The 230,461-nt window shown below is 43.6% G+C and overlaps 7 protein-coding genes and 2 long non-coding RNA genes across 25 annotated transcripts; 3 read left to right on the forward strand and 6 right to left on the reverse strand.

Annotated features, from left to right (window-relative positions):
• Positions 1 to 39,249: 39,249 nt before the first annotated feature.
• On the reverse strand, positions 39,250 to 57,605 carry LOC309535704 (dimethylaniline monooxygenase [N-oxide-forming] 4-like). Its single transcript, XM_082229083.1, has 8 exons — positions 57,397 to 57,605; positions 55,409 to 55,597; positions 49,681 to 49,843; positions 48,498 to 48,640; positions 46,141 to 46,340; positions 43,765 to 44,120; positions 42,821 to 42,893; positions 39,250 to 39,841 (listed from the first exon to the last, which is right to left on the reverse strand). Exons 1-8 carry the CDS (start codon positions 57,526 to 57,528, stop codon positions 39,427 to 39,429), a joined length of 1,671 nt encoding a protein of 556 aa, XP_082085209.1. The 5' UTR covers positions 57,529 to 57,605; the 3' UTR covers positions 39,250 to 39,426.
• Positions 57,606 to 61,045: 3,440 nt separating this feature from the next.
• On the forward strand, positions 61,046 to 142,001 carry PRRC2C (proline rich coiled-coil 2C). 13 transcript variants are annotated; one of them, XM_082228986.1, is made up of 36 exons: positions 61,046 to 61,152; positions 70,733 to 70,883; positions 72,359 to 72,536; positions 72,752 to 72,861; positions 79,295 to 79,429; positions 80,473 to 80,714; positions 81,095 to 81,174; positions 81,794 to 81,927; positions 82,016 to 82,103; positions 82,779 to 82,893; positions 84,517 to 84,591; positions 86,664 to 87,213; positions 89,173 to 89,333; positions 90,205 to 90,457; positions 93,654 to 93,867; positions 95,316 to 97,691; positions 101,065 to 101,270; positions 101,629 to 101,783; positions 105,949 to 106,297; positions 107,142 to 107,227; positions 107,567 to 107,752; positions 109,178 to 109,429; positions 112,700 to 112,789; positions 115,906 to 116,007; positions 120,736 to 120,967; positions 123,157 to 123,360; positions 123,714 to 123,826; positions 124,405 to 124,541; positions 125,289 to 125,523; positions 126,897 to 127,019; positions 129,460 to 129,672; positions 131,338 to 131,441; positions 131,998 to 132,063; positions 133,328 to 133,448; positions 134,392 to 134,628; positions 140,289 to 142,001. In XM_082228986.1, the coding sequence occupies exons 2-36, from the start codon at positions 70,769 to 70,771 to the stop codon at positions 140,550 to 140,552; spliced, it is 8,301 nt and encodes a 2,766-aa protein (XP_082085112.1). In that variant the 5' UTR covers positions 61,046 to 61,152; positions 70,733 to 70,768; the 3' UTR covers positions 140,553 to 142,001. The 13 variants fall into 13 exon arrangements, with proteins under 13 accessions (XP_082085112.1, XP_082085117.1, XP_082085119.1 ...); XM_082228991.1 differs by having other exon boundaries at positions 126,897 to 127,004; XM_082228993.1 differs by having other exon boundaries at positions 126,942 to 127,019.
• On the reverse strand, positions 140,610 to 147,085 carry LOC309535735. Its single transcript, XR_014221360.1, has 3 exons — positions 145,752 to 147,085; positions 144,854 to 145,698; positions 140,610 to 143,805 (listed from the first exon to the last, which is right to left on the reverse strand). It is a non-coding gene; the product is annotated as an uncharacterized lncRNA (long non-coding RNA).
• A 4-nt stretch (positions 147,086 to 147,089) lies between these two features.
• On the reverse strand, positions 147,090 to 153,513 carry MYOC (myocilin). The gene is made up of 3 exons (XM_082229098.1): positions 151,926 to 153,513; positions 149,796 to 149,924; positions 147,090 to 148,129 (listed from the first exon to the last, which is right to left on the reverse strand). The coding sequence occupies exons 1-3, from the start codon at positions 152,485 to 152,487 to the stop codon at positions 147,345 to 147,347; spliced, it is 1,476 nt and encodes a 491-aa protein (XP_082085224.1). The 5' UTR covers positions 152,488 to 153,513; the 3' UTR covers positions 147,090 to 147,344.
• Positions 153,514 to 160,194: 6,681 nt separating this feature from the next.
• On the reverse strand, positions 160,195 to 187,979 carry VAMP4 (vesicle associated membrane protein 4). 2 transcript variants are annotated; one of them, XM_082229128.1, is made up of 8 exons: positions 187,851 to 187,979; positions 184,857 to 184,983; positions 179,244 to 179,290; positions 178,621 to 178,671; positions 168,496 to 168,596; positions 165,980 to 166,059; positions 164,706 to 164,757; positions 160,195 to 160,774 (listed from the first exon to the last, which is right to left on the reverse strand). In XM_082229128.1, the coding sequence occupies exons 2-8, from the start codon at positions 184,920 to 184,922 to the stop codon at positions 160,746 to 160,748; spliced, it is 426 nt and encodes a 141-aa protein (XP_082085254.1). In that variant the 5' UTR covers positions 184,923 to 184,983; positions 187,851 to 187,979; the 3' UTR covers positions 160,195 to 160,745. The 2 variants fall into 2 exon arrangements, with proteins under 2 accessions (XP_082085254.1, XP_082085253.1); XM_082229127.1 differs by having other exon boundaries at positions 184,857 to 185,063; positions 187,851 to 187,957.
• Positions 187,980 to 188,036: 57 nt separating this feature from the next.
• On the forward strand, positions 188,037 to 198,183 carry LOC309535730 (uncharacterized protein). Of its 2 annotated transcripts, XM_082229132.1 has the most exons (3): positions 197,509 to 197,585; positions 197,703 to 197,908; positions 198,038 to 198,183. In XM_082229132.1, the coding sequence occupies exons 1-3, from the start codon at positions 197,545 to 197,547 to the stop codon at positions 198,127 to 198,129; spliced, it is 339 nt and encodes a 112-aa protein (XP_082085258.1). In that variant the 5' UTR covers positions 197,509 to 197,544; the 3' UTR covers positions 198,130 to 198,183. The 2 variants fall into 2 exon arrangements, 1 of the variants encoding a protein (XP_082085258.1); XR_014221348.1 differs by lacking the exons at positions 197,509 to 197,585; positions 198,038 to 198,183 and adding an exon at positions 188,037 to 188,122 and having other exon boundaries at positions 197,703 to 198,031.
• Positions 193,858 to 195,389, reverse strand: LOC309535742. The gene is made up of 3 exons (XR_014221373.1): positions 195,269 to 195,389; positions 194,764 to 194,935; positions 193,858 to 194,600 (listed from the first exon to the last, which is right to left on the reverse strand). It is a non-coding gene; the product is annotated as an uncharacterized lncRNA (long non-coding RNA).
• Positions 198,184 to 200,898: 2,715 nt separating the features above from the next.
• Positions 200,899 to 211,233, reverse strand: ITPA (inosine triphosphatase; the record flags this gene model as incomplete). The annotated part of the gene is made up of 8 exons (XM_082229117.1): positions 200,899 to 201,342; positions 202,395 to 202,471; positions 204,568 to 204,683; positions 205,991 to 206,022; positions 207,249 to 207,322; positions 209,495 to 209,559; positions 209,640 to 209,697; positions 210,907 to 211,233. The coding sequence occupies 8 exons, from the start codon at positions 211,231 to 211,233 to the stop codon at positions 201,219 to 201,221; spliced, it is 873 nt and encodes a 290-aa protein (XP_082085243.1). The 3' UTR covers positions 200,899 to 201,218.
• Positions 211,229 to 221,885, forward strand: METTL13 (methyltransferase 13, eEF1A N-terminus and K55). 3 transcript variants are annotated; one of them, XM_082229072.1, is made up of 8 exons: positions 211,229 to 211,393; positions 212,558 to 213,311; positions 213,926 to 214,125; positions 214,689 to 214,950; positions 217,879 to 218,043; positions 218,846 to 219,058; positions 220,338 to 220,469; positions 221,219 to 221,885. In XM_082229072.1, the coding sequence occupies exons 1-8, from the start codon at positions 211,232 to 211,234 to the stop codon at positions 221,491 to 221,493; spliced, it is 2,163 nt and encodes a 720-aa protein (XP_082085198.1). In that variant the 5' UTR covers positions 211,229 to 211,231; the 3' UTR covers positions 221,494 to 221,885. The 3 variants fall into 3 exon arrangements, with proteins under 3 accessions (XP_082085198.1, XP_082085199.1, XP_082085200.1); XM_082229073.1 differs by having other exon boundaries at positions 214,689 to 214,884; XM_082229074.1 differs by having other exon boundaries at positions 211,232 to 211,332.
• Positions 221,886 to 230,461: the final 8,576 nt, after the last annotated feature.

Raw genomic sequence — 230,461 nt, forward strand, 5'->3', positions numbered from 1 at the left:
CTCCTTTCCCTTCCTTTTGATGCAAAATTCCCAGGTGAAAGCTGCTCTTTTATTGAACCAGCTTTTATTGATCCAGATGTAGAAGTATCACAACTTTCTCTTCTTCCAAGGATAGTTTTTCTGTTATTTTTTCTGTTTTTTGTTCAGCGCAAAAAGAGTTATTTTATGGACTGTTTGTTATTCCTCCCAATATATTCCAGACATTTCAGAGCAGAGTTATTCTGAAATCTTGGATCTAGACGAATTAGCAGTGGAGGTTGCGACTGATGGAGAAGAAAGTCCCTTCAAAGCTTTGGTAGATTCATCTCCTGCCTTTTAGCTTGTCATTCCATACACTCGCATCCTCTCGCTGGCTGGGTCTGACTGATGAACTGGCTCCCTTTGCTTAAATTCTTTAGCTTGACATAACTCCAAGATACTTGACCGACACATACATAGAACTGGCTCTGGAAAGAAGGATGAGACCCAAGTAGATACTACATAACTTCTTTGCTGGCACACAACAAAGATGGAACGATCCAGAGGCTTGGGATGAATTTCAAATTGACTTCACGGCTGAGGACTGCGGTGTGGGGAGCGGAATGAAAGGGAATGAAGATGCAAAATGAGTGCGCTTAGATGCAGGAAGAGCCAAACCAACCCATTGCTTGCAGTTCCAGAGGCACAGCAGAGTTTCCCTCTAAGACCACATGAATCTGTAGATCTTGTTGTTGTTGGCATCCGTCTGTCAAGAGACAATGGAGTGCACCTGCAGGGGTGAATCAAAGTGCTGCATTAGCAGCACTGAAATCCCTGGGATGCAGCCTGTATGGAGGTCCTGGGATGGCCAGATGACAAGACTCCCTTCTTCATCTCGCTGATGTGGTCCAAAGGAAAGCAGAGCAATACGCTTGGCACCAGCTTGTCCACAGGAGTTGCCGGAAGAAGACATACAAAGCCTCACCCAACTGTCTTAGGGACTCCACTCTAGATTTGCGTAGGGTTTATGCCTGAGCCCTTTCTTCTCCAAAAGATGTCCCACAAGGCAGCAGAGGTTTAGGACCAGAGTTTTCCTAGGTGGGCTATTTTCCCAGGTTGAAGAGCCCCATCGGCCCCGTCCTTCTCTCTGCAGCACATGCAGAAACTGCCTTCTTGACCATTGGACCCACCCTTGGTCTCATCTGCTCAATCTGCTGGAGCCTGTCTTTTCATGAAGGGGGAGCCCCAAACTTACTAAGAGTTTGAGACGCATCAGCTACCCTCACCCGGTTTAGCCAGCCAGTCGAAGCCATTTCCCGTGGTGTGGCCGCTGTCACACGCTGACATCTTCTAGCGGTAGGAGTCACAGGTGAGAATTGAGTGGGGAGTGGGGACCAAAGGTGGACAAACTACCCCAAAAGGAGCACAATGTGTCCCCCACAAGAGGTACTATCCCACCCCATACACCCCATCCACATAGAGTGGTACCTCGGGTTACAGACACTTCAGGTTACAGACTCCACTAACCCAGAAATAGTGCCTCGGGTTAAGAACTTTGCTTCAGGATGAGAACAGAAATCATGCTCTGGTGGCGCAGCAGCAGCAGGAGGCCCCATTAGCTAAAGTGGTGCTTCAGGTTAAGAACGGACCTCCGGAACGAATTAAGTTCTTAACCCGAGGTACCACTGTATTATTATTTTTATGACCAACAGTGCAATGTAATGAATGTCAAAAGGTGCCTATATTATCGTTCCCCACCCCCTGCAAATCACATGTCCCCAACTGCAATCTAATTTACCCCTTGAAAGAACCAACCTCTGTTTCGACAGCTCCTGCTCCATTCTGGGTGCTGGACACACTAACAGGCTGGGTATGTTTTGAAATTTCCATTGAAATGATTTGCTGTACATCCATCATTTGATGCATCACTAATTGCCTCACCTGCCCTTCTATATATAGGCAGTGACATCATCCCAAGGGAGGGAGGGGGTGCACTGGGATTCCCCAGCATTGTCTATGCTGGGGGAGGTAGGAGAATATAGGAGGTGTGGCATCATCTGGGACCCACCTAATAATTGTCTGGCAAGTGCTGGCCTATACCTAATCCATGAAAAACAGGACCAAGAGGAAGGCAGAACACCAGGCAATAATTTTAACTGGCTGTTTTTGTAGCGCGGAGTTTCTCCCATCCCTACACACTTTTTGCCTTAAAATAAAGCTGTGCCACATTTGAACCTCATTAACAACCCCACGAGGTACAGTTACCACCTTCACACACCCTATAGAACACATAAGAAAAGCCTTACACGGATTATTTTACATCCTTGTGGGGGTTTTTCCTTTCAATATTGACATTTCAGTAAGCATATTTTTGTGCAAGCAGGTATAATACATGGCTTGTATTATGCCAGGTTCCTTAGCAAAAGGGCAGGAAAGGCTCTTATAGTAAGGATCAGTAAGAAGGACTGCCTAACAGTCCTGGTGGATCACCTGTGGGAAATCTGTCCTGCTGAGTTGGAGAAAGACGTCCTGTGATTCAGAGCTGGGAGCGAAGCTGCTGATTAAGAGGCAAGGCAGAGGTTGCTGACTCAGGGTCAGAGGCAGCCTTGGAAGGAAGCTGATTCCAGGAAACCATCTCCTCCCAAGGCTGCTTTTCAGTAAAAAATGAACAACACAATAAAACAATTGGGAGAAACTTATACAGATAAGCATTTAACATCTACTTTAACCCTTGACAGCCACCATTGCACTCCCAGTGCTGTAACAGTCTGGAGAAAGTTATATTTATCTGCATCAAATGTCAGGTTTAGCCCAGGCTTGAGCTCTGACTCCACCCTCTGTTTCCATGAATGGTGAGCAGAGGATTGCCTGGTCTCCAGAACCTCCAGCCCTGAGATGCGGGGGGGGGGGGGGAGAGAAGAGCCAAGGAGACAGAGATGAGGCCTGACAGGAGTTGAGCCATCTGAAGGCAATCCTGTTTAGGGAAATTTTAAAAATATGTTTACTGTTTTCTTATGTTTTAATATATGTTGGTAGCTGCCCTTAGTGGCTGGGCAACCCAGGAAGATGTGTGGGGTATAAATAGTAAAATTATCATTATGGAATGGGCCGTCCCAATTCTTTGGATAAATGTTGGAGGGTATGTGGGAGCTGAATGGTACCTGGTAGAGGCCAGTGGTAGTGCCTGGTGGTTACTAACCTGTGGCCTTAGTGTGACCCACAATTGACATGAGGGGATACTGAATAGCAAAACCTCTCAGGTCAAGCAGAAAACAGCCTGCCCCCCAAGAACCCATCACTTGCTCCAGGGATTTTACTTCTTCTGCAGATCCTGACAAGCAGGCGGCATCCATTCCTGCCAAACTCTGAGACCGGCAACCCTGGATGTGCACAAACCCAAGGACAAACACCTGCATTTATCTTTCCTGAGAAGCGATTGCAAATGTGAATGTTGGCCCAGAGATACCTTATCTTCTTGGCAAGATTCCTTTATGACAGCTAAGGCATTATGGCTATTGCAAGTGTTGCAAAGATCAAGCCACTTTCTCCCCTGCCTCGCCATATTATAGCAGCTCACAGGTGGTCTCTCCTAGAGCATAGAATGATAGAGTTGGAAGAGACCACAAGGGCCATCGAGTCCAACCCCCTGCCAAGCAGGAAACACCATCAGAGCACTCCTGACATATGGTTGTCAAGCCTCTGCTTAAAGACCTCCAAAGTAGGAGACTCCACCACACTCCTTGGCAGCAAATTCCACTGTCGAACAGCTCTTACTGTCAGGAAGTTCTTCCTAATGTTTAGGTGGAATCTTCTTTCTTGTAGTTTGGATCCATTGCTCCGTGTCCGCTTCTCTGGAGCAGCTCCTCTATATGAGCAGAAGAGAATTATTCACAAACAAGTTGAAATCTTTTGAATTTTCAAGTGTAAGCATTCCACTGTTGAAGGCAAAGTGTGGCATGTCTGTGTGAAATTTTGCTCCAAAACTTTGTGATTTGAATGCTTGATAACTTGATTTGGGCATGTGCCAGTTATTAGATTTTATAAGCAGTCAAATACTAATATGCCATCTATAACAAAATAAGACATAATGAAATAAAATATAATCAGATGTGTCATATACAGGTATCAAATTATCTACAAATATTTTAATAGTCTGAGAATATATGATGGCTTCAAAATGTGCAGCAATCGCGTCAAGGAAGTGTGGCTGCTAATCTGGAAGTGAGTCCTGAAGGACAATGAAGATTTGTATAAGAAACCCAGAAAACTGATGCATTGGGGAAACATTACTTAGCCAAATTGCTCAAGGCCCAACATAATTTTGAGCTCGTAGTGAAGCTTTTATTAGGTTTTATTAGGAAATCTGGGTCCACACAGAACTGGGCTCTGATTTCTAGAGGTTATCAAAATGAGTTAGGGGGAAAGGCCAGGAAGTAACAGGGTGAAAGAAAAAGCCCAAGAGAGTGTGACTGAAGACACCAGTTGAGTTTAATTGCAAAAGAGGACAGACCTCCTGCACCTTTAGCAGTTGTGCAGGTGAGTGAATTTCAACAGGTATCATAGAAGACAGGTATCAATGTGGTGCCCGTGGTGCCTTTTGCATGCATTTAAACCTCTTTGCCCCTCCTTTTAAATTTACTTTATCTGCTGCTGGCAACCGAGGTCTTCAGCAGCCTTACCCACTTCCCTCACTTTCCTTTCCCCACATGGGACCCAGAGGCGTTCGAAGGAAGAGGAGGGGATGGAGCTGCCAGAGATCTCACCTGCTTTGCTCCTCCTGCCGTCACTCTGCTGCTACATCATGTAAGTGAGCAAAGCCGTGGCTGGGGTTAGCGTGTCATCCAAAGCCAGGTTTGGGGATAAACCATGGTTTCAGCTCATGACGTGTGTGGAGAGAACTAAGCCATGAACCTGGGTTCAGATGGCACACTGAGCCAAACCACATCTTCATTCAGAAGTGCATCACAGCAGCAGAATGACTGGAGGACGAGTTAGTGGACATGATGGCCTCTCTGGCAGACCCCACATGGGAACAAGGACACTGGGCCATCGTGCTGACATTTACCAGGTGCATCTTTTTCCCAGCTTCACATTAGGCAGGGATTAAAAGGCCTTGCTGTCCAGGGAAAAAAAATAAAAAATGGTGGTAACCCATGAGAGCAGGAAATGGCAGCCTTGTTGCCTCTGTGTTGCTGTGCAGGGAGCTTTCCCCTTCTGAAGTGCAGCTACTGGAAATGGCAGGCTGGCCGGCAGGAGATGCTGGTGGTGCTCATCTGGAATTCCAAACACAATGCGGGCAGCAAAGGTGGGGGGTCTGAAATGAGGAGGGTGCTGCCATGGCAATGCTTCCTGCTCACATGAAAAGAAACGGCCTGTTTGCCAAAACCTAATTCTCTCCAGGGTTGCTGACACTGGAAATGGGCAGGAGCTCAGGGGTGGGGGTCCATCCCAAGGGCTGCCTGAACCAAAGGATGCCAGCCCATTCCAAGCTTCCCATCAGCTGAGAATCAAATCCTTTCCGCTCATTTATATACTGGATGATTCAGTCTTTTTCTGTGAATGAAACTGTGAAGCTTCCTCCGTTTAAGACTGTGTTGTTAACCCATCAGCGTTGTTGTTGTTGAATAGTCACCCTTTCAGGTCACATCCAAATTTGACCATTGTTGTTTTTCTGTAGCAAAGTTTCCATTGGACTAGGGCTTCTGCCAGTATGATGCTGGCAGAACGAAGTAGCAGGCAAGAGTCTTGCTACTGAAACCCTTGGGCTGCCCCCCAAAAAATTGGCCCCTCTGGCCCTCACGACAACAGCACTACCTTGAGGGAAGTGGGGCACAATGTTGGAAAGAAATATAGTAAGTAGGGTTGCCATGCATGCAGGATCTCCCCGACATGCTCTCTGTTGGGGGGCCAGCACCCTCATCCGGGCAGACTTTTGCACTTTGTATTAAATGTCTGGTTTGGGGGTTGTTTTTTTGGGGGGTGGGGCATGCACATGCTCAGAAGGCACCCTGGAACAGGAAGTGTGTATCAGGTGGCTTGGAGCAGCCTGCCAGGGGATCCGCTGGGGCTGGTGTTGCTCCCGGTGGCCGCCTGGCCTTGCGTGACTTTCCTGGGGCTCTTCAGCCTCCCATCATGAGCAGGCTGAAGATGGCACAGAGAAGAGAGGGGTGGGAAGAAAGGGGGAGCAGCCGGCGAGGCAGGGGGTAGCGACAGGGAGGGGGCAGGGGGGTGCCCTGGTGGTTATGATCCCCGCAATATGGCAACCCTAATAGTAAGACATATCTGACATTGGGTGGCCAGGTTTGATTTTTCCACAGACCAGCTCTGGCACACCCTCTTGCATCTCCCCACTGAAAGAAATCCTCTGGTTAAAGAAATGCACCCAAAGATGCAAGCATGGTGGGTTCCTAAGACAGTAAAATGCAAACACACACAGGACAGCAAAAGAGAGAGGGTAAAAATCCATGTTTCCATGCTGTGCCTGCAACGAATGTAATACTCCAAATGCAACAACAGAAGGCACACAAAATATGCCTTTCCTCTATTTTCTATACGGTTTGCATGCGCATTTCAGTAGAGCATGAGACTCTTAATCTCAGGGTTATGGGTTCAAGTCCCACACTGGGCAAAGGATTCCGGCACTGCAGGGGGTTGGACTAGATGACCCTTGTGGTCCCCTCCAACTCTATGATTCTATTTAAATAAAGATAGCATTCTTTCAGAGTGACAGATTCTGTACATGCTGAAAAGCACCATGTTCTTACACGGGGTTTTTTTATTTAAAAAAAGTCTGAAAGAGAGTTTTGTTGGAGCAGTCGAAAGGTCCACCAAGCCCCAGCATTCTGTCTCCAACAGAGGTCAGTCAGAAATGTCAGTGGGGCTGCTTCCCAAAAGAAAGGCAGAAGGAAGACTGTGCAAGCTCAGAGTCAGTCGACACTGGCAACATCACATGTGAGACTGAAAACAAGAGTAAAAAATACCCGGACTTAGGGCTGCCAGACTTCAAAAAGTATAAACCAGGACACCTGGGGAAATCTGGACTTATGGCAACCGTACAGGACTGGACAGACACCAGGGAGCAAGCCCATTCAAATCATGGGGCAGACATGGATCCCAGCATTCAGAAATTTGCTGAGCCAGGTATGAACCCAAGTGAAACTAGAGGTCTCACTGACATTGGCCCATTGCCCCAAAAGTTAATTGCATTGCAACTGAGAAGGGGATATAAGGTGGACCTCTCATCTATGACCTTTTGCAGGAGCTCCTGCACTCTCTGTTTGGCAGAAGAACCGCCTGGGGTGAAGTCTGTGGTGCAGGACTTTGCACAAACGGGAAAACCGAGAATGCTGACACAAAACTTACTGAACCAATTCATCCCCCTGGGCCATCTCATTTCCTGGTGTGAAACAAACAGCTTACATAACCGTACCTTGCTTGGCCCCACCAGAGGCCAAGGAGGGAGGGGCCGGGCAAGACTTGCATTGTGGCATGGCTGAGGTTTGAGTAACAGATGGCACCCAAGCCAGGGTCAGAGTGTGTGTGTGTGTGCGCACACACACACACGGCATATTGGCACAAGGCTGAACTTGCCTCATATTAGTCACTGTGGAAAAGGGATGAAAGGGAAAGCAAAGCAAAAAAAAATCTTATCATTCTCCTGGTGAAACAAGGAATGTTGTGCACACGTGCAAATCACGCCCAAGCAGTGAGGCACATACAAACATAATGTCACAGATCTGGGGTGCAGAAATTAATAAACATTTAGTATTTAGATAATATTTGAAGGGAAAATATGAGCTGCAGAACTGTGCCAGGCAGGAAATTCCTGGATTAGTTTATGCAAACTATCCTGGCCAGGCTGGCGAAGTGCAGAGCCATTGAGAAACAACAGGGAACCAAGTGCCGGGCCATTTAGGACAACTGGCAATGCAAAAATGGCAATGCCATCCCAACCCCCCACCCCTATGAAGAACTGATAGAGACAGGAGATTTGGGAGGTTGCCAAGGAGAAGGGGGTGGGGGGTCACACAGGAAAAAATTGTCCCTTTTAAAACATAGAGGTTTGGAGAAGGTGGGGGAGCTGCTTAGCAAACGTTCTTGGGAAGAGGAAAGTGGAGGCGTAGCAGTCCAGGCAGCAGCCCCACGGGGCAAAATCTCAGAGCGGGAAGCGCGAGAGGGAGGGAGGGGGGACCAGGAGTGCCAGGGCGGCCGCGAAGAAGCATGCAGCCCAGTCCAGACCCAGAGCCAACCTGCCCTCTGCAAGGGCCCATCTGGGAGCCCCACAAAAGGTATCGCCCAGGAGAAGATGGGCAGAGGGGTGCCGCTGGTGGCTGGAAATGGACACAGGATCCCAAAAAATCTTTTCTTAATTTTAAAAAACATTTTAATACTGTACATTTATTATTATGATGTTTTATTATTTTTTCTCATTCTCAAGAATTAAAATGGTGGCACCCCTAAAGGAGCCCTGAACCAGCACAGACCACTTCCTGGGGCCACCACTTCAGTCCTGACTTCCTCTTCTTTTTTATTTTTTATTTCTCATATTTTAAATTAAATAGGGGGATAGTTTTTTCTCCCCCTGACCTCCCATTATTATCACCACCCTCTTTTCCCCCTCTTTCTCTTTAAAGAGAAAATAAAATAATGTAAATAATATGTAATTATGTAAATAATATTTTCACCTCCTCAACATCTTCAGGTTTTTTCCTTTTTCTTATTTCTTTCCTTTTTTCTTAACTCTTAAAATCCCTACTCCTTCCATCCCGCCTCCTCTCTTTTCTTCTCTCTCCTTCTCCCCAAACTAATAATAATAATAATAATAAATCACATACCTACATACATATATCTCCCCATCCACTTTCAATAGTAACCCCCCCCCCCTTTTTGTGGTCTTTTACCTCATACTATAACTTGAATCACCACTGCAATTTTTTAATCATTACTATTACTACTGTATTGGCCTGACTATAAACTGCACCTGCAAAGAAGCCACACCTTTAAAATCCAAGGCTTATTTGCAGGTGCCGCCCACCTCCTGGCACTACCGCCCTGAACAGGGGGTGGGGGGCAGCTGGTGCTCCCCAAGATGGGGCCGGTGCTCGGCTCAGAATAGAAGCACAGTCGGAATTGGGGGGAAAGTGTGGCTTATATTCAGGCCAATAAGGTACTTTATTTTTCCTTTTCCTTTTACTCGACTTCCCCTTTCCTCCTTCCTCCGCCTCCTCCCCCTTTTTCATCCCTTTTTGTTTTTGTTTTTTGACTACAACCTTGCCAACCTTTATTTTTTAACTCTTTACTACAAAGTCCTAACCCCACTTCCCACACTTAACTGGACCCTACTCCCCCATTTGTGTGCATGAGTGTGTAGGTGAGGGTGTACGTGTGTATCCACAAATAAGCCCCCAACACACACCTTCCCTCTGGCCCCACCCCATCAGTCTCTTGCATCTCTGCTTGTTCATCCCTTTCTGTCAACTGTTTGTCGGTCTGCTTGTCTGCCTCCCGCTTCGCCAACGCTGCTAAAGCAACTACACTGACCCTCGAGGCCTTAAAACACAGCCTAGACATGACAAAAATGGCCACCTAATCCTGACACTCTGTAAAAGCCACCAGTCAACAAAACCTGTTCAGCCCAGCAACCCAACAACACCCAGGAACCACCACCACCAAAACTCCAAACTACAACACACCCTGCTCCAAAAGGACACCACGGATATCTCAAACCAAGGCCACCAGGGAGACAGCACTGAGACCACAACATCCACCCCAGGATGGCAACAATCCAACAACAAAATGAGACCTGAGGGAAATGGAACTGAGGTTAGCAGAGCTACTGAAGAACACAGTGACTTCCCGGAAGACAATAATCAGCTACCTGACCTCCAAAGTAGAAACCCTCACTAGCGCCATCTCCACTCTAGAAAATAAGAACCAAATGCAAAAAAGACTAACAGATCAGTTTCGAAAGGAAAACACACATGTGAAAAATGAATTGGCTGGTAAGCCACCTAGAAACCGGTAAGCCACCCGGGGGCAAAGGAAGGCATCGTGACACCCGGGGCGGGAGTCACGACGTAGGGCGCATGTGCGGCATTGCTATGTACAGCACATGCGTGAGACACCGCACATGTGCTGTATAGCGGTTTGCTGCTGGCGCCGCTCCAGTGCCATACAAAAAAAGCATTACTGAAATCAATATACACTATGTCCACAACATTTCCCTGGTCCACCAAGTTTGTAATTCCATCAAAAGAAGAAATCAGATTGGTCTGGCATGACTTACTTCTGAGAAACCCATGCTGGGTCTTAGTAATCACAGCATCCTTCTCTAAATGCTCACAGGCCAACTGTTGAATTATCGATTCTAGGACCTTCTCTGATATCGATGTCAAGCTCACCGGTCAGTAGTTTCCTGGGTCTTCCTTTCCCCCCTTTCTGAAGATGGGGACAACATTTGCCTGCCTCCAATCTGTAGGGACCTGACCTGTTCTTCAAGAATTCTCAAGGCTCTGAAATTACATCCACAAGCTCCTTTAGTCCCCTTGGATGCAGCTCACCCGGCTCTGGAGATTTGATTTATTTAAAGTAGCTAGGTGTTCCTTTACTGCCTCTTTTCCTATCTTGGGCTGCAGCTCCCTCCTTACACCATTTATTCTCTTATCACCAGGTTGCGCATCTCTTTCCCTTTGGGTGAAGACAGAGGCAAAGAAGGTGTTGAGGATTTCTGCCTTTTCTCTGTCACCCAATAGCATTTCTTCGTCTTCCCCACGCAGAGGACCTACCACTTGCTTGTTCTTCCTCTTCAGACATAGCCAAAGAAACCTTTTTTATTATTTTTAACCTCTCTTGCGAACCTGAACTCATTCTGAGCTTTAGCCAGCCTGACTTTCTCCCTGCACCTGTGGGCTACTTGTGTCTACTCCTCCTTTGGGATTTCCCATTTCTTATACATGCCCTTCTTAACTCCCAGCTCATCTGTTAGCGCCCTATGCAGCCACACCGCTTTCCTTAGATGCCTCCCACTTTTCTTTCTGGTTGGTATTGTTGGCTCAAAAGCATCTTGGCACTCCGATGCTGCGCTGCTGCGGGAAACAAGCTGGAAACTCTCTTCCTCAGCCGAGACCCAGGGGTATAGAGGCATAAAATAAAGCATACATCTTAAAACACTACAGCCTCTGATGTGACTGAATTTAAACCCCACTTAGTATCACAAGATTGTCATGAGAGCGCTTGGACTAAAATTGTCAACCAAAAGCTTTACTTTTCTGGTTAATCACCACAACACTTATTAACACTGGGCTTCAGTAAAGCAAATAATTTAATTAGACAGCGCCTATATGATATTGAGTGACAGAATAATTTTGTCACAATAAGGAAATTTTGTCCATGGTATGATTCTTGATTATTTCCCACCTAGTCATTTTGACACTTTGGCACTGTATTTGCAAAATGAAACAATACCAAAATACAGACGCGCTTTCACTTTTGCAAAATTGAATATACTACCATTGGCTGTACTTGAGGGACGGTTTCAAAAAATTCTGCTGGAAAAATTGTTATGTCCATGTGGAAATGGCCGTACTGAGTCAGCAGCTCATGTGCTTCTGGCTTGCACTCTTTATAAAGATTTGAAGGGTGAGGCTATTTCCCCTCTACTACTACCCATACCAGGTCGCTCAACCATTGCTAGTGTGCCCTTTCTTCTAGCAGATCAAGATGATCAGGTGACAGCAAAAACTGTAAGGTTTTTAGCGGGGGCAATTAGAATAAGATCTAGTATTTGCTTATTGATGTAAACCTCTAAAATATATTTTGTATAGTTAAGTTTTTACCTCTATCTTCAGTACATTTTGTTTTGTTTTATTGCTATGGCTAGTGGCTGATGAAAATAAAGATTCTTCTGATCTGATCTGAAGCTCAGTTTGTATTCAAACATTTTCCTCTGTAGACTTTTAAAAACTTGAACAAGGCTTCTTGTTGCTGCCAGTCAACTGATTTGCACGGGGCGACATCATGCTTTCGGAGGAGCTCAATTTCAGCGCCAATCAGCTGATCAACACTGACAGCCAGGGAGTGTTCAATGAGTGCAGCCAATACTAGGGAGGCTTATGCGCAGCGGTGTTGCCAACGCACCATCAAGAGCAAACCTCCTCGCATCTTTACCTTCCCATACCTGTCCTCCTATGTGATGCCAGCTGTGGGAAATCTGGCTGTGGTTTTAGAGGGAGGCTTCACGGGCTAAATTAAGAGACCTGCAGATCCTAATCTGGCTTGTGGCTTGTTGGAAGCTCCCCACTGCTCCACTTCACAAATAACAAACAACACAGCTCAAGGTTTGCTGGCTGCATCTACAAACAGATGTTAAGTGCATGCCACTCACTTTGATGATCTGAAAACATTGCCTGGGCTCACCCAGCCCTGGCACCAGAATGGATAAGGAAGACCAAGAGCTCAGCAAAGGCAGGGGAATAAAGAACACCAGGGCGGGCAGGAGGAAAGAGACTCTGGGGCAGATCTGGCCAGAAGTCGCTTTCCCCCTTCCTCCCTGTCACAATGATGATCCGGCATTTTTGCTGACTCGAGAAGAACCACAAACTAGAAGAAGCAATTCCTCCAGCTAACGCGGTTCAGGTCCCTGATGAATTTTAAACAGGCATTCAGAGGGAAAGAAAGAAAGAAAGAAAGAAAGAAAGAAAGAAAGAAAGAAAGAAAGAGTTGTGTGAGAGACCTGAGGACTCATTTGCCTCACATGGGAAAGCAGCTGATTGGCTGGGGAAGGGGGGGGGGCAAGAAACCACCACCAGGCAAATGGAGATAAACAAGTTGTTCCCTGAAACTTGATCGCTTCTCAGTAAGAACAGCACAGCCTTATATAGCTTGGGACACCAAATGCTCGGAGTGATGGCTGTTTGCTGATTGGCTACTGGAGAAGAAGAGAGAGGCGTTTCAGCTTTCTTTTTCTTTTCTGCTGTTACTGGGCATATTTGGAAGAAGCTGGTGAAGGGGGGGGTGTCAGGAGGAGAGGAGGAAGCTCTGCGGGGGGGGGGGGTGAGCCTGCACAGAGAGAGGCTTGCTATGTGTGGCTGTGTTGAGAGCTTGCATCCTCCATTGTCCTGGGACAGGAATGGTGGACTTTGAGCTGCTAAAGGATGTTCCATGCTTTGGATGCAGGAAGGAGGCCTGGCTGGCTGTAACAGAAAAAGAGTAGCTAAAGTGAGGAGGCTCCACAGAAAATAGGGGCTCCACACAATCTGTGTGGCACAGAGGGGGACCCACACTTCAAAACAACAAACAAACCGCAAAACCACTGCCTCTCAGTGGCACAGAAAGCGCAAGCAAGAGGCAGGAGTCTGCCCTCGCCACCTTGTGGGCAAGCATGAGACCTGCACCACTTCTGCTTGTATCTCTTTTTGAACTGGAGTCAATATCCCTGAAGTACAAAAAAAGAAACCTCAAAAGGACAAAAAGGAAAATGTACCCCAGTACTTCTCTGCCATCTCTAAGACTCTGTGGAGTAAGACCCAAGTTCTTCCTGAGTTCAATGGGGCTTGCATTTAAGCAGATGTGCATTGGAGTGTGCAGTGCATGTATTTTCCAGCCTCAATATAAGGTAATGGTAAAGGGACCCCTGACCATTGAGTCCAGTCATGGCCGACTCTGAGGTTGCGGCGCTCATCTCGCTTTATTGGCCGAGGGAGCCGGTGTACAGCTTCTGGGTCATGTGTCCAGCAGGACTAAGCCGCTTCTGGCGAACCAGAGCAGCACACGGAAGCACCGTTTACCTTCCCGCCATACTTTCCCACAAAGCCATAAATGGGGGAGCACCTCCCCAATAACTGTACATAACCTGCTAAGACGATCAAGGTGAATCCTGTTTCAAATACAATCTGGTAGTGAGAAGCCTCCCCCCCCCTTTCAAATGATCTTCCAATTGTATGAAAAAGTGGTGTTTGAAGCTAATAATTTTTAAAGCCTATCTTTGATACCTTAAGGTATTAACATGGACAACATTCATAAACATATAGATAACACTTTTAAAACATTCTGGAGAGGGACAATTGGATTAGAGATAGTGTACCTCTTTGAAAGGATTTAAATAGTCATAAATGTTGCTGAATTTTGCAATTAGCAGTGTAATCCTGTGAATCACTGGTCAAAAGTAAGCCCCACTTTGGCCAATTGGGCTTACATCCAGGTAAGTGTGCATGGGATTGCACCCTAAGTTAAGGCTTTCACCCTTCAAAACCCGCAAAAAAGGGCACTACTAATAGCAGCGTCAATGCAACATATGGCAAGATAAATATAACACATGTCCCATGTGTGCAAGTGACGGTTATCTGCCCCTGAAGTTAGCATCATTAGGATAGTGCACAGGATAGAATCATTCTTTGCTCCAGCCTCAGAAATGTTTTTTCTCATTTAGGCTTATGCAGTGCTTTTTTTCTAAAAAAAATATTTAGGGGTACTCTCATTTTCCTACTCATATTGAAATACTACCCCTCAACGAGGCCAAACTTAGATTCACAAAATGTTTAGGGGTATGCATACCCCTGCACCCCCTCCCAGCAAAAAAGCACTGGGCCTATGAGAAGATGGGACATGAGCAATTTTCATATCCTCTGAATTCTGCCATACTCTATCATCTATCTATCTATATATCATCTATCTATCTATCTATCTATCTATCTATCTATCTATCTATCTATCTTCTGTCTGTATGTCTGTCCAACAACCTAAGTTAAGTGTGCAGAGTTGCAGGTTTATTCAGATTTAATCTCTGCCTTCTGAGATTTCACCACTCCCTGCCCACAGACCTTTGCAACTGTTACAGCAAGAAACTTGCCCATGAATTTTGCAAGCAGCGCCACATTTTGTACTGCTCCTCTGCTTGCACAGCACATCGTCCAATCCTGGAAGGTGGCTGGTTCTGTACAGCCCCGTTAAAGAGGCATTAACGCACTGGGGGAGATAGCCTGGCCATGTCTTTATCACTCATGACTCTTCATTAGGATATTAACAACACATGGACTTCTCTCAAATATTTGATTGGCAGAAGTACAATAAACCCTCACCATTCATTTGTAACCTTTGGCTTGATCACAGCAGAACAGACTGAACTGTTTCATGACTGCTTCAGCTGAGATTCCTGCACTGTAGGGGGTTGGACTAGATGACCCTTGGGACCTTTCCAACTCTACAATTCTATTATTCTGTCTGACTGGGCACGCTGTAAATAATGTTTGGACCCCATTTATTTCAAAAGGGAAGATTATTTAACTCAAATGCTTAACTGTCTCCCATTGAAACCAATGTGAAACCTATAGGTGCTTGACTTTGGCCTGATTTTGGCCAATGCCATTAAAGAATGCCATTGTCCTCTAACAACTTTGTGCGAGTATACAAATGGGATCATCTCAGGAGAATTTCTGCAGTCAGTTCCCCTAGACCTCATGTGAGAATAATGCCCTTTTATTTTCCCTTTCCTCCCTCCTGGTCCAGCATCTTGTCCGGTTTATTCCTTCATCTGGCCAGCACCAAATGGGATTAATTAAACTTCTGTTGAAGCCAAAGAGGACATTTTGCATTAATTGCACAACGAACAGGCAGCCACTCAAATAAACCATTGTGTGTTTGGTTCGCGCACTTCCCCCAAAGTGAGGATCAAGGGACATTCACCCTGACCACAAGAGCATTCTTTCATCGCAGGGACAAGAAGATCCGCATTATGACTAATAAGAACAGTTGTGATAACAAACATTAGACACGTCGCTTTCTCTGCCCATTTGCAGCTCCCACTCGCCATGTGAACTAGATTCAAAATCTACAGTCGCCATGTTCAGAGGGTCAGGTGTGGGGAGGTAAGGAATGCTTTTGGCCTCCATATTTGGTGCATCTAAAGGTTTCTCCCAGCACCCTCCCTCACCCTTACCCCATAGTGGAACTTAGACATAAGGTGTTAGACATAACAGAATGCATGTGGCATCCATTTTACCTCCCTACAAACTTATATTTATACAATACAGGGATCAGTCCAATTCTGCCAGGATGTTTCCTTTTATTCCATAGTTTTCTAAATATTATTTAAAGATTCCCCAATCCTTATAGACTTTTTGTTTTGGTTGGCCTCTTACTCTTCCTTTCGCTTTCGCTAGCTGCAGATATTCTACCATTAGGATTTGCCAATCTTCCGTGTTGGGTATTCTTGTGTTTTTCCAATTTCTTGCTTCTAAAATTCTGGCCACCGTTATTCTGTACATAAACTATGTTCTTTTCCATTTCCCTATTCCTTTTGGCAAAATGCTTAATAAAAATATTTCTGGCCTCTTTTTGAATGTTAATTTAAATAATTTTTTAAGTTCTTCATATATATTATCATTTATATATTAGACTGATCCCTGTATTGTATAAATAAAAGTTTGTAGGGAGGTAAAAAGAAATAAGAAATAGGTAACTGTGCGGTATAAAGTAATGGATAGACAAAGTACTTTGAGATGAATGGGAAGTCAGTTTTAAATTTCTTTTCTTTAAATTTTATAATTGTGTTCAATACCAGGAGTATATATGAGGATAATTCTATTAATCTTTTTATATCTTATAGTGTGGTGGTTTGTTTGATTTTTCTGTTATTCTGTTTGATTGTATGTTTGTTTGTTTGTTTAATTGTATGTACATCTGTTTTTCATAAATGTATTTAATTTAAATTAATAAAGATACATTAAAAAAAACAAAGTGCATGTGGTATCCTAGCCTTTCCTACTTAGGGTGGGGGGTGAGGCAGCGACCTCAGGGGGACCATCAGAGACTTGCTCAGGCATTAGGAATGCTGGGGCGACTCTGCCTGTCGCTTCTGTAGCAAGCTGCTGCTCAGTATTTCCTGTCCTTTGGATCTGCTGCAGACGGCTGGGCTCATCATGGGGGCCATTCCTTGAAAGAAACCTTGCAGCTCAGGGTCCCTGACGTCAGCAAGCAGATTCTATCCTTGCTCCCAAACTCCTGCTGTTCTAGAGGTAGGCAATGAAATTATCCGGGCTCTCAGAAGCCTAGGCCTGGCACAAAAAGCTTAGTTTTACCTCATCCTTAACAATGCTCAGAAAAAGAGTTAAGATTAAGAACTATGTTGCACTATATGGCGCAAAAAGTAATTAAATCAGAAAGTAATACAAACATTAAAATGGCATTTGGCCTTTAATGGGCCAGACACCCATTAGGACATGTAGAAATGAGTGCTCCATTTGATAACCATTTGATCCATTGGTTATTGGTGCTTAATAGCCATTCAGCCCCTTGGTGCTCTTTTCATATTTTTCCTCTCACATTTTATGAGTGGACTAGGCCTGTCTACATTACTGAACATTATCAAGTGTATTAAAAATCGTTGTTTCAAGCATCAAGGCTTCTGCTTAGACTCAGGTCCATGTTTGGTCTAGAACAGATCTTGGAATGTGCCTTGGCTGAACTTGTTTCTCTTTTTCACCCAAAAGTAAGGAAGTTTGTGCTCAGCACAAGAGTTAATCTGCAACAGGAGAAATTATTACAGCCTTGTTTTGGCTTCTTAGAAGCACAAATATTTTTTTAACAAAATCCTAAATATCATTTTATATCTCATATCTAAACTTTCCTAACCACATTCAGAATGTATTTTCCTCCTCTTCAATAGACCAGTGTGTCCATATGCACTTCCTGGAACAAAGATCAGGCGTGGCAGCCTTGAAATGTGCAGTATAGCAAGCTGGCTCTGTGTGCAGACTTACATTCCACACACCCAGCTCACACAAATACGCCTGCCAGATGACCTGTTTATTGAACATTCATCCTCATTTGCCTGCACAAAATTTGTGCAGAGGTTATATTACATGGCTGTTTATTGAGTATTAATTCTGATTTGTTTCTGTAGCCATGCGACCTCTAATGCCACTATTATTCCATACCCTCCAATATTTCTCCAATGAAAATAGGGACGTCCCATTCCATAATGATAATTTTACTATTTATATCCCACACATATTACTGGGTTGCCCCAGCCACTCCAGGCAGCTACCAACATATACAAAAACATAAGAAACCATTAACAGTAAAAAACCTTCCCTGCACAAGAGTGCCTTCAGATGGCTTGGGTGTCAGATAACTCCATACCCTCCAACATTTCTCCAATGAAAATAGGGACATCCTAAGTAAAAGTGGGGCATTCCGGGATCAAATCAGAAACCGGGATGGCTTCTCTAAATCAGGGACTTCCCTGGAAAAATTGCACTTTCCAGGGCAATTTCCCTTCACTTTTCTCACCACACAAGTGCACCAAAAGCTCTTTAATTGAGCAACTTTCTTTTGCCAGTATATAACTGTGGGTTAAACCACAGAGCTTAGGACTTGCCGATCAGAAGGTCGGCGGTTCGAATCCCCGTGACGGGGTGAGCTCCCGTTGCTCGGTCCCAGCTCCTGCCAACCTGGCAGTTCGAAAGCACGTCAAAGTGCAAGTAGATAAATAGGTACCGCTCCGGCAGGAAGGTAAACGGCATTTCCATGCGCTGCTCTGGTTCGCCAGAAGCGGCTTGAGGCCAGCAGTGATGAGGCATCATCCAGTGAAGACGATGACATGCACCAGACAAAGCGGGAGCGCGGGGAGTTCAAACAGAAGTCCAAGGGCCAACCGGAATGTGCTGGCTGCGGAGGCAACCATTCCCATGCCAAGTGTCGATTCAGAGATGTCATCTGTTGGAAGTGTTCCAGAAGGGGCCACATCGCTAAGGTCCAGGGGCGCCGACTTATAAAAAATATTGGGGGAGCCCGCGAAAGCTCATGAATAATAAATAAGCTCATGAATATGCAGATAAAGTGGCACCGCCTCCTCGTGAGCGAATAGGGGAGAGCGTGCTGCGCCTATTAATCAGCTCCGAAGGAAATTGGGTGGAGCTTTTGCTCGGGAGGGAGGGCAGGAGGCATGCAGCCCGACCCTGTGCATTTTGGGCTGGGAGAGGGGCGGCGGTGGCGCTCTGCTGGAGGGGCGCCCGAGATTATGGGGGGGCAGAGCTCAGGCCCCATGGAGTCGGCGCCTATGCTAAGGTCTGCCGTTCGGCTCCGTCTGACACCCCCCCTTCACCAACTCGCAAGTCCAAGTCTTCACTCCAGTCCGCCAAGGAAAGCTGTTTCGCTTTCACCAACTGCCGCTGCCCATTTGGAACCACAATTGGCCAAACCGACTCGCCTACACAACGCAAGCTGAACGTCACGGTGCTCATTTAAGGAGCTCCATGTGACATGGAGATCGACACCGGGTCTGCCCTGTCCATCGTGTCTTGGAGCACCATCAAAAGACTGGTACCCAGAGTGTCCAAAAGGCAACTCGACTCTCACTGTGTACACCGGAGAGACTACCAGGGAAACGACATTCCCGTGGTAGGTGTTGGCTGGTTCCAGATCGCCTTCAAGGATTTTTTTGAATATTTATTCCTGCCATATATTCTGGTGTAACTCCTGACAAACATAAAAAATAATAAAATCCTTTTTTTAAAGCTCATTAGCAAAGTAAACTACATTCAGATTATATTCATGCAGTGGAAATAATTTATATGCATGAATAACAAAACGTGTAACCCACATTTTCCTCTCCCAATGGAGACATTCAAAGTGGGCAATAGAAGCATGCAAAATAAATAAATCTCTCTCTCTCTCTCTCTCCACACACACTGTGGTGTGGTGGTGTGGGCCTTAAACTGAGGGGGTTTTTTTAGAGCCAAAAAGTGATATAGATTTTTTTTCTAAACAAATAAATCCTTTCTTAGCCATGATGTTCAGAAGGTCAGTCACTGTTAGCTTGGTTTTCTTCAAAGAGCTCTTGTGAGGTAAGATAACCATCTTGGATGCTTTAGAGAATGGGCAGGACACAAACTGGATCTATAAATGTCTCTAGTCACAAGTCAATCATAAGGCATATAAACCATTCCAAAAGCCTTTCTCTGGCTTGTGAATAGAAGGGGGAAATTCTGTCCAGAATACAGCACAGAAAACAGATGACTACCTATTTCTTTCCAAGGGGATAAACAGCATTTCTGCCTCCTCGCTTGCTCTGCTGAGACCTCAGAAATGCGAAATCAGCACAGGCAGTGGAAGCTCCAGCTGTAAACTGGGGCAGAGTGGGATTTTGAATGCAGTAGCAAAATCATTACCTATGGCTTCCCCTTCCTTTTTATTTACCTCAGAAGAGAGCAGCAGAAAGGGGACTGTTTTGGACTCTATTTTAAAATGCTGTATTTTTTTGCAGTGGTGCAGCTATGTAAGTTTAGACCCTTCAGTTGCAGAGCGTAGTAACTGGGGAAAGACATGTTGTGTAGCCACAGAAGTGGCCAGAGGATGAATGACCGCTGGGAGAAGCGCCAAGAGAAGAAACGCTGCAGTGCATCTGCATCAGCACAAGCGAGTGCCTTCATCTGCCCCGGCTGCAACAAAACATGTCTCTCCTGTATCAGTCTCTGCTGCCACAGCAGACACTTCCAACAGTTCGACTTCATCCCCAAAGGCACACTCCTCCATTGTCTCCTGAGACAGATGGATGCCAGCTACAACAAGCTAACATTTTTCTTCTCTTCCCCCACTCCATGTTTTATAACTGCTTCCATAGTCCTGATATTTTACAGCATATTCACCCCACCTCCCCACCAGCCAACAACAGTTTTCCAGTCATACTCTAAGGATCTGCCATTTTGCACTTAAAATCCTAGCGCCATCACAACTCTGGGAATAATGCAGGGTTTGCTTCTGCTGTCCTGATGCCAAACACATTCATTTGGGAATCAGCACCATTTTGTTGTAGAAAAGGGCAATACATTGTTTAATAATAATAATGGCAGCATCTGCAACTGTGTACATGCCTAGCCTGCTGCCTTCTGACAAGAAAACGTTTTCAAAAGTAAGAAATGACAGAGCAGTGATTAGCACTGACCCTGGTGGGTCCTGATGTGCCAAGTCTAGGTGCCAGACAGGTACTGAGGGGGTCTCCATCATCTGGCTCCATGGATGGTCATTTGGAGGCTTTCTGGACTTTGGACCCCATCACTGACTTAAAAGAAATAATCCGATAGCCTGGAGATTCTTCAGCATGAGACTTCATGTTTGAAACAAGGCTTGTTTTCTGTTCCTTCCCTCCCGCTAAAAACATCAACAATAAGAAGAGTTCATGAGTGCAGGAATCCTGCGCTGCTGTTGTCTTCCTCCTCCCCTTCTATTCTCCAGGGGCATGAAAGTGGCTGAACAAACGCAGAAATCAGAGATTATTATGCCCTGCTTCAGCTCACTTTTTGTGTGTCATTAAAATACCCTCACAATAGTGTCTGTGTGTCTGAGAGCGTCTGCCCTTACTTTACCTGTACATCTATTATATGTGATGGCAGCAAACCTCCACAGCAGTGTTGATGGAAATACATTTCAACCAGCCAGACAACAGCTAAGAGACAACCTCTGCTGGCTTTGATGGGAAAAACACCTTTTTTTTGCCAAGACCTTGTGGTGTAAGTGAGGCAGAAACAGTAAAAGGCCTTTGTCCTTTGGACAAAGAGGGCGGGCGAGCTGTAAAGCAAATGGGAATGTTCTGCCTCTCACCTTTCCAACTCCTGAACAAGGCCAGTTTTGACATCCCCTGATGCAGAAGGGTTCTTCTCTCCTTCTTGGCAAACAAAGTTGCTATCTAACAGAGCAAGCAATGACTATGGGCTGTCGCTGCCTCCCCTCCACCCCATCCCAATTCCACTGAATATGCGAAAGTATAAACTTTCCCTCCTTTGTCTAGCACAGGCTCCCCTGAGCCAGGAGCCAAGTTCTGAACAAGTGAGCAGCTCTTTCGTGGTGGTGGACTCTTGTTGGGACAGTCATTGTCTGTTTTTGGTAGGAGCCGCCTGCAGTAATGGCTGCTTATGTAACTGCAACAGGAGAGTGGCTGAGAGAGATGGAGAGAAAAGCCCAGGGGGAAATCAGAGGAAGAACGACAGGGAAGATGAAGCTCTTCATTGTGCGTCGCACCAGAGGACCAGGCAGCTTCTACTTAGCTGTTGGAGTGCATTGGTCATCTTGCACTTGTTATGGAACATGGATTTCATATTCAAGGTAGTCTAATGCTTTCAGAGCAGGTCAGAATGGTTACGCCTCCTTCAAACCAACACCAGAAGTAAGTCTGTGATCGTCATCAGTGCTATTTTTCTAGACAAAGAGGTGCTGGAACTCACAATGACCGCCTCCCTCCTTGTCTTATAATGGCAAAGACGCCCACCTGAGAGGTACCAAAACTGAGTTCTGGAGAGTTCTGCCTGGAAAAAAGCTCTGATTGTCATAATTAGCATTTAAGCACAAAATGTCTTTTTGTGTGTTCAACCAACATGTTGAACTACAATTCCCAGAGTTCCCTGGGGAAAAGAATTATTAAACCACTCTGTAGCTCTGAGGGGAGGGTGTCCTTAGACCTCTCATCACCCTTAACAAAGTACAGTTCCCAGGACTCTTTGCGGGAAGCCATGTCTCTTTAGCGCGGTCTAATGATAGTGCTTTAAAGGGACCAGGGTGGCACTGTGGGTTAAACCACAGTGCCTAGGGCTTGCTGATCAGAAGGTCGGCGGTTCGAATCCCCATGATGGGCTGAGCTCCCGTTGTTCGGTCCCTGTTCCTGCCAACCTGGCAGTTCAAAAGTACGTCAAAGTGCAAGTAGATAAATAGGTACCGCTCCGGCGGGAAGGCAAACGGCATTTCCGTGCGCTGCTCAGGTTCACCAGAAGCGGCTTAGTCATGTTGGCCACATGACCCGGAAGCTGTACGCTGGCTCCCTTGGCCAATAAAGCGAGATGAGCGCTGCAACCCCAGAGTCGGTCACGACTGGACCTAATAGTCAGGGGTCCCTTTACCTTTTAATGATAGTACTTTAAAGTGTGGGTGTGGACTGTACCTTAGCCCCGCCAATCATCTGTGTGGTTTGGGAAACTGCTTACTCCTTCATGGGAGAAATGAGTTGTGAAGCAGCAGAGCCTTTCAAAGAGTTTGTTCCTGTGGAAGTAGTGAATGATGGCAATGCACAGAAGAGGTAAAAGAGGGATCAAAGTAAGTAGTGTTTTTCACAACAATGATGAAAATGAGAGACAGGCAGGAAGAGAAACAGCAGTAGCTAAAACTGAAAAGCAGGCAACCGGTTCTTGGGGACTTGTTCTCTGTCACTGAGCTATAGACCTTCTAACACAGGCCAAATTGTCAAAACCACAGTGCACATACACACGTCTTAAACAAATGAAGATTACACTATAGGAGAATGACAAATGGCTGTACCTAGCTGTGTAGCACACATCCTCTTCAAAAGAAAATCTACCATATCGTTTATCTGTAACGATGGGAGTGGGTGGCACTGTGGTCTAAACCACTGAGCTTGCTGCCTGGAAGGTTGGCAGTTCGAATCCCCACAATGCAGTGAGCTCCCATTGCTCTGCCCCAGCTCCTGCCAGCCTAGCAGTTTGAAAGCCTAACAGTGCTCGTAGGTAAACAGGTACCGCTGCAGTGGGAAGGTAAACAGTGTTTCCGTGCGCTCTGGCTTCCATCATGGTGTCCCATTGCGCCAGAAGCAGTTTAGTCCTGCTGGCCACATGACCCGGAAAGCTGCCTGTGGACAAACGCCAGTTCCCTCAGCCTGAAAGCGAGATGAGCACTGCACCCCATAGTCACCTTTGACTGGACTTAACCGTCCTGGAGTCCTTTACCTTTACCTTATTTGCAATGGCAGGCAAACCCATTCTCCAACAAAATTTCCACATTCAGAACATATGCTTTGAATGTTTTAAGGAAAATAACCTCTTGCTGTGTGGTAAAGAAATGGCTTTGTACAACGCTGGAAAGGCTCAGTGCCACAAATGCAAAATTATACTGAAATGAATTAGCCTTCTACCTCTTCAGAATATTAATCACAGAGCTTGATTCTCACGAGCAAGCAGCTGCGTCTCATGAATATGCTGCTGAAATTCTTACAAAATAATTGCTACCCATCTTCTATATCTTTCTGGATGAAGAGAGATTAGGCTCTTACAAAGAAAGAGATGAAGCACTTTAGTTCTGGAACAGCTTATTTTTTCTTCCAAAAGTTTAGAGTGAAAGAGACCATAAAACATGACTAGTAGGATCAATGATCAGTTTGTCTATGTGCTAAGCAATTTCACAATAGCAAAGGAAAAGGAATCTGGTATTTTGGTGCAGAATTCAGCCCCTTGAGATTCATTTATTTAACTAATTTGTTAGTCAATACAAAAAAAGGGGGGAATCTCTGACTTACAAAAAAAAATAAAGAGCTGGAGACATAGCATAAAAACAGACAAGGCATTACAAGGAAACCATGACAAAACTGAACTAGCACATGACAGAAAACCTCAGCTGCAGAATCTCAATTTCCCTTCATTTTTTTTTAAAAAGCAGTGTCTAGCTAGCCCTTGTGGCTGAGAATGCATGCCTGAGGACCCCTGATGAAATATTGGAAGGCAAGACCAGGGGCTCAATAAGATGTCAGGGGCTGAGAGTGGGGGGCAGTGGGGGCCCTTCAGTTTCTTGCAAGGTTCCTTGCATCCCCTTCCCCATGATTAGCATGGCCAGGATAAATTAAAATGAATAATAAGCTTGCAGAGGTTTCCTTATTATAGCATAGAGTGCGTGCAAGGCAGGGGCTGGATACAGTGAGCCTGTGACGTAGATGCATTCAACATGCGCGCATTCAGCTTTACGCACTTGGCAAAAAGATTTCTGAATAATTAAAGGGTGGGGTAGAAAAGGGGGCAGGCATGGGGAAAAGACTTTGGCCATCCCACCCTCCATTTCACCCAATATGTTTTGACGGTATGTGATTTTGGTTTTAGGCGCGATCCCCAGAATGCAATCCCCACTTAAGTTGAGGGCTAACTGCATGTACTAGAATGAAGCCCATAGCAGTCTATCCTTGTATCATTTGGTAGTCTGCAAAAAAAAATTCTAGAATTTTTTAAAAGCAAATGTAAAGGCTACAGTGTAAGGTACAGAATGGTGCCATCGTCTTGGACTGTGTCCAAATGAGCAAGAGATCAGAGCTGACTCGCTGCTACTCTGAAGTGCTGACATCACAAAGAACAAACCAGGGAAATCCAGTTTGCAGGAAAACTATAAACTGGCTTGTCTCCAAGAAAGAAAGAAAAGCTTCTCCCCCACTCCAAAGGGCAGTGGACCAGTTTCTATCACCCACTATAAATGATTGGAATAAGACAGCTGGAAAAATAATCTAGTGCATTTTCTCCAGTTGAAAAGGCACCACTGCATGCAAGATTGGCAAGCAGAGGTCAGGATAGGGCCTTGAAGCCTGGACCAACCAAGAAACTGTTTGGCCTATCATCTGCCAACACCTCTACTCCTAAAAACTCCTGAACAGCAAGAGGGGGTTGCCATAACCTCTCACCACTGAAGCACCCCAAACGACAGCAGCCAAGCCCACAGACAGTGGGTACTGTTATGTACTGAAGTTCTCACCCTGGGCCAGCAGGGGGATACTGTAGACAGTTCAGGTCCACATATGCAAATAAGGGATCGAAAGTGACATTCAGTGATTGGATAGTTACAGAAAATGGTTACTGTTGTGTTGTAGTGGAGCTCTATATAAGCAGGCTGGCTGAACCCTTCAGTTCAGTTCTGTTCTGGCCTCTGAATAAACAAGAGTTGTTTGAAGAATCGCTGTGTCGTCTGATATGTTCACCCACAACTTAACAGGTACCAATGGATCTATTGCAACAGGCCCATAACTCAGGCTGTGTGTACATCACATGGCCAGCATTTCTGTAAAAAACACTCATTGTACCTTAAACAGCTGTTAGACCTGCAAAGATGTACGTGATTTATTTGCTCATTCATTATCCTTGAATTGCAGAATGTCTCCCCTAGAATCCTAGAACAGTGCCGTGTTCACACCATACATTTAAAGCACTACGAAACCACTTTAAATAGTCATGGCTTCCCCCAAATAATTCTGAGAACTGGAGTTTGTTAAGGGTGCTAAGAGTTGTTATGAGGTGGAACAGTCTCCCTGGGGAGGTTGTGTACTCTCCTTCCTTGGAGGTTTTCAAGCAGAAGTTGGGTGGCCCTCTGTCCCGGATGCTTTAGCTGAGATTCCTACCTAAACCGCTCTGGGAACCGTAGCTCTCTGAGAATAGGGGTCTCCTCAGATCTCTCAGCACCCTTAACAAGCCACAGCTTTCAGAATTCCTTGCTGGAAGCCATGGCTGTTTAAGTAAGCATGGTACTATTTTAAACAGCATAGATGGGGCTTTGATCCTAAGAGAGAAGCCTGTGAAGTACGCAGAGATTTGTGGCTGTTAGTTTTCCCAGTGATGAAATGAATTGCCATTGCTGACAAAGCACATTACTGGCCCAGCTGGATGGAGGTGTGTTTATCTGGGCGAAGGAAAGAGTAAGAAGATAAGAAGAGCTATAAACCTATTTGGCCACAGTATTTGCAGGGAAATCTTTAACACACGCAAACCCCTTTCTCCCTGACTCTCAGCTGAAGAACAGCTGTGTCTTCCTCAAGTCTTCTCTTTCTTAATTCCATCAGCTCAGCAACATAGCCTGATAAAAGACACAATAGAACCATTACATAAAAGGTGTGGGCGGGTGGAGTAGGGGATCAGATAAAGGGATCCAAGCACACAAAGTCCTTCTGGACAACAGAGGCAGCAATTTTCCAAGTCAGCTCTTCATACACCTGCATTTAAAGTGGCCAGCTCTCCCACTGATCACTCAGGTCACCAGCCAGCCACAGGAGTAATATCCGCAAACCGGCAGAGACAGGCTGCAACCCTGTGCACACTTTTCTGGGAGGAAGGCCCAGTGAACACAGTGCAGTTTACTTCTTTGCACAGAGATACACATACAGGATTATGCTGCAAGTGCTGGGGTTGCTCCCCTAGCACCGCATGTCTGTGGCTGTACCTGCATCTTCTCCCTGCCCCTCCCCCAGTCCTCAAGGCTGTGTCTATACCATACCCAGAGCACAAAAAAACTATGGAATCTGTTGAGGGGCACAGGATTAACATTTCCTGGGAGATATCAAGGTTTGCCTTTAAAAAAATTATTAAAAGCAAGTTTCTAGCCCTTACAGAGTGCTACTTGTTTGAAAGTGTGCAGAAAATGCTTTCTGAAATCTTAGGTGCCAGATACTCAGTGGTTGAGGGTGCCCCTCCCTGTGACAAGAAGTACACTCCAAATTACACAGGAGTAAAAAAAAATGCAAAACAAGGGAAATTGTTTTTAACGTACAGAACACACACAGCGGTGCTCTTTAGTCAAAGAGCTAGGTAACATGGTGGTTATATAGGCTAGTTAAGGAATATTTCACTTGCAACAGACACAGATAATAATAGCACACCCCCTTCTTTCCCTATGAATGCCCCCCACATAGGCATTCAATGGCTGCTTTGCTCCAAAATATTGATCTGTGCCTAACAGTGAAGATTCTAGCCTGACTTCTTCAGGTAAAATCACCTTGGGTAGGTGAGATAAAGACTTCTGGCAACAGGCATGGTTGAGAATTCTGACCTAGACTGATGTTTATGGGATGACAAACCTTTAAATTATGAAGGTGCATTGCCTTAGATGTAAAGTAGGAACTTGATCTCCATATAAACCAGGACCTTCTTTCTCTGGCCAGCCTGTGCAGATGTTGCTACAGGAGGCACCGAGAAGAATGCACTACTAAGCTGGTTGGCATGGATGTGCCTGCAATGCGCCCATCTCACATGGATTCCTACTTTACAGTATTTTTATCCATTGGGATTTCTGGTCATTTGGTGTTACAACACTGCCATCTGCTGTTACTTTCTGAAACTGATAGAGATGGTGAAGAATTAGCATCTATTAGTGTTTTCATTTTAGGTTAAAAACAGTTACATTATTCACTGCAAAAATGTGAGTTCTTTGTAAGTATAGTGTAAGTGTAGTTAAGGGTCCTGGAAGTTGTTAGGATGACCCTGCTCCCCCCACAGAGCTACAATTCCCAGAAGGGTTTCACAATCAATCACTCTTCTCTGGCAACTCTGAGAATTTGTAGCTCTGGGATGACATCAAACTCCATTCCAGATTTAAAAAATGTTTTCACCCACCTGCTGGAGAGTTTGTGGGGAAACTGGCACGTACTATCATTAACTGTAGGATTGTACATTCATTTAATAATTTCTGGAGTTTAATCTTGGCATAAATGATTGACATGTCTTTTACAAATGCACCAGAAAGTCGAGGACCAGTCCCTGGGCCAGCCTTTCTCACCCCTGGGTCCACAGATGTAATTCAACTACAACTCCCATCACCCCAATCACTGGCCAGGTTGGCTGACGATGATGGGAATAATAGTCCAACAACATCTGGGGACCCGAGGTTGAAAAAAGCTGCCCTGGGGTTTATACTAACATATGGATTTCATGAAAACAATTTATAGAAATGACTGTCTTTCTTGTGTGGGAATTGCTATTATCACAAATGAGGATATCTCCAGAGTGGGGAATTGTAGGTTTTTTTTGCTGTTGTTGCTGTTGGTTATGTAACACAGCTGTAAAATGGGAATAAAAAGTTGAGGGTGGGGGAAGAAATGATTAACATTTATAAAGAAATTATTAGCTGTTGCCCAAAACTAATGTTGCTGAACTTTTTTTGACAAAAAATCTAACATATTATAAGCAGAACTAGTTTTTACTATGACTATAAAGCTTGCCTGGTTATCATTAACTCACTGGACAACATCCCAATATCATACATTGGCTAGATGGCACAAATCCTGACAGACTGTAGCTGTAGTGGAGACAACTACCATGATTTGAAATTTACACAAGGAACAGAAACACCAGACTCTTTCTATATGCCGTGGCATCCTGAGAGAGAGGGGGGAGAGAGAGAGAGAGAGAGAGAGAAAGAGAGAGAGAGAGCACTGTATTGTAAAAACATATCACAGCAGGTTACAACAATATAAAAACATATTGGGTGGGGGTAGGTGCCACTGTTGGAGAGGGGAGCAATGAAAAAACCAGTAAAACCAGCATTTTCAAGACAACCGTAATAACAAGCCTAGCAAACTTGGAATTATACTTGACTGACAATACCAATAACATTTCATCTTCTTCCAGATTAGAGCTCCAGATCTGTAGGCCACGGGTCAGCAAACTTTTTCAGCAGGGGGCCGGTCCACTGTCCCTCAGACCTTGTGGGGGGCCGGACTATATATTGGGGGGGGGGAGAACGAATTCCTATGCCCCACAAATAACCCAGAGATGCAATTTAAAGAAAAGCACACATTCTACTCATATAAAAACACGCTGATTCCCAGACCATCTGCGGGCCGGATTTAGAAGGCGATTGGGCAGGATCCGGCCCCCGGGCCTTAGTTTGCCTACCCATGCTGTAGGCAGTTAAAACAGTGATAAACTCAGCATGACGAATGCTGTGTTTGGACAACTTGATGAATCCGTTCATGCCTCTTTAAAGTTCCCGATTCTGCAAAGGGCAGGCTGCAGTAGGGGCAAGAATGGGGTTTCTCCCCAGTATCCAGGGCCTTTGGCAGCATAGCCTGGCTGCTCAGGATGCCAGCGACTATCCAAATTCTGTTGCACCACAGACCAGTGTATCAGCACTTCCCAAAACAACACTGGAGCGCTTGATCTTGTGCTGCCAAACATCAGCAGTGCAGAAGAAGCCTTTATTGCATAGTGGGCACTTGTGTGGCCTCTCTGTGGAATGGGTCAATCTATGCACTCGCAAGTTTAAAGATAAAGGGACCCCTGACCATTAGGTCCAGTCACGGACGACTCTGGGGTTGCGGCGCTCATCTCACTTTATTGGCCGAAGGAGCCAGCGTACAGCTTCCAGGTCATGTGGCCAGCATGACTAAGCCGAACCAGAGCAGTGCACAGAAACAGCGTTTACCTTCCCGCCAGAGTGGTACCTATTTATCTACTTGCACTTTGATTTGCTTTCGAACTGCTAGGTTGGCAGGAGCAGGGACCGAGCAACGGGAGCTCACCCGACCTTCTGACCTTGCAAGTTAGCCACACGGAAAAACTTTTTGCCACAAAGGGGACACGAGTGTGAATTCCAAATTGCCTGTAGCTCCTTGGGGTCCCGAATCCTAGTGAGATTTTGGAAAGATTTGCCACACTTCTTGGACTGGAAAGACAAGGCTTTGCCTTGCTGGGGTAGCAGGTTCTCACCAAGACATGAGCCAACAAGGATGGTGAAAGTCTCCTCTTCCTCACTTGGACCCTGAAGATTCTTTGAAGTTCAGAAATCTGGAGCACAAGATTCTTACCTTCATAATGCAGATTGTAGCTAGAACCAGCAAGAATGTAGACACCAGGAGTGACTAACTCCCACTGTCAGCCGTAGGTTAACACTTCTAAAGGTGCTGCCAAAGAACTTTCCACTTGTTCACAGTGTGGTGCCAGAGGGAGAAGCGCCCTCTCTGAAAGTGCACCAGACCTGAGGGAGGCAAATAGTCTCACTCTGCTTTTAGCAGGGGGCTGGATTTATTATCATCCATCCAATTAGAAATACACCTGGAATCGCTGAAATTATCTTCTCTGAAGTTGCAGGCATCATTTGCAGGCTCTGAATTCACTTGCATCGCCGTCATGTAAGCCTTTGTCTGTTGTCTCCAGCTGTCCTCCCTATGAAAAAAGAGGGAAATTCAGCATTCATAACAGAATGTATGTTTCACACTGCGAGCAGGGCAAAATAATTCAAAGGTGATTTAAATTATTTTCACTGAATTGTATGGAGCCATTACATCAAGGATAGTCAATGTGTTACCCTCCAGAAGTTGTTGGCTTATAACTCTCATAATCCCTGACTCAAAAACATCGGGCCAGGGGCACCATAATGGCTGTTCCCTGCACTGTTATTGATTACATTTGTTAATTGCTTTGTACAAAAAAGATAGAAAACAGACAGATAAAATCAATCAAAGCAATGTACAATACAAGATTCCTAAAATGTTCATCCAATGCCACAATAAGAAAGACAAATCCTATCCCACCCCATTTACACCAGTAGGAACACCAGAGTAGAGATTAATTTAACTACCAAAGGCCTGAGTAGCAAAAATCCCTGAGCCTGGTGCCCAAAACAATGATAGTGCCAGGTGCATTTTGATGGGGTGCTGCAAATTCTCACTGGAGAACCCCAAGGCCCTCTTCAGAAAAGTAAAATGCATAGGCTTCTGTTAAGCCGTTGCGCTCTTCAAGCGTTTGTGGAAGACCCGGCTCCTGCTTCATCGCTCCTCCTGATTGAGGATCTTCCGGCAGCGCCTGTATCGGCTGCCAATTCTTCAAACAGCTCTTCTTTATTCAGAGGCCAGAACTGAACTGAACTGAAGGGCTCAGTCAGCCTGCTTATATAGAGCTCCAGTACCTTGTTACTGTAACAACTTTCTAAAACTATCCAATCACTGAACGTCATTTTCAATCCTTCATTTGCACAACTATCTACAGTATCCCCCTGCTGGCCCAGGGTGAGAACTTCAGTACATAACAGCTTCCCTATAATAAAGTGGTATAATCACACACACCTATAAATACACATATAGACCTATTCATCTCAGTGGGATCTCATGCCTTAAAAACATGTATAGGTTAGCAATGCAAGCCTCAAAAATCAGCACAAGCAGTTACTTTATATTTATTGATGATGACTCAGGATCAAGAACTGATAGAGACTGTGAATGTAGACAATATCTTGGAATAAAGTAATAGAATCTGAAAGATTAGAGAACTGGGCCAAAACAAACAAGATGAATTTTAACAGGGAGAAATGTAAAGTATTGCACTTGGGCAAAAAAAATGAGAGGCACAAATACAAGATGGGGGACACCTGGCTTGAGAGCAGTACATGTGAAAAGGATCTAGGAGTCTTGGTTGACCACAAACTTGACATGAGCCAACAGTGTGACGCGGCAGCTAAAAAAGCCAATGCAATTCTGGGCTGCATCAATAGGAGTATAGCATCTAGATCAAGGGAAGTAATAGTGCCACTGTCTTCTGCTCTGGTCAGACCTCACCTGCAGTACTGTGTCCAGTTCTGGGCACCACAGTTCAAGAAGGACACTGACAAACTGGAACGTGTCCAGAGGAGGGCAACCAAAATGGTCAAAGGCCTGGAAACGATGCCTTATGAGGAACAGCTAAGGGAGCTGGGCATGTTTAGCCTGGAGAAGAGGAGGTTAAGGGGTGATATGATAGCCATGTTCAAATATATAAAAGGATGTCACATAGAGGAGGGAGAAAGGTTGTTTTCTGCTGCTCCAGAGAAGCGGACACGGAGCAATGGATCCAAACGACAAGAAAGAAGATTCCACCTAAACATTAGGAAGAACTTCCTGACAGAGCTGTTTGACAGTGGAATTTGCTGCCAAGGAGTGTGGTGAAGTCTCCTACTTTGGAGGTCTTTAAGCAGAGGCTTGACAACCATATGTCAGGAGTGCTCTGATGGTCTTTTCTGCTTGGCAGGGGGTTGGACTCGATGGCCCTTGTGGTCTCTTCCAACTCTATGATTCAATGAATCTAAGACCCAGTGAAAAGGTAGCAGAGGCTTAAATGCTTCAAGACCAGAAAAGCTAATTCATAATTGTATGCCAGGTTTGCTTCTAACTGAGTGGATCACAAGCCCGTCTCCTGGGCCTCTTCCTTTTCCCCAGGGACCTGGCCTGCTTCTTTTGCTCCAGACCAGGCATATATTGCTATTTGCCTTTCTTTACCTTTTCCAGATCAGTTCTAGGAGATAAAGGGGTCCATTAAGCAGGCCCACTGGGAGTACTTAAAGAACCAAGTATAGAAAAAAGATCATGCTACTCATTCTATTGCACAGCAGACCCTCTTAAGACTGCATCGTAATGTACCGTAACTTGCTTAGTGTTGCAGCAGCTGCTTCAGGTCAATAAAGCCCAGGAGCCATTCACACCTTCCCTTGCCTTTCTCCCAAATCAGCTATCAGCACTGTCAGAAATAACACTTGCAATTTTATTAGCATCATTACAGCAACTGAATTGTTTAATTAATATAATTCCAAGTGCTGTACAGCAATGAGCCAGGCTTCATATGCACCTGCAGCCCTTGCTCCACCCTATGTATTTATTTAATAAAATTTATACACCACTTGATTATAAAAACACACACCCTCAAAGTGGTTCACAAGAGATAAAACAGTAAAGTCAATGAAAATTCACACATATACTTGAAAAGATACAAAAGTTAACATACCAAAATAATTAAAATTACCTCAACTTTCTGTGCACCTGGGTAGGCTTGTCTAATCAGGAACGCTTTTAGCAGGCGCCGAAAAGAGGACGGTGAAGGTGCCTGTTTGCTCTCAGTAGGCAGAGGCTCCAAAGCTTTGCCACACTCAATGACGAAGTCCTTACAAATGGGAAACGGGTCTGATGTGGCACTAATTAGTGGTGCTGATTCTGCTGATCGAAGTGGGCACTACATAGAATTCAAAGACATGACGACCCCCTGACTCCCTGTGCACGTTTTTAAATGAGAAGTGGGGAAATGAGGGACAATGAAAACACAGAAAAATATATAAAGATAAAACCAAAATGTTAGTTAAGAATATGGATAATCAAGCCAAAAACAAATTAAGGGAAATTACTGGCTGGAAAATATAGAAGAATGTGAAGGACTTAGGAGTGTGGCTATCAGTAAATAATCATAACATCTATAAAGATAACTATGGGAGAAGATGGAAAGAAATCAATAAAAACATAGACATATGGGGCAGAATGCAATTATCATTACAGTCGTACCTCGGCTCCCAAACGCCTTGGAAGTCGAATGTTCTGGCTCCCGAACGATCAAAAACCGGAAGTGAGTGTTTTGGTTTCTGAATGCTGTATGAAGAAGGACTTTGCTTTATCCGTCCTGAATCCTTCGCTGGATGTCCAGGAGTTCTAGTGTTAGGAGACAGGGAGAAAAACACTTTTCTTTCCACTTTTTCCAAACTATCCAATGTTCTGTAAACTAAAAAGTCCCAAATGCCGCAACCTTCCTTCATAAACCTCTCTTTTTTAAACCCCCCCCCCAATTAAAGAATGGTTTGCTACTTTTTAATTATTATTATTATTGTCCTTGAGTGTCTTCTAGTGGCTGCTTGCAGGAGTCACCTTGGGGCTCATCCAGAGTTTCCAAATGTCTGTTGTCTGGGGTAGCCCTCTGCTTCTGATTTGTTAATGATTGACATAGCTCTAAGTTTAGCGATTTAACGGGACTATACGTTTCCTATATTTTATAGTGCATTTTGTTTCACATACTGCATTTTGCTTAGCCCGCCCATGGGCAGTTTGTGGAGAGCCCCAGAACCCTGCAGAGCTGGACTTTGGTCTTTTAAATGGTGTGAACCCAAAATTTGGTGCCCTGAACTATGAGAAGGCTTTTTATTTATTTTTAAAATTTGTATACCACCCTTCATCCAAGGATCACAGGTCGGTTCACTGTATAAAAACACAAAAATACATAGTATAATAACAAACAAAACACTACCCCCAGCCATAGATTGTTTAATTAGCCAAAGGGCGGGAGAACAGGAGCATTTTCACCTGGCACTGAAATATATGTTGTGAAAATGCGAGGCAAGCCTCCCTGGGGGGAGCATTTCACAAGCACCACAGAAAAGGCCCCTTCTCATGTTGCCACCCTCAGGGGATGGTTGCAGGGTCTGCTTTGTTTCATTTAGTCCACTGCGGAGGCAAGACATTGGTCCAGCACATCCGCTGCCACACCTTCAGATGCAAAGAGGTGGGACTGCGTGTCTTCAGCACATTGTTGACAAGGTACTCCACAACTCTGGATGACTGGAGTACTTTTCGGAGGTAATAGATCGTGTATCTGATTCCATTGGTGCCATTTAAGAGCTAGGTGGATTTGTTTCCAGACTTTAGGATAATTTAAGTGCTGCTGCTAATGGGCTGGCCTCCTTTTGTGGGGAGGAGAGGGAGTGGCAATTGGTAGTCCACAGGTCCATTCTGTTGCCTCCGTGTGATTACCAGTTCAGCCAGGTGTTCTGGGTTAGTGCAGCATCTGTTATTGGAGAAGACTGCTCTGCTGGATTCTGTACTCACATTTTTCTGGGTTAGGAACAGCAATACTTGCAGGTTGTGTGCAGGCAGATTGCTCAGTGATGAATCACAGGGTTTGTCCATGCCATTGCTTAATCCGTCTGGTTCTGCTCTGCATTAATGGAGGCAACTCTCCCGACAGCAGGAGATTGTCGGCGAAGGAAAAACAAGGATGATTGAGGGTAGTTATCTTTGCAAATTCCCCCCAAGGACAGGGGGGAATGACCTTCACTCACACTCAGTCTCGGTACCTGGCTCTTGCTCCATCTTGGGATGCGGGAGGCACTGAGTGCAAAAGCACTTCGCCTGCCGAAAACCCTCCAATGCCGCCATTAAGAAGCAGAGGTTCTCCTGTTACTTAGAGCATAATTTAAGGTTTGAACTTGAGAGAAGACTTCATGTGGTATAAAAGATGGTGTGGGAGAAGGGGGGCCTATGGTTTCTTTATTTAAAGCTTTCTTCTCAACATTTATGATTTGGCAACCCTCCTCTGAATGCTACTTCAATTTATATTTGTACAAGCGAGGATGAAAGAAATTGGATTGTAGATATGGAATATAACGTTAAACAGAACTGTGTGTGTAAACAAAGGAGGGAAAGGAGGGAAGCCCTGTTATGCAAAACGTTTACAATGGAAACTTAGAGCTGACTCTTCTCCATCCTTTATTATTTACTGAGTTAACTGAATAACGCTAAGAAGACTTGGAATTTAATTTAATTGGAAGTATAACTGCTCATTTATCTTCAGTTGGGCGGAAGGATGAAAGGAGTCTGTGAACTTGCCAAGGAACTGATAAGGTTCGTTACTAAGTCATCTGCAGTTCGACAGACCACTCTTCTTCCAAGGCTGAGAGGAAAAATGGTGAAAACAAATTATTTATTGGGACAGAGTGACTTTTGCAACTGTTGTTAAAGTTGCAAAACAATGAAGCACGGGACAGAGCGAAGGAGAAATTTCTAGAACAACAATGAGATATCAGCTCTGCCTAAGGCATGATGTGTAACAGCAACAACCGGGAGGAAGATAGACATAACATTTAACAAGGACAGGAGGAACACCACGGACAGAATAATTGCCACACACTGGAAGAACAAGGATATAGCCTGAGCATAGCTGTCAACTTACAGATTTGAAAATAAGGGACCAGCAGCCTTGAAAATAAGGGACCTGCAGCCAAAATAAGGGACCTGCAGCCTCACCTGTTCCAGGCACTCCAGTCTTCCTGTCCTCCTGCAGTCTGGTCAAACTCATGCTGGTAGCTTCGAGAACACTGTCCAACCAACTTTGTAACCAGAGGTTCAACTGAATAGAATCTGAATCACATGCATCACAAGGCCTATGCAACCTCAACTTAAGATGGCTCCCCGGCCTGGCTTTGCACTGCAAAGTTTGCAGCAGCACGTGCAACAAAATGGCGTCCAGCATTCAAAAACCCCCTCAGCTTGCATTAACTAGCCACACACACACAGCCTCCCCCCCTCGCCACGAGATCGCCAGTCACCCACCATTTTAGTCAACCAGCTCCTTTCTTTCCCCCCATAAGTCAATTGAAGAAGCCTCCAAAACAAATTCTCCCCTTCCACGAGATCTCCTTTCCTTTCCCCCCACCATGTGCCCCCACTCCAGACAGACCTTTTCGCCAGCAAGGGTGAGTGGGCCGTCAATGACGTATCCATCCGATTCCGATCCGAGCACTCAGCACAGGTATGCTCAACTTCTGAGCCCCTCTGAGCCAAAGGCAGAAAGCCCAGCCAGCAGCCAAACGAAGCCTCAAGGAAAACCACCGTCACCTCTCCGCTGGGAAGCGCTGAGCAAAGGCGAGTCCCCAGGCAACACAGCCGATTTGATCAGCACAAGGCATGCAAGCTCCACCCCCAGTCATTCTTAGACTCCTTATTGGGTGAGCAACGCAGCCAAGCAACCCAGTTGGAGCCTCCCTCCTCCCTGGCCGGCAGGGAGGGAGGGAGGAAGAGGAGCTGCTTCCTTTGAAAGCTGGGAAATTTAAGAGACATCATCAATAAGGGACAGCAGCAGGACATGGTGCTGGAATAAGGGACTGTCCCTCCAAATAAGGGACGCTTGACAGCTATGGCCTGAGTGCCTCACTTGTAGCTTTATAAAACATTTAATGTGTCAACATGAATAGAAGTTATTAATATTGCAGTTGCTGTACAAGGGATTAATATTATGACTGGAATGCAATGGAAATTAATAAGATTTTGGAATGCAGAAATAAAGCAAGTAATCAAGCCATCAATTCTAGCACCTTATCTAAATCGTATAATGTGGTATTTGAATGATTGGTATTAATAATTGTATTATAAATTGGTATTGTTATAATGAGGCTATTATTGGATTGTAATTGAAAACCAATAAAAATTATTATAAAAAACAGAAAACAAATGCCTGTGATTCTGCTATAGAATTGAAAATGTTTCCCCAGTGATCTCATTTGTAATTTACAAGCAGCCCCCCATTTAAGTGGGGGTTACGTTCTGAGGCACCACACACAGTGGTGAAATCACATATAATCGAAACCCATTGAAAAAGCCTGCAAACCACCCCCCACCCCACCCCGTTCCGCTCCTGCCCTGCCCCACCCCACCCCTTTTAGTGATGTGTCTTCAATGCTTTATGATGTTTCCAGGTTACTTCCGGGTTCTGCGTGACGTGCGTATACACAGTCACACACATATTGAACACGTGTAAATGGGGAGCTGCCTCTACTTGTAGAGGAATAGAAAGGGCTGACTTTACTACAGTTAGTGCCTGCAGATATTTATTCTCAAACAAAGCTAGATTGGAGCATTCTAAACTATAACTATAAAGTGACATATGTATTTTTAATGAAATGATTTTTAAATGTTGTCTTATTTTATTGTTGTTAGCCGCCCTGACCCCAGCTTTGGCTGGGGAGGGCGGGATATAAATAAAAAAATATTATTATTATTATTATTATTATTATTATTATTATTATTATTATTATTTGTTATAGCTAAAATCTGCTGCCGTTTGAAAGAATTGAAGGCCAAGGAAGAAAAGATTGCATACTAACATCCCGTGATCTATCTGGCCTGACGAGAAGGTTGCAGAAGATCAAAGCTATATGGAGTGTCAGATAAACTGCTGCTGTCTCCAAATTTGTTTCCTCATAGGTCAACAATATTACTGTGCCACATGGCCTATACAAAACAAACATTCCCGCTGCAATTCAAAAGCCCCACTTACTCATACAGCAAGTGGAATACAGTGAAACTCATTTCCCAGTAAACCAGTGGCTCCCAACCTTTTTGGGGGGCCATGCCCCACCTAAGCATCTCTAAAATCCTGATGCCTCCCCCCCCCAATGTGACATATAATTCTTATTATTAAAAAAGTGAACTCCTATTCACACGGAGGCAGCCTAAAAGGCCATTCACTGTTAATTTAAAAAAAAAAAATGTAAAGTACACCTAACAGTTAAGTCCAGTCACAAACGACTCTGGGGTTGCGGTGCTCATCTCACTTTACTGGCCGAGGGAGCCGACGTTTGTCCACGGGCAGTTTTTCCGGATCATGTGGCAGGCATGACTAAGCCGCTTCTGGCGCAATGGAACACCGAAACCAGAGCAGTGCACGGAAATGCCGTTTACCTTCCCGCCGGAGGTGGGATGTGCTTTCGAACTGCTAGGTGGGCAGGAGCAGGGACCGAGCAATGGGAGCTCACTCCATCGCAGGAATTCTAACCACCGACCTTCTGATCAGCAAGCCCTAGGCTCAGTGGATTAACTCACAGCGCCACCCGCGTCCTCTCATTGTTAATAACTCACTCTCAAATTGCCCCCCATAGAAATCAAATTGCCCCCCTGTGGGGTGTGTGCCCAGAGCTGTAGGTAGGTGATCTTGCACCCCTGGCAGAACCGTCCAGATTGTGCCTAGCCACAGATTGTGCCTAGCCATTTCTTATGAGGCAATAATCAATATTTATGGACATATTTTTAGCCTATTTTGCACACACACCCCATCGCCTGCGCCCCTGGCGGGGCCCCACCTCACACACACACACCCCAGCTACGGCCCTGCGTGGGCCCCACATTGGGAACCATGGCAGTAAACTATTCTCTGACTACACTGTTACAACACAGAGATCACCCTCACAATTAAACAATAATTGGGAAATAAAGACTTCACATTTATCTAGTCAAACTACATGCTAAGTTTATAATATCATTTCCCCAAGCCTACAGGACCCACAAAATACAAGAACATCTCCATTGTGTGTGCCTGACTCTCTGCACATGGCTTCTCTGGGTCATAAGTAATTTTCCAAGACTGGTGTGACCAGGCATTGTGAACAATGCCTAACCCACTAAACATGAAACGAATTTAATACACTCCATCCATTTGTTCTTGGTAGCCATGCAGGAGGCAGGTATTTAAGAATGATCAAGGCGGCCCCCAGAAATATGGGCAGGGCTTTGAGCCAGTGGGGAACTGTAGCAGGTTGGGGGGAGTCTTCTACGACCCGTGTCTTCAGGGGCTTTAGAACTCGGTCCCACTGGGTCAGGATTGCACCTCTGGCTTCCCTCCACTTTCCAGGTCCAGTCAGGCGGTACTGATAAGAAGTGCAGGGGCCAAAGAAAACCGTCCAGGCTAGTTTGGGGTCTGATAGGAAAAGCAACGGCACGTTGGGCTTCACACCTAGGCAAGCAGCAATTTCATCCATGTAGGAGACGAATCTTATCCTGGTTTTGTCTCTCTTGCTGGAAATATCAGTAATACCCCTAAAGTGGAAAAGAAATGGAAAGAGTGTCAAGCTTCTCAGGCCCAGTAAGCACAAGTCACCTGTCTTGTAGCCACAGAGGTGACTGTAGTGCTCCACAGTCTGGTCACATGAGCATTCAACATACCTAGGGGGCGGGGGGTGTGCATGGACCAGCTCCGCCCCCTTGTGTCCTGCGCTCCAGGTAGGCCCTCTCCTCTCCTCTGATGCTTGCTTGTTCAGTGTGGAGGCAGTTTGAAGCCTACTCAAGACTGGGGACTTGGGTAATGTAACACAAAGGCTTCTAACTATTTAGCCAAATGTGGTTAGAAGCCCCTTTTAGACTTTTGAGCCAAACACAGGAATGTTGGGGGCAGAAGAGGCAGGGCCCAGTGTCTTGGGGGGCTGGAGGTGGGGGCAACATCCTGGAGAACCTTCCTTGTCCTTTTTTCTAGTAGTTAGGCTGAGAGGAGCAACTTGCCCGTTGCCTTGATGGCTGAGGAAATGATTTGAACCCAGGGGCTCACCAACAAATTTCAACAGCCTAGCATTATGCCAAGTATTTTCCAATTTGATCTTTGTCTCAAAAATAGCAATTTTAGAAGGCTGTTTTTTCAGCCTATGCTGCTGCTTTAGTGACTGCTATCTCTCTTTATCATTCCTTCTCTAGTTATCCTAGTCAATCAGAGACCACTGCTAAATGTAATCATGTTAGGATGCCGTGGAGCTAATCAGACATGCTGCTGATATCATAGAATCAAAAAAGGATGAAAACACTGGCATCAAATGCAACCCAGAGGTCCACCAGTTTATTGAATTCTTTTCTAATTCAATGGGGTAAGTAAAGCCCATTAGCGTAGGGGCAATGCTGAAGCCCCTGGGCTTGCTTTTGATGAAGCTTTTTTTTTTTTACCTCCCTCTTTTGGTTCTGCAGTATTCCAGCTGCTCACCCAGGGAACTTCCTGGCCTCTCAGGTCCTAGTCCAACACTCTGACCACGACAGCACACTGGCTCCCTACATGAGGCAGCTATATAAATTAAGTAGGTAAATAAATACAGGGGAAGCAAAATGTCCCTTGGAGAAGGATCTGAAAGATTTTCCTTGAAGCTTGAATTTGTTTTATTCTGGATTGTTTTATTTGATGCTTTACTGTATTAAATGTGCATAAACTTTGAGATTTTTTCTTTAAAATATAAAGCGGTATAGAAATGAAATTATTATTATTATTATTATTATTAGTGGTGGTGGTAGTAGTAGTAACCCTCCATGATAAGAAAACCGGGGGGGGGGGACGACAACGCTTTAAGTAAGTCAGAAATTAGATCATCATAACAAAAGAAAGAAATCTCTATGGAAAACCGTGTCTTAAAATTTTCTGCTCTCTGGTGCCATCTGGTGTTGGATGTTTATAGCACATTCAAATCGCTGTATCTTTACTAATGTAGGTGAGTCCCAGGTCACATAAGCAAGTACTTAGAATATTGCTCAGAAGTATACTGCGAAGGGCTGGGGCAGGTTTAACAGAGCTGTCCAGACTGTCCCAGTGGCCCAGTTTGTGAGGGTGCAGCTTGAATGCCTTTCTGATATATGTCTGAACAGCAAATGAACTTCTTCCTGTTTGATGCCAAATGTAGTTCACTGCATTAGGTTCAGCATCTGGGTTCAGGTGAGAAGTCTGGTCATCTGTTTCTTGGAATGGAATAATGGAATTATTGATAATGCTGCCATTCCCCCATTTCTCACCCACAACATTTTAGCATAAAGGAATCAAAAAAGGAGAGGAGAGGAGAGGAGAGGAAAGGACGACCATTTGTACAATCTGCTCTTTTTTCTCATCTTGCTCCTGACAAAAATTTACTGCTTCTTATGGCGAAATCCGGCACAAGGATGATAATGATGACCATGTATTTTCTGCTCAGTGGTCGGACAAAGACTGGGAATTCAAGTGTGGTGGAAACTCTTCTTTAACCACACGATGGCACTATTTTCATGGATGAAAAACTTCTAGAGAGCAGCCAATCAGAGCAGGAGCAGCAAAAAGTGAAGGAGATCTCTTTAACCACCTGAAGGTTTCTAAAAATTTAATCCATGTTGTATGGGACCTTAGCATGTTGTTTCTGAAAATGGGTAAATGGGGTAGCAGCAAATATCTGGGGAGGGAGGTGCCTGAGGTCCTTCACTACTCTTTGAAGTCATCTCTGAACCTCCCAAAAGCATGAGCAAAGCACTCCACAGGCTTATGGCATCTTCTTCTTTTCTGCCATTAAATTCTCAGTTCTGTATATTTCCCCCCACTCAGGGCTCTTCTAGAGTGCTGCTGTTTTTTTATTCAGACACATATCAGCAAATTCAGGTGGTGCAATTAAAGTTGATTGGGAAACAAGCAAGTCTCTCTCCACTCCCAAAATCAAGCCATTGTTTTTAAGGTGTGCCATTCTTAGATTTTGTTAGATTTGCAAGTTAAAGTGTTCATTATGTGCATATTGCCTCTGATGGGTTATGGATCCAAAAAATGGACTATGACATAGAGAAACATGAACAGCTTAAGAACAACACAGCAGGCCATGGTTTTGTGCAATGGTAGGAATATCATTAAAAGGTAGAAAAACTAGTAATTGGATACAACAAAAATCAAAAGTTATAGATGAAGAGGCCAATGGAATAAAGCAATGTTAGTTTGGAGGCTCTACCATTTTAAAAGACCAAGGGGATGACCACTTTTGTGGTCCACTTGCCTTTCCTCCACTCTTTTCAGGCCTGCAAAAACCTGCTCTTTAAAGCTCAATTGGAGCAAACAGCAATCCATGGAAAACCCAGATTGACGTTTGCCCTGATTCCGCTTTAAAGAGCAGGTTTTCGGGGGGGGGGAGGAAAACGCTTGCACACAGAGCATTAAAGCATGGACCTTTGTGTGGAAAAAGCACAGCAAAAGGTAAGTGTGGATAAGCCCTGAATGATTACAGCCATACAACATGCACAATAATATATAGCACTTCATACTTTTTAAGGAGTGCGTTCTTCCTTTTAGCAACTTCACTGATCAGTCTGCTCATTGGAGGGAGCTCACTTGACCCTGAGTATGAGAAAGAAAATGACAAATATGAACTTCTGTATTTCAGCCAATAAAAGGAAAGTACACTTGCTGCTTTGATTCAAGTTGCCTTTAGTGAGAGATGGCCTGTTAGGCTTGAGGAATCTAAAGTCCACACTGGGATGGTTGTGTAACTCTGAGATGAATCCTAATTAGATGTTGTGGTAGCAGAAAGTCCATATATGACATCATCCACACACATGCAAAAAAAATTGTCTGCAGCTCTGAGGGGAACCCAAGGTTTGCAGAAGTACAAACAAATTAGACGGGGGGTAGGATTCAAAATGCCTTTTTGGCCACCACAACTCCCAACCCCAGTCCAGCAAACTTTAGAAGCTCTTCACAAGACTTTGAAGAAATTCTGTTCTCTAGGAGGAATGCAACCTAACTTTTGAAAAACTGCTGAAGCCTTATATACTGTAACTTTAACTTTTGATGACAGTGTTGTGCATGGAGATGAAAAGGGCTGATCTATGCTCTACCCCTGTACCAGTTGCTGTTGCACCCAGGTCCTGCCTGTGAGCTTCCCGTGGGCGCCTGGTTGGCCACTGTGGGAACAGGATGTTGGACCAGATGAGTGCTTGGTTCAACCCAGCAGGGCTCTTATTGGAGTTTTAGTTTTTAATCTGGCACACATGAAACTATTTAAAGGCCAAATTACTCAAATTAATCCTATGTCTACCCCATCCTTATGCAAAGCAGGAGTGTTCGCATCAGCAGGTCAAGGCGTAGTAGGAGTGCCAACCATTTCCTCTCCTTCATACCTTCTTACAATTGCTGTTTCCTTGTTAAACGTTGTTGTGCTTCCCCTTGGCATAAACTGGAAAATGACAATAAAATGATTCATTCATACCATTAAATACCCTTGTGATCCAACGTGCCTGAAGTTCCACTGCTGGCAGAATGGGTCCAGCTAATGCTATAAAGCCAACGAAAGCCAAGGTGGGCTTTTCTAGGTGAGGAGGAAAGATGTGCTTATACAGAGATGTGCTGCTCCTGCAAGCATCACGCAGAGACTCTTCCAGGAAGGGAAATGTGGCAGAGTAGCCAGTTGTAAAGATGACCGTGTCTATATTCTCTTCTACTGTTTCATCTTCAAAGATGGCAGAGGTGTCTGCAAACCTCTTCACATTTGGCTTTACTGTCACAGTTCCACAAAGGATACAGCTAGGCAGCTCATCATTCAAAATTAAAGATGTCCCTGAATTGCTAAATAGCGGAAAGTGGAAAGAAACACCATGAGTCCATATGTGACCACCAGCTATCCCTCTTTACCAAGGACAATTCCTACTATGCCACTGAGATATGATAGGCATGCCTGTTAAATAGGTTGTTGGTGGGTACAAGCATTCTTCTGGCTTCCTCCCTGCCCCTGACCTCTACAAGTTGAATCTCTCATACCCGCCAACATTTATCCAAAAAAATAGGGACATCCTAAGGAAAAGTGTGACATTCTGGGACCCAATCAGAAACCAGGACGGCTTCTCTAAATCAGGCATGTCTCTGGGAAATATGGACACTTGGAGGGTCTGATCTCTGAGGAGGAAGGAGCAGATACATGGAATTTATTTATTTCTTTGTTAGAATTGCAGATCACCCTTTATATGAAGATCTCAGGGCATCTCACAGCATAAAAATACAAAATGAGGATACAATATGTAATAAAACAAAATAAACCAATAGCCCCCACAAACACATTTAAAGACCATAGATTGTCTAACCAGCTCAAGGCTTGGCTATGGGGAGCCAGAGGGACATTGCTGCTGCCGTGTGTGTGGTGGAAAGACCTGCTCCCTGCTGCAAGGTCCATTTCCCCCTGGCCTGGAAGGGCGGGGCCCGCACTGATCCTGAACAGCTCAAAGAGGCTCCTGGGAAGCCAGAAGGACATTGCTGGAACAACTTGGGTTGGAGCAATTTGGCTAAAATGTTTTTAAATGTTTTAAACAGTTTTAATTTGGGGTCCTCTGTTTGGGTTGGGGTTGGTTAAATGTTTAGTTGGGGTTGGCAGTTATTTTAATTTGGGCCTAACTGTAAACTGTTGTTGTTGTTATTATTATTATAGATTAATGTTTTCACCTGCCGCCTCAAGATATATGATGAAGCCACCAGGCAACTGGGTGGAAGAGGTGAATGCCCGTAGTCGATAAGTTCTCATAAAACCTGAATTGGTGGGAGCTCTCAGCAGCCAGCCAAGCTGAGCTCAGCGTCTATTTGGGCTTTTGACAGCATCTTGTTCCATTCCTCAGCCTACTGAGATTTAAGTGTAAGTGTTTGTGTTAATTAGCTGTATAAGATGGTGTTTCTTGTTTTCTTACCTTCTGAGCCATTTTCTTACCTTCTGAGCCAATTATTTGAAGTTTTTCTCTCTTGTATAGTTTTGTTTTTTGTAAAGTGTGTGTATGATTTTATGAAATTTGTTCTGGTCTGAGTTCCTGGACCCTTTCATTTTAGCCCCGCCTTTCGGAGCAAGGGTCATCCACCACAGCAGGTATCCCTATTTGGGATTTGATGGTTCAGTAGAGGCAGGTGCTGCCAGGCCACCACCTTCCCCAGTTACCATAAATATTTTGATAATAAAATTGCCTGACACTTTTTGTTAAATGCTGCTGCTTGGACCTGCTTTGTGAAGCACTTTACATTCTTCGACTCACTGTTGGACTTTTCTTGGAGTGATACTTGCTGGAAAGAAAGGACTGGTAAGCACTCTGTGGTACCTTCATGAGAACATGGAGGGGAAAGACTCATGCTGCGTCCTCTGCATGCCTTTGTCACGGCGTACAAGAAGCCAGTGCTCCTTTCGCACTGGCTCATTCTTGTCATATGAAGCTTTGCTGGATTTTCATGTCCAAGGCACTGAAGGGTACTTCAATGCCTTAGACACGAAAATCCAGCAAAGCTTTGTATGACAAGAATCACACTCTAGCGTATAGTTAGTTATTGTGCACTGTTGCAGCTACAGTGAGCTTTCAGCAAAATGATCTTCTTTGTAGAAGTAACTCATAGAAACAAGAAGTGAGCTCCTTGACAATATGTATGTGCCTTGACAACTGTGGCTAGTGATGCTGAAGAAGAGAAATTTGCTCAAAATGCCTTGGGAAATGAATCCCCCCTCCCAATAGATACTGTCCACCCATTGAGGTTAATTACTACTTAAGAATGCTAATCTCAGAAACTTCAGTTTCTGTAAGCAGGCCATTCTTGTTTGCACATTCTTAATTCAGAAGATTACCTTTTAACAGGGATCAAGCCATAGTTCTCATGGTTAAACCATCGATTCATCTTCTTTGCCATTAGCTTGTATACGGTGCCTTCTGGAAGCAGCTTTTCAATTAACCCATAAAAGCGAGTTGTCCAGGCCATGTCAACGGGCCAGCCAGCTTCTGAAATGCGACTTACCACCCATGCTCCGCTTCTGGTGCTGAGGAAGACCTGAAGAGGATTCAAAGTGAAGAAGAATATCCTTAGGGTGCTGCTGACAGCCTGGCAGATGATTTGAGAGCATGTGAGAACTGGTCTGATGGAGTGACAAAGAGACCAAGGCCCAAAGGCTGGACAGCTCCTTTTGATATTGCTCACACAATATCATTATCTTAATAGCAAAAGTAACTCCTCAGGAAATAGCCATGAGATGTTGAATCAGGAGACCAAGATCATACCAAGAGCCATTCCATATGTCCTTTTCATTGTGCATTCATGAGTGTTTGTGGTCCTGATAGTATGGGGCAGTTATATGTAATCCTGCTTTCAATACTGTTTGTTCCTGAAGAAGTTTCAGGGTGGAAAACCACATTTCCAATCAGTGCATGTCCCGTAATTTCCTGCTGAAATCCTTCAACTTTTTATACCACAAATGTTGAAATGCAAATGCCCCTCTAGAGGGCAATAATGCAGCAACATTGGGACTAAAAGTGGAAGGGTGTGCAGACTAGGGAATGCAACAAATGGGCTCTCTACAGACCCCTTAAAGTGGCAGAAGCACCAGAGAGCTGGGGAGAGGCTCAGAGACCACCTTTCTCCTCTTAGCTACCCCACCAACAAAAATTGAGCCAAGAGCACATGCCATCTGGCCTCTGTGAGGAGAAGCATCACATCTGGTGCTTCCTGACATGATACTTAAGGACAGCGGTGGAAGCAGGACCAGAGTGCAGAAGATCATGTCCCACCACCAAGAACCTTCCAGAGTTTTGTATGAATTGCATACTCTGCTGTAAGCTGATCAACATCCCATACCCGTTTAAAATGTGGATCTTTTGGGGGAGGTATTATTGGGTTATTGTTTTTATTTTATATACTGTGATATTTTTATGTGAACTGCCCTGATGCCTTTGGGTATAGGGCAGTATATAATTTCTAACAACAACAACAAGCTGCCTTGAATATCATTTAGATCAGCCACCCCCCACCTGGTGACCTCCAGCCAACATTTGCACCATACAAGAAAAGCACATGGCTCCCCACAAAGGATCCTGGGAACTGTAGCTTACTCCTCACAGAGCTATGATTCCCAGCACCCTTAACAAACAAGCTGTGGTGTGGACATGGCCACTGGTCATAGTGGCTGGGCTGAAGGGAGTTGTAGTCCATAATACCTGGAAGGCACTAAGCGGGGGGAGGCTGATCAAGATCAAAACACAGAGTGTAAGGGCCAAGGGAAACTCCATTTCCTTATGTGAAGACTATTAACAAGTACTTTTAAAAAGGATGTAAATAGCTCTAGGGTTGGGTTGGAAGTTTGAGATGGACCACAGGGAATGGGGAGGGAGAGATTAATCCTCCCCTCCCCCATTCTATGTTCCAAATGAAAATTACCCTCCCCAGCTTCTATCTACATCAGCTGAGAGGTAAAAAAGTTAAAGATTAAGTGCTGTCATCCCATCACACAGATCCGAACTGGCAAGCTCAAGAGGCTTGGCGATTTAGACTACAGCGCCACCTGCATCTTATCAGCTGAGAAGCTTCCATTGGCACCAGTGCAGGCTTCCCTCCCAGTGCAGTTTCTGGGTGGGGACAGGACGGGACAAATATTTCTCAATGGGAAAGGGCTGAATTTGCCATAATCATAACAAGCCTTGGCCCCGAGTGGTAGTGATGACTAAAATTTGAAGTATATGCACATTCCGGACAATGCAATGGTTGGCTGTGAAGCACAGTGGCTAAGAGATGGGAACCGTCATGAATCAAGGAGTTCCTAGTTAAAATCTTGCCTTTACCACGAACCCACTAAGTAGACTTAAGCAAGCTGCTTCTTTCAACCTCAACACACCTAATCCCATTTGTAACATGGGAATAATAATAATGATTTACCTTACAAGGCTGTTAGTTAGTCCCCCCCCCCTAAAATTTCTACAGCATTTGATTGTAAAAACAGCTACCACCACCACCCTCAAAGCAGGTTACACAAAAACAACAAAATTAGTGGTAAAAATAATTAAAAACCACCTTAAAAGGGCTGTTGTAAGGGCTAAACTTGAAAGCAATCTATAAATATGTTATTCTTGTTATTGCTCCGGGGTGATGATGTGATTTATCTCCCACTCAAGACTGAAATAAGCTCAGCACTTATTTGTCCATAAAGGATGGTGGTACCTTTGCAGCTGTGTGGCTGATCTCAGCCGCAAGGTCCCCTCCAGTGTTGCCAGCACCAACTACAAGGACTTTTTGCCCTTCAAACCCTTTTTGATCTCTGTATTCCCAGCTATGGAAGTAGCGACCCTTGAAGTTTTCAATCCCTGAGGGGGGAAAAGAAGGAAATGCTTTTATACCCTTTTTTCGCAAGAGATTTCCCACTGGATAATAGATCCCCCTCCCCCTTAGAATCATAGAATCATAGAGTTGGAAGAGACCACAAGGGCCATCGAGTCCAACCCCCTGCCAAGCAGGAAACACCATCAGAGCACTCCTGACATATGGTTGTCAAGCCTCTGCTTAAAGACCTCCAAAGAAGGAGACTCCACCACACTCCTGGGCAGCAAATTCCACTGTCCACCTTCCACTGTCCACCTTCTCCTTAGCTGCTGCTCAGCACAGTGCCGGATATATACTGCCATCTTATTATATCCACTTATCAAAGGCTAAGGGGAAACTCCAAGGCAAGATACCTCCGAGTACCACCTGAATTCAACTATCCAGATTCTTGGGCTGATGGAACAAGGAGACTCTCAAGTTCTCATAGAGGATTTAAAAAATAATAATCCATGGTCTGTCAATAGCTGTCGTCCATAAAAGCTAAATGGAACCTTCATGTTCAGATGCAGTATATCTCGGACTACTGCATGCTGGGGATAAAAAATGGGTTAGGAAGGCCCTTAAGCTCATGCCCTGTTTGTGAGTTTTTCAGAGACTGTTGGAAACAATAGAAACATTTTCAAATTTACCAGCAGAAACATCAAATCTTCTCAAATGTAAAGGGGAGTCTTAATTCAAAGGGCAACTTTCTCCTTGCAACTGTAATGACCAGCTGTTTGTGATTATTTCATTAGGGCTTGTATGGGAGAACTTCCCTGTGGATTGTGCCCTGTGGGTCAGGTGTGCCTTCTGTTCTGCCACCCTTCATGGCCTTCAAATTCCACTGCCCGATGACAGGCCAACCACTGGTACCAATCAGACATGGCAACTCTTGTCTATCCGTGATTTCATGGCACGGTTAATTCCTTTGATTGAAGGTACCAGATATTCTGAGATTTTAGTACACATCTCTTTTGCCTGAGGAGAGAGGGAACACAATCATGCTAGCTTATGTGCTGTTTCAGGTAATGCATTCAAAACACACCTGGGAAAGAATCCAGTGGAAGATTGATCTCTGCATAGTGGCCACTGCAAACCATTACGCCATCAAAGATTTCCGATGTCTGCTCCCCATTAGTCTCAGTATCAACCACCCATTGTCCAGTGGCTGTGAAATGGGGGTGTTTTCTGATGCTGCATACGGTGGTCTTGTAAAAGCAAAAAAACAACAACACACAACAGAATAAAGCAACTCAAATGATGCTTGCTAGGCTTGTCCACACTTTTGCCTGTTCTGTGCCTAGAAAGCACGGGTCAAAGTGGTTTTCCTCTTGAACTGTGGTATTGTGATAGCTTGCATGGCATTAAATCACTAACAGATAATAACATATGAAGGAAGGAGGGAGGGAGCAGTCAATGATTTGAAGTTCTATATTTGTTGTGCAACTCTATCTATGTGATAATTCTTGTAAAATGAGAAAATTTAAAAGAAAATTTAAAAAGAAAACAGGGTGCAAAAACAATCTGTTTTATGTAAGCACAGACTCAAGATTAGAACTGTAGAGTTGGAAGGGTTAAATGTGATATATAGAAACCCAAAAGCTAAAATCATAATAAATAATGAGTTATGCGAAATGTTTATTATTTCTAAAGACACCAGGCAAGGATGTCCACTATCACCGCTTCTATTTATTACAATACTGGAAACATTATTAAAAGCAACTAGAGAGGAGTCAAAAATAAAAGGAATTAGGTTGGGCAGCAGATCTTACCAATTAAAAGCTTTTGCTGATGATTTAATCATAACGGCAGAAAACCCAACAGAAAGTATAATAGAAACATTGGTAGAATTAAACAAATTTGGTCAGGTCTCAGGTTTTAAATTAAACAAAGATAAAAGGCACATGGAAGGCACATGGAAGGTGCCTAAAGAAGCCAGGGTGGCTATCTAAAGAACTTTTAACTGAATTAAGATTAAAAAAGGATGTGTACAAAAAATGGAAAAGGGGGGAAACCACCAAAGAGGAATTCAAACAAATAGCCAGCACGTGTAGACACAAAGTCAGAAAAGCTAAAGCACAGAATGAACTCAGGCTTGCTAGAGAGGTTAAAAGCAACAAAAAAGGCTTTTATGGGTATGTTCGTAGCAAAAGGAAGAACAAAGAAACAGTTGGATCACTCAGAGGAGAAGATGGTGAAATGCAAACAGGGGACACAGAAAGGGCTGAACTCCTCAATGCCTTCTTTGCCTCAGTCTTCTCCGATAAAGAAAACAATGCCCGACCTGAAGAATTTGGAGCAAATGATTCAGCAAAGGAAACACAGCCCAGAATAACTAAGGAGATAGTACAAGAATATTTGGCTAGTTTAGATGTATTCAAGTCTCCAGGGCCAGATGAACTGCATCCAAGAGTATTAAAAGAACTGGCAGATGTGATCTCAGAACCACTGGCAGTCATCTTTGAGAATTCCTGGAGAACAGGCGAAGTCCCGGCAGACTGGAGGAGGGCAAATGTTGTCCCCATTTTCAAAAAGGGGAAAAGAGAGGACCCAAATATTTACCGCCCAGTTAGTCTGACATCAATAGCAGGGAAGATTCTGGAACAGATCATTAAGCAAACAGTCTGTGAGCACCTGGAAAGGAATGCTGTGATCACCAATAGTCAGCATGGATTTCTGAAAAATAAGTCATGTCAGACTAACCTGATCTCGTTTTTTGACAGAATTACAAGCCTGGTAGATGAAGGGAACGCAGTGGATGTAGCCTACCTTGATTTCAGCAAGGCATTTGACAAGGTGCCCCATGATATTCTTGTAAAGAAGCTGGTAAAATGCGGTCTTGACTATGCTACCACACAGTGGATTTGTAACTGGCTGACTGACCGAACCCAAAGGGTGCTCATCAATGGTTCCTCTTCATCCTGGAGAAGAGTGACTAGTGGGGTGCCACAGGGTTCTGTCTTGGGCCCGGTCTTATTCAACATCTTTATCAACGACTTGGATGATGGACTCAAGGGCATCCTGATCAAATTTGCAGATGACACCAAACTGGGAGGGGTGGCTAACACCCCAGAGGACAGGATCACACTTCAAAACGACCTTGACAGATTAGAGAACTGGGCCAAAACAAACAAGATGAATTTTAACAGGGAGAAATGTAAAGTATTGCACTTGGGCAAAAAAAATGAGAGGCACAAATACAAGATGGGTGACACCTGGGTTGAGAGCAGTACATGTGAAAAGGATCTAGGAGTCTTGGTTGACCACAAACTTGACATGAGCCAACAGTGTGACGCGGCAGCTAAAAAAGCCAATGCAATTCTGGGCTGCATCAATAGGAGTATAACATCTAGATCAAGGGAAGTAATAGTGCCACTGTATTCTGCTCTGGTCAGACCACACCTGGAGTACTGTGTCCAGTTCTGGGCACCACAATTCAAGAAGGACACTGACAAACTGGAACGTGTCCAGAGGAGGGCAACCAAAATGGTCAAAGGCCTGGAAACGATGTCTTATGAGGAACGGCTAAGGGAGCTGGGCATGTTTAGCCTGGAGAAGAGGAGGTTAAGGGGTGATATGATAGCCATGTTCAAATATATAAAAGGATGTCACATAGAGGAGGGAGAAAGGTTGTTTTCTGCTGCTCCAGAGAAGCGGACACGGAGCAATGGATCCAAACTACAAGAAAGAAGATTCCACCTAAACATTCGGAAGAACTTCCTGACAGTAAGAGCTGTTCGACAGTGGAATTTGCTGCCAAGGAGTGTGGTGGAGTCTCCTACTTTGGAGGTCTTTAAGCAGAGGCTTGACAACCATATGTCAGGAGTGCTCTGATGGTGTTTCCTGCTTGGCAGGGGGTTGGACTCGATGGCCCTTGTGGTCTCTTCCAACTCTATGATTCTATGATTCTATGATTCTATGAAAATCAAATTATTAGTGAAAAACATGGCAGAACAAGAAAGACTAGAGTTAGAAAAGATGACAGGGTGAAAAATAACAAACAAAGCAAAATATCTAGGAATCTGGATTACAGCAAAGAATATAAACTTATACAACAATAATTATACCAAAACATGGAAGGAAATAAAAAAAGAATTAGAAATTTGGGGGAGGCTAAATTTGTCCTTATGGGGAAGGATAGCCACAATTAAGATGACCATGATGCCGAAAATGTTGTACCTCTTTCAAACAATATCAATAATAAATGTGTTAAATTGTTTGAAAGATTGGCAGAAAGATCTGGCAAGATTTATCTGGCAGGGTAAAAAGCTGAGGATTAAGTTTAAATTGTTAATGGAAGTAAAAGATAGAGGAGGGTTCACTCTGCCAGACCTTAAATTATATTACGTGGTTGCATGTCTAGTATGGCTCAAAGAATGGATAATATTAAAAACTGCCAATATACTAGACATTGAAAACTGGGACAATAGGTTCGGCTGGCATGGTTATTTAGGATACGATAAAGTCAAAATGCATAGAGGATTCCTTAACCATATACCGTATTTTTCGCCCTATAGGACGCACCGGCCCATAGGACGCACCTAGTTTTTTTTTTGGGGGGGGGAAATCAAGGGAAAATTTTTTATTTCCCCCCCAGGTTTGCTCAGCTACCCCCAAGTTAGAAGAGGGAGACAGAGCGCTCCGTTTCCCTCTTCTGCCTTCAGGGACAGCCTCTCTAGCCTCCGTGGGGCAGCGGCTTGCCCCGCTGTCCCCCGAGCTTGTGGGGCTGGCGATGGGGAGAAGCAAGCTTGCTTCTCCCCCCCTGCCAGTCTACAGACCAGGTTGGGGAATAGCGGGGTGGCGGCGCTCCGCCTCCCCGCTATCCCCCGAGCTTGTGGGGCTGGCAGGGGGGGGGGGGAGAAGCAAGCTTGCTTCTCCACCCCACCAGCCTCCAGATCAGGTCGGGGAATAGCAGGGTGATGGCGCTCCGCCTCCCCGCTATCCCCCGAGCTTGTGGGGCTTGCTTCTCCCCCCCGCCAGCCTCCAGACCAGATCGGGGAATAGCGGGGTGGCGGTGCTGCGCCTCCCTGCTGTCCCCCGAGCTTGTGGGCTGCAGGCTGCTGCCCGCAAGCCTTGGGAGCCCGTGGGACCTCCCGCCGGGCTTGCAAGGCTTGCGGATAGCTTCCTGAAGCCTGGAGAGGGAGAGGGGTCGGTGCACACTGACCCCTCTCGCGCTCAAAGCTTCAGCAAAAGCCTGCATTCGCCCCATAGGACGCACACACATTTCCCCTTCATTTTTGGAGGGGGGAAAGTGCGTCCTATAGGGCGAAAAATACGGTAATAAGGAGATCGCTTTTTGCAGTATGGGAAAGAAATAAAAAACTATTAGAACCAAAAACCCCTTGGTGGTTGTCTCTGTTAGAGGCAATCACAGTGAAAAAGAAAAATATGGAAACTAATTGGCCTACCTATAAAGAAATAATAGAAGAAGAAAATAACCAATTAAAACTTTTACCACCTAAATGAAATAATTAAATCTGATTAAAAAATAAACAGATTGGATACAAAGATAACAGATCTAGAAAAAGAATTAATATTAAATAATAGAAAGACACTATCAAAAACATAGACTATTATTAGATTGGAATCTGAAAGATGAAGAAGTAAAGGAAGTGATGGTGAAATGGGCTCAATATTTTCGCTACCCAACTGAAATAGAAAAATGGGCAGAATTATGGCAAAAAGATTTAAAATTTACAGCATTCTATCTGATTAAAGAGAACTTTATGTAAATGACCTACAGATGGTAACTGACCCCATCCAAATTAGCTAAAATCAATTTTTAAAAAAAACAAGTGTTGGAGGTTTAAACAAAATATAGGAACCTTCTTCCACATGTGGTGAACTTGTCCTTAAATTAAACAATTTTGGGACATTATATATTAAGAACTAAATATATATATATGCTAAAACACACGTTTCTAAAGAAACCAGAACCATTTTTATTAGGCATTTTAACAGTAAACATTCCAAAAGAAAATAAAAGAATGCAACAACACTATTTATGCAACAACAACAGCCAGAATATTAATAGCTAAATATTGGAAAGATGAGTCAATATCAACTAAAAACGAAGGGCAAATGAAGCTGTGTTAATACCTTGAATTGGCCAAGATGACAGACTTAATAAGAAACCACTTGGGAGATAAGGTCAAAAAAGAATGGGACTGTTTTAAAAATTATCTAACAAAACATGGTTCCAACAACACTTGGGTGTCCCTTGATTAAATTCACAGATAAAAGTTCTGTTCACTAATTAAATACAGATTACTTAAAAGTAAGTGCAGTATAAAAACCGCAAAGAGCTAGAGGGAAGTCAAAAGAAAGCAAATAAGGGACACAATAGAGGAACAGGAAAAAATGTGAAGGGTAGAAATATGAAGGCAAATTCTGTCCAGGAACTTTGTGTATAGATTTTATAAAATATGGTTTGTAGTCCAGGAATGATTTTGTGTAATGGAAAAATATTTGTTGTTTGTGTTTTTTTCTTTATTTCTTTTCTTTTTCTCTCTTTTCTCTTTTTTTCCTTTCCTTCTTTGTCATTTTTTGTGGAGCTTATATTTTTATTTTCCATTCTTTATATTTGTTTTGGTTATGGATTTTTTTTTATTTGTAAAATGAATAAAGCAATTTAAATTTAAAAAAGAAAAGGAAGGGACCCTGCGGGTCATCTAGTCCAACCCCCTGCAACGCAGGAGGAGAGCCTTAGAACAGATGGAGCACTCTCTGGCCCTGTTCCTTGCAAAGTATCTGCCTGTTAGTTTCCCCCTCACCTGGAAGCGAATGTAGTCAAGAAGGCAGAAATGCTTGGCATACGCCCTGAGGTACTCCAGGAGCGCAGAGTGGCGCAGGTAGTTGGGGCAATCCTCGGGGAACGGAAAATCACTGAAGCAGGTCATTTCCTTGGAGGTGTTGGTCATAACCGATCTATAAACACCAATTCTTCCCTTTTGAGGCGTTTCCTGTGTGGCAGTAGCAGTTACACAGTAAGTAAGATGCCAGAGTAAATCATTTACACTGCGAAATTACACTGGTTTCAACACTAACTTTACAAGGGGAAGGGTCAGAGAATAGTGGCCGTCTGCTTTGCCTACAGAAGGCCTGACATCTGAGAACTGTTGCCAATCACTGCAGATAATACTGAGATAGATGGACCAAGGTTCTCACTTTGTATAAAGCAGCTTCCTAGGCTCTTAGTATCAACCAAAAAACTCACCTTCTGTGGGTGGTAGTTTTGACAGGGTGTTGATAACTTTCTGTTAGCAATCCTGGGCTATAAGGTGGGTCAGTGATGCCACCAGATTACAATACAATACGATACGATACAATATCTTTATTGTCATTGTCCCATGCAGAACAATGAAATTGAAAAACTACATAAAACTACATAAAAACTGCATAAAAACTACATAAAACTACTATATAACTACACAAAACTACCACAAAACTACACAAAACATTCAAAAACCCCTAAAAACTCTGAAACCCCATTTTAAAATACACTATACTATAGAGAGGGACACGGGTGGCGCTGTGGGTTAAACCACAGAGCCTAGGACTTGCTGATCAGAAGGTCGGCAGTTCGAATCCCCGCGACGGGGTGAGCTGCTCGGTCCCTGCTCCTGCCCACCTAGCAGTTCGAAAGTGCAAGTAGATAAATAGGTACCGCTCCGGCGGGAAGGTAAACGGCGTTTCCGTGCGCTGCTCTGGTTCACCAGAAGCGGCTTAGTCATGCTGGCCACATGACCCGGAAGCTGTACGCCAGCTCCCTTGGTCAATAAAGCAAGATGAGCGCCGCAACCCCAGAGTCGGCCACGAGTGGACCTAATGTTCAGGGGTCCCTTTACCCTTTACCTTTATACTATAGAGACCCCTTATGCTGCATTTAGAACCAGAATTGCATTTGCGTAGAAACTGTTTCTCAGGCGGCTAGTCCTGGCCTTTGTAACCCTATACCTTCTTCCAGAAGGCAGAAAGAGATCATTTCCGGGGTGCGTACTGTCCTGCGCTATCTCTGCCACTTTCTTCTGGCACCTGGCAGTATAGATTTGATCTAAGGTGGGAAGAGTGCACCCAATTATTCTCTCTGCAGTCTTTACAACCCTGGATAGCATTGTTTTTTCCCTGACCCTGCAACTCCCAAACCACACACACAGACCATAAGTTAATACGCTCTCCACAGTGCAATGGTAAAATGCCATCAACAGGTCCTTTGAGAGATTGTTTTTCCAGAGGATTCTCAGAAAATATAACCTCTATTCCAACTTGTTAAGACTTTGCAAAGCCAGTGTCTGCTGAAAGGAAGCACAAAACAGGATTCCTCTGATTCTGGTGGAGAACAAAAGATTGTACATGCATTTTCATGCATTCAAAATGTGTAGCTGAATGAAGCTTGGGTGGGGGAGGAAGCAGGGTTATTCAGACTGCTCTTGCCCCTAATTTATACATTCAGGGTGTCAATAGAACTTACGCAAGTACAACTATTCTTTTACAGAGTTCCCAGCTGTGTGGAAAGTAACTTACCAGCACTCTCTGTTCTGACCTTCAGATGAATGCATGTAAATGAAAGGTGGGAACTGTCCAGTTTCCCCACATGGTCAGTCTACACAGGTGGAGAGTATGAAAAGCCTAATGTCAAAACAAAATGTGGAAACATGCTTCCACAGCAGGTTTACCACACTAGTGAGGCACACCTGTACCCACTTTGAAGCAGAATGCCATCACTTTCTTTAAAGCTCTAAATTGAGTTTATGCCACTTACTGTGAATTGCCACAGTCCTCCGATGCCATCACTCTTCTCAAAGCAGGTTGGCTCCAGCCCTTCATCCAGGCAGCATTTGATGGAGGCCAGTCCACTCACACCTGCTCCAACAATTGCCACTCTTCGCACCATGACTCAGTCTGGTGTCTGGAAAGAAACTTCTCGGCACACTTACTTCTACAGGAGGAAGTTAGCTAACAAGTTATTTCTTCCGCATACAAGGAAAGTGCAAAGGTCATGCTTCCTGTAAATCACATGAATGTTGCATAAACTGGTATTTCCCAATCCCAGTAACTGTTCCCAGATGTTTGTACTTGTCAATCCTGGTAGTGAAGTTAACAAAGCAGCAGTATTCACTTTGGTGTGTTTGAGTGCTGTGTATTTCCCATTGCTACCAAGCATTCTGACTCTTCCCTTCCCCCAGAATGTTCACACTACTCACTGTGACCAAGCAACACACTTCCGTAAATTATGAGACAGAAGCATAACCAATATTCAGCAAAATATATCAAGTAGTTAAAATAAGCACAAGCAAATAACATTCATGTCCCAAAGTATGCTTTTCTATGCCTGGCTCTTCTATGTCTACCAAAGGGGAAGACAAAAAAAGAGGCTTTTTGTTAAGTTGTGGGTGAACATATCAGACAACACAGTGATTCTTCAAACAGCTCTTTTTTATTCACAGGCCAGAACAGAACAGGGCTGAAGGGTTCAGCCAGTCTGCTTATATAGAGCTCCAGTACAATCTAAATGTAACAACTTTCTGTAACTATCCAATCCCTGAACGTCACTTTCAATTCCTTATTTGCATATGCGGACCTGAGTGAAAACTATCTACAGTATCCCCCTGCTGGCCCAGGGTGAGAACTTCAGTACGTAACACTTTTTGCTGTCGTTATTACTGTTTCCAAGAAAATGTACTCGCAACAGTGGAAAGTTTGTAAACGTCCTGAATGCAGCTGAGAGCAGGATTATAACATCACTGTTTAATTCCCCTGTCTCCTGCTCATCAGTCTACAGCTCTTTAGTTGGCTCTAAGGTTACAACATCTGTGGCTTTTTAAGTTTAGTAAAACAAAGAGGAAGTGGGGACATGGTAGAGGTCTATTAAATTATGTGCTATTCTCTCAACAATGATCTGTCTGCTGTGGATTTTAGGTGACTTTGACACAGGTGGGAATGTCACCGCAAATTCATTCTCTAGCTCCCTGCCCCCCCCCAAAGGGTAAGGAGAGGTCATGGACAGCGTGTGGTCTGATTTGTGTGCCTGAGGTTTCGATAATCTCTCCTCATGTTGCAGGTGGGAGCCTTCTGGGTTGTGGGTGGGCAGGCAAGGGAGATGGGAGCAGAACAGGGCTATCTATAAATTGTGGGGAGAGAGTAATTGTGAGTGGACTAAAGCTTGCTGCTTTAATCCTGGCTGCAGGAAGAGAGGCAATCTGAATCCAAGGAACTTCAGCTCAGGCCTAAAAGAGGTACCTGATAATCTTGAATCCATTCTTGAAGTTAGTGGTTTCTTTTCTTTTTCTTTTTCCCCTCTCTCAAAAAAAGTGAGGCCATCTGCTTTGGAATCTGTGCTGTTTAACCCTAAGCATGTGGGCACAGCTTGCAGCTGTTGGTGAGCAGAGGAATAGACTCTGCACATGCTTAGGTGCTGCTATCCTTACTGCCTAAATTTCAGGCCCTGCTGTTGAATGTGTGGCACGTCTGTGTATGTGGCACCCTTGTGTGTTTGCATCTGGATGTGTGTTTGTACGTGTGATACCTGGGTGTCATGACCTGGCCCAGGAAGTATGTCAGAACCCGTAGAACGCACCCCTATGCTCTCACCCTCTGTCAAAGACATGTTTCTGATACACAGCCTGCTAAGTGCTGAGTCTGCATAAACATGTTCTCACAGTAACAACCACAATGTGTCTGTGTCATTGTCCTGTATAAAAGCAGATACTGTACCTAGCTAACCAGAGCTTTTTAATGCAATTGTTTTACACACTTAATGTAAGGATCATTAAGTCCCAAAGCCAGAAATGTCCAGTATTAATCAGATAATCTCTGTCAATTGAGTAAGGGAAGGATTGTGTTCCCGTTTGTGTTCTTACACTGTAGAGCCAGAAACATAGACTTGGAAGTTTAAACTATTTTTCTCTTCTCCGTGCACCCCCACCTATGAATAGAAGATGCATTTTTGTATTTTGCTAGCAAGCAGCGCCTCTCTTATCAGCTTTGCATAGCAGAAAGACAAAGTGGCCTTGAAGAGACTAATGTTCCAAAGAACAATCACTCAGACTGACCGCTTCATGTAACAGACTACCCAAAATGCAACACTTTGCAGGAGACAGAAGAATGGATGGAATTATAACTTCATTTTAAAATTATGTGTTATAATAGTGTATAATAGGTAGAAGCACATTTTTGTAGACCAGTGAAAAGTAAGCACAAGGTGTTCACCAGCTGTCCATGCAGCTAGGCAAGGGCAGGCTGCACGGTGGTTGTCGGGCTTCTTGGGTGCTGCACATGGGCAAAGCCACTGGGTGTTCCCCAAAATGCTGGTCCTCCCCAGACGCATGTAGAACCCTCACCATATCAAACACTCAACACCAAACCACATCCCAGATCACTCCACACCACACAGGTAAGCAAGAGTGAGGGTACACATCTTGTTATATATAACTGCAGAAACTGATAAGGAAAATTTGGCTTTTACAGCCCAACTCCCCATCAAGGGACTCCGTGTCCCTTAGGTCCATTACTGGTCAGAGAAGAATTCATGGAGGCAGGAACCAGTCAAAGTCTTTCTTTTTCTGTTGCAACAGAGTCCTTCCCCCTTCCCGTCTTGCATGGAGGTGAGGGGACCCAGAAAAAGTATGTAAGAAATTGCCCAACCCACCCCCCACCAAAGGCCACCTTACAAGCATCATACCAGCAGCACAGAAAGAGGAGGTCTACAACAGAAATGTGAAAGAGTGGCTTCCCTCCTGCCTGTCAAGATACCTGATAATGCTTGCTGATCACTTTATCCTGGTCTGTCTGGGTCATTCTTTTAGTTCTTGAATCCATTGTCCCAGATCTCCCCTATTCATTTGAGGTCTATGGAGAGTCATGGTGGCTTCAGGATGTACTTATGTATGTGCACTTATGAACATTCATTTCATTTATGACACCTTGGCATTCTTATAACACAACCAGCTCTCTTGTGTCCTGATAGTATTCCCTTTGCCATGGGTGAACACCACACATACTGCTCTGACACTCTTCTTCTCGACAGCCAGGGAGCAGGGCACAGGGGAAGGCAGGAAATAACTAATTTCTTCTGTTTTCCAACAGATCTTCTTCTGTATTCTTTCTCCCTCATTCCTCATGACCCATATCCAGCACCACCTCCTTGCCCTCACTTTTCAAGCTGCCTCAGGTGCAGCTGAGAGGTCCACAAAGTGATGGAAACCTCTTGGATCCGCCTTGTACCAACCCGGAGAACTAAACTCAGCCCTCCTGTTTAGAGGCGCGCGGCAGCACAGCCCCGCTGCCGTTCCCGAGGCGCCCCGTAGGTGGCGCCGCCGCACTCCCAGCTCTGGCGTCGGCAACGGAAGGCAGGCGGCGGCCAGAGCGCCGAAGCCCCAGGGTCACGTGGGGCTGGCCGCCGCGTGCGTGCGTGCGCGGTGAGGTCAGACGCTCGCGAGGCGCCGCCGGCTTGGCTACCCGCCCGCCATCTTGGCCCCGCTGTGTGTGGAGGCGACGCCAGGCGCTTGCTTCGGCCTCGGTGAGTGCGCGCCTGAGGCGGCTCCGCGCGGGGCTAACGGGAGGCGGGGAGGGAGCGCGGGGGCGGAGGGGGACGCCGGGGAGGAGCGGGGCGCGTCAAGCCGGCGGCCGTGGGAGGCTTCGCCTTCCGCACCCGGCGCATGAGGGGGCAGTTGCGGGGCCTGAGGCGAGGGCGGCGGGCCGGAGTGAGAGAAAGAGGAGCGGCTCCGGCCTCCTCCTCCTCCTCCTCCCGCTTCTGCATGGGGCAGGGATGCTGCTCCGCTTGGCGGCGGAGGAACGGAGAGGGGGGGCGCGGGGGGCGGAGAAGAGCGCGGAGGAATTGGGGCCGCGGCCTTATTTTATTTCCCCCCCTCTTTCGCATCCTGCCCTTTCCCACTTTGAGGGCTTTCCGGCGCCATTCTTTCGTCCCCGCTTCCCTTTTCCCTTTTCACGCGTGAGCTTCCGGCGCGTCCCTTTCCCCTCGCCGCCCTCCTCTTCCCCAGATTCCTTCCCTGGGAGAGGAAAAATGAGTAACTTTCTCCTGACTAACCCAGGCCTAGGCTGCTGCGGATCCTTTATTACTTGGGATGCACCACCGCCGCCCGATTTAATTCGTTTCGTCAGGCAGGGTGAGGTTTTGCGGCAGCCCCCTCGGGGATACATTTGGCTGGCTGGTGGTGTTTGTTTTCTTAATAAATGTCCACCCCAGCCTGCCCCCTGAAGGGTTCTTCAGGGCGGCTAGCAGTCTATAAAACCTGATGAAAACCCCATCTGGTAATTAAAACGTCAGCAATGAAACCGGTAATGCCTAAAAGAACCTTCCGCTTCCAGAGGCCTAGACAAATATGAATGCCTTCAGAATTTGCCGGAACGTGGCTAAGGAAGGGCGAGCCTGACCTCCCACTCAAGGGAGTTCCATCAGAGGTGGAGAAAGGCCTCTCTCCCACTTTCACCCTCAACTGCACTGTAAAGGAGAAAGGTGCACCTTCAAGTACTTTGGTCCCAGGACCATGAGATGATTGATGCCAGTGTATGTGAGAAGGGGGGTTGATTGGGGAAGAAAAAGTGATTTATTTGCCATCTGAGGATAGACCTCAGTGGGCTTCAATTCTGTTACCTACACTCTTACCAGCTTTCCTAAACATGGAGTTCTTCACTGGAGTCATTGTACTGAGAAAATATAAACTTACTCATTGGTTCACATGTTTGCAATATTTCTAGCATCTTGAAGACACAAGAACTGGTACAAATTAGTTGTTGTCATTTGCAGATTGGTAATCGTTGTCATATATTAAAGTTGGGGCATCTTCCCTAGGAGAGACTATGGTTGTATTGCCATTATTTGGCTACCACACATTTGGTGTTGTTTAAGGAGAGGAAGGCTGTTTAAGCCTAGTCTATATGACATCAGTATGAAATTGGTGAGGAAGAGGAAAAACTTGGGAGGGGGAGATAAAGTGAATAAGTCCCATACAGGCCATTGCTTGATATAAACAATCACCATCCTAGCCTCTTTAAACCATCTTGTATTAGCTTAAAATATGTCCTAATGGTGTTCCTGCAACAAATTTTTACTTGCTTTGGTGGCCAAGCTGGATATTGTGGTCATTGGGACCCGGTCACTCCCCTTGTCACTGACCTCAAGCTGCACCTCTGTGTTCAGGACAATCCTTGGATCCTCTCTCCACTACCTAGTTTGGAGCTAGAAATGATCCCCTTCATCAGTCTAGGGGGGGTCTCATCTATGCAGTTTCCAATAAGGCCTCTGCCACCTTTCCTGCTCGGGAGAAGGTGAGTGGACTGGTGGAGAAGCAACCAAGTGCCCCATTCCTCATTTACACTCACCATAGAAAGCAAGCAAGCTTCTATAGGAGGGAACTCCAGCATTCAAAATCTGCCAAGTGCATTTTGCACCTGACTATTGGCCACTTGTGACCATGTGAAGATGGCCGGGCACCAGGATGGCGCCTGACGTTTCCACCATCTAAAGGTGCATGCCTGAGGATCCTTGCCTGTTTTCACACACTATCCATTGTATTTTATCTGCACACTCAGGATGAATTTCAGGAACCAAAAAGTCATATTGAAAAATACGACTTTTGAGCTGTCTGGCCCAAAAATGGCAACTAGGCATTCTACTTTGGTGACTAACCTGACTTAAGGAGCCATTTGGTGCCTAGCTTATATATCTGAGTTTTTAACACTACAAGATGGGCTAGACATATTTTTCAATACAACTTTTTGGTTAAAAAATATAACTGATAGAATTCTACAGGCTGTGCAGTTCCAAAGTTGCCTGCTGCGGGTTACCATGCATACCAGAGGGCAGTGTCATGGCATGTATGAAAAGCAAAATGTGGAATTCTGGTCCTACTTTTAAGTCAAATTCTGAAATTTTTAAAGTAAGATCACAGCCATTTCTTATTTCTTTACCTATACATGGTACCTCGGGTTACATACGCTTCAGGTTACAGACTCTGCTAACTCAGAAATAGGACCTCGGGTTAAGAACTTTGCTTCCGGATGAGAACAGAAATCGTGCTCCGACAGTAGCGGGAGGCCCCATTAGCTAAAGTGGTACTTCAGGTTAAGAACAGTTTCAGGTTAAGAATGGACCTCCGAAACGAATTAAGTTTTTAAGCCAAAGTACCACTGTAAATTTCTACTGTGGGATGTATGAATATACTTTGGTATTTTTAACTTTTCTGGCTTCAACTGCCTAATGCTTAGTGCTTGACGAGAATTTTTGTTTACTTCTTACTGCTGTATTTCCATTCTGAATCTATCATTATGAGTTCTGCTGATTACTGTCAGCTTGGTAGAAGAAGTTTACCCTAGAGTGGAGTCACTACTGTATGAGGATTCTTCTTATTTCCTTGGTGTCTTTGCCAAATGCTTTCATCTCACCCAGCTTCTTATCAGCAGTACAGGTTTCAGACAATTGCAAGGACACTTCTGTCTTAGCATTAACAACAGCAACAGCAACAACATCAATTTTATTATTTGTATGCCACCCATCTCATCTAACTGGGTTGCCCAATCCACTCTGGGCAGCTGCCCAGCAAATAAAACATCAAACATTTAAAACTTCCCTAAACAGGACTGCCTTCAGGTGTCTTCTAAAAGTCAAATAGTTGTTTATTTCCTTGACATATGATGGGAGGTGGTTCCACAGGGTGGGTGCGACTATTGAGAAGTCCCTCTGCCTGGTTCCCTGTAACCTCACTTCTCGCAGTGAGGGAATGACCAGAAGGCTCTCAGTGCCCGGGCAGAACAATGGTGGTGGAGATGCTCCTTTTGATATACAGGGCCAAAGCCGTTTAGGGCAGGGGTCAGCAAACTTTTTCAGCAGGGGGCCGGTCCACTGTCCCTCAGACCTTGTGAGGGGCCGGACTATATTTTTGGGGGGATGAACGAATTCCTATGCCTCACAAATAACCCAGAGATGCATTTTAAATCACACATTCTACTCATGTAAAAACACGCTGATTCCCAGACCATCCATGGGCCGGATTTAGAAGGTGATTGGGCTGGATCCAGGCCTCGGCCCTTAGTTTGCCTACCCATGGTTTAGGGCTTTAAAAGTCAGCACCAACTGGGAGCCAATGTAGATCCCTTAAGAGCAGTGTTATATGGTCCCAGCGGCTGCTCCCAGTCACCAGTCTTCCTGCCACATTCTGGATTAATTGTAGTTTCCAAGTCACCTTCAAAGGTAGCCCCACATAGAGCGCATTTTAGTAGTCCTAGCGGGAAATAACCAGAGCATGCACCACTCTGGCATGACAGTGCATGGGCAGGTAGGGTCTTACTGGCGTATCAGATGAAGCTGGTAGCTGCCCTGGACACAGAATTGACATGTACCTCCATGGACGAGTCCAAAATGACTCGCAAGCTGCATACCTGGTCCTTCAGGGGCACAGTTACCCATTCAAGACCAGGGAGTCCACACCTGTCCACCCCCTGTCCCCCTATAACAGAACAGTGGTTCCTTGGGTTACAGACACTTCAGGTTACAGACTCCACTAACCCAGAAATAGCACCTCAGGTTAAGAACTTTGCTTCAGGATGAGAACAGAAATTGTGCTGCGGCAGCAGGAGGCCCCATTAGCTAAAGTGGTGCCTCAGGTTAAGAAATGTTTCAGGTTAAGAACAGACCTCCAAAACGAATTAAGTTCTTAACCAGAGGTACCACTATACTTCTGTCTTGTCAGGATTCAACCTCAATCTATTAGCAGCCATCCATCCTCCAACCACCACCAGACACTCACACAGGACCTTCACTGCCTTCACTGGTTCCAATTTAAAGGATAGGTAGTGCTGGGTTTCATCCGCATACTGGTGAACACCCAGCCCAAACCTCTTGGTGATCTATCACAATGGCTACATAAAGATGTTGAAAAGCATGAGGGAGAGGATAGAGCCCTGAAGCACCCCACAAGTGAGAGCCCATAGGTCTGAACACTCCTCCAACACCACACTCTGGACACGGCCCAGGGGGAAGGAGTGAAACCACTGCATAACAGTGCCCCTAGCTCCCAAGTCCTCTAGGCAATCCTCCCCATAGCAATCCCCCAACTTTGGGCAATCCTTCCCTTCCACCCACACTCCACCTCCCTCCAATGACAATGGGTAGATCACTGCCAGTTTTTTTATACAGGGAGTAGATCACAGTCTCTTGGGAGTTGGAGGTGCCTGATTTAAATCATTAGGAAAGGAAACCAACTCAAATGATAGCTTTAAATGGACTTATTCATTTATATTATTCATATTTTTACAAAACAATGTTGTGCATCTGACCAGAAGCCATGTTAATTCATAACTACATAAGAGTATCATTATTAATACTGTTATTTCATTCTTACATCAAAAGCCTACATCTTAGTCACATATTATTATGATGTCACATTTTGCATATTTTCTTTTTTTACCTATAGAGGGAATCAGTGTTAGAAACTCAGATATACAAGCTAGGGGTCAAATGGCTCCTGAAACCAAAGTTACAGTCTCCCAAACGGAATGTCTAGTTCCCTTTTTTGGGCAAGTCTTATTTTTCAAATGATGGACTGATTGTGATAGATTATCAGTTAAACATTTGGGTAGTTCAGATGATAACATTGAGCTATGCTAAGAATTCTGAGAACTTAAAGAGGAAAAGTCACTTTATCCAGGGATACAGTAATCCCCATGCATGCACCTCCAGATGGAGATGTCAGGCACCACCTTGGCTCCCAGACATCTTCACTTGGTTGCAAGTGGCCTGCAAAATGTACCTGGCTATTTTCAAACTCTGGAGAGAATGTCTTTAAAATATCCTCATATAGGGTTAGTCTGGCCAGCAGCTCTCACAGTTTCTGAGGCCAAGCATGGGATTATAGGAACTCGCACACAGCACAGTTTTGACAAATTTCCGATGTTGCTTCACTCTGCCATGGTGTAGCCACCATCACAAAAGAAAGTGGCAAACAAAAATGAAATTCCAATGACCAATAGGTATAAGATATGATTGCTGTATTTTATCAGCGTTTTATTTTATCAGTATTTTATTTACATGAAAAGGTTTGCATAATTACAATAAAGCCGTACACAAATAAAACACAACAAAAAGTACACAACAAAATTGAACATTTTCCACATATTTCTAAATATAGTGGAACCTTGGTTTTCGAATATAATCAGTTCTGGAAATCTGTTCGACTTGCGGAACGTTTGAAAACAGAAAATCAAAGGGCTGACAGCAAAGTGAATGGTGAAAATGGAAAAATGCACTGTGGAAGCTGTTTGACTTCCGAGGCGTGTTCGAAAATGGAAGCATTCACTTCAGGGTTTTCAGCGTTCAGCTTCTGAAACGTTCAGCAGCTGTGACGTTCGAAAGCCAGGGTTTGACTGTATAAAGATAGAAAATAATATCAATAACAGCCAAACACCCCTCCAAACAATACCCCCAGTCCAAGAGCCTGTTCAGCAGCCTCCGCTTTTATAGCTGGAGTCAATCAGCTACATAATTTATATCCAAATGATTTAATATTTATCTAGTTATTATTTAAGAGAAATTTCTTTAATTTTTTTATAATAATATTTATTAAATTTTCACAAATTATATAAACATACTCACTACAAACAAACAAACACAAAAACAAACAAGTATAATTTCAAAACCTTAATTTCTTAAAACTTACTTCACCGACCTCCTCATACCTCCCCTTTCTGCATTCCAATTTCAAATTTAATTCAGCAAATCCTCACCCTTAATTTTATCTAGTTGTATTCTTTTCTTTTCTTTTAACTTAATCTTTACAGCTGTAATCCACTTACTTTCTATAATCATAACATTTTAACACTCATTAATTTTACAATATCTCTTAAGATAGATTTTAAATTTCTTCCAATCTTCTTCCGCCATCTCTTTCCTCTGGTCTTGGATTCTGCCAGTCATTTCAGCCAGTCCCTATTTAAGAGAAATTTCTATTTACCATGTCATGTTGTCCGAACCCAACAAGCCGTAGTTTATCTAAAAAGGAAATTTCCAATCTCAGTTCCCCACCTTCCGCTAGTGGAAGAGATAAATAAGTAGGTACTGCTAGCCTCACTATTCCTTAGCCAGGGAATGCCATGAGGTTGCTAGCTCTTCCCTTCCTTTAGGATAGAGAACAGAATTCCACATCCGTCATCGGTCTGGCAAATGCACCAAGGTTTACTGGCTGTGTTGTCTTTCTACTTTGTTTTCTGAACTGCCCGAAAGACAAGAGAACTAACTGTAATTCATTGCAATGTGGTATACAGTCATGCCTTGGATCTCAAACATCTTAGCTCCCAAACAAATCGGTCCAGAGCAATCGAAACCCAGAAGTGAGTGTTCTGGTTTTTGAATGATTTTCGGAAGCTGAATATCCAGCGCAGCTTCCAGTTGGCTGCAGGACACTCCTGCAGCCAATCGGAAGCCATGCCTTGGTTTTCGAATGGTTCCAAGAGTCTAACGGACTCCCGGAACGCATTGTGTTCAAGAACCAAGGTATGACTGTATATTGATAGAACATTTTTTAAAACTGGAAATGTTAATGTGTTGAGCTGTCAGTAACTGGATTCCCCTGGCTGGTTTAAAAAATACATTTTTACCTAGTAACAATCATCCCGTAAACTTCTTGACCTCAAGCCAGGCATACTGGCAGATGTGGAAACCTATTTCTTTCATTTTCCTATGCTTTAATGAGAGTATGAATGATTCAGCAGATGCTGACATATGCCATTTGTAATCAGAACTGTTACATCTCCTCTTTAGTTTGTGATTACATACCTCTTGAAACCATGTAACAGTTGACTCTGCGTACCATATACAGCTGTGGCCTTTTTTGCATTATTGGAATCAGAAAGGGGGGGCTTTTTTTTCTTCCTTTTTTTTTTTTTTTGGACCTTCACAACACCACAGATGTCATGCAGCTAGTATAGAATGTGGTGGTTAGCTTGCTTGTGAGCGAATACTACTGCCAGCAAACCCCAACGTAAGATGTGATTATACGGTACTTGGAGCATAATTGTGTTACAAAAAGTGAAAATCCTGTTTGATTGACTACATATAGGCTGCACAGTCTATAGATGTATGTGATGGTTTACTGAGAAAAATGTTGTAGAAAACAAAAGAATACGGAAGCAATATTTCAGCAAGTGATGTTAAGGGGTTTTTTGTATTTTTTTAAGAAACTTTGAATTTGATTTTTTTCTAGTAAATTTTTGACTCCCTTAAGTTAACAGAGTTCTGATTTAGTATGTTTAATTTATATTTAGTAAACAAAACTTGTAAAAGTATTGTTACGAGGTGTTAACTTTTCAAATATTTATACAGAATAGAAGATTTTCTCAGTAGTCAAAAATAACAGAACGCAATTTTTTACTACATCAGCAAAGTATGTGATGTTACTCAAAGAGTTAAATTATTTTTAAATGCCTGTAAATATTTTAAGGTATCATAATTCATAGAATACATTTCTCTTTCATTATAAGTTTTGCATACCTGTAGAGTTGTTTGCATAAATATATTGACTTCCTAGGGATCAGCAATTACAGCTTTGATTTTATATTTGCCTTTCTAGCCATAAGGTTTGCTATTTCCTTTATTTAATATTACTCTTCAAAAAATTATAGAACTAGAGCGATTCAGTGGAAAATGTAACATGACATGATCTTAGCTAAGTGCAGTTTGGGATGACTCTGTTGTTAGTATTAGTACATCTGAGCAGCAAGCCATATGATCTTGTGCAGATTAGATTTGTGTAGTGGTAGTTTTTGGTGGAAGATAAACTGCAACAGGAAACATGCCACATTTCCTCAGCAACACGTTGGTGTTTCAGTTGTGCCCATGGAACTTGTATATTCGTTTGACTACAGGGCATGTATAATATACCCGAGGAATGATCAGTTCCCTTAATTTGCCCACTGATGATCAGTTTCTTTAACATGCCTACCAGGCCTCCATTTGGCCCACAAGTCAGATGTGGGGCAGATAAAGACATGGCTCAACTGTAGGGAGTTTTTCAAGCTTATTGGCAGCACCTGCAAAACCCTGTGCAAAGGGGTTCCACAGGATCTAACTTATCAGCTGATTTTCTGGTCATGTGGAGTACTTTGCTTTGGGCTCCATGAGACCCAACAGTCAGCTGAAAGTTTTGCAGGCTGTGCATTCATTTGCCTGTACATGCAGGCAAAAAGGGGTCAACTGATGTCATTGTCAAGTGATAGGTGGCTGTCCCAATTCATCTCTCACATTTGGTCCATGGCAGTGGAGAGCCAGATCCAGCTTCCCACCCCAATTTAAATATAACATTTAAATCACATAAAGTGTTTTACTGAATTGTTTTTCTTTTCAGATACTTCAGATCAAATACCTTTAACTGTTGGGGAAACACAACATGGAAAATTAACCTGACATACTTTTTGGATTTAGTTTAATTTACTAAATATGTTAACATCCTAACTAATTTTCGGGGAAAATCAGAACAAAAAAAGTTAGTTCTAAATTTTCTGGAAAATCAATATCATGGATTGTGAAATTGTTTTAATGATGAATGCATGTTCTTTCAGCAGCATTGTTTCAATGCAGTGTTGCAGTCCATCTGTAACGCCAGTGTGGTGTAGTGGTTAAGAGCAGTAGTCTCGTAATCTGGGGAACTGGGTTCGCATCTCCGCTCCACCTGCAGCTGCTGGGTGACCTTGGGCTAGTCACACTTCTCTGAAGTCTCTCAGCCCCACTCACCTCACAGAGTGTTTGTTGTGGGGGAGAAAGGGAAAGGAGATTGTGAGGTGCTTTGAGACTCCTTCGGGTAGTGATAAAGCGGGATATCAAATCCAAACTCTTCTTCTTCTTCATCAGACCACTGCCTGTGCTGTGGCAGTATCTTGAGCCAAGTATTCCTATACTCTGGTAGGAGAGCCCATCCTGTTACATTATCCATTGTAATACACAATAGGCAGAGCTACAACTATGTCATCATGAGACATTTGCAGCAGCACCTTACTTTCTGAATGCCTCTTTTCTCAAATAAGCTATGTCACTTTCACTGGTTAACATGTCTATTTATTTACTGTCTAATGAGTTTTCCTTTCATTTTGAGGGGGTGAGCAAGGAGGCTCTAGCTCAATGAACTGAAATGTCTGAAAAGTCAGGACAGAACACAAAAGCAAAGGATGGAAAAACCAAGTATGCAACGCTTAGTCTGTTTAATACTTATAAAGGAAAGACTCTGGAAACACAGAAAGCTACAGGTATGTAAAGTAATATGAGCTGTTACTGTTTGAGAAATACTCATTGCTGATAGCTTTGTTTGCATTATTAAAGTATCTCATCTAAATTTAATAAGCTGTTTATAGTTGGCTACCATTTTGAGTTATATCAATGATGTCCACCCACTTGCGCAAGAGGACTGCTGATTCTCTCCCCCTCCAGTCCCTCCCATGCTCTCCAGATCTGCTCTGGAGGGTCCTGGGTGCCCTTTGAGGAGGAAGGCAGGATATGAATTTAACAAATAAATAAATCTAAATAATGTGTTTAGTCTACTACTGTTGAACACACTATTGAGGGAGGCCTATACTGCATTCTTTCTTTAGGCCTTCTGTGAGCTGAGATATTTCTCTTTTGGCAGGCATTTTGCCTACTAAGTAATGTACTTGTTTCAAACTTCCCTAGCATTTTATCCTTAACTTCTTGTCTGCCATCTATGATGGTTTTGTGCATTTTGAATTTTATCTTTTTATTAGGCTTTTAGTGTGCTTGAACCTTTTTAAATAGAACCATAGAATTGTAGAGATGGGAGCAACCCGAAGGGTTATCTCGTCCAACCACCTGAAGTTCAGGAATTACAGCTAAAAGGCAGGAATCACATCTAAAATATCAGAAGCCCCACTCCACAGTCATTCAGAGCAGGGTCTTCAGTGTGGCTGCCCCTCTCCTGTGGAACAAAATGAAGGAACCCACGTGTGAAAGCATGCACCAATAGAAAAAACGGATTCAGGCCAAAATATAAAAACACAATATGTAACAAAGTACAACGAATATATTTGTCACAATGCACTCGCTATTACAAGGCATATGATACATACAAAGTGGTACTCCAATACAAGTGGAGAAAAACTCCTTCAGCCTGTAAGTTAACAAAGTCCCACACCAGGTACAAGGTGAGGCTTCTGCTGTATACTGGCTAGAGCCAGTTCACTTCGAAACTGGGATCACCAGGCTGCAGTCCTGATTACTACAGCTGCTCCATCACTTTCAATAATTTCTTTGCATTGGAGATAAGAAAATACATCATTAATTGTAACTCTGTATTCACTTCGATGTTTTTGTAGTACCGCTTGTGTTGGAGTACCGCTTGTATGCATTGTATGCCTTGTAATAACGGGTACATTGTGACAAATACATTCATTATACTTTGTTTGCTACATATTGTGTTTTTATATTTTGGCCTGAGCCCTTGTTTTTTCTATTGATGCATCCTCTCCTGTGGAACAGCATCCTGGTTGAGATATGAGAGGCACCCATTTTATGGAAACAATGGAAGTCATATTTGTCTCAATAGAAGGACAGGGTATACGTAGAATAAATACCAAAGCAATCCTAACTTGGGACCTAGGAGCAATGGATTCGCAGATCTTCCAAGTTCTACTTAGAATCATATTTCTTGGATAAATCTGTACATTTCTGTGACAGAGTCAGCAGTTTAAAATGTCTTTTCTTGATGCAGTCACAACACGCCATGGATTACAGAGTCTTGGAAAAGTTGCCATTTCACGAAGGATGCCCCCTCCTGCTAATCTCCCCAGTCTTAAAGCAGAAAACAAAGGCAATGATCCTAATATAAACATTGTGCCTAAGGATGGCACAGGATGGGCTTCTAAACAAGAGCAACATGAGGAAGAAAAGTAAGTTAAAGGTCATACTGTAAATTCTCATTAAGAATAGTGGTATAAAGTTTTGGTATATGCCACAAGAGCACTTTGGAAGATCCATGGCAAACACTTTATTTAATGATTCAAGAGTCTGAATTCTCTGTCTTCTATAAGTAACATCCTTTTTCAACCCCTACTAAAACATTTGTGCTAACAGGATTGCTTCTTCACATTTCTTATGGTTTCAGACCGCCAGAAGTGCCACAGACCCAGCCAAAGCCTGCAGTTCCTGCTCCTCAAGAAGCACCTCCAGTTGCCAAATCATGGGCCAATACCAAGCAAGGTGGGCAGGGTGATGGTAAGTGGAGGTGGGCCGGCCTAGTTGGGCTAGCAGTTCCGCTTTGCATTGCCATCTTAGGACAGTTGGTCTTAATTTTTTGAGGCAGCCAGAATTGATAGCATTGTAGAAGCATTGTTCTTGGCTGTACTGTACTTTCATTCAAGGAAACCTCATGTCTTTTGCAGTTTTATTCTGATGAGAAATTTAGCATAGATCACTTGATAGAAAAGTGAGTAATGATTTTATATCGTAAAACATTTTAGAGAAAACAAAAGCCCTAGACATCTAGTTTTCCCCAAAAGTTTAAATCTTCTGTCATCCATTTCTCTCTCTCTCTCTCTCTCTCTCTCTCTCTCTCTCTCTCTGTGTGTGTGTGTGTGTGTGTGTGTTTGTGTGTGTTTGTAGTTTAAATTAATAGCTTTGAAGGTTGAGTGGTATGATTCATGTCAGCTCTCTCGTAAGATACTGATAGACTTCTTTGGGACCTTTCTACTGCTTTCATTAAGGATTTTCATTCCAGTCTGGTAAACATCCTCTGCCTCTTGCATTTGTCTTCTCCTATTAGACTCTTCTTCAGTTTCACAGAAGTCCCACTTTTGATAAGCCCTTGTCATTGTAGGTTTTTGCACATCAGAGTCTACCATCTTCCTTCCCATCTGCAGTACATTCTGAGTATTCCTTCTCCAGAAAAATATAGGGGAAGTAGCATCGCTCACCATCTGCAGTTCCTCCAATGGCTGTGAAAACTGCTTTTTGTGTTTTTACCCCTTCCAAACCCTTACTTAATAGGGATGACAGTTCTAGAGAATTTAACTCCTCCAAAGTTCTTTCCTTTTCCTCTTGGCTTCTGAAACACTCTCCATCTTCAATGTGAAACTGGTTCATCAGAGTCAATGAAGATCTGACCTGCTACCACATAGGTTCCAGTTGAATGCTCTTTCACCTGTTCCTCAGAAGGCAAGGCTGTCTTTAATTCAAAAGGCTCCTCTTGAATTCCTTCATCAGCAGCAACAAGGCCCAGAGCCACTAACAACACGGCCACTGTGGCCCACAGTAGTAGCAGTCACCGCGGCACAACCCGCCTGGCCTGCTCCATCCCTGTTGCCCAGGGTTCCTTCCCCCACCACAAGAGACACCAACACCTGAGTAAATGCAGTTGAAAATGATAGCTTTACATAAGGTTGGGTCAGTAGTGGGTGTTTTATATGTGGGAGATTTCTTATCCATTATGTGTCACAGCTATCATACATGTAAGGGACTAACTGTACAGTTACTTTTAACTACACATCTGCCAACTATTTCTGGTCAGATTGGCTAGACATTTTGTTGGGCCTCTTACATAAATTCCATACTGGTCAGTGCCCAAACTCAAGTTACAGCATTATTCCCTCATAACTTTGAGCTGTACTTTGAGCTGCTCATGGTGCAACTTCAAAATGATAGTGCTGTTCTTAATACTTGGAGTGGGGAGAGAATCGGCGTTGCACAGGGCATCTTGCTCTGGCCATATGCATATGCATACCACTTAGCAGCAGCATATTTTGAGATTCATTTCAACCTGCCTCGCAACACACACTTTGTGAATTACAGTATTACAGGGCTGAGAGGTTCTAAAATGTCACTGCAGATCAGTTGATTTCAGCGTTCTTCGTTGCAGTGTTTTTCTTAGACATCTCCAATTAATTTCAGTAACTCTGAATAGAATTTGGATTTAATAACTTACATCATAATGTCATCTGGTTCATATTAATTAAACTTAATAGTTGTTTGTCATCCAGAGGTCAAGCAACTTACAGCAATACATTATGCACACATGCTTAATACCATAAGGAAAGACGGGGAGGGGCGTGCTGTCATACAAATTCATCAATATATCACCTAACATAACATGTAAAAACAAAAACAATACATGAAAGTCATTAACTATAACATACACTAATAATAAACAAAGAAGATTCCCACCACTAATTAGATAACTATTCTCCCACTCTCTTTTTTAACCACCCTACCCAAAAGTCTGCTTTCAAGTCAGCTGTCACAAGTCCATGGTGTGTGGGTCCATTGTTCTCCAGGGATGGGCTGGCATCACTCCTCCTTTCGGGGGAGTTGTAGCAGGCAAAGCAGGAAGGTGATAGCATAAGTTTTACCTGCTTTGCACTTGATCTGGCTACTCTTCTGCTGGTGGTGGTAGGGGTGCAAGACAAGCTTCATAGAAGCTAGGTCTTAATGCTTTCGTGGGACAAATAGTGTTGGGGTGGCAATGGCTGATTTTGTTGTCACTCTGATTTCCCCCTCAATTCTTAAAGAGAAGAATTTCAGTTCCAGCGTTGGAACGAAAAAATGTTTTCTTCTGACAAGTTTATTATAATTAATTGAATTTGTTTACCGCTTGGTCTACTGAGAGTTGAAGGAATATATATATAAATAAAATCTCCAACTAATTATTTCAAGATGCATTTAGAGTATACCTGATGACAGCTGTCAGCTTCCATGACTTTCGTGGAACCTGGTCCATAGATGCATATAATAAACTTGGACTAAGTGGGCACTGGCATAGTGGAAAACACAGTTATTTAAACATGTTGTTTGGGAAAGCTTCTGTTGCAGTAGTGAGCTGACTTAAGTCTTGCATGGTCTGTTATTTTACCAGAACATCAATGCTTCACCCGCAAACTCTGTTTCTTTTTTCTTTTTCTTTTTTTGCAGTTAAGGCAAGGTGGTCCAACGTGTGGCCCAAGCACCATGCATGCCCCTCATAGCCTTTTTTGGCAGCCCTCAGCAACATTTGACTCCCCACCCCAGTCTTTGCACTGCCTTCCCAAAGTTGGGTAAGCAAGGTGCTAGGCTTTGGGAAGGCATAAGGGCTCTGACAGGGTCCTATAGTTCTTCCACCTCCTTCTCAAAGCTTAGTTAGCATTTTTCCAGCTTTGGGAAGGTGTAGGAAGGGTCCTAGGATCCTGCCTGAGCCTGCCGCCTCTTTCTCAAAGCCTGGCCCCTTGCTTACCTGGCTTTGGGAAGACAGGGCTGGAACGAGGGCACCAAATATTGGCTTTGCTCCCCATCCTTGTGTGACAAGGCAGTGTGTGGCCCATACGTTCCATGGTGAAGTACTCTTGTGGCCCACTTAATGTGAAAGGTTGGACCACCCTGAGTTAAGGTATAGCAAATGTAGCTTATGTGATCTTCAGTTTGCCCTTTTGTTTAGGAACATAAGAAGGATCTTGCGGAATAAGAACAAGGCCCATCAGTAATCAGCAGACACTACATGGTCCTACATGAACATTAGCTGGTGACCTGCTTGTGTACAGTGTTTCTATACTCAGCCCATCCTTGATCTGTTGCTTGGATTACCCAGCTGTTTATGCTTGGGGTTTCCTGTTTAAAGTGTGCCTGCAACTCTTTCCCACTTACTGGGAAAAATGAAGTAGAAATTTTTGCATGGCTTATTTTGTACATCCTTTCAACACTCCTGATGGCATTTCTCTGACAAGGCATCTTAACCCACCCCTTATTTATTTTGCCCTTTTTACATAACATTCTCTTAGATATCACTTTGGATACAAATCCAAAAATCATGAAAAGAAAGCAGTTTAACATAAGGGGATTTTATGTATTATATGTTTTGGATGCTTCCAAATTACATTATGAAACCCATCCTGACTTTTAATGGACACATGCTAGACAGCAGTTTTAATTGTGTGAAATGTTTATGATCAAAAGGGTATCCAAAGGTGCATGTATAAGAAAATTGATCTAGAATATTTCTCTCCCTAACATCTGACCCTCCTGATGCTTCTGGACTACAGCTCCCATTATCCCTGACCGCTGGCCATGCTGCTTTGAGCTGAAAGGAGTTGGAGTACATGGTCATATTGCTGTGTAGAAAAGCATAAGGAGTACCAGGCCACCCCCACGCCAAGGAGCTTACTAAGGCTCCAGTACTGTTCATATGTACTCAGAAATATAGGTCCTGTTGTTTTTGATGGGATTTACTGCTAGGTAAGAATGCAGTCTCTACCCCCTTACCTGGAATTGAGCCCCATTGAACTCAGTTGGGCATGTTTCTCATTGACAATCATAGCTCAACCCCTGGTGTCTCCAGGTAGGGCTGGGAAAGACCCCTGTCTGGAACCCTGGATAGCTGACAGTACTGAGCTAGATGGATCAGTGGTGTGGACTTGGTATAAGACAGCAGTCAATCTTTCTAGCTTCCAGCGTGGTTAAAGATTGCTAAAGTATGCTTGTAAGTAAGGTAAAGGTAAAGGTACCCCTGCCCGAACGGGCCAGTCTTGACAGACTGTGGGGTTTGTGCGCCCATCTCACATTTATTGGCCGGGGGCCAGCGCTGTCCGGGGACACTTCCGGGTCACGTGGCCAGCGTGACATCGCTGCTCTGGCGAGCCAGAGCCGCACACGGAACGCCGTTTACCTTCCCGCTGGTAAGCGGTACCTATTTATCTACTTGCACCCGGGGGTGCTTTCGAACTGCTAGGTGGGCAGGCGCTGGGACCGAACAGCGGGAGCGCACCCCGCCGCGGGGATTCGAACCGCCGACCTTTCGATCGGCAAGCCCTAGGCGTTGAGGCTTTAGCCCACAGCGCCACCCGCGTCCCATATGCTTGTAAGTAGGCTAGTTAAAAAGTGGTACACAGGGAAAACATTAAGGACTAATTTCACTTTGTATTTATATGTAAAGTTGGAGATTTTTAATGGACATTCAGTATAATCTACAGAATGACAAGTGGATTGTCTACTCTTAATTTTTTTTAGAGTGTGCTCTTGTGTATCAGGAATGCACATAATCCTGCTTCCTCACATTTCTAGAACTTTTTACACTGATATTTTGATAAAGTAAGTATCATAATTCTATGAATACAGTGGTAGCTTGGTTCTTGAATGGCTTGGCTCCTGAACGCTGCAAACTCGGAAGTAAGTATTCCAGTTTGTGGACTTTTTTTTTTTTGGAAGCCGAACTTCCGACGTGGCTTCCGCTTGACTGCAGGAAGCACCTTGGTTTTCAAACGGTTCCGGGAGTTGAACAGACTCCTGGAACGGATTAAGTTTGACAACCAAGGTACCGCTGTATATTATTTTAAGACAGTTTCCCTAAATTTGCAAAAGTAGTTAAAAACAAGTACTGCTCTAATTTAGATTGAAAGTCTGGGTAGCTATTTTGTATTGGACATTTTAATAAAGCAAAGAGGCTTTTGCAGTTTCTTTATCTTGAAATGTTACTCTAACAAATAAAGTAACATTTATTTGTTAGTAAAGGAACCTTGTTAGTTTTGCCTTGTGCTATTTTTCTAGAAAAAGAGTTGCCGGAATTCACCATGAACACCTCCTTCATTCTCATTAGAGTAGCAATTCTGACCACCTGAGAGGTGCCAGAACTGAGTTCTGACAGGTTCCAGTGAAAAAAAACTCCTGAGGAAGTGCAAAAGATCCGTGGTTCAATTCCTGTCATCTTTCGGTAGAGCTGGAGAAGACTCTGAAACTCTTGAGGAACTACTTCCAGCTGGGAAAATGATACTACGCTAAATGTATTGGCGGTCTAGCTGTGTAATATAGCTTCTATGGTTCCAGTACTGAAAATACATTAGAAGAAAGAAGGCAAATTATGTCTTTGCATTTGGCAGACGACTAGTTGCTTCATATCTATGGAAAGCAGAGATTTTTCATTTAGTATCACTAAGAGCACAGTCTAAATCCCTTGCCATCAGCAGTGGAGCTTGATGGAGTAGTGTGACCGCCACCACCACATCCACAGCACTGTTGCCTGTGCTGACCAGGACAGAAATTGGGGGCATGGGGAACAGCAGCAGGGCCAGCACAAGATCCAGTGGATCCTGTGGCCACCCAATCCCTTAATGCTCCATGCAAGTGGTCCCTTCACTAGCACCAGTGGTATCTTCTGCCCACTCACCATCTAGGCAGGCACTTTGGGTTGTTCCTCACCAGCAGAGCTGGACTGGGCAGGACACTTCTGCTTCATTCAAAGCCTCTCCAGCACGGCAGGTTGAGGGTTTAGATTGCTCTATTATACAATTGTTACTATTATCACAGAAGAACCAAAAACTATCTTCTGGCCTCATTTATGTAGTGTGTTCTTAAAGCAGGTTTCTAGGCTATGTTCAAATGAGCCTCTGGTTATGTTAAAGCTAGTGATCACAAGTCGCTGCCCTTATAGTTCTGGAAAACCTTTCTGTAAGTAAGATATTCATATACTATATATTTAAACAGAGCAGGCTACTCTTTGCTCCTTGGTATAGCTTCGTACCATAAGGAAGGCAATTGATCCAGTAGTGATACTTGAAGTACCATAAACTCTTATGGAAGAAGTATTTCTTATTTGAAATTGGAGACTAAAATAAAAGCTTATTTCGTTCCACATTGCAGATTTGGATTTTCTGAACTGTTAATTACTGACTTGCATTTTTTACAACTATCTCAGGTCCTGGAGTTCAAATAAATAGCTATTTCCAGCAAGAGTTTCCTAGTCTGCAGGCAGCTGGTGATCAGGAGAAGACTAAGGAGAAGGACGCAGCCGAAGAGCCTTATGGTCCTGGGCCCAGTTTACGACCACAAAGTAAGTAGACATAAAATGTCATAATAGTTTTGAATACAGTTTTAATTAGTTTTTAGCCCATGTTACCATTCTTAAAGTAATATGCAAATGAATTCTACCAGCTCTTGAAGAAACACGTGTTCACGTAGACATTTGCTTGATCCCTTGACCTAAATTAAATATTAGTCAATGAAGCTGACAACAAGCACAGACTCAGATGCCCTAGCTTCCTCCTCTGCATCAGATGTAATTGGAAAAAAGCATTTATCCGGTTTTATATCCAAACCGAGCCCAGTAGTTTGCCCTTCTTCTAAAAATAACTTACAAAAATTCTGACATGGTTTGCATTCATGGTAGTTGAGATCAGGGACGGGAAACTTGTGGCTCTCTGGATGTTGTTAGACAACAACTTCCATCCTTGGCCATGTTGGCCAGGGCTGATGCGAGTTTGAGTCCAACAGCACCTGCAAGGCCACTAGTTCCTCATTCAAACCTACAATCAAATCATGACTGCTGCTTGTCTACAGTCATTTTCCACCTGATCTGTTATCCAGGCTGTAGGTTCATTGGCCTTTAGAAATGGAACAAGTGGTGTAACTGGAATGTCAGATAATACATAATGCCAACCATAATTAGCACAAACTACAGTTTGCAAACCCACTTCAAAATGTGGCTTCTGATTGGGTTTTGCCAGACTGTTGCATATTGTGGTTAACCAATTCAAACACTACATTAAACTATAATTCAACTTCTTTAACCACTGTTAGTATAGTGCCTTAATTGAGCCAGTGATAGCCCTACTTAAAACAGCAACTGCTGAATGTTCTCGGTTATAGAGAGCTTGAATTGATCAAGTTAAACCATTTCTGTGGCTAAAGTGGACTAATTCTTGGTGGTGTCACAGCTCAAGTAGGCTGAGATGACATTTTTGTCACTGAAGGTCCTTTTTTTTGGGGGGGGGTGGATGAAGCTGGTGAGAAATATATCAAGCACTTTTTGCACAACACAAAATAAATGGTGTTCAGAAATCTGTTTGAAATATAACCTCCCCTATCCCATTTCAGATGTTGCTAGCTGGCGAGAAGGTGGAGGCAGGAATCTGAACTCTCCAAATTCTCCAACTGATCAAGAAGCAAAACCTGTCGCTCAAGAAGACGGTAATGTGCCTGGACCAGTAGAACAGAGTGATGGCCCCAAGGTACCAGAGAAGAGGGATATAAGGATAGCACTGCCACCTGCTCCCAAGCTTAATGGTCAGCAACAGCCTGGGATCATATCTCAGTACAAAGCAATGATACCACCCTATGTAAGTCATGTCCATCAATATCTTGTAGACTTCTTTCTCTTGAGGGATCTGAAGGGAGGGAAACTTTCCTTTGAAGTGGAATCGCTAAGCTCTTGGCAGCTATGCTGTTTATATTCCTGCTGCTGTTAATTGCTAACTGAGAGTCATTTTCTTCTAGCAAGTGATGTGATTGAGAAATCTCAGAGCACCAAGGGACTTGCAAAAAGGCACACACCTAAATAACTTAACTGTATAAAGTCAATTTAAGAGTTTGTTAATTTTAGGTAGACTTCAGTTTTTATTTCTGGTATATTATATAAATGCTCACTTTCCAATTTATGATTTTGGTATTTAATTAAAATACAATGTTTACATAGCTGGTGCTTTGTTTTTTTCCTTAGATGTTTAACCAGTACCCTAAATTGGCATATCCTCAAATGCCAGGTCCCAGCAGGTTCCCTGCTCCATCTGAGGCTACCAGGTAAAATTACACGCATGATTTGATTACTGCTCTTAAAACTTTTTGATATCACAACTATATTTGCATAATGCATATATAGTCTTATTTAACATAATTTTAAGACCATGATTTTTTTAAACTTTCAAGAGGATGCAACAATACAAAGCATAAAATTACTGAAGCAGCAGTGGTGCATAGTCCAATGTTAGCAAAACATCAGTAGTCAACCTACAGGTGCATGTTTTTGCACAGTTTTCCCTTATTCATAACATTGGACCCTGTACCGTTGATATTTTTGTATAGCTTTTAAAATTGTTGTCCATTGATGATATATATTGTTGTGTGTCTTTGCTATATATTAAATTGTCTCTGTATTCTTTCAGCAGCCCTGGGGAAAGCTCAGGCACCCAAGCACTTAATATTTCTGCACTTAGAACTTTTTTCCTTTCTGATTCTTTAACATTTCATTCTGACATCTAGTAATTGAAAATAGTTCCCTTTGTTAATTAAACTTGCTGTTTGTAAACAAGTATCTACTTTTTTCAGTATTGAGCTTAAACTAATCTTAAGTCTCTTCAGTAACTTAACTATGAAATACTGATATATAAACCCTACATGATAGATTGCTTTCTTTTTCTAGAGGACCAAGGGGTAGAGGGCCCTCTTCATGGAGCTCAGAAACTGTAGAACGCCCAGCCATCCTAAGTGCTAATGAGCTCAAAGAACTCGACAAGTTTGATAATTTGGATGCTGAAGCTGATGAAGGCTGGGCTGGTAAGAACATTAATATCAGTGAACATTTAACTGGTTGCATGTAGAAAAGTGTTTTGCAGTGCTGACCTTCCATTCTTTATTATTCTAGGAGCCCAGAGTGAGGTAGATTATACTGAACAGTTGAACTTCAGTGATGATGATGAGCAAGGAAGTAACCAGAAAGAACAGTATAGCAGGTGATTTATAAAACACACACACACAAAATATTCATGTTTAAAAATTTGAAATAATCAGCTAGTATTTGTACTACATTTGTAAAATGCCCACGAGAGACTGGGAGTTATGTAGTAGCTAGAGTTTTAGATGTGGGAAACACGGCTATACAGTGGTGCCCCGCAAGACGAATGCCTCGCAATACAAAAAACTCGCTAGACGAAAGTTTTTTCCATTTGCGATTTGCCTCGCAAGACGAATTTCCCCTATGGGCTTGCTTCGCAAGACGAAAACGTCTCGCGACTTTTTTTCTTTGTCTAAAAACAAAGACATGTTTTGTTTATAAAGTTAATTTATTTTCCCTTAAATTTTTGAACTGCTCTTTACAGTATGTGTGACTTTAAAGAGCAGTTAATAAACTGTTGTTGTACCAAATTTGGCTTTGTTTGGACTTTTTTTGACCATAGGAACGCATTAATTGATTTTCAATGCATTCCTATGGGATTTTGTGCTTCGCAAGACGAAAAATTCGCTAGACGACAAAAATTGCGGAACGAATTAATTTCGTCTTGCGGGGCACCACTGTAAATTGTAACTTGAGAAGATTAACATAATCTTCATAATTAACATAAAAAAGCATGTTTGATGTAAAAAGGGTGGTATGCAAAATATGACCTTTTATGATCCCCTTCATGCAGTAATGAACCTACAAAAGATGCGGAGAAGAAAGATGCAGAAGAACATAAATCATCTGCTCCTTTGCAGTCAGTTGGTTCCAAAGTGCCATATAATAAAAGCAACTACTTTGATCAGGTATTTTTTACCTAATCACTTTTCTCTCCTGATGTATAAGTTACAATTTGGGTGTGCATTATCCAGATACTATTGTGATAGAGCTAGTTAAGTGCTGGTATGCCTCTCCAACCAGTGTTAATGAAAGTGTAAATGAAGTAATGTAACATGCTTTGGAGGGGAATTTACATAAAATAAGGGTGTTGTGTTGGTTTTTTTAGGGTCCCCCCCCCCAATTATTCTTATCATAGCTTCCCTTCTGACTGCATTTTGCATCCCAACAAGTTATAGCCTCTCTTTTTGAAGTAACCACTTGGTGTATTGAATTGGTTAGTTCCTTTTAAACCTGTCATTGATTAAGTGGGGTTAAGGGGGATGGAATCCAACAGTACAGTGGTACCTTGGGTTACAGACGCTTCAGGTTACAGATGCTTCAGGTTACAGACTTCACTAACCCAGGAATAGTACTTCGGGTTAAGAACTTTGTTTCAGGATGGGAACAGAAATCACAGCAGCAGCGGGAGGCCCCATTAGCTAAAGTGCTGCCTCAGGTTAAGAACAGTTTCAGGTTAAGAACGGACCTCCAGAATGAATTAAGTTCTTAACCCGAGGTGCCACTGTAGTCAAAAGACCTAGTCTGTCCATTTCCATTTGGAACATTCTGCATATATCTGATCTGCCGTGTATGTGATTGTTGACAAAACAAAGGGTTTTTTGGATGAACTGAAAAAAGACTTACTTTCTGGGATAGCAAACCTGTGTCTATGTGTTCATGTAATTGAATGCTCATACAGATTGAAAGATTCTTTCTAAATAGAGAATTGGCATTATTTAACTTTCTGTGCAGCTAAGTGCTCCTGCAAAAGACAGGTACCTAGTCTCTGTGCTGACATGGAAACTGACTGGAGACTGCACGCCCCTTACGTTGGCACTGAGAGGTTTTGAGACCATTGTAGTCTGAAGCCTTTAGCACGTTTGAACTCCAATTATCAGAGACACTGAACAGATTTGTGGTTTGGCTGATTTAAGAATGTTTGATTCTGTTGCTGGATATTTTGGGGATTTTAGTGTTGGCATAGAACGATGAATCCTAACCCAGGACCCCTGGCCTTGGGGATGATGGAAGTGAATGAAGCCAGTGCTGGAGCCAAATCCTTGCCGCTTCTGTTGGCCAGGACAGGAAGGTCACATTTTTTGTTCTGGTTTGCGTATTGTTATGTTGCACCATGTTGCTGCAACAGAAAGGCCTGGATCAAGCCCCTGGCCTGTCACTGGGCCAGTTTAGGATCCAGCAGCTCCCTGGCTGACACTATTCCACCCACTCAAAACAACCCTTTTGGGGGTGTTATGCCAGCCACTGCCAGTGGGAACATGGCTGGTGTTAACTCCCAAACAGTGCCACACACCTTCAGTTACCACATTGCCATCAATAGCCAGCAGCACTGGAGAAAAGGACACCTCTGCCCTTTTTCCCTTCAGGCGCACGAAGATGTGTGTGTTAAGAATGATTCCTAAGTGAGTAATTACATGTTGTGTACATTATAGTGAGTACATCCAACTGAAAGGGAACTAGTAAAGGATTAAATCAACAGCATTCGGTTTGTTCCACAAGAATATTTACAGTTGTGCTTTTTAATCCAATAGGAACGCAGTCTGACACCAGCCCAGTCTTTAGTGCTTGAGAGGGGCAGTTCTGGGCTTCAGCCAAAATCTGTTCAGGTATGAGCAAAATTCACCTCTGGGCCCAACTGTCAGTCCTTAACTTTCTCTCTTTAATTTTTTAGTAAAATGTAAGATTATGCTTTGCATAGTAGTCATGCAGTGCACATTGTAATACATGGAAGACCAGCTGATTTTTTCATTCCGTTGTTTTTTCCTTTAAATGACTTTGTAGAATTCAAAGAGGCCTTTGGATGTGTAGCAATGCGTGTCCAGGGAGTGATTTCCCCCTTCAAGCTACAGTCCCACACATCACATCAAATGCTGCTCCAAGGGCCTGATCCTTAGCAGTGCCATAGTAAGGCAGAGGAGGTATATGCTCTGTGTGGGAGGCAATAAATTCCTGGTGCCTATGTTTAATACCTATGCACAATCTTCTGGATCCCAGCTGCAATACTTTGCAGTAAATTACTTTCAGTTGAGAGATTAAAACAGGCTATCTTCTCCACTCCTTACAATCCACATTTTTAAAATGTAGTAATTCCATAAAATACAGCACAGGGAATTGAACTGTGGTCTGCAAACTTCATTCAGGTGGCCCACAGCATGTCTTTGAAGAGCATGTAACAATTTTAAATCTGTGGAATTCAAATTGTGATGCAGGTGACTCAGCTTACACTTGAGTTACATTCCGGGGATAACACCTAAAACCAAAATGACGTATGGTCGAAACACATTAGATTCAGTGGGCGGGTGCGATTGCCAAAGTATTTCCCCCCAAACACTCACCCCCTTTCCATCTCTTTTAACATCTTAAAAGAAATTTTGCCAGTGCATAAAGCTGAATGCACAAAAGTTAAATGTCCACAAGTTGCAAGTAACATGTGCAATAAAATACCTATAAGCAGTGTTAGAAACTCAAATATATAAACTAATCGCCCGATTGCAACTTAAACCTAGGTTATGGATGCCACAATGGAATGTCTAGGAGCCCTTTTTCCCAATGAAATTTAGTAGTGGTAGTAGTCATTTCATTTCTATACTGCCTTATATTTTAATGAAAAAATCTCAAAGCTTTTACAGCATTAAAACATCAAATTAAACAATACAGAATAAAACAAATTCAAGCTTCAAGGAAAATATTTCAGATTCTTCTCCAATTGACATTTTGCTTCCCCCTTATTTATTTACCCACTTATTTAGCTTGCCCCATAGAAGTACTGTAGGGAGCCAGTAGTGTGGTATAGTGGTTAGAGTATTGGACTTGGACCTTGGAGGACAGGGTCAAATCCCTACTCAGTCATGAAGCTCACTGGGTGACCTTGGGCCAGTCACAGCCTCTTAGCCTATGTCACAGGGTCACTGAGGAGGAGGGTGATCCATGTACTCCTTGGAGAAAAAGGTGGGATATAAACGTAATAATTAAGTTCTTCTGCTTAGCTTCTTAAGGACCCAACCAGATGGGGATGTCATTTGCCAACCCGGCATACAAAGATCTCCACATGGTTGCAGTTGGGAATTTCTAACACTGCATATAAGAAATAAAAGAAGCAATAATATATTTAAAAATCCTGCAGCACCCTGCACAGCGCATTGCAATTGCTACAACAGGCAGAAAAATAATTAAGTGGTCTGCCAAGACCCTTTGCAATTTTCCAAGTGGTCCATGGGTGGGAGGAGTTTGGAAACCACTGCTGGCAAATATTTATTGAAGCTTTTCCTTTATTCTTTGCTTGTCAGTTTACAACGAATTGAAAAGATGCTTTTAGAGTAGTAGGTGTTTGCAGTGCCCTTAGCCCTAGCATTATTCTCTGTTAAGATAAAGTTTTCTTCCTCCTTACAACTTTTAATTGAGGCCCATTCTTCCTCACAGCTGCCCAACTAGGGGGAAATAAATAGAACTCAGGGATTTCTAGCAGAATTGCACATTTCTAGTTTGCATTGCTTGTGATCAGCACTTCACTTGTTAGGCCTAACTTTAGTGTGAGACCTTCTGACAGTTCATAGATTGAAGACCCCCGTTTCAGAGTTGCTAAAAGAACCATAGAATCACTTTGCATATACACTTCTGTAGTGGGTCTAAAACTGCCTTTGTTTGAGACTTTTGCACTTTTTTATTTCAAAAAACATAGCATCCACTTCCAGATCGCTTGGCAGGGCCAGGAAAGCAAGGTCCTTTTCCTCCTAGGCCAACACCAGATGAGGATGAGATTTGGAAACAGAGGCGAAGACAGCAAGCAGAAGTATCTGCAGCTGTAGAACGAGCCCGTAAAAGGCGCGAGGAAGAGGAGCGAAGAATGGAAGAGCAAAGAAAAGCAGCATGTGCTGAAAAGCTAAAACGGTTAAATGAGAAATTTGGCTGTGTAACAAAACCACCCCGAGAAGACCCACTGAAAGAAAAAGAAAAGGAGAAGGAAAAGGAAAAGGAGAAGGAGAAGGATACTGATAAGGAGAGGGAAAAAGTAAGTGAAAAGGAAAAAGACACAGTGATAGAAAAGGAAAGGGAAGAAAAAGAAAACCAAGAGAGGGAAAAGGAAGCAGAGAAGGAAAGGGAAAAAGTGGAGAGGGAAGAAACAGAAGAGAAACCAAAAGCTGAAGTGCTTGAACCTCAAGAGCCAATCACTCCATCTGTTACAGTTGAGAAGCCACAAGAAAGTGAAAGCAGCAGTAAAGAGGAGAGAGGTTTGTACCAATTATTTTGTTTGTTTAAAGTAAGCAACCTGCTGTCTTTAACTAGAATCCTAACTATAGCACTGCCTAAGAACTGTACAGTGGTACCTCGGGTTGCAAACACCTCGGGTTACAAACACTTTGGGTTACAGACTCAGCTAACCTGGAAGTAGTACCTCGGGTTAAGAACGGACCTCCGGAACGAATTAAGTTGGTAACCAGAGGTACCACTGTACTACTTTTAGTTTTGGATATATTGAAGGAAATGTCGTCAATTGTTTCAGAATGCCTCATAGGAAGCAATTCATAAATGAGATAAATAGCAACTGCATTCAGCATTTTGTAAACTAAGGCTAGAAGACAAAGCTTACTTGGTTGTGATTACATGTGCCTAGATCAGTGGTTTTCAACCAGTGTGTCATGGCACATTGTGGTGCCTTGAATTATGGGTAAGGGGTGCTGCAGGCAACACTGGCCTCTGTCCCTCTTTCCTTCCCTCCCTCCCTCCTTCCCTCCTCTGATCCCCTCTCAAGTCTCTGCCTCCTAAAGGCTTTCACAGCTGTTTGTTGCAGCAGCTCTGACTACAAGCTCTCCAGGTGAATGGTGCCACTGGTGCTGGCCAGGGGGTGCTGGTTGCCAGGAGCTGAGGCAGCCTTGGAATAGGCAAGCAAGTGGGCAAGGGAACCCAGCCAGCCAGTCCACCCCAGCCCTTGCTGTTGAGAATGGACAAACCAGTGGGAGTCTGGGCAGGCAGGCACTGCGCTCGCCTTTCTGGTGCTTGCTGTGTGCAAGGCCTTCCTGGAAGCTGAGTGCCTAGTGCTGATAGGGAACCTTTCCACCATGCAGGCCCTGCAGCACCCACTGCTGCTTCCCAAGCTAAGGTGCTGGCCTCATGTTCACCTTGGGCCACTAAGGCTGGGGGCATCCTTTTCCCAGGCCCCTGTGGGGCGGTGTGAGGAGGCGCCTCTCTTTGGGGCAGGGTGGTGCAGCTCGGAGACCAGAACCAGCAGCAGCAACTGCCTAGATGACTCTCAAGGAGAGGAGAGAAGAAAGGAGGCTGCGGGGACACGCCAGCTCTGCAGACAAGGGGTGACATAACTGGGCTCCTGAACCCCACAGGGTGCCGCAGAAATAATGTAGTGGGTCAAGGAAGCCGTGAACTCAAAAAGGTTGAAAACCTCTGGCCTAGATTATAAAGTAGCATTTGTAATATCTAAAATAATAAGTCTTCTGACAGAAAATTTATAAGGTGGGTTTAAAACAAACCATCCTGATAAATGCTCGAAAGGTCAGGAGCAGGATGCATTTGCAAGTTTTGTCTAATCACTTTTGAATAGTATGTGCCACAGTCCAGATAAATATGTATATTAAAAGCATTGTTTCAATCCTGCATGCATTAAAGTTAATGGGGTTTTAGTTGCATGACTGTCACCAATATTGCGGCCAATGTACACATGGCTAAAAAAGCAAGCTGTCACTTATGTTTATTAACAGAGTGCTTAATTTGCAATGTGAGCTGCTTCAGTGACAGCTTCCAAAAAGCCTCTAAAAACACATGGTTTTAATCTGTACATCTATTCCAGATTTATGGAGATGGAATTCTTGTTTAAGGTGAGATTTCTAAGCCGTTTGTAGATCAGGAGCATAATAGGTAACGGCCTCTGTTTATTACAAGGTGTCCTGAACTGTGGTCTGTGCACCTTCTATGGAAAGCTTGCATATCTATTTCCATGGGGTGTGCTTTCAAGATAACATTTTCTTACCTGTGCCACATTTGTGTGGTTTCTGTCTCTCCTATTCCCCAGTTTCAGCATTGCTTTGTCATGATGTCCAATAAGTCTTTTAAAAAATCCACCTACATTAATATTTAAGATAATTGGAGTGGTTTTTGAGTTTGAACTTGTAATCATCCATATTTATCATACATGGTGCCAATGTTATTTTTCTCTTGCATTCCCCACCCCTGGACAGTGTGTCAAGCTGTTTCTACCACTCAAGAAAGCAATCATAGTGAAAGAGAAAGTTCTCATGAAAGCGAGACTGATTCTGGTGCTCAGCCTCGTCCTGCTATTTCTTCTGGCTATTCAAAACAGTTTCAGAAATCATTGCCACCAAGGTTTCAGAGACAACAGGTAAAAGGATAGCACTTTGAGATTAATACATATAGTTATTAAATTGTGGGAGATGAAGTTATGGGTTGGATTGGTGTTTTCCCCTTGGTTTTATTATGTATTTATTTATTTTGCATTTCTGCACTGTGAACTGCTGTGAAATCTTCAAATGAAGGATGGTATACAAAATTAATTAATTAATTAATTAATAGTATAAATTTGCATTCTCAGGGTGAATAATCATAAAACTTGGGGGGGGGGGAATTGTGATTTGTGGTTAAGGGGAGACACCAGACAAGTAACTAAACTTTACTGTAAGTTGTGGGTAACATGCAGAAGTTGGCAAGTAATAACTTCCCGTATTCATAAGTGTTTTGTAACCTTTGCTGTTATTCAATGATCTGTCAGCCATAGCTTGCCATCTATCATATTTAAGATTTGCAAATGTTACCATGCTGGAACTAAGCATTCAAATTACTGTGCCAGATGATTCATTTGTCTGTCCACTATGTTCCTCAGTGCTAAGATAGGCTTGTCTTCCCCATCCAAGTTTTTCCAATAATGGTCCCCCTTGTTTCCTTCTTTTTGTCCTCAGCGACATAATACAGTCATAACACTTCCAAATCCTAATTCCTCCTGTCCTTATTATTAACCATGGCTAAGGTTTATGTCTGTTGTCTTGGCCATGTCTAGCAAACATTAACCTCATAATCAGAGCTTGAAGCTTAAGAGCATTATGTGTGTACCAGTGAATTATTGGGTTCAATTGGAATTGGAGCATAGCCAAAAAAGCTCTGAAATCAGGTGCCTAAAACATTTTTAGGGGAAAAACTTGTTTAAAAGCAATTTGCTATAGCTTATAAAAAAATTCATATTTTCTCTTGCTTTATAGGAGCAGATGAAACAGCAACAGTGGCAGCAGCAGCAGCAGCAGCAAGGGGTCCTACCACAGTCTACACCTTCTCAGCCTTCTGCTGGCCCTGTTCCCCCACCACCGCATAGACCGCTTTATCAGCCCATGCAGCCACATCCCCCGCATTTGGCTTCTATGGGCTTTGATCCACGGTGGCTCATGATGCAATCTTACGTGGATCCACGAATGATGTCGGGAAGGCCTGCTATGGATATGCCGCCCATGCATCCAGGTACAAATCTCACCTATACTAAAGGTGTTTAGTTGGCTCCCAATTTGTTGCTCGACACAATTCAGAGTGCTTCTTTAGAGTTCTAAAGCCCTAAATGGTTTGGGACAAAGGTCCCTAATGGTTTGCCTACTCTAATGTGAATCGGTATGGCAGTTGAGATCCTCCTTTGGTTGGCTCATTTTAGAGTGATGGCTACTGAAGAAGTTGCTTCTGTATTTGCATCCTGCTAGTGGAACTCCTTCTTAAAAGAGGTGCATCTTACACCTTTGTTATATCCTAGCAAAACCTGTTCTTGTGTGGAATTATGGTACTCTAATTTTGGCAATTTAATTTATTGTCGTATGTGGTGTGTTCCACTACATCTGGCTGCCCAGTTTATTTCGTAGATGTTCACTGACTGCTAAATTAGAGAGTTGCTGTATTGCTGTTGTTTTCAAAAGGGGTGGTTTATGTCTGTTTGCTGTTATCCCAGTGGTCCAAACATATTTTTCTTCTATGATTACATGATGGCTGATCTCTAGGGCAGTGTTTCCCAACCGGTGTTCCGCGGCACACTAGTGTGCCGCGAGACGTTGCCTGGTGTGCCGTGGGAGGGAGGCGGGCGAGTCGGGCGGCGAGAGGCGGGGCGGCGGCAGCGAGGAGAGGCCGCCCAGCGCGGGGCTCTCGCCGTCTGCCTGCCTGCGTGGCGCTGATGTCACGGGGCTGTAACGTGCCCCACATAGGCACACGCGGGGCAGCGAGCGAGCTCCCTACCACATCCCATCGCCGCTCGCTTCGGCCGGCCTACTGGGCTGTTGCAGGCGGAAGGCCTGCGCATGCGCGAGGTTTTCGCGCCTTCGGGATTGCCTTCACGCCTTCCTCCTCCCGGGTCCTTGAGAGCGCGGGAAGCGGCAGCGCGAGACCGGCGTTGAGCCTGGTAGGTATTGCGCTTGCCAAGGCAGTCATTTGGGAAATGAAAACTTGCAAAGCAAGCAACCAGTTCAATCTGAAGTACGTGTATGCTTAATATCCTGTATCTGAAACCTGTTCTGCCCCCTCCCCCACACTTGGTGCCATTTTCATCTACACATGCAGCAGATTAAGTTGACCCAGAATAGTACCAATTCAGATGGCAGATGGGAGAATGACAGTGCTGAATGCTTTCCCATGTAGAACAGTCCCTGCAAATAAAAACCTAGCATATTTGGAAGAGGGATGCTAGCCTAACCATTACCTTCTATGCTGTTACTTTTTTTTTTTTTTACATAAGTAAAAAGTGACCTTTCCCCATCTGGCATGGTGGTGTGCCTCGAGATTTTTTTCATGAAACAAGTGTGCCTTTGCCCAAAAAAGGTTGGGAAACACTGCTCTAGGGCAGTGTTTCCCAACCTTGGGCTCCAGCTGTTTTTGAACTACAATTCCCATCATCCCTGACCACTGGTCTTGCTAGCTAGGGATGATGGGAGTTGTAGTCCAAAAACAGCTGGAGGCCCAAGGTTGGGAAACACTGCTCTAGGGATACCTCCTACCTCCCTAAAGTCTTTTCTCCTGCCTTTATAGTGAATGAGTTCCAAGTCTGCACTGTTATGCTGATTTTTATCTGATTTGTGGAAGGCTCCTCTTTTGTAGGCAAGGGAGAGAAAGAAGACAGCCGTAGTGAACACTGTTCTTTCCAGGCTGAGCTTATTCCTGGCCCACAGTTCTTAGGACTGTGAGCAAGCCTCACGGCTGCGTTTCATTCCCCTTCCCCTTTGCAAATTCAACAGAGGTAGGAGGGGTGATTAAGTGCATTTAGGCTTGCCTTTATAACCTTTGTTCAGGCTCCTTGAGCTCTTCAATGCAGGGTGTGGGTCCCAGTCCCTGCTACCTTTTTTCATCTGATCTTTTCCCCCTCTTGGGATTTCTGCATGTTTATTTCTCCTCCAAGTCAGCTGAACCCATTCTTTGAGGGGCATATAGGATTAAGTGTGGGCAAAATCCTGTTTTACATTCCTTTGAAATGTTTTTTCGGTGATGCACAGTGGAATCCTACCACCTGACCTGTTCTTGGGATGATTAAGATACAGTGGTACCTTGGGAGTCAAACACCTTAGTTGTCGGGGGGAAATCGGCTCCCAAACGTTGCAAACCCAGAAGTGAGTGTTCTGGTTTGCAAATGTTTTTTGGAAGTCGAACATCTGGTGCGGCTTCCGATTGAGCGCGGGAAGCTCCTGCAGCCAATTGGAAGCCGCACCTTGGTTTTTGAACTGTTCCGGGAGTCAAATGGACTCCTGGAACAGATTAAATTCAAGAAACAAGGTACCACTGTAATTCCAGAGTCTTCTTCCTGTTCCCAACCCCTCTCTGTGGGCTTAAGGCACTTTATTGGAGTTCTGTCCAGCTTAGGAAAGCTCTCTAGAAATTGCATTGTCCTTGGGCACAGTCTATCAAGAAAATTGCTATGTAGGTTTTACTTGTGATGGCATAGTTGTTGCTCATTTCAGAGGAGTCTGGCTAAGATATCTCTTTGACAGACAGCAGAAAGCTTCAGGTGCTTTTTTTGTTTTTGTTTTCTTTTAAGCTCTGTTACAAATCGGAAATCAGCAATTTCCTATTTGTAACAGAGCTTAAAAGAAAACAAATTACTGATGCTGGTATTCAGTAATTAGTAACATTACTAAACATTACATTAAATGCTGCCAGTTGTACTCTGTTACCTTTAGGCCTTTCTTTCCACAGAACATATTCAAAAGTCAGGATTTGCCATGGTGAAGAGGGGAGGGATCTTAAGATGCTTTCAAAATGTGCTGCTATATTTTTTAATGGGCAACAGGAAGGTTCTAGCCTTTGTAGAGTTTTGTGCTAGGCACAGATTCTAAGTACGGTGATGTTGTATGCTAGTGAGTCTGTCACAGTACTTCATGAAGAAAACTTTACAAGCCTTAGAAAAGTCACTCCACAACAAAATTTCTTTGTGAGAGGAAATTTTTTATTAACAGCTTCTAAATTTAAAAATTCCATTTGTAAGATCATCTTGATGTGTAGGGTTCTGACACAACGGAACGGAAACGCCATTTACCTTCCCATAGCAGCGGTATGCTTTCGAACTGCTAGGTTGGCAGAAGCTGGGACAGAGCAATGGGAGCTCACCTCGTCACATAGATTTGAACCGCTGACCTTTCAGTAACTTTTTTGAGCTGTATGGTTTGACTTCTTAATTTCAATATCTCCATTATAGGAATAATGCCTCCTAAGCCACTTCTAAGAAGGGACCAGATGGAGGGGGCAGGAACTGCTGCGGACTCTTTTGATCATGTTACTCGATCAGCAAGGGAGCATGCTATTCCTCTGTCAGAACCGCGCATGGTGTGGGGGCCAGAACCATATCCTCATGCAGAGCCTCAGCAGACTAGCAATCCCCCCAAAATCCTAGAAGACACTGAAGATCTAAGGTAAGCTTTGGGGTTCTCTTACTGTATTCTGTTTATCTTTTTCTGCATTATCCTATTGCATCTTGTGCATTTCACATACCATAAAACAGGCCTAGGGAATATCTGGCTCATGGGCCAAATCAGATCCATCTAGGGTTCTAATTTGGCCCACACAATTGTTTCCCCAAGCCACTTCCTGTTGCCTAATACCAGACATATGTGATGCCAGTTGATATATAGGTAAGGATGCAGCTGCAAAGGAACAATTATGAGCTTAAAATGGGCTCCCACTTGTTCTTTTACAAGGATAGCTCACTGCTAAGGAATCTCACTGGGATGTGTTGCACTAGGGAGTTCTTGATGGGTGCATCTGAGGGGTCTGAAGCTGAAAGCAAGACCTTTGAATGTGTGCTTTTAGCTGTTTGGTGTTCACAGTGCAAAGGGACTCACTTTCAGTGGGGCCTTTTGAAGTTGTTACCTGATGTCAGCTGTCAAAGGGGTCTTTGGGGGAGGTTGGGATCTGGCCTGCAGACAAAGCTTCTGTGAGAGCCAGTGTGGTGTAGTGGTTAGGAGCAGTAGTCTTGTAATCTGGGGAACCGGGTTCGCGTCTCTGCTCCTCCACCTGCAGCTGCTGGGTGACCTTGGGCCAGTCACACTTCTCTGAAGTCTCTCAGCCCCACTCACCTCACAGAGTGCTTGTTGTGGGGGAGGAAGGGAAAGGAGAATGTTAGCCGCTTTGAGACTCCTTAAAGGGAGTGAAAGGCGGGATATCAAATCCAAACTCTTCTCTTCTTCTTCTGATAGTCCAAGCGTGTTGAGCATAAAATCCAGTAACCAATTGCAAGGGGCAACACTGTTGTTTGCAAATAACAAATGCCTTGCTTCAAGTTGTAAAACTATATTAGGGACACAAAAGATATTTCTCAAATGGGTAGTTTGTGTTCTCTCTCTAGGGATTCATTAATCCACAGTATGCAAGGTTGGACTCTGACGATGATCTTGGTAACTGCTCTGGCTTTGTACACTTTCAAATATGAAGGTATACAGCGAGCTGAGTTTTTTGCATGGTAGACCTTCAGTAATACAGCTAGAACATTCAGTGTACCTCATATATTTTATTGAATCTGAAGTGACCGGCAGAATGATTCTTCCTAATTGGCTGCTTCGGGGGTTTGTTAGTGCAATTTGGGGGTGGGCACGGACACTATTGGCATGGCCAGTTGTCAGGGCAGGGGTGATGCGGGTTGTAATCCAGCAACATCTGGAGGCCAAAGGCTAGCCACCCCTGTTTTATCCTCGTCCCCCACCACAAGTTCATTAGCTAAAATGCTCTCCAGAAATGATTTTCTGTCTCTTGTGAACATTGTATGGGCTAATCCTACAACAGTTGTCCTGCATTCTTTTTATCATGTCTAATATATAGAGACTTTGATAGGAATTCAACTTAAATTGTGGTTTCCTTCTTTTAGGCCTGAGGCACTTCTGGATCAAGAACACATAGCTGTTCAAGAGGTTTATGCAGCAGAACAGATTCATTTGGACTCTCAGACAAAGGTGGACTTCTTCAAAGAACCCAGTGAAATGAGTGTACAGAAGACCTCAGCCACGTCTTTAGAAGATGCTCAGCCTCACCAAACTGACACACCTGCTCCTGCGTTGAGTTTTGATGTAAATGCAGAAAATGTCTCCCAAATCTCCAAGGAAGAAGAAATGCTTGTAGAAGAGAGCAATACTTCCCTGAAGAGCATTTCTCATGGGTCAAGCCATTCTCTGAAATTTGAAGACCAAGCAAATGATACACAATCAAATGTTTCCAAAGTCAGCAGCAGACACATTGAGCCAAAAGAACCAATTCTTGAAAGAATAGATAGTAAACTGAAAAAAGAAGTGTTTGTAACTAATAGGCTGTCTGAAGGACCAAAGCCTGAAAAACCCTTTAAGCCTAAATCTGAAACTAGGTGGGGTCCAAGACCAGGTTATGGGAGAAGAGAGGAAGGTAGTGATAGGCCAGTGAGAAGGTCTGGTCCTATTAAAAAGCCTATCCTTCGAGATATGAAAGAAGAGCGTGAACAAAGAGAAGAGCGTGAACAAAAGAAGGAGAGAGAGGGAGAAAAACTGACAAATGAGAGAGCTAGCAAGATTGAGAAAAAGGAACAGTCTCAGGTTCCACCTCCCAGGCTAGAACCAGAGAAGACCACCACTGGTGGTAAAAAGGCATTGCAAAGCACACCACAAGCTTCAGACTGCGCAGATGCTCCTGTGCAGCCCACAGTTACACCTGCTGTGCAGCAGCCTCTCATTGTCCAGCAGCCTGCAATTGCACCACCAGTGTCTCAGCAGCCACCTGCAGTACAGACATCTCCACCCATAGCTCCACAGCTGCCTAGTCCACAAATTACTGCTGAGCTTCCATCCCTTACTATCCAGCAGCTACCAGTTCAGCAGCCTGTCAGCACAACAAAGGAAGAAAAGCAGCCAGAGAAAGTAATCAGCAAAGAACGAACTGTAGAGAGACCTCGTATGGAAACTAGACCTGTGAAAAGAGAACCTGGTTTGCCTCCCAGAACATACTGGAAAGAAGCTAGGGATAGGGACTGGTTTCCAGACCAAGGGTACAGAGGCAGGGGACGTGGAGAATATTATTCTAGAGGACGAAGCTACAGAGGTTCCTATGGAGGCAGGGGTCGAGGTGGGAGAGGCCACAATAGAGACTATCCACATTACAGAGACACCAAGCCTCGAGTGGAGCATGTGCCTTCTGGTCCTCTTAGGCAGAGAGAGGAGAGTGAAACCCGTAGTGAGAGCTCTGATTTTGAAGTAGTTCCAAAACGGCGAAGACAGAGAGGCTCAGAAACTGACTCTGACAGTGAAGTGCATGAAAGCGCAAGTGACACCCTTCTTTCAGACAAGGACAGCCTAAGCAAAGGCAGACACCCAAAGAGAGAAGAAAAGGCAGATGTCAAAAAGCCTGCAAAAGCCATATTGTCTTATAAACCTGAAAATAATATCCGAGGGGACAATAGGGTTTTAGACAAAACTTACGGGAGGGAAGATGAGAATAAACCCAAACCAGGATTTCTTCCTAAAGGAGAACCTTCTAGACGTGGCAGGGGGGGCATGTTCAGACGTGGGGGTAGAGATCCAGTTGGCCGTCCACCTCGGCCGTCTACTCTTAGGAAACCAGGATACAGAGAGAATCAGTGGAACCCGAGGCAGATGGAACCCCCCAAACTTGAAGATGGGGAGCCCCCACAAAGGCATGACAATTATGGTTCTATATCACTGGATAAAAGGCCACCTGCAAAGTTTGAGAGAAAATTTGATCCTACTCGGGAAAGGCCTCGTAGGCAAAGACCTGCACGACCTCCCAGGCAAGATAAGCCACCACGCTTTAGGCGTCTAAAAGAGAGAGAGGCAGCATCAAAAATAAGTGAAGCCACAACCAGCTCATCATCAAGTGCTGCAATGAGTAGCGCAGTTAATGAACAGCCAAGCACTACTTTGGAGGTGTCAGGAAGTAAGACACCAGACTTGTCCAATCAGAACTCCTCAGACCAAGCAAATGAGGAGTGGGAAACAGCTTCAGAAAGTAGTGATTTCAATGAGAGGCGTGAGAGGGATGAAAAAAAATTAGCAGATGTTACAGCACAGGTAACTGTTAAGACTGGGGAAAGCACACTAGCCCCAAAAAGGGAAATAGCCAAGAGAAGTTTTTCCAGTCAGCGGCCTGGGATTGATCGGCAAAATCGTCGTGGAAATTGTGGACCACCCAAATCTGGACGGAACTTCTCAGGGCCAAGAAATGAAAGGAGAAGTGGCCCTCCAACAAGAACTGGGAAAAGGGGGTAAGTATGTTTGCCACTGGAAGATTGATACAGAAATTTCATTCAGTTACTGAGTTCACTGGAAACTTAAAAATAGATTCACTTCACCAAATTAGTTTAAAGAGCTATGACCATTCAATGGGTAGTGGTTTGAGTTAAGTAGCTTTGATTGCTGTTGTCGTTTAGTCGTGTCCGACTCTTCGTGACCCCCTGGACCAGACCACGCCAGGCAGTCCTGTCCTCCACTGCCCCCCGCAGCCCAGTCAGACTCATGTTTGTAGCTTCGAGAACACTGTCCAACCATCTTGTCCTCTGTCGTCCCCCTCTCCTTGTGCCCTCCATCTTTCCCAGCATCAGGGTCTTTTCCAGGGAGTCTTCTCTTCTCATGAGGTGGCCAAAGTATTGAAGCCTCAGCTTCAGGATCTGTCCTTCCAGTGAGCACTCAGGGCTGATTTCCTTCAGAATGGAGAGGTTTGATCTTCTTGCAGTCCATGGGACTCTCAAGAGTCTCCTCCAGCACCATAATTCAAAAGCATCAATTCTTCAGCGATCAGCCTTCTTTATGGTCCAGCTCTCACTTCCATACATCACTACTGGGAAAACCATGGCTTTAACTATACGGACCTTTGTTGGTAAGGTGATGTCTCTGCTTTTTAAGATGCTGTCTAGGTTTGCCATCGCCTTTCTCCCAAGGAGCAGGCGTCTTTTAATTTCATGACTGCTGACACCATCTGCAGTGATCATGGAGCCCAAGAAAGTAAAATCTCTCCCTGCCTCCATTTCTTCACCTTCTATTTGCCAGGAGGTGATGGGACCAGTGGCCATGATCTTCGTTTTTTTGATGTTGAGCTTCAGACCATATTTTGTGCTCTCCTCTTTCACCCTCATTAAAAGGTTCTTTAATTCCTCCTCACTTTCTGCCATCAAGGTTGTGTCATCTGCATATCTGAGGTTGTTGATATTTCTTCCAGCGATCTTAATTCCGGCTTGGTATTCTTCCAGCCCAGCCTTTCACATGATGACTTCTGCATATAAGTTAAATAAGCAGGGGGACAATATACAGCCTTGCCGTACTCCTTTCCCAATTTTGAACCAATCAGTTGTTCCATATCCAGTTCTAACTGTAGCTTCTTGTCCCACGTAGAGATTTCTCAGGAGACAGATGAGGTGATCAGGCACTCCCATTTCTTTAAGAACTTGCCATAGTTTGCTGTGGTTGACACAGTCAAAGGCTTTTGCATAGTCAATGAAGCAGAAGTAGATGTCTTTCTGGAACTCTCTAGCTTTCTCCGTAATCCAGCGCATGTTTGCAATTTGGTCTCTGGTTCCTCTGCCTCTTCTAAATCCAGCTTGCACTTCTGGGAGTTCTCGGTCCACATACTGCTTAAGCCTGCCTTGTAGAATTTTAAGCATAACCTTGCTAGCGTGTGAAATGAGTGCAATTGTGCGGTATTTGGAGCATTCTTTGGCACTTCCCTTTTTTGGGATTGGGATGTAGACTGATCTTCTCCAATCCTCTGGCCACTGCTGAGTTTTCCAAATTTGCTGGCATGTTGAGTGTAGCACCTTAACAGCACCATCTTTTAAAATTTTAAATAGTTCAGCTGGAATACCATCACTTCCACTGGCCTTGTTATTTGCAGTGCTTTCTAAGGCCCATTTGACTTCACTCTCCAGGATGTCTGGCTCAAGGTCAGCAACCACACTACCTGGGGTGTACGAGACATCCATTTCTTTCTGGTATAGTTCCTCTGTGTATCCTTGCCACCTCTTCTTGATGTCTTCTGCTTCTGTTAGGTCCTTTCCACTTTTGTCTTTTATTATGGAAATCTTTGTACGAAATGTTCCTTTCATATCTCCAATTTTCTTGAACAGATCTCTGGTTTTTCCCATTCTCTTGTTTTCCTCTATTTCTTTGCATTGCTTGTTTAAGAAGGGCTTCTTGTCTCTCCTTGCTATTTTTTGGAAATCTGCATTCAATTTCCTGTATCTTTCACTATCTCCCTCACATTTTGCTTGCCTTCTCTCCCCCGCTTTTGTAAGGCCTCCTTAGACAGCCACTTTGCTTTCTTGCATTTCCTTTTCATTGGGATGGTTTTAGTTGCTGCCTCCTGTATAATGTTACGAGCCTCCATCCATAGTTCTTCAGGCACTCTGTCCACCAAATTTAAATCCTTAAACCTGTTCCTCACTTCCACTGTATATTCATAAGGGATTTGACTTAGATTGTATCTTACCGGCCCCGTGGTTTTTCCTACTTTCTTCAGTTTGAGCTTGAATTTTGCTATAAGAAGCTGATGATCTGTAGCTTTGATAAGTGGTATCTAATGATTGCAAAATAAATGGAAAATTGAGGTGATAATTATGGATAGAGACAGACAGCTGTGAAGAACAAACCACCATCCAGCAATGATGCTTGCCCCTAATTATTCTTGTCTCCGGCACCTGTAACCCCAACTGCTTTCTACCTTTTTAAAGTTTATTTCCTCATATACAAGTTGTGGAATTGAGTCACTCTTTTGTGTTAAAGTCTGGTGAGGAAGTATAATTTTCTGCACCAGTTCCAGGAGTTTTCCCAAACACCTTACTAAAACAGAATCTCTTTAGCTAACCAAATAGGCTTCTGAGCCTGAGCACCTTGATCAGTCCTTGTAGCTCAGTGTAGGCAGAGGAAAAACAAATTTGAGGGTCATATCCAATTAAATTATACTCGGATTAGACCCACTTAAATTAATAGTTCTAAACTATTCAGAGTCAAATTATTCAGAGTAGGACTAGCACTGCCTACAACTCTGAAACAGCAACTCCTCCAGTAGGTGTTTCTAGCATCTACAAATTTGCCTTTAGAAGTTGTTGGGAGAAGTGTTTCATCAGATACAGTTTCCTATACTGTATCTGAATCAAAACATCTAGAGATCCCTTTCTTGCCATTAAAATAGGCTATACTCAAAACAAATGTATAAGTCTGCAGGGACAAAGATACCTGTCTTACGTAGAGTCAGACCGTTGGTCCATCTAACCTAAACAGACAGACAGCTGCTCCAAGGCTTTTAGGCAGGACTCTTTCACAGCTGTATCTACTAGGACATGTCAGGGCATGCAAGTCATGTATTCTACCACCAGGTTTGTGCCCCCCCCCCGGTAAAATCCCCACTTTTGGTATTTTCAGGGAAATATCAATAGCACTCCTGTAGTTAAGTTCTACCTCTAAATTATTGTTGAACAATTTCACCCACTTAAGTTTTGAACTAGACCAAATGCAACTCCCATTAGTTTTTTCTTGGAGCGTGTTAGCTTCAACTAAAGTCTTATTAAAGTTCTATGTAGCTCTGTCTCTCCCTTCTCCACCACCTTTTGCTGTACAATGCTATCTCATTTTGTGTTTATGATACAGACCATTTGAAGAACAAGCTGCAGTTGTGATTAGTGCTGAAACAGTTGGGAGCAGTTTACATCCAGAAGAAAGTGGGAACAGTGCTGCTGCGCTGAAAGGTTCCAAAGATCCCAACATCAAGAAGCGAGAAGAGCCCAAAGCTGGTCCAAAGAAACCGAAAGAGAAAGTGGATGCAATTTCTCAATTTGACCTTAACAACTATGCAAGTATGTACTGGAAGCTCCTCTTCAGAATCTTAAATGTATTACAGGCACACACACATTTACGTGGGGGTTATGTTCCGAGGCACACATCAGTGAAATTGTGTATATTTGAAACACCATTGGAAAAAGGCTGCAAACCCCCCCCCCCCATTTCACCATGCCCTACTCTGCCTCTTGTGTGACTTTTAGGATCACTTCCGGGTTCGGCATATGCACACATACTGAATGTGCATAAATGGGTCTGCAGTATAATAGTATTTTATTTTGGTTTTTTTCTGCCATTTGAACCAACCCCACAGATGATGGCTTCATTTATTTGAATAGGGGTTAATTATAACTAAATTTCGGACCTTCACTACAGGTGTTGTGATTATTGATGACCACCCTGAAGTGACAGTAGTTGAAGATTCCCAGTCCAATTTGAACAATGATGGTTTTACTGAAGTGGTATCAAAAAAGCAGCAAAAACGCCTGCAAGACGAGGAACGCAGGAAGAAGGAAGAGCAAACAGTGCAGGTTTAGTATCATATGTATAATCTCTCTCTGTCCCAGGCACCTTTTTTGTACACATTATTTAATATGTGCATATGCAATGCATTCCTGCCCTCCATTGTGAGCTCACACTTGCATGAATAACTCAGTAGCAAGATTTCTCTAAAAGCATTGTTCACTTGAGCTGGTTACATTCTGAAATACAGTGGTGCCTCGCAAGGCGAAATTAATTCGTTCCGCGAGTTTTTTCGTCTAGCGAATTTTTCATCTTGCGAAGCACGGTGTCGGAAAAGTTTTGCAAAAGCTTCAGAAATCACCAAAAACCTCAAAAAAGGCTACCACACCACGTCCTATGAGTTGCTCCTCGAAGTCAAGTCGCAACTGTATTAACGGTGTTAAGAAAAAGGAAACAAACTTGCAAGATGTTTTCGTCTTGCGAAGCAAGCCCATAGGGAAATACGTCTTGCGAAGCAGCTCAAAAACCGCAAAACCCTTTCGTCTAGCGAGTTTTTCGTCTTGCGAGGCATTCGTCTTGCGGGGCACCACTGTAGTCTTATTCCATGGTGTCATCCTGTCAGGCTACCCACAAGCTCCTGTTCTCACAGAAGGATGCTGAGTTGCTCAGTTTTGGATGATGCAGTTACGATGTTTATTTTTTAAAAAATGTAGTGAATTTCTTATTTATTTGACAGGAACCCTGATTTATTTATTTATTTGCTGGCTTGCTGGCCCTTTGGTGGAGACTGAAACAGAATAAATAAATAAACTTTCTTCAGAAATGTCAAAACCTGTGGTGGAATTTGTAAACCTAACCCTTCATGGCAACACATTTCAGTCTTTATTCTTGCTTACCCGTATTCATTGGTCTTATTTGGGAAGTTGCTTAAATTCCAGTTAGCTCTAACAGTGCTTCCTGATAGTCACTGAAGGTCTGGCGTGCTGCTTGCAGTTCATGGCAGATTTCTCAATACAGCTCTAAGATCAAATCCTTTGCTTGAGCCGCTGAGTGTTCTCTGGACTGAGGGCTTCTCCACACTTCCTCTTATCCTGCTGCTTTCCCATGCAGAAAACCTCGAAACAGTCCTTTGGCACTAAATTGGAGCACACGGCAATTTGGGCTTTCTCCAATTTAGCACTAAAAACTGGGTTTTCCCTGGGAAAGGAACAGGGCAAAAAGATATTTCTAAATATATTTGGCAAGGGAAAAAACCGAATATAAAATATTGATAGATGCAAAAGAGAGAGGAGGTTGTTCCCTGCCAGATATGAGAGTATACCTTTGTTGGTTGAAGGAATGGATGACATTAGAGAATTCATGTATTCTAGACTTAGAAAGTCATGATAGTATTTTTGGTTGGCACGCTTATTTATGATATGAAAAGTGACAGTACGTAAAGGATTTACAAATCATATAATTAGGAAAAATATGTAGAGTATGGGATAAATGCAAAAATCTATTAGAGGTTAAAACACCACTTTGGCTCTCACCGTTGGAAGCTATAGCGGTAAAGAAAAAATATGATAGAAGGGCGGACAACTTATAGAAATTTATTAAAATGAGGGAGGAGAGTATCAATTAAAAGAATTTAAGAAATTATCAGGAAAATTAACAGCATGGATACAATATCATCATTTGAATGATGTTTTTAAGAAAGATAGGATACGAGGGTTTGGGGAACAAATATGACAACTGGAGAGAGACCTGATGGAATGGAATGTAAAAGTGCTGCGTAAAATGTATAAGATATTATTGGAATGGGAGACAAAGGATGAGCTAGTAAAATCCTTAATGATAAATTGGGCAATAGATATTGGTCACAATATAGATATGGAGCAAGGGAACAATTGTGGAATATGGATATAAAATTTACAGCATGTTATGTCTAAGAGAAAATTGTATGAAAATCGTATTGATGGTACCTAATACCGAGTAAACTGGCAAAAATGTATAAATCTCAATCAAATAAGTGCTGAAAATGTAAAGTGAAAAAAGGTTATTTTTATCATATGTGGTGGTTTTGTAGTAAGGTTAAAGCTTACTGGGAAATGATATTGGAATTGGAAAGAAATGAATTGGAAAGATGTTTTAAAACAGGGGTCGGCAACCTAAGGCCCATGGGCCGGAAGCGGCCCACGGAGGCTGTTTAACTGGCCCATGAGCTGCCCCCAAACCGAACTGAGCCGCGCCGCCCGCTCAGTGAGTCCCCACGCATTGCACTAAACCGGCACAGCACAGCATGGGGACTCTCTTCTGTGGCTCCGGAATTCGCTTCTGCGCATGCCCAGACACTGGAAATCACGTCTGCGCATGTCCACAGCGCTGGAAATCGCGTCTGCGCAGGCGTGATTTTTGGCATCTGAGCATGCACAGAAGGGATTTCCGGCATCGCACTGCGCCGGTAAGCCTTGCCAACCCCTGTTTTAAATAATGTTTGTAAAAAAACCAGATGCTTTCTTTTTGGGAATTATAGGGACAGAACTACCCAAACTATATTGAAATTTATTCATGTATGCGACTACAGCGGCAAGAATGTTACTTGCCCCAAAATGGAAAGAAGTCCCAGCAAAAGAAGAACAGATACAAAAACTTACCAGAAAAACATGAAAATGGAAATAGTTTGTTGAATATTTACAAACAAACTAAACAGATAAGAACATTGGCAGAATTATTGTAATAACCTGCAGTTTTATATTTAAGGTAGATAAATAAATGAGCAAATTAAGTTAATTTAGATATGCAGAAAATATAAAAAATAAATTTAAAGAACTGCAGAAAGAGGAAGAAGGAAGTCAAGTTTTGATATGTTAAAATGGCTGTAAAATTATTGAAATGTCTGAAAATCAGAAATAATATATATATAAAGGAAAGGAACAGGACAAGGGGGAAACCACTCAGACCTGTGCTTTCTAAGCAAGGGACGAGTGGAAGTGTGGACGAACCCTGACTGACCACCAGAGTGCCTCAGGAGTTCACAATCAGGATATTATGAGAATTGAGCCTATTGTAATATTGGCAATGAAAATAAGGAATCAGTTTTGCAACTAGTAGTAGCTAATTGATGTAATGTCATCCATGAGTTCATCCAATCTTTAATTTAGAGTGCCTTAATGCTAATAGATGGGAACGCGGGTGGCGCTGTGGGTAAAAGCCTCAGCGCCTAGGGCTTACCGATCGAAAGGTCGGCGGTTCGAATCCCCGCGGTGGGGTGCGCTCCCATTGCTCGGTCCCAGCGCCTGCCAACCTAGCAGTTCGAAAGCACCTCCGGGTGCAAGTAGATAAATAGGGACCGCTTACTGGTGGGAAGGTAAACGGCGTTTCCGTGTGCTGCGCTGGCTCGCCAGATGCGGCTTTGTCACGCTGGCCACGTGACCCGGAAGTGTCTCCGGACAGCGCTGGCCCCTGGCTTCTTAAGTGAGATGGGCGCACAACCCTAGAGTACCTTTGCCTTTAATGCTAGTAGATACCAGGGCAGGGGTACCTTTACCTTTAATGCTAGTAGATACCATAGGTAAAGGTAAAGGTACCCCTGCCCGTACGGGCCAGTCTTGACAGACTCTAGGGTTGTGCGCTCATCTCACTCTATAGGCCGGGGGCCAGCGCTGTCCGCAGACACTTCCGGGTCACGTGGCCAGCGTGACAAGCTGCATCTGGCGAGCCAGCGCAGCACACAGAATGCCATTTACCTTCGGTCCCTATTTATCTACTTGCACCCGGTGGTGCTTTCGAACTGCTAGGTTGGCAGGCGCTGGGACCGAACGACGGGAGCGCACCCCGCTGCGGGGATTCGAACCGCCGACCTTTCAATCGGCAAGTCCTAGGCTCTGAGGTTTTACCCACAGCGCCACCCGCGTCCCTAGTAGATACCATATCAGTGGCAATAGGTTCCATAGGTTAAATTATATATTGTTTGCAAAAAGTACTTCACCTTGAATGTGCTTTTTGTCAATTTTAGTGGATGGCCATTTTATATTGAGTGTAAATCAGTGTTCCTACTTACTTCCTCCATATGTCTTGTGATTTAATAAACCTTTCATAAAACCTTCATTTTCCCTATTGTAGCTTAAAAAAAGCCCAACTGATGTATATGGGAAAACAAAATATCTAACAGTTCTTTGGAGCAGAGTTTCCATTTCAGTTGTTCTGGGCAGGTAAACTGCAGGCTCTCTTAACAATCTTACATATTTTTAGGTCTGGACCAAAAAGAGTTCAAATGAAAAAGGAAGGTGTCCAAATTCCAAACTACCACCCAGGTTTGCCAAAAAGCAACAGCAGGCGACAGCAGCAGCTGCAGCTGCCACTCAACAGGTTCAGGTTCAGGCTCAACCGCAACTCCCACTGCAGTGTGTGTCTCAGATTCCAAGTCCACAGACTTCAGTTCAGCTGCAACCACAGGCAACCTGTGCAGCAAACAGCAGCACTGAGTATACAGCAACAAGCAAAACTCTTCAGAACACACCATCTCATAATGCTGTAGGAACCGAATTATGGGATAATAAAGTGCCACCTACAACAGTCCTCAATGACATCTCAAAAAAATGTAAGTAAGACATTTTTCCCCTCCTGGTAAGACATGCAAGAAAAAAATGTGTGCTTGAAATCTTGGGTAACAGACAACCTTTCCTGGGCACCTCAGTTACTCTTGGGTTGATGCTTTGGATCCTCCACGTAGATAAGCTGCCCTGTGAAGTGATTTACAATGATGGAGAGCTCCAAGGCTTGTCCACATATACCCATTCTCAGTCCTCCTTTCTCTGACCTCACTGTTCTTATGTATGGGTAGGACTACCCAATGTTTGCGAAAACATTTACTGCCTGCCATTTGCCTTTTATGTGGACACTTTTTAAAAGGGAATAGTTGAGAATTATTTACTGCTTTGACATATCTTTGTTCATTTGCATTGCAGGGGGTTGGACTAGATTACCCTCAAAGTCCTTTGCAACTCTACAGTTCTTTGAGCTTTTTTTTTTACCTAGGCTAATGCCAGTAGGTATTTTTAGGCATTTCAGCTTTAACCAAAAATGAAAAACTTATTTGATCTTCCCACAAATGCCATCCACCTGAACTTTTGATTTATTTTCATTGGCCTCTGCTACTTGAGAGGAGGATGTAGATGATATAGAAATCAATCTAGAAGCAATAGAATCGCTGAACTCCTAGCATACACTTTATTAATGTGTTCTTTGTGAGCGGATAACTGGGATACCTTGTCCTGAATGTTCTCTTACCATTTCATGCAACTTGTTAAAATATTTTGAATTCTTAGCAAGCAGCATGCTGCCTTGCGCTAATTTTATGTAAGGGGGGGATCATAGTTAGTTTGCAATTAGCACTTATACTATCAAATTTTGATCTAATTCCACCTTGTTCTCTGGACTTTTAGTGGGACCCATTAGTCCTCCCCAGCCTCCTTCAGTCAGTGCATGGAACAAGCCTTTGACATCATTTGGATCAGCTCCATCTCCAGAGGTAATGAACAGACATGTTCTCATCTATTGTTAGCTGTGTTCTAATTTGTCAGTGGCTAGAAGTGAAAAGGAGCAAAACACATTATCCATTTTGTCAAATGGGTAACTAGTTTTCACAGGTAAAACAGCCATTACTTGTTAGTTAGCTTACAGGTGTTACATGTTCAAACCAATATCTGATAGCTTAAATAAAACCTGATTGATATGAAATATAATCTTTAATGGTTATAATATAAATTTGCTGATAACATTAGAGCTATGGTGAATTACTTAATTGGATGTTGCAGTATGGAACAAAAGTGTGCCTGTGTTAAACTAAACTTTCTGGGATCCTTACTAGGGAACAACAGTTGGGCAAGAAAGTGGAATTGATTTGGGAATAGAAACTATTCAGTTTGGTGCTCCAGCATCTAGTGGGAGTGACAGTGAAGTTGGCCCACTTTCAGAGAAGACCTCAGAGAAGCTTCTTGAACCCAAGGAGCAAAGGCAGAAGCAGCCCCGGGCAGGACCTATAAAAGCACAGAAGGTAAGTGAAACTCTCCAACTTTCATGAACCACAGAAGCATTTTAGAAGCTGCATTTTGTGCCCATGTGTTCCAGCAAGAGGAAGTCTAATCAAACTTCTATGCTTATGTATCCTGGTTAACATATTTCTGATTATTTGGGGGGGGGGGTTGACTATTTATGTGAGGTGCTCACAAAATCAACTGCCACATGTTAAAAACTGCTGTGATTGCTTGTTGATATAACTGAAACAAATTAACTCACTCCAAAGTCTATACATTTATCTAGGAAAATCAAAAATACAACTTAAGACACTGGAGCGTCAAGAATACCTAAATAAGGAAATAATTGAAGAAGAAAAATAGACAATAATTAAAAATTTATAAGGCACCAGAAATTGCTGCATTTCCAGGATAATAAAAATTGAAACATACTTTCTTACGTTGTTTATTGGAATAATGAATTTCAATCCAGTACTTCACTCCTGGGAAAAATTAATTATAACAATTCCAAAACTAGCAAAAAATGTAGGATATGTGGATTCCTGTAGATCCCAGTGCAAATCCGACCTAACAGAGGTAAAGATACATAGCTCCACCTACCATGTGGCAGTGGCGGTGGCAAAGAGAGCATATCATCACTGAATGCCCAGCAGAGCTTTATAGCATAGTAAATTGACTGGTCCAGACTGGTATTGTTTCATTAACCATTCAATAGCTTACAGTGAGAGATTTGTGAATCCCTTTGTGGGTGAAATCATTCGGCTCTATGTCAGACTTTATGCCAGGGCACCATCATGTTACAGCCTGTGGGATAAGTTTCTGTTGTTGTAGCCTGAGGACATGGACAGGACACAGTAGTGGGGTTGACTCTGTGCCCTCTTGATCTCTGCCCGTGACTGGTAAAATCTAGTAGCAGGGATTGAATAGACTGGGGGAGTGGTCAGAGCCTTCCTACAAAGGGAATTATGTGAAGCATCTTGAAAGAGGCAGTGGTGCATCCCTTTTTAAACCTTCCTGGATCCAGAGGTTTTAGAAACTACCACCCAGTCTCTTAATATTCCATTCATGGCAAGGTGACCAGCCAGCTGCAGTTTGACTAGAGGAAGCAGTTATATAGATCTAATTGTGTCTGGCTTCAGGCCCAGTTGTAGTTGTAACTAAAGTTTATACTTTAGTTTTAACTGTATTTTCTCATGTTTGTGTTTGCTGCCCATTGCTGCCTTGGGAGGAAGCAATGCTGTTTTTCTAGAAAAAGAGGTGCCGGAGCTCACCATGAACACTTCCCTTGTTCTCTTTTAATGGTAATGGTGCCCACCTGAGATGTGCTAGAACTGTGTTCTGGCAAACTCTGGCTGAAAAAAAAAGCCTAGGGAGGAAGGATGGAATATAGGTTATATAATAACATAATAAACGAAGAGGCAGTAATCTTTTAATACATTGCGTAGCTTTCAGATTTGAGTCCAGTAGAAAACAAAGAGTACAAGCCTGGTCCCATTGGGAAAGAACGGTCATTAAAGAACAAGAAAGTAAAAGAGGCTCAGCAAGGGGACCCTGAGGGGCAAGAGAAATCAAGCCCTACTGCGGTCAGAAGTCCAGACCCTGTTACTTCTAAAGAAGGCAAAGCAGCTGCTGAACTTGGTACTGAAATAGGAACAATGATATCCGTGACTGCTTCAGAGTTTGGAGCAACCCAAAAGGTAAGAATCAAATGGAATGGCTACTTAAGTTAACTAATCAGTGCTGAATGGGTGGAATTTAGATATACCTGAGTGGAATATTTATAAATACGATAAATATTCATATATAGTGAATATTCATAAATATGGAGAAGCTGGCTTCAGTAGAGCTCTTTCTATGGCCTTCGTCCTAGAAGTTTGCAGTACCCATTTTTTAAAAATGGCTATGAGTAAGTGAAGGCATCCAAGCATTAGGTTCTTGCTCAGATATTGCTCCATGCAGCTTTTATGGACATTTGCTTTAGTAGAAAAGTAACAATAGCTACAAGTCTCTGAAATAAGCTGAAACAGCTTAAAGCTTTGTTTCCTCATACTTCTCCTAGTTCCAGAATGAAGTAATAGGGTGGAAACATCAGCATAAGACAAAGAACAGGGTTGTGTTTTCTGCATTGCTTTCGCTCAGTTTCCTTTGTTTTTTATTTGAAGACTTTTCAAGAACTGTCCAAAATGTATGGTTTCATAGGCTCATGGATTCTGGTACACACAAAAATGAAGCCAAACCATGGCTAAGCATGAATGATTGAACATGTGGGTACTTGGAGAAAAAAATGTGGCTGCTTTGCTCCTCCCATAGTCATGTTGCTGCCATGCTCCCCAAAGCTAAGCCATTCTTTCACCTAGCATTGCATCCAAACCTAATGACAGGGCCAAAGTTTCCCCACCTCTGCTCCATATGGGAGAAGTCCTCTTACTTTCTTCTCAGTTGATGCATGTGGAAATATTCTTTCAGGCAATGTCTTGCCTTACAATAATCAAGTATTTGAGCATCAGTCAGTCATGTAGTTAACATTTCCTAAGCCTATTCAACTGATCAAAGCAAACAGCATGGAACTTCAAAGCATGTTCCATGTCATGTTGTTTTAAATATTTTAGTATTTTCCCAAATAGTCTTATTCAGACTTAAGAAGAAGAAAAATTGGCTTTTAACAGTCACCTCTATCCACCCTTGGAAAGTCAATACACATTTGTATGTTTAAACAAAAGTATTAAAGGAGGACATTTTAGATCCTATGGCTTCAGACAATTATTGTCCACTTTCACATTGGCTATTTTGGGTCATGGTGTTGGAGTGGGATGTGGTATATCAACTACAGGTAGCTTAGGAAGATGCTGATTATTTGGATCCTTCCCAGTTACTATTATTTGTTTGTTTATTAAATTTGTATACCACTATTCATGTGAAGATCCCAGTTTAGCTTCAGCCTGGATTTGGGACAGAAACAACCTTGATTGGCCTAGTGAATAGCTTATGCCAAACAATGTTCTGGATCTCTCAAATTTTATGGTCTGTTTTAGTGCTCAGCGATTTTTCAATATTTTGGCCAAAATCTCTTTTGAAATCGCACCGCAATCACAATTTTGATCTGGCAATACACAGCAATGTATTGCTCCTCACACAAGGGAGAACAGGGCAGCCAATTTCAAGGGACCGCCAATATCACATGATGATCTCACCCTACCTGCGCGATCTCCATGGCTGCTCCTTCCCTCATCCCCATGCCTGATCTCCAATTTCAGACATTGTGATATATCAGAATATCGTGATGTTTAGCTGCTGATATATCATGATGTTAAAAACCAGGTATCACTCAGCCCTAGTCTGTTTTTTAGTATCCCTAAAATCCTTTGCTTATTAGGGACTACCCCACATTTTGTTCAGAACATTGCTTTGCAGAGGTAACTACCATAGAGTTATCAAAATTTTCAAAAGTAGGGGGTTCGTGACTTGGCTTTTGAAAAATAGGGGGCCCTCAGTAATTCGTAATTAAACATTTCCAGTTCCTCCTTGAGGAGCATTTTCAGAAGGTGGTTGAGGAGGACTTCCAGTTCTCCCCATGGTGCCTTGTGGGGTGCCTCAAGGGTCTGTCTTGTCTCCCATGCTTTTTACCATCTGCATAAAACTGCTGAGGGACATCAGCTGGATGTTTTGGCAGCAATGACTAGCTTGCAGATGACACTCAGATCTACCCCTCCTTTTTGTCCTCTGATTTCAGGGGGGCTGTAGAGTTCCTAAACTGGTATCTAGATGCTGTCTTTGGACTGATGGGGGTAAACAAGCTGAAATTAAATTCAGATAAGATTGAAATCTGTAGGTAGGGAGATCACATGCTCCTTACAACTGATCTTAGTTGGAGTTGCCCTCCCACTAAAGAACCAAGGACACACTTTCTGAGTTCTTGTGTACTATACACTAACAGGCAATGCACAGGTGATGGTGGCCAGGAGCTCATTTTATCAGCTCCATTTTATCAGAGGTCAAATGTGGCCACAGTTATTAATGCTCTAGTCACATCCAGGCTGGACTCCTCGTGGGGTTGCCTTTAAAGACAGTTTTAAAATTTCAACTGGTTTAGCATGCAACTGTCAATGTCTTGATGGGAGCTAGGTGGTCAGACCACGTGAAGCTTTGAAACTGCACTTGGTGGCTAGTGTGTTTCTGAGCCTAATTTAAAGTGCTGGTGGTGACATTTAAAAGAACCATTGGCCCTCCAGATGTTGCTGGTCCACAATTTGCATCATTGCTGGCCATTTGCCATCCATGCAGGGGCTGATGAGAATTATAGTTCAGCAACAGCTGGAGGGCCAATGGTTGGATTTGAGGTTTTTGGTGTGTTTTTTAAAGGCCTGCCCCCATACCAGTCTGCCCATACTTCCAGTGTTGGCAATGGAGGCCATCTTAACTGCCAACCTTCAAGAACAGTTAAATTGGCAGGCATTTTCTGTAGTACCTTCATGGTTCTGGATTTCAGTACCAGTAGGGCTTTGTCCAGCCAGATCTCCTTAGGTCCTTAGAAAGGCATTAAGAGCTTGCCTGGTTTTGATGGCCTTCACTTGAATGTTGTTTTAATCCGTTTGCTGTGCTGTCTTGCTGCTGATGCTTTAAGTTATAGCTATATTAGGGGGGCTGGATATGTGCTTATTACTGCTGGTTTCATTAATGTTCGGTATTCTGAAAGTATTGCATTGTTCTATTGTTGTGGAAATTACCTTGAGAGAGTTTGTTGTTTAAGGTGGCCTATAACTTAAGTAAAAATAAGTGTATTCATGTACCTTTTTGTGGATTATGAAGTTATGTAAAGTTATTTATGATGCTTTATTGTGATATGACAGTTTAGTTAATGAAGTTGTGAATGGAGAGATTATTTTAGCTTTTTCATCTCTTTAAAGCTCTCTTTTTTACAGGGTATTGTTATTGTATAGGTCAGCTTCTTCAACTTCTTTTCTTTACAGGAGTCTGTAACAGACTATACAGCACCTTCTTCTCACTCCAGTACAGTGGCTACAAGCAGTGCAAAGATGGAAGAGGCTTTAGTGACAAATGTAAGCTTATTAGTTACTTTAAGCATAGCTTTAAACATAACTTTTATTTTTCATGGCATTTAAAACTAAAATTGCTATACAGATCTTCTGTAATTTTTATTGTTCAGTAACAATGCAAAAATACCGTTAGAGACCTTGTAGATAAAGGCTAGTGGAACATGGGTGTTTCATCTTAATGGAATTTTGAGAAGCTTTCAAGAATTGTGGAAAAAATAGTGGTTTGAGCAATCAGTGCTAGCTAGGCTATAGGGTTACAGTGGTACCCCAGGTTACATACGCTTCAGGTTACATACACTTCAGGTTGCAGACTCTACCAACCCAGAAATAGTACCTCGGGTTAAGAACTTTGCTTCAGAATGAGAACAGTAATTGTGCTCCGGCAGCAGCAGGAGGCCCCATTAGCTAAAGTGTTGCTTCAGGTTAAGAACAGTTTCAGGTTAAGAACGGACCTCTGGAACGAATTAAGTACTTAACCCAAGGTACCACTGTATTAGCATATGGTGTGTGCAGTACCATGTGGTAAGGAAATGCATATTGTTATGGCAATTGAGATTTTCACAAAATAGTGAATTCTAGGTTCATTAAGGCTCTCACTAAACATTCAGAAGGATTACTTGGTGTCATCTCTCTTGGGCTTGTCTGATTTCAGAATATACAATACAGGTGAGGTTTGCATAAAATCACCCTCCACACTAAAAATAAACACACACCTCCCTTCCTGTAGAAAGCTGTGTGTTGAGAAGAAATCTGGCCAAGCTCTTCTTTCCAAAGTGCTACCTTCCCAGCTATAGATGGGAGAGCATTCAGTCATGACATCTCCAATACGCCAGGAGGGATTTACTTACAGAATCCTTTCCACTGCATCATCTACATGCAGGTTCCGTTCTCCAAACATAATGCATTCCCTGGAAACGGTTTGTGATAGCGTTCGCATAATAAGCTGATGATTTCCATTATTTCCTATGGGAACATTTCTAATCCGTGATTTATCCATTCTTCCTCCATGCTTTCTGCCTGAAACTGTTGCAGCCAGTCAGCAAAAGCCAAACAAAGGAAAAATTATTTCTTTGATCTCTCCTGCTCCCTGATTTGTCTGATCTCCCTCCCTCCATGTAAGACCTATTAGAGTCGTCAACAGGCTCATCTCAGCTATCTGCCAATCTCCTATTCCCACCACCCTTCTGAGTAATACCCCTCCCCACCTTCTCACTATATAGAAGGATCTGGCAACTTCTGTTTCAGTGTATCTGAAGAAGTGTGCATGCACACGAAAGCTCATACCAAGAACTAACTTAGTTGGTCTTTAAGGTGCTACTGGAAAGAATATTTTTATTTTGACTATGGCAGACCAACACAGCTACCTATCTGTAACTTGCAGAGTAAATTCATATGCCATGGAGCCAGTTAGAGCATACAGTTATGATCACACACTTCTTCCTCTTCTCTACTCCCCCACCCCCATGATTAGTCTGCTCCTTCACCTTCTCTTTCTCTGTTTGAGATTACTGTAACAGCTGACAGCTAAATTGGAAAATTCAGGTTAGCAGTAACCATAGTTTGTCTGCAAAGTGGAGATTGGAGCCATGCTTTGAAGTGGGTCTAAGTCCCTGGTTTGGATTGATGGCCTGCCCAATTTAAACATTGTGGGAAATTATTTTTCTCTCAAACTCTAAAAAGGATGGAGAAGGCATGCACAAGTTTGAGGGGTGAAAGCATGAGACCATGAAGTTGCTTCTCACTGCCAAATCACGGCTCTGTGAGATATCTCTCTTTAGCCACAGCTACAAGAGAGAAGGAAAGTTTCTGTTCATCTTATAAGGGCTTGAAAAAGCGAAAGCAACACACACAAAATTGAGAAGTGTGTGGGTGATGACCTCTAAATAACGTGGCATACAATGTGAATTGTAACCATTCTGTTTGTGTGTTAGTCTCGTGTTTCTCGGCAAAGTGGTACAGGTCCTCTACAAATGGTTCTTCTGACTAGTATCTTATTTCCTACTGCAATATGTGGACACCTAAATATTCTGTGAATAACTCTGGAAACCAATTGTGGATGCCAAATAAGATCAAAGCAACCTAGAACTTTAAGAGCAGAATAATGGCAGTGGTTATTGAATTTAAATGCTTTTATCCAATGTACCTTTATTTTTATTTGTTAAGTCTGCAAAGGCTTTGGTTTTGCGTTCTTTGATTGATGGTAAACCTTGGCAAATGCTGTCTGGCAACAGAAAGTGTCCCCTTATGGAATCCTGGTGCTTATTATTTTGTTGCTTTGCGACTCCATCTCTGGCGTAACCATGTTGCTTGTGTTTGAAGGAGAGCAGGATTTGAACAACTCTCCAAGAGAGTTTCCAGTTAGTGAATTGTTTCCTATTAAGTATACTTTATGGCGGTGTTTGTGGCTTTCTTTGTCATCCCTTTTGTTCATAAAGTTTTGAAATGTTTGAGGTTGATTATTACGTCCATGATGGAGTACCGTGTAATTCTTGGGTGCTGATGACTTTTGTGTACAGTATTTTTGGAGTTCGATTTACTCCTAGATGTGTGGTTTGAAAATTTCATCTACCTTCATTCTTTAAACTAGCTTAATTCCATTCTGTGGCAGTATCTTGTAAGAATGATTGTAAGAGCACTGATAATGGCCAAGAGTAAGAGAGCATCAATGTCTTTGTTTTGTCTATATTTGAGTCTTCAGGAAAATCTATTGATTGCACTTAGTTAAGTTCAAGTAAAATTGTACTATTCCTGCAGTAGTTTAGTTTTTGTGCACCTGTGACACTATGAAAGGAGGATATTTCTCAACGTTTGAGGACCATCATTCTACTTCTTTAATGAGTCCTGTGAGAATCAGTGTAGGGGAATTACAATAACCTGAATTTAATTTTTGGAATTAAATCCAAAAGGAAATGGTCAACAAGCCATGACTATGAACCAGAAAGTCTTTTCCCCCCACCTGTCAGATCTTTTTTTGTCCTTTTTATGTTAAAGCTTCCCTGCTAAATGCTTGCACCTGAAAGACAATTTAGTTCAGCGGCGGCATTGCTTGAGCTCTTGCTTTTGTTGGGGCTTTTGTTATAGACCTAGCTAGAATGTGATGTGTGTTGCCTGCCTTTCAGGTGCCCCTGCCCCACACCCTTCCCCTCCCTAGGAGGGAGGCTCTACAACAGAGCTCCAGCCTAACGCCAGTTTCTCCCGCTACCGTGGACCTCACCCTCAAGGTATGTACCACATCCCTCTAAGGGTCATTTTCTTGCATGCAGGGGAAAGACTTCATCAAGATCTTGCTGGCAAACTTCAGTGGAGAGACCAAAAGGGCAGTTTTTGCTTTTTAGACCACTAGAACAGGAGTTTCTAAGGGGGTTCGTTACATTTCTTTGACCCCACTTTGTAACTAACAGCAATTGGCTGACTCTTGCCACCCAAATCCTAGGATACACATCAGAATATTAGATAGGACTTATTAGGGTGATTGTGATTTTCCCCTCCTATAGAGAGTATATGGGAAATGAGCTACGTATAGATAGGTGGTTCCAGATGCCTTTCTGTGAAATAGCTTGTATTGTTTTGAGCAATTATTGTTGAGGTTAGCAATATGTAATGTATATTGGTTGGCTGATGCAGCACACTTTGTGCAGGAGACTGGCAGTGTTAGAATTTGCTAATAGCTTAATATTTTCTATTAAGTGGTAACTGGTGTGACCTTTTAGTGACTGTGTGAGGTAGGTGTGTGAAGGCAGCCAGGTAGTGTTCATAGCTGACAGTGTTCATTTGGACTATATTGTGCATCTCATGCTGCAAAGTGAGTCTCAGTAGCAATATTTACAGACTGATACCAATTCTTCTCAGTTCTGCAAAGTGGTAGAACATGTATTTGCATAACTCAGTTAAATAGAGCTTTTGTGAGAGAGGTTCCAAATAGGAACGTGCCTCCTATGATTACAGATTTTAGAGGGTGGGGTTCTTGTCTTATTGACATACGTCATATGTATATACTAGTAACTCTCTTAATCAGCTGAGACTAGACTGAATTTTGGAAGACCTGGCCCACATTTCAAAATACTTATGAAAATTGTCCAACAGACATAGCACTGGGCTGAAAGCAACTTGTAAAGTAAATGTGCACAACTTCAGCAGAGCTTACACTCAACAATTGTTGCTAGATTGACATGGCTGTGCTGCCTTTTTCCTCTCTGATCTGTTTCATGTTGACGTATCATTTAAGCTTCACTATTGTGCTTCTGTGGATGTATTCAGCTGAAAGCATTTCTGTGATAAAGTAATGTACCTTTTTGTTCTGTTTAGTCTGAGGAACTCTTTGGGTATTTGGTATAAAGTTTACATGTAATTTGTTGTTGTGAATGTGGACAGGCAGGACGATAGGAAGGTAGATGAAGGCACATGCCATTTTCTAATACAGCAGTTGTATTATGAACAGTGTCTAATGTCTTGTTATGGATTCTTATCATGCTATTGTCTTCGTTAAAATAGGTTTCACATTTGAACCTTTTGTGTTCTGCAATGAATATTTGATATTTCTGTGCAGTATCTGGAATATTTTACACCTAGGGATATAATTGTATATTAAACTCAATAGAGGGGGGGAGGCTTTAAAGCCATAAAATAATAACCAATACATAGTTTTGTCTGGATTAATTTCCAGTAAGATGCTAATTTGCAGCATGCATTGTAGCTGAAAACAGTTGCATTAGAAAATAGGGTTGATTTTAAATGGATACATATAATACATAATCTCATGATCGAAAGTGGTTATCCATACAAATTGTCTAGCATAGACAACTACAAGTCCTGTGGCATCTGAAGACTGACTTACTGTTACTTTTCTGAAAGCCATAGCAGGGATAAGCAACATTTCCCCCTGAGGACCACACACTAGTGGGCAAAAATGTTTCCTACAGTTTGTGGGGGGCAAAACCAGCAAGCCTCTCATGAGACACAATAATCTTGGCTGGATTGTTGCAATTGCCAGGTTGCAGGGCGTGGTCACACATGCAATGGGTTGTCTTCAGTATTCTCCTAATTGCCCTATGCACGTTTGAAGAGCAAGCTGTATTTTGAAATTGCACTCTGTCTGCACTTCCTGCTGGTGTTAGAAGGATTGTTGGGGCAATGGCAAGGGTTATCAGGCCAGGCCAGGCTCTAGCTCAAAGGCAGGCAAGAGGCCACAGCTGTGGGTGAGCTGCCATTTTCTGCACCAAACTCGACCATCCTCTCTCACTAAAAGGAAGAGCAGTGGTGGCAGTCATTCAGTACTCACTGTGTGGCACAGGAGCGCAAAGCAGATGATTAAACACCAGGAAGGAAGGAAGGAAGGAAGGAAGGAAGGAAGGAAGTAAATACCAGGGTTTTTTAGGCTGAACTTTTCAGCTGAAATTGATAGGCAGCAGGGTAATTTTGGCAGCTGCAGGAAGCAACCAACTGATCACATGGGAGAAGGGTGAGGGCAACATACAGGGCATGGGTTGCCTTTAAGTGCCATAGCATCTTGGAAGTGATTCAAAGAAGGCAACGGTAATGAAGATCTAAGCTATATTTCTTCCATAATTTAAGAACCACAGTATACAGTTGCAATTGAAATGCTTCAACCCCCATTGCAAATCAGGTTTATTATCAAAATTTACAGACTTTCAGCTGTTTGCAATAAGCAAATCAAACAAAAGCAATTGAAATAGCTCAACACAATGGATGCTTCAAGTGGTTTCTCCAAATTCAGCTCAAATTGCAACTTATACTGGCTTCTCCCATATCACTATTATTCAACCCCCCTGAATAGAATCCCTCACAACAGCACAAATACAACAGGTGTTGTCTCAAGCACACCTTATGTAGCTGAACAAGGGCTTCATTAGTTGCAACAGGTGTGCTTGAGCAATAAGCAAATCAAACAAAAGCAACTGAAGTCAAAAGCGACATGAAATACCTGAGCTGGCTAGGTGTTTGCTGAGTGTCAAATTTGGCTGCATGTTAGAAATATGAATTTCGTGGAGAATGGTCCAAGAAGATAAGAGAAGATATCATCGCCCTTCACAAACAAGGAGCAAGATTCAAGAAGATAGCAAAAGCACTGCATGTTCCCAGAAACACTGTTGAAAGCATAATTCGCAAGTTAAAGGTTAAAAGGAACCGTGGTTACACTACTTGGACAGGGCAGAAAATGGAAGCTATCTGAGGCAGCAACCACAATACTGAGAAGGCAGGCTGGGAAAAACCTTCAAGTGACTGCGAAAGAGCTGCAGCAAGACTTGATGACAGCAGGCACTGATGTTTCAGTGAGCACAGTAAGGCGCCTTACTAAGTGCAGAAGGTTTCCAGAACTGCAAGACGTTCACCACTACTGAACCAAAAGCACAAGAAAACTCAGCGCCAGTATACTCAAAAATCATATAAACAAGCCACAGAAGTTTTGAGATACGGTTCTGTGGAGTGATGAAACAGAATTGGAACTTTTTGGCCCCATGGATCAGCACTATGTCTGGAGGAAGAAGAATGAAAAGAACACTCTGCTCTGGGGCTGCTTTGCATCCTCTGACACTTGCAGCATGTGGAAGGCAGGATGGATTCATTGAAGTATCAGGAAATCTTAGAAGAAAACATGCTGTCCATGAGGAAGCTGAAGCTTGGGCATCACTGGACCTTCCCAGAGGATAATGATCCCAAGCATACCTCAAATTCCATCAAGGCTTGGTTGCAGAAGTAGTCCTGGAAGGTTCTACAGTGGCCATCACAGTTACCAGACTTGAACCCCATAGAAAATCTCTGGTGGGAAGGTGTTTGCAGCACACAAACCCAAGAAGATTACTGAAGTGGAGACCATTGCTCATAGGAATGGGCTAAGATTCCTCAGGGACACTGCCAGAAGCTGCTGTCTGGCTGTGCATCTCATTTGCAGCAGGTCATAGCAGCAAAAGGCTGCTCTACTAAGATGCTTGCCATGAAGGGGTTGAATAATAGTGAGTTTGGAGAAATCACCTGAAGCATCCATTGTGTCGAGCTATTTCAATTGCTTTTGTTTGATTTGCTCATTGCAAACAGCTGAAAGTCTGTAAATTTTGATAATAAACCTGATTTGCAACGGGGGTTGAATAATTTTGATTGTAACTGTATATCTTCACCACCTGTTTCTGTATTCAATCACTGCAAAAATACAACTTCCAGAGAAGTAACAATCTGTTCAATTTTATGATGCCTCATTAGGTATGAGTACTATTAATATGGTGGCTTATGCAAAGTTTATGCATTTTTCAGGACTGCTCAGAGATGCTGAGGTGGTAGATTCAATATAGAACCATGAAGAGTTGACACGTGTCTTGGGCACATTTTTATACTTGAAAGCAAGCCCAGTGATAGCAGTTAATGAAAATGTAGTTGCAAATCTCTTCTTTGACTTTTTCCACTATAGCCCCGCTTACTTAAACCTATTTAATCCTGGTTTTGGTTACTGGCAAGTTCTAATCTGTGGTATAAAAAGCAAACGTTTCGCCGGGGTTTTCAAAAACTGTATTATGGTCAATGTGCAGGATTGTGCTACATTTGGCTTAGTTCATATTTCATACTTGTGGGTCCCTGGGATTCAGATCTAGAGTGTAAAATGTGTTAGATTAATGGTGCCATTAATGTAATTTTAATATGTGGATTAAATAGTTGAGGAATAATTCTAAAAGGTTTTCTTGAGAAAATATTTTTTTTAATGTATCAAAGCTAGTAATGATTCACACTTGGCTCTAACCTTTGCTGTATGCTTGCCCCATGTTTTCTGAAAACGTTAAACAATTTATACCTCTAATATTCTAAAACAATTCAGTTTCCCTGGCAGCTAACTAGAGGAGTATGGATGCTATCTAGAGAGAAAAAGTGAAAATAAGACACTGTGAAAATTAAATGGGCTAAATTCGTATTTCAAAGTGGAACCATTTCCTTTTTCTGACTAGATGGAGTCTGCTCGCAAAGCATGGGAGAATTCACCAAATGTCGGGGAGAAGAATTCACCAGCTACATCATCAGCATCTCCAGTAGGTGGTAGTAGTGGTAGCAGCAGTGGCAGCGGAAGCAGCAGCAGCAGCAGCAGCAGTGGACCAACCAGCGGTACATACAGCTCTTTCTCAAGTGCATCAATGCCTCCCATTCCTGTGGCTTCAGTTACACCTACAACTTCATTGTCAGGTATAAACATTTGGACTACAGCCTTGTTGTTGTTGTTGTTGTTGTTGTTACACAGACTGTCTGACTGGGTTGCACCAGCCACTCTAGGTGGCTTCCAACATATATAAGAGCATAATTAAACATTAAAAAGCTTCTCAATACAGGGCTGCTTTCAGATGTCTTCTAAAGGTTATATAGTTACTCATCTCCTTGAAAGATTTGTATTCCTTCAGTCTAAAAGCCTGTCAGAGCGGCTTGCATACAGTCCCTTGAAACAAGGCAAGACAGCCCCTGGCCACAGTCTAAAAGACATGACACTAAAGAGATGGGGAAGGAAGAAGGTAAAAGCAAAGTCAGGTTCCAGTTCTGTTTAACTCTCTGCATTATTCAACTCTATTCTAAAAGCAGCACACATAGCTAGCTTGTTCTTAGCTTGCCTGCTCTGGTTAGTTTACCTTGACTATAGAGATATGGTAATTAAACCATAATACAGGTGGCGACCATTTCGCACGTGTTCACATGACACGCAATCACCGATGAGCATGTTATTTTGAACCTGGAAGAGGGTGGGGGATAGTAGGGTGGGCTGACAGGCACTCCACTGACCCGTGTGAATGCCTGGAATGCAAACAGAGTTGCCTGTAACTGAAAGTTTCCAAGATTTCCTCCTCCACCTAAGATGCTCAGATAAGGTTTTACTACAGTACATGAATTTCACTGGAAAGCCCATTAATTATGGACAATAAAGTCTGATCAAGTTTTAATACAACTGAATGTTGGGGAAGAAAACCAGTATTTAGGTTCAAGCGTGTCTACAAATCTAGCACAGGGTTTCAGGTAGCTCTTTGGCACTTGAAGTAGCATTTGTCCAGTAGATTGTTGGTCAGTTTTTAAGAAAGTTTAACACGTGATGTGTAATTTTAAGCACATAAGAACATTGGTATATTCAGAAGGAAACAGCTGTGAACATGCTACTTAATCCAGAACAGGGATGGAATAGGGCAGGGCTAAAATGATCGCACATAATGGTCGTAGCCTGTACATCAGAGTCTAAATTACTCACTCTGGATGCTGTTTATGCCTGTTCATTGACAGAATAAAGCCTCCTTGAAGTGGCATAATGGAGTGGAAGATGAGGGGACTTACATTTCCATGACATACTTCACCCCCTCTCATAGTACAATAGTGTCTCCCAGGAAACATTTAAAGAATCATTGCTCTAAAGCAGTTGATGTTACTGAAAAAAGTTAACTGCAGTCTAAGAGTGGTTTAAAACTCATGTCAGGGAATTATGCATGTAGTGCAACTCCCACAACTGCTGAGACTGCTTCTTCATTCAGGGAGCGGGGAGAGAAACAATTTGCTCCCTCATTTATAGAAGAAGCAGTCCTGAAAACTGCAAAGGAAACTCTGGCTATATGTATCATTCTCTTGTATATGTCCTATGGTGGTTTATCATCATCATCATCATTTTTAATTTGTTTACAACCTTTCAGCCTCATGTTCCTGGGTGGGACACTATGTGTGAATATTATACTGACCCTAATGCTGGCATAGAATGCCAGCTGAGTAAAGGGACCTTGTGAGACTTCAAAAGATGCTAGTCCTTTGACAAGTCTCCAGGAAATGTGACCCTGTAAGAATGCGCGGCCACCATTATTACCACACATCCCTCTGTTATACAGACTTGGGGGCCAACTAGGGCCATCACATATAGGAAGAAGTAATCTGTGAAGCTACTTTAGGCAAATCCTCCTGTAGGCACCCTTCAATTGGCATGGAAGGTCCAGTTAGTGTTGTTATGTCTGGGTGTTGCCTGGTTGGCGATGATCCATGATAAGACCTCCCAAGCATTTGATGACTGAAATATACTGTTCTTGGCAACCTTGAAAGTATTACCTGTAAGAATACGTTAACTGTGTTTGAATGTTTCTAGGTGTTCTTAATGTTTTTAAGTATTCATTTAAAAATTTTTATGATATTTTGCTGCTTTGTTGTTAGCTTTCCTGGTCTTCTCTTCTTTGGAAAGAAGGTTGTGACAGAAATTAAATAAATAAATATTTAATACAGAAGTAGAATGTTTGAATAAAGTACTGCAGTAGTTAGCAACTTGCATTTTACTTAGGGTACACCAAATTTATGACTAGCTTACTGAAACATGTTAGATTTTAGTAACTATTAAAGCAGTGCTTTGCTGGTTGTAATTTTAGGAGCTGGAACATACACTACCTCTTCACTGAGTACAAAAACAACCACAACCTCTGATCCACCCAACATTTGTAAAGTGAAGCCACAGCAGTTACAGACAAGTAATTTGGCATCTGCTGGTCACTTTTCCCAACTAAGCTGTATGCCATCACTAATTGCTCAGCAGCAGCAGAGTCCACAGGTCTATGTGTCTCAGTCGGCAGCAGGTAATATACAAGGTAGTCTCTTTGCATTGTATCTGGGTATAAATGGTTCCTCTTTCTATTTAAAGGTAGGGGTGACTAAATTTAAGCTCAGTGTTTCTTAAATCTTCTGGTTACTTTCATGATTGCAACTTTGTAGTCTATTCATTTCTCCCAACAAATTTTATTGAATGTTGTAGTATTTGTAAACAAAACACAAATGCTCTTTTTGAAAGTTTACATCAGTCTTTTTTTCTTGCCTTTGAAATGTGCCCCCCCCCCCAGTATTTGTTTAGCAGCTAGGCATATCAGTTACCTTTACTTTTTAGTTAACTCATGCGCCGTGCTACTGATTTTTTTCTCTTATGACTATGTAGCTCAAATTCCAGCTTTCTACATGGATACAAGCCATCTCTTTGGTACCCAGCATGCACGACTGGCTCCTCCATCACTGGCCCAGCAGCAGGGATTTCAGCCAGGGCTCTCACAGGTACTATGGGGATTGACGGTGGCATATATGCTTTTTAATAACAATACAAATGTTGACTCTTGTATTCCAAATCAGAGTTCAGCCATTCTCCATTTTGAATGTCCTTGTCCAGCTAAACCATTGAGTTGTGGTCACAGCTGGTGGCTCATACTGGAACATTTTTAACTGTGTATTCAAAGAGGAGAGGCATCCTACTGTGAAAGATTATGCTCATCAGCTGCAAGAACTGGGGTACCTTCTGTAGTCTGCAGTTCCTGCAAGCCAAATGTCTTGCGCAGAATCTGCAGGTACTTCCCACTCCTTTGATATTTTTAGCAACTAGTGAGATGCACGCACCATTATTAGTTCAGGTATCATAGGTCAGTGTCAGAGAACTTTCTTTGTGAGTAAAACTCCCAGTTTCAATCCACAGCATCTATAGTTAAAGGATTTCAAGAAGCAGGTTGAAAAGACATCCTTTTAACTGAGAACTTTGAGAGCCACCTCAAGAGAATAGAATTCCTAGACGGACTGAGCACAAGGCAATTTCTGATGTTTGTTTGCTTGCTTGGATATCTAATTAATTATATTCCTTACAGCCTACATCAGTTCAGCAGATACCAATCCCTATATATGCACCTCTGCAAGGGCAGCATCAAGCTCAGTTGGGTTTAGGAGCAGCACCTGCTGTTTCCCAAGCCCAGGAATTGTTTAACTCATCATTGCAGCCTTATAGGTAAGTAGAAAGCAACTCCTCTTGGTTAACATTTTGTTTCTAGTTCTAGTCTCTTAACTATGTCACACATTTATTTCATTTGTATTCATTGGTGTAAGAATTGTGAAAACTGTACTGTTTTATGACCAGAAAATGCAAGTTCTGGAATTGAACAGTCCACATTAAAATTTAAATATTTATGCAAAGTAAGTTCATTCATTTTAGATTTTTGTGTGCTTTAGGGATAAGTGTTGAAAATGTTAGACTAAAAGGAGGCTTAGAATTTCTGAGGTGGGAGTAGGATAGATGTGGTATATGAAGTATCCTCAGAATCTTGCCAGTCCTTTGTGTTTGTTCAGTTTAGGTTTCCTCTGCAATTCTGAGCAGAATCGCTTGAAATATTGTAAATTTGATGCTCTTACAACTTGTGTGGTGCATTTTTGTGCTAGATTTTGAAATCTGTTTCCCTGGCTATGACGCTTTTATTCAACTGCTGGCGAAGTGGCTTTAAGTCATGTGTTACAGTTTCTAGAAAGAACCATTCTTACAGTTCTGTAAACAAGACCAAAAAAAGTCTAAAATTAATGTCAATTTTGAGTATTTGCATGGATTCCCCCCTTAGTAATCTTTTTCTTGTAATAAGGGGGTGTATGATATGTTTGTGTGTTTCTCCTTGTTTTATGCCTAGTGCACATTAAAACTTTAATCATGAAACCAGTTTTTGTAGTTTTATTAACTTAACTAATTCAGGGCACTATTGTTTTATAGATCCCAGCAGGCATTTATGCAAAGTGGCCTGTCTCAGCCGTCACCAGTGGTTCTTTCTGGCACAGCCTTACACAACTTCCCAGCAGTGCAGCATCAGGAACTTGCCAAGGCACAGTCAAGCCTTGCATTTCAGCAGACATCTAATACTCAACCTATTCCTATCTTGTATGAGCATCAACTGAGTCAAGCTTCAGGACTAGGAGGCTCCCAGCTTATTGATACGCATCTTCTCCAGGTCAGAGTCAGACCTCCCCAGAAAAGTAACTGAAGAGTTGGAATCACCTATTTAATACAACAAGAGCTTTAATACAACAAAATGGAATGGTTGTGCTGCTTCTGAGTGTATATAAAAGGGAAATTAATCTGCATTATGAGACAATGAGTACCCGGCTCTGCAGGCAAGGGGTGACATAACTGGACTTCTGAGGCTCGGAATGTGTTTCCCCACAAGGGAGCCACAGAAAGCATGTAGTTGATCAAGGGAGCCGTGGACTCAAAAAGGTTGAAAACCTTTGAGCTACAGGGTAATGTTATCCTTTCTGTCACAGGCACTCGCTGCCCTATCATCCAAGCAGCCTTCCCAGTTTTTGTGATTGCATTTATTTAATTGGTCCCTGTCATATGAGCATTGGAAGCTGCCTTCTCCCGAGTCAGGCCAGTGGTTCACTATCGGGCAGCAGCTCTGCAGCATTTCAGATTCCGACGGGTCTCTCCCAGTCCCACTGGAGGGTGCCAGGGATTGAACTTGGAATCTTCTGCGGGCAAAGCAGATTCTCTGCCACTGAGCTACAGCCCAACTCATGTGTATTATTATGCATAGTGCTTCAGTTGTTTGAGGCACCATACTGTTGAACACTTACTGTACTGGACTGGTGTCAACAGCCAGCATTCCCATGCAGCTGCTGTGGCCCTCCGCACCAGGCAGCTGGGTCTGCCGCCTTTGTTTCATTTACACACAGTGACACTCCAGGACGTTGTGAGTAATTAATGGTAGGTGACTCATAGACACCTGGGACAGATCACAATGTTACCCACACTTGGAGGGACCCCATCGAACCCTGGATATGATTCCCCAAATACACCTCTTCTCCCCACCCCCTTCTTTCCAAACTGTAGCAGGGAGGAAGGAAAACTGGAACAGAGAGATAGCATGTTTCAGGTAATTTCAGACCGATGTATGGAAGAGTCCTGCACACCCTGATGCAGTCCTGATTCACCCATTAAAACTTGCACTTTTTATAGAACCTTGTTCCCATATTTGGCAGTGATGTATTTCAGCTGTTTTGAATATAGATTATACACAGCAGCAGTTATGTGTCCAATTAAATCTGGGACATATTTTACCCACGCTTGCTGCTTTTCCAAATGTGGAAATGTTTATAGCAGGAGTGGAGCGCCTGTGGCCCTCCAGGTCTCCTTGGACTTCAGCTCTCACCATTGGGCATGCTGGCTGGGGCTGATGGGAATTAAAGTTCAGCAACATTCCTGCTGCAACGTACAGAGAAGAGTAAATCTAAAATGAAATGGTCATACAACTGTTCTGTTCTTCAAATTAAATTAACCTTGCTTAGCTAGTCACCTAGAAAATGTTAACCTCTCTCTTCTCAGGCCAGAGCTACTCTTACCCAGGCCTCAAATTTGTATTCTGGACAGGTTCAGCAACCAGGCCAGACTAGCTTCTATAACACTGCTCCGTCTCCCAGTGCTCTCCAGCAGGTAAACTATGGCACGGTAAATTGCTTTCAATTATATTTAATATGTGTTTGTTTGTGTGCTTGTGGTGCATGTAGTACCATTGTCTCCTGACAGGAGAATGTTCTTTTGAGAACATAGTTTGTGTTCTTTTATAGAGAAGTTGCTGTCTCTTTGAATATAGCAGTCCAAAACAGTTCTAACACAGAATAAAACTTTGATAGATAGATAGATAGATAGATAGATAGATAGATAGATAGATAGATAGATAGAGTTCTTTTTCTTTCTTTTTTTCTTCAGAGGTGTTACTCTAAAAAAATCAAGCCACCTTTTGTCTAGAGATTACTGTGATGTTTACTGTGGTCCTTGCCCTTCTCCAGTTAAACTTCTTATGATCCTAGAGTCAACAGCTAGGAGGTTGATCTTCCATTATGCAAAACCATAATGTGGTTTCAGAGAATAGTTTTCTCCAAGATCAGGTGATAAATACTCAAGACTATAGTGCTTCTGCTGGGGATTTGTTAGAAAAATCCTGTGCATGTTGTTCATGGCATCTAAACATTAGCAAGATGGTGCAGATCTGTAAACTACATAGGCATTTCTTCTACATAGAGTACATAGAAATGGAAAGGAGCACTGGATGAATGTCTGTATACAATTCCCATTCAGTTCAGTTTGTTCAGTGAAGTGCTGATCTATAGAGGCGAACATCCTAAAAGTATTTCATAAGCTTGCCTCTTTTGAATAATGGCTACATTAGATCATACTGCAGTATTACCCGAAACTATGGCTCAGCAGTCAGTGGTGGCATTGGAGGCCAGCACTGTTGCTAGGCAAGATGTAAATCTTTAAATTAGGCTGGTGGGACAATAATAAAAAAGAGGTCATCCCTCTTGGATCAAGAATGGAGGCTCTATTTTATTGCAGAGTTGCAAGGGGAATTGGACATAGTATGTATGTTTACCAGAATTTCCCTGCTCTAAAGACAGAAGTCTCTACATGAGAGCAGAGAATGGTTGCTTCTGAGTAAGAAAGGTAATATCAGAATAAGGTATTTAGATAAGGTCTGCAAATGGAGTGGATAAATTAAACTACGCTTGTGCCCTGTTGTAGCCAGGAGCAATTTCCCCTTCATGTTATGTGATACTTTGGTATATTGTTTGCTGTAGGGTGTAGTTTGTCTTCTTACTATGTTGCCACTGATACTGCTATCTTTTATATCTCGTTTAATATTTTATGCACATAGCACTTTAAATTTTGGTATTTTTTGGTATTTTGTATCTAATTGTCTAGTTACCCAGTGAGGACACCATCACTGAAGTCATTACAGACACACAAGAGAGGTTACAATGGGAGTTGGACAGAACAGATGAGGGGTTAGAAATACACTGCTAAGCCTCTTCTCTATCCTTCCCTTTGAATGTGTGGACCCTAGATGCCATGCCAATTTAATAGTGGATTTTCAGCATCCATAGTGAGCTTATCTTTGGTGTCTCGGGACTTCACGGCTACTATGACAACAATAGAGCTGTCACAATATGTTGTGATCCCACCCTGAGGCAGGTAACACTCTGAATCGGAACAGGGTATAGGTTTGGCACTTTGGATGAGGAGATTTTTTTAAATAGCACACCTGTCTTAAGCTCATTTCCTGGTGAGATTTACATATCTTGCGTTCCTGTTTCTCTGCACAGAGTAGGGGACACATTAAGATGGTCTCCCACCACAGAAGCTGATGGATTCATATGTATTCTTGAGAGTTCTTGGAACATTTCCAGTCGATATGACTGGTGTTCCTATTGGTGCTCTGGCCAAATGGTGGAACCTGTTTGACACAATCCCTAAGTGTACTCTCCCTAGGTAGAGTCCATATACCTCAGTGGCTTACTTGAGGATTAGGGGCAGAGAAATGGCTGGGCCATGATTAAAATACCAGGTGGGGTGTGTGTGGAATTTTAGCAAATCTACCCCACACAAATAAGATGGCTATGAAGAAACTACATCTCTTCCACTATTGTGTCCTCACAGCGTTGTCCTTTTGAGCCTGTATGGTGCATGTCTTCTCCATCAGGGCCAAGAAATAAATGCTTTCAGTTACTGCTTTCTGCACCACGAAACCCAATTCCTGCTTCTGAAACCTCAGTTTTACAGGGAATAATGAGGGAGATAGGGAAAACATAAGTTATAGGAGAAAGACAGGGAGGGAATTCTGTTTACTAAGAACCATGTCCTACTCTTGCTTGCTTTCTGAATCATCAGGTGCTGCCCATTTGTTTTCAAGTTTATAACTCCAAAGGATAAAAATGTGTATATTCTTTCTGTTCAGATGCACTAAAGGTACAAATTATATTAGCTGTACATAGAGAGCAACACGTGTATATTTATCGACAGTATTCAGAAATGGCAATTTAATCATGATGCACTTAAGCTATTGAAGCATCTGTGTGTGTGTCTAAATCATTCTTGCGTTTTCCTCCAGGTGACAGTACCTATACCAGGATCACAACTTTCTTTGCCCAACTTTGGATCAGCAGGCCAGCCATTAATTGCTCTTCCACAGTCCCTCCAGCCTCCTTTACAGCACACGCCACCACAGCCTCAGACTCAGAATCTGAGTCGGCCAGCACAAGTAGGCCAGCCTTTCAGAGGACTAATTCCCGCTGGAGCTCAACACAGCATTATAACTGGGAAGGTAAAGGTGACTGTGTCTTAAATCTTGCTGAATGGCAGCAGAAAAGCATGAACAAATGCACATCAGGCATGCCATGGTTATTGAATAGCAATCATTCCAAAGGGATAACGTCTTAGTCCTTATAGCACCATAACCAGTTTATGAGGAAATAGCAAATGGAAGAGATTGAACATGGATGGAATTGGTTTAGAATTAAACTAATTCAACCAAAGTTCCCCAGCACATACCCTGCAGGGAAACACCCTGGCAAAACAGTAGCCAGAAGCATTGAACTCTCTCTCTCCCCATCAGCTGACATCACCCAGTGTTGTCAGCTGGTGGACAGTGAGTAGTTTGAGGGAAATAGCCTCATGGGCCAAATTGGACCCCCTGGTAAGCTAAGGTTGGCCCACAGGCTGGAGGTTTTGTATCCTATGGTGGTTCACATTCACAGTCAAATGCTTGACTTTTGGCTACTTAGGGAGTGTACCTCCCCCAAGCATCCTTATACTCTGAACCACAGTTGTGTTGTTTCTCCAGCTGTGAGCCAATGGCATCACTGAGTAGCACTAAAAATAGTGGACCCATAAGCAAAAAAGGGAAGAAAGGTCATGTGGGGTGGGGATGGTGTGTTAGAAACTCCAGTTCTTTTTATACTACTGAAAATTACCTGGGAGTACTAGAGGAAGCCCACTTTGGAAAATAGTGGAGGAAAGTGTTTGGTGGGGTCACTATTTTTTATTTTTAAAAAGCCACTGATTTTCCACTGAATTGTTGGGGCTCCCTGTAGACCACCAAAAACCTTGGTGTGCAGTATGCAAATCTCGGGTTTGCCAGCCACGCTCTGCACAGCTGACTGAGGTAGGCTCAGCAGACAGAGTTTGTGCTCAGGGACTCGTGTTGTGCACATAGCTTTCTGGAGGACTCAACCAAATACTGGAACACCATAGCAATACATTTACTTAGACCATTTGACACTGTCCAGTAAGTACTTCTGAGTCCCATAGAGACCAAGCAAATTCTCAGTGACTCCTTTATCTGTTACGCATAAGTCTTTTGGTGAGATTCACTGAGTATTGGTAGAGAGTGCTTAAGAGCTTTCAGTTTGCCTAGCTGAGGATTTTAATTATTTATGTCACATGGAATATGAGAGTATGAACCGTAATATGTCAACAGCTCCCCACCACCCAAAGAGATGTGGAACTTGTTTCCTAGCTCCTATTGCCATTGTAAAGATGATTAAATGAGTATGGCAGGGCCCTTCATGAAAGTAAAGGTAAAGGGACCCCTGACCATTAGGTCCAGTCGTGGCCGACTCTGGGATTGCGGCGCTCATCTCGCTTTATTGGCCAAGGGAGCCGGCGTACAGCTTCCAGGTCATGTGGCCAATATGACGTAAGACGCTTCTGGCGAACCAGAGCAGCACACAGAAACGCCGTTTACCTTCCCGCTGGAGTGGTACCTATTTATCTACTTGCACTTTTGACGTGCTTTCGAACTGCTAGGTTGGCAGGAGCAGGGACCGAGCAACGGGAGCTCACCCCGTCACGGGGATTCGAACCGCCAACCTTCTGATCAGCAAGTCCTAGGCTCTGTGGTTTAACCCACAGTGCCACCCGTGTCCCATGCAAGTATTAGTGTGTAATTTTGTGTCCTTTGTAAGTTGGTTGGGTTTCTTTGCTTCAGATGTCAGAAATGGAGCTGAAAGCTTTTGGAAGTGGCATTGATGTTAAACCAGGCACACCTCCAGTCACCGGACGAAGCACCACTCCAACGTCTAGTCCCTTCCGGTAAGCAAGTCTTTACAAACAAGTTAGCAGCATAGATTTGTGATGAAGCCCACTTAAAGAAATAGTACTTATTAAGCATTAGTGTAAGGGTGTCACTCTGGTAGCCAGCTGTGAAGTGGCATAGAAATGTTTAATAAATAAATAAGGGCTAATACAGTTTGGAGAAAGATTTGTGCAGAACATTGACTTGGGCCATGATATTTTATATGGACATGCTTCTAACAACACAGAATATGGACCACGCCTCCCATCTTAAAACTGCTATAATATTGTTATATTTTATTTTTATTTTATTTTTTTAAGTGAATGTAATAAATGGGGTTATGTGGGAATGGGTTGGCTGGCATGGAATATTTATGTTTTAATTAAGCCATTAACAGGCATTCTGGCCTCTTTTTGCAGTCAGTCATTTCAGATTGCTTTTTGGTATTTCCTCTACTTTGTAGTAAGGAGACAGTGTCAGTAATTGTGTGGCTGGAGGGCTCAACTAACTGAGCTGCTCAGGACTGAGATGAAAAAGGAAACATATTTGGAAACAGGGCAATTTATTTTGCAGGAAATATGAAGACAGAATGACTGCATACTTGCCCAATTCCCATTTATTTCAGCAGAGCTTGCACAGGTGTGTTTCCATAGGATTGTGTTTCATATATATATGACAACAATCAATATGACTATGATTTGGATACTGTACTCATGTCAGTGAATACTGCTGTTTGATTAAATGTTCTGAATTTTATGAAGAGTGCTCCTTAGAATTTATTTTCATTTCCTTGTACATTTTTCTACATAGCCCCAGTATTATCTATGCAATATTAGGGATTCAGCAATAACAGAGCAAGAAGAAATACTTATTAGTGCCATGTAGTATTTGGTCTTCAGTTGGAGAGGGAAGAACTGGCAGATTTGAGCTACAGCCAGCACTTAGGGTTTCAAATTACTCAAAAGTCACTCATATTACTCAAATTGAAAAGTAAGGTGACTTGTAAGACTCTTCTTAGTATTATTTTGAATGCTTACTTGAAGAACACAAATTGAGAGGAGAGATCAAAACATAGAAGGCTGGGGACCAAATATATGCTTCGGCTTACACAATAAGCTTGCACTCATCCGTTAGAATGTTTTTCCCCCTTTGAAATGCTGACCACCATACCAAACCACTGAAATTCTCCTCAGCTTTAAAAGCAGGTTCCCATTCAGGTTTTCCCCTCTCAGTTTTGAGGGCTAACACAACTCGCTTCATAGTACATTGGATCTTGATCAGAGCTGGAGATTGATTTTGAAAGCGGTACTGAGCACAAAATCAGTGGAAGTCTAAACAAGATGGTTTGGAAAGCTATGTTTTGTGCTTCCTGTAAAATAAAGCCCCCAGCTGATAGTTATTTGGGAGTTTCCCAAATTCTGAAGACATGTTTTTAATAGAAGCATTTAGCCATAGTGATTACCCCGGTCAGGTGTGGCAGCAGCTCAGGAGATTAAACTACCAGTATCACATAGGAATGTTTGCTGGGTGCCAGAAGAAAGCAAAGGTCTCATGGTTCTGTTTGAAAGAACAGAACAGTGTTAAATCCTCCTGCTGTATTACAGGGTTTCTAGAGACATTGTGCACTGCCTATTGAATTCAGAACACCACAATTTATAGTTAATCTTAATTTCTCCCTTTGTGTGGGGTGGTGGTAGTAAATTAAGCTTTAATTTTAGCATCTCTATTTCATATTGCTGTACAATAAACTCCTGTTTCCTTGTGTTCGCTACAAACAGCATTTACTAAATAATGGCCAGTTTTCTTCTGGATTCAAGGTAGCACATGAAAAGTGTAACAAAAGGTTTCTCTGGTGCCTATGATACCCAATATATTAACTTACTTAAAATGTTTTCTCTCTAAGGGTTGCTTCCACAAGTCCGAACAGTCAGGCCAATAAAATGAATACCATCGTCTACCAGAAGCAGTTTCAGTCGGCAGCTGTGAGAATGACGCAACCATTTCCTCCTCAGTTTGCACCGCAGGTGGGCAGCAGCTGCTATACTGCCAGTGGTCTGAGATTTTCTATCTCCAGCTTATTTCAAATGGAAGAACCCCTGTATGCAGGAATATCTATCAAATATTTCCTTAAATAATTTATAAATCAAATATATATAAACATTCTGTATCTTGCTTTCAGTAACATCTGTGCTCCTAAAGTTGAGAGATTGGACAGCTCTAATGCAGGCAGGTGACCACAGGCTTCTCCGCACAGCTCTTGCTACATTTGAGTGTCAAACATTTAAAGGGAGGGGAAAAGAGTGTCTGAGAGAAGGGTCCCAGTGTGCGGCTTAAAGCAGACATCATCAAGTGCACAATACAACAGGAACGTCTCCTGCGCTGGCTCTGCTGAGAATTGCTTAGGCCGCCACCTCTACTCATTTTATTGGTGCTTGTGCAGAAATTCCTGGTGAATTGTGTGCTGTTCGCCACTTACCTGAAATGCAGCTGTAAGGCAGTCTTCCAAACAGTCAGCTACAAATAAAAAATTGAGCATCCGTTAAAAGGGGGAGTACTTTCAGAGTGCTGTTGCTATAAAGTATATGATATGGAGACATGTGGTGTGTACTTTTGATTCTAAAAATGTCTTGTATGTTGCACTTCAAATTTGAGATTGCCAGATTCTGTTTGAAAACATAAACCTATCTGTTGCCAATCCCTGCATCTTGACATATATTTTGAGGAACCCCTTCCCCCTTTTGGTTTTCAAATGTGCTAAGACAATTTTTAAGCACACTTCCTACCTTAAGTCCCCCCCCCTTAGAATTCTCCAAACATGGCCAATCCTAATAGAAAAAATGCACCCACTACAAGGCACTGATTGGTGGCGGAGGCGTGCTCTCTGCAGAGAAGCCACCATGTGATCAGGTTGGCATTATGCTAACAGCTAAATGTCTCTCTTTTTGTTGTTGTTTTTCCCCCACTTAGATCCTCTCTCAGCCTAACCTGGTCCCTCCATTGGTAAGAGCCCCACATACTAACACCTTCCCAGCGCCTGTTCAGAGGCCGCCAGTGGCACTGGCTAGTCAGATGCCACCTCAGATGACCACAGGCCTTATGAGCCACCCTCGTTTGCCACATATGGCCAGGGGTCCTTGTGGATCACTCTCTGGAGTCAGAGGCAATCAGGCCCCGACTGCGATGAAGGCTGAACAAGACATGAAGGTTAGTATTTTTGGATGGCCATGCTGTGTTAACCACAGTTCAGTCTTAACAGCTTGCAAGGCAAAATACTACTATTAAAATGCCTCTCGATCCTTCAGATACCCCTTTCTGCAGTGGCCACAGAGAATATAAACCCAAATATTGATTTCAGGTAGCACATGTTAGCAAAAGCACAATCCCAGGGAATATGATTTCAATGCTTAAGGGTTTGCCTGCTTTTATTGCAGTCCGCTGCCGGGTGGATTGCACCCATTCCCTTTGCCTTTCTCTTATTTTAAATGTACAAAACCATTATTAAATAGCTAGAATCTCCCATCAATAGCTGCATTTCACTGCATGACATTATTTGAAGAGCACTTGGAGACCCTTCTGAATGAAACAAGACACTTTCCTTTCGATGTGAGCTGTGTGGGGATACCATAAGATTAAATGAACTCAGAAATCAATGCACCCAATCAATTGTTAAAAAGGACAGAATTTCCTTATTATTTTCAGTTGTGTACAAGAACAAAAGAGTGGTTCCCTGAGACAATCTACAGGTTTTTTTGTGATTTTCAAATGGTTTGGTCAGTATAATAGGCAATGCCTCTAATAAATGAGTTCTGCTGACTGGCTTGAGGGTGGATGGGAGGAGTGAATATGTTGTTAAGTTTTAATATTAAAATTAAAACTTAGGCAACTTACAAGAAAAAACAGTATCAAATCCCAATAGAACTAAATTACCAAATCAGTAGGACCAGTAAAAACATAACAGACTAATTAAACTAGAATCAGTATAAATTTCCAGTTAAAAACATCTTCAATCACATATTGGAAGGCTTGGGCAAATAAAAATATATTTGCCTGACATTGGATTTGGAGTCCCACATTTTTGACAACACAGTCAAAAAGTCGCCTATCTTGGAGGAGGACCTCTGAGAAAGACTCAAGTGAGAGAAGGTGGTTCTTTAGATAACCTGTCTCCCAGATCATGTAGGGAAAATATACTGCAGATGGTAGTGAACATCCACCTGAATTATTTTGCTCTCATTGCTGTCCTTTTTCTGTCCCAAGGCAAGTAGCAGCTTTCTCAGCCAAAGTTTTCATTATTATATTTGGAGAAAATGTTTAAAAATATATATTTGGCTTGAGGAAGGCTAACAACAGGCATAGGCAAACTCGGCCCTCCAGATGTTTTGGGACTACAGCTCCCATCATCCCTAGCTAACAAGACCATGGTCAGGGATGATGGGAGTTGTAGTCCCAAAACATATGGGAGGGCTGAGTTTGCCTGTGTAGGGCCAACAATAACCAGGTGTAATGATACCTAGAATAAAGCCTTGCCCGTTGCCATGTTACCATCTATCATTTTGTTTAAAAGAAGAAGACATTTTTATACCATGTGGAAAGTTTGTGCTACAAAAAGATACTTTGAATTGTTACAGGCATGCATGCTTTTTCAATTCCAGTTACCATTTCCGATGATAGTGCTCAGGAATCCCATATCCCATTTTGAAAAATTGTGGAAATACACAGTTGAATTGTGAAGAGGAAATGGCACTTTCAGTTGTTGTCCCCCATGCCACCCCTTCTTCTCCTTAATTTCCGGGTCTATACAATGAACTGGATGCCTGTTTCATGGAAGCAGAATCCTTTTCTCTTGAGTAAAATTATTTTCAGGGTCTGATTGTGCAGAATTTTTTATGGTGCTTGTGACTAACTGCAGCTTAATCACACAACCTTTGGGTGGAAGGGTATGAGAAGAGACTTTCCTCTTGGCAAGCCCTGGTGGTATTATAATAATTCTTCTCAGGCGGTTTGCTTGTAATTCTGACTTTTCTTTAAACTCAAACAGTATATTTAAATTTTCTACCTTTTAGTAAAGTCAGCCTAGTGGCTACAGTTCCAAGAAAGTGTTTGCACTATTTATACAAGCATGTGAGAAAAATGGATTTTGACCCTTGCAAAATCACGAATATTACAATGTGCACCCCAATAATCAAAAGTTACTCCTGTGAAAAAAATGTTGCAAATTTTTGCAGATGGAAGATAGCAACAAGTGTGATACATTGAGCTCATGCATATACCATATTTACTCAAATCTAATACCCACCTTTTTTGGCCAAATTGCGTGGCAAAAATTAGGGTGTGCATTAGTTTCTGTGGCGCATTACATCCAAGTAAATAGGGTAGTTTTGCAGGCCATCAGCCTTCTGCAGCTTGACTTCCTCCAGGAGGCTTGTGTTCCCCCCTGCTACCCAAAGTCCACTGGCACCAAGCCACTTTCTCCTGTGTTTTTCTTGCGAGCCAGTGACTCTTGAGCCCTAGCAGTAGAGGGCTGCTTGCACGGAAGAGGCAGCAGTGGGATGCCAATGGTAGGCGCCTGATCCTCAGACATTGTGGTTGCTGCCAAGGTCCCCAAGACCCTCTCACCCCCTGCTGCTGCCACCGCGGCCACCTTCTCCCTCCCTCCCTCCCTCTTGTCAGACGAAACTGCCCCGCCACCAGATTTGCTGCTTCCTCTTTCGGCAGCCTCCTGCTTGCTCAGAGCGCCATGAGCTGCAATCGGCTGTGGCCAACAGTAGCCTTCTCTCACACGCAGACTTCCCTCCTTGCACTCCCAGCCTCAAACAAAACAAAAAAAAAGTGTGAGTGTGTGTGCGTGAGAGAGAAGAAGAAGAAGAAGATCGGTCCCCTCATGCCCCTAAGCCAAGCGAGCCTTCTTCCCCAGTCGTAGAGCAGCTGCCGCTGGCGCTCATCCTTTCCCTTCAAGGCAAAGAAAGCAGCACACAAATCCTGGCTGCTTTGCCTCATCACCCACAGCACATTGCAAAAAGAAGCATCTTTTTTAAAAAAGAAAGAAGGAAATGAACTACTCAGTCTGTGTTCTCTTCCTCCAACCTCCTTAGTTAAAAGGAGGTGGAACGGTCATCCGTAGTGGGCAGCAGCTGCAAAATGCAACACTGCCTGCTCACTAAAGAAAGCGTCTTTTATCTCAATAAGCCAACTCCCAGAAGCCTAAGACCAGGAGAGAGTTGCTAGTCATTCATCCTTACAAACCATGCTTTGGAGAAGCAGAACTTTGTGGGAAATAGTCTTTGAACTTCTATAAGGTTACTTGCAAATTTTTTTTACTGGAAATGAAAAACGAAATAAAGAAGTGCCTCTTCTTAGGGACACCCCAGTTTTTGTCAGTTTTATTGGCAGTGAGGACTGGGGGGAGGCGGTAAACAGCATCCTCCAAGCCCCGTCCTGCTACTCCTAGGGCTGTCCCTATTGGCCGTGAGGGCTGCGGCATCCAAGCTCTAGCCCAGAGAGAAATACACCTATGCATGATTTTGGAAATGCCTTTAAGTAGTTAAATGTCCCCGCTTTTGGCTTCCTCACTAACACACACAGTCTTTCTCTCTCTGCATGTCACTGGAGGCAAGCTGTTCCTTGCCATCAGAGAACATTTGTAGAGGGGAAACATTGAGGGACACTGAAGTCTTAGGTTTGTGTGAACTGTACACTCAAGGTGAGTGTCTCTGCCATCAGTTGTGTAGGCCTGTGTTGTGTTAGTTGTGCTAGAAAATTAGATGTGTTATGAAGGATGATGGACTCAAGGATGATGGACTCAAGGGCATCCTGATCAAATTTGCAGATGACACCAAACTGGGAGGGGTGGCTAACACCCCAGAGGACAGGATCACACTTCAGAACGACCTTGACAGATTAGAGAACTGGGCCAAAACAAACGATGAATTTTAACAGGGAGAAATGTAAAGTATTGCACTTGGGCAAAAAAAATGAGAGGCACAAATACAAGATGGGTGACACCTGGCTTGAGAGCAGTACATGTGAAAAGGATCTAGGAGTCTTGGTTGACCACAAACTTGACATGAGCCAACAGTGTGACGCGGCAGCTAAAAAAGCCAATGCAATTCTGGGCTGCATCAATAGGAGTATAGCATCTAGATCAAGGGAAGTAATAGTGCCACTGTATTCTGCTCTGGTCAGACCACACCTGGAGTACTGTGTCCAGTTCTGGGCACCACAATTCAAGAAGGACACTGACAAACTGGAACGTGTCCAGAGGAGGGCAACCAAAATGGTCAAAGGCCTGGAAACGATGCCTTATGAGGAACGGCTAAGGGAGCTGGGCATGTTTAGCCTGGAGAAGAGGAGGTTAAGGGGTGATATGATAGCCATGTTCAAATATATAAAAGGATGTCACATAGAGGAGGGAGAAAGGTTGTTTTCTGCTGCTCCGGAGAAGCGGACACGGAGCAATGGATCCAAACTACAAGAAAGAAGATTCCACCTAAACATTAGGAAGAACTTCCTGACAGTAAGAGCTGTTCGACAGTGGAATTTGCTGCCAAGGAGTGTGGTGGAGTCTCCTACTTTGGAGGTCTTGAAGCAGAGGCTTGACAACCATATGTCAGGAGTGCTCTGATGGTGTTTCCTGCTTGGCAGGGGGTTGGACTCGATGGCCCTTGTGGTCTCTTCCAACTCTATGATTCTATGAAGGAAAGGGGGTGCAGGGAGAATCCAGAGCTTGTCTGCAGAGTGGAAGGAAAGGAGGACCTTTTTCTGCCTCCCCACTTCCAGCCATTCCCTGAAGACTGGAGAAGGGGCCCACATAAGAATATGAGGAGGGCAGGCAGGGGAAGCATGGCTTTGCTTTTTCGGTCTTCTGATGTGGACGAGACCATATGAAAAATGAACATAAGATTTTAGCTGCTGTTCGTTCATTCATTTTCAGCTTTGTATTCTTGTTATAAAGAGTCCAAATTGTTGTAAACAGTGCACCTTTTGCTGATGCACATTAAATTCGTGAGCAAATACCTTTTTTTGGTTTCAAGGTTTTGAAAATTGAGGTGCGCATTAAATTCAATAGCACGTTAGACTCAGAAATACGGTAGAACTTCTGTACAAGAACATCTGCCACTAAGGAAATCTGACCAAGCCAAAACATGTTTGGTATTTGAAGGGTCTATAGAACTTCACTGAAGAATATTGATTATTTTCTTGATTGCACTGAGTTTTTACACATGCTGACATGCTACTATTATTTATGAAGTCAGCATCTGAAGTTTTTGACTTGTATGCAAAGCTATACTTTTATACTTCTGTTTCCTTGCTTTTAATCTTTGTACAGGTCACATTCCATTCTTAGCACATGCTTGTATAAATTTTGATGACATGTTTTTGGCACTGTAGCCTTTAGGTTGACTTTATAAAAAGGTGGAAATACAGTGTATTCTTTATTGCGTTTTTGGCCTTGACCTTGGTGGTGGTTGTAGCCTTTCTACTTACCACAAACTGGAATGTGTTTGAGCGGAAGAAGCGTGGTCATGGCTTGCGCAAGGGGACTGACCTAAATGTCACTCCGGCTCCTTTTAATTCCTGTAGTACTACTAGTAGGCTCCAGGTTAGGGAGCTGAGTGACAACTCCTAGCAACATCTGGAGAACTGCAGGTTCACTGGATCTCCAGAGAAATTCAAAATGCCAAGCATGAAAAGAAGTGATTTTGTCTTGGCATTCAAACTACATTGTGGAAGAAATTTCAAGGTGTGTGAGTTACTATTGTAGGCACTACCAGGAGAACTTTGAATCCCTCAGATCCTGAACACACAGAATAAGTAGTTTCTTTCAGGCCTGTGCTCTTATTTAACCCACTTTCTTTCTTATTAAGGCAAAGCAGAGAGCAGAAGTCCTTCAGTCAACACAGAGATTCTTCTCTGAACAGCAGCAGGCCAAGCCACCTGGAAGCAAAATGCAGAAAGTGAGTGACGGTGGGAGTAAAGCGGCTGAGGCAATGGCAGACTCCTCCCCAGGAGGAGTATGTCAGGACAAAGTGGCGGAGAAACCAAGCCCTGCACCCACAACAGCCCCCAAGCCTGTTAGAACGGGACCAATCAAACCTCAGGCTATCAAGACAGAGGAAACAAAATCCTAAGTGTTGTGCCCATTTCTTTCAATTGGGGAGTGAAATGCCACTGGCAAAACCTGTAGCCAAAGGGCAAAGCATGTCCCTTTCAAGGCTGTGAATGGCATAAATAGACACAGTTGCTAATTAGCCTTGGCAGACATGAATGGTAACATGCTTTAAAGGTCTGGAGATCTTGGGGCTTGTAGCTTCCAGGCCACCACATGAATTGAGCGTAATCTGTCTGTATAGGGGCACCTGTTTTTCTGAGGATGCAAAATGAAAAATAATGCTGCTGAAGCATGTTATTAACCAGTGGTAAATGCTCTTCTGTTTGCTGTTTCATTTTGAAAAGAAAGGCAGATTGAAGAAGGCTATGCTGGACAGAAATGAAATCGGTTTTATGTTGCTCAGGGTCCTAAGAGGATGCTGTTATTTAATAATGAAACAAGAGAATTTAAGGCAATTGAGAAGTCACACAGAGCAACTTACCCTCACTTTCCCCACCAACACACACTTCATTCTGTGATGCTCTACATCAGATATCCCTAAAAGGCAGGCTATAGCTGCTGCTATGGTTTGATATGGTGCTGAATTAACTGGGGAAGATGCAAATTGACTCCCATGTTCATACCAAAAGTGCAGAGTTTAGAATACTCCCGTTTAGGAGTTGTATTGCCAGTCACATTGAGCTCTGGCTCAGTAGTACTTGGGGGAAGGAATCCTTTGGCCTTCAAACTGTTTTCAGCTTATGTCTGTATAGAGCAACAAGCACGTAACCTGCTGCAAGACAGCATCCTCTGAAACAATGCATTCTTATATCAAAGCTACTCCTTCCTGCTCACTGTGTGCTGGGAAATAGAATCAAGTCAAATAATGCCTTCTTAATTGTATCCTTCTAGTAGTATAGCTGTAGGAGAGTACTGTATGATAACTTCTGTGAATGTAAAATACTCCATACCTGCTTATATGTAGTTGTGACTGTGCTATAGTAGAGCTGTTTTAATGACGTTACTGAAGACTTTTTCAGGCAATGATTGGAAGTTAATAAGAGAGCACCACGTACCATAGCAATTGCAGAATTGACTGTTTTCTCTGAGAATTTCTTCTTCCCCTTCCCAACATTTTTTTGGAACGAAGAGTGAGCTAAAAGTCTAATGTGTATAATTTTGTTCAGATGACAGCAGAAGCTGGAAAAGTCTGTTGCTGCTATTGATGCCTAGTGAAATGCTATTGGTTATCTTTTTATATAAATATTATAATTTGAATTTTTGGAAACTTAGCTGTGATGTCAGCTTTGGGGGAAAGATATCCACTTGTACTGTGAGTTGGCATTGTACAGAAATTAACAGCCATATTGGTCTAGAAATGTTTAAACTTTTTTTTCATTTGTACAGGGGTAACACTGTATTAAATATGTAAGGTCTTATTTACATGGGTTTGATTACAGAAACTAATAAAAAATATTCTCTACATAAAGTGTCTGGGAATGTCATGCTTTGCCACCCACCTCACCTTTAAAGAATGGCCTCTATTGAAGAACTTAGAACACCGTCAGGTTCATATGGAGACAAGTACCCCTTCGGGTTCCCTAATCCCAAGCCAAAAAAACACTTTAAAGATTAAAACCGGCACCCTGAATTGAGGCTTGGAAACTAACTAGGACCCAGGGCAGCTGGCATTCTCTGGTTGCTTCTGAGGCAGCTGGAGGAGAATGTCCTGAGTTAAGTCTGCATTGCAGGTGCTAAAGTTGGAAGTGTTGCTTGGCTACCTAGAATAGGAGTTTGGGTTGAAAGCAGCACCTGGCACCTTCTTTAATGTATCAGAGTTATAATGTGCTAGTTAGATACAAACCGAGCAGTTTAGTACAATTTCAGACTGAGCTGAAAACAATAAGGGGAAACTGCTGAAGATGGAAGTTACTCATCTCTTTCAAGATCGAACTCTTCAGCTAGAGTTGTTAGATGTGTTCTTGGGCTCTTTTAAGTTGGAAAAGCAGCTTGTGGTTGCTGCACAAAGAAATCTCAGGCTGTACAACGTTCGTTTGGCCTTTGGCCACCGGGAACAAATAGCATTTCAGTTTTAATTTCAGGTTCTTTCCTGTTTGATGTAAAGTTATGAAATGTGGTCCATAAAAAAGCAGCCAGAAAACCAGTCCTCAACATATTGATTAAAAATAGTGGTTCTTAACTCACAACAACTTGCACTAATTTGCAGTTACTCGAGAGTCCTGTAGAATAGCTAGATCAGCAAATTTATCCATGATAAATGCTGTAAGAAATCACTATTGCAAGTCAGCTCACCCACCTATATTGTAAGAGAAGGTTCATTCTACAGCTCCAGAATCCATCTCTGCAGCGATGTTGCTCAGACATACAAAGCAAATGAGAGGCATGACAAAAGCCAAGGTCACATGAAGAGAGAGGAAGGAAATATGAAAAGACCAAGAAAGAGGTCTAATGCAATGACCGTTAATTTATGATGCCCTGGAAAGGCCAGCCCTGTTCAAACTTGGCACACATTCCTATTACCCAGAAAAGGCAAGGTAGCTGTCTGGAATAGCAGGTGTGGGAGTCCGGTCAATTTGGGCTAGCTGTTCTACATGAGGTGGAGAACCTTGTTCCCTTGGATACACAGCAACAAGAACTGGTGGCACATTATTAGAGAATCGGTGGCCACCTTCATTTTGCAAATAGCTCGAGGAAACAGGTGATGAGTAAATGATATAATGCATTGGAAGAGAAGGAGCACAGCATCCATGTTGGCATGTGGGGTTCAGACTTCTTGTATCAAGGGAGTAGACAGCGCAGCTTCCAGGTGTTGGTTGATGCTCTGCTAGATCAGTTGCTTTGCACACAGGGTCTTTGGAGTGCGCAGCCCAGCTGCCTACAAGAGGTGATGTGCCACTCCCATCTATCCGACATGTAAGCCACAATGGGGGAGAACAGAGACATCTTTCAGGACAGGTGATGTTTCGCCTTCTTCGTGCACAGGCTGGAGAGCTTGGGTTAATGAGGCTCTGGTCACTGGTGGAAAATACCCAGTTGTCTGAGAGCTGCTGCATGCAGCCCTGTCTGAGACAGCATGGAAGACCTTGGCGAAATGTTGCAGAGTGGCATTGGCATCTGCAGGGTTGTTCCCCTGGCTCAGGAGAGGATGAGTTGTGGACATTTCTGGGGGAAGCAGGAGAGGCATCTGAAAAGCAGGGACTTAATGGAGCCATGCAAAAACATCTCACATCCATCCCTCTGTGCTGCTGGGTGATAGTCTATTGATGCCTGACCTGTGGAGTGGGAAACGAGTCATTCAAGTGGCTGGAACTTGAGCTTAGCTGCTTTGCCAAAACACAAGTGTTACTTGAGTTAGGCCAGTGCCAAGACACCCTGCCCAGTTTGGCGTACTGAACAGTCACATGCTAGTTTTTATAGCAATTTCTATAGATTTTGTGTGTATATAGTAATTATCTTATTGGAATTTGCACTCACAAATACTCTAGTCAATTCACTTTGCAGATTGGGTACTAACTAAAATTTGGCCAAGCTAGCCCGGGATTTGAACCCCTGTTTCATCAGTGCAAGAGCCTGTCCTCTGCTGTGCCACGCTGTCTCTCCTAAGTCTACCTAAGTAAACCTGCACTGCGTGGCCCCTGCTTCTGGAGACCTGCACAGGAGTCCTTCTGGCAGGCCATGGCTTTGACTCTCAGGGTGATTTCGACCATTTCAGGGCACCCCAAATCTGCAGCCTCTCACAGTATAGGCATATCTGCCTGTTAAATGAAGTTTAGAACCTAAAGTGGATGGTTATGATTACTGTAAATAAAGACATGCTTAACTACTGTAAGTAGAAAACACCTGCTCCAAAGACAGCAAATTGGAGTAGGATACAGTTCTCACGTCCAATTGCCTTTCTGCTGAGGATATCTCTCAAACCAGGCACAGTACAGACACATCCTTGTATTCAGAACCCTCCCTGGATTTGTCCCTTGCCCCTTTCTCCATACCCTCTCATCCAAAACAATTTATCCAGCTCCATCCTGAGACATCTGCAAGGCTCTTTTGTCCCTTGTGACTAGAAGTCCCCTTGTTCTCTTCCTTCAAATCCCTCTTCAAAACTTGTTTCCATGGGGCCTTTGGTCAAACACATTGCACACACAAAGAGAGAGAAACTAAACAGAAGGCTGTGTGACTGAACCACTTTACTGTAGTCAAAGCTCAACAGCTTTGCAACACACACACCCCAAAAAAGGCCAACAACTTTAGTGTTCGGATTTTCACTTTTTGAAATATGGCACCCCTAAAACAAATGCACTTGCAAATTGACCCCCAACTCACTGCAGTGTCAAAATTCTGTCACAGGTGGACTGTTGTTGGATGCCCTTTAAATCCACCATCACGTCACGTCACTGTAGTTCAGATGTTAAATTCTATTAACCTCAGCAGAGATGCTTCAGAGCAGGCCTGGTGTCCATCCTGATCCATTATGTGTGGATTTGTCATCAGTGTTTCAATCTGATTGGATAGGTAGGAGTCCTTGATGATGTCACGCTTGTGTAATAAGCCCTCTTAGTTTTTATGAAGGCGTTGCCAGGTTAATTCCATCAGAACAAAAGCATATTGATGCTCTCTTGTTATAGGTATTAAAGGAAGGAGCGTCAGATATCCTAGGGCAGTGAGAATGCTGAGATTCAGAAGAGCCTAGGAGCAAATAGGTGCTGCCAGGCAGATCAGGGATTGGAGGCAAGTGGTAAATACATGGTGTGGGCAGATGAGTAGAAGGACAAATGGCAAAAACTCATCACCGCTAGTAGAAAGGAGCTGCTTCTTTCAAAACCTGTGATGTGGCACAAAGAAGACAACATTCCTGTCTTCATAGGGACACTTAGTTAAGTCAAATGCAGGACAGCAGCACAGTAACTGCCAGAGTATCAAGAGAGTGGCAAGAGCAGGTTTTACAGTGCACACTGTTGACATACGGCATGTGCCAAACGTGTGCAGCCCTCCAAGCGTGTAGGTTCGTGGCAGTGCATCTTGTGCTGGAAGAAATACAGTCAGACTCCAACTTTTCACTCAGTTCCATTCTTTATTGACAGGTCCAAAGCATTAAGGCAGTTTCACTATATACATAAAGTACAGGCTTCCACCAGATCCCCAGCAGGCTTCAAATGCAAAGCATTTGACTCAATGGCCCTTGTGGTCTATTCCAACTCTATGATTCTATGATTCTGAGGACAACTCACAGCATACATACACCACAGAGTTCAATGATTTGTCTGTCCTTTTGCTTGGTCTCTATACGTTCAGATGCCTCTTAGGATATCATCACCAAATTTGACGCAATAGTTCCCAAGGTGGGATGTCAGACTATGTCATTATTTGGATCCTAGGCATGACTTTGAATGAAGATGGCAAACCAAAACATCACTTTGGCATGACTTGGCACATTTTTTGACATAGGTTCAACTGGCACTCTAGTTATCATTGCCAAACTCAGCATGAGGGTTCCTGAGGTTGGGGTGGAGGTGTCTATGTTGATGTCTGGATGCCAAGAGCCATTCTGAATTAATATTGCAGGCTGAAATGTGAGTTTGGTATGACTTCACCCAATTTTTGTTGTTATGGGTCTCAAACCACAAATTGTACTATCCATTTAAAAAGAACCTTTTTTGTTGTTTCTAAAAAGTCCCAGGCACACCCCGTTAGTTTTTTGGGGAAAGGGCTGTATAGCAAAATAGAGTGCCTCAAGAAACATTGCAGAAAAGAAATGACTGCACCGATAAGACTGGTTGGAGGGTTAATTGTTTATTGACTTCCATACAGGAGTCTCCTCCTCCTCCTGCTGCTGCAACCAGCTCCCTTCACCCCTGGTATCCGAGAACACACAGAGAAATGAAACAGGCAGAGGAGAGGTGCCGTGGTGCGCAGATGCAGCCTGACATTGTGTGGGAAAGACCCTGGAGATGAGAAGTCCTGGTGGGCACTGGGAAGGCAGGGACCTTCAGTCCTCGCAACTGACCTCCTGGAAAGAGTTGCTGAGACCACTGGGCAAGAGCTGTGGTTTGTTTCCTTCACTGGCCTCGGATGATTTATTGTTTTGTTGCTGACCTCTTCCTGTCCCCAGCCCTGACCATCAGGGATGATAGGAGCTGCATGTCCAAAAACATCACAGGTTCCCCAGCCTAAATGGAATTTAGACTGCAAGCCTGCAGGCAGGGACTGCTCTGAATTTTTATTCACTTACTGCACTTCTTAGATTTATAATTCTGACAAATTCTACTCCTCTGAAATGTCTCTCAATTGCTTTTACTACACCAGTACACTGGACCCCTGTTTGTTTCTAACACACACAGAAAACTTCAACCTGGAACTTTGACCTGCCAGGAGGAAGCAGTTTAAGACAAGCTTCAGGCAAAAAGAAGTGGCCGAGAAAGGGTTAAGCAGCCCCTTTCCCCACCACAAAGTGGTGCTAAGTTCTCTGCAATGAAGAGGCAGCCACCAGGCTGTTATAGGCAAGCTGGGCTTTACAATGAAGCCAAATATAATAACGGCAACTTTACACTTATGTAATGAATGGGAAGTTCTCCTTCCTAAACTCCACTGAAATGCATAGCAGCTGCACAAGAGCACAGCCACTAAGCACAGGGGTGAGCTTGCACACAGCTCCTGCTCCCTCAGTAGAGCTTGGTCAGGAGAACTTTGGCATGATTTGTGTGCCCCATATTGCAACTAGTCAAAGTAATGGTGGCTATGTGGACTTCCTGCTCCAAGCTTCCCATGGAAATAAGCCTCGCTGGCAGGTGGCATCTCCCCACTCTCCCCAAGTAGATCACATCTTGGAAAGCTTGATATCATAGGCAACCATATTGAAGTTGTCCCAAGCCAAGAGTTTTCTTTCTGTGGGATTGTAATCTACCATGCTGCTGTATCTGTAGCGGTTCTCAAAGCGGATGTTCAGTGGTGCACTCGTTCCTGTCTTAGTGGAGTAGATGAAATTCACAGTGGCCTCAGGGGATGAGTAGCTGCTGATGGTGTACAAGGAGCCACAAATCATGAAGGCGTTTGCCACTGACTGCTTGCGGATGTTGGTTTCCCATGTTTGTTCAATCTCTATGGTCTCTGGGTCCAGTTTAGAAAGCACAATGGCACCCTTTACGTTTTCAGTGCTGTAAATTACCCACAGCCCCATCTCATCAACTGCAAAGTCAATGTCTGTATATCCACCCCATGAGTAGGGAAACTGTCCGTGGTAGCCAGCATTGGGTAGCTCCTTTTGGACCGTAATAACTTCTGTCTTCAGGTCATATTTTGCCATTATTCTAGACTTGCGCATCTGAAAGTAGAGGGAACCCCGATAAACAACAGCTCCAGTGCTCTCCATGGATCGGGGCAGCACATGTACTTTGGAAGGGTGGCCTTTGGTGAACTGATCCACATTGTTGTACTCAAAGACTTGGCGGACATCCGAACCAACGGTATCAACTCTCCAAGTTGTCTCTCGGCTGTAGGGAGAGATGGGTTCTGGGTCCCTCATCCACACGCCATACTTGCCAGCAATGGTCTCTGCCCTGCGGAAGGTCACTGGTTCACCAACCGATATGAGCACTCCACAGCCTGTTCCAGGAAATAAGTAAGCCAGTTACTTCACCCTACAGCAGAATTTGAACTTGAGATTGGGGGGGAGGGGGACTACTCTTCAAATATGCTATTTTACAGTGTGCCCCAATCCAAAGGCATTTTATACATTTGTTTGCTTGCTTCATAAAATATATACACCACTTGATTGTAAAAAATAAAAATCAAGGAAGCTTACAACCCTACTTTAAATCATACAAAAGTTAAAACACTAAAACAGATTAAAATTACCTCAACTTTCTACAAATCTGAGCAGGCTTCTCTAACAGGAATGTTGTAGAAAGGGGATTCCAAAGTGCAGGTGCTGCCACACTCAACAATCACATTCTTACCAATGGGGAAGAGGTGCTACTTGTCAGTTCCACTGATCGAAGCCGTCAAGTGGGAGCATGTGGGGGAAGTTAATCTCGTAGGTAAACTGCTCCCTTAGCATTCAAGGGCTTTATATGCTAATAATACCTTGAATTTGGCCCAGCAGCAAATCGGTAACCAGTGCAGAGCTCTGAGCCAGCTGGGTGTTATGCTGACAAGGCCTCACTCCTCTTGGCAATTGGGCTGAAGAATTCTGCCCCAACTGGGGCCAGACCCACAAAGAGAGCATTTTGCCAACCTCTGGCTGTGCCTCTGTACCAGACGGCTTCCACAGGTGATCACTCTAACTTGGAAGGCAGTCATCTTTTTACCAGTGGAGAGCATGAATGGATGTCTATAGTTGCCTTAGACCAACCTGGGTGGGTTATCTATTAAATGGCTTAATATTTCAAGAATCTCCATGTTTAAATATCATTAAAACAAATACTGGTTTTTAAAAAAAATATATATATTCTACTTTCACGGGCAGCAGCTTTCCAAGGCCTCTTTCTCATTCCTGCTACTTAAAAATGTATGCAAAAGCCTGGATATAAATTCCCCAAAAATACAAAAAATAATAATTAGAGAGTTGGGAAAGGCTGAATCTGGGAATTTCTGCCTCTTGCCGCTGATTATTCTACTTAGCAATAGGATAGAGAATGAGGAATAAGAGATAAGTTCCCCTAGGTTTTGAAACTGCATGAGAAAGCTGTGTCTCAAAATCAAAACCTTTTCATTTTAAAAGTTCTGAATAAATTTGTAGTGGTGTCAGTTGAAGGTGGCTGCCTCTAATTTAGTGAATATCCTTCAATTTTGCTTCCACTTCCACTTCCCCCACAAAAAATGGTTTGGGACTTTGTATATCGGCTTTCTTGTTCTTGTTCTTAAATGGGTGTAACATTTCAACATTTCGTTCTGATGAAGAATAGCCATAATTATTTTCTGGCTATGTGTTCTCCAACTTTCTAAGGAGACTCAAAATCGATGCTGACTCTGATTTTGGGTTCCATGTAGTGTTCCACACACAGGCCAGGTTTGTTTATAAAGGAAGGAAACAGGTAATATATGGGAGTCTGGCAGTCAGAGGTGGTTTTTCAGGACTAGCTGGCACTTCTGAAGGGGCAAACTGACAAGGGAGAGTTTCACTTTGGACTGGTGGAATGCTGGCTGAAAGGGAGGCTGTCCAAAACAAGGTGTTTTGGGCGAGATTCTTTCACTAGTGCTACAAAGATGGGCAGGAGCCAGCATTGAGCAAAGCCAGGGAAACCAGCCCCTGCCCAAGAGAGCTCTGTACCTGATTCTTCCCCCTCTGTGCTGGGGAGGCCAGGCGAGGGGCTTCCCTGAAAGAGGCGGGATGCAGGAACCTCCACCAGCTCCGATTTGAGCTCTTGGTAGTCCAGAGTGTCTGTGTTCCCCTTGGACTCTGCAGAGGAAAGCAGGGAAGGAGAGGGCAGGAAGAAAAATGAACACCCTGAAGGCCAAGGGGACGGAAAGGAGTCGTCTGCCATGAAACAAAGGCTTTCCTGATGATAACATTGTGTGTACAGAATATAGGAAACGAAGAGAAAATTTAGGGGAGCAGCTCCCCTTAGCCCCCCTCCAGCTATAGGCCTACAGGGCTGGGGGAGGAGAGGAGAGAGAAGGGAAGAGAAGTTCTCTGAGCAGTCAAAAGTCCTTGTGGGTCACTGAAGTTATTCAAGGGGAGATTAAATTATGTCAGCTATTTACTGAACATTGCTTCTGATTTGTGAGGCATTGAATCAAACAAGTAGTGTCCTACCACTTTCCTTGGCCAGATTCATTTAAAGCAGTCTTTCTCCGCTTTTAAGGGACTGGCAGTGGGTTCAAGCAACCAATTTATTTCTTACTGCCAAGGTAAGAAAAAGGAGAGGTGAAGCCTTGCTGCTTCCCAAAATGTGGAAGCTCAGAAAGGCCACTTGGTGTTGATGAAATTTTAAGCTTGTGTCCAACATAGCATTAATTTTTTTGTTAGTGCATAAATCCTTGCGCTCATTTAGTGAGGGCACTGGATACCAGCCACTCTCCAAATGCGCTCAGATGTACTTCATCTCTCTCTCCCTCCCTCCCTCCCTCCCTCCCTCCCTCTTGTGTCTTTGTGCCCCCTTGCAATTTTTTTCTGCTATTAATAAATCCCTTATTAGAGATTTCATTCATTTTTGACTTCAATTAAACAAAACCAGCATCGGTTGAAGTTCCAGTGGTTTCATTGAAACTTCAGTTATCCCCCCAACCCCAAATAATAAAAAAATAGAAGTATAGCATTGGAAGGGATCACGAGGGTCATCTAGTCTAACCCCCTGCAATGTGGGCTCAAACCCACAACCCTGAAATTAAGTGTCTTACTGAGCTTCCTGCTTTTCTGGAAACTACCCCCAGAACCAAACAAAAAGGCTAGCTGAGCATCTCTTTTCTTTCTGTAGTCATTGGCAGGTCTCCTAATCTCAGGTACCCTTCCTCCAAGGAGCCATAAGCTTTTTGGCCTGACCCCCCACTACCTTGATGGAAACTGTTGCTCATGAGTAGCATAATTATTTTCCAGCTTGCTGACTGATATGTCCTGAAATGCTAATGATGCTCTACTTTTGCTCCGGAGGCATCCCACTCTAAAAATATTCCCTGACAGACACCAGATCCCAGCTTCTATATTCATTCCACCCCCACCCTCCTATTTCTGCCACCCTGTGATAGGGGCAACAGTGCAAAGGCCTGTAAAAAGCCCAGCCTTGTGCTAAGCAGGTCTGTGCTAAGCAAACCTGGAAAGGGGTCCGTGAGAACCATTTAGCCTCATTCAGATACCTTCTTGAGGTCACCCATGGATTACTCCACCACTGGGGAACATGTCTCAATGGGATGGGCCTTTCTGCAAATCACAGGGCATTTAGCAGCACCAACAGGGTGACACGCTGCTTGCAGGAACATGGGAATGTTCATTGATGCTCCCTGGCATTTCGTCTGTTGAAAGAAGTGGAGACAAGTGGGAAGGGCATGGCTCTGTGCCAGGGACGGGCAAGAAGCACCTAGGCCCCACGATTTCTCATCTCTAAGTAGCCATCACTCACATTTTGTATAGATGTCTGTCATTGCAGTAAACATACTCCATCCAGGACTAGACCAGGAGGTCTGACTGCAGAGGCTCAGGAAGAGTTGAGAAACAGATTGAGCACAAAACAACATGCCATAAAAACCTCAGAAGAAATGCGATTGAGGCTAGGCATGCCTGGTTACCTCCCCTCCCCTCCAGCTCACAAAATGGCATCCCACTGCAGTTGGGAAAGGTCAATTAAAATTACGAAGGGTTTGAAGCTTCCTTCCTTCCTATGAGGAAAGGCTAAAAGACATGCATTTTGATTTAGGAAAAAAGGGTGACTGAGCGGGGGGGGTGCAGCTTTAATTTCTACAGTACCTTGAAGGGAGTCCCTGCTGGGTGCCTCTCCAGCCTGGGGACAGTGGCTGGCTCTCAGCCGCTCCACCTCCCGCATGGTGTTCTGCAACCTCCTTCCCAGCTCATTCCTCTCTTCCTCCAGCCACTTCTTATCCTCTTGCAAGTCAGACTTGTCTTGGAGCAGGTTGCTGATGGTGTACTCCAACCTGCTGACCTGTGCGTCCCTCTGGGCTTGTTCTCTCTTCAGACTCTCTACCTCTTTTTGAAGGAAACTCACCACAGAGAAGGAGGAACTCCTGGCTGCTTGGTTTCCATGCAGCTGGCTGACCAGGGTCTCCAGGAGACTGAGCCTTGCTTTGGAGGCCTCCAGTTCCAGGTGCTGGCTGTTGCTTTCCCTCTGGAGATCCCTGATAATGGCCATCACTTCCCCAGGGTCGGTGCAGCTGGCTTCATTTGCACTGGGGACTGTGAAGGAATAGATGCATCTGCCATCCTGGTTGTTTGCTTTGTGGAGGCGTGCAGTGCTCCCGACTGCTTCCCATACCATCCAAGCTGAGAGCAACCAAGTCGCCAGCTCCTTCATGGCTTCACTGCTGCCTCTAAGCCCACACAGCCTTCCTGAGAAGCACAGTGTGCAAGAAGCATTCACCAGCTCTCACTCACTTGTTCTGAAACTGAGCTCCTAGTGACCTCGATTTTATACAGCTGAGAACCAGGGAGGTGCAGGAGAGGGTCGCTTTGCCAGAAGCTACGGGCGGCAGCAGCAGCACAGACTTAATGGGAATCAATTCTCTTAAAGGGATCGTGTTTCATTTACGATTCCATGGGAATATGAACCCAGTGCCCATTCTTGGGATCCTTATCCTCAACTCATACAAAATGCGTGGAGGCAGATCTGCCGCCCGCCCGTGTGTGTCTGCGGAGGGCATGGCTTTCAGAGTCTGTGCATCCGGCCGTGGGGCGAGTTCAGGTTCAGGGAAGCAACTGCTCTGGAGCAGTGAAGTTTTAAACATTTGCCTGCTAAAGATAGTTGGGATTCCACACCATAAATATGCAACCATTAAACCATTTAGAAATGTGTTATTATGGAAATAAGTACAACAAAATATGATGCTAAGGGTTATGCCCACTCATGATTTAGTCTGGAATGTGAGGCATGGATGTTTTGTTCACTCACTCCTTACAGAGCCTAAGGGTATACACACGATTGCCTACTCCACATCCAGTGTGCTCCCTCTTCTAGTTTTTGAAACTGCATACATATGATGTTAGCCACAATCCATATCCATCCTGTAGTTTCTTTAGGAAAATCTGCCTTTAGATGCATTTTTTCCTCAACCCAACTACAATCCAACTAAATTTTCTTAGCTGAATTCACTTTGTACCTGAACCAGGTTTGAGACAGTCAGAGCAGATGACGGCTTCCTGACTAGGGGTGGGTTGCAGGGGAAGGGAAACCCAAAAAGTCTTATGTGTCAGCTGAAGAAGCCTTCACCCCTCTCTGATGAGGACAGCACTGCAAAGTGCAGTGGGCAGGTTGGGGGGGGGCAAAGACTTTGCTGTATTTCAAGCTGCTGTTTGCATACCCTAAATTTCATTGTTTTCCAGGGTGTTTACACATCTTCCCATAAGTTAACTGTTCATCCCACATTTTTCAATGTACTTCCCTGCCACTTTGCAAAAATTTGTGGCTCCCCATCCCTGGTCATCCCATGGATTTATTGCACTAGGGTGACAGGCACTTAGCTCACTTTAAATGTTCATGTCTAAAGTTCCAACATGCACTTGAATCCCTCCTGCAAAATAGTGACAGTCTGAAGGCACTCTAAATATTGCTATTCAGTGAAAGGAAGAATGTTCCCAAATTCTGTTCCTGAAGCCCACTGAGACTTAGGCTGTTGGCACCTTTTCCCCTCCGCAGAGACGGGGGGCCCTACTGGGAAGGTCCTCCCTTGGAGGCTGATGGATCCAGTGGGATTCCAAATGGCTCTGGGACCTCTGGAACATCTGGATGTTTGCCCCTGAGCACTCTCACCAACTTGGTGGAGCCCGACTGGCCCCCGGTATACTCCAGAGCTTAGGGCGAGGAAACAAGCTGGGAGACGGCTTGAATGCAAGTGGAGGAAAGATCCAAATGAATGCAACCAAACACTGGTAAGAGCTCATTATGGAGCCTCCCTAGTGGCAGGGAAGACAGCAAAATAGCCTCCATGGCATCCTCATCATGTCGTCCGGCAGAACTTTTTCAGACTGGACAGGGCCTTTTACAGGCTGGCCCAGAGGAGGTGGCGGGACCAACAGTAGCTGATGTGAATTGTTTGCAAAACATTTTGAGGATAAAATTGCCTGCATCCACCAAGACCTTGACTCTGCTGTTACAGCAGATGAATCCCATGGGGTGTCCAGAGCACAGTCTAGTCCTCTTGTGCTGGATGAGTTTCAGTAGGTAAGGCTCGAGAATGTGGACAAGGTGCTGGGATCAGTCAGAGCGAGGACTTGCGCTCTAGACCCTTGCCTCTCTTGGCTGATAAAAGCCAGCAGGGAAGGAACAGCGGCTGGGCCAGGGAGGTGATCAATGCCTCTTTACAAGAGGGGTGGTCCCTGCCTGTTTGAAGGAGGCAGTGGTAAAACCACTCCTTAGGAAACCTTCCCTGGACTCAGAAAATCCAACTAACTACTGGCCAGTTGCTAATCTCCCTTTCCTGGGCAGGGTTCTGGAGTGAGTAGTCGCAGACCAGATCCAGGCACTTTGGGAAGAAACTCATTTTCTAGATCTATTTCAATTGGGGTTTAGGCCCGATTTTGGCACAGAAACTGCTTTGGTCACCCTGTATGATGACCTCTGTCGAGACAGAGACAGGGGAAATGTGTCCCTGTTAATTCTCCTCAACCTCTCAGCGGCTTTTGATATCACTGACCATAGTATCCTTCTGGAGCAGCTGTCTGAGTTAGAGATGGGTTGGACCGCTTTGCAGTGGTTCTGGGCCTACTTGAGTGGTCGTTCCCTGAGGGTCAGCCCTGTGGAACCTTCAACGTGGAGTTCCTCAGGGCTCAATCCTATCCCCTATGCTGTTCAACATCTACAGGAAACCACTGGGTGGGGTTATTCGGAGATTTGGAGTACGTTGTCAGCGGTATGCTGATGACACTCAGCTCTGTTTCTCCTTTACATCTGCAGGTGAGGCAGTGGAAATGCCTTGATAATGGACTGGATGAGAGGCAACAAACTTAATCCAGATCAGGCTGAGGCAGTTAGTGGGTGGTTCCCTAGACCGGATGGCTGGAAGGCTGCCTGCTCTTGATGGGGTTACACTTCCGCTGAAGGGGCAGGTTCATAGCTTGGGGGTACACCTGGATCCTTTGCTGTCGCTCAAGGCTCAGGTGGCCTCAGTGGCCCGGAGTGCCTTCCATCAGCTTTGGCTGGTGGCCCAGCTATGCCCCTATCTGGGCAGGGATAGCATAACTACTGTTCTCTATGCTCTGGTAACCTCAGGGTTAGACTAATGCAATGTGTTATACGTAGAGCTGCCTCTGAATATTGTTCAAAAACTTCTGCTAGCGCAGAATTCAGTGCAGAAATATGCTCAAGATGGTTTGAGCATATTTCACTGTTCCTGGTCAGACTGCACTGATTACCAATTAGTTTCCAGGCCCAATTCAAAATGCTGGCTTTGACCTATAAAGCCTTAAACAGCTCAGGACTGCAATACCTCAAAGACTGCTTCGTTCCATATGAACCTACCTGGACCCTGAGATCATCTTCTGAGGTCCTTCTTTGTGTGCCTCCTCCTTGAGAGGTTCGGAGGATTGCAACACAAGAACAGGCCTTCTCTGTAGTGGCTCCCCGTCTGTGGAATGCTCTCCCCAGGGAGGTTTGCCTGGCAGCTTCATTAATACACCTTTAGGTACCAGGCAAAAACGTTCCTTTTTAACCTGACCTTTGGTTGATTAGATTGACATCCTATGCCCTTTTAAAATATCTCCGGGGGGGGGGGTGTTATTGGGTTGTTTTTATTTTTATTATATCTTTTGTGGTTTTATATTTTGATTTTGTTCTGTGAACTGCCCTGAGACCTCCAGGTATAGGGCAATATATAAATTCAACTATTATTATTATTATTAGTTCCCAATTCAAAATCTAGTTCCTGCTAACATAAGGGCCCTGGGCCCAGCGGGCCATGCAGTCGGGGGCCCAGTATAACTACTGTACCTGCCAAGCCTCAAAGCTCTGGGGCCTGAGTTGCATCCTCAACTGAATGGAAGCTATTCAGGGATGTTGAGTGCAAGGCCTGACATGCTTTATTCTGAGCCACTTGGAATTCCAGATATTTCCCTAGAAATCCCATCCATCCCAAAGGCTGCAGTCTGCTAGTCTACCACACTAACCTAAAATGCTGGTTTTGCCTTCGCCTATAACCTCCACACAGCTCCCTAACCAGACACTGCTTGCTACATATCATGTAAATAATCACCTACACAACACACTCCATATGTGATGCACCAATGTTTTCAAGAAGATTATCCACAAAAAATTCAAGTTCTTGCCACACTCACGTCACATCAGTAAATGGTATCACAGAAAGTTTATTGTTAATTTATAGCCAAACCTGCAAGTCCCCATTTGCTAAAATCAGTAGCAGAAACCAGGAATGACATCCAATAAATGAAAAGCTTCTCGTTCTCTTTCTGTCACTCACTCATACACACTCACAAACATAATCTGCCATATATCTATGATTGTATCTTTAGCAGCGTTTCACTGTTATCTTTTTGCTACTCAGTATTCTGATCACAAGAATACCAAATTATACAAATTACAGCAGTGCACAGAATAATCATTTATTATTTCTCTCTTTCCCTTTCAGAAATGGACAGGACTTGGCTGTTTTCACACCAGTCCTTTACTGGGGATATGATCTGCCACACAGCACTTGTCCAAGGCAAAGCGATGGCCGTGGCTCAGTGGCCAAGCTCATGCATGGAGCAGGTAGGATAGTTCCAGGCTCAATCCCTGGAGGCCCCGGTAGGAAGGCTGGGCAAGACCCGTGTCTGGAGACCTTGGAGGGCTTCTGCCAGCCAGAGTGAACAATACTGGACACTATTCAGACTGATATGCTCCCATGGAGGGAGTGTCAACAGGCCACGGACTGGATTGCAATACTAATATGCCACTCTTTCCCAAAGAGGAAAAAGTAAAGAACCAAGGGCTTTTACATTTAGAGGGAACGAACTATGAGGGGTTTAGAGAAGCACTGGGGAACTTTCAGTCCTGGGCCACATTTAGCCAGGCCCACCCTACCTTGGCCCACAAGGCTGTTTTCCCCAAACTATACCCGCCTGCCCTACACCTGACATAACAGGTGGCATCAAGTGTGGGGACAGTGGAGAAGCGGCTGAATGGGCTGTGCAACCAACTTCCTCATGGAGAACAACTTGACCACACAGCCACTCCCTGCAGAAAGCAGGGCTGAAGTCACCCCACACCAGCTGATAAAATTATATTATCATGCGGTGTAGAGAGTGTGAACAGCTTCACATTTTTAAAACAACTTTGTTACATCAGTTCTTAGTATAACTGAAAGTATAGCTCATTGACAGAAGACAAATTCAGAATGTAAAACCAGCTCCAAAAATAAATAATTACATAAACAATTTTGCATTATTGTTATTTGCAGGCGTGTTAATCTCTCTATACTTATTGCCTGCAAAATACGGGGGCAATATTTCTTTTCTAGGATTTAGTATAGAGAACAAATTTCAGCTATAGAAACCCACAAAGAGGATCGATATAACTTCTCTTCTTTTTCTAACTTCTGTTCATCTGTACTGTACTTGGGAAAACAGACTGTTGCCTGATTCCCTATGCACAATATGCACAATAATATACACAATATTCATATGCACAATAGGAAGGATTTGAAACACTGCACTACTAATTACTGTTTCCTCTTCATAGTGAAATTATTTGCACATTTGGCTTCAGAATTTCAATTTTAAAAAGCAGAAAGGTGACAAAGTCCTCAAGTTACAGTTGTGCTTGGAAGTTAATTCCACTTAAACCAGAATTTTTTTCTCAGTAGAAAGCTAGAACTGGGTCATGCTGTGCTACCGGGAGACTGTACTATTAGATACTTACGCCAAAATGGGTGGCTTTATTTCTTCTTCTTTTAAGACTGCAAGTACAAATTACCACTCAACAAGTGTTTCAAAGGCCAGTGGAAACAATGCTCCACCTTTTGTACAACTGTCCCAGCTTGAGTTGGCACCTTTCCTGAAGCTCAGCCCCACGTGCAGGTGCCTTGGTGTGGGGCCTGGTGAATGGCATCAGAGGGCGGACCAAACGGCTAATGCTCTTAAGTCAAGCAGAAAATAGGCTGCCACCCAGGTCCTGAGATTTGTACTCCTTCCCCACTAACCCCTCTTCCAGGAAAGGCAAGAAGGTGGTCGCATGGGAACAGGCCTTTTTCAGTGGTGACTCCCCATTTCGAGAATGCTCTCTCCAGGGAAACATGCCTGGCAACATCACTGTTTTTAATGCCAGGCAAAAACCAGGCTTTGGGGCATTATTTTTCTGCTAATTTTTTGTGGAGTGGGCCGAACTGAATCTGCTCTATTGTACATATTATCATTGCTTTCATTCTTGTTTCTACACTTGTTCCTAATGCTTGTTTCTAAAGTTGCTTGAAGTTCACCTTTGTGGAAAAGCAACTAATAAATATAGCAATAGCTCTCCCAGAGAATTCTCACAAAACTGCCAATCTCTAGGTAGTGTAGAAGCCCCTGTGACAGCTCATTTTTGCAGAGCAGCCCGCAAGATACAAAAATCAAAAGGTAAAACGATTCATTAGCCTAATTTCTTTTGGCGAAAAACTGTAAAAAATATAAAAATATTTTAACACCAATTGTTTTTAAAACTGAAGTTCCATGCACGCTTACTTGGAAAAAGGCGTTACTGAACTTAGTTGTGCCTAGTTCTGTGCTTAGGCTGCATAGGCACGCACAGACTCAACTTGTAGCAAACATTTGTTTAACAAAGGCTCTTCTTCAGCCAGCTAAAATGCAATCTGTAGCTTTTGCCTAGAAATGCAAATAATATTGAAAAGAAGTGTCACCACATAAAGAACCAGTCTCAAGTAGTTCCTCAAAGAGAAGGCATGGTTCTTTTCTTCACCCTGCTTTATTTCACGGGTATTCAGTCCCCTGGAATTCAAGCTAGTAATTTAAAATGTTGTAAGTGCATTGTTGCAAAAAGGCTGCAGACTGAACAAAAAGCTCAGCCTCCATACCTCACCTGTCTTAAAGCCAGAAGCCCTGCTTAGTCTGACCTTAGTTAAACCTAAACTGCACTGTCCTAGGCAATGGTATCCCTCCCTTTTTGCTCCTGCACTAACTGATGACTCTGACTAACATGTATCATCATCTGCTGCCCTGATCTTGCATCTGGTGGGCTGAAGCCTGACCCAAGGGGGGGCCACAACAGGAGCACCACCCCCATGCAAATGGGTCCTCAAATGCATGTTCGGGTTAAAAGTGGATTCTGGGTCTGGAAACACTGAACATACCAGGGCACCTGAGGGCAGCAGGCTAGTCTGTGGTGTGACACACACAGCGCCATCGCCACCTCTTGCTGCTGCTCCCCACTGCCTTGCACCCGCATCATTGGCAGGGAGGTACTAATACTACCAGGTGGGATGGGTGTGGGTGCATTTTATCATGAAGTAGTGTGCGTGTGTATGTGCATCTATATTACCTATATCTGTCTCTATATCTATTCAAATAAATAAATAAATACCCAGAGGAGTAGATGTGAACAGATACTTATTATGTTATAGTAACATAATTTATAACCTGTCTTTATGTAGTCATTTTGGTGCAGTTGTCCTGTGCCTAAAACGAAAAGAAAAACTTGAAGTCCCTGGAAGTCTCAAAGCTGCTCCTCACGTTTTGGTAAAAAGTCAGACCAGATGCAGGGTGAATGAAGTTTAAATGTGAACCTCCTCACATATTCTTAACCTGAACTTACTTGCATCTGACTAGCCAAGTATACTAACTAAGGTATAGGTACGAGACTATTTTTTCCCCCTAAAAATGGTTGAAACGTAAACAGCCTGACCCCTTTTTTTAAAAGGAGGCATGTAAACTTGCTTACTCTTAATTATTTGGCAGCAAAACACATGCATGGTTTGGGATGCACTTGCACAGACCAAAAGGTGCCTCCTTCTCTTTTGTGTGTCTTCATTCAAGTAAACAGTGTTTCCTTTTCTTCAATAATTTACTAGGAGCTACATAGTTACAGTTAAAAATAGTTTTTTTACTGGAATGCTTTTATGTCACATCCATAAGCAACAGCGAGAACATGGAGACTCTGGGTCCCTTAACAAGTACAGAAAGTCTCCTTGCAAAATCGTGTTTTTTTAAATATGAGAAAGTGGCATCTTCACAGTTATTCATCTAAATATGTCTCTAAACAATGATATAGAGTTTATACACTGCATCCCTCCCTTATTCTTCCTCCATTGTCCTCTGTCAGAAGTAATAAGAAATTCTGTAAATTATAAATAACATCATTACCAGTTAGCCATAAGTATCTGACTCCAAACTGAGCTTCCTTCCAGGGAGCAACAATGGGGGGTTTGGATTAAATATTGACACTAGAATGAGTTCTTGGCTGAAAAGGGTGGTTTGCTGGATCCTCTGAATGCTCTTTCTGGAGCTAGTCTGGTGCCTCCAAGGGAGAAGGGGGGACACACTTCAAAGCTATATACATATTATGTTCCACAGAAGTCACACAGCTGCCTCCTCTGCTGTCATCCTGAAGCCACCACAATATCCACCAGCAAGTCAAGTGTGGTATTTGAGGATGAGGGGAACTGTAAAAGACAGAAAAGAGGCATCTTTAAAAACACACACAAAATGAATTGTCAACCAACCAGCTTGGGCTCTACATATTTAAGACTCTTGTCTCAGCAGTGACCCAGCACCAATCTCAACCCACAACACCCTTCTAAGAATGCCATTTGTGCAACAAATGTTATCACTGGCGCCTGGGTGGGTGAGAAAGGGGCTTTGCTCTCACCCAGCAGGGGGTACTCAGCACAGAATCAGGGCGGACTTGAGGGTGGGGATGGGGAGCTGTGTCCTTGCTAATTCTCCCTGACCTCTCAGTGACCTCCAGGACCATTGCACATGGAGCGGAGGTCCACGTTATGGGTGGGTGGCACCACTTTACGGTGTTTCCGGTCCTACTTGTAGGGACATGTCCAGAGGGTGATGCTTGGGCCCTGTGGGGCCTTCAGTGTGGGCTTCCTCAGGGCTTGGTTTTATCCCCCATGCTGTCTAACATCTACATGAAACCGCTGAATGGGGTCATCCAGAGTTTTGGAGTACATTGTCAACAATATGTTGATGACACTCAGCTCTACTCCTTTACACCTGCAGATGTAGCAGTGGATGTGCTAGACTGTGGTCTCACCTCAGTAATGGACTGGATGAGGGCCAATGGACTGAAGCTCAATCCAAGTAAGACTGAAGCACTCTTAGTGGACGGTTCCCAAGACCGGGTATATGGGAGGATGCCTCCTCTTGAGAGGGGTTCACTCCCTCTGAAGGAGCAGGATGTAGCTTGGGGAAACTTCTGGATTCCTTGCGGTCACCTGAGGCTCATTTGGCCTCAGAGGCACAGAGTGCCTTGCATCAGCTTCAGCTGGTGGTCCAGCTGCACCCCTATCTGGTCAGGGATAGCCTAACTTCTGTTGTCTATGCTCTGGTCACCTCTAGGCTGGATTACTGCAATGATTTGTACATATGGCTGATTCTGCCCTGGACCCTGCCCTTCTTCAAGAGCCTCCATAAGAGGAGGGCCTTTTCTGCAGTGGCTCCCCATTTGTGAAATGCTCTCCCCAAGGTTGCTTATGTGGTGCCTTTGTTACATATCTCTAGGCACCAGGCAAAAACATTCCTCTTATCCCAGCCTTTGATTTTTTAATTGTTTCTTAATATGTTATGTATTTTTATGTTTTTTTATATTGTAAATCCCCCTGTGATCCTCAGCTGAAAGGTGGTTTAGACATGTAATAAATAAAGATAAAAATAAAGTGACTGACTGACTGAATAAATAAATAAATAAATAAATAACATGGCTAGCTACGTTAACACAATCCCTGGTATTCCTCAGCATTCAAAGCCCACGCCCCTAAGTTTTGGCACAACATATGCATTTCCCAAATAGTGATCCAACTGGGATAGGACAACTAAGTGGACAGGGCAACTATTTTTGCAGTAATATAAAGTTTTCATAATAGGCTCGGTTTTTAAGAACATTATCTATTCCCTTGAAAGGAAAAATTCTTGCCATCTCAGCTGGAGTCTGGAAGGGGGAAAGTTTATTTCCCGTCAAAATTGCTTTACTGAACATCCTGTTTCCATCTCTTTCCAATCCTCAAGTCAAAGCAGATGGGATTTTCCACGAATATCATCTCTCAGTTATCCCACTTTTAAGAAGAGCAGGCATGTCTTCCAGCTCACACCCTTCAAGTACATGTGAGCAGGAAGCAAGAAACTCCCTTGACAGTGTGTGGCTGATCTTTGGGGAAAGCTATGTTTACTGCGTGCACAGACACCAAATGGATCTGGCTTCTGGAATGTCATGAATGGGACAACTCCTGGCCCCACTCTCGTCGTGCACCTCAGTAGCAAACCTGCCTCAAAGTCAGGCTGCAGGGTTAAGCTGCAATTCCCTTCATCCTTTCCCTGGATCCTTCTTCAAAATGGTTACACTGGCCACCTTCCAGTCCTTGGATACAAAGACACATGCATATTTTTAGAAGATTGAGGAATTTCTCAGTTTGATACCAGCCAGTGTTAATTTTTAATTTGCTGATAATTTGCTAATCAGCATAATTTGTCTCAGTTCTTCAGAATGCCTTCCTGCAATATGCTCCTCAAATTAGTTTTTTTGCATTGCTTCTTCTTAGGTTGCATTTTCTTTGCAAAGTTTGTGTTTCTTTTTGCTATCATTTGGAAAAGACTTCCATTTTCTTATGGAGGTTTTCTGGTATCCAAAAGCACCACCAACTTCCAGAATCTGGTGATTGCTTTTTTCACATTGTGCTGAGATGGAAAATAATGTCCTATCTTCAGGACTTGAACTTGGCTCCCATTCTTGAGATGGTAAAATCAACTCATCCCTAATTGGAAAATGCATAGAGTCCCATGTCGAATTATGTTTTGAGTCTTCCACGTTTTGGATTCATAAACAACAGAAAGCCATCCTACCTAGTCTATCCATAGAATCATAGAATCATAGAGTTGGAAGAGACCACAAGGGCCATCGAGTCCAACCCCCTGCCAAGCAGGAAACACCATCAGAGCACTCCTGACATATGGTTGTCAAGCCTCTGCTTAAAGACCTCCAAAGTAGGAGACTCCACCACACTCCTTGGCAGCAAATTCCACTGTCGAACAGCTCTTACTGTCAGGAAGTTCTTCCTAATGTTTAGGTGGAATCTTCTTTCTTGTAGTTTGGATCCATTGCTCCGTGTCCACTTCTCTGGAGCAGCAGAAAACAACCTTTCTCCCTCCTCTATGTGACATCCTTTTATATCCATTCCTTTATCCTCCCACAGACAGGGAGCTAGCTCCCAATCTCCATCACACCAACAACACTTTCAAGTTTTCCTATAGGTGTGCATAAAGTACAACACTCTTGTGACAAAGGAATTGCCACCATGTTCTAAACTATAAAGAATTACTGAGTTCCTGTTTAAATCTCTCCAATTAAAATCAATCTTAGAAATGCTCAATTTTGGTTAGATTATACTGATTTCTTTTTAAAAAGGACCCACAAACATTAAAGCTATTTCAATCCCACAATCCTCTAGTACTAGGGGCACTCAAAAGTTAATGGCAATATTCTGGGCAACTCCTAAGCTAACAACTCAATAGTACGGCATCCATTAGCCCAAGCAAGAAGACCTGAAGTAGTGTATGTGTCAGAGACCAGGCTGAGGAGTTCTGCTCTGATGAGGAATGGTGAGAGCCTCTCCCTCCCCCTGCTCCTGACCAGGATCCTGAAGCTGCCCAGAAGCAGTGGAGCAATATAGATTTGGAACAGTGGTTTGCAGAGGGGCATAGTTCTGAAGACAAAAGCTGGGGTGAAGAAGAACTGGAAGAGAGAGAGCTAACAGACTATCTCCAGCCTATCAGTCCAAGGTCACGTACAGCAGAAAAGTTGGCTACACAAAAAGCACAGTGGTGTGGAAATGACATGGGGGGAAGTGGGTGGAAAAGTTAATTGGGAACACCTTCATTCCGAGAATGGCTGCTCTATTCTTTTGCTGTGGTGATTAAAGCCTCTTTAAATCAGGGGTCAGCAAACTTTTTCAGCAGGGGGCCGGTCCACTGTCCCTCAGACCTTGTTGGGGGCCGGACTATATTTTTTTGGGGAGGGGGGGTGAACGAATTCCTATACCCCACAAATAACCCAGAGATGCATTTTAAATAAAAGGACACCTTCTACTCATGTAAAAACATGCTGATTCCTGGACCGTCTGTGGGCCTGATTTAGAAGGCGATTGGGCCAGATCTGGCCCCCGGGCCTTAGTTTGCCTACCCATGCTTTAAATGGTAAGCAACTCTTTTTGCTTTGTGCTGCTTATCCTAGGCTGAAGGGGAGGAGGAAGCCGAGTTCCCAAAGCCTGACAGTATGATTTCTCTTAAGGCTGCAATTCAAGGATGTCTATTTGTTCTACATCTTGCCACTTCACAGAATTTTTACAACAAAGAACTTCAGAAAGCACTTACCAATAATCACTAGCAGGACACCAACAGCAACCAAAGCCACAATTACCTTCATCTGCAGAAGGAAACACAAGCCAAGCCAAGACATTACTTCCTTATTGCCTACAGAGACTTATTTAAACCAAGCTAGTATGACTCCTTTCTTCACAATAATGGTGAAAGCTTGCAGAATCAGCTGAACAACTCAAAATGCCTCCAGTCATGTCTTCCATCCACATTTTCAAAATACGGGCATAACGTGGGCACTGTAGCAGAGTGGTAAAGAATTTGGAGGTCATTCAGCCATGAAGCTCATCAAACTTTTTTACTGGAGTAAAAACACCAGTCTTCAGAGTGTGCACCCAGACCCACACATTTCCCCATAGGTACCAACCTACATTGATCTGTTCCAGGCACGTCCAACTCCCAAGAAACTGTGATCTACTCCCAGTATAAAAAAACTGGCAATAATCTACCCGTTGTCATTGGAGGGACGAGGATCTTGCGCGGTGTGGTGTGTGGAAGGTGGAGGCAAAGGGAGCCACCCAGCTCCCAATAATGCCTGCCCTCCCTCCTTCCCCCCCTGCCGCCACGAAGACCCAGTGGGCGACATTCTTTGCGCTTGCTGCCTGTTCCGACCTTCCCAGTGGCAGTGGGACTCAGTGTGTGTGTGGGGGGGGGCAAGTGACATTCCTTGTGTTTGCTGCCTGGCCTTTCCAGCGGTGTCGGAGGAACCCAGCATCAGGGCCTCCGCTGCAGCAAGCGCAAGGAACATTACCTGGCCTGGCCTTCCCTGCGGGACCCAGTGCTGGGGCCACCACTGCAGCAGTGAAGGCCGGGCCGGGCAGCAAACAAGAAATAGCACCCAACCCTGCCTTCCCAGCGGCTGCGGAGGGATCCAGCAGCGGGGCTATCCTTGCAGCAGTGAAGGCTGGGCCAGACAACATTCCTTGCGCTTGCCGCCCAGCCCAGCCTTCCCTGCGGCAACATTCCTTGCCCACTTTATTTAATCCTGCGATCGACCAGGATCACTCTGGTGATCAACCAGTCGATCGTGGTCGACCAGTTGAACATGTCTGATCTAATCTGATTACTTAGGAAAAAAGATGGAAGAAAGAATCTGGCCTCCTGTGGCAAACACAGCCCATTCTTAACTGCAGTGTGGGGAAAAGTGTTAGCACTCAATTCCCAACATTGTGTATACACTTCATGTTCACACACGTTAACTCTGCCCTTGTGACCTTAATAGGTCTGCTTTTTAAAAAAGTCAACAAATTAATTCCTCTCTGGGACCTCACCTTGCAGCCTCGCCACCACATTTGCCGTCGGAGCTGTTTGGATCGGCTGCTAAAAGCTGTTGCATTGTCAGATAAGCTCTCTGTGCCAGAAAGAGAACATTTATTTTTTATTATTCATCACATTCACATCCCACCTTTTCCTCTAAGAAGCTCAATGATGTCCCCCTCCTCACCTAATCCCTTTGACAACCCTGTGAGGCAGGTTAGGCTGAGAGGCAGTGACTGGCCCAAGGTTACCCAGTGAGCTTAGTGGCCAAGTGGAGATTTGATCCCTTCCGTCTCCCAGATCCTAGTCCAACACTCTAACCACAACGCGATACTGGCTCCCTCATGAACTGAACCTGCTGCAATACAAGTGAGAAAGCTTTCCATCCTAGCATGCATGTCTGTATTTATACATGCAAGCATATGCAAAGAGGCAATGATCAGGTATTCTTGCAGAGGTACAAGTGAATTCCATGTGATTTGTTTCTAAAATAAGAAGATTAGGAATGCAGCCAACATTGCGGTTCATACAAATTGATTTAAGACTCCCCTTCCACCCACATAATTACTTAAGTTTTCTAACTATGTTTGGAAATTGTAATACAACATGTTCATTAACAAATGAGCCCATGCTGTGCAGGAAGAAGCAAACATAAAAGTGGCAGAAGTACAACTGATACAAGTTATCTAGCCTACAGCGCTCTGCTACGAAGGGACAGGAAATGGTCCTCTGATCCAAGCCAGGATATGCAAGCCTGTATCTCTGCATAACTAGGCAGATTCTGATCACACAAGAGGGCCTGTGTACAGGACCTGCCTCTTTATCTTCCCCATGCATGCAGTGGGAAAGACCCACAGTTAACAAGAGTAAGCAATGGGATGAAACAAGGCTGGGAACATCACTCAAGTGACATAATGCACATCCTGATGGGCGGGTGGGCTCTCCTAGAGACCGCATCCACCGCATCATTAAGACAGTAACATTGTGAGGTAGAAATGACAGCAGCGCTTGGGAACTTTCAAAACATTCGTAAAGGGCAGTCAGGTAGTTTGCTATTAAGATTTAAACCACACACTGGGTGAGTTAAGATGCAATAGTAAACTAGTTTGGCTTACAAGGCTATTTTTCCCCAAACTACTTCCACATGCCTCCTACCTAATGTAATATGAAATATCAGGTGTGGGACAAGTTAGGACATGGCTGCAAAGGAAGTCAAAATGAGAGAGCAATTGTTCATTTGCAAGCAGGGCTCACCAGCAGCAAGAACCGTTAAAGGTGCACTATCAGCACCAAGCAACTGTTTGGTGTTAAAAGTGCATCTTCAAAGGCACTAGCATTCAGTGAAAAGCCATTTGATAAGCACTGACAGCAGGCCCCTTTGAACTTATCGCCCAATGGCAAAATGGCCCACGGGTGGGTGAGAAAGGCTGGGATTTAGTTTGCCAGCTGGAAAAGTTTCCTCACCCATCACTTAATGTCATGTGAATGTGCTTTGGGCTTATGTACTCCACCCCCCCCCCCCAGTGGAGCCATGAGGAGAGCCAAAACCTTTTAAAACTAACCAGGGTTCTGTGTTTTATCTGAACTTGGGGAAACTGGTTAGATTAAAATTATAGTCAGTGAACAAGCCAGGATAATAAACTATAGTTCAATGGCTTGTTTAGACTAACCATAGTTTAACCCACTACAGCTTTCCTGAGTTTGGTAGTAACAAGGAACTCTGGTTATTATAAAAGCAGAAGCTTTTGATTTCCATCTCATGGCTGTGCCAGAGAACAGTGGTCTGGGAATGAACAAGATTGAAACTTATTTATGTTACATCTAAAAAGGACTATTGCATTAGTAAGTAAATATATATATTGGGACTGTGTGTACATACAAAAGAAACTAAATTCAATCTTAGGAATATAATTATAAAGACTAAGGAAAAGAAATGTACTTATTTTGTATAATTAATTATTCTAAGATTGAATGGTTTAGAAATATTTTTGGAAGGATGGATTCTGTATGCAGGACAGCAAGAACCTTTTAAATCTCTAGTTGCCAGAACATTTTAGGAGTCTTTCAGGTTTGTGTTCTAGGCAGGGGATGCCAACGTGGTGCCCACGGGCACAATGAGACCCTTGATATCCTTCCCTGGCACCAACAAAGCACCTGAGTCACACACAAACTGTCATGAAGTGGCTGCTACCTTCTCCCTTGAAGAGCAGATAGCAGGTCTCTCCCACTTCTTTTCAAGGGTCAGATTAATTCTACTGGATCCAACGTTTTCTCAGATCCCTGGAAAAAGTGCAGCATGTATGCATACTCCTTCTCTCTTCTCTCAAGAGGGATTGGCACCCACAGCACTCCCTCAAAAATCCAAAATGTTAAGCAACTCCTGGCATAGGGGGGAAAGCAAACACTCATAGGTGATCATGTTTGGGATATTCTCAGACTATGCACAGAGCTCACAACACACTGGATTTAGTCCTCTTGAGGACTCTCTTCCGAGGCTGCAAGGGGAAAAAAGAGGCCCAACTATTCCTACCTGACTTATCCTGCAAGTCATCTAGTCGTTCTCCCCTTTCTATCACCTTGGTGATGTTTTCTTGCATGACATCAATAACTTCATCAACCTGGTTTTGGACACTGGAAAACAGAGCAGGGTGTGGAGGAAGAATCATATTACCCAATGATTTGTCACAAGTGGTAGCAAATGCAGTTGATTATTGGATTCAAATGCAAAGTAGCATATGTAATGATTTGAATGGGCTTTAAAAATTATGATTTTCTTAAGAGTGAAGTGTTCATGTGTGGTTTTCCAAATATTTTTTTCAAGAACTGGGTTGCCCAAGGCTACCCAGGAAGTAATGGCTAAGGCAAGACTTGAATTGAAAGTAGCAGTCTTATGCATGCAAACTTTACAATACATCTCATTTAATTGACTGTGAAACTTCTAAGTAAACATGAATAGAGCATACATCAAAATATTGGTCTCAAAACCAAAAGTACACTACATTGGCTGTCATTTTTATGCCACATTTATATCCTCACAGACTTTATAACATGGCTTTGGGTCATACTGCATTCTGAATTTAAGAGTTACTGGAAGCTCTACCACACTGAAGAATTCCAGAAAAATTGCAACACAATTTTAAATGAAAACTTGAGAAAGTTGTGGCATCAAAGTCATTGAGAACACACACACTCTCCACCCCACCCCCACCCCCACCTCCGCTTTGGATTCATACCCACCTAGTACATGAAGAACAGGCAGCTTTCAAACAAAATGAGACACAGAATTGTGGGGAATGGGTGTATTCCTACCAGTCACACACACTGTGAGTGTGTAAAACATTTTTAAAAATACCAATTAAAAAATGAAACTAGCAAACAAGTTATTAAAACATTTAAAATTTAAAATGAAAGCAATAATGTTAAAAATGCTTTACTTGCTAAAATTACATGCCTGGGTAGGTTTTGCTGGAACAAAAACATTTTTAGCAGGTGTCAAAAACAAGTCAAGGAGAAAGGAGAGTGACCAGGAGGAAAAATCTTTTGAAGGAAAAAACAGGTAAAGGGAGGAAAGTGACCAGGGAGAGAAGGGCAGAATGTGTATCTTGCAGTTCCTAATTTCTTTCTTTTTTGAGATAAGGGGGGGGGAGGTCTTTGTTTTGTTTCCCACTCTCTCAGAAAGCTTGGGGCCCTGACTTTGAATCTAAACTTCAGTTCATAGCTTGTTCTAATCCTGGAAACCCCACACAGTACCAGATTTTTCTCCAATACAAACAGCTCTTTAATAAGAGTAGCCTTTTAAAGAGAAGCCAAAGCAATCTCAATTTTTCAGCTAATTACATACCAAAGGTTTAGCTAGAAAAGGGAAATTTCTATGATTTTTTTTGGAGTGGGTGTTGTTTTTGTTATCTGCCCTAAGCCAGGGACTGGCTGTGCAGTCTAAATAACACGAAGTAACAGTAATGAGGCAATGGCAGCCTTGACTTGCATACTGCTCTCAAAAAGTGTTCCGTCAATCATTTAGCCATCATGAGTAAGTAGAGGAAATAAAGGGAATGATAATAGCGACGTACTTTACAGGGGTGTTGGAAAGATTATATGCTTTGAACCTACTTGCATCTTAGGGAGTTAGGAAGGTCCACTCCCCTTGCTCTTTCTTACTTCTTCCCTCCCCACTCCTTTTTTCCTTTTGTACCATGTCTCAAATTGCTACCCACTCATTATTATGAAGTCTACGGCTTCTGCAGTGCTTAGGCAGAAGGCAGCATCAGGGATGCGGAACTTGTGGCCCTTCCAGATGTTGTTGGACTCAAATTCCCATCAGCCCCAGCCAGTGTGGCTAGAGGTCAGGGACAAGGGGTCCTGCAGACCAAGAGCACCAGGAGGACCACAGGTTCCCAATTCCTGCAATACAGAAATGCTAGTTGTAGTCTTATATGTCCTATTAAATGATGACCTCGTTTTCCTCATGGAGATGGTCAACCTATAAATCATCCAGATTCACTTCAGACTGCAGGTGGAAGCTCACATGATAGAATGTTCCTCCTTTAAAAAAAAAAACCCAACACCCTGGGCATGCCTAGCTTAGCCTTAATATGTTAAGTTTACTATGAAAAACATTTTTAAGGAAGTGGTTTGGCATAGTTTATCACTCTTGTGGCAACTAGGTCAAAATGTGCCACTGTTTAGGGTTGCAGCATTCCAAGTGACTTCATTTCAATGGAAGCCAAATTGCAAAGCCATTTATTCTCTCACCCCCAGCAGTGATTATACCAAACAAAGGAAATGGATGTACACCCTGTTAATTAGGATTACAATTATTCTCCAGTGCCCCAATTACACCAAAGTTGTTATGACAGGCTGTCAAGCCTTAAGTTGGAAGATTGGGGAAAGAGCCTGAGAGGTTGCAGGGCAGTGGGAGGAGAAATATAGGTCTGGGGCAGTCGTCCGCTTTGATCCTTGTCCTTCAACAGCTATCTATGTACATGGGAGCGCATGTCAAGAAGTCATTTCCTTTGCCTTGTCTGAGGACTACTGTGGGCATGGGGCTAAGATGGAAACAAAGAAGTTATTGTGGTTTTGCAGTCTTGATATGATGGACAATTCTCACTTCCTGCTCTTGTTACACTTGTAGCCACTCTTCCTCTAAAGTCGCGTTTCCGAACCTTTTTCTGACCTTGTTTCCTCCTTCACCACTGTCACCGAAATGGCGGGTCTGTTTGTGTCCTTGGGAGGAGCGTCCCAGGCAGGCTTGGCTTTGGCGTGGGGCGTCACAGCTCTCCCCTCCCTGCGACCCACCTTTGGGAGAAGCTATGGCACGGGGACGTCCCCGACTGGCGAGAAAGTGACACACACGGGGCAGGTTTTTGAGGATACTGACTACAGGCGGGCTCGGTTTTCTGGTCGACAGAAAGAGGTGAATGAAAGCTTTGCAATCGATTTGATCGCTCAGCAGCCTGTGAGTGAAGTTGAAACCAGAGTGATATCCTGCGATGGTGGCGGCAGAGCTCTGGGACACCCTAAAGTGTATATAAACTTGGACAAAGATACAAAAACGGGAACATGTGGCTACTGTGGACTCCAGTTTAAGCGCAGCACCATCACTGAAAATTGTCTTTATTATACTGTTATAGTATTAAATATATATTTAAAAGACAAAAACAAAAACAACAAAAAACAGATTCATACAGACAAACCCCCAGGGGAAGGAGACCGAGGCGTTATTTGTTTAGTCATGGGTATGTTGATCTTTGATTCGTATGACTACTGAAATAAACTTTGCCACGGCCACTGTGATATCATTGGACTTGTCGTCCAGAAGATACACACAAATAAAATAAGCAGGTAAAAGAAAAGGAAAACGAAGAAAGAAACCCATACCAACTAAAACAATACCCCCAACCTCAATAAAACAATCAACAAAGAGGATAAAATCTGACACACAACCAGCATAATGGTGGCGCCAGAGTGTGCCAATACCCATATCCCTATCCCAACAAACCAATAATGTTGTTAGTAACACTGACAACACTACTTATAAACCTTATACCCAACACAGGAGTCACAAATGTGCTTAACACCATCTCATTGACCACTCCCTATCCGAAATGACTGGGAGGACAGACTGTTCCCAAACAAGGTCCTCCATGCCAGCTGAGACTCAGGACCAACCAGCTGAAGGCCAGATTATCCTGCATACCCCAAATAAACACCTATATAACTACATATAGGCTACTTTCTGTAATCCACTCCCCACTCTTTAACCCAAATCTAATTCTAAACCCCCTCTTCCCCCACCCACCACACGTTATGTCAGCGCAACTTAAGTTTGATAGACAACATAAGGTGACAGACTCAGGACAACCCACACGGGTTGGCAGGGAATGATCCTATAAAGCAGATAAGCAGAATGATGGATTGGGAAACCCTATCAAAAGAAAATGCATCACCTCATATGTACCGTATTTTTTGCTCTATAAGACTCACTTTTTCCCTCCTAAAAAGTAAGGGGAAATGTGTGTGCGTCTTATGGAGCGAATGCAGGCTGCGCAGCTATCCCTCTTGCTGTTCTGGCTTCTGAGATTCAGAATATTTTTTTCTTGTTTTCCTCCTCCGAAAACTAGGTGCGTCTTGTGGTCTGGTGCGTCTTATAGAGCGAAAAATACAGTAAACACCATGAAACCACACATTGCCTTCCTACAAGAAATACACAATCCACCCAAAGGAAACAAACTCCTGAGCAAACCCCAATTCAGTCAACAATGGGTTGTACCTGGCTCAGGAAAGGCCATGGAGCAGCCATAATACTTAGTAGAGGCCTGAACTTCAAAGGCACGACAGTGCTAAAGAGGCAGATTCATTTTCACTAAAGGGACACTGAGTGGCAAAACTAAACAGGCCATTGACTCCATATATGCCCCAAACTCGAAACAACCAGAGTTCATCCAGAAAACACTAAACTAGTTCCTCTCCTTCTCTGAAGGGGAAGCAATTCTGGGAAGTAACTTCAGCCTAAATATGAGAGGCATATACCTGAAAGACAACCACCCTACAACCCCATGGGCAACCTTCCACGGAAGGAAACCCCAAATAATTAAGAACTCTTACAAATTGCTAAAAATGCTTACAAACAGAGGTCCCTATGACATATGGAGCAAAGAAAACCTCGGAGACACCAGCAACACATTCCAGTCCGGGAGCTATGGCACAGTATCCAGACTAGATAGAATTCTGCTCACACAAGGTCTGATACCCTTGATTGAATCAACGAACACAGGTAGGATTAAAATCGCAGAGGAAATGTGAACTACCCCCTCATGGTCCTTCAGTCCCATCCTAAGCACAAACAAACTAATTAGAGAGTCTCACAAAGACTCTCCAAAACACTGCAAAGAAAATGATGTAGACAATACAGCAGTAACTTGGTTTACATCCATAATCCATTCTGGAGGCCCGTTTGTAAACTAAAACAGGTTGTAACCCAAGGCGCGCTTTTGCCAATGGGGCCTCCAAAAAAAATTTGTTCATAATCCAAAAAAAAGGGGGGGAGGTTGTAATCCAAAAAAAGTTTGCAAACCGGGACATACACTTCCAGGTTTGACATGTTTGTAACCCAAAACATATGCAAACCAGGCTGTTTGTAAACCAAGGTACCACTGTACAAAAAAAAACCCCCTCCTTTGGGACACAATGAAAGCAGTCACCAGAGGAGCTTGCATAAAAGAGAAAGCATCCCTTAAAAAATAAACCTCCTCAAAAATTAGCAAAATAGAACAGGACATCACAGCACTCTCATCACACTACAAACGAACAGGAGCTGAAAAACTCCTTAAACTTATAGAACAAAAAAGGAAGGAACTAGACTCACTAGAAATCAACAAAACAATGATCAACATTCTATACTCAAAACAATGCTTCTACAAGTACGGGGGAAAATCACTCAAAACAAGAATAAACTGCATCACCAAAAAAGACAGCAACATAATCTTCTCCAAAGAAATAACCTCAGAATTTGTTGAATTTTACACTGACCTATACACCTCCTGCAGCCCACCTGAACAGGAAATCAGAAAATTCCTAGCTGAACTGACCTTTCCAACCTTAACTGATGAGGAACAGGAATTCCTGGACAGTCCTATCACCCTGGAGGAAATAGATACGGTCCTCAAAAACCTGAAACCACTAAAAGCCCAGCCAGCTTGACAGCAGAATTCTATAAGAAATTCAAGGAATCCCTGATGACGCCTATTCAACAACATCACAAAGGGGGCCCCATTCCTAAAACCTGGACCTCCTCCAAGATAGTCTCTACAGTGGTAGCTTGGTTTAAGAACAGTCCTGTTTAAGAACGATTCAGTTTACGAACTCTGCAAAACCGGAAAAAGTGTCCCAGTTTGAGAACCTTACCTCAGTCTAAGAACGGAATCTGAATGGCGGAAGGGCACCAGCGGCAGGAAGCCTCGTTAGTGCCTCAGTTTAAGAATGGTTTCGGTTTAAGAACGGACTTCCAGAATGGATTCAGTTTGTAAACCAAGGTACCCAAACCGCTCAAAGAAAGCAAGTGGCCCTGGCTGCCTAAATAAAACACTACAGTCCCACTCACGCTTACCTGGGAGTAAGGCCCACTGAACTCAGTGCAGCTTTCTTCTGAGTGGACAATTATTTACTAGATGCAAGTCAGCAGCACCAGATGACTCTGCCCGGCCCAGCAGTGGTGGCAGCAACAAGCAGCTCCGGCTCGCCCAGCCCTACCCATTGCCACCCCACCACCGCACTTATCTGACCTGGGGGTTCCGGATAGCAGGCTCTACTGGTCAAAGCGGGAGCCTCAACAAACCCTCTCCCATTGGAATCAAACCAGGACTGCTCCAAGTAAATGCCCGTGGCAAAAAAGAGTGATTGGCCAAGCGGATAGGTAGCCAATCAGGATTTTTTAAAATGATTTTTTTTCCCTTCACTTCTCACTTCCCTCCCATTTACGCATTTTGGAATATCCAGGGTGGGGGCCAGGGGGCCATGTGGCCCCTGGTTGGGGAACATTGCTCTAAAGCAGGCATAGGCAAACTCAGCCCTCCAGATGTTTTGGGACTACAACTCCCACCATCCCTGACCACTGGTCCTGTTAGCTAGGGATGATGGGAGTTGCAGTCCCAAAACATCTGGAGGGCCGAGTTTGCCTATGCCTACTCTAAAGGACACAGATGGGATAGTGTTTAGTTCCTGGATGGTCTCCACAACTATATTTGCACACACACTTTTGTCAGTATTGTCTAAACACAGCTTTAGATCACATCATTTTAAAAAATCATTAAAATTACTTTGCTCTCCTAACAAAAGTGTGTTTAGGGGTAGTCATAACTGGTTTCTGTTCCATTTTACTCATGGCTCTGTTGTCTGCCAGTTTTCTAAGTTAATTTCACACAGGAATGCAAGTAAAACAAAACAAGAGAATCTTATGACTGTTCACCTCACCCTGACCACCTCCCCCTGACAGCCTTGTCTCCAAAGTGTTGGTTTTAGTAAAAACAAGTCTCAGACAAGCAATACCAACAAGCAAGGTCACTGGCCCCTTAATCAAATTAATAACGATTTGTGTACTTGAGGTGCTGCCCTTCTGATTTCCTCCCCTTCACAGGAACACGCAGGAAAAATATTCCTACCAGGTTGACTACAGTGTTTCCAATGTAAAGGACAGCTACCCAGATCCATGCAACCTGCACCCCATTTACTACAGCATAAGTGTGCAGGAGGGGTTATTACTTCATATGGCAAAATCACTTAATCCATCTCATTCCAACAGTCTACCCTGGATACTCAACTCTGGATTGCACTGCTGCCTCCCTGCTCTCCTAGGATGAATTGACACCAGCATATGGCAGAGAGAAGTGTGTGAAAAGGTCTCTCTCTACCACTTGCTTTGAGTACAAAGGGCTACTTTCTTAATGTCTGGCCAGTGTTCAAAACTCCCCATTGTTCTAGGTGCATTTTGCGACAGGGAGTTTGATTAGCACGAGCAGTTTGAGCTCTGGGTGCAGTACTGTGCCTAAGATTTCAGATTAAAACTGCAAAGTGGAAGGAAAGGAGGACCTTTTTCAGCTACTCTCTGTAGAAAAGGCCCTCTTAAGAATATTGGGGGATGGACAGAGGAAGGACTAGACCATGTGAAAAATGGAACATAATATTTAGCTGCAGTTCATTCATTTTCAGCTTTGTACTCTTGTTATAAAAAAGCACGTCTAGACATTCCGTTGTTGCGTCCATAACCTAGGTTTAAGGTGCCCTTTAGCTCCTAGCTTTCATATATCAGTTTCTAACACTGTGTCTGACATGAACTGCTCAAGAGCCAAAGCTTGGACATCCATTGTACTTAAAGAAAAAACAAAGGTGCCCAGTCTGCTTTCAACTACCACTGATCACAAGAACAATCAACAAGTTAGCACCACAGGAAAAAAACCTGGAAAATGTTCTATAGTTCATAACTAACTAAATTCGTTACCACAATGTGTGTTGAAGGCCACTAGCACAGATGTGCTTAGAAAGTGATTAGGCAAATTCATGGAGAACAATCTATCAACTGGTATTTGCCACAATAACTCGATAGCAACTCTGTCCAGAGGCTATATATTTCTGTACCAAATGTTGGGACCTACAAATGGGGATGGCTTTTTCTTTGCGAGTTTCCATAAGCACTTAGATGGCTGTTAGAAACAGAATGGTCAACAAAATGCCCTCAGTTTGAAGAATGTAAGAACTACACTTCTCAAGGAACAGTAGTCAGGGTCTCAGTTGTGGCAAACTTTCAACATATCATAGCCGTTTCTTGCGTAAGAAGGTGGATGGCCATGAACTTCACACCCCAACAGATTTCAAGCCTAGAATTTGCAGACATAAAAGCTGCTTGCCTCTGTGCCCCAGAGAAGAGGAGCATGATGACATGGTTATCAGATAGTCGCAAGACCCCAGACCTAAATACAGAGCTCATAGAGCCTCAGGAAGTGAGCAATTTCCTCAGTGGCTGCCCTGACGTAGCAGACAATTCCAAGAAAGAATTTAAAGGCATACCAAAAGTCAAGCTGGAAAGAAATGCTGTCCTCAACTTTAAGCTCTCCAAACATTCCAATTACAGACGTTCAAAAACTGTTCTACAGTTTCTTTCCAACTTTCTATCATCTGCCATTTTATATTGGTATTTCAATCCAGGGTGGATCACTTTACTGTGTCTGCAAGGAATAAACTCATACACAGCTTCCCCCAGTAAATAGTCAGCCTCTATTAATCAGTTCTAGAGACTACAATAATAATCTCTATCCCTCCCCATAATTGAGCACTAATTTTGAGTTCTTTTAAAGGCTTTTTGTAGTCTAAGACATGAGCACCTATTATTCGTTCCTCTCCAAATGAATGTTTCAACTGATAGGAAATCACATAGTCCCAGTATTCAAACTGCAACCATTGCTGGGAAAACGACATTCTTTCTAAACCTTACTATTACTATTTGCATAGCTGCCTGCAGTAGTTCTGGGAGAGTATAGCTGTTGGGGGTTTTTTTTGTGTGTGTGTGCTTCTGCTCTACCCCAGTCCCCCTTTGCAGACTGAGCAGGTGCCTCACCTCTTGCCTATAACAGCACACAACTTTTAACAGAGAGAACAGAGCAGGACAGATGCTCGCTTATTTCAACTGCAGCAAGGATTCCTACCTACAATCCTATCTAGTTTGCATGTGATCTGCCTTTGAATGGAACACTATTCCACAAACGCTTCTGGGGTAGACACACTCTTTGAATTGAACCTCCAAGAAGAATGCTTTTGAACAACAGAAGATGAACTTTAGCGCTTCAGAACATATTCAGACACATCAAGACACACACATCGCTTTTCTTTTGGTGATATATGTAATGAATGATGAAAGAAAAGAAAGAATTGCACGTGGTGCAGTAAAATTTCAGAGAGATGGACACAAAGCAGACAAGTGCACAGGTTTGCCCATCCTAATAAAATCATAGGATACAAGTTTCCAACCCACAGTCAATTGCTATGATGAGCTGCCTCCAAAGTTCTTGTCCTGAAAGCCAACACTAATAAACTGAGGTGATCCATTTCTTTAGGATTAATGCTTCTGTACTGGAATGTGGGGTATATGCAGGGTCACCGTGGGTTTTAAGCAAGTAAATTGAACTGAACTGGTATCTGAGTGAAGAAGGGGGTTGCCTCCTCCTCCTCCTCCTCCTCCAGGGAACCATTGGATAAGGATGTCAAAGGTAGAGCTTAAGCCTCTTAGTACAAATTGCTCCTGGAAGGTGTCCAAGTTTTGTCTTCTTTCCTATTGTTTTGGTACAGTTGGTGATTACTAGCCAAGTTTTAATTGCTTCCAATTTGCTCAGTGGCTTTGAACCTATTTCTGCTCTCCAGAAGGTCTTGCAAATCTCTAGGCTGTCAACATGGTGGAAGATGGATCATTTAGCCCACAGTACAGAAAAATCAAAACATAGCAATGATGTTTACTGGTCTATGGCAAAAGGTCTTAGTGCCTTGGAAACAACTACAGTACTAGATTCAACACAAATGCTGCAAAAACCTTAACTAAGACTGCGGCAATTTTATATGAAAAAGAAACACAAGCCAAGGAAAGACCCATTTTCAAATGCCACAAAATACTTACTGCCTGATCTTGTCATTCTTGGGTCCAAACCTTGGACCTGATGGCCCTCTCCTGGAAAGACATAACACAAGCTTATTAACAGATCAAACCTGAGGACACAGTTGCTATTCATCTACTTGAGTGGCTGATTAACAGGGAGATATTTGGAGGCTTAAAGTATTACACCAGGCATAGGCAAACTTGGCCCTCCAGATGTTTTGGGATTACAACTCCCATCATCCCTAGCTAACAGGAACAGTGGTCAGGGATGATAGGAGTTGTAGTTCCAAAACATCTGGAGGGCTAAGTTTGCCTATGCCTGTTACACAATACATTGATGGCAAAAGTACTTCAAGAAGACTAGTACAGCCCCCAAGGCTGAAGGAAGGGGCCGGCAAGGCGAGTCCTCAATCTTACACTGCAAAGTTCACAGGAGGTGCTGTTGGCAAGGGTTCCAGTGAATCTTGCAATACTTCACCTTGCTTTGAAGATGAACACCTGATATGGTATCATGTTACATTGGCAAGGCCAGTGCTATACACAACAGAGGTGGGGCTCCATACCGGAGAAGGGAAGAGCAAGCATTAAGAGATCCTCCCCAAAGGTTGTTCAGGTATCCCTGCTTCAGTCCTAGAGATACTTACAAGAAAAAGTCCTCCTCTTCATCTGAATCTTCCTCTAGGAGGTTCCTCTGCAAACATAAAAGATAGATAAGCTCAACAAGAAATACAAGTCTTTCTTGTCCACTTTCAAAGCTAGAAGGCGGCTAGGTCTTTCTTGAGATGCATCTTGTTAGCTGCAATCAGCACATCAGTTCTGCTTTAAGTTCTCTGGAGTCCAAATTAAAAGAAAATTTAACTACAAATCCATGATTCATAAAGGAAACAAGCACTTCTGAAAAATGGAAGATTGCTCAGCATTCACACATCTCAATGAAGTGCCTCACAGACACCCATGTTCTCCTATTCAATGCAAGGAGGGATCAGCATTCTTATGCCCTCATCCCCCAAAAAGACAAAATTGTGCTCAAGATAGCCACCAAGTCAACCTCCTAAAACTGAGCCTTCTTCACAGTGTTCTATCTCATACTTGGGAATATAGTCCTGGAACATCCATTTGCTAATTATGTATAAGAATATTTATAGGCTTGGGGACATCAGTTTCATCTAAATATGATCTTGACTCAAAAGCATGGGAAAGGAGGACACAAACAGGCACAGAGACCCTTCACAGGGCTAGTTCAAGTATTTGCTTATCCACTTCTCTGTATCATTCTAAATATAGAGCCACATGTAAAATGCTTGCCTTAAACTTTCCAGAGGTTGGCAGCAGAAACCTACCCTGGGAATCATGAAGACAAGGGAGAATCAATTTGATCTGGAAAACCAAGAGAGTATATCTAAAAGGGGCACTGCCACAAAAAGTCCTATCACACCAACAGCTTTCCATAGGCTTGAAACCACAGAGAAGTGGGACTCTGGCCCTCACACCTCACTCTGCAAAATCCTAACATGCCCACCAGTGTGTCTACTTCATATTTTTAACAAAGCTATGACAGGTAACTTACATCTTACACTTATTATACTAATAATATTACATTATACTTCTATATTATACTTATGCAACTGCAACTTTACATGACAGGTGGCAATAAACAAACAAACAAAGAGCCAGAAAAACCTGCCATGGAGAATCTGAGTGTCCTGCTCCTGCCTCACTCCGTCGGGCCTAGGGCATGGCAAGACAGGCTACAAAAGGACTGCCCAGCAGAGAACACTGTTTTAAAACTGCTGTTAATTGTTTTAATAATTTTACATTGTTTTTGTTTTTAATTGGTTTTGTAAGGGTGCTTTGGGGGAGAAGAGTGGGGGAGCACAAGGGGGAGTCCAATAACAGTGGTTCAGGGTAGCAGAAGGTATGGCATAGGAGATGGGGCAGGCCAGGTAAGGGGCACATGGCACAGGCCAAGGCAACAAAGGAGTGGCTGAAGAAGCAGCACATTAAGGTCCTGGAGTGGCCTAGCCAGTCTCCAGACCTTAATCCCATCAAAAATTTGTGGAGGGAGCTGACGGTTCAAGTAGCTAAACATCAGCCTCAAAATCTTACTGACTTGGAGAGGATCTGCAAAGAGGAGGAGGACAAAATACCTCCTGAGATGTGTGCAAACCTGGTGGCCACCTACAAGAAACATCAGACCTCTGTCATTGCCAACAAGGGTTTTGCCACCAAGTACTAAGTCATCTTTTGCAAAGGGATCAAATACTTATTTCACTCCTTATAATGCACATCAATCGCTGACTTTTGTCTTCTGGGTTTCTGGGGGTTTTCCTGTTGTTGTTCTGTCTCTCACAGCCACAATAAACCTACCATTAAAATTATGGACTGGTCATTTCTTCTTCAGAGGGCAAACGGGCAAATTTAGCAGGGGATCAAATACTTTCCCCCCTCACTGTATCTCTATCTCCAGGCTCTGTCCAGTCAGAGGGGAATCAAGAGTGTGTGCTCCTAGTTTACTGCCTGCCTCACTGCCCAGCAGTGTCCCTGTCTGAGCTGACAGAGCTGCTGGGGGACTTTAACATCCATGCCGAGGCAACTGGCTCTGGGGCAGCTCAGGACATCATGGCCGCCGTGACAGCCATGGGGCTGTCCCAACTTGTCACTGATGTCAGGGACTGGCTGGACGAGGAAGAATGGTGGCAGCCAGTAGTCCAGAAGGCACCTGAGGGGGAAGGGGACTTTGAATCAAGTTCAGACTGGTGGGACAGGGAGGCATCATCTGCAGAGGGTGAGGGTGAAGGGGAGAGGCTTGAGGTAGCCACAGACGCTGAGAGAGAAGGAGCAGGGGCTGTGTCTCCTGCTCTGCAATGCAGCCCTGATTCCGCTCCTTCCTCTCCCCCACTCTCAGTGCAGGAAAGAAGGGTTAAGAAAAGGCTAGAACAATTAAGAAACACTGAATCACAGCAAAAAAATGCACGGAGGGAGGTATAAATAAGGGGGAGGGGACAGAACTTTAGCTTCTGCAACGGATGTGCCAGGTACTGACGTCCTGATTACTGAGCAATGAAGTTTGCAAGCACTGTGCCGGATTCTGTTTACGTGTTGGACAACAGATGGAGGGGCTTTTCTGGCAGCCTGACACCCAACACACATGGCAGGCTATATTCTGGACCTTGCTTTCTCAACTAGGCAGGAAGAGGGTGATTTGAAAGTGGGGGACAGTGACATTAGTCCCTTGTCATGGTCAAATCACTTTCTGTTAAGGCTAATCTCCCTTTCCTAGGCAAGACTCTAGGGTGGGTGGTCGTAGACCAGATCCAGGCGCTTTTGGAAGAAACTCATTTTCTAGATCTATTTCAATTGGGGTTTAGGCCCGGTTTTGGCACAGAAACTGCTTTGGTCACCCTGTATGATGACCTCTGTCAAGACAGAGACAGGGGAAATGTGTCCCTGTTAATTCTCCTCAACCTCTCAGCGGCTTTTGATATCACTGACCATAGTATCCTTCTGGAGCAGCTGTCTGAGTTAGAGATGGGTTGGACCGCTTTGCAGTGGTTCTGGGCCTACTTGAGTGGTCGTTCCCTGAGGGTCAGCCCTGTGGAACCTTCAACGTGGAGTTCCTCAGGGCTCAATCCTATCCCCTATGCTGTTCAACATCTACAGGAAACCACTGGGTGGGGTTATTCGGAGATTTGGAGTACGTTGTCAGCAGAATGCTGATGACACTCAGCCCTACTTCTCCTTTACATCTGTGGGTGAGGCAGTGGAAATGCTAAACCGGTGTCTTGCCTTAATAATGGACTGGATGAGAGCCAACAAACTTAAACTCAATCCAGATCAGTCTGAGGCACTGTTAGTGGGTGGTTCTCTAGACATGATGGGCTGGAAGGCTGCCAGCTCTTGATGGGGTTACACTTCCTCTGAAGGAGCAGGTTCGTAGCTTGGGGGTTCTCATAGCTTAGATCCTTTTCTGTCGCTCGAGGCTCAGGTGGCCTCAGTGGCCTGGAGTGACTTCCAACAGCTTTGGCTGGTCATCCAGCTACGCCCTTATCTGGATACTGCTGCCTATGCTCTGGTAATCTTTAGGTTAGATTATGTGGAGATGCCTCTGAAGATTGTTTGTAAACTTCAGTTAGCGCAGAATTCAGTGGCCAGGGTGCTCACCAGGGCAAGACAGTTTGAGCATATTACACCAATCCTGGTCCAACTGTACTGGCTACCAATTAGTTTCTGGACCCAATTCAAAGTGCTGGTTCTGACCTATAAAGCCTTAGATGGCTCAGGACCACAATACCTCAAGGACCACCTCCTTCCATATGATCCTACCCAGACCCTGAGATCATCTTCTGAGGCCCCTCTTTGTGTGCCTCCTCCATGGGAGGTTGGGAGGTGGCAACATGAGCATGGGCTTTTTCTGCAGCAGCTCCCCATTTGTGGAATGCTCTCCCCAAGGAGGTTTGCCTGGCGCCTTCATTATACACCTCTAGGTGCTAGGCAAAAACATTCTTCTTTAACCAGGCCTTTGGTTGACTGACATTCAATGCTCTTTTGAAATGGGGGGTGGGGCGTTATTGGGTTGTTCTTGTTTTTTGAATATGAATTCTGTGCTTTTATATCATATATCCTGTGAACTGCCCTCAGACCTGCAGGTATAGGGCGGAATACAAATTTAATAATACTAATAAATAGCTTCTTACTGGTCTCTGGGAAGGTTGCATAAGGGCCCTGGGGCCAGGTAGCAGAGCAGAGGGCTCGAAAAGCTCTTTCCACAGGGGATTTTCCCTGCTCTCCATTTGTATTTTCCTGCTACCTGCAGTAAAATATGTCACAGAAAACTGTTCCTGGACAAAGTCTGATAGTACTGAGAACTGGCATACTGGCGAAATGACCAGTTTAGTATTGGCAGCTGAACACCTTCACATCGACTGCAATAGAAATAGTTAATGAAGCTGATGATGGTTGAAGAACAGGCCGACTCCCTGATGAACACAGCTGCTAATTGTTATGCTATTGAAACTGTGTGCTACCAGTCCATTCCCTCCTCAAACACTAGTTATACCCACAAGCTTTCTTTCTCTTCAAGATTACTACCCCGAGAGGTAAGAGAACTTATTATTTAAAGTAGTTATAAGTTTCTTTTAAGTTGGTTGCTTACAGCAAACATAAAATATAAAACAATTTAAAAACCGGGAAATGCAAAATGTAAGCAACTTATCAGCATTAAGAAAAAAAAACCCTTCAGTTCAGTAAGCATGCATTGGTCTCATACATCATTTACAGGAATAGGAGCTACTGTTAGGTTACACCCCCTGCTCCTTGGAAGACACATCACACCAAAAGAAAAGTCAGGTCAGACCAAACAGGCCAGAGAAGTATTAGCAGCAAGGAGCCTTTGTCTACTCCAAGTAAAAGTTAGCTGAAGAAAACCTGTTCTATAATATGGAGAGAAAACTCCATATTGTAAAGATATTGGCAAATAATCGTCTAAGTATATATCCTTAAATGTACATGAATCAATGATATATTCTGGAATGTTTATTAGACCAGTCCAAACTCCATAGGCAGTTGCACAATGAAACCATCACCATAATTTTGGTGACTTGCAAGAAAAAAGTTTTCAAGTCCATCAGGCATGTTTACCATCTTATCTTTTTATGCTATAGCCTATTCTTCTCTAGGGGGGACGCGGGTGGCGCTGTGGGTAAAACCTCAGTGCCTAGGACTTGCCGATCGCATGGTCGGCGGTTCGAATCCCCGCGGCGGGGTGAGCTCCCGTCTTTCAGTCCCAGCTCCTGCCCACCTAGCAGTTCGAAAGCACCCCTAAGTGCAAGTAGATAAATAGGTACCGCTTTATAGCAGGAAGGTAAACGGCGTTTCCGTGCGCTGCGCTGGTGCTGGCTCGCCAGAGCAGCTTCGTCACACTGGCCACATGACCCAGAAGTGTCTTCGGACGACGCTGGCTCACGGCCTCTTAAGCGAGATGAGCACGCAACCCCAGAGTCGGTCACGACTGGCCCGTACGGGCAGGGGTACCTTTACCTTTATTCTTCTCTAGGAAAACTAAGAGTAATTTACATGGGACTATCATGAAGCTTCCCATCCATGTACTAACAAGAGCTAGACCATGACATAATAGCACCATGTAACTTCACCCTCAGTGACTTAAAAGCAATTATTCTACAGATGGATTTGACTGGTGAGGCCATTCTAACCCGCACATTTAAAACATGCAAAGAAAGCCATTGCCCTCAAGCACTTACCCTCTCACTTTTCACTGACCCAGTAACATCATCATCATTGAGGTGGCGCTTGAATTTTGGAGGCATATTTTCATAAACGTGTTGCTTTTACTTGCCCAATACAAGGAGATGAGGGGAGCCCCACTTCCTAGGAAGAGAGATGGGGTGGGAAAAAATCAATTTTGTTGGGGTTCCATTCTCAGTCACAAAGACTGTCCACAGTGATGCCTGTATGGAAAATAATACAAATCATTAGAATTGTCCAATGCCTTTTATAACACTATGTTATAATCTCTACTCTGCATGCATTATTTTGTATCTGAGCCCATTGCACAAAAATGCTCAAGACAGGTAGTTTCTTAAAATCAGGCTTCTAAAATGTATCCTGCTTTCAACCACATTATCAGAAGGGGTGTGCTTGGGCTTTTGAAATTCTCCCAGTTCCTTAAAGTCAACCTTAAAAGCCAAGGTTTTTTTAAGGTGGCAAAGAGGATTTAGGATTTTTACTATTATCGGAAGACTGGCAAAGGAACAGATAAAGGTATTTAAATACTATAACTACAGTCATAACTCGGGTTACAGACGCTTCAGGTTGCGTTTTTTCAGGTTACGAATGCGCCGAAACCCAGAAGTACCGGAAGGGGTTACTTCAGGGTTTTGGCGGTCGCACATGTGCAGAAGAGGTAAATTGCACTTTGCGCATGCACAGAAACGCCAAATCACAACCCGCGTGTACACAGACGCACCGCTGTGGGTTGCGAACGTGCATCCCGCATGGATCATGTTCGCAACCCAAGCGTCCACTGTATTATCCCATAAAGAAGGTAATGAGCAGCAATTCCTTTTTAATCATTAACATTTTTGGAAAGGTAGCTAAAAAGAATGGCCACAATGCCACAATTTCAAAAACCTAAAACAGCAAGATCTATTTCAGTAGAACCCTTGGGGTTGTATCCAATGGTGTAACTAAATTAATGGGTTCCCCAACCCTCCAGAGCATGTCTGAGGATGGGGAGAGCATGGGGCTGCCGGTGGGAAGAAGAATTGATAGATTCCTTCCTATCAGCTGGGCAACAGTGTTGGACAGAACCCACTGTTACTTCTGTACCCACAAATATTTGAAGCTTCCAAGAACAAGAGCAGTGCTTTTTGACCATGGATTCCTCTGCCCCCGCACTCCATTTCCAGCATACTTCCAGGAAGACCCCAAGCAAGGCATGAAAGTCACAACCCCCCTGCCCAATTACTGATGTGCCCTCAGCAATAAATATTCAGAAGATTATTCCTTTGAACCTAGTACAGTCAAACCTTGGTTTTCGAACATCTCGGCTGCTGAATGTTTCATGAGTTGAACGCAAAAAACCCGGAAGTGAATGCTTCTGTTTTCGAACGCGCCTCAGAAATTGAATGGCTTCCGAGGCGCATTTCTCCATTTTTAAAGAGGATTTTGCTGCCAGCCCTTTGATCCTTGGTTTTCAAACATTTTGGAAATTGAACAGACATCCGGAATGGATCACGTTCGAAAACCGAGGTTTCACTGTAATGAAACTCCCAGGTCCTCCTTTCAGGCTTCCCAGAGGCATCTGGTTGGTCACTGTAAGAACAGGATGCTGAACGGAATGGGCCTTCAGCCTGATTCAGCAGGCTATTCTTACATTCTTAAATGTATTCCAACACCTTAACCACATATGTTAGGGGCGGAGAACATTTGCTTCGCCTTCTGGATAGCCTTCTGGGAGCTGCATGCCAGTTATGGGCATGGCCAGAGGAAAAAAAGGGGTGGAACAATGGATGTGACTCTTAGTAGTTTAGGTAGGTGGACTACATACCACAAGCTTCCTCAACCTACACTCTTCAGAGGACTTCTAAACCATTCCTCTTCTACACACACCTTTCTCGTCCTATATCACCCACTTCATCTCCCTTTTATGCAATCTCAAAGAATCCAATTTCCCTATATAAATAGGAGGACTTCCCTCCTTTGACTGATTCAAGGGTCTCACAGCACCCCTTCTTTCAACAGCTTGTTTATTTACTGCATTTCTATTCCACTTGTCCTTCAAGGAGGCTCTATCCTCGCAACAGCCCTGAGAGGTAGGTTAGGCTAAGAGGCAGTGAATGGCCCAAGGTTGCCCAGTGAGCTTCATGGGGGGCCAAGCGGGGAGATTTGAAGCCCAGTCTCTCCCAGGTCCTAGTACAACACTAACCACTGCACCAAACCCACCTCCCGTTCCCAAGTCACCTACAGCCTTGCTTTTAACTCTTTTCCCATTTCCCTAATCTTTGATATATTTTTTTTAAAGGTCCCTGTTGTAAAACTTCAAAAAGGGCAGCTGCAGTAGAATTGGCGCTACTACAGGTGCCCCTTCCCCATTTGTAAGAACTTGATCTCCTTTAGTGTGGCACTGCCTGCACTCTGGATCTCCCTGCCAATTGAAAAAACATTCCTGATTATACAAGAACTACCCAGATGCTTAGAAAGTCGAAGTAATTCTAATCTGTTTCAGCATTTTAAACTTTTGCTTTTAAAGTAGGGCTGCGGATTTTACTGTAAACAATTTTTTTTTTTTTTGTGAAGCGCTGAGGCTTTCCCCCCTTTTCTTCCTTTCCAGTCAAGTGGTGTGCATGTTTCGCAAAAGAAACCAATAAAGAAGACGTGGGTTTTTTTGTTATTGTCGTTTTCAGTTGCGACTGTCGGGTGACGGACGGTGTCCAAATGCAATAAATAATAAAGCAGCATTTCCCCCTCCCCTCGCTATGGATGGGGGGGGGGCGAAGGAGCCCCTCGACCGCTTCCCCGGCGCCCCCTCCTCTCCCGTCCTCCGGCAGCCCCTCATCCCGCCCGGCTCCGCCAACGGCCCTCGGCCTCGCCGCCGCCTCTTCGGAGGGTTTACCTCAGCGCCCCTTCCCTTCCTTCCTTCCCTCCCTCCCTGCACTCGGCCTGCTCGCAGGGCCTCCTCCCTCAGAGGCCCCGCAGGCCTCCCCAGCCCCACGACGCCCCTTCCCGCTTCTCACCTGCTTCCTTTCCAGGGCCGGCGCGGAAATGACCGCCAGGAGGAGGAGGAAGAAGCGCCCTCAGCTGCTGTCCCATCGAGCAACTCGGCGCTCCTGACAGGGGCGGGGAGCCGAGCGCCGAGCACGTCGTTGGAAAACAACTGCCGCAGCGGGGCGTTTGGACCCTGCCGGCCGCCGTCGCCGCCAATCCCCGCCCCCAGCACCTCGGGTTCCCGGGGCGGGGCGGGGCGGGGCCAGTGGCCCAGGGGGCGGGGCCTTGCCAAAGGCTTCGGGTATTAGTCCGATTTTTCTATTGTAATCATTCTGTGTCGTCGTGAACGTGTCGTGGGTTACTAGTGTGTCTTCTTCTTGCTCTTGTTTTTTGTTATGCATTTTATGTTTTCCTTTTGTATCTTTATGCTGTGAACCGCCCTGTGATGCTCCAGTGAAGCCATCCTCGCTTAGCTAAATAAAACAGAGAAGCAGATCAGCAAACGCCCGGCTTCCCCGTGATTTTACTGTTTTGCTCTCACGCCTTAATTTTTTCACTGCGACAATTTCGGCCGGCGATGCCCACCAGGGAGTTTTCAATTCTAGGAGTCTTTTATATTTCTCCCATATTTTATATATAGACTTTCTAACTATATGCCCTAGGAAGCCTTTATGTACTTTGACTTTTTCATCTATTAGATAGGCATGCCATCCAAATCTTGTCTCTACTCCCTCTAAGTCCAATACATCCAAGTCATCTAATTTGATCCATTCTTTTAGCCAGGTCAGACCCACCACATCATGATATAACTCCATGTCAGGGAGACCAAATCCTCCTCTCTCCTTCTTATCTATCATTATTTTGTGTTTTATTCTTGGCTTTTTCCCTGACCATACGAATTTAGCTAAATCTCTTTTCCAATTATTAAAACATTTATCTCCTCCTAGTATTGGGATACTTTGAAATAAAAGCATCATCCTTGGTAATATGTTCATCTTTATTACTGATATTTTCCCTAGTAAGGAAAGATTTAATTTCCCCCATACTTGCAAATCATTTTTTATTTCATTCCATGTTTTCCCATAGTTCTCATTACTTAAATCTATAGTGTTTGTTGTTAAATTTATTCTAAGATACCTTATTTTCTTTTTAATTTCCAATCCTGTAATTTCTCGTAATTTCACTTTATCTTTTTCTTCCATATTTTTCACTAATATTTTAGTTTTCCCATAGTTTAATTTGAATCCTGCTAATCTGCTATATTCGTTTATGCATTCCAATATTCTAGGTGTACATTGTAGGGGATTTTCAGTTGTGATCATAACATCGTCTGCAAAGGCTCTTAACTTGTAAGTTTTTTCACCAACTGCTATTCTTCTTATTTGGTTGTCCTGCCTTATTTTCTTTAATAGAACCTCTAATACTATTATAAATAACATTGGGGATAGGGGGCATCCTTGTCTTGTACCTTTAAAGATATTTATTTCTTCTCCAAACTCTCCATTAATAATAAATTTTGCTTTCTGTTGGTTATATATTGCATTTGTACCTTTTTGGAATTTTTCACCTAGACACAATTCTTTTAATAGTTTTTTCATAAATTCCCATGAGATTTTATCGAAAGCCTTCTCCGCATCGATTGAAATCAGGGCTTCTTGTTTATCTCTTCTTACTTGTAGATATTCCATTATGTCTATTATATTTCTAATCATAGAATCATAGAATCATAGAGTTGGAAGAGACCACAAGGGCCATCGAGTCCAACCCCCTTTATTTGTCTACCTTCCACAAATCCAGCCTGATTTTTATGTAAATTTACCTATAATTTTTTTCAACCCGTTAGCCAATAATCCTGCATAAATTTTATAATCCAAATTTAACAATGAAATGGGTCTATAATTTGAGACAGATTCCAAATCCATACCTAGTTTTGGCAGGAGCATTATATACGCTTGAGTCCAAGAGTCTGGAATATTCCCCTTCTCTACCGCCTCCTCTATTACTTCTTTTAGTGGGTCAATTAATTCATTTAACATTTCTTTGTAGTATTCTGCTGGTATGCCGTGTGGACCTGGGGATTTCCCTATTTTTAATTTTTGAATTGATTCCTTAATTTCTACGGTTGATATTGGTTCATTTAATAATTTATGGTCTTCTTCTGCTATCTCTTATTAATTTATTTTTCTTTATATATTCCTGTTTCTTCTATTGGCACTTCTTTTTGATATAATTTTTTTGTAATAATTTTCATATTCTTTTTTAATTTCTGTCATATCCCTTATTGTCCTCTCTTCTACTTTTATTTTATTTATTAATTTTTCATTTCTTTGTTTCTTTAATTGCCAGGCAAGGATCTTGCCTGGTTTATTTGCCCATTCAAAATTTTTATATTTCCAAAATTTGATTTGTTGTTCTACCTCCTGTTCTACCTTACTTTTTAGGAGGAAAAAAGTGAGTGTTATGGTGCAAAAAATACGGTAATTTCTTGATTTAATCTCTCTTAATTTTTGCTTGCATAGGCCAATTTTCCCTTCCTTTTAATTTCTTCTAAAAGCCCCCTTTTCTTTTTTTCTTTATTGTTATATGCTATTGAGTTTTGTTGTATGAAATATCCCCTAACAACTGCCTTCCCAGCATCCCACACTGTTTTAACATCTGTCCCTTTCCTCCAATTGTTTTCAAAATATTCCTTCATCAACTTTCTGGCTCCTTGTATTACTATTTGGTTTTTTAATAAGAAAACATTCATTCTCCACCTTATCAGTGAGATTGGGCGGTATGATTCTTCTTTGAGATGGAGACTATTTTGGAAGAGCAGGGTGAGGAGGGAAGGCCCTTCCCAAGTTAAAAAAAAAATAGGCTTGTTTGGGACACAGCCACACAGGACTCAGATGCTGCTTCCCGGCCCAAAGCTCACCCTGCCCACTCGCGGGAGGCACTCACCCAGTTGCTCGCTGGTGCCAGAGCAGCCCTCAGCTGGGCTTCACTAGGATGCTGCTCCGCTTTTGCGGGTCCTGGCCTCTGGCGCATACCTATCTGGCTCCTGCGGCCTCTGTGGTCCCTCCTGGCTTTCTCCTAGCAGCAGCAGTGGCAGGGGTGTCACCACATTGCCACACAGGAAATTCCAGAATTCTCCTTTTATCATACCATATTTGTTTTTCCTTTTACCAAGTACAGTGGTGCCCCGCAAGACGAATGCCTCGCAAGACGAAAAACTCGCTAGACGAAAGAGTTTTCCGTTTTTTGAGTCGTTCCGCAAGACGAATTTCCCTATGGGCTTGCTCCGCAAGACGAAACGTCTTGCGAGTTCTTGCGAGTTTGTTTCCTTTTTCTTAAAGCCACTAAGCCGTTAATAGCCGCTAAGCCGCTAATAGCCGTGCTTCGCAAGACGAAAAAAACGCAAGACAAAGAGACTCGCAGAACGGATTAATTTCGTCTTGCGAGGCACCACTGTAAAAGCTTGCACATGCCCCAAACATGGGCATTACACGCTATTGCTTCCCAGTTTTGTGACAGTGCTGCTTCTGCCTGGGCTGGTGAAATAATTCTGGAAGAGTTGGCAGAATGAGTAACAGACACATGGAATAGTTGTATACAAGTTGTTAAGTCTTCTTTTGTTTACTTGATAATAGTGGGGAGGTGATTATTCCATGAATGCTTTCATACTTAAAACAGTAGGTGGGATTCAGTGTTTACTCTGACCCATTGAAATAATCAGCCAAAGTTTGTCAAGACCATTAATTTCAATGGGTCTACTCTGAGTAAAATCTAGTTGAATCTAACCCAGTATCTGAAAAGGGGAGCCTACACTCCTTTAATATGTTGCACTGAGCATGCAGGTATTAGGGGCTTGATCTCAGGATAGGCGTCAGCTTGGGTGGTTAGCCTACATGTTGGTGACTTTGTGAACAGGACTAGTGTGTTGTGTGTGCCCGTGTTGTAGAAAAGAAAGCTATTGGCAGTTTGACTGTAGGGAGGATGGTGACAGAATTGGGAGTAAGCTGGGCATTAAGCAGGGGCTAGCTAAACTAGAAGCAACCGTGTAGGGTTCTGAGAGGTGTGTGCTGCTCTTTATGGTTCAACTTTCTTCCCTGCTTGCAGGCCAATTACATAGAAAAAGGGATACTCCTGAGTAAGATTACCTCTACTGTCAGACTAAAGGTCATTGTGATTCCTTGTCCCCACTATGCATTCTGAAGGTACCTACCTACTTGCTGTGTACTTTATTAATTTTCTTTGCATTAATTATATTTTTGCATGAGTTAATTAATTATTATTAATTTACCACAGCAGATTTTTTATTATTAACAACTTAAGGAAGCTGAGTCTACTTCTGTCCATTATAGAGTAGTTGCAGGCTATTCATTCATTGCTAGGTGGTTACCAGAGGTGGCGAGTGCAGGGTCATTTTGTCTCTTTGTGTGTGCATTTACACACAAGATAGAACAAGCTGTGATATTTATCTTCTGGAGATCTGGGCAGAAGGCTGAAGGATAAGGAATTCTAGTGCACGTGTGTCTAGTGCATTTTAAACCTCTCCCCTGAGGGCGGCAGGGTAGAAGGTCTTCCTCATGGGCAAAACATGGACAGGAGCCAGAAGAGAAGTACAGAAGTCAGGGCAATTGAAGCATATGAAAGTTTCTCTGTTTACCTAATTGTGATGAAGCAGATATTAGAAAACCTCTGTGAACCTCTCACTTTCATTTCACGACAACAAGATTCTATAGAGGGGCTACCTCTGGAATTTTCTAAATTGGGGAAAAATTGCTGAGTATCTTTTTGTAATGGCATTATAGAAAATGATATCAACTGATTAAATTACTGCTTTTAACACATGGTTAGTAATTGGGTTCTCCAAAGAATTGCCTGCTTCATAATCTTCCCATTTTGTTTTCTTATAACATTGACAAAATAATTCTGTTCTTGGAAAGAAAACATAGCTATGGAGGGAAGGATTAATGTAGGGTTAGGAACTCTGTGAACCTTTTAAGTGAGCTATGCAAAAATCCAAGTGGAGATTTGCAGCCTGGGTAGGACTCAGTGTGTTCTCTTTTCCCAACAAAACAACCTGGAGCAGCAGGAGTTCATTATTACCCATTAGCTGACATTTATGGCATGATTCCAGTTACAGATAGGTAGCCGTGTTGGTCTGCCATAGTCAAAATAAAAAAATTCCTTCCTGTAGCACCTTAAAGACCAACTAAGTTAGTTCTTGGTATAAGGTATCTGAAGAAGTGTGCATGCTCACGAAAGCTTATACCAAGAACTAACTTAGTTGGTCTTTAAGGTGCTACAGGAAGGATTTTTTTTATTTTGATTTATGGCATGAGGTTGCAACATTGTTTTGACTTGGTCACTAGCAGCTTTCTACAAGGATGTATGAAAATATATTGAATTTCCCCTCATCTAGTTTTTCTCTACAAGTAAACACCATAGCCTGTGCTTCATGAAGTTAGGAAGAGTTTTGTAGAGTGTCTGGGGAAATCTCATGTTGGATCTAGGAGTCCTGGTTTGAAGACTGTAGACTCAGAGGTTCCCAATCCCCTTTTGTAGCAGATTTACTGTGAGTCTGTGGGCAAGTTACTACAGGTCATTTTTGCTTTTCTTGCTCTTCATGGGAATAATTTAGTGCCCCTCCTCACAGAGTGGTTATGAGAGCAAATGTAATCATCCTTAAACTATTGGTAGCTGTTTACAGGTAGGTAGCCATGTTGGTCTGCCGTAGTCAAAACAAAATTTTAAAAAATCCTTCCAGTAGCACCTTAGAGACCAACTAAGTTTGTTAACTAAGTCGTGTGCATGCACACTTCTTCTTCTTCTGGTATCTGAAGAAGTGTGCATGCACGCGAAAGCTCATACCAGTAACAAACTTAGTTGGTCTCTAAGGTGCTACTGGAAGGAATTTTTTTATTGGTAGCTGTGTTGCTTCAGCAGAGCAAAGAGAGAGAGAAAAGTAAGTGGATTAATATGTACTTTAAATCAGAAGTGCTCAGGTACAGAGCAAGGGCTTCAACAGACCAGCACTGACAACAATAACTTCTTTTTTTCATTTTTTTTATTGATTTTCCAAAATTTAAAACAGACAGACAAACAAACAAACAAACAAACAAACATACATACATCCTGTTTAAATCTTGGTAACGTTATTAAGTGACTTCCTCAAATCCCCTTGGTTGAATTTCATTATATATCATTTTAACGGTTTTCCAAAATGACAACAGTAACTTCTGGTTCAGTGATGGGGAAACCTGTGACCTTCTGGATGTTGAAGTAGAACTTCCCATCTATCCCTGACCAGTCACTGGGCCATGCGTCTGCCTCCCATCCGCCCCCCACCTGACTGCCTCACAGTAGCATCCTGTTGGTAGGCAAGGAAAAATATAGATATAAAAGGAAAATTCCCTGGATGCCTAGATCTAGGTTTGGGGCAAGTACTCTTTGGTGAGAAGCCCAGCAGAGCTTTAAAATATGCAGCAAAACATGACAATATAGGCTGTTAGACTTTTAAAAAATGAATTTCTAAATGAGTTCCAAAATGAGTCCTCTCTTACCCCAGCATAGGAAAAGACCACGTTTGGTAAGTTAAAAATGGTTTATTTATACCCCTATTTTTACATTATTACTTTCCACGTCTAATTCTTCTTTGCACACACGGACCCCCCTTTTCTTCTTCTCTTTTCTCCATCTTTTTTCTCTCTCTCCATTCCTTCATTTGTGTGTATGTATGTGTACATGCAGGGACATGGGTGGCGCTGTGGGTTAAACCACAGAGCCTGGGACTTGCCGATCAGAAGGTTGGTGGAATGGAGAGAGAGAAAAAAGATGGAGAAAAGAGAAGAAGAAAAGGGGGGGTGCGTGTGTGCTCCCATTGCTCAGTCCCTGCTCTTGCCAACCTAGCAGTTCGAAAGCATGTCAAAGTGCAAGTAGATAAATAGGTGCCACTCTGGCAGGAAGGTAAACGGCGTTTCCGTGCACTGCTCTGGTTCGCCAGAAGCGGCTTAGTCATGCTGGCCACATGACCCAGAAGCTGTACGCCGGCTCCCTCAGCCAATAAAGTGAGATGAGCGCCGCAACCCCAGAGTCAGTCACGACTGGACCTAATGGTCAGGGGTCCCTTTGTCAGTGTTTGTAAAAAGCAAAAAAGAAAAAGAAGGAAAGGGTTCTGACCTCCCTTTATCTTCTCAGTCTCCTTGTCGGCACAAAAAGAATCCACGGGAATATCCTTGCAGAGTTTTATTAAAAGTCTTTGTGCAAAACACGACTGCATACCTACACACACCAGCACCAACCAACCAACCAACCAACCAACCAACCCAACCTCCAGCCTCAGTAACAAACTAACGTTTCTCACTTATATATACAACTTGGTGCAGACCGCTGAGTCATGCTGACCCAGCTTTATTCGCATTAAAGAAACAGCGACCATTTTAGCCGTGACACCCTTTACCTTTACCTTTATGTGTACATACAGGTGCAGGGTTAGAAACTGAGATATGAACACTAGGAGCTAAATGGCACCTTAAACCTAGGTTATGAATGCAGAAGCTGAATGTCTAGGCGTGCTTTTTTATAACAAGAATACAAATTCAGAATTAAAAAAAATAGAAATATTACCAAGAACAATTTCAGATCATAATCCAGTAATACTGCAACTACGAGAGGGAAATGACTCCACTCGTAGATGGAGATTGAGTAAGGAGTTGTTGGAGGATCAGAAACTTTTAGAAAAAGCAGAGAAAATATTAGGAGTTTATTTTGAATTAAATTTAAATAGAGAAACAAAATTACAGGTGGTTTGGGATGCCAGTAAGGCGGTCAGGAGAGGTCTGTTTATACAACAAAATGCATATAAAAAAAATATTGAGAGAACAGAAGAAAAAGGAAATTTTAGAGGCCTTGACAAAAAAGGAAAAAGAATTAATACAGAAACCCAACAAAGAAACTATAAAGCAAACTATTAAGTTATTACAAATTCAATGATCAATAATAAAGAAAAAGAATAAAACAGAAGTACTTCGAACATGCAAAAAAATCAGGAAAGTTGCTGGTGTAGCAACTGAAGAAAAAGGAAACTCAAAATATTATATCTAAAATCAAAGATAAAGGAAAATTGATAAACAACCCAAAGGACATCAGGAAAGAACCTGACAGCTGGAGGAGAAAGCTGACTGCTTGATGGTGGTCACAAGGCTCCCAGGTGCGGTGGAAGAGCCAACCGATGTTGCCTACTGTACTTGTCTCCAGCAGAAACACATGGTGTGGGGGCACAGTTCTTCCCCGATGAGAGGAGTGGACCAGAGGGAAGCCTGCATCAGTAAGGTCCGCTCCTCCTAGCTTTGCCACCCCCCTGGGACCGCTGCAGATTGGCTGATTCAAACGGCTGGGTTCCAGCGGGAACTCAGAGGCGGTGACCCCGGGAGGCAGAGCAACAGCCACAGGAGCAGTGTGGCTCCGAGATGGTGGTGCAATGCACCAGGCTGCAAATGTTACCCACGGCCGGGACATGATGAGCAGCCATGAATGGTTCCTCGTCCTCCTGGGGAAAAGTGACAAGTGGGGTGACAAGTGGCAAGCAAACAAAATGAATTTCAATAGGGAGTCATGTCAGGTTCTGCAAGAACCAGATTCACTAAGATGGGATGGGGGACACCTGGCTTTCTAGCAGTACAGGTGGAAAAGACCTAAGGGTCTTGGTGGACCAAAAGCCTAACAGGAGTCAACAGCGTGATGCAGCAGCAAAAGAAAGCTAACACTATTCTAGGCTGCCTCAGCAGAAGTCTAGTGTCCAGATCAAGGGAGGTAATAGTCCCACTCGATTCTGCCTTGGTCAGACCACACTTGGAATACTGTGTCCAATTCTGGGCACCACAGTTTAAGAAGGATGCTGACAAGCTGGACCATGTGCACAGGAGGGTGACCAAGATGATCGAGGGTCTGGAAACGAAGCCTTACGATGAATGCTTGAAGGAGCTGGGTATGTTCAGCCTGAAAAAGGAGACTGAGAGGAGATCTTCAGCTATTTTAAGGCCTGTCACATGGAAGAGGGAGGGTGCTTTTTTTATCCTGCTCTGGACAGGAGGACTCGAACAGATGGCTTCAAGTTCAAAGAAAGGAGATTCCGACTAAACATTAATGAAAACCTTTCTGACACTAAGAGCGGTTTGGTAGTCGAACAGACTCCCTTGGAAGGTGGTGGACTCTCCTTCCTTGGAGGTTTCTAACCAGAGGCTGGATAGCCATCTGTCATGGATGCTGTTGCTGAAATTCCTGCGTTGCAGGGGGTTGGACTAGATGACCCTCGAGGTCCCTTCCAACTCTAGAATTCTATTATTCTAAGGGTGTGGAGAGGGGTTATTTTGAACTATGAAGTGAGAAACAGCAGCCGTAGTTGAGGCCAGAAGTGCTTTCCCTTGATGACCCCGCCGTGTTTGCAAGGGAGGGGTGTTTGCAAGGAGTTTCCTGTCCTGTCCAGAAATGCACCGGGCTGGATGAAGCCAGCTTGAGATCTTTTCTAAATAAATGGAATAAAACTACTTAAGCCACTGAACGATAGATTTGAAAAGTGACCGTGAAGGGGAACAATGCCCCTTATTATTAAGCAAGATAGCTAAAGTAACAGGGTCCTGTCCTCCATTGTGACACGTCCCCCTGCTGAGTGACTTGGCTGAGCACTTTGGGAAGAGCAACCATTTGAGGATAGCAAGTGAGGGAGAGCAGAGCAAGATGTTGCAGGAGAGAATTCAGAGACTCTCTTCGTCTCAAGTGTAAGTAGGATTTCTCCTTCTTTCTGAAATGGAGGGGAGGTTTAGCTGCCAGGTGCCCCAAATCCAGCACAGAGATCTCTAGAACCCATTTCCTCATTGTTTCCTCTTCTCCCCTAGGTTCCGAAGTCTGAGGCGGCTCCGCAGGCTGCTGGTCTCCTGCTGCCGGTTGCCCAAGATACATCTCCTGGTCTGCCAGGAGGAGGAAGAAGAGGAATGGAAGGTAAGCGTCACGAAGGACGGAAAGGAGGAGAAGATTAAGATCAGATCGATTTTTGTGAGACCATGCGACCAGGGGATGGAGTCCACCGATACCAACATGGATGGTGAGTGTTGATCTTTCTTCCTCAGGAACAGGGAGACCAGAGAAAATCTGGCAGTGGGGCGGAGGGTGCAGAAAGATGGGTTATCAGCATAAGAATCAATTAAAATATTAAGAATCCTTTCTCTTCCAGGCAACGGCAGTAGTGAGACCAGCAGCTCGAGCGGAGCTCTTACCCCCCCTCCCACGCCCAGTTCCCCCCTCCCCACAATTCCAAATATATAAATAAAGAAATATAGAAATAATTTTTGTATGGATTTAAATAAAGTTTGGAATACAAATATACTAGTCTTTGATCATGTTTTTATCCCCGGGGGTTCTTTTTCCCAACAGTTGTGAGGATGGGCAAGAAAGTTACTTGCCCAAAAATGGAAAGAAGAATATGTCCCAGCGAAAGAAGAATGGATGCAAAAAGTTATGGAATATGCCCAAATGTTGAAACTTTCTGGGAAAATAAGAAAGCAAGATAACCAACTGTTTATAAAAGAATGGAAATGGTTTATTGGATATTTACAAATAAACTGTTAACGGATAAGAATATTGTAATAACCTGCAGTTTTATAAGAGTAAAGGTAAAGGGACCCCTGATTGTTAGGTCTAGTCGTGACCGACTCTGGGGTTGCGGCGCTCATCTCACTTTATTGGCCGAGGGAGCCGGCGTACAGCTTCTGGGTCATGTGGCCAGCATGACTAAGCTGCTTCTGGCGAACCAGAGCAGCACAGGGAAACACCGTTTACCGTCCCGACTGTGCGCTGCAAGAATCTGAATCAGGGAGTTGTGCAAATGTAAGCAGGACTTTGCAGCTTTACATTTCCCTGTAGATTAGAACATGTTGCTACAGTTACAGGTGGATGCGGTGAAATAGTGTGTAGAACAATATGATGAAGTATGTTGAAAAAGGAGAAATCTGGGAACTCTCTTAAGGGAGGTTATTTTTCTCACTAGATATGGGTGGAAGACTATGATTGATGGAAATTAAAACCTCACACAGGAAGGAGGAGAAGTTCACTTGCAAATTTACAAATTATTATATGTCTTAATGCAAACTGAAGTTAATTAATGTAGCTGTGGTATAAGGATTTTTATCAAGAATCGATTGTCTTTGCTTTGAGCAATAATCTGGAGGTAGAATTAAAGGGACTCTGACCCTGAAGTACAGCACGTGGGAAGCCAGATCAGATTTATAATTGGCTATGTAATTGATTTGTACTTGAATTGGTATTGCTGTTTAGTATTAATATAATAAGATGCATATTGGATTTTTGTAATTGAAAATTAATAAAAAATATTTAACAAAAATAAGAAAATACAATTTCTGCAAAACTTCCTAGCAAGCCCAAAGAGGCAGGCCCTGGTTAATAACAAATCCCATCATAGTTTTCCAACTCTGATTTTAAAAAGAAATAAATACTATTGAGCACTTTGCATTTTCAATTCACTTAAATCATTGTGGCATCCAGACTAGAGGACTCAAATGCATTTTGTTTCTGCTGCTCTACTCTCCAGCACCTTTACTTAGGAATAAACACCATAAAAATAAATATGAAATGGAAATGAGCACCACTTGCCATTGTGGATTGGCAAATTTGTTGGTTTCAGTTTCTTGTTTTTCAATCTTACATTCTGTTTTCAACAATTTCACATCAGTTTGCATTTTAAAAAAAGATCCCCATAAAAATGTGTCAGCATTTTAGTGTGAATTTGTCCTAATGCACATATCTTTGTATGCAACATTGTCCAGTATGCACAGCGCTCTCTCATCATATAATGGGAATGTCTCATTCTCATTAATAGATGCATTTCTTATGCACACTTAACCTGGTAATATACGTCTGAACATATTATATGACTGCAGAACTGCATTGCAAAATTAAGAGAATGTTGATTACTTACGGATGACTGTGTTCTTGCACTCTGTAGGAAACTGTGGCTTAAAAGCAGGTTCGACTTTAAATGTGAACTGAATCAAATTTCTTCCCCCTGCTTACTAATGCATACGCCTGGCCAACAACCCCTGACGATAAAACATTTAAAAGGAAAAGGAAAAATAATACTCCAGCAACCAGCTGTCGCCATAGTGGGCTCCACCATGTCCATGTCCGCCCAGGTGTATATGTGGGGCTATTTGATCAGTAGCAGTCACCAGGAGGAGGGCAGAACTTTCCTACCAACATATCAAGTACAGGAGTTCCCTTCTTCCTTCTGGTAGCTCACCAATAAGAATTAACAAGCATTTGGTAGATTAATAGTCTTTTTAGCACAGTATCATGTTGTGAGCAGACAGGCAACTCTCTGCAAGGATGCTCACTCTAATCCCGCCTCACTTCTGCAGCAAGATGTCCCTCCTCCTCTGCGTCTCCTTTGTTCTCTGACACGCTCGGATCTCCGAGTTCAGGGGGAGGGAGGGGTTCCCCCCACTCTCGATTGATGTATCGCCCAGCTGCTCCCTCCCTTCTGGTTGCCTAGCTCCTCTCTCAAAGCTGGGTAGCTCCTCTCTGAACTGTGCGGCTTCTGTCTCTGCTTCTGGAAATGGGGGAGGGGTATTTCCCTTCCTCTTCTGCTAAGAGCTGATCTCCCTGTGATTGCATTCTCCAATCTTCCGATCCAGACCAGACCCTGACACAACAGTAACCATCACTGCAACTTACCAGCAGGGAGAAGCAATGAGGTCAGCATGGTGCATATGCACTGGCAGAGCCCATCTAGCACCATCTAGTGAATTTTCACCACGCTAAACTCTCTGCTGTCTCCCCCCACCCCGAGAAGTCACAGTGACACCACTGATTGGAGGTTAGGCAAGCCCCAATCATTTCCTGCTATCTGTGTGGTCATTTTGGGGGGTCCTGGGTTTTGGGGCCCCACTTGACCTGCACCACTGGCTCTAGTCACTTTAACTTTTGCTTGGAAGAAGGTGCTTTAAGACATTTCTTGTCTCTTTTCAAAATCTGCTCCTGATCCATTGTTGGTTTGCCTTGGAAATTCAAGGGCCTGTCTTGATATCGAAGCACATCAATCCAGTGTTTATTTTCCTGGTACTTGAACAGTTAATGCTTATTCTTGCATCTTCATTCCTGTATGCTAGTGTATCTTGAATTCTTCTGGTGCTTCTAGTGAAAATCTAAATCCTTCAACACATATTTGACATGCTGCCTTTGGGAAATAATTATTTCACAAGCAAGAAAGCTGGAAACACAGGTCTTTAAAGAAAATTAAAATTATTGGACATGATCTGTGCAGGCAAGTAAACGTCGATCTCCAACTTCAAATACAATTTTCTGTACAAAAGCCACAGGATCTCATAGTCCCAGGCAGGCTAACTGGGACAAGATGTGGCCTCTGTCAAGTTGTGCTCTTGAGAGAAATAGGTAGACAGTTCTTTCAGGGCTTTGTAACGATGAGAGATTGAGTTCTTCACTGACTTGGGTAATTCTGCATAGCTAAGGACAGAAAATGCAACATTATCAAGATAAACTGTAATAGTCCACCAATTCTGTAGCAGTTTTTTATTATTACTTTAAATTTGCACACCTCCCACCCTAAAACACACGCTCCTGAATTAGGAAGAATTATATTAGGCATGCAGCACTTCCCTTACCCAAGGCAGCCGCCAGATCACATGAGCACTAACCAGAATAGCCAATGGTTAAGAGATTATGGGAACTGCAGTTCATGCCATCTGGAGGACACCACGTTGGCTCTCATTGGAGATCTTGGCATTTCACTGCTGTCAAACTACTGTAATTTCCACTAGACCCCCCCTGACAGTAACGATACAGTAAGCCTATAGCTTACACACATTTAACTTGGGCACATTCAGATATATTTGTTTGGCAAAATAAATAAATAAAGGGTGGGCATCTGGGAAAAAAGACTTGGGCAATCCCATCCGTCATTGCACCCAATGTGTTTTGACTATACATGATTTTCATTTTAGACACAATCCTCACCACATAAGTTACAGGCTTACTGTGTCCACAAAGATTTCAGGGCAGAATTATGATTTCCTTGGGAAATAAACTGTATCTTCTGTAGAACTATAATGTACAAACTAACCAGAGTACAGTGGTACCTCAGGTTACATACGCTTCAGGTTACAGACTCTCCTAACCCAGAAATATTACCTCGGGTTAAGAACTTTGCTTCATGATGAGAACAGAAATTGTGCTCTAGCGGCGCAGCGGCAGCAGGAGGCTCCATTAGCTAAAGTGGTGCTTCAGGTTAAGAACAGTTTCAGGTTAAGAACAGACCTCCAGAACGAATTAAATACTTAACCCAAGGTACCACTGTATTATTAAAATGTGTATACCTCCCTTCATCTGAAGATCGCAGGACAGTTTACAACAGAAAAGTACAAAATGAGAATACAAAATACATAATAAAAGAAAAACAAACAAATAATTCTCTTCCCACATATACATTTTAAAAGCTATAGAGCTCTATGAACCCATTTTGGATATTTTACATAACAAAGAGACAAGTAGCAACTTACGTCTTATCATAACCTTCTGGCTGGAAGCATGGATCCCATCCGAAGTCTCTAGGTCCCCTTGGGTCAACTATATGTCCCTATAAGTAAGAGGGTTTTTAAAGAACTCAATTCCCATTCAGTGCCCGGCATAAAAATTAGTGATGTATAAGCCAGGCTCCAACTGTTGAGAATCCTGAAGGTGCTTCAGAAACATGGAGGAAGAGGTGGAAGGCATCAAAGGAAAGGTACTTCCCTCCCCCTTTCTTTTAGTAGCTAGTTTCCCCCGTTCATGGATTTATACAAACATTTTACAACTGGCGGCTTTATTTTTGATTCCTTTCTGAATAACCCCCAACATGAAAATTGCCTTTTTCACAGGTTCCATACACTGGGTCAATGTTTTCATCTAGTTATCTACTATGATCCCAAGATCCCTTTCCTACTCCATCATTGCCAGCTCATATTCCATCAATGCAAAGTTTGCTCAGGACCATTTGGGTGAAGGAATTTGTTAAAGGTTCTTTGAAAGTCCAAGTAAATAATGTTTTATCAAGTCATCCCATCCACATGCTTGTCAATACTCTCAAAAAATTCTAAAGCAGAAGCCATTTTGATTCTACTTCAGCAAGACCTGTCCTTCTACTAGCCTACCATATTTGCTCAAGTCTAATGCACCATCGAATCTAATACGCACTTCAATTTTCAGAACCTTGAAACCAAGAAAAGCATTTGCTGGCGAGTCCTAATGCGCAAAAAGTGCACTCTTTATAACAATGAGTTTCAGCCAGCCAAGCAAGGGAGAGAGGCTCCACCCAGACTACAGACCCCACTCTTTCCTGACCGCCTGCTGCCTGCGCTGCTCCTCCTCCTCCCCCCGCCCCTCTCAGAGCTTGTGCAAGCAGAGCGAGCTAGTTTTTTAAAAAATACACCACAGAATCACACACACATTTTTCTCTGCTCCCTGTTGGTCCACCCTCTGTTATCAACATTCCAAAATGGAACAGTGCTGGAGCTGTCTTGGGCCCTGATTTGTCAGCCTGGCACTGCCAGTTGCAAACCAGGAGGAGGCGGCGTTGTAATCCAGGTCACCACCGCTACCTCTTTTGGGGGGGGGGGCGGGAGGAAGCAGCTGGTTCTGATCTAATTCCTAAGCCATTAACTGCAATGCACAACACAATGCTGAGGGATGCCTTTCCACTGCCTCCCTGGGATGAGGATGCACGTTTAGAGAGAGGGAGATAAAGGGAAGCGAGTGCACCTCCTCTGCCTTATGGGGGGGGGGGGAATAGAAGAGAGGGAAGAGATCCACAACAGCCTCTTACCCAGGGGATGGGACCCAAGGATGGGAAAGTAGCCAAGGAGTGGAAAAATTCAAAGTGTGTGAGAGTGAAAGGAGGAATAAAAAGAGTGCGAGAGGGAGAGAGGTGCCTTGGCATCCAGCCTCCCCGCTCACTTCTCCCCCAACACATGATGGGTAATTGTGAGGAGAAAGAAGAGGGGGAGGCAGGAGTGGCTATGGAAAAGGGCATTTCACAGCCCCACTCTCCCACCCCCACCCTGTGTGCGCTTCCCCTCCTTGCTTCCCTGGGCAGCTTGCAGGTGGTTTGAGGGCACCGAGGAGGGTGTGAGCCGGACCCCAAACGTTTATGCAAATCCTAAAAATCACACACACACAGATTATATCCCTGGAAATCCAGACATATGGCAAGCCTAACTAAACAGTCTTCCAAGCCCTTCCTAGAACAGAGCTTGGACGCCCTCCTCCCTCAGCCCTTGAGGGCTTGGAGGATGCTGTTTACTGCCTTCCAGTCTTCGCTGGGACAGAGCTTGGATGCCTCCCCCCCCAGCCCTCTGATAGGGGACGGGGCTAGAGCTGGGTAGGCCCATACTGAGCAGTACTGCCGCCCAGGGATGGGGCTTGGAGGAGAGTGTTCATGTACGCTGAGCCTGTTTACTCAAATGTAATGCACCATTGAATTAGGGTGCCTAATTTGGCCAAAAAGGTGCATATTAGATTCGAGCAAATATGGTACTTTACCAAATCTCTGAAATAATAATATGTGATGCACTTGAACAGGCCATGGAAAGTATTACTACTGTTATACTGGCAAAACCTAGTTTGCTCAGAGCTTGGGTCCACCCTGCTCCATCATTAATCCAAAACCATCACTCTAGCAAAACCTCTTATACACACCTGAGTCTGGCCTTTGAACAGCTTCACTGGGTCATCTGGATTTCCAGTGCTATAGGCAAAGGTGCAGAGAGCATAAGCAGATTTATCTTCAAATCCTGCTAACAGTTTGTACAGCCCTAGGCCAAAGAAAAAGGAATGTCAGATAATTTCTTCTGGGGAAAGTGTTGCCCAACAAGCAGATACTTACGCAGAAACCAAGAAAACATACACATTTGGAGCATGAACAAGTGTCCCACGCACATCCCATGAATCCTATCATTACTATGAGAATTGTGCACTTTCCTACTGTCGGAAGGCAGACTGCTCTTTGGGATTCAATCAGTTCTGCAACCATCTCAGCACATATTGCTGCCTTGGTGGCCAAAGGTATTGTTTTCAGTGTTATTATTATTGCAAGACTGACATGGTCTTTTACACACTACTATACTAACACTAAGGTTGCTGGAAGCTGTAGCCCTGTAAGGACTAAACAACAGCTCCCAGGATTCTTTTCTTGGGGGGGGGGGGGGAAGCCCTGTGCTTTAAATGTACAGTGTGTATGCAGCAGACAAGGAAAGGGTTAAACACCCTGTTGCCACTTCTCTGATCCTTGCTGCCCGCTCTTTAAGCAGCTTTTCCTGTTTTTTAGAAAGGGGGTACCTTCATCAGCATTTAAGGTCCTGTTAACCATGGTCAGTTGTCTACCATTAACACGCTTAGCTGAATTATTTGTCTCCTACCCACTTGTTCCAGGAAGAAACACATTACAATCCCTGGCTTGGTGCAACTTCCAAGGAAACAAACTATGAACTGACTTAGCATTACAAACCTTGGCTTCAGCTCATGGCTAGCCAGGAGAGAAACAAACCACAATGCAAACCACAAATGCAGTGCTAAGCACCAAGGATCATGGCTTGGGAGGAGCAAAGTGAGCAAGATTTGTTCATGCATGATTAGCCTTTGTTTCTTGTTTACTGTGACATTCAATTGTGGCCAATGTATTGTTAGATAGGAATGGCTAAATCAGGACTAAAATACATATTCAAGCAGAAAATCAGGGCCATTTCTGCCAGACTAATACCTCAGCAGTGAAGTAGATTCATACCCAAAAGTATCATTCAAGGCAGAAATAGAGGGAAAGAGAAGCAGCTCAGGCACTATCTGTTAAGGCAGATCGACTGGCAATGGAGGGAAGGCTAGAAACATTTAGAATTCTGGAACTGTATGCCAAGGTAAACTCTACAGGAAAAGAAAAGCATGACTGCTTAAGAACGGAAAGCCAGGTATGGGACTGATGGCAGGGCCAGACTGCTATGGGAAGTGAGCTAGGTTGCTAGCAATAAGTCTGGTCACTACAGAGCATCACTATACATAGCAGAAAAAACAGAAAATTTCAGGAGAGGTGCCTCATCACAAAAGGAAGTAGGATGAAATACCAAATTACCTTCTGGTTTCAGCTTCTCTAGGAACCATTTTCTGAAATGAAAATTCAGGTTCAAATAATCTTCATTATTTCAAATAAATAAAAGAAACAGTGAAATAGTATTTGATAAGCATGGAAACCAAAATGCTTTATTTTCAATAAATATTTCAATTATTTATTTAAACCAAAGTGACTAACTGTTGTCCCTCCAGACTAAAAGTCCCATTGTCCTCAACTACTTTGCTGTCTGGGGCTGATGGGAGTTGAAGTCCAATGACACCTGGATGCCACAAATTTCTCACCCCAATGTGATACTGAGAAGCAAAGACAAAAAAGGCAGAAGGTGGCCTCTGAGGAAAAGGGTAAGTGGTTTATGTTGTCCCACAGGTTAGCCAACTCTGATTTGATTACTGTATAGGCTCAGTACAAGATTCTCAGAGTGACATACAATTTAAAATAATTTATTTTGTAACAACTGAAGTTTCTAAAAGTCTTCAACATCAGTCCCATACACAACACATTGCAGCAGCCCATTAAAGAGGCTACCAAGGCATAGATTACTGTAATTTCCATTGCTTCTATTCATTTCAATTCTTTGTGAATTGTGATAAATGGACTTGTGATCTGCAGTATAAGTAAACACTAGTAGAGCCAAAGAGGTTAAAGGCACTGCTTACCCCTCCTATTATCAGTTTGTTCTTGTTTGGGGTGCTTTTTGGCCCCACCAACCAGGAAGAAAAAGAAAACCAATCAGGCTATAAATTTGCCATCCAAGTTCTTACTGAAATATAAGGGACGCTCCGGATTCATGGACTTTGAAGCAGCACAAGCTCAGGACAAAAGGGAGAAACGAGCCAAGAGGAAGGCATGTTTGGTAAACCCTCATCATGATCAACTCTTGCCCAGAAACCTATGTCCCCACTGTGCAAGGATGTGCGGATGCACAATAGCAGCACTCTACTTACGGACTTTTCGGGGTGCGAATGGCACCCCGAAACGGATTGCATTCGTAAGTAGAGGTACCCCTGTATTTGCTATGCCAGATCAAGTCAATGAAGACTGTTACAACAGGAGTAGCCAACATGGTGCTTTCCAGATGTTGTTTGATTACAACTCCCATCACCCCTGACCATTGCCCATGCTTCCTGGGACTGATAGGAGTTATTTGGGTGACCAATCTAATCCATGTGTCAATGGATTCAAAGAATATTGTTAAACACTTTTTGACATTTTCCATTTATCAACTATACTCTGAATAAAAGCCTTAACTCTTACTTACATATACGGCCCTGGGAGTCCTCCAAGGGCTTTGAAACACAAACAAGTATCTTCAACAATAACCGGTCCCTGGATCTGTTGGTGAGAATACAGTGGCAATTTAATTAATTAGACAGCAGAGTTCTCCCCCAGTATTGTAAAGGGGCTTTGTATCCAAAACTAAACGTAAATCATCTTCCCAAAGAACTTATAAATATCTAATAAATAATAATATGCAAATTTATTGCAAAAGACACAGCTATGCAGCTGCTACATGGAAATAAGCAACATCCCCACTGTGTTACAGACTCTGAGAGATTCACCTTCTTCAGGGGAAGGGCAGATGAGGGCAGATGCAGTGTTTCCACCAAGCAAGCCGGGGGGGGGGGGCAGTGCCTTCCTGACCTGGTAATGTGGCACTGCCATCCTTGGACTCTGAGGGCTTCATTGCAGAAGCCCCTGTGAGACCACAGGCTCCCCTGCTCGGTTGCAGTAAGAGGCTCCTGTAATGTGCTGGACCCCATTAATTGAAGATTACCCTTCCAGAGCAGTTGGGACTAATAGATGTAGTTGCTACTATGATATAGAGCTCGGTATCGGTTTATTGCTGACATCTGCTTTCCTTGTCTCCTTGCAGAGTAGGACATTTATGTAATTGAGAAATCCTTGGGAAAAGGCTTCAATACAAATGTGATCGAAGAACAAGTAAGTTGACTTTCATAATTAATCATTCCTGCATTGTGGGGGACTTCTTGGGGTCCCTTTCAACTCAGATTACTAAGAAGTAATCTGAACTGGAAATTCTGTTCATCCTGGGACTTGCCTACAGTATTTTTTGTGTGAATATGATCTTGCATTCTCTTCTGCTGCCTCTATCCAGTATGAAGAACTCCAAGAGAATCTCTCCAAAATGACTAACGGAAACTTGTCCAAATTTAATAAGGTTCAAATAACATTCCGTAAATCTTACTATGTATGCATACTGTCAAGAAAGGAAGGACATACTGTGACAACAAGAGAAAGTTCTCTGAATATATCAGTTTAATGAGCCCAATCCAGAGAACCAAGCCTTCAGTGCATGCAACAAGAGCTTTTTGACTGACTTTCTAAATCTACAGTGGAAGAGAGTATTTCAGTTTTGTGTGAAAGAGCTACAGATATGGAAATTCAGTCAAAATCACTTATTTCAGTCCAGATGTGTGCACAAAATTTGAGATCAGGCTGCATGCTACAACCAACAAAACACTAATAATATTTTTAGAAAAAGAATAGAAAACAGGAAGCATATAAGGGCATTTTGAAATTTAAAAATGTAGAATTCATTAACACAGGATGTTGCAATGTTAATCAGCACAAACTGGTTTTAGATCCTAACTGAGAACAGGTCTGTTGGTGACTACTAACCACAACAGCCAAAATGAAATCCTCCATATTACATTACATATTCCTTTATTTCTGGATGCTGAAGACAAGCACCAAAGGACTGAGGAAACCCAGAAACCCAACCAGCCTTTAAAGTTCCCATTCAAGGTATCTAGTTGGACACTTTCAGCAGACAGGCTTAGAACTAGACCACATTGATTTGATAACAGAATAATTATTATATTCCTAGCCATACATTGTTTTGTGCATCCATTATTCAGTTAGTGAATTATATAATAAAACTGATATACATAGCATTTTATAAACTCTAAGCGATTAGGTCTTTCCTCTCTGAGGAGCATACAATCAGAATTCAGCACAAAGAACAGAGAGTACGGGTAAGATGAGCATAAAGGTCTAGTCGTGACCGACTCTGGGGCTGCGGCGCTCATCTCGCTTTATTGGCCGAGAGAGAAGGCGTACAGCTCTTTGTGGCCAGCATGACTAAGCTGCTTCTGGTGAACCAGAACAGCACACGGAAACACCGTTTACCTTCCCGCCAGAGCGGTACCTATTTATCTACTTGCACTTTGACGTGCTTTCAAACTGCTAGGTTGGCAGGAGCAGGGACCGAGCAACGGGAGCTCATCCCGTCGCAGGGATTTGAACCGCCGACCTTCTGATTGGCAAGTCCTAGGCTCTGCGGTTTAACCCACAGCACCACCCGCGTCCCGAAGATGAGCACAATATGCATTTATTTCAGAAAGAGTTGTGTGTGGCAAATTTAGAGATGGTACATTTTGAACACACACTTAAAAATGTCTGGCTACTGAAACTAGATGCATTGGATGTAGGAGTAGAGATGCATTGGATGTAGGAGTAGAGATCTAGAAGAGGGCAAAGGACCTGCTTAGCTGCTTCCTGGCACTTCTGGATAGAAATGTCATCAGGTTCCCCTTGGTACTCAGGCACTGCAAAATGAAAAGGTTGCAGTTAGCATATTGCAGGAACACTCAAAAAGTGCACAAGGATTAGTGAGGTATGAACTTACAGTCTATTTTCTTTGCAACCAGCCTGTATGGAAAGGAGTCACCTAGGATCTGAATCACCTGCAAAGATGAAGAGCACAGTAATCAGACTCCAATACAATACTGATGTAAGGCTGCTTCCACAATGGACATTTACTGTTAAACAGCTATGCTTTGTTTACTCACTTTTTACATGGCAGCTGCTCAACTCCATAAACAATACACCCCCTCTCATTCCCCCACTCGTTCAGCTCCCCCCCAATTTGAAAACCCAATTCACTCAGTGTCCCGGTTACAGTTATGATTTTTTGTTTTCCTTCCAATTGATTTGTGGCATCTTGTTGATTTTTTTGAAACTGTATTCTAAAAAATAAATTGATAAACATTTTTAAAAAATAAAAACCCACAACTTTTTTTTTAACTCAATGGAATAGTTGTGCTATTTCCCTAGATAGAGGCAGCCTATCACACTGCTAGTCTGGCCAGTAATAGCATTCATAAACTGCTGAAACCCATTCTTTTATTTTCTATGGTCTGTACCTCCTCTTTGGGGATTTATTTATTTTATTTATTAGCTTCATAATATGTAAAAATAACCTCAAAGTGGTTTAAAACAGTAAAATCAAGGGGGGAAAATGCAACTGTACTTTAAAACATACAAAAGTTAAATTACTAAAACTGATTAAAATCACCTCAACTTTCTAAGCATCTTGGCAGGCTTCTCTAAACAGGAATGTTTTCGGCAAGCACTGAAGAGTACAGTGAAAGCACCTACTTTCAAAGGAGGCCAGATTTGATGAAGTGAACATGCGTAAGGGTCGACCAAAGACACGAGTTTTTTTTTTACAATTTTATTGGGGCTGGAAAGAGGAGGCCCCTGGCAGTGGGGGAGCGACCCCCTCGGGTGTCTGGGGCGGAGCTCTTCTTTAGAAATGGAAAACGTCGCCCCCACTTGCCAAGCGGCCTTTCTGAGGGCTGCCTCAGCGCCTGGCACCCAGCGCCCCCCGGCCAGCCCCTTCGCCCGCGCAGGCAGAGACGTGAGGGGGCATCCGAGGAGGGACAGAGGGACAGGCCAGGGTTGCCTGCGGCACCCCGACCACTATTCAGGGCACCTCAGGGCGCCTCGACACACTGGCTGGAAGCCCCGGACTCGAGAGCCCTCAGGGCTCCGCCGGGCTGACGCCGCTCTCTCTCTCTCTCTCAGGCCGGAGAGCAATGGCGGCGGCGGCGGCGCCTAAACCACCTGCGCCTGGAAGCGTTTCCAGAACCGCCTCCCGCCGCTTCTCCCACCTCCTCCAGCTTCTTGGCATTGCCGGTGACGAAGACCACGCTCCTCGTCGCCATCGCAGCGCCTCCTCGGCTCGCCCGCCCAATCCCACCGTTGGGGCTCAACTGCCTCCTCCGCCCGCTCGAATGGGGCCAATGAGAGAGACGGTTATAACGGCCGGTGACTGACGGTTGGTTTCTCGGTTGGTTGGTGGGGAGCAGTGACAGACAACTCCGCCAGCATCCAATGAGCTTAGAGAACGGAGGGGGAGGAGCCGTGCGAGGAAGGCGCTTCCGGCGTCTCGTCCCGCCGCGCAGGCGCAGTTTATCGTCCCCTTCTCGCCTCGCCATGGCGGCGCTGCGGCTGCTTCCCGGGCGCGCGCGGGACTTCGCCTCGTCCGGCTACTGGGAGCGCTTCTTTCGGGAGCGAGGCGGGCGCGCCTTCGAGTGGTACGGCGAGTGGCAGGACCTCCGGGCCTCCCTGGGACGGTACCTGCGGCCGCGGGACTCGGTGAGGCGAGGAGCGGGGCCCGAGGAACTCACTGCCTCTTGATGCGCAGGCGCCTTCGCCGCGCTCTTTGCGCCCCCTGCTGAAAACATCAATACTATTATGTATTGCATCTTCACCCGAAGATCTCAGGGTGGTTTTTAATGAATTGCAATTCCCCTCCCCCTGATTTTATGGTTTTTACCTTTCTGTAAATCACTTTGAAGTTTTATTGTTGTAATCAAGTAGTGTATTAATTTTATTAAATAAGTAAATAAAGGCTTGGAGGGACGGTTAAAACAAGTGTTTTAGAGGATATTGTAGGGTTGTGAAAGGTTCAGAGAAGGGCCAACACAATGATGTTGCGTCTTGCAGTGTTTATAGCATGAAAGCAACACTTGCAGCTCTCTCCCCACCCCATTTCCTCCAGTTAAGGAACATCCTATATATGCTGCTGAATGAGAATAGTTGTCATGTTTTAATGCTTTCAAAGGGTATTTAAAACTCATTGCCAGAAGAAAATGAGCAAATTGGCAGGAAATCTCAGCCCTCTGCCTCCTGTCTTTTTCATTTCAGTGGCCTTTGTGTAGTGGAACTTGTTGGTGATTATCTTTTTTATTTGTTTTATTTTCTTCTGACTTCTACACAACCAATTGTTTTATTTGGGGGGTATTTTGTGGTACGTAGCAACTGTAGTTCTGGTTGATAATCCTTCACACGTTCTTGTCTCTGAATTCATGAGATTTCTTGGAATGTCTGTTTTAAGAAACCATTTTTAGCCTGGAGAAGAGGAGGTTAAGGGGTGATATGATAGCCATGTTCAAATATATAAAAGGATGTCACATAGAGGAGGGAGAAAGGTTGTTTTCTGCTGCTCCGGAGAAGCGGACACGGAGCAATGGATCCAAACTACAAGAAAGAAGATTCCACCTAAACATTAGGAAGAACTTCCTGACAGTAAGAGCTGTTCGACAGTGGAATTTGCTGCCAAGGAGTGTGGTGGAGTCTCCTACTTTGGAGGTCTTGAAGCAGAGGCTTGACAACCATATGTCAGGAGTGCTCTGATGGTGTTTCCTGCTTGGCAGGGGGTTGGACTCGATGGCCCTTGTGGTCTCTTTCAACTCTATGATTCTATGATTTTGGTTTGCCCACAAGGCATGTGACATTCCTTATGTGTTTTCCCACTAGATTCTTGTGGCTGGCTGTGGGAACTCAGAACTGAGTGAGCAGCTCTACGATGAAGGGTATCAAGATATCACCAATGTGGACATCAGTGAAGTGGTTATCAAGCAGATGCAGGAGCGCAGTGCTCACCTGAGGCCAAAGATGACTTACATGGTCATGGATGTGTTGCAAATGGATTTTCCTGATGAGCGCTTCCAAGTGGTACTGGACAAAGGCACACTTGATGCCCTCCTGACTGATGGGGAAGAGACCACGTTGAGTAGGGCAGAAAGGATGTTTGCTGAAATTAGCCGTGTTCTGCAGTTTGGGGGCCGCTACCTCTGCGTAACCTTGGCCCAAGCACATGTATCGAAGATGGCCATAGAATATTTCTCCCGGGAAGGCTGGATGGTGCGAATACACCAAGTCTCTGGCGACAAAGCAGGAACTTCAGAGGGAGAATTTGCCCTGCCCATCTTTGTCTATGTAATGACAAAGATTAGGTGTGTCCCAGGCTCAGCTTTATGCATCCTGGAGCTGTGTGCTGAAGCACAGGACAAGCCTATCCGGTTCAAGAGCACTGAGCATCTGATTGAGGCAGTGAAAGAGAGGCAACACTACTCTCTGCTACGGAGCCAGATCAATAAGAACCCCAGTTCAGGCACAGTCTCACTGGATCTTTGCAGCAAGGACACTGGCCGAGCCCGTTACACTTTGCATGTGGTGCACAGCCTGAATGTGAAAGCGTCTTTTGACAATAAATTTGCTATCTTCATTGGTAAGTTTTCATCTCCTTGGCTGGCCAAGGTTGGAAAGTTCAAGTTAAATCTAAACAATCCAAGAGTCTCAACTGAGTCTCCCTCCCACACTGCCAGTAATGTTTAAGAAGTGGATATGTTTTATTATTATTAAAGCAGCAGACCAAATATACTGAAAAGCAATGTCTTAAGAACAGCAAATGGTCTGTTTACAGCATTATTTTTGCTCTTAGTGAATTTACAAACACTGGTTAAAAATCCCATGTATTTTTTTTGCCCCCATAGTGTAGTTTCTCATCTTACTTCCAAAGGAAAACAGCAGCAAGCCTGAATAGATTAAAAAAAGGGGGGTGGCTTTTACAACTGATTCTAGACATGTCTGCTTTTCCTGTTAAAGTGAAGTGAACAGCATCTGCTGCCAATTCATAGGAGTACAAACCGAGCCCCTAAAAGAATTGTCTTGAGGATATAGTCATGATGTCTGTACTATTAACATTCCATATTGGAGATGGAGTAGCAGTCTTTGACTTGCTTCAGCAAAGCCCACATAAGATGTTGGAACGCTCTGACTTTGTTCACGTACTTGGACAATTGTTTCTTCATTGTCTATATTTTCCATTTTGCCTCTTCCCAGTACCACAGGGCAGAGAAACTGAGTGGCTCTTTGGGACGGATGAGGGACGGAAGCAGTTGGCTACATGTGCGGGATTCTGGCGTCTAGTAACTGTGGCTTTGCACAGAGATGAACACTATGAAGGTATGGAAGCAATCCAGGCAGAACTGTCGGAAAAGGTGATGGAGCTGGCCCCACCTGGTCTCCCAGCTGGGCAGCAGGTAAATGCTGAGGAGCTTCTAGAATTAGAAATGATTTTTTCAAGGGCTGCAGAGAATGAAACTGTTACATTTGCTGATTGCACAAGGCTTTTGCTTAATGTTCTCTTGATGCAGGAGATGATGGTATAGGAACTCCATTGGCCACTCCTGTAGGGAGGTGCTAGATGCCTTTCAACAGCAGCAGTCAAAGACTGCACACTTCAGCCACCCCCCCTTTTTTTTGCTGGAAATAAATGTGTAGAGCTCTCCTAGCTACTGCTGCCAGATGTAGGAGCATTAGAAACATATCAACCACAATTTTGACTTGTATGTATGGACCTATTCAAGCAAGATAAACTAAATATGTTTTGCAAGATCAGGTGGATCTAGAATTCTTAGAATAAAATTAACATTTTGCCTAAAATCCAAGAGAGCAGATCACAGACAAAACTGAGGCAGACAGGCCAGTGGCCCAACCCACTTTAAGGTAATTTCACACGTGATCTGTTTATTTGTCTGTTTCCATGCTTTTTGATAATGCCTTCTGTAAGGTGGTGGCAACCTCTGACCGTCTTCTCCTGCAGGTGCCTTTTCTGTCAGTGGGAGGTGACATTGGGATCCGCACCATCCAGCATCGTGGAACTAGCCCCCTTAGTGGGGAATATGTTATTGAGGATGTGAAAGGTGATGGTGCCCACTACTTCCGCCGCCTTATCTTCCTCAGCAACAGGAATGTGGTGCAGTCAGAGGCGAGACTTTCATTCAGAGGTTCCCACAAAGGTGAAATGAGGTGTGGTGAAGATGAAATGGGGATGACCTTACTGCAAGGAAAAGAGGCTTTGCCAAGTAACTGCCAACTATTGACCTGTAAAAGGAGGTTGCTGGGAGGTGTGGGAAGCAGAATCATAGGGACTGGGCAAGTGTGGAAATAGCAAGTTGTGGCATATCTGAGCTTTGGGCATGTGAGGACTGCTTTTCCCTCCAGACTGCTCATCTGTTCTTGTTAAATGGCTTGAGGAATTTGCAGTAAGAATTAAATATTATAAACCTCTGTGAATAAATACGGATCCCTGCTGCTGCTGTCCTGTGCCCCATTGTGTGTCAAGATTGCATGAATTCAGATTTGGTGCATGAAGTCCTTTTATCTGACCGCTTAGCAGTATTAAGGGAGCCTCCTTTATGTATGTACTGAGGGCATAAGTAACAGTGGGGAGAATAAATCTTCTGGGTTAATGATTCTAAATAAGCACAACTCTTATTTACAGAACAGGAGCTAGACTGCATGGGTGTGTTTCCTGTCTGCAGTCTACCTTTAGAAACCAAGTTACTCAACTCTAAAAGATTCTTATGTACTAGGCCAAAAGGAGCTCTCTTGCTTGTGCAAGGAAAAAATGCTTTCCACATTCTTTGTGTTTTTTTTATAATGATATTTATTGAAAAAAGAATTTTTTAAAATTACAAAGAAAAAAGACAAAAACAGAAAAACGAAAAAAGAAAACCATCATTTTCAAATTCTCCACTTTCATTACCTTCTTTCCATGACCTCCTCCTCCTCCCATCTCTTGTATCTTGATTAATAATTGTCCTAGCAAATCCTTTCCATAATTCATAATATTTTGTCATTACATTACCTTACTCTATTTTCATCTTATCTTATAAAAAACCTTAAAACTTAAGACTTAAATCTTATTTTTACCAGCTTCTCATAACCATTACCTTTTTACCTAATTCTTTAAACATTTTTACAAGAGCCAAGTAATTTCATTTCAACATTTTTCCAACGTTCATAAAACATTTCTGATGTTAAAAAAAGAGAATAAAAACAATCCAATCTTCTTCCATCGTCCTCTCCCCCCGGTCCCGGGATTGTCAGTCCTTTTTATCCCATTAGTCTGGCACATTAACCTGGTGATCTTATATCCGAGGCCTTCAAATCTCTTCCATGTCCCTTCTGCAGCTCTTCTTCATATTTTCCTTTCACTCGTGGGAACTCCAGCTTGGTAGTGTTTTTGACCCTTTTCAACAAATCAGCCCCTTTCTCATAGTCCAGACTAGTCTCCATGTGGTATTTTAAGACATGTTTCAAATTCCCTCCAAGATTGGAAGTCCCAACAGCTCCAAACTTCTGACGGCCCATTGCCAGACTCGGAAAGACCAAACATCCCTGCATAGGGGGGTCAGTCCAACCTCCCATTTCCAAATCAATCCAAACTTTGTCTTTCCAAATCTGTTTTTTTCCAAGTTCATTTGTCAAATCCAAAGGCTCATTTTCCTGCTGGGCCAAAAATCCCTCCATCTCTGGCGCCCAAGATTCTGCAACATCCTCTTCTATCATCTGCTCTGTCAGGACACACTCCTGTTTAAGTTCCTGGGTGGGCTCCATATAATTTCCCACTACCTGTTCAAATGTTCTGGCCGCATTAGTCATCAAATCCGTCTTCTGACTTAACTGATCCAATAGGGCATTTATTTTACAGAAAGCACCCAACAGTGCTTCTGATAACATTGTCCTGCAAGGTCACAATTTCTTTCCCACGGTTGTAATCTGTGGCAGCTGCAAGCTCCCTAAAATTGGTTACAATTTCGCAGTCCCCCTCTAGGGGGGGGACTTCTGGTTGTTCTTTCTTTTAAGGACAATAGCAACAAAGTTTCTTTTTTAAAAAAGTTATTTTGTCAATATTAGTTCCTTTAAAATGCGACAGGAAACAGTTGAATCTCAATGTTACTCTTCTTTTAACTATCTGTCAAAAGCATTTGTCTCTGGTCAATGAGCTTCAAAACGTCAATTCTGACACCCCGCTCCAGGGTCAGGACGGTGGAAAGTTACTTTACTTTAAACTCACTTCTGCAGGTTTAAACAGTCCAAAAAAGATCCCCCTTCTTCTCCTGCTACCGAAGGGGGGTTCAACGGTTTTAAATGGTGAAAACCAATCCTTTAAAAGTAATTTTCTAAGCTCTTGTTCACGTTGTCTTTGCTTTCTTCTAACTACAAGGAAACGGAAGGCTGACTTCCTGTTTAGACCTTCCCGTTTCAGTGCCAAATTAAGATAAATTTTTAAGTCCAATTCCTTTCTAATCGCCAGTTCTTATTTGAAGTCCAATTGTTCAATATTTGAGTACTCACGGGTGATTACTTTAGATGCCAAATTGTCCCAGGAAAAAGGCAGCGCTCTCCGGCAACGGCTGTGCAGCTTCGCTCCACGGAAATAGCAGTTGACTCACAGCACCGCGCCACTTCCCCCTCTTCGCTTTGGAGCCCGTTAGTGGGTTCCTTTGCGGGTTGGGGGGACGCTAAAGGTGCCCGCCGAGTCCCACGGTCACAGGCTTCATCCGCCTGTGATTTCTGAAAGGGTCCCCGCTTCGCCGCCGCGGAAAAGACCCGTTTCGCGCGGAGCTGGTCCCTCCGGTTCAGAGGGAGTCCGCCATTGCCGATGGCACCACCCCGGAAGTCTCTGCTTTCCACATTCTTTGAAGTTAGAGAAGAGAATTGTAGAATTAACAAAGCCATCAGAAGAGGCTGTACTAAAAAAGAAGAAGAGGCTACTATATGAAAGAAAAAAAAATATTGAGAGGGCTTAGGTCTAGCAGAGCATTGATTCTTGCTTCGTGCTCAGCTTGAATCTAGTGGGGGGGGGCGGGCAGGAACATGCCAGGAGCTATTTGGAGTTGCTGTCTCCTGCCCCAAATGTTTTCAGTGATCACACCTCCTTCCATACTATTTCTGCATGGCAGGAATAGGTTTGCCTGTTTAAGTTGTTGTTGTTTTGCTTTCAGGGAATAAGAAGCACAAAAAGAAGAAAAAAACAGCCTCCACTAACTCTGCTGAGCCTGCTGCTGTACCAGCCGGTCAGTCCATCGACAAAACCTATTTGTGTTGTGCTCACCATAGAGCCATGATTGCAGGATTGTGCCTGCTGAAAAATCCTGAGCACCTCCCAGGTAATTAGTAAGATCAACCTAATTTCCATTTTCACTTGTCATTTGGGTGAGAAGTTGTGTTTGTTAGAGAAATATGCTAGCTGTTCCACAGCTAAAATGTAGCCTGCACAAAAAACTTGAGGGAATTCTGCTGCTTCTCTACAGCCAGGCATTTTCAGATTGCTAGCAGTAATTTCACTGATCCATCGTCAATGTAGATTGTGAATAAGAAAACAAGAGTCTGGCACCCTAACCATTCCTGAAATCTTCCATAAATTTTCATTGGCTAGAGCCCACTTTGTTAGACTGGAATGAAAAGGAGAGTGGGGACTGTTAGCAGGTATACATCTATGAATAAAAGGGGGTGGGGTGGAATTAAATTGATGGCGCCAAAAGGCAATAAAATGCACTGGGTGATGGCGTCACATTTCTCTGGGTACACAAGAGGTAGCCTTGTTTGCTGGTACAAATGAATACCACCACTTCTGAGAGACTGTTCAAAATGACTCCATGCAGATGCTGGCTTTATGCTTTAGTTTCCCATGAGATAAGATTGTTACTGCCAGTGTCTAAATCGTCCTCAAGGCTACTGTTCAAATCTGTTAAAGTCCATAATATGCCCTTCAAAATGTGCCAGTAGGAGCACAGCTTCCATTAAGTTTGCAGTTGTAATAGAACCATGGGGGGTTTACATATGTATTGGGGTTTGGTTAGCACTGAGTTGGGTGATATGGTGATATGGATATCTCACACCTCGTAACTTGCAGATGCGTCCTATCAGTTATGCCTGTTGATTCATGCCTGCTTTGTGTGCTGATTGCAGAGGCCCTGATCCGTGTGCTGGTTATTGGCCTGGGTGGCGGCAGCCTGCCCCTCTTCATCCATGACTACTTCTTGCAGTGCTCTATTGATGTAGTGGAAATTGACCCAGCTATGTTGGAAGTGGCTACACGCTGGTTTGGCTTTTCACCTGAAGACAGGCTCAAAGTTCACATTGCAGATGGCTTAGTTTATGTTGACAGCCTTGCAGCAGAAGGTAACCATTTCCCATATAAGCCTGTGTAATCTGTTTGCCTTCCAGAGGCCAAGCGTTTCATGATTCTCCAAAGAATGTTTGTTGTACTCCTGCTTTTTTGTGTTGCCTACATGTCAGAGTTGACCTAAGGGGTTGGGGAGAGGGGTCTGCCCTGTTGTATAAATCTTTTTCTTTACTTCCATCTCCCCTTCTGCTTGAGAGATTGGTGGGATGGGGGCTTTTGGGGGCCCTTCTGTGTGACAATATGGGGAAATGTGCATCAAATTTAGATTTTTTGTTGTTATTCAATATTTTCTCAGATTATTTGTACTCATTATGACTCAACACTGTATTTTGGATTGTCCTGGACCTGAATATAACCATTGGGAAAAGATGCTGCACACACTCAGAGGAGAGAAAGGAAATAAGAATAGCTATGATTCTACTTTCAGCTGCCTCCAACTCCCAGTTCCCTTGTTCCGTTTGGCAGTGGTTATGGTAGTGAAGGGTCAAAGAGAAGTAAATGCAAAAAAATTCCTAAGGTAGAGTAGTTTCTTTTGAAGGGTACCCCAATGTCTAGGGCAGCCATTTTCAGATGATGTTGTACTACAACTTTCCTCATTCCTGACTGATTGCACTTCTCACAAGGAATGATGGGAGCTGTTGTCCAGCAAAAGCTGAGACCCTGGGTTGAAAAAGGCTGGTTTAGGGCATTGCACTTCACTGCACAGTTTCTATGGCATTAATGCATGTCAGTACAGTGGTACCTCTGGTTGTGAACGCCTCTGGTTGCGCTTGCTGTGGGTTACGAGCTCTGGTAACCTGGAAGTAGCCGCTCCCTGTTGCAAACTTTGCCCCGGGATGCGAGCGGAAATCACATGCCAGAGGGAGACACACTTTCGCTAATGGCACCTCAGGTTACAAGCAGTTTCCGGTTATGAACGGAGCTCTGGAACGGATTCTGCTCGTTACCAGAGGTACCACTGCAGTAAGTGCATTCCTATGGAAACAAATGGGCTTCCTACACCATCCTTTGCCAATAGTTGTGTTCACTGTGTTCAAAATATCTGGTTTTGGAAGGCTGTACTAGACACCCTTGAGATGGATGGAAATTGTTTCCAAATACCTTGTTGCTAGATAACTGCTCTTTACAGAGAGTCCTGTTGGTAAAAGACAGGTTGGTGTGGTCACACTGTTGGCTCTTCTAGTTTGACACCAGGGCACTTACATATCCAAACACTTGTTCTGCTTCACCCTATTTCTGTTGATCTCACAAAAACACACTCCTGTTTTTTTCCAGCTTCATCCTCTTATGATGCCATCATGTTTGATGTGGACAGCAAGGACTCTTCCTTGGGCATGAGCTGCCCACCCCCAGCCTTTGTGGAGAAGTCCTTCCTTCAGAAAGTGAGGACCCTTCTGAAGAAGGAAGGTGAGGGTCAATGGGCCTTAAGTGCCCTGGGGCAGATACCTGCATTTTCATTGTTTCTGACTAAAAGCCATTACAGATTCATTCACAGATCCAGCAAGTCCATTAAAACCTGTTAAAAGAAATCCAGAGATATACATCCTTTTACAATAAGTCAAATTAATGAATTGCATGCACAATCTACAGCATTGTCTTTTATATAGCTAGCGCGAATACTTTTAGCGGCTTTAGTAAATAGGGCTGTTTTGTATGTGACAAGCAGATCACAGTCAGATAACAGCAAACATATTTTCACTTCAGGATTCTGTCCCTGTAGTGGTGCCTGTTTATCTTGGTAGTTCAAATGCAATATGGTATCAAGATTTGGGGGATGATAACCTGAAATAATAACCTGAAAGACCTGGAAGTGTGCCAGAATAAGTTCCTAAGGTATCTACTCACACAAAATGCGCCTAGAACAATGGGAATTTTGAACATTGTACCTTACACACACGCACACACACACAATCCAACCTTGCTACACCTGTCTTGGCCCCTTTTCTCACACCCAGAAGATAAAAACTTTTCAAAACAATCCTCCTTGTCTGCCAACATTCAAACACCACCCTAGGCTATGGATCAACTACTCAACCTACCCCCACAAATCAGTAAACCCCCTCCCCCAACCCCTCCTACAAACAAATCTAAATGGGTGCTCTGTGATCTCTGACATCTGCTTTGTAATAATCAACGTGTCTTATTCCTCTCTGCAGGCCTCTTCATTCTAAATTTGGTGTGTCGAGACACCCAGCTTCGAGATGCTGTTCTGGCTACCCTAAGAGAGACTTTCCCTTTGCTCTATGTCCGGAGGATTGAGGGGGAGGTAAATGAAATCCTATTCTGCCAGCAGCAGGCTAAGCGCAAGCTACCTCCTGCAGACCTCCGAGACACAGCTCAGATTCTGGAGAAGGCCCTGCGACAACCTGGTCAAGCATGGGACACTACTTACGTCCTGGCAGATGTACTGGAAGCAGTAAAACTGGTGTGAAGAAGGATCATTCAGTCCCCTATAGTACTTTCTGGAGAGAAGCAGCAGCCTACTGAGGTTTGAGAATAATGCTGCCCATCTGTTGCACTCCCACACTTGTACTGCCGAACGACTGTCCATCTATTCAAAGCATTGTAGGGATAAAATGTTCCTGGACTGCCCTTGAAGGCTGCACACGTAGCACTTCTTCATGGAAACGGAGATGTTTAGGATATGTCCTATAAATGGTGCCATGAGCACTTCTCAGGAGTAACTGCTTATCCTGGACGTTCCTGAAAATTGGGGTAATGAAAATTGCCTTTCTCATTCTGTATAGTTTTTTAAAAATCTAACATTAGGTGCAGATAAATCAGTCCCCTTTGCTTAAAATAAAATATCTTTCTATTGTGCAGAAGCTGTTGTAGTGTGAAGCAATAATTAATGATTTCTCCCAACATTTAAAAATAGGCAAGGTGGACCATGGTATGTACCGTATTTTTCGTCCTATAGGGCGCACCTCGTTTTTTTTGGGGGGGGGATTAATTTTTTAAAAAATATTTTTCCCCCCCAGCCCTGGCTGCCGCCCCAAGCCTTGCGCTCACCTGCCCAAAGCACGAGGCACCCTCCGGAGGGCTCCCCGTGCTTCGGGGCGACAGGCTGCCGCCCCAAGCCTCGCGCACCCGGCGGGACCTCCTGCCGGGCGCGCGAGGCTTGCAGACACTCGCCCAAAGCACCGGGAGCCCTCCGAAGGGCTCCCCGTGCTTTGGGCAACAGGGTGCCGCCCCAAGCCTCGCGCACCCGGCGGGACCTCCTGCCGGGCGCACGAGGTTTGCGGACACTCGCGGGGGCTGCAGGCTGCTGCCCGCAAGCCTTGTGAGCCCGCGGGAACTCCCACCGGGCTTGCAAGGCTTGCGGATAGCTTCCTGAAGCCTGGAGAGCGAGAGGGGTCAGTGCGCACCGATGTCTCTCGCTCTCCAGGCTTCAGCGAAAGCCTGCATTTGCCCCACAGGACGCACACACATTTCCCCTTCATTTTTGGAGGGGAAAAAGTGCATCCTATGGGGCGAAAAATACGGTACTTAAAAAATGGAATCATTGCTGGGTGGGATAGAAACAGTAGCCTTCCTTACAGAAAAGTGTGATGCAAGAGGGAGTCGCTTCAACACTGTGTAAAGAGTTTTGTGCCTACAGGGAGGCAAACAGCGTCTTTAGCAACATTGTGAGCACATTACTGACACTCTCTTAGCTCTTCTGTGAAAGTGGGAAAAATTCAAGTCTGCATATTTCAGTTCTACCTCAGTGTGAGTCACCACCAATTAGACAGAAGCTTCCCGGTCTACTGTGGCATGACCTTTTTGTAATGTCTAAAGCTAGTTGCGAAATACCCAAGAGGAAGAAAAGAAACTCCCCAAGATTGCCAAAAAATACAACAGAAAGCTCAATGTGGGGCAGGCTGCCAGTGGTCTTCACAATGGAGAGGAAAAACAAGACTGAAAGAACTTAGCAAGTTGTTTTTTAAATGTGTACCATTTGAATTATAAAGCTAGTGTTCTTCCTGGGTGTCAGGTGAGGCAGGAGTTTAATCAGGAATAGTTCTTCCTCTTGGCCACAGGTATGGTCAGAGTGCTAGGATGTTGGGGTGCATGTAGCTTCCCCCCAAAAGCCAAGAGGCAAGGTGGCTTCCTCCTTCTCTCCCCCCCCCCCCCCGGCAATTGCCTTGCAAGGAATGAGTGAGTCACAGACAGAATGACTGGCTTTTCCTTCCCTGTCCTGAACAGGAAATAACCTTTCTGAGAGGGTATTTAGGCCTTCCTCCTATTTCTCCTCAGCAGCCACAGAATGGTATCCAACAGCAATATTTAGCAAACTTGTCACCCTTCATAGAGAAAACATCCAAATATGCAGTCTAATCTCTGACTTCAAAAACGAGAACTTCCAACATCCTGTACCAAAGTAATTTCAGCCAATGTAAGATTGGTGGTTACAGAACACCAGCTCCATTTGCTGCATTGATCTATGGACAGTCTTGTTACATTTCTAAGGATGAGGTTCTCTAAATATGAAGCCTGCTGGACACAATATGATCTGATACCTGCTGGACACAACATGTCCCAGTGGCACTCAGTGGTCAATGAAGTGGGACCCCCAAAATGGTGACATACAAGACGTAAATCTTGTGACTGAGGTACAGCATGAGAAATCATTGGCTGCAGAATTTTCAATCCTGGCAGGACAGTAGCAGAAGAAATCTGAATCTCTGTGGCATAAAAAGATATTTCAGTAACTCGTTGCCATATCTTTGAACACTAGGTTTGATGACACACATTCTCCTTAAATATGCAACTTGCTTTACTAAGACAAAATATCCTTTAGGTTTTGTATACTGAAAGGGAAGGGGATTCGGATACATCTTGCTAGCCTTGATATCACTACTTCATTTTGAACCTGGTTAAGAGCCCACGTCTCCCCTGCAGACATTTGAGATACTGAACTGACAGAATTGTATGAATGACAACATCCAAGATTAGGACTCTAAGCAAAACATTGTGCAGAGATGGTGCTTATGGTGCCCTGAGAACCATTAGGCGTTACGGTTTTGTAACAAGTCTTGATTGGTCTGGATTGTATATGTCTGTTTTCAGAGGCTCTTTCTGCCTTCCGGCTTGTACTGCAAAGCAAACATGCCTGCAGAGTGCTCAGATATATTCCTCATTAGGAGAGACAACCTCTTAAACTCCTCATGCTCTGAAACTAGAATAAACTTGTTTCAGGATTTGATTTAACTTCTTCAACCCTATTTGACTCCAAAAAAGGCAATGCGATGACCATTATACTCCAACAAATCTTAACCCTGGTTTGATCAGGAATGCCTCGCTGTGAAGCGGTCTTTGTTGGGAAAATACAGGAACTATAGGTCTGCCAATCTACCCTCACTCCCTGCAGAGTGGTTTGAAGCTAAACAAAATTATAAAGCTTTGATCAAAAAGAAAAAGTTTCAGGCCCAAAGGGGAGAGTGGCAATGTTTAATATAGACCTCTCGAGGGAGGGACTCAGACACCTTTTGGAAAATAGTCGCAAAAGGATGGCAAGATTCCCCCTCCGAAGTGGAATATACCATCTCTGTTGGGATTTGGGAGTCATACTTCCAATCCTTATACACAACAAAGCAACATCTGTCCCTACCTCTAAGTGATACTGGTGCTGAGTGGCCCCCGGAGTCAACTGAAGAAGCTCGCAAGGCTCATTCAATCTGTTAAACCTGGCAAAGCGCCTGGTGCAGACAATATTTCACCCAAGCTTCTTAAGGCCAATGTTGATTTGCGGGCCCCAGTGCTTGCTGGGCCCCAGTGCTTGTTCACCAGCATAGATCAATTAGCTACCATCCCAGAGGATTGGGGATTGGGAGTGAGGTCATGGGGAAATATCTAGATATCACTACATTGGTGTCTGTTGCCAACTATCCTTGGCAAAGAAGTAGTAAAAAAGCCAAAAGAGACCTTATGCCAACCTTTTAAGCTAAGGAACCCATCTTCAGGCATGATCTTCAAACAGTCAATGAAAGCACTAAAGGCAACCAAATTGATGTTCTAGCCTTCCAGAAACATAGCAAGGAACTAACAGTTCACAGATCATTTATTTGGACAGCATGTCTACAAAGGTTTATGTCAAATCAGAGATTTTTCATTCTTCAACAGGAGGGCCAACAAGGCTATAGTCAAGATAGAGGTCTATCCAACCACATTTGCAAATCATTTTCATAGTAGAAATTATATTACCTCAGCAGATACCCCATGTATTCAAACAGGCAGCATTAAACTTAGTTAAAAATAATAATTAATTGCCATTTTCAAAGTAATCTGATTGATTCAAGAATAAATAAAAAGTGGTGTAAACAATGCATTTTGCATAATGTATATAGTTTGGCCTCGAAGGAAGGCCACTGTGCAGTAACTCCTCTTCAAAAGCACGGACGAAAGAAGATGAAAAAAAGGAATGAGAATTAGCGGAAATATAAATACTCAAAAGGGCTTATTTATGTATGTTCTCTATTCCTAATCCTTTTGGTATATTTGATATTGGTATATATTTGAAATGTAACTGAATACAACAAAATATTTCATAACTGGACAAATTCTGGAAATACAAATACTGACACAAAGAAATTAGACATTTCTGTGCTGAAAACTCACTTGGCCAGCATCCTTCCTGTTTCATTATTGGTAAACTCCCAAGTTCTTTCTCCAGGGAATGGGCGTTGTGCTGCCCCACCAAGGCTGTAATGATCACTCATTTAGGTCATTCTGAGACAACTGTCACTGTGCCTCACACGTGATGGGACATTAAGTGAGATGTGCTGTGTTGTTTTCAGTGTTGCAGTGTTAGTGATGGGTGGGAGCATAAAGTTCAGACAGGCACTGAAGTTTAAAGATTGCTGCCTGATGCAAAGATGTTATTTAGATCTGAAATGCCTTCTGGTATCTCATTATAAATCTACATTTTGGGGAGTCCATTGATGTGTACAGCAGTGAAGGTACATTCCAGACTGAAGAATGCTAAGCACAAAGGTTCAAGGAGAAATTGGGAATAAATAGATGTGGGGGGTTGAGGCAAGACAAAGCTACAATGTGAGCTGACAGGCATGTGCAATAAGAATATAGTGGCTGGATTAATACCAGAAGTGGCTGTGGAGGGAAGTTTGATATTGCAGAAACTGAATTGGGCATCTGTAGTGTGGAACACAGTGCATGTCAGTGGTGAATAGGGCATGGAGATCTTAAGAACTGCAGCCCTCTGAATTTTTGTTTGCTTGAATGGTCCAAATAAAATACACTAGAAACAAGCCTGCCTGGATATTTCACACACTGTTTAAGTACTGCCTCCTCCAAAGCATTTTGGAGACTGGTAGTTATTAAGAAGGAGGTAAAGGTAAAGGACCCCTGACAGTTAAGTCCAGTCACGAACGACTCTGGGGTTGCGGCGCTCATCTCGCTTTACTGGCAAAACTAGAGCAGCGCACGGAAACTCTGTTTACCTTCTCACCGGAGCGGTACCTATTTACTTACCTATTTTATGAGGAACGGCTAAGGGAGCTGGGCATGTTTAGCCTGGAGAAGAGGAGGTTAAGGGGTGATATGATAGCCATGTTCAAATATATAAAAGGATGTCACATAGAGGAGGGAGAAAGGTTGTTTTCTGCTGCTCCAGAGAAGCGGACACGGAGCAATGGATCCAAACTACAAGAAAGAAGATTCCACCTAAACATTAGGAAGAACTTCCTGACAGTAAGAGCTGTTCGACAGTGGAATTTGCTGCCAAGGAGTGTGGTGGAGTCTCCTACTTTGGAGGTCTTTAAGCAGAGGCTTGACAACCATATGTCAGGAGTGCTCTGATGGTGTTTCCTGCTTGGCAGGGGGTTGGACTCGATGGCCCTTGTGGTCTCTTCCAACTCTAGGATTCTATGATACTTGCACTTTGACATGCTTTCGAACTGCTAGGCGGGCAGGAGCTGAGACTGAACAACGGGAGCTCACTCCATCGCAGGGATTCGAACTGCTGACCTTCCAATTGGCAGGCCCAAGAGGCTCAGTGGTTTAGACCACAGCGCCACCCGCGTCCAGCTAAGAAGGAGGTAGTGTGCTCATATTCAGTTCATGCTCTGTTACTATTATAATTGTTTAACGTATTCCAGGGCTGAATTTTTTTAAGGAAAAAAATATTTGTATAATGTGTGCAGTACGTATAAAAAGGGCATCAGGACTAAAAAGTGCACCCTGAGAAAAACCATACAAAACAGAAAGCAATCACGAAGCAAAACTACTATAAGAGTTTGAAGTTTTGGCATCTGTCTGTCTCAGGACTTCACCGTTTGTGAAGTCAAACTGTTGGACCATCGTAGCGCCTGCTGTGGCAGTGGAGACCCATGCAGGAAGGACATTTTTTGTTGCAACTGGGGCAGATGAAGGCCTCCAGTTGTGCTGCTGCTGGTGCACCATGACGTTTCTGCTCCGCACTCCTCCCTCCGGTCACTGCTGTTGTTCTTTAGTCGTTTAGTCATGTCTGACTCTTTGTAACCCTGCTATGGATACACAACTTGATTGCTTGTCTCCAGGCGTTGTGGTTGTCTGCTAGGGATTCCCACATGGCAGGGTTGTTGATGCTGCCAGCCTTCATGTCACGGTGGCAAGACATCTTTGTAACACAGAGTTGGACTACCAATGAGCCTGGTGCTGTAAGTCAGCTTCCCATAAGAGTGCCAGCAACTGATATTAGTGGAACAGCAAAGAAAAGGGGTGGGGAGAATTGAATGGGCACGAGAAGACAAAGGGCCAAATAAGTTCAAACATTCTTCCAAGTAAAATTGTACTTCCCATAAGTCAAAAGAGGCTTCCATATGGCCACAAGGCTGAATCTTAACACCCACAATTTTGTGGAAAAATATAAAGTCAACCAGGAAAGTTTCCAAAATCATATGGCGCAATCCCCTCTTGTGTAACAGATATTCAATCCAAGCCGCGAAGGAGTGTGTGCTTTAGCTTAGCAGTAAATTGTACATTGTGTTTTCGTAACCACAACAAAAAATAAAAGGCCTGTTACTTGACAAATAACAGCTCAATTCACGATATTTTGATTTCTCCCTTAAAAATTAATCATTGATCATAACTTTATGCTGCAGATTCTTCCTGATAAATTTATGAACCAGTGGCCCACAAATATATTGGTGTAGGGAGAGTTCACATGTTTCATTTTTGCAAGGGCCCACTTGTTGACTTAGACGTATCATTTTTTAAAATAAAAAAATCATTGTTACACAAAGCAATTTCAAGGCATTATGAAATAAATGCAATAATTCTATACAAAATGATTCCTCTGCCTGCTGCAGTCAGTTGATGTTTTGAGTCTTCTGCCTGCTGCAGTCAGTTGGTGTTCCTCTATTAGCCAACCAGAGGGTCAGTTTATACCTAAAACTGTAAGAGCCGTGTCAAAGAACTCTAAAGAATGATTTATGTTCTTGTTGGCAGCTAGCAGCTCTGCTAGGAAATGAGAGTGGTGGCTCCTCAAGGATAGAAGATTGCAAGTACACCTGTACTGGGGGGCTGCTGTCACAAACACAATGGTGTATACAAGAAAGGCATATTGAATTGAAATTGAATTAAAATACTTTATTGTCACTTGTACAACTTGTATACAGTGAGATTACACGAGATCCCCTACTCAGCTCTTAGTCTTAATTGCCCTCGTTTACTGACGCACACCCACCAAACCCGAAAGTCAGTTGCCCTGTTGTTATCTTTTCATTCAGCAGCCCAACAGCCCACGGATAGAAGCTGTTCTTTACCCTGTTGGTGCGACTAATCCTGCTTCTATATCTTCTGCCCGAGGGCAGGAGATCAAGAAAGTGCCGGCCAGGGTGTGAATCGTTCCTGAGAATTTTCCTCACTCTCCTGAGGCAACGTTCTTCCGCTATTTCATCCAGCAGATTCACGGGACAGCCCATAATATCTTGTGCTGTATTCACCACCCTCTGTAGGCACTTCCTATCAGTTGATGTCAAACCAGCATACCACACCGTGATGCAGTATGAAAGGACACTTTCTATTGTGGACCGGTAGAAGGAGATCATCAAATGTTGATTGACATCATTCTTCCGCAAATTCTGAGAAGATGCCACACCTCTCTCCACTTGAATATATTCCCTAGCTGAAGGTGGAAAGGGGGACAGACAAAAATAACCCTGCCCCCCCCCCGTCCAAGTGTGGGAAAGCAGAAGACGCAGTCACCAAGAAATGACTCTCTACCCAGAGATTACGAGGTGCATATGCTGGAGACAGGATTAACTGCATAAATCTAATAGAAATACAAATGAAGGTTCTCCTACCCCAAACCTGGCTGTAGAAATTCAGCAAAAAAGTGAATGCTGTTTTAGTTTGCAACAACAGAAGTCTAGTGTCCAGATCAAGGGAAGTAATAGTACCACTTGATTCTGCCTTAGTCAGACCACACCAGTAACCAGTTCTGGGCACCTCAATTTATGGTAAGAAGGATGCTAACAAGCTGGAACATGTGCAGAGGAGGGTGACCAAGATGATCGAGGGTCTGGAAACCAAGCCTTATGAGGAATGGTTGAAGGAGTTGGGGATATTTAGCCTGGAAAAGAGAAGCCATCTTCAAATATCTGAAGGACTGTCAAACAGAAGAGGGAGCATGCTTGTTTTCTCCTGCTTTTGAGGGTGGGACTCGAGGCAATGGCTTCAAGTAAGAGGAGTTCAGCAGTGGAACAGACTCCCACAAGAGGTGGTGGACTCTCCTTCCTTGGAGGCTTTTAAGCAGAGGTTGGATGGCCATCTGTCCCGAATGCTTCAGTTGCGATTCCTGCATTGCAGAGGGTTAGATGAGATGACCCTCAAGGTCTCTTCCAACTCTACAATCCTCCCTTCACGATTATATGATCCTATGATCTCATTCATCCTTACAACTGCCCCTAAGAGCAATAGAATGATCCCCAAGTCCTCACCCCAGTCAGCCATCATGCTGCAGCATTCCGCACCAGCAGGATTGGCGGCAATAGCAACAAATATGGCCATTTTTATTTAATTTTATTCTCTTGCTAATTATGCTGTCTTACTTGTGCATTTTATATTTGACATCCTTTAGTTGTTTCCTTTTGAAAAGTCCCCCTTCCCTCCCGTTAGCTTTGCTCTTGAATGAGCCTTGTGCAGCTGACCACCTTTGTAAACTTTTGTTTTGAAATCTTTAAAATAGTATTTCTGCTCTCTCTTAATTACGCTGCTTTGAATGTCTATGGTACTTTCTGACTTTCTTCGGTCATGTTTTATCCTGGACTGTTTTATCTGATGTTTTAATGTGGGTTGTAAACCGTTTTGAGATTTAAATCTTAAAAACGTAAAGCAGTTTCGAAATGAAGTGACTAATAATAATGACGATTTTAAGAGCAGCGAGGACTCAGCAGAGCAGCTTAGGAAGGAAGTCC

The sequence above is a fragment of the Podarcis vaucheri genome, assembly GCF_965113315.1.
Source record: "Podarcis vaucheri genome assembly, chromosome: 6".
Taxonomy (NCBI): Eukaryota; Metazoa; Chordata; class Lepidosauria; order Squamata; family Lacertidae; genus Podarcis; species Podarcis vaucheri.

What these genes read in the sequence shown, in the direction of transcription:
- PRRC2C (XM_082228986.1), top strand. Translation starts at nt 70,769, where the DNA reads ATGTCTGAAAAGTCAGGACAGAACACAAAAGCAAAGGATGGAAAAACC. An exon ending in GACCTATAAAAGCACAGAAG is followed by an intron (nt 107,753 to 109,177) that starts GTAAGTGAAACT and finishes TACATTGCGTAG; the next exon opens with CTTTCAGATTTGAGTCCAGT. An exon ending in ACCTACAACTTCATTGTCAG is followed by an intron (nt 120,968 to 123,156) that starts GTATAAACATTT and finishes TTGTAATTTTAG; the next exon opens with GAGCTGGAACATACACTACC.
- MYOC (XM_082229098.1), bottom strand. Translation starts at nt 152,487, where the DNA reads ATGAAGGAGCTGGCGACTTGGTTGCTCTCAGCTTGGATGGTATGGGAA. An exon ending in CAGCAGGGACTCCCTTCAAG is followed by an intron (nt 149,925 to 151,925) that starts GTACTGTAGAAA and finishes TTTCCTCTGCAG; the next exon opens with AGTCCAAGGGGAACACAGAC. An exon ending in CACAGAGGGGGAAGAATCAG is followed by an intron (nt 148,130 to 149,795) that starts GTACAGAGCTCT and finishes TTCCTGGAACAG; the next exon opens with GCTGTGGAGTGCTCATATCG.
- METTL13 (XM_082229072.1), top strand. Translation starts at nt 211,232, where the DNA reads ATGGCGGCGCTGCGGCTGCTTCCCGGGCGCGCGCGGGACTTCGCCTCG. An exon ending in AAATCCTGAGCACCTCCCAG is followed by an intron (nt 218,044 to 218,845) that starts GTAATTAGTAAG and finishes TGCTGATTGCAG; the next exon opens with AGGCCCTGATCCGTGTGCTG. An exon ending in GACCCTTCTGAAGAAGGAAG is followed by an intron (nt 220,470 to 221,218) that starts GTGAGGGTCAAT and finishes TCCTCTCTGCAG; the next exon opens with GCCTCTTCATTCTAAATTTG.
- VAMP4 (XM_082229128.1), bottom strand. Translation starts at nt 184,922, where the DNA reads ATGCCTCCAAAATTCAAGCGCCACCTCAATGATGATGATGTTACTGGG. An exon ending in GGTCAGTGAAAAGTGAGAGG is followed by an intron (nt 179,291 to 184,856) that starts GTAAGTGCTTGA and finishes TTATGTTTGCAG; the next exon opens with AGGAACCTCCTAGAGGAAGA. An exon ending in GAAGAGGAGGACTTTTTCTT is followed by an intron (nt 178,672 to 179,243) that starts GTAAGTATCTCT and finishes ATGTCTTTCCAG; the next exon opens with GAGAGGGCCATCAGGTCCAA.
- LOC309535730 (XM_082229132.1), top strand. Translation starts at nt 197,545, where the DNA reads ATGTTGCAGGAGAGAATTCAGAGACTCTCTTCGTCTCAAGT. An exon ending in AGACTCTCTTCGTCTCAAGT is followed by an intron (nt 197,586 to 197,702) that starts GTAAGTAGGATT and finishes CTTCTCCCCTAG; the next exon opens with GTTCCGAAGTCTGAGGCGGC. An exon ending in CACCGATACCAACATGGATG is followed by an intron (nt 197,909 to 198,037) that starts GTGAGTGTTGAT and finishes TTTCTCTTCCAG; the next exon opens with GCAACGGCAGTAGTGAGACC.
- LOC309535704 (XM_082229083.1), bottom strand. Translation starts at nt 57,528, where the DNA reads ATGGTGCGAAGAGTGGCAATTGTTGGAGCAGGTGTGAGTGGACTGGCC. An exon ending in GGCTTGATCCCTGTTAAAAG is followed by an intron (nt 44,121 to 46,140) that starts GTAATCTTCTGA and finishes TCCGCTATTTAG; the next exon opens with CAATTCAGGGACATCTTTAA. An exon ending in AAGAACGCACTCCTTAAAAA is followed by an intron (nt 39,842 to 42,820) that starts GTATGAAGTGCT and finishes TTTCCACTTTAG; the next exon opens with GGGTATTACTGATATTTCCA.